Source organism: Cetorhinus maximus, chromosome 1 (assembly GCF_964194155.1).
Source record: "Cetorhinus maximus chromosome 1, sCetMax3.hap1.1, whole genome shotgun sequence".
NCBI classification, from domain to species: Eukaryota; Metazoa; Chordata; class Chondrichthyes; order Lamniformes; family Cetorhinidae; genus Cetorhinus; species Cetorhinus maximus.
In genome coordinates, this window is record NC_135879.1 from 14,637,500 (window position 1) to 14,925,857 (window position 288,358).

At 44.4% G+C, this 288,358-nt stretch overlaps 2 protein-coding genes and 1 long non-coding RNA gene across 5 annotated transcripts; 2 read left to right on the forward strand and 1 right to left on the reverse strand.

The window, feature by feature from the left end:
* Window positions 1-9,203: 9,203 nt before the first annotated feature.
* On the forward strand, window positions 9,204-50,131 carry sh2d4a (SH2 domain containing 4A). Of its 3 annotated transcripts, none has more exons than XM_078534672.1 (9): window positions 9,204-9,712; window positions 13,506-13,796; window positions 23,927-24,086; window positions 26,490-26,646; window positions 29,449-29,596; window positions 37,551-37,752; window positions 45,361-45,491; window positions 46,010-46,230; window positions 49,473-50,131. In XM_078534672.1, the coding sequence occupies exons 2-9, from the start codon at window positions 13,631-13,633 to the stop codon at window positions 49,563-49,565; spliced, it is 1,278 nt and encodes a 425-aa protein (XP_078390798.1). In that variant the 5' UTR covers window positions 9,204-9,712; window positions 13,506-13,630; the 3' UTR covers window positions 49,566-50,131. The 3 variants fall into 3 exon arrangements, with proteins under 3 accessions (XP_078390798.1, XP_078390939.1, XP_078390880.1); XM_078534813.1 differs by having other exon boundaries at window positions 49,422-49,543; XM_078534754.1 differs by having other exon boundaries at window positions 9,272-9,717.
* A 1,157-nt stretch (window positions 50,132-51,288) lies between these two features.
* csgalnact1a (chondroitin sulfate N-acetylgalactosaminyltransferase 1a) lies at window positions 51,289-213,573 on the reverse strand. The gene is made up of 8 exons (XM_078534922.1): window positions 213,485-213,573; window positions 149,041-149,816; window positions 106,451-106,667; window positions 82,902-83,003; window positions 71,558-71,736; window positions 61,934-62,028; window positions 60,506-60,587; window positions 51,289-57,738 (listed from the first exon to the last, which is right to left on the reverse strand). Exons 2-8 carry the CDS (start codon window positions 149,681-149,683, stop codon window positions 57,449-57,451), a joined length of 1,608 nt encoding a protein of 535 aa, XP_078391048.1. The 5' UTR covers window positions 149,684-149,816; window positions 213,485-213,573; the 3' UTR covers window positions 51,289-57,448.
* Window positions 213,574-228,134: 14,561 nt separating this feature from the next.
* LOC144681042 (uncharacterized) lies at window positions 228,135-277,558 on the forward strand. Its single transcript, XR_013576675.1, has 3 exons — window positions 228,135-228,244; window positions 240,858-240,964; window positions 277,437-277,558. It is a non-coding gene; the product is annotated as an uncharacterized LOC144681042 (long non-coding RNA).
* Window positions 277,559-288,358: the final 10,800 nt, after the last annotated feature.

The following is a 288,358-nucleotide window of genomic DNA, read 5'->3' on the forward strand; positions in this document are numbered from 1 at the left end:
TGTGGGAAAAGCCCTCTGTAAGAAATCCCTGATACTCAAAGGGCATTAAAACAAAATCCTTAAGCCATGCTCACATTTGCATTATTCATCTGTTGCACACCACAGACTAAATTCCATCCCCTGCCTAATGACATAGGCAACATCATATCACACAAGATTATTTGCTCATGTCCAATTGTTCATGCTCCTTTAGCCATCAACCTGTACTCTTTGAGATTTCCTCTCCTTGCAGTTAAATGCCATATTTCCTTTAGCTTTCTTTTCTAATCTACTTTTAAAAATAGAGAGATAATTTGATAGAGGTGTTTAAAATTATGATGTCACAATTTGTATTCAGTACATGTAACTGAGTCACAGTTAATGCATTTCCACCATCAGTCACTGTACCTTAATGCACACAGGATGTTAATAATTATTAGCTACGCTGACTTCAATCTGTTGGACCTGCCTTACTCATCTGCTCACACTCCTATTACATCTCAGTTACATTGCCCAAGTTCAGAATCTCAGGTTGTATCTGCCTGCTTTCAGTTTCTCATGAAGCCATTAATGAACCTGACCCCTCTCTATTTGGTCTCTTTGTAACGTTTTAAATATGAGTTCGAACATTAAGGGTTGTCCAGTGAGAGTTGAGCTGCACTATTTTTTTATTTTGCCTGCTACAAGAAGCATAAAGTGCTATTTGTCCATAAACTGAAACGTGCTTTTTAAGGATAAAGGGGGTAGTTCACAGCCTTCAACAAATGATTGTCAACATTCCTTAAAACTATAAAAGCAACATTACCTTTGAATAAAACTATATTATCACAGTTAAGCATTACTGGAAGAACAGTGAATTTTAACTGGAAAATCAGTTTTATTGTGCAAGAATGCTCTGTTCTGTTTTAACAACAGCTGGGCAGTGATCCCAACTGAATCTAAACCCCTGCATTTGGATCCAACCTGAGTAGTTACCAGAGAGGAAGAACTTGTTAAAGTCCAGAGCCATTCTCTATGAGTTTATAGAAGTTAAAAAGAAAATTTTCAACACTGATCAATAAAGAAATAAAAGGCATTGGGCAGTATTTTCCAGCCCTGCCACCAGAGGGCATTGTTGCGTGGGACAGGAAAATTTGGAGAGCTGTTAAAAGTCAACGGCTCTCCAAATTTCCCCGCCCTGCCCGCGATGGTGCCTGCTGGTGGTGGGGCCAGAAAATCCCAGCCACAGTTTCCTTCGGTTTTGAAAAGCTTGGCACGGGGGCATGAGTGGACGTAGGGTGTGGGTGGAAGGGCAGAGCTTGGCATGGGGGCATGAGTGGACATAGGGTGTGGGTGGAAGGGCAGAGCTTGGCATGGGGGCATGAGTGGACATAGGGTGTGGGTGGAAGGGCAGAGCTTGGCATGAGTGGATGTAGGGTATGGGTGGAAGGGCAGAGCTTGGCATAGGGGCATGAGTGACCACTGGGTGTTGGTGGAAGGGCCGAACTTGGCATTGGGGCATGAGTGACCACTGGGTGTTGGTGGAAGGGCAGAGTTTGGCATAGGGGGACATGAGTGGCAACTGGGTATTGGTGGAAGGGTAAAGCTTGGCATGGGGGCATAAAGGGCCATAGGGATTTGGTGGAAGGGCAGAACTTGGCATAGGGCACTGAGGGGACATAGGGAGTGGGTGGAAGGGCAGAGCTTGGCATGGGGCCATGAGACACATAGGCAGTGGGTGGGGGACATGAGGTTGCATGGCTGGTGTACAGGGAGTGTTTGGAGAGTGAAGGGGGTGTAAGGGCTGGAGGGCCGTTGTGTTTAGTTTTCACCCATGGCACCGAGGTGGGCCTTTTAAACAGCCTGCCTCTCCACCCAGCAGCCCCTGTGGCTGCCTCCAACCTCTTTCGGGTTGGCTGGCCCAGTTCTAGCCCACACCTGGCCCCCAGCAATGAAGATCCCGCCTTTGTGGGCACTTTCTCCCAAGGCAGGCGGGCAGAGCCAGGAATTTTCCTGATGCTTGCTACCCAATTTGAGGATGAAAATCCAGGCCCTAAAGTGTGTGTGTGTATGCGCACATGTGTGTGTCATAGCTCAAAACTACCCCTAACTGAGCACTTAACTCTGAACATCTTTGCATGACTGTAGTGTAAAGTAAAAGGGACCAAGGAGTGCTCTTCTGAGGTTGTGCTGATGGGAGATGCCAACTTGCACTAAGCACAAAGATGATGGGGCTGAGAAACAACAGCAGGGGGGATGCATTCTGGTTCACATTTCCCAGTTCTTCCAGTGCTGGTCCCAACAGGTTTGTGGGACCAGAGAGAGACCCCTATATTTTCATGGTTGTTTTTGGTGATCAAGCAACTCAGGCAGGCACTAGCCATCAAAATGGCCCCATGCTACGGTGGAGGAGTGGTCAGCTGGGGAAGGGGTTGGCTCGAACTCTGCCATCAGGGAGGAACCGTTAACTGCTGCCATGTAGTCCCTTTTACAAGCGGGACGTATTTAATTAACAAAGCGAGAAAAGAATATTTTTCGAGGGGTTGCCCGGGTTGCGGTCCCAGCCTATTCGAGGTAGGACCAATGTCTGTCAATCAGCAGCCTGGCATCACTGGGCACTCCATTACCAATGATACGTCAAGTCCCTCTGGTAACTGAGGCATGGGAATCTCTCTCACTGTGAGCGTTGGCCTCAGCCCCGCCTTAACTCCAAGCCCTGCTTCCTGGCCCTTGCACCTCCTGCGTCGAAGACCTTAATTGGGGCAGGTGGAGGCAGCACCCCTACAGGCCCACCCCAGAAGCCTTGGCATTTTGTCAAAACATGACTTACTCAGGTTCCAGGCCAATTTGCCATGCTACCGACGGCGTTAGGGTGGGAGTGTACTGTAAAAGCAGCAGTTCTTCAGCTCCTTGATTCAAAGCAAAATACAAATCTTCCGTTCACGACATCCAACAGGTTTGAACCATTTTCCTCTTTTTTCCAGGAAAATAAAATGACAAATTAACATTTAGCTCATTTACTTTCTCGCCTTTGACTAATTCGGCACTTTACCTTTCAAATCCTCCTCAATTTTAAGTGGGCAATGTTTCATTTTTCTTTGGCATTAGTTCTGCTTCCCAGCTTTCAGAAAGTTATCAAGTGGTAATTTGGACACGTCGACTCATGTATGAAATTGTTTAGAAAGTCTGCCTGGTAGAATAAGGACTCCTTTGACATGTGCACTTCCTTTCAAAAGTATGAAAAGCAGTCTCCTGGGAAATGTTTCTTAGCAACCGTCACATTTGAGGTATTCATGGCTGAATGAGAGAAGCGGCCAATTCCAAAGAACAGAGAACAGGGTAAAATTCCTTATAAATACACTCGATATTTATGGATGAAAGGGTGACTTTCACAGCATGAAGCCTGAATAATGTGAGTGCACTAAAGGAGAGGAGCTCTGACGTTTAAAACTGATATGTGTATTCATCCTTCACAACCCGCTGAGATCAGTCATCATTATGTGCTGCATTCAATAGGCAGTTGTTAATTGCCCTCCACTTGTGCCCATTAACTCTGCAGTTGAGTGATTTAGCAGCATAGTAATAACATAATCAGAAGACCGCACTTTCACCATCTCCAATGCCACATGGTGCCTGCCACATCAACCGCATCAAAATGATCTAATAGATTGAGAAAGTCTCAGCTCTCTGCCACCTGCAAAGGTTTTATGGAAAGCAAGCCTGAACAAGCCCAACCCAGCTTATGGTACCTTGGCCCAAAAAGCTGATCCTGACTGGGGCAGAGCATTGATGGCCTCACTCAGCTAAGCTTCTAGCATGGAGCACAGCAGAAACTAAAATGCACCAAGGAGATTTATTTAGGATCTGATCATTCAGCACTTACCCTGGAAATATTTGACTGGCAAGATTAGCAACAACTACTTACAGTTACATAGCACATTTAATGTAGCAAGATGTCCCAAGGCATTTAACTAAAGCAAAATAGTAGAATCTTTATTATCCAGCATGTGCGGGGAATGGGCAGTGCCCGTTTATCAAAAATACTGGTTAATGGAGAGTTTCATTTACCAATGGAATACAGCACAATACTTGTAGCATGAACTAATATGATATACTCAGGAAGTAAAGAACAGTATTCGTTTTTACTTATAATCTTCAACAGTACATTAAAACATAAAGTATAAACTAATACAGTATACAGGTACAGGTTCTGGCTAACTTTGTAGTTGCTTATGGTTGGTAAAGTGATTATTTATATTAGGGAAAACATCAGAAATCCTGGCTAGTAGACAATTCTGGTTGGTAGAGTGCCAGAAAACACAAAGTTTACTGTATCAGTAAAAACATTTTTGACACCAGGACACAGATAGAGATATCAGGACAGATGACCAAAAGTTGATCAGAGAGGTATGTTTTAAGAAGCATCTTAAAGGAGCAGAAAGAGGTAGAGAGGTGAAGAGGTTTAGAGCAGAAATTGTAGAACTTAGGGCCAAGGCAGCTGAAAGCCTTGCTGCCAATGGTAGAGAAAGTAAAATCAGAGATGTGCAAGAGGCTAGAATTGGAGAAGTGCAGGGATCCTGAATACTTGTAGGGTTGGAGGAGATAGCAAGGGACAAAGCCATGAACTAAGATGAGGATTTTAGAATTGAAACATTGTCAGACTCGGAGCCAGAGAAGGTCAGCAAAACACTTGGGCAATGGGTGAATGAGGTTTGTAGCAAGTTAGGATTATGGGCAGCAGTTTTTTGAATGAGCACAAGTTTTTGTAAGGTGGAAGGTGGGAGGCCAGTCAAAACGGCATTGGATTTGCATCAGCCCTGCTAGATTGCCATCAAGGTGTAAGACCTCAGAACTCCAGCTCCACCTTTGTGGTTGCTGCCTTTGTTGTGCTATCTTGAAAACTAAAAGGGCATTTGGCCAGCAGATTCTACATGGAGCAGACTTAAGGCATATCAATGTTTTCTTGTCTTGTGGCTAATCCTATTTTGCAACTGACGTCTGGCATAAGACTGAAACTGGAACACTCATCCAAAAACATTTGGAATCATTTGCCCATGGTCAATAGCTGTTACTCGCACAAAGAACGATGGCTCTCAAGCAAAACTGTCAAAAAATAACTCATTGCAGGCAACATTACATGTGATACATTCAGTAGTTATGATGGGATAGTTCTAATGTGTGCATGCACTGATGAACTAAGAAAATACTAAAGTGAAATTATGTAAATGTGGCTAATTGGCTGAAACGCCTCATGTCACCCAACTCGCCCTCTCCATCCCTCCTCAGGCACACCTGAAGGTGAGTGCTGGGGAAGCAGCTAGCCATGCTTTGTCCTCATGGAATTGTCGAGCTCCCCAAGGTGTCCATTGACGTTCACAGATTGCAGCAATAAACATATGCATGAGGCCCAAGGCGCAAATTTGAGTGAGACTTGAGAATTGGGGCTTCTGGCTTGTGTTCCCAGCATGGCAACTATTTCAGGTCTGAAATTGATGCAAATTAATTTGTCCTTCTTCTGAGGGGGAAGTCCAGTGAAAGAACGCTCCAGGGGCAGGAATTCAGTGAAAGAATATTCAGGGATGGGGGGTCCAGTGAATGAACATTTCTGAGGAGGTGATCCAGTGAAAGAAAACTCTTGAGGCTGAGAATCTTTTTTTCATTCATGTGAAGGTTGTAGATATCATTGGCAAGACCAGCATTTATTGCCCTAATTGCCCTCGAGAAAGTGATGATGAGCCACCTTCTTGAACTGCTACAGTCCATCTGGTGTAATTACACCTACTGATCTGCTCCTGGGCCTGGCCAAGTTGGTCATTAACAGATCCAGGCAGTGGGCGATCCAGGGGGTCGTCCAACCCGACTGTCTGCCCTTCTTCCGCGGCTATGTTCATGACCGGGTGGTCCCTGGAGGGGGAACACGTGGTGTCCACTGGCACTGTCAAGGCCTTCCATGCCCGGTGGGTGCTGTGGGGACTGGGGTGTTTTATCGACCCCATTAACCACATTTTGATTTGATGTTTGTAAGTTTCCTTTAAATTTTGTCTTTGGTTTTGCAGTTCCCTAATTTAGAGGCTGTGTTTTATTTTATCCCTTGTTTTGTTAAATTAGTTTATTTGGTGGACTCTAAAAGAGTTACAATGTTGTTAGGGAAAGAGCTCCACAATTATGACCTAGTGACAGTGAAGGAACAGTGGTATAGTTCTAAGTGTTACGACTGGGATGGGAGGAGTGCACGAATTATCAAGCCCCACTAGTCCGCAGGCCATGCTATTAATGTAAATGTTTAATTTTCTCACCGAAATGGCCAATTGCGTACCTGTACATCTGGTACCCAGAAGAAGAGAGATTCTGACCAGACTTCTTTCAAAACTCAGGATGATTAACTTATTTTAAAACAAAACTTATTTTAACAAGTCGCAAGTACTGGTATTGTAATCGGGAAGTAAAACTATCTATCTCTTCCTAAAGAATTGCCCCGGCACACACACAGGGACACACACAGACAAACAAAGGACAAACAGATAGAGTCTCTTTGCAGAGATGGACTTTGGAGGATGGGTGTTATAAAATGAAGGATAAAGACCCTCAGGGTCTCGACGCTGTCGACCTGGAGTTCTCTCATGTGAAGACGGGCAGCTGCTCCCAGTGGATGTCTGGAAGTTCTCACCACTGGTCTCAGCTTTGCAGGTCCAAATGCAGACTAGTTACACTCAGATGAGGGTTCTCTGACGACAGGTTGATAGTCAGACATAATTTTAGGCAAAATAAAAGCAAAAAACTGTGGATGCTGGAAATCCAAAACAAAAATAAAAATACCTGGAAAAACTCAGCAGGTCTGGCAGCATCTGCGGAGAGGAACACAGTTAACGTTTCGAGTTATGACTCTTCAATAGAACTAAGTAAAAATAGAAAAGGGGTGAAATATAAGTGGTTTGGGGAGGGGGGTGGGTAGAGCTGGATAGATAATTTTAGGCAAGGTAGAGAGAGGGAGCCAGTCAAGGTTGCCTTCCTTTCTCAGCTTGTTCTCCAACAACTGCCTTCAAAACAAGCAGGTTCACAACTCAAGTTTTTTTTCCTCCCTCCCATGTGATTACCTTTTTGTCTCCCAGCTTGTCTCAAGATAACCCTGTTATCCCAGATTAGTATCCGTGTGTCCAGGACATGCCAAATCCTTCTATTTTTTAAAAGAAAACTTCAGTCTTGTGATATATGATTCTAACACCAAGTACAAATGGTGTGAGATTTCCAGCTTTTTTTGTTTTATTTCAGATTTCCAGCATCCACAGTATTTTGTTTTCGACAGAAAATATTCTTATTTTACTGAGAAAGACGTTGCCAAGCGATGTGCTTTTACTTTGCACATACCTCAGTACCATCAATATGAATTGGCTCAGTTTGATGCTTGTGTTTTTTTTAATCCAAACAGCAGTCACACGGATTTCATTGGCTTTCGAGTTTAAGAAGTGTATCTTCAAGAAGCATTGTTTAACACAGAAGAAATGAACTGCTATTGGATATTTAGGAGGAACCAGCTTGTTAACTGGCTCTGAGCTCCCTCAGGTGGTCACTCAGGGACTGAGCTTTTACTGACTGGCTGCTGTAAACCCACTCACGCACTATCCAAGAGGTCATGGTAGGTATTAAAGAGAAGTTACTGGAAGTTACTCACTTGTTATGCTTCTCACAATGACGAATCAAAGCTGAAAAAAAAAAATCAGTTTCCACAGCTTCACCTTGGTGGGTGTGAGTATTGATTGTCTGAACCTCATAATACCAGGCGAGGTGTCCGAGTCCCAAGAACATCTGGTGCTTTCATCACATTAAACCGGAAAATCCATGGAATTCCACTCTAACTCGGTGAATGGGCCCGACAGCTCTAGAACCTTGGTCAGCGCAGAGTGCAATCCGGGTTTGCGCTCTTCCCCTGTAACTGTGACCCCTCCCATTAACCCGGACTGTGCACTCCCTCATATTAACTTGTACTATGCCCCCTCCCACGAACCTGGATTGTGTACATCCCCATTAACCTGTGCTGCCACTAACCTGGACTGTGTATGTGCATATTAAGGAGAGAGGTGATGGCATAGTGGTATTGTCACTGGACTAGTAATCCAGAGACCCAGGGTAATATCCCGGCGACCCGGGGTTGAATCCCACCATAGCAGATGGTGGAAATTGAACTCAATAAATATCTGGAATTAAAAGTCGAATTATGACCATAAAACTATTATTGATTGTGTCTCAGTCATTGACAGCTTCTCTGTTTCTTTAATGCATTTTCCATTAGCTCACTGATCTCTTATATCATCCACTGCCCTTATCCTCCGGCCACCTGGTTCACTAATGTCCTTTAAGGGAGGAAATCTGTTGTCCTTATCTGGTCTGGCCTACATGTGACTCCAGACCCACTGAAACGTGGTTGACTCTTAAATGCCCTCTGGACAAGGGCAATTAGGGATGGGCAATAAACGCTGGCCTAGCCAGCAACGCCACATCCCACGAACCAATAAAAAAACCTTAACTGTACACCCCCACATTAACCTAGACTATGTCCCCGTCGATCTGGACTGTGCCCTTATTTAACCTGGACTGCATGCCCTCCCCTAACATCAACCTGGACGGAGCCCTCTCCATTAGTCTGTTCTATTTCCTTTCCGAGCTGGTAGACCCCTCCCCCACCTTGTATTTCTGATCTATTTCAAGTTCAAACCTAATCCCTGAGCCTTCCCCCCCCAACCTGTGCCTCAGTCATTGACACCTTCTCTGTTTCTGTAATTCCTTTAATGCATTTTCCATTAGCTCACCGATCTCCTATATCATCCACTGCCCTTATCCTCTCTCTTTGTCTGTGTGTTTTCCCTCCCTCCCTCTCTCTCTCCCTCTTTCTAATCCTTGTCTCTCACTCTCTCTTTAATTCAGAATCTGTTGCCGCTGAGTTTTCCTGCAGTTTCTGTGCGGCGGGACATTATCCCCATTCCCTGGGACTGTGCCTTTAACGGGACCTCCGGCCAACGGAGGTTGGTTACAACATGTCGCAAAGCCCGATTGGCTACAGCGGACTGTCTATCACCTGAACCCCTGGGCCGCTCAGGGGGCCAGGCTGGGAACCCTTCGCCCCGCCCACGCTCCACCCTATTCGCAGGTAAAGGTGTCACAAGAGGGGGCGGAGCGGGGGTGGGGGGGCGGGGACTCCGCTGGGGCGCGAGCGGCGTTGGATTGGTCGGTCGACACGGGGGGGCGCGTCTATGTTAATGAGGCGGTCGGCTGGAATGCGGGCCACCTTTTGCCGAGGTGTTCGGCTGCTGAAGGCTTCATGGAGGCGCAGTGAAGGAGAGACGCCGCCGCCGTCCGGGCTCAAAGCGGCTGGCTCCGCCGCTCTTTGTGGTAGCTCGGAGGCTTGCCCTTGGGGAGCTGGTTTTCCAGCATCAGGGTGGGTCCCGGCCACGTTTGGCATTTAAAGAATCCACACAGGCGTCGCTCTGCTCTGCTCTCTGGCCAAAGACTTGGCGTCTCTGCGGAGAGTTTTATCCAAGCAGCAGAAGGGGGAAAGGGGTGAGGGGTGGTTGTTCCTTGTGCACCCGGGACTGCACCATCCCGCTGTCACAGCCTGTTAACTTCCAAGGACTGGATCAATATTGCGAGCTGGCGTCATGCGACGGTCGAAATAGTTGGATCGAACTTCCTGATCCTTTTTCTTGAACGCGGGAAGTTGGGCAAGTCGTGAGGAAGGGAGCCCCCAACTCCGGTGACCCAGGTGCGGTGAGTTGTTCTCGTTCCTGTCGATGGCTCTCGCATTCGGATTTTGTTTTTTTTTACACACAAGTTTAGATCAACTTGCTCAAAGCCCCCCCCCCCCACCACCGCGAGGGAATTTCTTGCACGTTTCTTCCCTTGGGAGCAAACTCAACCTGGACTTCAGGGGCGGGAGTGGTGGTTCCTCACCTTCCCCAAAACATTCGCACCTCCTGAGAGGTGCGAAGCTGCTACTGTTAAAGTTAACCCCCCTGGCTTTCGCCCCTGCATTCGGCGGCATTGCACGTTAGCTCACGGTTTCAAAGGGGGAGTTTAAAAGTCATTGGGTTTGGTTTGTGTGAAATAAACAACGTGTGACAAACCTTGATTGTATCAGCTAATTAAAGCAGCTTTCAAGTGCGCTGGCTTTAATCTCTCAGGCATTCCATGTCATGGTTAAAGCGAACTCTTGCAAATGCCTTTTAAAATAAACAGAACATGTTGGAAATACTCAAAAGGCCTGGCAGCATTTGGAAAATGCCGACCTGCTGTCAGAGGAATTAAGGTGAGAGGATGGTTTATTTCAGACCTGAGATGAGATTGCTTGGCTGATCTGCCCATCCACTACCCCCACTGTGCAACAGAGAGTTCATTATAGTTGAGCAGGAGGAAGAATTTCAATTCCTAAACTCAATAAAGTGCTAAATAAAAGTTCCAGTTTAAATGGAATTCTTGGCAGAAACTTCAGAAGCCTGATGGTGCTGTGTGTTTCCAATTACAACTATTCGGCTTAGTCACATTTTCATGAAATTTTCTCTTTAAATGGGAATTAAAACAGAATGCAGAATGTGACTTTCTTCACCCTGGCGCCTTGCAGCCATGACTCATACAGCACACTGTTGATGAAGAACACTCTATAGCCAGTGATGATCCCCTGTAGAACGTCATTCCATTATGTGCCTGCACATTAGAGGGGCCCTTGCCAAGAGTCTTTGAATATTTGTAAGGAAGCGCTAGATGGGTTCTTGATTAACAAGGGGGTGAAAGGTTATCGGGGGTAGGCAAGAATGTGGGGTTGAGGTTATATTCAGATCAGCCATGATCTTATTGAATGGCAGGGCAGGCTCGAGGGGCTGAGTGGCCCACTCCTCGTAATTCGTATGTTCAATCAGTGCAAGTCTGTGTTGCAGTTTAGAACACAGCAAAGTATTTTAATTTTGCTCGAAATCTCTCGGTTATTTGACAAGTTATAAGCTTGCCTGTTTGTTTCATGTGCAGTCCATCTTGTGATACTTTTGGAATTATCAAATACCATGTCACTGTAGAGGATATAATGCATTCTATTCTAATGAATCATTGGATGTTTTGTGGTTTTGGAAGAAGTGATCCTTTATCAGTGGAATTGTCTGGCAAGCATATCAGTAGTTTTTCAGGGCATTCATGTAAATGATGCACAGTTAACATAGAAACAGGAGCCAGCCACCCAGCCCCTCCAGTTGTAAGATTTCTCTGTCTCTGAAAGATGGCTTCTCCCACAATGCAGCACTCCCTTGGTACCGCACTGGAATATCAACCTAGATTATGTGCTCTGGCCTCAGGCTTGAAGCCAAGACATTCTGATTCTGACGTGCAAGTACCACCACTGAGCCATGGCTGATCCCAGCAACATGCCCACATTTCTACGGAAGTTCTTTTACACACCTTTTTTAGGAGGTGCGTATGATTGGGTACTGTCCTATTGTTCCTACTCTCCTTGATTGGCACGCAAGTTGCAAGAAATTGAGCTTTTCTCCTTGAATCCCACTCATGCTCTGCAGTTTCTTTTTATATCCGCTCATGGGATGAGGGCGTCGCTGGCTAGGCCAGCATTTATTGCCCACCTCTAATTGCCCTTGAAGGTGGTGATGAGCTGCCTACTTGAACTGCTGCAGTCCATGTGGTGTGAGTACAGCCACAGTGCTGTTAGGGAGGGAGTTCCGGGATTTTGACGCGGCGACAGTGAAGGAACAGTGATTATATTTCCAAGTCAGGATGGTGAGTGGTTTGGAGGGGATCTTCCAGGTGGTGTTCCCAAATATCTGCTACCCTTTTCCTTCTAGATGGTAGTGGCCGTGGGTTTGGAAGGCGCTGTCTAAGGAGCCTTGGTGAGTTCCTGCAGTGCATCTTGTAAATGGTGCACACTGCTGCCACTGAGCGTTGGTGCTGGAGGGAGTGAATAGCAGCCTACCCACAAACAATCAAACGGACTGCTTTGTCCTGGATGGTGTCAAGCTTCTTGTGTTGTGGGAGCTGCACTCATCCAGGCAAGTGGGGAGTATTTCATACACTCCTGACTTATGCCATGTAGATGGTGGACAGGCTTTGGGGAGTCAGGAGGTGAGTTATTCGCCACAGGATTCCTAGCCTCTGACCTGCTGTTGTAGTCACAGTATATATATGGCTAGTCCAGTTCAGTTTCTGGTCAATGGTAACCCCCAACATGTTGATAGTGGGGGATTCAGCAATGGTAATGCCATTGAATGTCAAGGAGCAGTTAGATTCTCTCTTGTTGGAGATGGTCATTGCCTGGCACTTGTGTGGCCTGAATGTTACTTGCCACTTGTCAGCCAAGCTTGAATATTGTCCAGGCTTGCTGCATTTGGACATGCACTGCTTCAGTACCTGAGGAGTCGCAAATGGTGCTGAACATTGTGCACTCATCAGTGAACATCCCCCATTTCTGACCTTATGATGGAAGGAAGGTGATTGAAGCAGCTGAAGATGGTTGGACCTAGGACACTACCCTGAGGAACTGCTGCAGTGATGTCCTGGAACTGAGATGATTGATCTCCAACAAATACAACAATTTTCCTTTGTGCTAGGTATGACTCCAATCAACAGAGGTTTCCCCCTGATTCCCATTGACTCCAGTTTTGTTAGGGGCTCCTTGATGCCAAACTCAATCAAATGCTATCTTGATGTCAAAGGCAGTTGCTGCATTTGATTTTTAATAATAAATTTAGTGATGTTTACACACATGCATTTAGAATACCACTTTGACTCTTTCCCACCTCCTAGCCCCCACCCACACTTCTTTTTACTTAGTTATCCCTGGCATTGTGGCTGACATTACTCCCTCAATCCACATCAGAAAAACAGATTACCTGGTCATTATTGCACTACTGTTTGTGGGAGCTTCTTGTATGCAAATTGGCTGCTCCTTTTCCAACATTTAAAAACAACGACTACATTTTAAAAGTACTTCATAGGTCGCCCCAATGCACATTCCAGCCAGAGGTCTTGAAAGGACCTAAATGCAAGTCCATTTTTTTATCCAATTCTATTTGGGGCAAGAATAACAAAAATGTTAGGTTTAATCTTGCATTTGGTCAGGGTGACTAGGCTGTAGTATAATGGTAATGTTATGAGGCCTGGACTGATAATCCAGGGTCATGGGTTCAAATCCCACCACAGCAGTTGAAGAACTTAGATTCAATTCATTAAATAAATTCTCGAATAAAGAGCAAACATCAGTAATTGTGAGCATGAAAATACTGGACTGAAGTAAAAATCCATCTGGTTCACCAATGACCTTTTTGGGGAAGGGAATCGTCACCGCCCCTACCTGGTATGACGAGTATATGACATCAGACCCACAGCAATGTGATTTACACTTAACTGCCCTCCGAAATGGCCTAGCAAGCCACTCAGATGTATTCTCAAAACCACATACTCTAGGGTAATTGGGGATGGGCAACTAGTATTTGCCTTATCAGCATTGCCTGCATCCATGTGAATGAATAATTTTTTTTAAAAACTCTGCTTTTACTTTTTAGGTGACCAGAGCAGGAAGCACTAATTTGGCTTTGGGTTACTCCTGACCTTTCAGCTGTTTTGACAAGACTGTGACCTTGGGTTTGTTTTGCATTGGATGAACTGTTAAAAGAGCAAAGCTTTGAGAATGCTGCAGCAAATATTGGACACCATGTACATTGAACCAGAGCTTTTGGTTGAACTAAATGAAGAACAAAAGCAGATACTGTTTTTTAAAATGAGACAGGAACAGATTCGAAGGTGGAAGGAAAGGGAAGATAAACTGGAGCCGAAGGAAGGAGAGCCTCCAACAAGTAAGCTCATTTGTCTTTTGACATCTTTTACAATCTCTCCTTTGCCTCCACCTATCACTGGCCTTCTATCCAGCTTCACCTGTCCCACCCCCCTCTTAAACAGTGTGTATTTCACCACAGTGCTATTTCTCTTGAGTTCTGAAGAAGAGTCATACGGACTCAAAACGTTAACTCTGTCTTTCTCTCCCCAGATGCTGTCAGACCTGCTGAGTTTTTCCAGCAGCTTTTGTTTTGGATTTCCAGCATCTGCAGTATTTTGCTTTTATCATTTTTGTCTTGTCACTGAGCCCAAAGGCTTTTTAAACAAAAATCCATATAAAACGCATTGCATTGTTTTAAGGTTGCTCTCCTTTTGAATGGAAAGGGTTAATGGGAGATTTAACAGAGATTTAAAAGTTTTGTTTCAGTAAATTGGGAGAAACTGTTTCCAATGTAGAAGGATAGGTAATCAGAGGAGACAGATTTACTATGAGGAGGAGAGTACTCTTGACACAGCAAGTTGTTTTGACCTGGAATGCACTGCCTGAAAAGATGTTGGAAGTATATTCCATAGTAGCTTTCAAGAGGGAATTCGATCTAACCTTGAAAAGGAAATCTTTGCAGGGCTATGGGCAAAGAGTGGGGAGTGGAACTAATTAGATAGCTCTTTCAAATAGCCATCACAGACATGGTGGGCTGAATGGCCTCTTTCTGTGCTGTAAGATTGTAGAATGACTAGCCTTCCAAATCTCTTGTGCCTGATCACTCACAGCTACCAGCTGTGCTAATGCATGTTTGTCGGTGTGCCAGAAAATGGATAAGGGAATGATTAGAAAACATTTACTATGGCCAATATTCTGCTTGGAGCAGAGATGTTATAGGAGAGCACAACTCAATTTAAACAACCCATGATTTCAGCTGGTATCTTGAAGATAGCTGCATTGTTTATAACATTACAACCTTTCCTCTGTTTCTTGGGCGATGGCATGTTGATATCTTCCTGCTTCATTCTGAAGCTGTCTCCAGTAAGAGAATCTTTCCAGACTCAATATCTGGGGTTTTGGCAGACTGCTTGCAGCCTCTGTGCATATTTCACCCCTTATCCTCTCCATCATAATGACTGCCGACTTCCACCCACCTCTTTCTCCTAGCTCAGCCCATCTGCTGCTGAAATCTTCATCGACCTTCATTACCTCCAGACCTGTGTATCCCAAATGCTTTTGTAGCCACCCTACATAAACTCCAGCCCATCCAAATCTTTGCTGTCTGTTGTCATATTCAAGAAAGCCAATAGTCAAAGGATAGAATTAGAGCCCAATCTTTACCGTCTAACATTTAGTTAGAATGAAACATTACAAGCACACAGCCCCCTCCTAACTTAACTCCGCCCCAGTTTCAGTAAATGTCTGTCTACATCTGCTCAGGTGAAAACCCAGTTCATGCCCTCCACCTGTTTATAATTAACTAACGTTTGTATCCTATCACAAGCCCAGCTCACTCGTCGACCCTGCCCTTAGTGACCTGTATTTGCCCCCAGTCAGCCAACACATGCAATTTAAAATTCTCATCTCACATTTATGGTCTCCTCCCTTCCTATCAAAGTAACCTGCCCACCCCCTCCCCCCCCCCCCCCGCCCCCCAAAGATCTGTGTTTCTCCAGTTATGGCTTCTTCTGCATCACTTTCACTTTTTTTTTGCAAAAATATACTTTATTCATAAAATATCTTCAATCACATTCCAAACCATTCCAAAAACACCATTTCAAGGGTACAATCCGGTTCAACTTTTACAAAATGTATCACCAGGTGCATCAGTACAAACAATATTACAATCATTTACAGCCTTTCATTTTGAGCTGTACAGCCCGAGGGGGTTTAAACAGTTCCCAGCCCCTTGGTGCGCTGTGGTAGAAAGGTCTTAGACAGCGACCCTTCCCCATTGCGCCTTTGCGGCAGCTGCCCCAAGCTTTAGTGCGTCCCTCAGCACGTAGTCCTGGACTTTGGATTGTGCCAGTCTGCAACACTCGGTCGGGGACAACTCTTTGCGCTGGAAGACCAACAAGTTTCGGGCAGACCAAAGCGCGTCTTTCACCAAGTTGATGATCCTCCAGCTGCAGTTGATGTTTGTCTCGGTGTGTGTCCCTGGGAACAGCCCGTAGAGCACAGAGTCCTGTGTCACAGAACTGCTCGGGATGAACCTCGACAGCAACCACTGCATCTCTCTCCAGACCTTCTTTGCAAAGGCACAATCCACCAGGAGGTGAACAACGGTCTCTTCCCCACCACAGCCACCTCGAGGGCAACGTGCAGAGGGGGTGAGACTCCTGGCGTGTAGGAAGGATCTGACGGGGAGGGCCTTTCTCACCACCAGCCAAGCAACGTCTTGGTGCTTGTTGGAAAGTTCTGGCGATGAGGCATTCTGCCAAATGACTTTGACAGTCTGCTCGGGTAACCATCCCACAGGATCCACCCTCTCCTTTTCCCTCAGGGCCTCTAAGACATTATGTGCTGACCACTGCCTGATGGACTTGTGGTCAAAGGTGTTTTTCTGCATAAATTTTTCCACAAGGGACAGGTGGTACGGCACGGTCCAACTACTTGGAGCGTTCCGCGGCAGCGTGGCCAGACCGATCCTTCGCAACACCGGGGACAGGTAGAACCTCAGCACATAGTGACACTTGGTGTTTGCGTACTGAGGGTCTATGCACCGCTTGATGCAGCCACACACAAAGGTGGCCATCAGTATGAGGGCGATGTTGGGCACGTTTTTTCCCCGTTTATCTAGAGGCTTGTACATCGCGTCCCTGCGGACACGATCCATTTTCAACCTCCAGATAAAGCGGAAGATGGCTCGAGTGATCGCCACCACGCAGGAGTGTGGAATGGGCCAGACCTGCACCACGTACAGCAACAGCGAGAGTGCCTCACACCTGATGACCAGGTTCTTACCCGCAATGGAGAGGGAGCGTCGCTCCCACATGCCCAGTTTCCTTTTCACCATGGACACTCGCTCCTTCCAGTTTCTAACGCATGCCCTGGTCCCTCCGAACCATATCCCCAGCACCTTCAGGCCGTCAGCCCTGACAGTGAAGGGGACAAAGGATCGGTCAGACCAGTTCCCAAAGAACATGGCCTCGCTCTTCCCACGATTTACCTTGGCTCCCGAGGCCAGTTCGAACTGGTCGCAGATGTGGATCAGTCTGCGCACCGACAGCGGGTCCGAGCAGAAGACGGCGACATCATCCATGTACAGGGAGGCTTTTACCTGAGTGCCTCCACTGCCTGGGATCGTCACTCCTCTTATGCCCGGATCCTTCCTGATGGACTCGGCAAAGGGTTCTATGCAACACACGAAAAGAACAGGCGAGAGAGGACAGCCCTGCCTGACTCCAGATTTAATCGGAAAGCTATCTGTTTCCCACCCATTGATTGAGACTGTGCTACTGATGTTGGTGTAGAGCAGTTGGATCCAATTTCGAATTCCCTCCCCAAACCCCATTTTGGAGAGCACATCCACCATGTAGGTGTGCGATATTCTGTCAAAGGCCTTCTCCTGGTCCAAGCTGATGAGGCAGGTATCCACACCCCTGTCCTGTACATAGGCAATCGTATCCCCGAGCAGTGTGAGGCTGTCAGAGATCTTCCTGCCCGGCACAGTCCAGGTCTGGTCAGGGTGAATCACCAATTCCAGAGCGGATTTGACCCGATTGGCAATGACCTTGGACAGAATCTATAGTCCACATTCAACAGTGAAATGGGTCGCCAATTTCTAATTTCCTCCCTTCCCCCTTTGTGCTTGTAGATGAGGGTGATGATGCCTTTCCTCATGGATTCTGACATACTACCAGCCAGGAGCATACTCTCGTACACTCCTAGCAGGTCTGGGCCGATCAAGTCCCACAGAGCCGAATACAACTCCGCCGGCAAGCCGTCGCTTCCGGGAGTTTTACTCTTCTCGAAGGACTCAAGGGCCTTAGTCAGTTCATCAGTAGTTAGCGGTTTGTCCAGGCTCTCCCGCGTACTGTTGTCTAAGACCTCCGTGATAGAGGACAGGAAGGACTGGGAGGCCGTGCTGTCCGTGGGCTTCACGTCATACAATCCGGCATAAAAGGATTTGCTGATCCTCAGAATGTCGGACCGTGATGACTTTACTGAGCCGTCTTCTTCCTTCAGGCTGCTGATCACAGAGCTCTCTCTGTGTACCTTTTGGAAGAAGAAACGTGAGCACGTCTCAACCTGCTCCACGGAGCGGACTCTGGAACGGAAGATGATCTTGGAGGCCTCCAAGGCAAAGAGCGAGGCTTGCTGGCTCTTCACCTCTTGGAGTTCCTCCTTGACATCGACCCCCATCGACTGCAGCCGGAGCAGATTCTGCATGTTTTTCTGGAGTCGAGACATTTCCCTCTGTTCCTTTCTAGCTTTCTGGGTGCCTTTGAGGATGAAAAACCTCTTGATGTTTCCCTTGATCGCTTCCCACTAGTGTGTCAGGGACTCAAAGAGGGGTTTCACGGTTCTCCAACCTTTGTAATCCCTCCTGAGCTCCTCAATGTTCTCTGGGGTCAGCAGTTGCACATTTAGCTTCCATGCCCCCCTGCCCACCCTCAGGTCCTTCTCTAAGTGGCAATCCGCTAGTAGGAGGCAGTGGTCAGAGAAAAACACCGGCTCGAAGTCAGTGGATCTGACTGTGAATGCACGGGACACAAACAGGAAGTCTATCCTGGAACGAATGGACCCGTCTGGCCATGACCAGGTGTATCTACGCTGCGCTCCATCTGCAGGGTTGCTGAAGACGTCGTGCAGCTTGGCATCCTTAACTGTTTCCATCAGGGATCTGGACGTAGCGTCCAATCTGCTGTCGGCCCTGCTGGATCGTCCAGCCGCATCGATGATGCAGTTGAAGTCACCGCCCAGAATGACCGGCCTGGAGGTCGCCAGCAGCAGTGGGAGCTGCTGAAAAACCACCAGCCGCTCAGCCCCTTGTAACGGGCCATACACGTTAATTAACCGGAGTGTTCTTGTACATTACGTCTGCTACCAGGAGGCGCCCATCACTTTCACTTCACCCAACCATTGGTGGCTGTGTCTTCAACCATCTAATCCTTACACTCTGGAATTCCTCAACCACTTGACCTCTCCTCCTCCTTTTTAATATGTTCCTGAAAACCTATTTATTAATTACTGCTTTTTATTTATGGGCCCTAGTTCTGGCCCTCCTTACATTCTCTACATCTACTGTATCACACCCTTTCATAATCTTAAACCTTCAGTAGGTCACCTCTCAGCCGCTTTTCTTCTAGAGAGAAGAGCCCTAGCCATATCAGCCGTTCCTGCTAAGCATGACATCTCCATTCTGCATCATCTTTGTAAAAATTTTGTGCCTCCTTCTATTCCTCCATATCCTTTTTGAAGATGGTAATGGACTGAAGTTTGGGGGCAAGGTGCCTTATAAATGCAGAACTGGAAGAGTGGCACCAGATTCTGATCAACTGTTGCACTGCACCATTAAAGATTTCTGAATTAAATTTCACAGACTAGCACCATGCTTCACCTTACTCTAGCTGCTGTGGGTGGACTGGATTCTTTTCCCCTTTTCACCTGTTAAGTAGGAGTGCCTTTGGAGCACAGGGCAAATGCATTTTTTTAAGCTCAGTTTCCCCGATGCTAAGCAGTGAACCTTGCTCTCAATTTTCATTTCACTTGAAGCTCCCAGCTATTGATTTAGAATGCTAATGCAAAGTCAATTACTGCCAATGCTGGAAACCTGAAATAACGGCAGTGTTTGGATGATAGGTCATCTCAATCTGAAACGTTAACTCTGCTTCTCTCCCCAGATGTTGCCTGACCTGCTGAGTACTTCCAGCATTCTTAGTTTTCAAAACTCACAGTAAAAACAGGGCTTAGTCAGACAGAATATAGAAATTGGGAACTGAATTCAAATCAGTGGAGCCTGGATTGCAGTTGGAGAAAGAGTGTGTGTTCCCAACTGCACTGAAGGGCAAACCGAATTTAGAAACTAATGGAAGCTGTTTGAAATGGCAAAACAAAGAGGAAATGTTTTTGTGGGGATCAAATTAATTTTGCTGCATGGGCGCTCTGTAATGTTGACTGCAGCGTTGCACTTTTGAGAAAGGGGTCATGTTATAAGTAGGGTGCCTATACATAGGTATATAGAATCAGAGTGTTATACAGCACAGAAACAGACCCTTCGGCCCATTGTGCTCATGCTGGCCATTAAGCACCTATCTATTCTAATCCTATTTTCCGGCACTTGGCCCATAGCTATGGCATTTCAAGTGCTCATCTGAATATTTCATAAATATTATGAGGATTCCTGCCTCTACCACCCCCTCAGGTAGTGTGCTCCAGAGTCCAACTACCCTCTGGGTGAAAGAATGTTTCCTCAAATCCCCTCTAAACCTCCTGCTCCTTACCTTAAATCCCCTGGTTATTGACACCACCTCTAAGGGGGAAAGTTTCTCCTATCTACACTATACAGCAAGTACAATTATGATAAAACACCGAAATAGACCAATCAGCATTATGTGTCTGCCGTGGCCAACTTGGTAGCACACTCGCCTCTGAGTCACAAGATTCTGGGTTCAAGTTGAATGCTAGGGCTTAAGCACAAAAATCAAGGCCACCGCTGCAGTACAGTACTGAAGAAGTGCTGCACTGTTGGAGATCCCTTCGTTCAGATGAGATGTTATCCTGAGGCTCCACCTGTCTGCTTGGTTGGCTGTAAAAGATCCCTTGGGACTAGTTTGAAGAGCAGGGGGAGTTATCCCCATGTCAATATTTATCCCTCAATCAACATCACGAAAACAGATTATCTGGTCATTAAACGGCAATGTGATGTGGGAGCTTGCTATGTGCAAATTGGCTGCCGTGTTTCCTACATTACAACAGTGACCACATTCAAAGTACTTCTTTGGCAGTAAATACAAGTGCTTGAATATGAATACAAGCTTGCCTGCCTGAAAGTTACCCAATTGGTCCCACTTTGCTCTTTCCCCATAGTGCTACAAATCAGTCGTCTTCAACTACCGTACCATAATTTTTAATTGTTTTGTAATTTTAAAAAATGCTAAGTAATTGTGGCTGTAAACCTCTACATCCGACCTGTACTAGATTTTCTAAGTGCAGTACGAGGGGGGGGGGTAAAAAGTTAGTTCAACGACAAAATTTGATTTTGACTGGTGTTTCAGGCAAAGCTTTCAACATATAGTAATTGCAAAATTACCCCTTTTGGAGTCCAGAAGGGAAGTAAACAGGTTGAAGTTTTAGTGATTGGAAATTTCGTTTGTTTTACATACTTGAGAATTTCCTCAGAAAATTAAACCACAGAAAAAGCACAGACTTGAGGGGTAGAGTTGTTGGTGTGTTGGTACTGGCTTGTCAAAATAACTATCAACGAGCAAACTCCAAGCTCCCTTCCCCCTGATGTGAAGGAATCTGGAAAGGGAGAGTTTGTCTTCCCTGCCAAAGCTATCATTTTTTGTGTATGTTTTACATAGTGCTGCTTAACCCAAGTGTGCATTTTAATTAGGAACTGATGTTAAGTAGTGACTTGTGTTACAGTGCTCTGCAATTTTCCACTTGGACTGAAGTTGCCCAGAAGAGTGTGAAAAGATCAAATGGGGACAAGTGAAGCTTTCATTTGCCATAGATAAATATGCCAGCCCAGCACCTGATGTGTGGGTGAACCACGTTGACACTAGGTTTGAATTATCAATGCTGAGTTAACTGACCTGAGGAGGGCCTCAAATTTTGATGGCAGAGAAGAGAGCAGATGGATAAAAGTAAAGAAAGTACTTGAATTTCTATGGTGCCATTCATGACCTTGGGTCTCAAAGCGCTTTACAGCCAATTAAGCACTTTTGGGGTGTAGCCACTGTTTTAATCCAGTAAACACAGCAACCGATTTGTGCACAGCAAGATCCCACAAATAACAAAGCGGTAATGTCCAGAAAATCAATTTCTAGTGATGTCGGTTGAGGGATTAATGTTGACTCCTAAAAATCAAGAGTCCTCTCTGCCAAAAGGTTAAGGATTCTGTACTAATTGGAGCTTTTAAGACCAAGATTGATAGATTTTTGTTCGATTTAAGGATATCACGAAATATGAAGCTAGAGTGGCAAAATGGATTTGGGAGGTTCCTACCTGTCATGATCTAACTGAGTGGTGAAGCAGGCTTCGGAGGCTGAATGGTCTACGCTTATTCCTCTGTTCCCACATCAGTGGGGTTGGGCTCAATATTGAGCTTCCCCCAAATGATGAGGTCCAGATCTTTGGCCACTCTTCCAGGAACAAGCCATGTTCTTCACCAAGAAATTCAGTGAATGGGTTATTATAGGCCTCCCCACCCAGTGATTGAAAAGTAACACTGAAGGAGAAATGAAGGATGGGAAAGGGAGAGTTGGGATGTGGGTATTGGAGATCATAATCACATGAGGAAGCAAGATGATGGAGGAAAAGAACCCCATTACTTAGGAGCTCCGAGTCTGCCAAGCAAGTCTTTTATCAAGAGAATTGATCATTCTGATTTTATGTTGGAGCTAGGAGTTTAGAATCAGCTGCCAATCTGCAGAGAAAGAACCAGGGTACAATTTTTATCTGGTGCAATCACCAGGCAGATGGCAAGTTTGTGCCCACACCAACTGGAGAAAATGTGGAACTCTCACTGAGACAAATAGCATTGATCCATTTAAGGGAAACATGATAGAGAATGAGGGAGAGAGAGAAAAAGGATATGTTGATAAGGTGAGATGGAGGAAGATGGGGAGATGTGGGGCATAGACCAGTTGGGTCAAAATAGGTTGTAAAATTCTATGTGGATACCAAGCAAACCTCCCCTGCTCTTCGTCAAAACAGTGCTATGACCATTTGAGAGGGTAGGCAGGGCCTCTGTTTAATATCTCATCTGAAAGACGACATCCCTGACAGTGCACCACTCCCTTAGTCCTTCACTGGAATATCGCCTTGATTTTGTACTTGAGTCTTACAGGAGTGGGACTTGAACCCAGAGCCTTCTGACTCCCAAGGCAAGTGAGCCTCCCCACTGAGCCATGGCTAACATGGAATGGAGACTCTTCCTGTTAACCAATCATTAGCCCTCGCAAGAGGGTGACATCTTGAGGACTGAGTCAATCTCTGCTGTGACATCTTTTGCAGTTGGAGGGCTTGTTGGCGCTGGAAGAACAGCCAGTCGAGCTCTCTGTTATAGGTCTGTTGGAAACTCTGGAGCTCATACGCCAGTACAATTTGCAACTCCCACGATAGGCAGGGAAGATAGAACTCTGCAGGAAGAAACCTTTTAGTTGGGTATTTTGAGCCATCAATATAGATGCCTCTTTCACTGAGATCTGTTTATGATGGGAAGATTTTACAAAATCTATATTGTGAATTCATCGAAGATCAGATGATGTCACTGCTGCTCATTGAGGGAATTCTAAGATAGAGAATAAAAGCTTTATTGTGTACTCATGGCAAACAGTACTGTCCTTTTTAATGGAAAGTTTTGAGACAGCCATTAACTGCTCCAAATATACACACACACAAACTCGTGGAAGCGATTCTCAAGCAAGAGCATTGTTTGGTAGTTTTTTTTTAGGATGGTGAGTTACATTGTTAGAGGTGGGCACCATAGACTGCAGATCACATTTTGCACACAATCTCCATCATTAAAGGCAGCTTACTGTCCCCCTCGGGTCCTTTCCTTGTCACACCTCCCCACTGAAAGGAAAAATGAAAGGGGCACTGTGGTAACTAGAGTTGCGGAGAAGCTGAAGGTTACAGGCTGGCGGAGAAAGTGTGTTCTTTCCCATTTCACCTCTTTTCCCCCCCACAACCTTCCCTCAGATTCCTACTCTCGCCCCTTCCTAATCCCCATGTTAACTCTTAACTTTTTAAGCTGACCAGTTAAACCCTGTGTGTTGGTACACTTTGTCACAGACACACCCTACCTATTGGCACATGCTGTGTACTGGAACGTTGGTACGCCCAGCACATCCTGCATTGGTACACTCACCTCTCAGTTGTGGTATTGGAGGAGCAGTACTATGAAAGACTGCAATGCACAATTCTGCAAGGATCTCTGCTTTCCTTTAGCAAATATTTAAAATGGCCTTCAAACTCTTTTTTTTTCATGTGCAGAGAATGGGAAATCAGTGAATTGGTTGCTGGCAGCAGATAACGACGTGTGGGTCTGGGTAATGGGTGAAGGCTCAGGAGACAAACCCTACGACCAAATCTGTGATGAAATAATTGCAGAGAGAGCAAGGCAACAAGCTCAGAAAGAGGCAGGAGAACTGAGGTATGAAATATTCCTTTGTTCCTTCTAGCATTGATCCTATTTATAGCCTCTAGTGACTGGATACGAAAATCAAACCTGCAGTGCCAGAATGACCTTTTTGAACTGTCCTCAAAAGACAAAATACAGTAGAGTGTTGACTGGCCACTGTGTGTCAAAAATCTTCCCATGTCTTTTATTATTTCATGGGGTATGGGCATTGCTGGCAAGGCCATCCCTATTTGCCCTTGCTAGGTCATTTCAGGGGGCAGTTAAGAGTCAGCCACATTGCTTTGGTCTGAAGTCACATGTAGGCCAGACCAGGTAAGGATGGCAGATTTCCTTCCCTAAAGGACATTAGTGAATCAGATGGGTTTTTACAACAATTGATGATACATTTATGGTCACCATTACTGAGACTAGCTTTATATTCCAAATTTATTAACTGTATTCAAATTCCACCAGCTGCCATGGTGGGATTTGAACCCATGTCCCCACAGCATTAGCCTGGCCCTCTGGATTATTAGTCAAGGGACATGACCACTGTGCCTTTTAAAATGGTTATCTATAGATCATCTAGTTTTAAGGGAATATATTTAGTAGTGGCCTAGTCCTCCATATCTGCCAACTGCTGCGTTTGGGGAATGGGGTAGGAAGAAGATAACAACTTTCTTTTCCGTTTGACCTCACCCCCCTCTCCCCAATTTCAGATGCTGAGTAACTTGCTCTGCATTTCCTGTTTTGACTTATTTTTCCTGTGGTTAAATGTTTTTATTAATAGAAATGATCTTGCATTTTGAAAGGATCTTGCATTTTCGTATTCTTCACAAAAATCCCCCTCTCCATTCTGCGCTCGCTCTCTTTTTCTCTCTCTCTCTCTTCCTTCCGGCCTTCCTTCTGACCTAAACAATATTTCAGTGTCATTCAGAACTGGCTACCAGGAAGCTGGTCCAGTGATGCAGTGAAAGGGCTCAATTGAGTTCGTTCTGCATAAATAAGTATATCTTTTCTCTTTTTTTCAAAGATGTGCGGAATATTTGCAATGGGGAGGGAGAATAGATCAGGGACAGTCAGATCTCTGCTGTTCCCCTGGAAGGGGTGGGGTGGGGTGGAGGGGTTTGCCAAGTTACAGTGGGAGAAATCTAAACAGAATTTTGGGTTCAGTGTGTTTGCCATGGCTGGCATTCACTTTGAGAAGATTCAAGTCCTGATGGCTGTCAAGTCACTTTTTTTCTCTCTTTCCTTCCTCTCACCCTATCTATCCTGTAAAACTGGTTGGTTGTCACATGCCTAGTCATCAATGTCCTGTAACAACCCTTGGAACAGCAGAGTGTCAAAAGGAAATAACCCATTAAGAGGCTTACCTGAGGCCATACAACATTATTATAGCCCCCGATTTATCTGCAGCTATTTCAGTAGATGCCCATTATAAAACTAAGAGGTGCTTACAAGAACAGCCACTGACAGTGCTGCGGCACAGTTAACAGCCTTATGCTGATGTTTCTGGGATAGACTTGCTGGTACAGCCCCCACCTGTCCCTACAAGGACACCTTTAAGGGGAGGAGATTCTTTTGGTGGAGGGTTCTTGTTCCTTAACCTTCAGTTGGGCTTCAGTATTTGATTGTCACTGAATGCATAGCAGGGAGTACCTGGCTGAAGTGATGAAGTGTATCCAAGCCAGGTTCTGAGACTGGATCCTTAGAGATGAGGGATCCAGAATTGTTGTTTTTTTTGAGAATGGTGGTGAAGGGGATTAGGGGTGGGCTTGAAGTCTCCCTTTATGTAAGGGGGGCACAGGGACATACAGCTCTTAGGGAGGAAGGAAACCAGGTACCATCCCTGCCTCCACAAGGAGACCAGCTACTGTCAGCTGTTTCTGATGTCTTTGGGTGGGCTTCATATTATCGAAAGCTCACTTCTCCTGGCCATACTCCTTGACCTTGTGAACTTCGATTGGGTCATTGGTGACTGTGACCGGGTGTATCCTGGTACTTGTGCAGAGATTGGCCTCCTGCAAGTTTTCAGGGCCCATCTGAACCGAGTTGTGTTGTAACCTTCAAACATGTGCCCACTCGTGGGGTGGGTGTTGTGTTCTTTGAGTGTTCAGTTATGGGGGGAGGTAATGCAGCTGAGCCTCTTATGTACTTGCTTGATGTTCACGTGCAGTGGTGGCTGGTCAAGCAGCAAGAATTTGGCTGATCTTTTCACTGCCTAAACCATTAGCACTGAGACCAGTATTGGCACCTTCTGGAAAGCTGCCCTGTAATAGACTTGGATTTGAATTGTAGAATATCTCAATCCTAGGTGGCTTAATTACCCGTTAGATGTACTTGCTGAGCTATTGCAGATTAAAGAAGCATTCAAGTGCCTTCACAGCAGGGTTCCAGTGTACATGTTTTTTTTAAAATAAGCTCTTTGATTGACAGGAAGGTGAAAGAAAAGGAACTGATCCGAAGATTCTCCACCTCACTGAAGATGGGGGAGAAGGGCAACAAGAGACAGAAAGATTTTGAGAAGAAAGCTGAAGCAGATCAGGCCTCAAAAGCAGCCGCCGAAGATGAACGAATCCAGATGGAACTTAAGGTAAACTGCAGTCACCTCCCTCCCTCCTTTTCTTCCTGCCCATGTCCAATTTTCTCCTGCCAACTCCCCCACACTCTTCCACGGTGATTATTCTACAAGAGTGCAGGAACACCAGCACTTGCGAGTTCCCGGCCAAGCCATGCACCACCCTGACTGGGAGCAATATCGCTATTCCTTCATTGTTGCTGGGTCTAAATCTGGGAGCTCCCTTCCTAACAGCATTGTGGGTGTACCTACAGCAGATGGACCGCAGCAGTTCAAGAAGGCGGCTCTCTGGAATAACAAGGATATGACCTGCACCATCTAGCTTCCCTATTTCTCCTCCACATGTGCTGATTCATGCAGGGGTAACTTGCCTAAGTGACATTGGAAGCCTAGAAAGTGGGGCTGTTTCGTGCCAGGGAGACACAATAGCCAGCCTAGGAACTGATGTTGTCTCTGATCCACTTCTGCACCTTCAAGCAGGAGTACCCTCAGGGTTAACTTGAGGTCAGGAAGCCTTTAATAGTAGAAGTGCTTCCTGCCTCTTTGTTCTGATCAAGGTTGCCATGTCAGAGGCTCCACAAAGGAATTTCGATGCTCCTATCAGTCCCCCAGTGCTGTGCTAAACTGTTCCTGCTGTTCATCAAATGCTGGGTTCCCGTTCTCTGCTGTGGATATTACGGGAGGGAGGGTGATGGTGACTAGCTGTGGTTTGGTTTTAACCTATGACCTGTTACAGAAGCTGCACAGGGGATGAGGCCTGATTTGAGGGTCTCCATGACAACAATAACTTTTACTAATATGCCAAAACAAATTTCTCAATAGAGCTGTTTTCATTCCTAAATCGGGTTTGTTGTTTGGACAAAACAGGCTTAGGTCCATCTTCAATAACCTGGATATTCAGAAAGGTGTTGAAAAAATATAATTTAATACAGAAAATGGAATGTGTTAATATTTTGAATCACAAAGGGGTTAACATTTTTACATTTTAAGAGGAAAATTTGATTACCAGTTTTTTTCAAGTTTTATTGATGGATTTGTAATTTGTATAACCTCTGTTTGCAGCCTTGATTCTAAAATAATCACCCAGAAATGTTAGACCAGATGTCACTTCCCTCCCTTTTATCTCCAGTTAGAGAGCTATTTTACATCATTGGCTCCATTAAATTACCCCCTCATCAATCTATTAACTCAAGCCTATAAGTAAATAAAGATTGAATTATCTACCTTACACTTATTTCTTCTCATGTGAATTTTGACCTCTTTGTATAAAGTTTGCTGTGAAGCATGTTTGCTGCATATTCCACCATAACAGATTAATAGTATATTGCAATTCAGTGCTAGGTTGGGTTCATTTTTATTTTAGGGACTTGGTCTGATAAGATTGCAAGCTACTTTTACTTACTCTAAATTTGTTCAGAATGCATCTTTGCTTCTCTGCCCACAACCAAATCTCTAATCTTTCACCAGATAAGAGCCAAGAACCATTTTGTTTTGTCAGACCATGGGCCTCGATTGTCACCATACCTAACTCTTTTAAAACCAAGCCACAAGAAAATGACTAAAATCTCAAGGGCTCTTTTGCCCCAGTATCCCATTAACAGCATAGCAGGCATCAAAGCTGAATGAAATGCCACATGTGGCTCTGAAATCAAGATGGTGATCAGAATACCAGCTGTCGCAATAGATACCATACACTCGCTTGTTGAAGTGGGATAAATATTTAATCCTTTTAATCCTCAGTATGCTTGGTACGTGCCAGTGAAGTAACCTCCCTACCAGTTCTATTTATTTCCTCTTAGTTGATTCACCTCCCTCTTAATAAACCAGGAAGCTTGCCCAGAAATGAACAAGGTTTAAATTCCAGTGTGAAATCTGCATTCACGTGTATGGAGGTTTGAGATACATCATAATATGCGTCATTATTCCCAATGTGAAAACTGTAATTATTGACCTCAGTCTGTTTACTTAGGGAACCAAGCAAACAACTGCTTTCATCAAAGATTGTGGGCATGTGCGCATGAGCATGTTGGAGGGTGTAGCAAGGGTGAGGGTGAAGAAATATGAGTTGTATCATTCAGGACTTTGCAAGAGGCCTGTTGTTGTTAATTCAGGGAAGGGTTCTATTTTCAATTTTATTTTACTTTTTCAAATATGGCCCAAGCTAATTTTTTAAGTGACGTGGCTTTGAAATCTTGCCCTCACTCATGCCCTTAATGAAGACGCAAATTCTGAATGGAAATCTGAGTTGAAACCTAGCACCTGAATATTGGCCTCCAAATCAACAGCTCAACACTTGTGGAAGTCCTTCAATCAAATTACATCAGCAAATTCTTTAGACAATATAATCGCCTCGTTTCAATTCTCCTGTACAGCACTTTGCTCTTTCATTTTATATTCTGCATACAGTTTCTTGAGCAGTATAAAGGAATGTTAATGTTCCCTGTCAGTTGCCAGAATTAGTTTTTTTTTAATGTGAGGATAACTGAATCATGAGTCAATGAGAACATCTGGAAACCCTGAGAATATGAAGCAGATACACAGGTCGTCATTGGACCTTGGTGTTAAATGTCATGAGCATCACTCATAAGCTGTTAGTATCCTGTTGCTTGTTCTTGGTTATTTGGTTGATATGATATTAGGATGCCTGTACCGTATTGTTGCTACTTTAGCATGCGCTTTTTCTTAGCACAACTAGCATTTTTTTTCCTGAATCTTAATTTTGACAAACATTTTATTCAAATTGTTTCCTGCTCTTTAAAAAGTTGATTTTTAAATATGAATGTTTATAATAAGTAATGAAATTTACCTGTTATAAAGCAAAAAGAGGAGGAAGAACGCAGGAGACAAGAGGAGGAAATCAAGCGCCTGGAAGAGGAGAGAACCCAGCAGTTGTACATTAACTTGAAGGAAGCTCAGGAAATGGTGCAAAGAAATGAAAAGGAAGATCCAGAATGGCGCGAGAGCTGTGAGTACAAATTACTCCCAACACCAAGTCATTCAGGAGTCATGAACCAACTTGCCATTGTGCAACAACACAGGTCAATGTATTTTTTTTTTTGTTTTCTCCAGTACGTTTAACAAAGACACGACCAAGGTCATAAGGAGGCTCCCAATCTCTGAAATTGTAAAGGCAGGAAGATGTGACAAATGATACATAACAGGGCCCTGTGAGGTACCAGATAATGCATAAAAAGGCTTAGATAAAAGGTCAGGTACGGTAAAGGAGGAAAGAGACTTGTATTTGGATAGTGCCGTCGCAACCTCAGGCTGTCCTAGACAGCTTTACAGCTAATAACCTACTCTGGAAGGTTAGTCACTGTTATAATGTAGGAAGCGCAGCAACAGATTTGTGTACCGCAATGTCCCACAAACAGCAATATGATAATGACCAGATAATCTGTTTTTGTGATGTTGATTGAGGAATAAATATTGGCCTATACTCCAGGGAGAGCTCCCTTGACACACAAGGCACATAAAATCAGCACACGTTTTCTGAAAGCAGCAGGAAAGGACTGCATGTCAGTAATTAAGATTCTTGCTCATGTATGGCTGTCTGGTTGCTGGAGGATTTGCGAGTCTTAATGTAAATGTGTTGATTTGAAAGTAATCAACTTGGAGATTCGTCTTCAGGTTCTAATTGGCTCTGGGTTTGGGTCTTGATTCATGTCGATATCCAGCAGCTAATATTTGCAGCTGCTCCATTGACTGTGAAGGCCTCCTGTCCTGAGATGGAACCCTAAGCCTCCGTCTGTCTGCTCTTTTAATAAGCAGGTCTCCCATTGGTTGAGCCCAGAGCATTGCAAACTAGTGACCCACTGACCTGTCATCCTATTAGGAGACAGCGTCACCAAACAACAATAAAGGAATTTGGAGTGCATGGAACACACCACCTGAAAGTTTCCCACCAAGCCACGCACAATCCTGACTTGAAAATACGTCACCGTTCCTTCACCGTCACCAGGTCAAAATCTTGGAACCCCATCCCAACAGCACTGTGGGTGCACCTACACCACATGGACTGCAGCGGTTCAAGAAGGCAGCTCAAGGGCAATTAGGGACGGGCAACAAATGCTGGCCTAACCAGTGGCAACCACACCCCGTAAATGAATTTTTTAGAAAAATGTGAACCGGGTGGGTTCATAACAATCTGAAGTATAAGTGTTGAAGGAAAATTTACGGCTGAATGCAGCATTCAATTGTGAAGGAGCTGTAAGTTTGCAGTGTAGAGAAAGGAGACCCAGAAGTTTGCTGGCTAGGCTTGGGTTCATTTAGAAAAGGAGTAATCGGAATAACCTTCTGGGTGCAACATTTATTTCTACGTAATCTATTTTTTGCATAGAGGACCAAAGCTCATCTAGCTTCTACCTGACCTGAGGTTAGAAATGGTGGTGATATTTTTCCATTGTGTCATGCAGTTAATTTCATCACTAGTTAATGTGGGTGGTGTTGGCTTCTCATGTAACCATAGTAGGACTTTCTATTCCTCCTCCACATACAATGGATGTGGTGGTCTATTGTCAACTATATACACACACACACACAAGATTTTGCCTCCTTGCAGCAGTCATGAAAATGCTGGGATTTACCCAAGAACTGGTTCTAGAGTTACACTCGCTTGTGCTGCTAAACTTCAACTGAGAAGTTCAAGGTTCAAAACCTGCCCTGCAGGAGGATTTTAAAGAAGGGGCTTTTGAAGAATATATAACCAAAAATATCTGAGGGTTTGTATCAGTGTGGCTCTGTATTGATGCAGCCACTGAAAGTAGACCAGGATTTGCAGTAATGTGGTTCCCTGGTGGTTAAGACCAATGCATGATGCAGAAGCAAATTTTTGATTTCTGGGTCAGAGTTAAGTAGAGTCAAAGGTTTGGTGTTTCCTGATTTCAGCTGTTAGCGCCTTGATCTGTGAAGCTACAATTTACCTGGCAGCTAATGCTTTGCCTAAGTTTATTTTCTGTTGTAATATTGCCATCAGTATGCCATTCTGAGGTTTGTTTTCCTTGTTCATTGACACACACATCGATTTGGTATGGTTCTAATTAAAGTGATACTTTTGCATTCTCACCAGATGAGCTCATGGGCAGTAAATGGACCTAAACCCCACACTCATGTGATGGGTCTTCCTAGCAATGCCCATGATGTGTTTGACACGTGTGATTTAAGTGCGTGAAACATTTAAAAGTCTCCAACACTGGTCATGAATGCTGAAAAGTAATCATGCTGATTGAAGGGAGAATGCTAGATTTGTATCATGCTACTGATTAAAAGAAATCCATTGAATTTGCCCATTGATTTGTAGTGTTGGATAGGAAGCCCCTGTGTCCATAAACAGCTTCTCCCTCTTTCATTTAGCACTGAATATTATCAAAGTAGCCTTGACTCCAAAGACTTATCCCCTTGGAGTGGGGATGGGAGGTTGTCAGGAATTTGTACCTGGTCAACTCCTTCTCGCAAAGGAACTTGAGCATATTAAACGGCAACATGCTGCCTGATAAATTCCTGACAGCTAGCTCGACAAATCACAGGGCAGTGATTGGATCACTTTGACCAGAGGCAAAGCTACTGACACCCAGTAGATTTATTCTCGCTTTCAACTGTAGAAGCATGCAGCTTTTGAACCTAGTCTGAAGAAGAGAGCAATCCCAGTAATTATCATCATTTCTGTGCCAGGCAGCATTCTGATCTATCCTATCAACTACTTTAGAGTTTGTTTTTATATTACTACAACAACAACTTAGGTTAAAGGCAGTAGAAAAGTATAATGAAAAATCCCAAGATGCTTAACAGGAGTATGATGCCAAGCCATAAAAGGCAATATTAGATCAGATGACTAAAATCTTGGTTAAAGAGGTAGGTCTTAAGGAGTTAAAGGAGGAGAACGAGGTAGAGAGGTGTAGAGAGGGAATTCCAGAACTTGGGGCCAAGGCAACTGAAGGCATGGTCACTAGTGGTGGAGCAATATAATTGGAAATGCATAAAAGGCCAGAATGGAGCACGGATATCTGAGGGTTGTGGGGCTGGAATCGATAAGAGATGGGAAGGGTTGAGGCCATGGAGGTGACCTGAGAACAAGGGTGAGAATTTTAAAGTCACGACTTTGCTTACCCAGGAGCCAATGTAGGTCAGTGAGCACAGGAGTGAATAGGAGAACAAGATTTGCTGTGAATTAAGATGCAGGCAGCAGAGTTTTGAATGACTTCAAGTTAACAATGCAGCGTGTAAGGAAAGAAGTGTTTACATCCTGTGTATGCCTTGAAGGGCTCTGCAAAGTGCTTGGTTTTCAGAATATTTCAACTTTGATTATCAATATTGAGTTTTGTGACTTTTAAGGATGTCAAACTTTGTAAAAGTTGATTTTGTTTGTAGTGATATAACTTATCATAGATTTAAAAAATTGTTCCTCATTTAAATGGGAATGAGGTCATAGAGGAAAAACATACCATTACAGTATTGGGAAAGATTAAATAGACTTCCTACAGCTGAAGGAAATGCAACCAGTTTAGTTTAGAATCTGGAAGGTTTGCACAAGAAATAACTTGTATTTATATAGCACCTTACACAATCTTAGAAAGTTCCAAAGCATTTTGAAGCCAGTGAGCTACTATTTTTGAAGTTCAGTCACTGTTGTATTGTAGGAAAACATAACAGTTGGGTACCACAAGCAGCTTTCAAGCTGAAACCTGTCGTTGGCAGCGGCCCCTCTGAGTCGAGGATGGCATCCATCAGGCTTGGTGAGACTTCAGATGACTGAGGAGCCCAACTCTGGATCCACGTGCTCTTCTGCAGTGGGGGCATGTTGTTGCGCAGGGGAGTGGAAATCGCAGCCCCGGGTTGGCTTCCTTCTCCTTCCTCTGTCGTCGCTGTTCTGCCTCGCTGTCCAGTCGCTGAGCCTCGGAGTGGCTTGTGCCTCGATGGACCAGGTGGTGCCATGCCAAGCAATTGGCAGCATTCTTCTCCCAGTCAGTGGTGTTAATGCCTCCGTGCTTTAGGGCAACCTGGAGCGTATCCTTATACCTTTTCCTATGGCTACCCTTTGAGCATTGGCCAACAGAAAGGTGGTTTTCGGGCATCCGGACGCAATGGCCGGCCCATCGGAGTTGGTTCTGCAGGAGCAGGGCTTCAATGCAGCTTCATGGAGGATGCTCGCGTTAGTCGGGTGGTCCTCCCATTTGAGCCCCAGGATTCGACGCAAGCACTGCTGCTGGAAGCTTGGAAGCTCTCAAGGATCTTAATGTGGCATAGGCAGGCAGTCCATCTCTCGCTGCAGTAGAGGGGGGTCAACACAATGGCCTTAAAAACCAGAACCTTTGACTTCCTCAGGCCTCTGTGGCCAAAGACACGTTGGCACAGCTTGGAGAAAACAACGCTGGCACAGTTGACTTGGTGTTGGCCTTCTTCATCGATGGTAGTCCCTTGGGAGAGGTGGCTGCTGAGATAAGGGAACTGCTGCACATACTCTAGAGCCACCTCATCCACGTGGATGGTGCAGGGTTACTCGACTGGCCCGGGGAAGGTTGGTGAAGGATCTTTGTCTTGGCGATGTTTAAGGGCAGGCCAAGCCTCTTATACGAGGTGTTGAAGAGGTCAAGCGTCCTTTGCACATCCTGTACAGAGTGAGCCATCACGCAGCAGTCATCCGCAAACAAGATCGTGAATGTCCATGATGGTAAGTTTTGTTTTTGCCCAGAAGTGACCAATGTTGAAGAGCTTCCTGTCCAGACAATACTGAATGCTGACACCAGGTGGAAGGTCATCTTGGGTGAGGTGGACGATGACGGTCAGGTAAATGGTGAACAAGGTAGGGCCGATCTCACAACCTTGTTTGACCCCGGTCCGGATGTGAAAAGTGTCAGTTTCAGATCCTCCGCTCAGGACGGAGGCGGCCATGTTGTCACACAGGAGTCTCAGGATGGTGACAAACTTCAACTGGCAACCATAACTTTGGAGGACGATCCATACAGCTTCACGATTTAAAGAATCAAACGCCTTGGTCAGGTCGTTGAAGGCGAGGAACAATTCTTGATTTTGCACTGGACGTTTTTCCTGGATCGGTCTAGCCACAAAGACCATGTCCACAGTATCCCGGGATGGTGGGAAGCCACGTTGGGATTCCGGTAGGATCTCCTCAGTGACCGGATGAAGGCAGTTCAGGAGGATGTGGGCCAGGACCTTACCCGCGATGGACAGGAGGGAAATCCCCCTGTAGTTTTCACAATCAGATTTGTCCCCCTTCTGGAGGATGGTAGCGAAGTTCTTGAGGTTCTGTGGGATGTCCTCTTCGTCCCAGATATGCCAACAACAATAACAATAATAAAGTTTGTTCCCCTCTACTCTCACCCTGAAGCTTTTTTAATAATTTAAGATGATGTAATTTTTCTATTTGGTTGGCACATTTTCTTTTACTGTTGCATCTCTGTCATGTCTTCTAGATGTTATTTTTCAGGGTGACCAACTCTTGTAGAATAAACTATGGGACACTTTGACGTGGGAGGCTGGGGGGAGTGGGTTCGGAGGGGAGAAAAGAGCCTATGAGAGTGGCCCGCTGGGGGGAGAGCACAGTGTACAATGCTGGCGAGTACTTGAGTGGTGGGGGTGGGGTGGGGAGGAGAGGGAGTGAGGAAGGGCCACAGCCACGCTTATCAATTCTGATTCTTCCTGCTTGTAACCCCGCCCTACACCCTCCCACAGGACATTCCCGAACTCCAACTACATACGCTTCAGACCCGACACAAGCGCAGAAATAAAGTCTCCAGTGGAAGAAGAAATCCGAGATAAAACACATCCCAGGAAGGCTTGACCCAGGACTCGGGGGCAAAAGGCCAAATTAAAGGCAGTCCTGGAAAATCTGAGATGGTTGCTCACCCTGCTTTTTTTAAATGGACTATAGCAGTCACACGTGTCCAATCGTTAATTGGTGACAATTGTTATTATTTATTTGGAAAGGACTTGCCTTTATGTAGCACCTTTCATGGCCTCAGGATGTCTATTTACAGCCAATGAAGGTTTTTTTTTACATATAGATAATTTATAACGTGGGAAAATACAGCAGCCAGGAAGTGGCTTTTCCTCCTCTGCTATCCAATTTTGGAGCAGGAACAGAAGTTCTCTTGGTTTCAAAGCTTAATTAAAAGGGTTAATTTTACTAAAGCTCGTGAAACCTTGCCCTTTATTCAAAGGCCGTGATTGTTGGTGTGGCCAACCACAAGTTATGCATAAGTGTTTGGAGGCAGGCAACCACTAAACCTGGGATTTGTTGACCCATAAAATTGGAAGATACCCTAGATACCCGTAGCGAACTTTTAAATGCCCCGAAGCAAAGTGGGACATGTCATTTAAAACATTTTCTTGAGGATTCAGCCCAGAATATAAAACGCCCTTAAAATGAAAGCAAAATACTGCGGATGCTGGAAATCTGAAATAGAGACCAAGTACTGGAAAAACTCAGCAGATCTGGCAGCATCTGTGGAGCAAGAAACAGAGTTACCGTTTGGAGCCCAATATGAATCTTCTTTCGCGTCATACAGACTCGGAACGTTAACTCTGATTCTCTCTCCACAGATGCCGCCAAAACTGCTGAATTTTTCCAACACTTGCTGTTTTTTTTTTATTTTATCTAAAATGCCCTTGCTGCATTCTAAATTATGGGAAGCTAATCAAATTAGTAGAAGCAAAACTTTGAAGTTATGTGAAAGTCACTCTGTTACCAACTTTTGATGTTGCCGTGGTTACTAATTAGCAGACCAGCCCTGAATCTAATAGCACAATCGCTCTTTTTGTCAACTATGTTCAATGTGCAATTGCACCATGGCCTTAGAGCTCTGAGAGACACCACACGAGGAAAATGCATGACGCTCATGCACCTCATCTTTTTTTGGCAATATACAATCCCGCTGGAGTGCTCGCTTGGCTTGATTGTTGGTGCTCTTCCCCCTGGGCCAATCGGTCCTGGGTTCAACCCCCATCCCAAAGAATTGAGCGCATTGTCTAGGCTAGCACTTCATTGCAGCACTGATGGAGTGCTGCATTGTCCGAGGCGCTGTGCTTCATGTGAGACATTTAAAACTGAGGTCTTGTGGGGATGGAAAAGGTCTCGTGGCACTATTCAAAGAAGAACAGGGCCTTCTCCTGGCCAATATTTATCCCTCAGCCAACATCACCAAAACAGATTATACTCTGCTCATTATCTCATTTCCGTCCATGGGTCCTCGAGTACAAACTGACTCCTTTTATCAACTTTCATTAGCTTTAAAGCATTTTGGGACACGCCAAGGGCATCAATAGATGCAAGTTTTTCTTTTTATAGAAGCTGCCTTTCAAACATCTATCGTAAGCCAAGACCAGACCATCATGGGGTTGAGTTTAAGACTTCAAACCAACTGTATCTGCAGGGCTGTTCACAGTCAGTGAATGAGCAATTGTGCTTTTCAAAACATCCTTTAGAAATAGCCAAAACTAAAATTGCCCATTCTCGATTTGAATCGAACCTAGATTGTTGAGGAAAGAAGACTTGTGTAAGCTCACTGCAAAGTTCATTTTCCTTGATGGTTCTTTTTTTTGTATTGGAAGGCGAGTGCTGGAATCTTTAATCCAGTTTAAAAGTGACGAGCGGCTGATGAGAGGGTTAAATTACACACCGAGCCTTTTTTTAAAAAAAAACGTGATTGCAGTGTGGGGTTTAACGCCTCTCCCAGTTGCGCGTGGTTTGATTTGGTACACCTTTACTCTTCATATCTGATGAGTTTGCATGTACCAAAGTTTTTTTTTCTCTTTTGACTATTGTGGAAAAGAGTTTTTTTGTTTGTGGTGTTGAAATGAAAATAATGGTGTCTGACTGAGGGAAATCTTGTGGCAACTGACCTTCACAGTACTACACAAACCTTCCTAATAATGTGGTGTTTTTAATGTACTTTCTCTGGCAGTAAGGAAATCCAAGGCAGCTGATGAAAGGCGGAGGTCAATAGCTAAGCAGGCACGGGCTGACTATAAACGCCACTCTCTAAAGGCAATCGAGAGGGGAAAAGTGTCTGCAATGACACAGAGTTTCCAAAGTCCGCAGCCTCCTGTGAAACCTCCCGTTGCCCAACGTAAATATGCAATTAATCGAAAGGACTGCAATGTGAGGTGAGCAGTTTATGAAGCCATAAGGTTCGATTGTAGTGGATATTGATTAACAATGATCCTTTTGAAACACGGTTTTTGTAGCTACACGCATCTCAAGCTGCGTAGTTAGCAACCAAGTTGGCAAGACATTTAATTATTGCGAAACTGGCAATATTTAGTGTTTGAGAAGTGAGTGAGTAGTAGGTTCACTGATTCAAACTTGATTTAGAAAAAATAAAAACAGGAGCTTGTCTGTTGGTCAAATAATTTTTTTTTTTCTCCGAGTGTTTTTAAAACATTCTCGACACTGAGGAGCTTTTTTGTTAATGTCCAACATGAGCATATCAAGGTTTAGTGGTTAGCACTTCCTCTTGGCAGGGTGACTGCAGCATCTGGCAGTGTTAACAGTGAACCGTTCTTAATCATGAGTTCTCTGGAGTCAACAAAAATTTGCATTCGTATTGTGCCTTTTTTTAAAGTAGTAAAATGTCCCAACCCTCTTCGCAGGACTGTCATCAAACAAGGTTTGGCACTGAGCCAAGCAGGAAGACTCTTGCCCAGATCTTCTGAGCAGAGGCTGAGATAGTCGTTGGATTGCCGCTGCATTCCAAGTACCCCGACTCGACGTAGAGTCTTTCTTCCTGGACCTTCCAAACCTAACTTTCACAGAAATTAGCAGCGTAGCGACTCTTGGGGAACTCTGTCAGAGTAGAGTTGGGGAAAGATGGGCCACATCCCTTTTTTACGGCACTAGCTGCAGTGTGATGAGTTTAAAAGCCTAGTCTGAATGTTAGCGAGTGGGGGCTGGGGTGGGTGAGGTGGTACACCGGGTAATCGGGTTGGGGGGGCGAGGTTCGGTTGTGTAGTTACCCAGGTGTTAGACTCGGTTTTAATCTGTCTAACTTTTTTCCTGGGTGTAGTTACCCAGGTAAGTACATCGGGACTGTCCCCAGTCTCCGACTCTAGCTCACAGTCAGAGACATTCGCTGAGGGTCCCAGGGAACAGGGGATTTTCCCATCAGAAACTGGAAGTTCCTGGGCAATTTCCACATAGCTCCGCCTGCCAGGACTTCCACAGCGTCCTTACAGGCATTTTCAGTCGTGCATCTGGCCTCCAACAATCCGGACGCTGGAAAATTTGGCCGACTAGGACAGATGACCAAAAGTTTGGTCTAAGAAATAAGTTTTAAGGAGTGTCATAAAGGAGAAAGAAAGATGCAGGCTTTAGGGAGAAAATTCCAGACCTTGGGGCCCAGGTACCCAAAGGCACGTCTGCCAATGATGGAGCGATTAAAACTTTCTTTTTGCTTTCATTCATGACATGCAGGCTTCACTGGCCAAGCCAGCATTTATTGCCCATCCCTAGTAGCCCTTGAGAAGGTGGTGGTGAGCTGCCACCTTGAACTGCTGCAGTCCATGTGGTGTAAGTACACCCACAGTGCTGTTAGGGAGGGAGTTCCAGGACTTTGACCTAGCGACAGTGAAGGAACGGCGATATATTTCCAAGTCAGGATGGTGTGTGGCTTGGAGGGGAACTTCCAGGTGGTGGTGTTCCCATGCATCTGCCGCCCTTGTCCTTCTAGATGGTTGTGGTCATGGGCTTGGAAGGCACTGTCTAAGGAGCCTTGGTAAATTCCTGCAGTGCATCTTGTAGATGGTACACACTGCTGCTACTGTGGAGGGGGTGAATGTTTGTGGATGTGGTGCCAATCAAGTGGACTGCTTTTTCCTGGATAGTGTTGAGCTTCTTCAATGTTGTTGGAGCTGCACTCATCCAGGCAAGTGGACAGTATCCCATCACACTCCTGACTTGTGCCTTGTAGATGGTGGACAGGCTTTGGGGAGTCAGGAGGTGAGTTACTCTGCATTGAATTCCCAGCCTCTGACCTGCTCTTGTAGCCACAGTATTTATATGTCCAGTCCAGCTCAGTTTCTGGTCAAAGGTAACCCCCAACATGTTGATAATGGGGGGATTCAGCAATGGTAATGCCATTGAATGTCAGGGGGCAATTGTTAGATTCTCTCTTGTTGGATATGGTCATTGCCTGGCACTTGTGTGGCGTGAATGTTACTTGCCACTTGTCGGCCCAAGCCTGGATGTTGCCCAGGTCTTGCTGCATTTGGACATGGACTGCTTCAGTATCTGAGGAGTTGTGGATGGTACTGAACATTGTGCAATCATCTGTGAACATCCCCACTTCTGACCTTATGATGGAAGGAAGGTCATTGAAGAAGCTGAAGATGGTTGGGCTGAGGACGCTACCCTGAGGAACTCTGCAGTGATGTCCTGGAATTGAGATGGTTGACCTCCAACAACCACAACCATCTTCCTTTGTGCTAGGTATGACTCCAACCAGCAGAGGGTTTTCCCTGATTCCCACTGACTCCAGTTTTGCTAGGTCTGCTTGATGCCACACTCGGTCAAACGCGGCCTTGATGTCAAGGGCAGTCACTCTCACCTCACCTCGGGAGTTCAGCTCTTTTGTCCATGTTTGAACCAAGTCTGTAATGAGGTCAGGAGCTGAGTGATCCTGCCAGAACCCAAACTGAGCATCAGTGAGCAGGTTATTGCTGAGTAAGTACCGCTTGATAGCACTGCTGATGATCCCTTCTATCACTTTACTGATTATCGAGCGTATACTGATGGGGTGTTAATTGGCCGGGTTGGATTTGTTCTGCATTTTGTGTACAGGATATACCTGGGCAACTTTCCAACTTGCCGTATAGATCCCTGTGTTGTAGCTGTACAAGAACAGCTTGGCTAGGGGTGCGGCAAGTTCTAGAGTACAAGTCTTCAGTACTATTGCTGGAATTTTGTCGCGGCCCATAGCCTTTGCGGTACCCAGTGCCTTCAGCCATTTATTGATATCACGTGGAGTGAATCGAATTGGCTGAAGACTGGCATCTGTGATGCTGGAGTTCTCCGAAGGAGGCCAAGATGGATCATCCACTCGGCACTTATAGATGAACATTGTTGCAAACACTTCAGCCTTGTCTTTTGCACTGATTTGCTGGGCTCCTCCATCATTGGGGATGGGGATGTTTGTGGAGCCTTCTCCAGTGAATTGTTTAATTGCCCACCACCATTCACAACTGGATGTGGCACGACTGCACAATTTAGATCTGATCCATTGGTTGTGGGATCACCTCAGCTGTCTATCACTTGCTGTTTGGCACGTAAGTAGTCCTGTGTTGTAGCTTCACCAGGTTGATACCTCATTTTTAGGTGTGCCTGGTGCTGCTCCTGGCATGCCCTCCTGCACTCTTCTTTGAACCAGGGTTGATCTCCAGCTTGATTAGTAATGGTGGAGTGGGGAATATGCTGGGCCATGATCTTTGTGGTTGAGTACTGTTCTGCTGCTGATGGCCCACAGCTCCTTGTGGATGCCCAGTTTTGAGTTGCTAGACCTGTTCGAAATCTATCCCATTAGCATGGTGGTAGTGTCACACAACATGATGGAGGGTATCCTCAACGTGAAGATGGGATGTCATCTCCACAAGGACTGTGTGGTGGTCACTCCTTCTGCTACTATTATGGGCAGATACATCTGTGGCAGGCAGGTTGGTGAGGATGAGGTCAATTATGTTTTTTCCATTTTGTTTGTTCCCTCACCAGCTGCTGCAGACCCAGTCTAGCAGCTATGCCCTTTAGGAGTTATGCTACCGAGCCACTCTTGGTGATGGACATTGAAGTCTCCCACCTAGGGTACATTCATTGGGCCCGGAGTCGATGTTGAGGATTCTTAGGGCAACTCCCTCCCGACTATATACCCCTGTGCCGCTGCCTCTGTTGGATCTGTCCTGCCGTTGGGACAGGATGTACCCAGGGATGGTGATGGTGGCGTCTGGGACATTATCTGTAAGGTATGATTCAGTGAGGATGACTGTGTCAGGCCGTTGCGTGACTAGTCTGTGAGATAGCTCTTCCAATTTTGGCACAAGTCTCCAGATGTTAGTGAGGAGGACTTTGCAGAGTCTACAGGGCTGAGTTTGCCATTGTCGTTTCTGGTGCCTAAGTCAATGCTGAGTCGTCCGTCCGGTTTCATTCCTCATGGACTTTGTAGCGGTTTGATACAACTGAGTGGCTTGCTAGGCCATTTCAGAGGGCATTTAAGAATCAACCACATTGCTGTGGGTCTGGAGTCACATGTAGGCCAGACCAGGTAAAGATGGCAGATTTCCTTCCCTAAAAGACATTAATGAACCAGATGTGTTTTTACGACAATCGACAATGGTTTCATGCTCGTCGTTAAATTTAATTCCAGATTTTTTATTGAATTCAAATTCCACCATCTGCTGTGGTGGGATTTGAACCTGGGTCTCCAGAGCATTACCCTGGGTCTCTTGATTAATAATGCAGTGATAATATGCTGGAACATACACTGGATTAAAACTGGGTAGTCCCAAAAGATCAGAATGAGAGGAGCACAGAATGCTGCAAAGCGGTAGGAGATTAGAGTGAGGATGGGGTGAAGCCAAGAAACGATTTGAACTCAAGGATGAGAGTTTAAAGTTATGCCTGAATGCTCTATGTTCTGTCTATACATAACTAGGCCTAATCTAGTCTTAAAATTCCTGCATGAAAGGAGAACTTTGAGGGCTGGGGAGTTGGGGGTGGAGAAGAGGCACACAGACCCTCTATTGACTCCACATTGGGGGCATGAGAAAGTAAATTGGGCTTTGGGTGGGTTCCTACTCAGCAAATTAGATTAACATTTCCCTCCAATGGAGAGACTTCTGCCCCCTAACACTTTTTCCCCTTTGTTTTACCTCAGGGTGGGAGACCTGCTCCCAGATCCGTACTAATGTCCCCCAGGTTGGATAATTAGGAACTGCCGCAAAGTGTCTTTAGGTTGCCTGTGTGTGTGCACATGCAAACATACCCATCCATATTAGTCACATGTTCCTGGTGCTGAAGTGCTTCGGCTCTGTTTACTGTTGCACGTCACCACCGCATTTCCAAACAAAGCTTAATCTGTTGTGAGCAGCCTTGAAGGTCTTGCGCCCACGTAAAGCCTGAGTTCTGTTTTTGCACTTGGGACAGACTGGCAAGTCCACACGCTGGAAGTTTGTACTCCAGCCGTGGGGTTGTTTGCTCACTGGGTAAAGATAACCAGCTGTGCACTCAGTGGGAAGGAATGCAGTGCATTTTTAGATACGTTTGAAAAGCTGATGAATAATCCCCACAGCGCAGATGTGTGTCAGGGACCAGTAAGATAAACAGCAGAACATACAAAGCAAGTAGCTGTACTGAAATGCTTGAATGGCCAAGCAGGTTTGCCATAGTCCTGTTCATTGGGCAGATTCAGAAGAATATTTGTGGGAATTTTTAATTTGGGGATTGTAGGGAAATAAAGACCAGAGTTTAGAAGTGAAGCAAAGTTCCCTATTCATTCATAACCATCAATTGCACATCCAGTATCATAGGTTTGTGCCTTGTGACTAAAGGCCCTGAAGCCAGGGCTCAATGCCATTTGTTGGGGAGGATTTTTTTTTAAATTGGTATTTCCCTCCTAATTGATTATTTTCCAATTCTGCTCTTATTACCCTAACATGTTCCAGCAAAATAAAAGCTCCCAGATGCAGTTGCTATGATTTCCCCTCCTTCCTAAACTTCAAAGGTAAAATTTAAGTCACATGGCAAACTCACTCATGAACTTGGCTACATAAAATTCCTCCCCTCCAGGAACAACACAGTGCATTGAATCGGGCCTCTGAGCATCCGAGACTCTGCGTCTAATCTTTCTCTTACTGCCTTGGTTTCTCTCTTCCTCTGCCCACCAGGTATCAAAGCCCCATATTGTCTGACAGACTTCTCATGTTTGGAGGTCTTCAGTGCATGTTTTACCCCATATTCGTACATATCGCAAACTGTCTCCAATTTTTATTTTTGGAGGAATGGGGCGGGAGGAGTGTTGTTCATCCAAGCTGGTGTATAAGTTCTGTGGGTTTTATAATAGTTGTATGCTTGTATAAAACTTGTATTTTGCTACTGGAATGAAGCTTCAAGCGGAGGGCTGAGCAAACCACAGGGGGAAGTGGACTGGGAGTTGCTGAAATTCCCATCCAAAATTGGCAGGCGGGTTGGAGGGATGGGGGAAATCTGACTGTTTGAGTTCTTCATTGGTTCTTGGGCAGGGATTCCATGACCTCCTGCCTGAGATTGCGTTAAATAATCTGGTCAATGCTAAGGAGGAACACAATTGACAGCTTCATAGTAAACCTGTGTGAACGGTTGTCCTGCACTTCAGTGAAATATGTGACTTGGGACCCTTTCACCCAAATTTGTTCATGACAACTTTTACGTTTTTGTTTCTGTTAAGTGATGGCTTGAGCTTTGATATCGTATGCTTGACATTGAATGTATGGGATACCCCTCCATGATTTCCTCCTATCAATTGCAAAGGAACAATGAGATTTCTACTGGAATGAAACCACAGTTCTGTTTGTTGTGCTCTTCCTTTATCAGAGTGTCATGGAAAATGTCTGAATGTATTGAAGCTTCTTTTTATTTTTAAAATCTGTTCCAAGTTAAAGCAAACTGACAGTTGCATTTAAATATAAATTAAGCCACTTTTTAAGGTGCCAATAATATTTGTGAAATGACTTTTAAAAGGAGTTACATTGTGTGATGACAATTATGGTTGCATTGTTAAATTTCTTGTACCAGCCTGGTATCACCTATCGGAGAACCCACCAGGGACTATATTGCTGTCCCTTCACTGTCACTGGATCAAAATCCTGGAACTCCCTCCCTAACAGCACTGTGGGTGTACTTACACCACATGGACTGCAGCTGTTCGAGAAGGTTGCTCGCCACTGCCTTCTCAAGGGCAATTGGGGATGGGCAATAAATGCTGGCCTAGCCAGCTATACCCACATCTCCTGCAAGATTTAAAAAATTATTCACAGGGGCGGTACCTTTGGATTCTCCCCTCCATTTGCCACATTGGAGCCATGTTTTGCCCAGTTTGTATTTGTTGGGTATCAATTTTATTTCCACGTGCCCCATCGTTTAGGAAGAAAACTTCCCAGAAGTCATTCTTAGTAGCCAATACAGAGTGGCTAGAATTCTTGTCCCAACTTTGCCATTCCTGCTAACTCGACCCGAGCAGCAGCATGTGGAGGTAGAAGGGGGCAAGCTGCAGAAGTGACGAGAAAGAGGATTGCCAGCAGTATATTTCATTTCCATTGTGACGGTTCAGAGTGATGGATTGACCAAGGTTTCTGTAGTAGGATATCATCGACGACTCTGTGCTGCATTTCCAAAACTGCTAACTGAAGCCTTGCTAACTCTGTAAACGATGAATGAAAATGGCCTGTTGTAAATGGAGAGAAAACCAGCATGGACCAGTTGGGCTGAATGGCCTGTTTGTGTTGTACATTGAATACAGTCTTGGAAATCAGAAAAGCACTGAGTCAAAATGTCACTCAAAGACATCAAACATTCAAATCAAACAATGAAAGGAAGAAAGACATGCATTTGTGAAGCACCGTTCAAGGCCTCAAGATGTTCAAAGTGCTTTACAGCCAATGAATTACTTCTGAAGTGTAGCCACAGTGAAAGAGAGGAGGATGTCCTTGCTTGTGATCTAATTAATAGTGTATATTTATCTATTACTGCTCTAGAAAAGATGTACAAACCCAGAAATTGAGCAGCAATGACCATGAGAGAATCATCAAATGGTTCAGAGAGCAGCAGGTCCCACTCCGAGCAGGTTATGAAAAAGACTGTGATGTCATAGCTCCCTGGTTTCATGGTAAGCCAATGAATTCTTGTTACTTTTCTAACTGCAGCCTTCGTTACTTGTTATTTTTTGTCTGTGTGTGTGTGTGTGTGTGTGTGTGTGTGTGTTTCCCTTCCTTCCCTTCCCCGGCCCCTAGTGTCCCTCCTTTTCTCCCCTTTCTCTCTCATCGTCCCTCCATGTGTCACCCCACCCTGCGGTGGAACAGCTGCGGGCATGTCGAGGTTTGGCACTAGATCCCAGGTGCTCTGTGCCCAATTGAGGGACCTGACATTGGGAAGTGGGTGAGCAGTGGGCCCTCTGTGGCAACCCACATCCTGCCCACACTCGCCTCCATCTGTTGGTGATCCTCGTGGTAGGCCCGAGTGTAGTACTGACACTGGCCACTGCTCCCAGTGTCGTTTCCAGAACTACAGAGCCGCCAGCCTCTGGCCCAGCAGCTCACTTCACTGTGTACAGTGTGAATCGCTTAACTGTAAGCTATCTGAGATATTGCTGGTTTATTTTCACTGACAGCTGGGATTTATCTTTAGGTGTTATAACCAGGCAAGAGACAGAGGAGCTTCTGAGCAAGAAAGAGGCGGGGGCATTTCTAATCCGCATCAGTGAGCGGATAATTGGTTATTGCTTGTCTTACCGAAGCAGTGACGGGTTTAAACACTTCTTGATTGACTCCTCGAAGGACTCGTACACCTTCTTCGGTGTAGACCAGTTACAGCATGCGACGCTAGTGGACCTGGTGGCGTATCACAAGGTAAATGACAAGGGGCTCCCCTCTATTCTCTCTCAATTGCTCAAGGGATCCTTGAGTAGCTGGGTCAGTTCCTCCTTTTCTGGCTCAGTGGGTCAATATAACCTGCATCAGGTGAGGGAAGGCTCTGCCTTTTGGTGTCCGGTCTACTCCGAGTGAGGCAGGTCAGCCCAGCTGGCAAAAGGTTGGGAGGAGAGAAGCTCGACATGGGATTGTGCTCCTGATTGCTTTCCAGTGGACCTCGCTGGCAGTGTGTGCATGTGAGTGTTAGTTGAAGGAAGGATGTTTGGATTCCTATAAGATGGCCCCTAAATGGATCAGCAGCCTGCTGTCACTCAACTAGGCTCTTGACATTTTGCTGTTCTGCCCCACCCTAGTTATTGGCAGGAGATTGCATCCATTTTTTTTTGTGGTTGGTCCTTGTTTCAACATGCAAGGCGAGCGGTCAGTACTGAACGACTCATTGTTTGAGCAATCTAGTGACGACTCTGCAGAGCCATGATGGAGGCTTCCGATTTAAAGGGAGAGCTGTACCCCTGAAAAAGGGGAGAGTTTTTTTGGGGGGGGTGGGTGGGGGTGATGGGGGAGGCGAAAACCAAGAGAGTTCAGTTTTAGTTGGATCAGCATCATTGGAAATGCAAGATTCACAACTGTATTGAAGTCCCTGTGCTATTCCTGTGCCTTTTGCTCTATGGAATGCACAAGCTTCCCTCTGTAATTTTTCAGAGAATTACATCCAGGTTGAACCTGGTGTCAGTGACCCCCCCCCCCACCACCCACCCACTCACCCTTCAGTCGCCCTCTGACCAAGCTTTGAAAATCCCTAACGTCAGTGAAACTGTGTAAACTTTCAATCACACATGGCTCAAACAAGACTTTGCCCATGGAATAACTGGGGAACTACCTCATCGCAAAGGATTCGTAGCTGGTCAAATTGTGATTAAAATTATCCTGACTCTAGTTTAGCGTTTGATCCAAGCTGCCTTTCAGAAAATATTCCTATACTTTGCAACCTAGGTCAGTCACAGAATTAAAAGGTTTTTTCTAGAAATGGTCTGTCAGTATTTGGGTTGAAATTTTAATGGCATTTGCAAAGGTCAACCGGCCCCTGTGAAGTAGGGTGAAACCCATCTGCCATAGATTAGCAGACTCGCTAATCTAATAGTCACCATGAAAAGTAAAGCCAAGTGAAATCCCAGCTGGTAACTGAGATACCACTTCAAGCTCTCTCCTGGGGATCGTTTTACAATGTGGTGAGTTAGAGGAGAAAATGTAATATTCGACACTTACCCAGGGAGTGTAATCTTATCACCACCTCTGCTCATTATCCCCTCCCGTGTAGAGCCTGTTGACAGCAGAGGACATTAGAAATGTACTGGTTGGTTGTCGCCTGCAGTTCCTTCCCCACAGCTGGTCCTCCCCAGGTCCTGTTGCAGACGCTCTTCCCTTCACTATCGCCTCCTGTTTTTTAAATGGCCCCACTCGGGTGACATTTTCTTCTGCCACCCACCCCAGGCTTGGGCTCTTTTCAACATCTCCCTGTGTTTAACCCTTGCTTATCCTCTGCCACATGGTTTGCTTTCCCAATCAACTCAAGCCCCAAGTGGTTATCCGTTCCCCTATTTTCCCCCCCTTTTTTTTTTAACATCTCGGGTAAATCAACAACTGCTAGAAGATTTTCTTCTTTCCTTCTTCCTCCCAGTGATGGAAACCATTTTGTTTGGGTGTATGAATAGTGAATGGAAATGGCTGGTGACCTAGGGGCTCAAGTTCACCACCTCCTGCACAGAATCAAGTGGTCTCACAAATACAGTAACACTTGATTTAATTCCTTCATGGGATGTGACTATCACTGGCAGGGCCAGCATTTATTCCCACCCCTAATGCCTTTGAGAAGATGATGGTGAGCCACTGCCTGGCAAACGTATCAGTTTGGTACAACTGAGTGACTTGCTAGGCCATTTCAGAGGGCAGTTAAGTGTCAGTCACGTTGCTGTGGAACTGGAGTCGCATTTAAGTCGGACCAAGGAAGGACAGCAGTTTCCTTTCCTTTATGGCCATTCGTGAACTAGATGGGTTCTTTTTTTCAACACTTCAGTGTTTTCATGCTCACTATTACTGATGAGTGTTTTATTCCAGATTTATTTAACAAACCAAATTTCCATTACTTTTTCTGAGACTGTGTTTTAAAACCCCAAAAGTCAAGTGACAAACTTTTTTTAAGTTTCCAAAACATAAAACCACAGAACTGCTCATCAAGTCCATTCTATGTATTATCCACTCCATCACAGGGCTGAATTATACAGGGTAAAAAGTCAGGGGTGAGCCCGCCGAGAATCAAACCAGCTACCTGCAATCATTTATCAACCAATAAGCTGTTGATAGACCAGAGGTGTGGGACTTCCACCCTTCTGGATCTGGAAGTCCAGCTCCATTGAGCTGCTGACCGGTTTGAGGCCGGTAGCTTTCCAGTACTGGCAGTGCCACCAGGAGCAGTGGTCAATGCCAGTGCTGCACTTGGAGCTTAAGGTGGTAAGCTGTGCTGGATCCAGCCCAGCAGGCGAGTCAAGTGTCTCCCTGGGTATCAGGCTGGCAGGCCCTGGCAAGGTGAGTGGGGGTTGGGATTTGAGGCCATGGCAAGGCAGGGGAGGGGGGAGGGGGGGGTGCCTGCCAATGGGCACAGGGGCCCACTTAAAGACCTCAGTTGACCCACTAGTGGGAAGGCTGCCCAGCGCCACCCCTGCTGTCGGTAAAATTTCAGCGGGGGCAGATGAGTAGGCAGCAGGCAAGGTGCCTGCTAGATTTTACATACCCCCTTGCCTTCAAACCTGCTGGCAGGGGAACGTATAATCCAGCCTTATAGACTCAACCCTACTCATTCAGTCTCCTGCTGTTGCAGCCTCCCAGTGCTAAATCATCATAAACCCAGGGATATCATAAAGGCAGCACGCTGCTTTCGTTACACAAGTACTGAGCTCATGATACTGGTTTGCCACCGGCTTGGGTTGGATGCCTTTGTTGGTGTCTGACTGAGGTTTAGAAGGCTGGGGGAAATGAACCCATGCTATGTAACATCAACACCTGGGTAAAAGGTTAATCCATCTGATAGAAAATATGAAGAAACAATAAGCCTATTCTATATTTTAAAGGTGTGTACTGTATGCTTTGATTTACTAAACATTGCCCTCATGTAGGTAATATATACAACTGCTCTGTTTCCTAAACTTCGGCCTTGCTGTTGACAGGAGGAGCCAATCACATTAGCGGGCGCTGAACTTTTACTTGAACCATGTGGTCAGTGCAGGGATCCTCCAGACTATGCCCATCTCTTCATCTGAGTGTCTCAGAACCAGGAGTTGCTGCCACATCCATTGTAGTCTTCCCTCAAAATGTTCACTTCAGTGGACGGTCGAGAAGGTAACTGAGACCCGATCTTGAAATTAAACTTCTTTTGAGAAGATTCTTCATTATGCAAGAAGAATATTGATCGCATTCAAAGTGGACAGCATTCTTCCACTTGTTCCTGATCTACTTATTTAAGAACAGATGAATTTGCATTCAGGGTTATAGCTGTTACTACTTTTTTGTTTGAAGGGGCAAGGCATTTATTCACAAGGTTTTATGGTACACATTTTTGTACATTGTAGATTAGGAATCCTTTTGGGTAGAGTGTGAACAAAGTATATAAACTGATAAGTCGACTTATTTTACTAATATATACCAGAAATATTGTAAAGCTGATTTTGTTTCTGTTATACCCCGATCTGACAATGTAATATTAGCAATGTACGCCTCTTAATCATGTATAATGGAAGAAATGTATTTTCGTACAACTGCCAATTTGAAGATGATTTGATTTTAAAAAAATAATAAAGTACATCGAAAGAGCCAGGCCTGTATTCTAGATCAGTAGCTCTCAAACTGTTTGGTTGAAGGCCCCCTTTTCAAATGGATTGCTAACAACGCATCCTTCCCACCCCAACCAAGTTATAAAACCTATACTATATCATACTCATAATATGAAAGTGCTGTATGTAAGTGTGTTTTAATAATACTTGAAGAAACCAGATATTTACTTTCAGATGTCAGTGAGACGGGCGTGCTTGTTTCTCACTACAGAGTCTGTCCATCCTTAGCTGGGGCTGGAGAGAATAGATGCCTGAGAACGCACTGGGGAAGCTCAGGGAGAGCGTGGAATTTGACAGAGAGCAGAGCACAGAGAAAGCACTCGGGGAACATGTGGAGATCAGGAGCAGAGGGATAGCAGAGCACACTTACAGCCACCGCTCACTCATCTACCCTTGACCACTGCATCCTTGGGGATCCCTAGGGTCACTCACACAAGGCTGGTCCTGTGTTGCAAACCCTCTGGAAGGTCTCCATAGATTCCATTTTGAGAACCATTGTTCTAGATGGTCAGGTAGGGTAATGTCCCACTGATTATCATTGTACTTTGTCATAATTCCACTTTATTAAATAACATTTGATATTATTGTACAGTCAACACACCAACGCCAGCAGGTAGGGCAACTGCACAACCATATTCTTTCTGACTAGTCTTAACTGAATATGCCACCTTAGGGAATCATCAGTTAGCAGCTCTTTAATTCATAGGATGCACTGAAACTCTGGAAGTGACTTGGTGGTGCCTAATACCTGCTGTAGGACTCCCAGAACCTGCAGTGGTTTAAAAAATCCTCCAGCATCCACAACATTTGCCATGTTGTGACCTTCACTAACTAAGCTTGATCCAGCACTTAGGGTATTTACGCTTATTGGCCCCCTCTTTCCATTAAAACTTTATTCCTGATTTGTCGTTGTCTGGCAAAGCCAGGTTTTAAACTGACCCCCGGTGTTACTGAGGTAGTAACTATTGGAAACGTGGTGCATGCTCATTACTGTTCACTCACCTTTTCAGGTAGGAGTGGGCATTGGAAAATAGATCAGCTGGCAAAACGGGCAGGGGCACCTTGTTAAGGTATATGTCACTGTAACACCTGGCGGGGGGGGGTGAAAGAGGAGGGAAGAGACAATGTTGACGACTGAAAATGCCACTTCTAGTAGTTGGAAAGCACACTCCAACGTGAGTGTTTGTACGTTTATTGTGAAACTTGTTTGTTGTTCAGCATTTATACAAAACAACAGCCCAAAAAGCACAACTTAAGCTTACCTGAATTCCATTACTGTACAGTGTTTTACAGAGACTTTAAATTATCAACATTTTTTAAAAAAAAGTAAATGCATCGAAATCTACAGAACAGCAAAGAAGCCCCAAAACTTTACAACTCCCACAAGCAAAAACCCTTCAATGTGTTTTGTTAGGGCTGGGCAAACTCGCTTTCTGGTCCATGAATTTTGTACCAAGTTTAACAGCACCACTGGTCAAACACAGCACCGTGAGGAAAAGCTTTGGAGTACAATTTCTTTTTCACTTGGAGCTTGTTTTCGCCCCTGTATATAATTCCACAAGTATTGTAGTTTTCTAATCACGAAAGTTAACTTGCGTCAATGCTGACCTTAAAACACGGGATGGGGTTTATGAAAGCGACTTGTGTTCTGTTGCCCATATTTTAATTAAATAATAATTCTGTGTATTTCATCTGACACATCCCATAAATCTTTGGTAAGACCTGTACACGTTGACTGGTAAACAGCATTTTGCACTTCTCTATTTTTGACACCTTCACGGATGGAATTCGTCAATATATATATAAAAATAAGTAACCCGGGATGGGATTTTCCAGCCCTGCCTGCTGCCTGGGCTGCCCAGTCGCGCCAAAAGTCAATGCATTTTTGGCTGAGCTGTCGAGTCTCCCACCAGTGGGTCCAGCCACAGAGGGGCCAGAAAATCCCGCCCCCCCCCTCCCCCCAACCCCAGTCTGAGGCTCAGACAATTGAGGATCTTGGAAGCAAAGTTTACACACGCTACTATTCCTCAGGCCTCACGTTTCAGTCCCAGTGCAATTCAATCCGATGGTGCAATGGCACTTTTGCAGCAGTCGCACATTTCAGAAGACAGCTGCACACTAAATGAGGAATGCAAAAAATTGCATGTGCCAAATAGTTGATTATATAACCTTATACTCTGGCTGGGCCACGTTCCGATGACACAGAAAAACTTCAGTCATGCCCCTATGATCTATGTGTTGTTCTTGACACCCAAGTGCATTATCTTGAACAAATTCAGGTTCAGATTGCTGTGCCATTGCCTTAGGCCAAGCTCTCTCATGTCACTTTACAGGCTGAGTTAGTTTCGGTCTGGTGTGGCTTTTAAAAAAAATTTTGGATGAGTAGCTAGAGGGAAACTTTCTACTGGCAGAAAGCTCAGTAACTAAAAAGGCGTAGGTTAAGATTTAATATAATTGGCAAAAGAGCTAGCTGGAGGTCTTGTGGTACAATGGGTAGCATTTCATCCTCTGAGCCAGAAGCTCCAGGTTTGAGTCACGCGCCAGGTCTTGATGACTGTAGAAGGTGCATTCATAACAGCCAAACAGGTTGATTATCAACCTGCAACTTTTTCCAACATGAGCTAATGTCCAGGTGGTAAGAGCAGGAGAGTCTCCTGGTCATCCATGCTTGATGTGGAGTGGTGCCCCCTCAAACTATAGCCTCTGGCAACAGGCTGGTGACCTGTTCAGGAAAAGCAAGCTATGAAAATGGACATAAGTGTGTGCTTTGTCTGCCTCTGTGAATCTGGATGCGGGAAGCCTTCTAAGTCTAAAAAAACTAAAAGGGAGATGAGATTTTATTTATGCTGTGAATTATGAGCTGGACCACGGCCTGAAAAAGTGGTGGAAGCCAACTCAATAGTAACTTTCTGAAGGGAATCCGATTTATAATTGAAAAGGGAAACTTCGCTGGGTTATAGGGACAGAGCAAGGGAGTGGGCCTAATTAGATAGACCTTTCAAAGAGTCAGCACAAGCAGGATGGACCAAATGGCCTCCTTCCGTTCTGTTGTTTGAATGACTTTTCTAAGTTGAAGTGTACAACTAGAGTGGACTGCATGATCCTTGTACATAGGAATGCACTGGACTGGAAGTGACCACAGTGGTCTATTTGATCAATAGTTTGCAATCTAGGTACATTGTTTATTAAGTTGAGAATGTCCAGCCCTAAGTTTATGCATTTATTAGACCCAGTTAATGTAAACACAACACTTTTAACACTGCAGCTATAAACAATTTCAAAAATATTAACAGCACTCCACAAACTTGATAAATCAACAGATTATGACTGTACAAATACTGCATAGATTTTAATTAACATGTTGTTTGGTCCAATGTACTTTACAAAATTCACTTCACATTAAGAAAAATACCCTGGATGTAGCAAGTTTATCAGATTCCAATTTGCTAAGGGAGGGTAATGTGTTCTCTGTCTTTTTCTCCACCTCTCTCTCTCTCTAATACCATGGAGCAGCTCATTCTGAAGGGGAAAGAAAAGCCACAAGTCTGCTTGGATTTTTGTTATTAATGGGAGTCAGTACATGGGCAACACTGACCACAGGTTAGGAAATGCACTGTGGCTGTGTGTGCCTGTCTACCTGGGGTGGGTGTTGGCATGGTTACAAAGGGAACAAAAGGCCTAAAGGGAACAGACGGTAACCACACCCTTCACTCCGAGGTTCCATGGAAATCACTATTGCTGACTATCGTGTCTTAAGAAATCAGAGATACTCATCCCATCTGGAAGTCTTTGAGGCTCTAATTTTTCACAAACATTGAATTACAATTGTAAAGTGCAAACTAGATTTAATGAGATCTGGCTTCAATCATACAGCCTTTGGTAACTTAAATTGCGTGTCTTCCACCCCAACCCCACCTTCTCCTGAGAATGAGTACAAACACAAGTATTATGGTCCTAGTAAATATTTGTTCCTAAGGAAAGGTTGCTATCCCTAAGGCTTTGTTTTTCCTGAAAATCTCAAACATAATTTCTTTCAGCAATTGGCGCTGTTGATGAATGTGACCTGTATGTTAGTGGGGGTTTGTGGCTTCTGATCGCTTGCTGATACCCAAATAGCCCCTGTGTATATACAGACCATTTGCCTCTCAGCAGCTATAGCAATACAAAGTTCCTGACAAAAAGAGAAAAGAAATACTCCAAACCTGCAGTCGAAGTGCAGCTGAAACTTTTTCTTTCAACTGTCCTTCAATCTGCTATGTCTTTCCAGACGTTTGCTGTTCTAACCTTAAATACCTGACATACCCTAACTTCAACAGTCCGTTCTATTAATTCTTTCTTTCTTTGCTGCTTGGAGCCAACTCATAAATGTATTCACCAAGGCTTCTTTGGCAGCATCTCCTCAACCCATAAACTCCACCCACCTAGAATGACAGGGGGTGGCCTGGCAATGCCATCACCTCCAAGTCGCCCGTCATCCTGGCCTGGGCATATTTCGCTATTCCTTCAGCGTCGTTGGGTTAAAATCCTGGGATTCCCTACGTGACAGTGCCTTCGTCAAATGGAGAAGGTGGCTCTCCACCAGCTTCTCGAGGGCAACTAGGGATCGCCAATGAATGCACGTATCCCGAGAATGAAGGTTTAAAAAGAAACCTGTTCTGTGATACCTGCGATCTTTTTAGTCTGCGTCAGGATTGTTATAACATGGGACAGAAATAGCCAAGAACAGTCCTCTCCCCTTGACCACACTCAGCTGTGACTTGAAACAAACACATCAACAGGAAACGGTTGATTACATCTCGATGCTTTTAACTCTGGGGTGAATTTCATGATTCCTAATGAAATAAAAATGAAATAGCTGATATCTTAGATTCCTTTTTTTTTATCCCTAACCTAATTCCTGCTCTGATGAAGAGTCATACGGACTCGAAACGTTAACTCTCTTTCTCTCTCCAGAGATGCTGCCAGACCTGCTGAGTTTTTCCAACATTTTCTTTTTTACTCCACATTTCCAACATCCGCAGTATCTTGTTTTTATTTTACTGTCTAATTCCTGCTGTACCTGATTGTAGAAAAATAAAAATAAAAGGTGCTTATGAAGTGTAGTTTATGATGTAACCTGTATGCTGAAGATACCACTGTATCGACTGAGAAAGTCATCTAAGGCAGAAATGTACACTCTACTGTATAATTTATACATGGCCTCACTGCACTGTACAAGGGGTTTTGTTAGTAAGGCTTCCACTTTATACATAGCAGGCTGCTAGAAGTCATGAAGCAAACAAACAAAAGTGCAATCGAAGGTTTGAGGAACAGTTTTAGAGCCCGTTAATTCACATGGAATATTTTGGACTGAAACTCGCCCAACGTGTCCTGTGTTACTTAGAAAAGGTTCACAGCTTGGCTCCTGTCAGCGAAGTCTTTGGGAGCACTGAGTGTGTTCAGCCTGGAATCTGCTGGGCATTCTGATCCTTTTTGCTTTTGGTTTAAGCTCAACACTTTGACAGTTTGCTGCACTTTTTTTTTTGCCAGGGAGCAAGTCAAAACAGCCTGTCTGCTTTTGTCTGAGGAGACACTAGGTGACCTACAAAATAGGCTTGATAAAATACACAAATGGCAGCAGATGAAACTTAATATGGAATATTGCACATAGGAAGGAAGAAAATGGGCAATACAAGTACTTCATAAGTGATGCATCAAAATGGCCACGGATGAAATAGAGAGCAATCTCCGGTTTTTAATGGACTGGATATTTAATGGGTCCAATCACTGGAGCAGTAAACAACAATACTGACTAAACCGTAGAGACTGAGTCAGAGGAAGTCATTCATAAACTCTTCAAATTTTCGAAGGAAGATAAAGACATCTTCCAATGTCTAAGCCAACATTCCTCCCTCAGCCACCACCTCCAAAACACATTCATTGTTCATTCATCTCATTGCTGCTTGTAAAAATGTGTCTGGCAGAAAAGTGGCTGCCACATTTCCTCCATAACTGTCTATACTTCAAGGTCAATCATCGTCCATGAAACACTTTGGGCCAATCAGAGAGATATGATAAGGCGCTTTATAATAGCAAGTTATTGTTTTACAGTGCACCTTCACTCATGTATCCGGTTCTGGTCCCTGAGACACAGGGAGACATGCAACTGCTGGAGACATTGCAGACCAGAGCCCTGAGGCTGATACCTCTTGTCAGAAGGCTTTGAGGATCTTTCACTCTTTAGCCTTGAAAGGAGGTCCAGGATAAAGCAGCCCACTTGATTGGAACCCCATCCACCACCTTAAACATTTACTCCCTTCACCACCGACGCACAGGGGCAGCAGTGTGTACCATCTACAAAATGCACTGCAGCAACTCACCAAGTCAGCACCTTCCAAACCACGACCTCTACCATCTAGAAGAACAAGGGCAGCAGACGCATGGAAACACCACCACCTGCAAATTCCCCTCCAAACCACATACCATCCTGACTTGGAACTATATTGCTGTTTCTTCACTGTCGCTGGGTCAAAATCCTGGAATTCACTTCCTAACAGATGGGTTGCAGTGGTTCAAGAAGATGGCACACCACCACCTTCTCAGGGGCAATTAAGGAGGGGCAAGAAATGCTGATCCGGCCAGTGATGCCCACATCCCGTGAACGAGTATAAAAAAGGTCACTGCGGGTGATTTACAGAGACGTATAAGATGGCAAACAGAATAGAAAAAGGTAGATTAAATTATGAAAGGGACTTGGCGTCATGCGTAAAGACCAACTTAGGAATGATCAACAGGTGGAGTGAACTTCTGAGTATGATGGTGGAGATTGGAGCAATTAGGGCAGTTTTGGAAAATAACTAGAATGGACCAGATGGGCTTCCTCCTTCATACCTACCATGTGGATCGTGATTGGCTTAAGTGACCATTTCAGACCGTGGAACTGTTGATTCACTTTTTAAGAGCATGTCCTCGACAAAAATAAGTCATCCTTTTAATGGGAATATATAAATACTATGCACATGCACACATTTGCTGTGCTGCAATTGTCAGTAATCTGAAGGACCACCATCCTGTTTAGTGTCCCACATGAGCAGTGGAATTTATCTGTATTAACCTCTGACCGAACCTGAAGCTGTGAACATTCCAAACCGTAAATCCCACCAACGCCACCGTATGCTTGACTTTCCCTTAGGCTGAAGGAGAACAACATAGATTGTAACATCACAGAGGTGTTTCACGTTGCAAGGAACAGCTTGAAAACAATTTGCTTCTGTGATGGGTTCTCCGCCGGTATCAGGTTCCCGATGCTAAAGCCAATGTGGCCCGGGCTTCTCTTATGTTTTCTTCACGTTGGTCTTGTGTCGCTGTTTGCGCAGATGTGCTTCGATCTCATGCCTGAAGACCAGCATTCCCAGCTGGGCGTGGGAGGCCTCGTTCATGGCTTTGGACTGCATGCACATGCGGTACTGTTCAGCAGTCAGCTCGTCCACACACCGCTTCTCGTGCCACAGGTGGAACAGCCCGCGGACTGGCGTTCGAATCACAATCAGGTCGCTGTGGAGGTATTTGCGGTAAAGGTGAACATCCTCACCTCCCCACCCTTTTATGTCCAAGTCAAAACCACCTGGAAGGACAGACACGTCAGAGGTTCAGATATATAAGCAGAAAGGTTAGCAAAGAATCCCCAATCCAATAAAAAATTATGAGGTAGGATCTGTCAAGGGTAAGTCAAACAATAAAAATGTAAAGGACAGAGAGGTTTAAATATTAACAGAAACTCATAGAACATTACCCTTTTAGGCCATTTGGCCCTTCGAGCCTGTTCCATCATTCAGTTATGCAATTTAAATCCCTTGATAACTTTATTTAACTAAAATCTATCTATCTCTGTATTGATAGTTCCAGTTGAGCCGCGGTGTCTACAGCCTTTTGGGAAGGAGTGTTCCAGGTCGCCACTGCCCTGTGTGTGGAAAAGTGTTTCCTGCTTTCACTCCTATGTGACCTAGCCCTAATTTTTTGATTGTGTCCCTTTGTTGTCGATTCCCCTACCAGAGGAAAAAGTTTCTTTGCAACCAACCAATTAAATACTTTTATTAATTTAACCCCCACCCTGGTTTAAGTACACATCAATCAAAATACTCAAAGGAGTAAAACCCATGTTAGTGCAACCTCACAATTTAACCCTTTACACCTTGGAAGAGTTTCAGAACAGACGCACCAGACTGATACCAAGGTCAACACATCTTTCCTGAGAGAAACACTTAGAACGACTCTTCTTCAGAGACATACGGACTCGAAACGTTAACTCTGTTTCTCTCTCCACAGATGCTGTCAGGCCTGCTGAGTTTTTCCAGCACTTTCTGATTTTGTTTCAGATTTCCAGCATCTGCAGTATTTTTCTTATATATTTTTGCTTACATCTTTTCTGAGGCTTGGTGCCTATGACTGAACACCAGTGACCGTGTCACCTAGTTGCCTCTGCTGGTATTTTACCACCAGTGAGGGAGGTGTCTGGTAACCCACTCACCCTTGGACTAATGGAGGCCCTTAAGTGGCCAATTAAAGAGCCCTCTCCTGTCGCCACTGGTATCTCACCAGGGGGGACTGGGATCATGCACACTCCACATGGTGAGGCTGCCAGGTAAAACCTGGCAGGCTGAGGAGGGGGAAAGGTCCCTCCTGTTTGGGCATCCTGTGCCCAATGGAGGAACCCCACTACCACCATGGTACGTTCTCCCAACCCCCTCCCCACAGCCCACTGCCTCCCTGCTCCCCACCCCCACCAACCATCCGTTACCCGCACCTTGCCCTCCTGAACCCAGCCCTTCCCCCCCCGCCCCGACCACCCTCAATAGGACGTGCCAGGGTGGTCCCCGTGAAACCCCCACTCACCTGATCCTGATTGTGGCTCCCCGATGTGGTAAACTGCCCTGCAGTTCCCACCCCTCCCACTTGATTGGCTGGCAGCTCTCAGAGGCGGGACTTTCTTCCAGATGGGGCAGAAGTCTCACCCCGAGCCATGAACAGGCCATAAAATTGACTTAGGGTGACTCTGCCCCCACCAATTGTTAAGCTGGGGGTTGGGGCCACCTCCTGCATGTAAAATCCAGCCTCTGGTATCCGAATTGATCAGCATTTGTCTGAACTCAACTTGAAGTTCTGCTGCGTACCCTAAAGTCTTGGTATATAGTCACACCTAGGGTACATGGGGTTGATTCTTAAATCTTATGCACGTCATTATATGGACAGTGCCATCCTGGTTCTCACAACAGCCAACCCCACTCCCCATGACCGACTGACATCCTTGTGCAATCCAACACCCTCCCCCCCACCAATCCCCAACACCTAGATTGGTTACTGTACTGGGATTATTTGAAGAAAATGTTATTTTTAAAGGGGGGAAAATCAACGTGCACACTGCCTCTTCTTTAAATCTCACTTTTCATTGATCTATCCCGTATAGTTTAGTCTCATGGACAGGTCAGTGGGTGGGACTACTGCCTCATAGTCAGAAAGCTACGGATTCAATTTCTGCTCTGAAGTCTTGAGCACATAATCCAGGCTGGCACTTCATTGCAGCACTTGAAGGAGTGCTACGCTGTCAGAGGTGCTGTCTTCCAGCTGAGACATTAAGCTGAGACCCTATGTCCCCTCGCAGGTGTACATAAGTGACCCCGTGGTGCTATTTCGAAGAAGAGTGGAGGAATTCGCCTCGCTGTCCTGATCAATATTTAGCCCTCAATCAACTTCACTAAAACTGATTATCTAGCCATTATCAGTGTTGTTTGTGGGATCTTGCTGTGCACAAATTGGTTGCCATGCTTCATAAATTACAGCAATGACTACACTTTGAAAGTACTTCGTTGGCTGTAAAGTGCTTTGGGACTTCTTAAGGATGTGAAAGGTGCTTCATAAATGCAAGTCCTATCTTTTTTGGCGGACAATATAAATAAAGGGAATACTCCCGTGTGGTAGGGGGAATGAAAATGGATCGGGGCAGGGGGTGCCAGGGTCGGGGAGACAGATGAAAATGGGTCGGGGAAAGACAAATGTATTTCCCTATCTATTGGCTCTGTGGGTACCTGTGAACTAAATGTGGCTGATCAAGGGGGTTGGATTTGAAAGCAAATGCCACTGATGTCTTTTCCCAATACTGAATACAATCCACTTTCTTCAATCCTTAGGAATCAAACTTCTCGGTATGTTGTGACTAGCTAATAGCAGAGATCTGTGTAGCCTATTCACAAGATCCCATTATCGTATCACCAGTCATGCCAGATTACATCCTGCATTATGGCAATAGTACAGTAGGTGGCAGTCTTGCTACTAGTTGAAGAAGCCACTAGTCTAGAGCAGCTTCTGAAAGAAAGTCCTATTGTATGTACACTTACCTATATTGATGAAGTCTGATCTATACTGGCAAGTCATTCCAAAGCCAAAATCCCTCCAGAAGCCTGAATCCTTCTTAATCACCTTTCAAAAAAAAAATAAAGAGTCAAAGTTAACTGTTGATGCTCCAGATTTTTCATGGCCTCTTCTTACCGTTCTCCCTTTCACAGTATCATGATTTTTTTTTAACTCATTCACAGGGTCTGGGCGTCGCTGGCTAGGCCAGCATTTATTGCCCAACCCTAATTGCCCTTGAGAAGGTGGTGGTGAGCCACCTTCTTAAGGTAAAGCTTATCATTTTACTTGTACTTCAAAAAAATATTCCAGTTAAAATCATAGAATGATACAGCACAGACCATTCTGCCCATCCTGCATGTGCCTGTGAACATCGCTAGAGGACACAAGCACATGCTGTGAAAAGGGCCATCAGCTTTAATGCCTCATCCTGGTCTGTAATGCGCCAACTACACCATGAAGGTGTGAACCTCAGCCTCTGGTTGATCTCAGGTGAGAATGGAGTAGGGACAGCTGCAGCTGCCCTCAGCACCTACAGGTGAGAGAAGGAAAAAGACCACCAGGATTCTTGCTCCTAATCACACTCAAGCGATCCCTGCTGGAAAGGGAATAAAAACAGAAAACGCCTGGAAAAACTCAGCAGGTCTGGCAGCGGGGAGAAAAACAGTTAACATTTCCAGTCCGTATGACTCCTCTTCAGAGCTAAAGAGAGGTAGAAATGTGATGGGATTTATGCTGTTGAAAAGGCAGGGTGGAGCAGGTGGAACAAAATAGAAGGTCAAGGTTAGGTTGGGGGTCAGGAGAGATTAAATGACAAAAATGTCATGGACACAAGGCAAAGGGAATGGTAATGATAGCATTAAAGACTAAAGCATGTGTTAATAGTGACATAAAGGTCAGCCCTGTATGAAAGCAAAATAGCAGAATGTGTTAGTAGCAAAACAAGGGGTCAGCACCTTCTGAAAGTAAGGACATGTGTAAGCATCAAGGGAGAACAAGATCAGCTCTGATACCTTCCTACCGCATGGCCCTATTGTCTAGACTCACACACGGCCACTTTGAGTGTGCTGAGGACCTGAGAACCATACCATAGAAGAGGGAAGATGAGCCTTTATTTTCAGCTATGACACAGCTGACTTGCCATATTGATGTCTGCACTACTTGGCCATTGATTGTGAATCAATGAGATATGAAGAAGCCACACATTCCCACACCAGAGTGAGGAGGACATAATAAGAACTTGCTTCTAACAGTGTATGGCTGGGCTTATGTGACCAGCAGCCCCGGAACTCAAACTCATAGCCACATATTTGAGAGGCAGACACATTGCAGGCTCTGTTAATGGGCTCTTCAAAAAGGCCACGTCCCTACTAATTTCCATTGCCATGTGCTGTACAGTGAAATATGACACTTACCAACTGTTGTTCAATGGGTGGAATGGAGTCGTGATGACCATAAATAATAGCAGGATTGTATTGGCTGAAGAGGACAGGATAGAAAACCTTCTTTCCTGGAAGATAGAAAAAAAAAGTTAAACTTGTAGCAAAGGTTCAACAGGAGGCTGAAAGGGTGCTACAGTTTCCTCGATCAAAAGAGGGTCACCTTGTTGCACTCTTATAGCTGCACCCAGATTCCCAAAGGGCGGGGTACCTTCCAGGTGCCAAGCTAAAAGATATAATGGATAGGGTGCCAAAGGAGTTGGGAGAGGGAAGTGAATCAGCAGAGATGAGGGTAAATGTGTGGCTGGAGCGATGATGTAGGGGAAGGGTTCAGTTTCCTGGTGCACTGAGAAGAGTCCTGGGACCAGAGTGGGCCTGTACAGGATGGGCAGGCTTCATTTGACCAAGGCTGAGACCAACGTCCTCGCTGAGAGGGTAATTATTTCTGTGGCGAAGGGTTTAAAGTAATATGGTGGGTTAAGGGAACAAAATGAGATGAGGGAACAGTAAGGAGAGCACAGGAGGTAAGAAATGTAAGAAAAAGCAGAAATAGAGGCTCAAGGAGCCTTCTTGGCAGGATAATGCATCAATTCTTGGACTCGCTAAGGTGGTATCATAGTTCCATTTGGCTGACGAGATTGTTGTACCCATGTTTGATTAATCCCTGTCGATTGGAAGAGGATGATAAGTGTCACCATGCCGATGTGGAGAGAGTGCTTTGTTTTTATGTTCATCCAATTTAGGGTGTCCTGATGGTTATTTGCAAGAAGAAGGCCTGAGATAACTTGCCAATGAATCCACTATATAATGAAGTAGAGGTTGCTTTGTATCCTTACTTATTAACTTTTAGCTGCCAAATGCCCCACTGATCTGATTAAAGGCCATTCTAACTGCTCCATGCTGACTCGCTGGGTTTTTCTGTCAGGTTAACCCCAATGGTTTCTGCAAGGTAGCAATGTGGAATATCCCTCATGTGCTTATCCTCTCTCACATGTTTGCCGGATGCTGTTTAAATTTGGCCATCAGTTGTGGAATGTCCCAGTCAGCCACTCCCTCTACCTAATCTCATGCTCTTTTCGAATTACACCCATGAAAGATAAAGAAAGAAAAATTCCTTTACATAGTAGGATCTTTATCATTTTTCATTGCCTCCCTATCAGTCTTTCAGGCATTGTTGGGCTATTAAGGTTTTATTGCTAAAGATCTTTAATTAAATTATTTTAGATCAGAGTTGTCCAAATTACGACCCACAGGCCAGAGTCCAGCAGGCCAAAAGTTTCTTCCTGGCCCACCAGCCTTCGACTGTAGTGAAAAACCTAAGCCAAGTGAGATTCAGAGGTTCCTTCTTCTTTGAACCCAAGTCCTAAGTTTTTCGCTCGATTGACTTCAAAATTCTTAATTTCAAGTATCGATATGTACCTTGAACAGTGCCCCCCCCCACCACGTGACCAACTCTCATGGAGAAAATTAAGGGACATGGGGGTCCATGCAAGAGGGGGAGACCGCCAGAGCTCTGAGGGTTGGTGGGTCAGGGCGGGAGGGAGAGGTTAGGAGTGGTTCTGCCAGAGCTGTGAGTGTGCAAAAAGGAGGCCAGCGGGTACTACGCATGCGTGAAATTTAATGGTCTGGAATATGGGACAAACAGGGCAGTGGACCTAAATATGGGATAATCCAGTAAGATAAGGGATTGTTGGTCATCCTGGCACCCACCTATAATGCTTATCAAAACAAAGATGGTAATGTCGAGTTTTCAAAGATAATTTATTTTGCTGTTGAGCAGAAGAGGGGCTCTCTAATACGTCAAGAGAAGATAGCTGTTTTCAAGGAATACAATATCAAGTGACAGTGTCCTACAAAACACGTTGGCAAGTTTGACAGCCTCATGGGCCAGGTGAGAATCAATCGAGCGGACTCACTGAAACAAAACATTATCGGGCAACTATCTTCCTTTAAAACTGCAAACCAGTGTTCTGAGGCAGCAACCAAGATGAGTTTTTTGATACCTGAAACAATAGCCAAGAGAGGGAAATCGTTGTCTGATGGGGAATTTGTGAAAGACTGCTTGGGCATATTTACATCTCTGGCATGTCCAGATAAAAAGTCGATGGTAGAGAAAACCAGCCTTTCACGTCAGACGGTTGCTAGGAGAGTAGACAACCTAGCATCCAACATTCAAAATTCTCTAATCATACTGGCAATCTTTGTACAAGAATTTCAAAGTTGTTGAGGAACTGCTGGACCTATGTCCAATGAAAGGTACAACAATAGGACAAGACATTTTCAATGAGATAAAACATGTCTTGGTGAAATTCAGCCTTCTAGAGGAAAAACTTGTGGCCTAAAAAATCAATGGAACTCCTCTGCTGACAGGCACGCACAAAGGATTTGTTAGTCTAATGCTCAAATCGGTGTCCCTTGAAGCCATCACACATCAGTGCATCATTCGCCAAGAACAGCTGTGTGCAAAGGCCCTGGAGGTGAAATATACGATGGAAAAGATTGCTTCTTGTCATTAGGTCTAAGGAGCTCAATCACAGACAGTTCCAAGCCTTTCGAGCAGAGGTAGAATCAGACCATGATGATGTCATTTACTTCCGCCATGTTCATTGGCTCAGCAGGGTGGCCATGTTAGCCACATTCTGGTCACTGCTTGAAGAAATAAAAACCTTCATGACATACAAAGAAAAGATGTAAGCTTCATGGACAATGATGAGTGCTTGAATGATTTGGCATTCCTGGTTGACATCACCAAGGGCAGAATTTTTCAGTTGGTGTGCAGGGACAGGCCCGACATGCTGACGCGTAAAATGATGCGCAATGGAGTTGGGCGTGCGTCCCGACATCATGGCGCGGAGTTGCGGTACTTCATTCGGCGGGTGCGCACCGGGGTCGGCTGCATTCCCGCCGACGTGTAAACATGAGTCACATGATATGTTTAAATAAATTTATAAACCTTACATTTCATAATTTCAGAAGCCCTTCAATCTCCCTGAGGAAGCTCCGTGCCTCAGGGAGATTGAAGCGCTCTTTCATGCGCATGCGCAAAAGAGCGCTGGTCCCGACTCTCCCTCCTCCCCCTCCCTCCTGCACAGGTAGCGCTGAGCCGGGCCTTAGTTGGCCCGCCCGCGTAAAATGGCGGCGCGGAGCCGATTGTGGGCAGCGACCAGCTCCGCCCGCTCCCACCGAGCCCGCCCACCAACTGAAAAATTCTGCCCCAAATATCTTGCAGACTTGATTGTGAAACTACAGGGAAAGGATCAGTCTGATTACAAACTGGATGAACATGTTCAATCGTTCGTTCAGAAGTTAGGGTTGATTAGAAAACGGTTGATTATGAAGAAAATTATCCATTTCACAGTGCTAAAAACAAGGCATGCTGAGGCAGTAAACCATGAAAAGTATTCTGCACTGGTCGGCAGCCTGGGAGATGAATTCAAACAAAGGTTTGTGGATTTCAGGGAACGTTGTGATGAGCCGAAACTGTTTGCAGATCCATTTGGAACTGATGTCACCGAGGCTCATGACACGTTCTGCCTTACACTAATTGAGCACCAAAATGACAGTGACATGAAGAGAGCTTTCGCAGAGCATGACCTTCTGACATTTTATAGTCATATGCTCCCCTCAGAGTCTTATCCAAATCTATCAAAACAAGCCCTCCGATTCATTACACAGTTTGGCAGCACGTATTGCTGCAAATTAGCTTTTTACAAGAATGAAAAACATTTTAAAAAAATCAAGATCACTCCCAATAGACGGACATCTATCCAGAATACTCCGCATCGCTACATCAGGTGTGCGTGCGGGCAGACATTAACTATGTGTGTATGCAAAAACAATGCCAGACATCAATATAGTGATGAGAAAGTGAGCTAATAGATTAGTTTCCTCATCTGACACTCATAAAATGCTTTGATTAATAGTGAATTTCTACTGCCTTCCCTTTCTGAAATTTACTCACTGGCCCTTTGAGTGAGAAAAAAGTTGAAATGTGGCCCATCACGTTTATGTAGCTGCTGGTGAGGGAAGGGATGAATATTGGGCAGGGCATTTGATCAGCCAAACTGTTGTGTCCTGGATGGCTTTTAGTAACTTGACTTGTTGCGGCTGTATCCAATCCGATGAGTGGTGAGATCTCCTGACACTCAAATCCCTGGTTTGAGGGCCTAACAGGGGCTTATCAACTCCTTATCAAAGTGTGCCTTGAGTCTACCCTGCTGTGGTAGCTACCATGGGGAATATGATTGAAACTTACAGAATACTGAAAGGCCTGGATAGAGTGAACATGGGGAAGATGTTTCCATTAGTAGGAGTGACTAGGACCCGAGGGCACAGCCTCAGAGTAAAGGGAAGACCTTTTAGAACAGAGATGAGGAGAAACTTCTTTAGCCAGAGAGTGGTGAATCTATGGAATTCATTGCCACAGAAGGCTGTGGAGGCCAGGTCATTGAGTGCATTTAAGACCGAGATAGATAGGTTCTCAATTGGTAAGGGGATCAAAGGTTACGGGGAGAAGGCGGGAGAATGGGGTTGAGAAGCTTATCAGCCATGATTGAATGGTGGAGCAGACTCGATGGGCCGAATGGCCTAATTTCTGCTCCTATGACTTATGGTCTTATGCTGATGTGGCATGTCTAACTCAACTTCTGGTTGTACCAAATTCCAAATAATGCAAGGACTAAGACTCCGATTAACGAGCCACTTGCCACATAATGTAGGAAGCATCTGCGCGGTTACAGCACTTCCTGAGAAATTGCCACTTGGTGGGAGAGCAGCCACAAGTTCCAAGAGCTCAGACTGATCCAACAAAACTCCTGCTTGTTTCACTGCTGAAGAAACTGCAGCAGATCCCTCCTCGCCTCCCTCCCCGTCACTTGCAACAGCTTACAGTCACATGGCTGAACTAGAAGTGAAGGTGAGTCTGTCATGACCAGCACTACATCACAAGCTGCTTGCACAGTGGATTTCAGTGATAGGTGTAGAAGAAGATTACACTGCTGGGCTCTGCTCAGTTTACCCACACGTATAAAAGTCAACCGTAACAGAATGGATAATGCGAATGCCACACACCGAATTTCTTTTTAAACTTCTTAAATGGTAATATATAACCGGCAGGCCACTACTAACATCATTCTGACCCTGCCACTTGAACTCAGCAATAATGTCCCTTTAATTCCAGTCCAGTTTTCTCCATTCTTGTACTTGTGTGTAGCTTGTTTAATTTTGGTAGAGTGAACATCTTATAGTCTAATGGATTCTATCCCAAATCTTTGGACAATTCATTGAGGTTGGATCCACTGACACAACCTGCAACACTCAGATCCTTGCCAGTTAGATGAACAGACAGCAGTGAGATTAAAAACAAAGTGAATAAGATCAAGTGAAAACTTTACTGCTTCAGTCCTTAAGGCTGTATCCCAAATCATCTGTAGAAATGGCAGCCAAGATATTGAAATGTAAACGTTTGATTCCAAAAATGGGACAACATTTGTCTGAAGGTTTTAATTCTGCTCTCATTTCCAAGCTGACTAATCGTGGAATCCAGGCTCTGAGCTTATTGGCAGACCTGGTTTGTGGCTAACTTTAGTCATTTCCTGGTTTCATCTACACACCCAGAAGTCAGGAAATTCCAGAGAAGTAAGGTTACTTACTTTCTACAGCCTTCATTCTTTGAATGATGGAACCCTTCACACACTGGAGGAACTTGTCCAATCTTGATTGATTTTTGTGGAGTTCATTATTTTGTTGTTGTTACTGTTATAGTGGATTTCCACCAAGTAGGGTTGACTCAGGAGCCCTTTAAAAATGGCGGGCGGGTCCTGATTCCAGGACTTCTGCCCCCTTTCCCGGGCACTCTGATTTTCGGGAGTGCTTGTAAAGGGTGCTGGCTGGTTCCTGTCAAAGGCCTGCATCCACCACTCCCGACCTGGCCCGCTCCACTGCGGGGATAGGCATATCCTAGTCCGTAATTTTCATGGAGTCAGGCCAGGTTTTTAAAGGAATTATGGTTCATGGCCCCCCGCCACCAAGAGGAGTTATGAACCTAATCTGCCTAAGGGATCTTTTAAAAGGTAAATTCAAAAGTATCTCCTCATTCCCCCTATACCAAGCTCTGTCCTTTCATCCAACCATATGGCCCCTCAAGCCCTCAATGCCAAGCTCTGCCCTTCCACCCACCCACATAGCCCTTCATGCCCCCTTGCTGATTTCTGCCCTTCCACCGCCCTCTGTGGCTCCTCCTGACCCCTATGCCAAGCTCTGCCCTTCCATCTGCCTTTGGCCCTCATGCCTAAGTATGGCACATCCACGCCCATTGACCAGCTATACACTGCCTAGAGCCAATGGACCCTATAGTGTATAGTGGTCTCTGTAAAAAGAAAAAGCTTTTAAAAAAATAATTAAACCTTAACTTTCTCCAATTTTGAAAAAAAAGGTCATTTCACTGCTAGCTAATAAATGTGTCAATCACCCAGACTCTATCAATAGCAAAAACCACAAACCTTTGTCATGAGGGTTTTTATTTCTTCAAGCAGTGACCAGAATGTGGCGAGCATGGCCACCCTGCTGAGCCAATGAACATGGCGGAAGTAAATGACATCACCATGGACTGATCCTCTGCTAGAAAGTCTGTGATTGAGCTCTTTGGACCTAGTGAAATTGACTGTAGAAACAATCTTTTCCATCACATGTGTCATCTCCAGGGTCTTTGCACACAGCTGTTCTTGGCGAATGATGCAGTGATGTGAGATAGTGATTTGAGTATTGGACTAATAAATTCATTGCGCTTGCCTGCCAGTGCGGGAGCTCCAGCGGTTGTTGGACCACAAAATTTGTCCTCTGGATGAGTAAATTTCACCAAGACACGCTTCAACTGTTTGAAAATGTCCCATTGTTGTGCCTCTCTACCATCGACTTTTTACGAGGACATGCCAGAGATGTAAATATGTCCAAGCAGTCTTTCAGAAATTCCCCATCAGACAACAGTTTCCCGCTCTTTGCTATTGCTTCAGCTATCAAAAAAAAAAACCCTCAGAACTCTGGTTCGGAGCTTTGAAGAAAGATTGTTGTCCGATAATGTTTTGTTTCCATGAGTTCACTCGATTGATTCTCATCTGACCTGTGAGATTGTCAAATTTGCCAGGGTGTTTTGTAGAATAGTGCCACTTGATATTGTATTCCATGAAAACAGCTACCTTCTCTTCACATATCAGACAGAATATACCCCTGTTGTGCTCATAAAGAAATCATCAGTCCAAGCGTCTTTTGAAGACTTGACATTCAGTCTCAATTTTCCTTTCTTTGCCTGTAATCAAGCGAGCTGCCATCTTTCTTTTGATAAGTACTATGGGTGGGTGCTGTTTGAATAGATACCAGGTACATATCAATCAAGGTGACACACTCTCACAGAGAAAATTAAGGGACACACTGGTGTGGGGGTCCGGAAGAGCAGGGAGGGGTGGGGGTGCTGCCAGAGCTGTGAGGGCACACCAACAGGAGAAGAGCGAGTACAGTGCATACGCAAAATTTAAAGGAGCAAATTAAGGGAAAAGGTCTCAGTAGCATTCGACCCGGGACATGGGACAGTGACCTCAAGCAGAGGACAATCCCGTAAAATAAGGGAAGGTTGGTCACCCTGATATCAATATTTGTAAATTAAGGAATTTTCAGTTAATAGAGTGAAAAACTCAGCAGTTGGGCTCAAAGAAGAAGAAAAGTCTAAAACTCACTTGGCCGTTTTTCACCAGTCAGCACAAGTTATGAAAGGTTGGCAGGCTGGATAAAAAACCTTGCTGGGCCAGACATTGGCCTGCGGGCTGTATGTTGGACAACGCTCTTAAAATAATATTTTTAGAATGTACTGCAACATCTTTCCAAGGTTAATTCAACACCACCTCTGTCCCCTGTGACCTCCACTAAGAAGTACAAAAGCATCAATGGCCTGGGAACACTACAATCCCTAAGTTCTCCAAATAGCACTATTCTTACTTGGACATATCATCGTTCATTCATTGTTGCCAGTTCAAAATCCTGAAACTCACGCTCTAACACCAGTCGAATGAGCCAGTCATGGACAAACCTACTGGATAAGTATGGGGGTGTTGGTTGCCTCCTCCCTTTCTGCTCTTCTTCCTTCTCCTCAGTTGCTCGTCATATACCCGGTGGCAAGAGCTGTACCCTCATGTGCTCAAGGCTGCAGCAGACTGCAACAAACCATGACGCATGCTCTGATGGGTACTGTGGTGCTCCTCCAAGGAAACACAGGTCTGCTTGATGACACTCCATGACTCTCCTTATAGGTTACGCTGCCCACATGTGCCTGGGTTGCACACATGAGTCAAGACCCAGGTGGTGAGGTGGATAGTCCTTGTCATCAATTAGGTTCCCTCCAGTTTCTTCTGGTGGCTCAAATACTGAAAATATAGCGGACTGGCACTAAATAAAGGCTGCTATCAGGATACCAGGCATTCACACACCAACTGCATATTCAGGCAGTGGAACTCTTTGTGGTTGGAGTACCTCCCTCCATTTAGATGTGGTGCCCACAAAGTAGCATGTGTGCAGTCAACGGCATTCTGCACTGAAAAAGCCAAATACCCACTCCATCTGTTTCGCTCTGGAAAAAGAAAATGCAATGTATTCCCCTCTCCTAGCAGAGCATCAGTGACCTCCCTTAGACAGCAATGGGCAATGAATTGAGATGTGTTAATGATGTCGCCTGTTACAGCCTGAAAGGATCCCAGCATGTCGAATTTCATGGCCACAGTCACCTTTCCAGCTGCTGACAGGGCAGAACTGATCCTGCCCTGAGGCTGCAGCTCTGCAGGGGTGGCAGTTTCAATGAGCGCATCCTTCATAAAAAGGAGGTTACGGCAAAAGAATTGCTGCATGAAGACCCTAGGTGAATACGGTCTCCTCCCCTACTCCCCCTTCAAGCAGCTTGTCCTGCTCTGTGTTGCCTCTGTTCAATTTCCTTGTCATGCTGTGGGCCAAGGGGGGTGTTTACAATAGCACCAAGAGCAAGTGGTCTTAGCAGAACACTTGAAGTAAGAGAATCAAGACCCTCACCATGTGCAACACCACTCCCTGCCCACTTTGCCAACTTTAAGTAGCAGTAGCAAACTCAAAGTACTTTTACAAACTCAACCACATCCAGTAGAAATCAAACAGCAACTGACCCAAAAGTTGTTGACGATCCCTTTAAATAGCTCTGGTGGGGGTCCTTCCGATAACTGAATGCATGTTCAAACATGCATGTGTAAGAGAGGGCATAGACTAAAGTGTCAAGGTTGAAAACAGCACCTCTGGCATCAAATCAGCGTTACATATTGACTCCCAGCACTTCCAGCTTCTAACTCCAGCACCAATGCCCTCACCAAAATGGCATCTATGCAGCCTGCACTGGGAACAACCACATGTGGCACTGACACCATTTTGTGCGCAAAATGGCACCTGCAGTTCTAAAAAAAATGCAGGTGCTACAGACTGAATTTTGTGGCCATAGAATCTCACAGCCAGAAGGAGACCATCTGGTCCATCAAACCTGTGCTGGCTCTCCGGAGGAGCGAAGTGTTTTGCTTTCTTGTGCAATTAATGAAATACCTGGCTGGGTGTTCAGTCTGCACGTGTTCAGGAACTCCGCTGTGAAGTGAATGTCCACATCGCAGAAGAACAGCAGGACATTGTTCCCCTTCCAAGCCCGGGCACCTACATCCAATCCTTTCCCACGGGAGAAATCCTCTTTCAAGGGAATGAATGTGTAGTTCCTGTAATTTGCTTCTCTATATTAGAAAGACAAAGACACGTGAACATTTTTCTCCAGAACCATTACTTATTTCTGCACAAGTGTGCAGCAGTTATTTTTACCTAAATAACAAGAGGATGTCACTACTACATGTGAATCACAACTTATCTGAATAATGAAACACATCAGCTTCAAGCCATTTGAAGGGAAACTGAAAATGAAGAACAATTTTGCCAAAAATTGAACAAAAAAATTCAACCAAGAACAGCAATGTCACATGATTATCAGCACCAAGCTCCCTTGCGAAGCACACACCACCCTGACTTTGGGATATATCGCCGATCCTTCATTGTCACTGCTCAATGTGCTGAATTTCCTACCTAACACCATTGGGGTGGCACCATCACCACAATGGACTGCAGTGGTTCAGAAAGAAGGTCTGCCTTCGGGGGTAACTAGTAATGGATAATAAATGCCACCCTTGCCAGTTACAGTTACAGTTATAACAAAGTAAGGCACAACTCACTTGGGACAGAACAGTTTCTTCAGGAAGTGCCTTTCCTCATCTCTCCCCATTCTTCTGGTGAGTTTCACTTATTTTAACGTATAATGCCTATTGTCCACGTGGATCAAAGAAGCAGATTCAATTAACTCCCCAGATGTCGGAATTTTCGAAAATTGCCGAATTAAAATTTGCAGCTTTATTTTTAAATTTCGCTTTTAGGTAGAACTAAGCTTAAGGATTAAGGAAAGGCTGCTGTTTGGTTGGAGAAGTTTCCAGCAAACCAGCAGAGGAACTGTGAGTTTTGTTCTGCCGAGAAATAGGCTTAAAAATCTGGTCTTAGGGAAAGGGCTGTATGTACACATGATGGCTGACCTTCCAAGATGGCTGCATCAACAGGTATTATTGGGTGTCAGGGAGAGGTACAGCCATGACCAGGAGTCTTTCAGTACGTATGTGGGGCAGCGTGGGATGGTTTTCACTGCTGATAATATCCTCAAAGATCCTGATAACCCAGCTATTAATCAGGCACGGGAGAAAATGAAAAGGGCCCAGAAATGTTTGAACCGTTCAAGAATTTGCTTGACCCGCTAAGTCAAAAGACATGCCATGGTCGGACATTTTGTGTAAGTTAGAGCAGCACTACAGCGCCAAGCCACTGGAGATTGCGCAAAGCTATCGGATTGGAACAAGGAATCAGTTGTCCAGTGAGCACATTGGAGAGTTTGTACACTACAGAGACAGCTGTCCGTCCATTGTAATTCTGGAGAATCTCAAGAGACAGCATTGCAGGACAGATTTGTGTTCAGTTTAAAAAGTGAAGGCATTCGCAGTAAGTTGCCAACATCGCTAAAGTTCACTTTCGACAGAGCTTCCCAAACAGCATTGTCCATGGGCACGGTGGAACGTGAATCGAGAGAAGTCAGAGTTGACAACTGTCATTCATCTGCTGAAGTTAATAAGCTCTGGCTGAGTAAGCCCAAGGCCCCAGTGAAGGCAGTTAGTAGTAGCAGAGGCACGACAGAGTTCTGCTGCTGCTGCTTGGGCCAACACTGGGGGGCAAAATTGTCCATTTGTGAAAGCAGAGAGCAACAAGGCATGTCGAAAGAATGTAAATGGAGAAAACACTGGCTGGGAGGAAAAGGCAGTCACTGCATATGATTGTCGAACAGCAGCAGGTCAATAAGGGGTTGGTTGAGGCACATACAATCCAAAGCTCAAGGAGGCCCAGTGGAAATTCGCAGGGGATCATAATCCAAGTAGCGTTGGATGGAGCTCCGATAAATATGGGGAGGCGATGGCATAGTGTAATTATCACTGAGCTAGTATTCTAGAGACCCAGGGTAAAGCTCTAGGGACCTGGCTTCAGATCCCAATGTGGCAGATGGTGAAATTTAATTCAATAAAAATCTGGAATTGAAAGGTCTGACGATGACCACAAAATCATTGCCAACTGTAGTAAAAACCCATCTGGTTCACTAATGCCCCTTTAGGGGAAGGAAATCTGCTGTCCTTACCTGGTCTGGCCTACACGTGACTCCAGACCCACAGCAATGTGGTTGACTCTTAAATGAACAAGGGCAATTAGGGATGGGCAATAAATGCTGGCCCAGCCAGCAACGCCCACACCCCACGAACAAATTTTTTAAAAACATTGAGGTCGACACGGGTGCATCTGTCAGCATGATTCCTGAATCGCTATATCATGAAAAGTTGAGTCAGCATCAGCTGGAGAAATCTAGTTTAGAATTACAAAGTTACGGAGCAGAGAAAATTGCCATAATGGGAAGTATGTCGGTTCTGGTTACATACAAGGAGCAATGTGCAAAATTGCCCATCATTGTGTAGTGAAGGATGAAAAACCAGCTTTGTTAAGAAGAAACTGGTTAACAGCACTTAAATTAAACAGGAGCTAGCTTTTCCCCGTGGGAACGAAATTCACAACAACGTGATCGCCAAGTACTCAGCTGTTTAGTGAAACTGGCAACCCGGTTCAAGGATATAAGGCCAATGCATGGGTTCAGAGGAATCAGTTTACTGTCGGCCCTGTCCAGTGCCCAATGCTCTAAGGGAGAAAGTAGAGCAAGAGCTGAAAAGACTTGAGACTGAGAACATTTTCTCTAAAGTAGAACAGAGTAACTGGGTTACACCAATAGCGGTAGCACCAAAATCAGAGGGTGGTGTAAGAATATGAGGGGATTATAAGGTAACCATAATTCAGGTACTGGAATGAAATCCACCTGATACTTTGCCAAACATGGAGGATCTGTACACAATGTTGGCAGGAGGCCAGATTTCTTTAAAGTTCGATCTGACAAATGCCTATCTGCAACTTGAGTTGGATGATGACTATTAATACACACATGGGCCAGAATTTTATGCTCCTCCACTGGTGGGGGGTGGGGAGTATAAAATTGAAGGGGTGGGATTCTGTCAGGGATCCCGCCCGCCCTGACCATGCAGCGATTTTACACTGGGGCGGGCAAGGTCTCGGACGGAAGCCTGCCCTTGCTCCAGTTGAGGCCTTTAAGTGTCCCATTATTGGCCACTTAAGGCGAGGTTCCCACCCAGCCTCAATTTTTAGGCCGGCGGGAGGGTTGAACTTTGCTTGGGGCAAAGCCGAAAATCAACAGAGTTAGATCCCTGGCGAGAGGGGGTGGGGGTGTGCCTTCATCAGAAGCCCCCTTCCGAAGTCGGGTGGACCCCACCCCCTTAAGGTCCAATGGCCTCCAGACCTCTCTCCCCGGACACCCCAACTGCCCCCTTCGTGCCCCGCCCCACGCCCCCAGGTCTTCTCCACATTCCCCGCCCTGAGGCACCTTGAACTTACCTGGGCCTCCAGTACCCAGGCTGTCTCAGGTGTCCTCCTGCATTGGTTCCTCTGTCCAGCGGATCTCTAAGACGGGACTTCCTCCCGAGTGAGGGGCAGAAGTCCCGCCTGCCACCACTTAACGCTCATTCGAGCATGAAATGGCTGCGGGGCAGTCGGAGTCAGTGGGGATGTGTTCATGGGCTGCCATTTGGTGTTCTTCAGGCGCTGGAGTCTTCCAACGGGTGATGAATCAAATTTTGCAAGGAATCCAGGGAGCATTGTGATATTTGGACAATGTTCTTATATCAGTTTCAAACAGGCAGGCCCCATGATGACAGGCTGAAAAGGGTGCTCCAACATTTGGAAAGCCATGGAGTTCGGTTGATGGTACATAAATTAGAAACGTATTAATGTTCTGTACAGTATTTGGGTCACAGATTAGACAAAGATGGGTTGCATCCTACAAAGAGTAAGGTTGAAGCAATAAGAAATATGCCTCACCCTCCGAATATCTCTGAGCTCAGATCTCTTTTTGGGCTTATTGAGTTATGATGTTAAATTCGTACCAAATTTGGCAAGCCTATTGCAACAATTGAATGAGCTCTTGACGAAGGGTGTTCCATGGAATTGGACGAGGGAGTGAGACAAGTTGTGTAAAAGTAAATTGGTAGATGCTACAATGCTTGTACATTACGATGTTTCGAAAAAGACTAAGCCAGTGTGTGATGCCTCTCCATACGGAGCAGGTGCTGTGATCTCTCAAGTGTTGGACAATTGAACCATAGAACTATAGAAAAGTTACAGCACAGAAGGAGGCCATTCGGCCCATCTTGTCCATGCCAGTCCGAGGACACCCAGGTGCCCTTTCTAATCCCACCTTCCTGCACCCGGCCCATAGCCCTGCAGTTTACAGCACTTTAGGTGCAGATCCAGGAACTTTTTAAAAGAGTTTAAAGTTTCTGCCTCCACTACCAACTTGGGCAGCGAATTCCAGACACCCACTACCCTCTGTGTAAAAAAGTTCTTCCTCATGTCCCCCTACACCTTCTGCCACTTATCTCGAATCTATGTCCCCTGGTTCTAGAATTCTCCATCAAGGGAAACAATTTTATCCTGTCCACTCTATCTATTCCTCTCATAATTTTGTACACCTCAATCAAGTCACCTCTCAGCCTTCTTTGTTCTAAGGAAAATAACCCCAACCTATCCAATCTCTCCTCATAGCTACACTTTTCTAACCCTGGCAACATTCTTGTAAACCTCCTCTGCACTCTCTCCAGAGCTATTACGTCCTTCCTGTAATGTGGTGACCAGAACTGCACACAATACTCCAATTGTGGCCTCACCAGTGTTTTATACAATTCCAACATTATATCCTTACTTTTATATTCTATACCTCTGCCAGTGAAGGAGAGCATTCCATATGCCTTCTTTACAAACTTGTCTACTTGAACTGCTGCCTTCGGGGACCTGTGTTCTTGTACGCCAAGATCTCTCACTTCATCTACCCCTTCTTAGTATATTCCGATTTATTTTGTAATCCCTGTAACTGTTTGACCTCCCTAAATGTATGACCTCACGCTTCTCTATGTTAAAATCCATCTGTCACTTTACTGCCCACTCCACCGACCCATCTATATCATTTTGGAGATTATGGCTATCCTCTACACTATCCACTACTCGGCCAATCTTCGTGTCATCTGCAAATTTCCCAATTGTGCCTCCACGTTCACGTCCAAATCGTGACGAGACACCGATTGCATTTGCCTCACGCACCCTCAGTGTCTGTCAGTGGAATTATGCTCGGATAGAACGGAAAGCATTGTCTTTGATTTTTGGAGTAAGAAGATTTCATAAATACTTGAATGGTGGTAGTTCCACGATCAAAAATGATCATGAGCCACTGACGGCTATTTTGAATCCAAAATCTCCAGTACCCACTTCAGCTGCAGCCCGAATCTAGAGATGGGCTATCAGTATGACATTAAGTACAGATGATCGGAAGCTCACTGTAACACTGATGCGATGTCTAGTTACCATCCCCATTGGAGGTAGGGCCCAACAGGAAAGATGCGTTTCCCTTTTCATATACAGATGAGTTGCCAGGTGATATTGCTGGAACAACTCATACAGACCCTACATTGGCAAGGGTAGGACTATATCGCTAATGAGTGGCCAAAGCAGATACTGGATTTAGAAATCAGGCATTTTATTATGTGTAGGAATGAGTTATCCATTGTGTTATGAACAATGTATAATTTTAAGTTGAATTTATGGCCTGAATTTTTTCGAATGGTGGGGAGGGGCGCAAAGGGGGCAATCTGGGTGTTGGGGGAGAGGACGGGGGAGGAGAGAGGCCCAGTGCCACCAGACCTTAAGTTGGGGGGAAGAGTGGGGGCACCTGAAATCAGATGGAAGCTTTCAATGGAGGTGCCCTCCCCCACTCTCCAGATGAGATCTAAGCCTGTTCATTTTCGGACTTCCCCCAGACCATGTAAGTCCTCCGGCCAGCCTGTTCCGCCCAGCCACTTAAGGGTCTCAGTTGGGGTAAGGGCAGGCGTCCCATCCGAGGCCTTGTCCACTCCAGCGTAAAATCACTGCGAGGTTGAGACAGGTGGATATCCACAGAGAATCCCGTTCATTCAATTTCACACTACCCCCACCTAAAAACCCACCATTGCATGAAATCCAGGCCTTATATGTGTGCATGTGTGTGTTAAGAAAGGTTTAAAAGATGGTTTTAGTTTCATTTAGGTTTTGTTTCTGAACCTTGGTGCCTGGGTGTCTGGATAGACTTGTCACTATAAGGTTTCAGGTCTTTTGGGTTTGTTAGTATATGTACATTTTTAATGAGCTATTACAACCCCTGAGTGAAAGAAATGGGTTAAAAGGGGTTGAAAATTCAGATTTTGGAAACAAACCACAATGTAGAAAAGCTTTACTGTTGACTAGCAACAGTGATCCAGTGACACAGAGACAGAAAAAGAAAAAGTGGAGGAAGAGTTCAGTGTGTGTGTCAGAGAGAGAAGACAGGGTTTAAGCTCTCTGGGAAGGAAAACTACAAGGCTATTGGGACAGTAGTTAACTGAATACTCAATTGTAGGACTCAGTAAAGTGATCAGTTTAGCAGAAGTGCTAATGGAAGACTGAGTTTAGGAAACTCATTTGCATGCTCTGCAGTGGAAGAAACAGTGAGTTTAGGGTGTGATTTATGTGTGTCTCAGAGAGAGATATAAGTTGAGTGAGAAACATCAAGTGAATGCTCAGGAATTCACCTGAAGAAGACCGTTTGTAACTGTGCCAGTCCCAAGTAAGAGGCCTCTGTGACAAGTTAGTGGTAACTCTTCACTGGTTTTTGCATCTGTGAATAGTGTGAATTTGAATCGTCTTCTTGTGTTTCTATTGAAATCTTTTCAACCTTTGTGACTGGTGTGATATAGTTCACTTTTCTTGTTTTAATAAATATTTTATTCTTTGTATTAAAGTTCATCAGCAGACTCCTGTGAGTTTGTTCAGTAACTTTCCTCCGCAGTTTAGGATCTATCAAGCCAGGCTTCACTCTGGGATCTCAGCCAGTGTGAAATCGCGGTCGGGGGCCTGATCACGGGTGGCAGTCGGTTTCGCGACTGCTCCCGGGCCCACCTGCCGCGCCCACCCGGCGAGGTAAAAATCCTGAAAAAATATCACATTGCTTTCACTCAGGGACTGGGCCACAGGTCAGTATCCATAGTTTCTCCCATTCAGTTCCCAGCCATTGACAAAGTTTGTTCAATCTGCAGGATTGGAGCTTGGAACAAGCGAGAAAGACGCATGTTTCAGGCAAGCAATCAATGGTACAGAAATAGCCGTCTCCCATGCCGACATTATCAGGGTTCAGCTATTGGCGTCAAACTACCAAACCATAAACACTGAGCCAATCCTGTATAATGTGCAAAGGCACCTAGTACAGTGCCAGCAATCTCTCATACATCTGCATACCATTTGTAGACCTCATAATTCCTAATACTTAAAATCCAATGTTGGTTTCTACTTCATACATTTTTTAGCCAAGCAGTTTATTTTTAATGCACGTCTGATATGGGGCTATCCAGTATACTTGTCATGATTTACCTAATTGTTTACAGTAGATGGAGGGGTTTGTGATTATCTGGTCTATGTCGAGTTTTATTACTGTATTTTGTAGATGGGATACAAATGTCTCAGTGAAGGAAGGTGGCCATTATCAACAGTGCCTCAGACATTGGCAAATGAATTACTCTGTAAATACAAGATGCATGCAGCCTATGCTTTCACCGTTCAGATTATAACCTTAAGTGTAAGTGCCTAAAACAACAATAGCTCACATTCTGCAGTGCCTTCAACATCGCCAAATCTCCTAAGAAGCTTCACAGATTTTGGAGGAAAAACAGGCATGAGCCAAAGGGTGAAGTGAATAAAAGCTTGGGACCAAGGTGGGTTTTGAGCCAGGTCTTATAAGAGGAGAAGAGATGAAGAGGCAGAAGCTTATAGAAAGGAAGTTCCAGAATGTGGGGCCTGGGTGGCTGGAGGCTGGAAGGGAGAGGGGATGTGAAGTGGCCAGAGTCTCAAGAACAAAGAGGTCAGTGAGGATTGTAGGGCTTGGAGGAGTTGCAGTGGTAAAAGGCTACAGAGGGGTTTGCTCACAAGGATGAGAATTTTAAATCTGAGGCATTGGGACACCTGGAACCACTGCAACTCAGTAAGGGCAAGGACAGAGAAGCAAGACTTAGTGAGGGGTAGGATAGAGGCAGTAGAGTGTTTTAGATGCACTGACCTTTATGGGGTGGGGAGGGGAGGTGGAGAGGGAAAGTCCAAACAGGAAAGCATTGGAATAGTCAAGTCTGGTGGTGACAAAGACAGGGGTAAGAACCACAACAACAGAGGGTCTGTGGTAGGGGTGGTGATGGACGATGTTACAGAGGTGGAAGCAGGTGGTCTTTGTGACAGAGAGGATATGGGGTCAGAAATTCAGCTCAAAGGTGAACAAGGCGTTTAGGTTACAGACAGTCTGATGCAGCCTCAGACAGTGACCAAAGAGGGAGATGAGCATGGTGGCAAAGGCTGAAAATGATGGTTTCAGCCTTCCTAATGGTTGGGCATGGGACAAGTAAACTGACAGCAGACAGGGAATGGAGGTATCAAGGGGTATGATGGAGGAGTACAGTTGGGTGTCATCAATATACATGTGGAACTTGACCTCATGGCAATGGAGGTTATTGCTTAGGGGCAGCAGGTAGATGAGGAAGAGGAGAGGGCATAAGGATTGAGCCTGGGAGTTTTGTTATTACATAAGGACATAAGAAATAGGAACAAATCCCTCGAACCTGCTCCCCCATTCACTAGTATCATGGTTCATCGTTGACCTCAACTATACTTTCTTACCCTATCACCATTACTCTTGACTCCCTTAGTGTAAAAAAAAATGTCAATTTCAGTCTTCAACATACTCAATGACTGAACATTCACAACCTGCTGGGGTGGAGAATCCCAAAGAGTTACAACTCTAAGAGTGAAGAAATTTCTCATCTCAGCCTTAAACATGTTACAAATTCTGGACTTCACAAGACAGTTATGTTTTAAAACATCCCCTTTAACTTAAGGTAAAATTGCGAACTCCGGGAGCTCCAAGCTTGGGGACATGCATATTTGGTCTGGCTGCGATGGGGTGAAACTCAATCAGAAACCTAATGAAATTAAGTGACAGTTTTCACACCTTTCCACAACAGTAAAGGGACAGCTGCTTTTATAAAACACAGACCAAGAAAAAAGGCAGATGCTGCTGTGGAGAAGCAAGATGAGAACTTACATTCTGTATGAAAGGAAGGGGTCAGAACCAATTGGATTTTTGGAGACTTGAAAAACTAAGAATCACTGAGGGGGGGTCCCTTGCTGGTGAAGTTAGATCTGGAAGATTCAGGCTGAGTGGAACAACTCTTCAGGGACATTGGATGTTCAGCCTAGTACAGAAGGGAGCAATGAGCTTGCTGAAGAGCCACAAGCAACATTGGGTTTATTCTTGTAATACTACATATCTGCCAGAAGTGTGGTGCACAATGAAAGGGGTTTAAGACACATCTCGATTGAGTTCATTAGTTAATGCAAAAGTACCTCTTCTTGAATTTAGTGTACTAGTTGCTTGTTAATTCATGTTTGATGTATGTTGATTTTCAGTTGTTTGTTACAGTAAAAGTATTAAAATGTGAAATCTTGTCCTTCAGTTATTTCCGTTGGTCATGTGGGAAATTTATCTCTTTTTAAAAGTTATTGGTCTCCGCAGGGATCATAACAAATGGACGACCCCTTTTCTTAAAACCATGACCTCTGGTTCTAGATTCTCCAGCCAGGAAAAACAGCTTGTATGGGATTGGAAAGAGAAGCTATTCTGGAGATGCTTTGGCTCCAACTGGACAAACAGGAGTGGGATCAAGAAAGGGCGGTCCCAGCAAGCTAATCAATAGAGGAAAGATGTTGAAGGGCGATGATGAGATCACTGTCAAACGCTGAAGTTTGGCAGTTCAGCAATGGCCTTTTATTTATAGATAAATAAGAAACTACATGAACAGTTGGTAGGCACTTGTTATAGCCAAATATTTTTGTCGTTAAGAAATTGAAATGTTGTAAGGTTTACCATTGGGTTGAATCCACTGAAGAATCTACATCTCAAGATTTACCCAGTGAAAAGACTGCTTACCTCTCCACTACCTCCTGAAGGATGGTTTTAATCGAAGCATTGACCAGAGAATTGGGAGCACATAAATTCTCCGCATGTGGGGGAAGGAAGAGCTGAAGGAAAATCTACAACCATGAGGCAGGATAAATGGAGAGTGCAATCATGTCCTGGATTGTTACCAATGCGAGATTGTGGTTTTGTGAATGCGAGCATCAAGCACGTACTTGTGGCTGTTTCAGATTGCAGACTCTCGATACCGTGACACATCTTGAATAAGGCATTGGACAGAGAAAGTTGTGAGACGCCAGCACACTGTTCTGTAAACATCAGAAGGAATGAAGGCAGCTTCAAACAACATCAAATCAAACATGGAGTGCAACTCTGAAACTCTGAGGCAGGGGTTTGCCTCAGAGCTGCTCCTCTTGCTCCTAGACATGTAAATGCTGTTCTCACTGCATTCCCAGTGAAGTTACAGTCACAGCGAGGGGGCAGCTTAGAGGAAATCCCCAGCCACGGGTTTTATTCAGTTTCTTTCTTTTGCCAGCTTTGGCTATCACGGACACCATGATCAATGTGTGGCTTTGAGCTGCAGTGAGCCTGGGTTTGATTTCATTGTACATTGAAAGGAGGTAGCATGAGCTCTTGATTCTGTGACACATCTTGAATAGGACATTGGGCAGAGAGAATTGTGAGACACCGGCGCACTGCCCTCTAAAACATCAGCAGGAGTGAAACTCGGGAGATTTATCAACATCAAATCAAACACGGAGCTCCATTCTTGAAACACTAAGGCAGGGATTTGCCACAGAGCTACTGCTCCTAGACGTGGAATTCCCATTGCACTCCCAGTGAAGTTACAGTCATAGAGAGGTTGCAGCTTAGAGGAAAGAGTTCATGAAACCTCCCCACTGCACATAGTATTCGGCAGTGTTAAAATAACCTGTTTTCTTACCTGAGCAAACCCTGTCCCGATGTATTTTCTCATTAATTTACTCCAAACACCTTTGTTTTCCCCTCCTGAAGGTCATTTGACTCCTTGGCGGGTAAAATTGCACAAGTGTCAGCCCTGCCATTGTAATTTGCTCCAGTGGTCAATCTCAACATGTTCAGACTCAAAAGCTAATGTTGGTGGGTTACTCATTAGATGGTGCATCACAGGGATTGTAACTGGTGCTTAACCCTCTAATAGACCACGCTTACCTGGACATATATTCAAGTATGGATTTTACTTCAATCATTTGCTCTGTACCAAAGTAAACCACTGTGAGGTGGACTCTCCCGTCCAGTCGAATACACACCTCCCTGCAACACACATACAGAAAGGAGTCACCTTCAGCTCAACATGCACATGGTTTGTAGTCACCCTACTGCATGCAAAGTATAAAAACGCATTCAAAATACCAGAAGTTACATACAAATTCAAAATACTGCAGATGATGAAATCTGCAGTCTGAATTAAAAACAGAAAATGCAGGAAATACTCAACACGTCAGTCAGCATCTGTGGAGAGAAACACAAATATTATTCTGGGTTGGTGATGGCCCTTCATCAGAACCAATATCTTCACTTAGAGAAAGCATACAACTCAATCTAAATTGAACCTATTAAGTGTCATACGTTGGGAGCGGCTTAGTTGGCATCTCTCCAGCCTCTGATTCATAAGATTTTGAGTCCAATCCCCACTCCAGATTGACACTTTAGCGAAGCAGGATTGGACATGTTGTCTTTTGAATGAGACATTAAATTGCAGCCACATGCCCTCTTAGTTTGAGATGAATATTCCACAGCATTCCTTGAAGAACATTAAGGGAGTTCTCACTGGTGTCCTGGCTAATATTTATCCCTTAATCGCTACGTCAATAAAATAAGTTATCAAGTCATTATTATATTGGCATTGCACTGTAATGTATAAACTGGCTGCTGCATTTCCTACACTAAAACAGTGATATACAAACATACAAATTAGGAGCAGGAGTAGGCCACTCGGCCCCTCGAGCCTGCTGCGCCATTCAATAAGATCATGGCTGATCTGAATGTAACCTCAACCCCACATTCCTGCCTACCCCCGATAACCTTTCACTCCCTTGTTAATCAAGAATCTATCTAGCTCTGCCTTAAAAATATTCAAAGGCTCTGCTTCCATCGCCTTTTGAGGAAGAGAGTTCCAAAGACTCACAATTCTCTGAGAGAAAAAATTTCTCCTCATCTCTGCCTTGAACACTTTATCAAATGCCTTCTGGGAATCTAAGTACAGTACATACCCCGGCTCCCCAGTGACAATATTTCATTGGTTGTAAAGTGATTTGGGAAATTCTGAGGTTGGAAAGGTGCTATATAAATGCAAATCCGTCCCTCTAACAGAAGCCCATAGCTGAAAAAAATGGCGTTTTTAAAAAAAATATGTTGAACAAGTTTCCGAATACCAACCATAATTCTATCTAATCAAATCGCGTCTTATTTTGAGACATGTTCTGTTTGAGTTGCAGGTTCCAGATCCAGGAATGTGTGACCTCAATTACAGGAAGGAGGCTGATTCCAAACCAGTCTGTAGGTTTCTCGGTCATCTTCGCTACAGAGTAAATACCACTGTATATACAAAAATGCATGCACGACAGGGTTGACAGCATTTTGCGTTTGGCCACATCAAATGTATTTCTGAAGGAAAGACAGGTGGCATTACCCAGGCACCAGGCACAGATATTCAATTACTGAGGGGGTAGCGAGAAAGGTATTCAGTTATTGGAGGGGGTACAAAGCAGCACCACATGACTGATCCTAGGATTTAAGAGAATGATGTATGGGGGGAAGATTGACTATCCTGGGAATATGATAGGTACGTTTAAAATGATGAAAGGTTTGGATAAATTGGACCCATAAAGTTTGTCTGCCACATATAGAACTTAAGCACAAGGGGGCATATTTACAAATTAAGGAAACAAATGAAAATGTGAAGTGAAGGAGGAAGTCCTTTACTAAAAGGGTGCCGAGTATGTGGAACCGATTACTGACACTGGCGGTAGACAAATAAGGAATGGACTTCAAGGAGGAATTAGACAGGTTCTTGTCAACAAACGGGATTAAACATGTCGCCAAGGGAACACTGTGGATAGGTGAGCTAGACCAGGCCAAAGGTTTTCTCCTACCTGAAACTGTGACGGGGGCGGTATCTTGTTGAGGAGTTGGGGGTCTCGCCTGCTGGGAGAGCCTGCCGAACCACACGCCAATCAGCAGTGGCGAGATGAGCGGTGGGCCTTCCCCTGGAATAAAGACCCTGGGGGCAGAAGCCTCACCTATTGAGAGCTGCTAGCCAATCAGAGGCCGGCAGCTCTTGTACTCAGCAGCGCCACATGGGAGGCCGTGGCTGCTGCCGGAAGGACAGGCCCTGGAATCTCAGGATCACAGAGTGACCCTGGCCATAGGGAAATAATGTGGCGGAGTGGGGGGGCGGGGTTGGTTTGTGGGGTAGGGTTGGTGGGGAGAGGGGTGTAGAGATGTCAAAGCGAGGGCAGTGGGGAGGTGGCTCTCAGCAAGCCCCTCCTTCCCAATATCCAGTCCCTCGATCAGGCACTGAGTGCCTTTGAATGAGGGACCACCCCCTGGAGGTGACATGCAGGCCATACGGTTTTACCTGTCATGCACGCCATATGGGTTAATACCAGCGGTGGCGGGATGAGGCCCTTAAGTGTTCATTAATTGGCCACTGAAGGGCCTCAGTTGGAGGTGGGGCAGGAAGGTTGACCATGGACCTTCCGCCCAGGACTTAATTCAAATAGAGGTGTGAAGGTAGTGGGGTTTTGGTATACCACCATCCCACCTAAGTAAATGCCCTTCTTGCCTCCAAGCTCGCCAACAGTGAGAGCACAAATTCCCGCCTGCGTGACTAAATCCAAGATAAAAACAGAAAATGGTGGGCACGCACATCATGTCTGTCAGTAGCTGAAAGGAAAGGGGAAAGTGAATGGTTTTTTGTCCGGACCTTCATCTGAACCAGAATCTGTAAGATAAGTGAACTCCTTTAATAGATGTTAGCCCATCTTTTGGCATCTACCACAACAGGTTATGCGTTCCCGTCATTGTATGTTTTGATTATTGGAAAACCATTTTATTTATAATGAAAAACCATTTAATTTTAAAGTGACTCAGCCACCACCACATTGCTGTAAAATCTTTAATACTTAATTCAAGTAGCCAAGAAATCAAATGATATAATTTGAAACCAAGGAAGAAATTGTCATCGGATCCACTAGAAATATCACCCAAAGGCTGTTTCCACTTAAGTGACCTTTGTAGCCAGACTATGGTAAACAAGGCTGATAAACTGCAGACATGAGCTACCACATGGGATTATGATATAGTGTCACCAGTAGCAGAAAAGGACGGGGAAATAATTACTGGGAAACAGATTACATCGAATGTACAGCGCAAAAACAAGCTATTCCTGCCAACTAGTCTATGCTGGAATTTATGTTTCACATGAGCTGATCCCAACCTACTTCATGCAACCTCATCAACATATCTTTTTGTTTCTTTCTCCCCAAATGTTAATCCAGCTTCCCCTTAAACACACCTAGGCTATTCTCCTCAACTACTCCGTGGGGTAGCGAGTTCCACATTCTAACCACTCTCCGTGCCGCACCACTGAATAGAAAAGCGAACACAATCTCTCCAGGCTCCGTCAGACCCCATGTGAAAGCAGCTTGAAGGGAGGAAGGCTGACCCGAGATATGCACTGTGATCATTATTCGTTTCCCTTTGATGTAGTTAGTGGAACCAGTCTAAAACGGAGCCCCAATCTGGCTCCAGATCAGATGTTGCCTTCTAAATATTTTTCAGTGAAGGCTGATTTCGGAAGGAATGGATTGAAATGGTGGAGCTTTAACAGAGCCTCACATGCTGACTGTGTAGATGAGCCACAATTAGACATGTTGACAGGTATGTGATCCATTTCGTTTCACCAAGAACCAATTTATTTCCTCTCCGATAACCTGTGATGTAGGGATGTGTTGCTAAACACGTTCTTCAATTATGGCACAAGCAGTGATGGGTATCAAACTAACCCGTGAGCAGGCTGTTTTTATGATGATACCATAAATATCCCTTGGTTAGCACTCTCCCTTATTTTCTAAATAGGTGCCATGACGCAATTAGCAAAGAGCTAATTTAACAGATTCAAAGGAAATCTCCACTTTGTCTGCAAGGAACTGGGAGAGCGAGACATGGATGAGAAGTGAGTGAGGATGCAAGGAAGCGAGGGAGACAAGATGAGAGAATAGAGAGAGAGGGAGAGGGAATGAAAGAGAGAGAGAGGGACGGACAGAAAAAGAGCTGGCAAGAGAGCATGGGGAATGGAATACCTTTCTCTACCAGTGATTGACAGCTTCCTACCCAAAGAGTTAACTGCAACTCAAAAATATCACATGTTCCTTCATACAGGAAAGAGAAGAAAAGACTGGTCTCGCAAATTCAGCAGCGCCTTTCTGTCTAAAGCCAAGTATTCAATTAACAATCAACAAAAACACCAAAAAAAAACCATGTGATAAATTTTACCGAAGGTTTAACATTTCAGTCCACGTTTCTCCCAAAGGTGCTGACTCTTTGCTGGAGTCCGATTCATTTGTATTGCCAGCATAAAGGGGTAAATTATGAGGACAGGTTGCATAAACTTGGCTTGTATTCCTGAGTTTAGAAGACTGAAGGGAGATCTAACTGAGCTGTTGAAAATATTGAAGGAATTTGATCCTCTCATGGGAAAGACCAAAACGAGGGGGTTACAATTCTAAAATGAGATAGAGCCCAGGGACATAAGACTGAAATCGGGAAGCATTCTTTCACACAATGGATAGTACAAATCTGGAATTGCCTCCCTCAAAAGATTGTGGATGCTGGAGTCAAGTGAATATTTTAAGGCTGAGATCAATAGATTTCTGTTAGGTCAGGGTATCAAAGGATGTGGTGCAAGGCGGGTAAATTGAATTATCAAGGGTGTCGGCGGGTTATCAATGGTGTTGGCGGGTTAGTGAGAGTGCTCACAGGTTAACAAGGACACTGGAGAGTTACCAGCGGCACTGGCGGGTTATTGGCACTGATGAAGTATTAAGCGTTGGCGGGTATTCAGGAACTACAGTGGGTTATTAGAGTGAGGGTGGGTTAATTGAGAGTGATGGAGCGTTATTGTATGAGGGTGGGTTAGCAAGAGCGATGGAGCTTTATTGTGTGAGGGCGGTTGGCGAGATCGGTGGAGCATTATTGTGTGAGTGACGGCGGGTTATCGAGAGCAATGGAGTGTTATTGTGAGTGATGGCGGGTTGGCGAGATCGATGGAGCACTATTGTGAGTAATGGCGGGTTAGTGAAAGCAATGGAGCATTATTGTGAGTGATGGCGGGTTAGCGAAAGCGATGGAGCGTTATTGTGAGTGATGGCGGGTTAGCAAGAGCAATGGAGCATTATTGTGAGTGAGGGCGGGTTAGCGAAAGCAATGGAGTGTTACTGTGTGAGTGATGGCAGGTTATCGAGAGCAATGGAGTGTTATTGTGAGTGATGGCGGGTTGGCGAGATCGATGGAGCATTATTGTGAGTAATGGCGGGTTAGCGAGAGCGATGGAGCGTTATTGTGAGTGATGGCGGGTTAGTGAAAGCGATGGAGCGTTATTGTGAGTGAGGGCGGGTTAGTGAAAGCAATGGAGTGTTATTGTGAGTGAATGTGGGTTAGCGAGAGCGATGGAGTGTTATTGTGAGTGAGGGCGGGTTAATGAGAGCGATGGAGCATTATTGTGAGTAATGGCGGGTTAACAAGAGTAGGATGTAACACAGCTGGGCCTGATTCCTGTCCTCTCTGGATATGAACTTTCCTACAGGGTCACTGGGTAACAATCAGTAGCATTTCCCTCCAAAGCGCCAGGATACCGAGACCAAACATAGTAACCAATACCGTCACCCGAGTGACCTTCTCATCACTACAGCAATTACTCCTGAATCCTCCAGGGATTGCTTACTAACTCCTAAAACATGATGAAAAGCTGATTGATTTGTACTGCTAGATGCAATATCAACACAAAATAAAGTATCTTGTTGCATTCTGTTTGGTTTGTAGACACAATGGAACAGTTAACCGTGATGCAGATTGGCCACATCCTACATTCATGAACAGAATGAACTCATTAGTGTGCAATTCCTTCAGGAAAAGAAATAATAGATTGCATTTATATTTCATACCTTTTGTGACCTCAGGACATCCCAAAGCATTTTACAGCCAATGAAATACTTATAATGCATACTCATTGTTGCAATGTAGGAAACACAAAAACCAACTTATGCACAGCAAGATCCCACTGTTTTAATATGCCTTTTAGGGATAGCAGCATGCCATCACTAGAAGGGAAGTTTGTCATATGATCCTGTCTCAGTTTCACTTTGGCCTATGAGCAGAACACAGCACACATGGCTCTGCTGCTGATGTCTTCAAGCTTTCTACCTGTGTATAAATGTTCCCACGTGCCTAGTCTCAATAAATGTACTCACAGTGTGTTTACACACTTCCTTCTGACAGATTGGTGCCTTTATATCATTATAAAAACAGGTATGTCATTGTGAACAGCCTTAGATATTGCTGCATCGCATGAGTCGACCCTCGACGTTTTGGTCAGATGGCGATAATTTTGCAGCACACAGAGTATTGAAATCCTCAGCACAGAAAAGCTTGGAAGGCACAATGAGATCATGCTCAAATAAAGAGCTGGTGAACAGATGGATCCCTCGTGGTGCAATTGCAGCACACAGCCTGTCAGTTCAGTGCGTGGGACAATGCGCTGAGAGGACCAGCAGCGGGTTAGCTCAGTTGGGAAGGGCGATGATCAGGGTGTGGGCCAGATCAATAAGGGGCGAGGGAGAGTCAAATAAAAAAAATAAACAAAACCGCCACAAAAATTGGGCCAGGGAAGATTGCGATTAGAACAGGTAGCTGCAAGAGGGGCTGAATAATAAATTGAATAAAACAAGGAGGAAGGTCAAAGAGATATTGTCAGGATGTCCACAAAGTTCCCCAGTTTGAATTGGGATGCACCTGACCTACTGTCCGAATTCAATTTTTTTCAAACAGAGTACAGAGCTATGGTTTCTTGATTCAGATGTGTCTAAACCAGACAAACAAGCCATAAAAACCCACATAGCAATTGGGAAATAAGGTCTACACAGGCTAAACACATGAGGATTAACAATAGAAGAGCTAAAGGACCCCCAAAAGGTAGGGACTACATTGGAAGACCGGTTCAGAATCAGGTTAAACTTCCATATTCATCGACTAGTGTTCATATCATTTCAACAACAGCCTTCAGAATCCATAGGCCACTTTGTCAGCAGATGCAGAGCAAAGGGTACGTCCTGTGATTTTCCAAATGCAGAGCTAGCAGGCAGAATCGCCTCCACTCCCATGGGAAGAATTCCAGAAAGATCTGCTGGACAGGACCAAAACATATAGCATTGAAGGACTACTCAAGAATAGATGTAAGTATGAAGCAATCCCAGCAGTTCAACAAAGCTTACAGGTCCTAAGTACAACCCCAAACATTGGCGCACTTACTAGAAAACCCAAACCTGGCAAGCCATGTGTAAGGTATTTCTGCATACACCAAAAAAATGGCCTGCTTTCCATCAATCCGGCAAAGCATGTGACAGAAAATGCCATTGGCAGCAGCAATGCACTAGAGCAAAGGATGATGCAGCTACAAAGAGCCATGCACTAATCCAAACAGACCAGACATTATGGCTACCTTCGAGCAATAAGCATGACCATCCAGTATCCCATAAGAAAAACATGCCTGAGGTATTTGACAAGCCAGAAAATGACAATAATGTGCAAGATGAGACGAAGAGTGGTGAACACAGGTATGATCACACCATCTGAAGTGTTTGCCAAGATTCAAATGATCTGTCCTAAGAAGATTGGCAACAACTCGTATTGGCCAAGACTGACACAAGGGCAAGTACCAATATACTACTCCTGCGAATTCTAAAAGACATATATCCAGGGACATGGAAGGCCATAGCGAAAACTACTACTCCACAACTTTCAGCATAGCTGAAATAGCTCACTTATTCCATGTGCAGGTCCATAGTCCTGGAGTGCAAGAACAATCAATCCTCCTGGGTGCCACAGATGTTCTACATTGTGGAGACTGAAGCTCCGGTGATCACAGGTCTATCGGCATGCCGTGACCTCGCACTAGTGACAATACATGGAATCAGTCAGACCTCACATGGCAGATCAAACTCAGAAACTACTCCTAAAACCTCAGTTCAAGACCTAACATCAAAATAAAAAGGATGTTTCAACAATTTTAGCAGTTTCAAAGGAGCTACAACATTATACTTGCTGGAGAATGCAAGTCCGTCAATTGATCTGGTACATTTTACACAATGTAAATGCCAGCGGCTCCAAGAAGAAATGGTAAGAGATTCCACAGTACAGAAACTTTGGAAAACTATCATCCTGATTCGATTCAGCATGTCCATGAAATGAGGCCATTTTGGCTTTACCGAGATGAACTAGACATCTCCTGAGGCGTCATTTTTAAAGGCAGGTAGGTCATCGTACCAGAATCTTTGCAACTTGATATTCTTCAACAGCTTCATCACTCACACATGGGCATAAATCAGTCAAGAAGACTTGCAAGAGAGACAGTCTATTGGCCGGGAATGAGCAATGACATTGAAGTCGTTGTCAAGAAAAGCGAGGCATGTCAAGAGCATATGCCAAGTCAGCACAAAGACACATGAAGTTCCTATCCATCCTTGGTCAAAATCGCATCTGACCTCTTTTGTGTCCATGGCACTGACTTCATTGTCATTGTTGACTACTTTATCAAGTACCCCATTATTCAACAATTGCATAGTACGTAAAGCACAACTGTAGCCCACATTCTGAGTGTATCTTCAGTTTATTTAGTGTGCGCAGAGAGATCATTATGGATAACAGTCCGCAATTTATTGGGTATGTTAGAGAAGTAGAATATCGATCACAGTACTTCTCCTCATTTCCCTAGATCTAACAGCCAAGCTGAATGAATGAGTCACATGGTGAAATCCCTAATTCTCAAATGCAGACAGACCAAGCAAGATCTGCACATTGCAATGTTGCAGCTGAAAGTGACACCTTTAAGTGCAACTATTCCATCACCAGCAGAACTCATGTTAGGCAGACCAGGGCATACCAATATACCTACTCTTACCCATTTCACTCTGTCAGGAAGTAGAGAACAACTTTTAAAACTGCAAGAGAAGACAACCAACATGCACGATAAAAATACAGGTACAGAATTGCCAAGTTTACAGTTGGGACAACAAGTTTGTATCCAGGATCCCACAGAAGGTATGTGACAACCAGCTGAAGTGACAAGCAATTGCTCAGAACCAAAGCCCTATGAACTCATTATACACAGAGGCATAACAGTGAGGCGTAACCGAGGACAACTCAGATCCATTCCAGCTCCTCAACTGCCTTACAGTCCTATTGCATCTAGGACCAGATCCCAAATGCAACCAGGAACAACATCCAAGAATGACAAATCCACAGATCACTGTAAGCAATTAAAGAAACCTCCAGGTAAGGTTACCATGACAAGATCTGGGCATACCAGCAAAGTACCCCTGCACTTTAGAGACTCATGCATTCATCAGTTTTATACACTTAAGTAATGGTAACTAAACATGAATATGTATTGTAAATAGTCATACTTCTTTGGAAGGGATGAAAGTATCTTTAAAAAGAAAGGAGGATTTTGTAATATGCCTTTAAGGGATAACAGCATGCCATCACTAGAAGGGAAGTGTGTCATGTGATCCAATCTCAGTTCCACTTTGGCCTGTGAACAGAACACAGCACACACAGTTCTATTGTTAATGTCTTCAAGCTTTCTACCTTTGTGTAAATGTTCCCAAGTGCCTAGTATTAATAAATGAACCCACAATGTGTTTACACAATCCCTTATGAGTGATTGGTGCCTCTATATCATTATAAAAACACAACACCCACCAACAGCAATGTGATAATGACTACATGAAGTGCTCAAGTGGCTGGAGTGAGCCCACAACCTTTTCACACAGAGGCAAGTGTGCTATAGCTGAACCATGGAAGTTCTGAACGAGCTAAAACGGAAAGTATTTTGCAGGTGATAAGGTGCTTTTGCAAGCTTAATGCCACAAGCTGAAAGTAGATCACACAGCAGCTAAGTGACAAAGCGAGACTGAATGAGCTTTTATTCCTCCTTACACATCCCACAACACATTTTGCCACAGTGACAGCTGACCTTTATATCTCTGGTGATGAATGATGGGTTAGAAGGCAAGCTCAGTGACTTGTAAAACATGGCCCTGGCGGCAACTTGTACAGTGACAGATGAAGCCTCGTCATACTTGACAGAAGTAAATTTGTCTCAGCTTATAACTCCTTCCTCCATCAGTCAGCATCAGCGACCTTAAACTACAGGCACAGGAGGCTCAAGTCTCCAATTTTACCTTCGACCCTCTTTGAACAGAAAGAGGAATGCCTACGAGTATTCAAGGCCTTCCACAGGATGTCTGCAAGTAATTAAATAAATAAGTAGCACATGCCTTCTCTTAACCCTCTGAATGCTAACGGAGCATCTGTGCCAAGATACAAAACTGCAGGCAAATCTGCTTCAGTTTAACTTCCCAAATGAAATCCTCAGAAACAACAAGGCTCTAAATTAAGGCTCTGCTTCTCAGCTGAAGCAGACCAAAGGCTGAGTTGTGGTGGTGGATTGGCACTTTACCGTTTTTAAAAAAAAAATAAAGCCCCTTTACTATTCTGCAGTGACAATAATTCAATGTCAATGACATTGAGCCGTTTTGACGCTATTGCACAAGCCATTAAAGCTCATTTTGCTGTAAAGTAAAAGGTCAGCGAAGCATCACACTTGTAAAAAGAACCAAATTTTGATACAAGAATGATAGTTTGGGGCTTATAAATCATCAGCAGCTCAAAAGAAACTGGATGGGCTGAGTGTAGGCTTGGGAAGAAACCACAGATGTGTGATGCTCAGTTCCTGACAGCTGCCTAAATAAGATATCCACATTACGTCAGAGTCAGAGTGGATACAGCTGTTGGAATCATGACATGTTATTATAATTAGTGCAAATCCTGCACTGGCTCTTCCACATTGAACTGTACACCAACTTGCAGATGCTTTGCTGGATGAGGTCATTGTATGGCGGCGCTCTCCAGCTGTTTGCAGTGAGCTCTAAAATTTATAATATAACAATCATCAAGATAATGCTGCCCATTACACTGTAATTGTGGGACAAAAATTCAGCTCCACATTTGGAGTTCATCTTGTGACTATGAACTGGTTACTTGCCTGAAGCAACACAATTCTCAGCCTTGCTTTCAAATTCTTTCATGGCCTCACCTCTTCCCTATCTCTCTGCACCTCCAATTCTGGCCTCCAGCAAATCCCTCATTTTCATCACTCCACCACTGATGGCCGCACCTCCAGCTGTCTAGACCCAATTCTCTGGAATTTTCTCCCTATGCCTCCTTGTCTCTCCTCCCTTTTCAGACCCTCCTTAAAACCTGCCTCTTTTGACCAAACTTTTGGTCACCTGTTCTAATAGCCCCTTTCGCGGCTCAGTTAAATTTTATCTGACAACCCTCCTGTGATGCACTTTGGGACATTTTACTCCATTTAAGGAGCTATATAAATGCAAGTTGTTGTTGCTGATCTCAGAGGGCTGTTGGAGAATTAGAATTGGCCTCAATGACCCGGGATAGAAAAGGAAAATAGACCAGGATTCTTGCTCCTAAGAGCAGTCCTGTGATCCCCAACTGAACTGTGTATATAGATTTGGTTGGGGAGCAGGTCTGTGCATTAATATATGTAGCTTGCAGTTCATGTAAATGCGCCACTATGAACTGACTGACTAACAATCTTAAATTGGTTGTCAGTGTAATTATTAGCACACTGAGAATTATTTAGCAAATGTTGTCCAAATCGCGGAATCACATCTCATGTTGAACACTGTGTTCTGAGTTTTGCAAACACAGGTAGGTTGGGTAAGTCCATACCTTGCCTGTTGTAAACAGCGGAAGGGACATCAAGCAGCATGATCCGCCAGTCTTTGGGACGTACGGCTTCCATACCTAGCATCACACTGGCACTGAAATTCATACATTACATTACTTATTTGTGTGATAAGCAGAAGGTCCTGGCTTGCCGGCAGCATCCTGTTAGTGGCGAATACCACTCATGTTGCTACTACATGGTAGCAGCGTGAAACAGCTAGCTTCACCTGTTGCTCAAATTTTTGAGATACCTTGCCCTTCCAGGGTAATCTGAGGTAGACTGGGCACTTAAGGACCAAAAGTGACTGCCTTAGGACCGTTCATGAGTTTGAGTGATACACAGCGCAAAATGTTCTGATCAGGGTAGTCATTATCCTGCAGGATGCTTTAGATGCACCCTATTTCAGCATCAAGCTTGCCTGGTGAGCAAATGGCTCAGGCCCTATTTACGAGGTTGTCGATAAGGCCAATCTAATTGCATATGGACTGTAAGAGTAAAACTGTAAAATGTTTGAGCAGCAGGTGAAGCTAGCAGATTACAGTGCTCACAGTATACAGAGACTAGATATTGGCAATCTCTGGGACATTATAACAACATGGTTACCTGTGCGGCTGTCCCCTTAGGGGAAAAAAATTGGACAGAGCCCAAGAACAGGCATTGGGGTCACGATGTGAGTTTGCCTCGTAACGGTGCTTATGGTGCAGGCAGCAATCAAACCTTTTGCTGCCTGCTCATTTATATAATTGCTGACAGTGCTCAGCTGTTGAGTGGGTGCACATCTGCGCAAGGGTGCAAAATCCTGGGAGGCTGACACAAGTTAAAGCTAGTCTTAGAGGGGAGCTACATTCTGGATGGAGCAGTGGGGCTGAAGCCAGGGATGACAGTATAGTCACACTTAATTCTTCTTCTCTGATGCCACTTCTTCCTCATCCTACAATCACTTCTCGTTTCCCCAATCCCCTCACCCCACTTACCCCCACCAACAGCCACCCCTCACCATAACCTGTGCCTTTATCCTTTCAGATACCTAAGAACTGGCACCTGGCCAGGCAGTGGTGGAAGAGAGGGAGGAACAGTGGTGAAGAACAAACACCATCACTCGATTTCGCATTCGCAGCCAGCAAGCAGCTCAGATGCTGACACCACATGTCATTTTGAGGACAGCAGGAAACACTGAGCACGAGTGGCCTACAGCCAGGGTAGGGGGCAAGGGCGGTGTAAATGCCAGCTCGCTGGAGTGTAATCAGTTGAGTTTGATGGGGCAGGCTACAGAAGGCAGCTGACGGATAGGCACAATGAAATGCCAGAAAGCCTACGTGCAGGGCTTTACACAGAGCTCGGAACACATCCTTTCCAGCAGGGAAGTGGTGGCCAACTCTACTAGTGCATGCACACCCAATCACAATGCAGCGTGTGTTGACCGATGCCTCAGCTTCCATTGCAGCACAAACAGAAGTTCAGGCTCCTCTCAAGCAAGCTCGTCTTACTGCCACGTAAATTCAGACTGCTGTCTTCACGGCTGTGGATATCAGTGTGAAAGGAGCTCGCAGGGTGCCGTAGCTGTCCAGCAATCTGTGCTCCATCAGCTAACTAGGATTGTGAAGGCACAGCCATTTCTTTCTGACCCAGGAAAAAATGGCACTGCCTTCACAATGTACTTGAATTGAGATCCAAGGCTCATGAAGAGAGAGAGAGAGAGAGTGGGAGAGAGAGAGTTATGGCAGCTTTACAATGAGGTTGGGTGTGTATATATACATCTAGTCAGGAGCTGTTCTTGCACTTTCAGGAAATATAACATGTCAAGGCTGCACAAACATATGGAATTCATTTGGCTCAAGTGCACATTTACTCTTCTATTATTTTTCCCTTGAACAGCTAAATGGCCAAAGAACTGTCATCTCTTCCATTAAAGGAGCCACAGTCATCAAGACATTGTTTATATATTCCTGCCTGTCTAACGCAAGCAGAAAGGCACAAAACAACAATGTTCAGTCAGCTTTTTATGGGTAGGCCTCGTTACCTTTAACCGTTGATACTTGGCTGTAACTTTGGACAATCAGATAACTTTACAGTCACAGTCTTCTAGAGACCTTGCTTTTATAAGGCCAACATCATTTTAACATTTTGTTTCTTAACCTTTCTTGTTTGATCTTATGGGATATACAGTAAACAAGGGTCCGGCATGTTTACGACCGAAATGGGGTGGGGAATTGCCTTGGCTGGCGACCGAAAGTTTACAGATTGATTGCTTCAAGATATTAAAAAAAAACTGAAAGAAAAATTCATTTCAATTCAAGTACATTGTGAAGGCAGAGCCATTTTCTCCTGACTTCTATCAGAAAAAAATGGCTGTGCCTTCACAATCCTAGTTGGCTGATGGAGCACAGATTGCTGGACAGCTACGGCACCCTGCGAGCTCCTTTCACACTGATATCCACAGCCATGAAGACAGCAGTCTGAATTTAGGTGGCAGTAAGACGAGCTTGCTTGCGAGCAGTCTGAACTTCTGCTTGTGCTGCAATGGAAGCTGAGGCATCGGTCAACACACACTGCATTGTGATTGGGCCTGCATGCAGTAATAGAGTTGGCCACCACTTCCCTGCTGGAAAGGATGTGTTCCAAGCTCTGTGCAAAGCCCTGCACGTAGGCTTTCTGGCATTTCATTGTGCATATCCATCAGCTGCCTTCTGTAGCCTGCCCCATCAAAGTGCTACTTCCACTAAATAAATGTATATTTTAGATTTTGCTGAGTGATTAGAAATTACATTTTAAAATTCCCCCAAAAAGGGGACGCCATCACAATGGGGCAGTGACACTGTCACACAGCAGCACACAGCAGGGCATGGGTACAGTGAGCAGCACAGTTTAGTTCCTGACCTGAGTCAGGTCAAACGAGAGACATCGATCAAAAGTTAGCAATAATTACTGCATGAGGCAGAGGCACTCCAGGGAACTCTCTGGTGTCTCCTGTTGGTCAGTGAGAGGGTGCAGACAGAGTGCTTCACCCCTCAATGCATCAGCACTCTGTCAGGCTAGATGAATGAAAGAATGTGGGAAAAAGGGAGGGAAAAGATATGCCAAGACAGTATGGGGGGAGAAAAGTGTTGAAGTCATTCCAATCATTGACAGGGCTCCATGGCAAACAACACTCTACAGTCCTGCCCTGACTCTCTTAGCAACAGAGAGAGAGAGAGAGAGAGAGAGAGAAAGCAAGGAAAGGCTAATGAGGCATAATGTAACTCCAACTTTTGCCACAGTCCGAATCTAGTTTGCTCCCTACAGTGGTAAGGGATTGCTTTAGGACATGCAGCAGGCTGCAGGAGATCAGCAACTTCACCCCATCTCCATCAACTCCTCTCTATCAGAGCCATGTTAGGGGGACAAAACGGGACAAGGGGGCCTGAAGGAATAAGGGGGTATCAGAGGCTTTGGGTGAGATACCAGCTGATGTGCAAAAAATCCCTGAGTGGTAGGTCATGATGAATTGGATGCCTACTGTTGGTGAGACTACATGAATCAATTCTCCTTCTAGTTTTATATCAAGACTGGCAGGGAAATGTGTGGGATCCAGGCTAGCCCAACTTCTGAGGTGAGAGAGAAGGCACCATATTGAATGGAATGTCAGAGACAGTTAGTGTTGAGAAAAAGGGTAAGAACACAAACTCAGAACTGGCAAGGTTTTTAACCTCGTATTATATTTTCAGAGGCAAAAGGGTCATACCTTAATGACACCGTCTCTATTCACAGTAAGCCCATTCTGCTGCTTAACTCAGCCAGCTGCTAAATTAGCTACGCCACATATTGATCGAGTATTGACAAGCACTTGAGGTTTGAGAAGAAAGATCAGCTTCTTTAGTATCTTGTTAAACCGACCAGAATTAACCATGCAATGGCTGTTTGTTAATGGTGCCAGGCACTGAGCCAGACTAACATGCCCAGAGCTTTAACTTAATGATATACAGAGGTTTGACCTGTGGAGTCTTTTTTTAAAAAAATTCTTTCATGGAATATGGGCATCACTGGCAAGGTCAGCATTTGTTGCCATCCCTAATTGTCCCTTGAAATTGGTTGTTTGCTCCACCATTTCAGAGGGAAGTTAAGAGTCAACCACATTGCTGTGGGTCTGGGGTCACATGTAGGCCAGAGACTTGAACACAAAATCTATGCTGACGTTCCAGTGATCTAATAGAGGGAGTTCTCCCCAACCTCTGTGTCAATATTTATTCCTCAGCCAACATCACGAATATAAATCATCTGGTCATTATCACATTGCTGTTTGTGGGGTACCCAGTTGCATGCAAATTACCATATACACAATATTATAAGCTTTGCTCCTCTACGTAAATAGCTTGCAAATAACAAGAGAAATGTGAGCTGGACTGAGGTAAGGGCTCTAAGCAAATTCTTCATGTATAAACAGGGAGCACAGACAAACAGAGCAACTTCCCACTGTGTAAGGCCTCACTAGAAAAAGAGTCAAAGTGGGACTGAAGCAAACTGAAGATTCAGAACTCACTATCGCTCATCTGTCAGTTGGTAACGGGATGAGCAGATAGAAACAGGTTAAGTGAAAATTGAGGATTCATGGCAGCAAATAGTTCGGGAGCAGTGAGGGCATAATTTCTGAAATCTGGACACAATTTCCCCCTTTTCTTAAATGTTTTCCACTAACAAGTACCAAAGCAGTAGTGCATGGCGCATTCAACACTGACTTCACATCCAAACTCAAACTTTTCACCTTTACATAATAAGTATCTCAACTAGTTCAGACCAGAGACACCACAACCTCTCCACTAGCACAAGGTGAATCGGTCATTATTTTGTTCCAAATGCCCCAAGAACGTGTGTGGAAACTCAAAAGGTACACTTGCATCATACCAACAGTTTGCAGCTTCGTCCTCCCAGCTTTGCTGCACGAACCCTCTCCTCCTGGGAGGAGCCTGGAAGAATTTTGCACATAATCGAAAATTTATGGGCACATCAAGACTATACCCAACATGATGCAACTTCTCAATCGCAGTGCCACAGGGCATATCTCCCATTTTACAGGCCATTACAGCAGCTATTGGCCCTCTTTGGAGAGTCTCTCTGCCTTCAAAAGAAGAGCACTGTTAAAATATGCCTTTAAGGGATAGCAGCATGCCATCACTAGAAGGGAAGTGTGTCATGTGATCCAGCATCGGTTTCACTTTGGCCTGTGGGCCGAACACAGCACACACAGCTCTGCTGCTGATGTCTTCAAGCTGCCTGCCTTTGTATAACTGTTCCCATGTGCCTGGTCTAAATAAATGAATGCACAACACGTTTATTCAATCCCTTATGAGTGATTGGTGCCTCTGTATCATTATAAAAACACGACGTGCACATTATTAAAAGGGGTAGACAAAACAGTCTAGAGCTCCTAATTGCAGCTGCGGTTTTGTTAGTCTCACTCTTATCTCAGAGGCAGGAGGTTTTGGTCCATTCCACAGACTTGAGCACAAAATCTAGGCTGACACCCCCATGCAGTACTGAGTGCTAAACTGTCAGAGGATTCTGTAATGAAATGCTAAACCAAGGCCCTCCATCAGGAGGACATCAAGGATCCCAAGGAAGTATTTTGAGAAACAGCAAGGGAGTCCTCCATTTATCCCTCACCCAACATCACTAAAACAGATTTCCTTGTCGTTATCTCATTGCTGTTTGCGTGACCTTGCCATTCGCAAATTGGTTGCCAAGTTTTCCACAATTACAACACTTCAAAAGAACTTTATTGACTAAATATGTATTATAACATCATGAAAGATGATATATAAATGCAAGTTTTTACTTTTTTTCTTTAATTCTATTAAACATAAGAGAGAAAATGATAAATAATCTACATGTTCTGGAAACGTTCCAAATGAATATCCACAGATCACAAATTGTAGCAGATTGGTACAGTCCTACAAAACACCCATGTGTGGATTACCAGCCCCCTGGCAGGGAAGTTGCTCTCCCTTGTGTGGAGGTGACATGCTGGGCTTTCTCTCATTTCCCTTCCAGCCATTATCCAGAAGACTGCTTGCTTACAGTAAAGCTAGAAACCCACTTGGGAACCATCTGTCGTCTCCTCAGCCTGCAGTCCCCTTTGGAACGAGACCCTTCACATTACACATGGCACATCCTGGCATAACTGGCATAGCCCATCCAGTAAGCGACTGAGCGAGGGGGGGGTAGGGAGTTATCCTATCATCACGCAGAGCACAAAATTCTCAGCACAACCGGCTGATCACAGCTTATCTGCAGAAGCTAATGTTACTCAGCTCAGAGGAAAGCTAAACCACCCTCTAGCACAATCCATCCTGAAGGAATTATATATTTTCTTATAAAGTATTTACAGACTTTATTTACTGCTTGGCTCCGTTTACAAACTTCATTTTTCACTTAGTGGAGGAAACATAAAATAAATTATAATTCCAGTGTTTGCAAACCGGGAAAAGCTTCATTGTATACTAAAGATAAACTTAAAATTTTATTCTACGTATCAGTGAGATTTTGGATATGTTGTATAAAATGATGTTAACTGCTTCTAAACTCACAGCAGAAAGAAAATAACTAAAATGAGTAAATCTTAGCCTTTATCAATGGATGTGAGATGATTTATTGAGTGCTTATTGCTAGTAAATATTGTGAAGTGCAATAAAATGTTCAGGCAACACCATGAGGGCAAAAATACTGCTCCAAAATGATAGGACCAAAAATCTCAGAACGCTGACCATGGAAAGTACTGGAAGCTGTCCCAGTCTTTGCAGCCACAGCTAAACAAGCTAACACACGACAGGGTCAAGGGAACAAGTAGAGCAACCAGGAAGCAGTCCATTTACATTGCAGAACTGCAGCTACTTGAAGTAGTTCTACAATGTTGTCTCTTCATGCTCTGAAATCTGTCCCATTGTGGGCAGAATTCGAAGCACTTAAAGGCAACCAAGAAGCAACTGGCTGTGGGCAAGATTGGCTCAGTTGGACACAAGGTACAGGAGGAGGCCATCCAGCCCCTCCAGCCTGCTCAGCTATTCAATTAGATCAATGCCATTTAGCCGCCTTTGATCCATACCCCTGGATATTCTCACCAACAAAAATCTATGGGCCTCTGTCTTAAATACTTCAATTGATCCCCAACATCCACAGCCTTTTAATTGAGAGTTCCAGATTCCGCTTCTCTTAGGCCGGGTTTATCAGGCCCCTTTGTGGCGGGACCCGCTGTGAGGTACGCAGTGGGCCAGCCAAAAGTCCATTGACTCCCGGCAGGACCGGATGATCCCAGCTGGAAAATCCCACCTTTTGTGCAGAAAAAGTGCTTTCTGATTTCATTCCTTACTGGTCTTTAGATTGCGACCCCCATTCTTCTGGACACAACCACCAAGGGAAATAGTTTCCCTTTATCTATCCTACCCAAATCCTATACAATTAGATCTCCCCTCTAGTTTCCAGACCCTAGGGATTGCAAATCACATCCATGCAACTTGTGCTCATAATGTAAATTGGTTGCGTTTCCTGCCAACGTCGTGCATGCTCCATGATCGCACAGTCTGAGCATGTTGCTCCATGACATCATTTGGAGTGACCAAATAGGCAATGGCCAGGACCAAAGATGGTGGCTCTCAAATCATCATGGCTGGACAGCAGCATCCTTTTAACATGCACTCGGAGCAGAATTATGAAACTGTATGAATCTGTATTCACCCAAAACCAATTTGTAAAAATCAAATTCAGGCTACGATGGACATTTTGTGCAGCGCACTCCTCCCACTTGAAGACAATCACAGAGCAGACTGGGTGGATCTCCGCCTCAGACATCCTCCACCCACTTTAGCACTTCCTCTACGGGGAAAAAGCACTGGAACTGCAAATGGAATTGTGTCCATCGCCAGGTGGATCAGAAGCCTCTCCTCCCCTCCTGCTCCATCCCGATCACCCCGAAACTGCAGGGAGGAAGTGCCTGGACAGACTGCCCTCCATGGGGCACAGAAACTGGGTGAACAGCTTCAAGGTCCAAATAAGATCCAACCATGCACAGACAAGTATTGGTGGTCATCTTGCATTGGCAAGAGACCACAGTGTTTAACATTTTAAGGTCCCTTTAAGATGTTTCAAATCACAATCCTGACATTGCGTTCCTGGTTGAAGAGCGCCCTCAATGTTGGGCTCTGGATACTTTACAGGCTGTGCTGCTGTCTCTCATCATTTATGTTCCCCAAATACAAAACACCTCCAGAAGTGCCTTGTTTTGTGCAGTGTGACCAATGTCTCTTCATTTATATATAAGAGTCCATGGTGAACATGCATCACACTTACCCCAAAACAAGACAGAACTTGTGCAGAACATTTAAGTTGGTGAGCATTGCAGGTGGGTAAAACAATCAAAAGGGACAAGAGACTTGTAACCATGTTTGATCTGTGCTTCAATGCCAGTAAGGTTGATCCCACTTTAGAAGAAAAAGTTTAATACCTACTGTGGAATTCTGCTTTAAGTCAGGTCTAACTCATTGAATAAAGTCTTCAGCTTTGATGTAATAGCCTCAGGCATGGTATCGTAGCGTTTATGCTACTTGACTAGTAATCTAGATACCTAGGTTAATAATCCAGGAGGACAGGAGCTCAAATCCTAGTTTGAGAAGTATCAGCTAACCATGTAGCTGCTGGCTTGTTGCAAAACCATAACTGGTTCACCAATGTCCTGTAGGGATGGAAAGCTGCTGTACGTGCATTACCAGGTCTGGCCTAAAGTGACTCCAGTCCCACAGCAACATGGTTGACTCTTAATTGCCCTCTCAAGTGAACCAGCGAGCCACTTAATTTACCAAACCACTGCAAAGAATCATGGATTGCAGCTCACTGCCACCTTCTCAGGGCAACTAAGGAAGAGCAATCATTTCTGTCCTTGCCTGTGACACTCACATCTAGAGGATAAAAAAAATAACGCATCAACAGTCTGGACTGATTTTGCTCCCTTTTCTATCTGCCAAGTTATTTTTGCTGAACTGAAGTGAATCCAGAAGGAAACAGAAGGTTCGAAAGTGTTTTGTAAACAGACTATGGCACTGGCAAAGGTGTCAGGAAGCAGATGGATTCCAGCAAGACCCCTTTGGCTCATGACACCATGGATGCATCTGTTCTGTTGTTCAGCTACTGAAACAGTGTGTGTCTGGACAGAGCGTGGGTTTTCATAACAATCCATTTCCTTTCATTACCATCCATTATCCATCCACCAATCACCAGATTCTGAAAGCTCAACCCCACAACTTGCTGTGATGGGATTTAAACTCACAGCCTGCAGGTCACTAGTCCAGTGCTGCAACCATTAGGCAACCATAATCTCCAATGACAGTCGATTATTCTTTCCTTTGAAGTTGTGGTTGAAAATGCTTCCTTTACTTGAGATATCAGCCAGATTTTGCGGTTTTAATGATGGCAAAACTGTCAGGTTCACCGTCGTTTCAACTGTGAAACTGACAGCAACTTCTGGCATCTACAGGTGGAAATTCAAAAGTTGCTGTCCGTGATTTTCCATAGGGAGATCTTAAACATCGCTTGATTTGGTATGTGCTTCCACTTTTACACTGTTAGCTTCTGTAGAAAGCCCTGAAAAAGCTCCACTTTGTTGAATATGGTGTTAACTGGGTTTTTAATGGTGTATTAAGTCATAATTACTGAACAACCTCTCTGGCCCTGAAAACAAATTTCATATTTGTGGAATGTCAACATTCTCCCATTATATTTTAAAAAGCCACAGGTTTTTAAAATATATTTTTTCAAAGTTTGCGACGTTTCAGTTTCTGCCTTAATCCAATGTGTATGCCTCAACCTTTAAGAATATGTCAATATGATTAGCTGCATGTGCCTGATGACACCTCTGTCGCTGGCCATCGAATTGAAATTATTGTCGGGAAAGGTGAAATCCACATCACCGAGTTCACCTAGATCTTTGTGGGCAGCTTTCTTTGAGGTTAGCAGCAAGTGCCATCACTTTGCGACTGACTGCAAAATCTGGGCCATTGTCTTGAGATCAGTGTTCCCACTCTCTCCTGTAGGGAGGTCCCATATCGTGGATTTCACCATTACCAGTATCTAGTCAGATGATAGTGTGAACCAGTGCAAGTCCCCAGTACACAAAGTAGATACTAGAATTTTGTACACACTGCTCCAGTCTTTCCAAAAGTGCACTGATTCCTGCTTGAGTGAGACGGACCAAGTGTAAATCACCAAAATGCTATACTTATAATTGTTAAGTGAATAAGCAGAGAAACCATAAATCTCATTGCACTTGGACTTCAATCAGTGTTATTCTTCAGAAAAAAAGGCAATAATTAAAAATGTGACACTGTATCCAGTGGAATGCCAACAGAAAGGTCCGCATTTATATACCACCTTTCCCAACTACAGGCCACACCAAAGAGCTGCACAGTCAACTAGCAGGTTAGGTATCATTTTTCTGTTCAAGAATTCCACTTATCCTGACTGATTCAATCTTAAGGAGGCCATGCTCACTCTGTGCCTTTCCCTCTCAAACGTAACTTCTCAAAACTGCCTTTGGCTAATTGCTCCTTTTGTCCTTTGGCATCCCAGCTGAACAGGAAGCCCACAGTTTGAATTCTGACCAGCTCTCAATTCTCCCTACCAATGGGTTAGTATAGTAGTTAATTGAATCCCCTGGCTGCGGTTGACTGGGAAGTATCTCCTGTTGTCCTTAACTGAATCAGACCATGCTGACACAACAGGAGGTTCCAAGTGAAGCCTCAGTCGGCGATACTTCTGTGTACCTCTTCATGTTCATTCACCCCTGCCTGGACCCATTTTCCTCCCTTCAGGAGAGAGCCAGACAATGGAAAATGCAGAATAAGAGCGGAATACTGTCAGAACAAGAGGATAGCCTTTATTATAATATCTTTCAGGATTGAACGGAGTCCCAAAGTGATGTAAGTAATTTTAAACGTGTAGTCACTATTGTAGTCAGCAGCCAATTTGTGCACAGCAAGGTGCCATAAGGAACAAATTTTGGTTGAGGGATAAATATTGGCCAGAAACCAGGGTGAACCTCCTTGCTCATCACAAAGTAGTGCTGTGGGATCGTTTACATCCACCAATGGGAATGTGACTGTAGCGCAGAACCAGTAGTGCCAGTGAGGGACCTTAAAATAGCACAACAGCCCGAAGCTTAAAAAGAAGGCTTGCGATTAAATGCTTTGGAAAGTAAGTCTCTGAGGCTCACTGATGGGGAGGAGGCTGCTACAAGGCTCTCTTTCCTCTATTTGGGTAACTCTGGACAGGGTTGTAGTGTTTGGCTATTAGAGCAGCTGGTAGAGTGACTTTAAGGGTTTGCCCTTCAATCTGCAGCTAGTTTCTGCATCAAAATGAAATCAGGAGCAGAGACGAACATCTGCACACATTAGAATTTTACCCCCTCTGCAAATTATTTCTGGTGAAGCAGTTAATGTCCTGGCCGTTGACACTTTCACAGAGTCCTTAAGTTGGTGGGCGACCGTGTTGACATGGTGCAGGCATGAATGATTAGCCAATGAGCTTACAATAGTATTAACCTTTCCTCATTAGTCATGCATTGTAGAGTTGAGGGGGTGAGCAAACCACTTATTTGAATAAATTTCTACCTGAAACAGCTTTCAAATGAATGAAAATAAACCTAATAATTTACCTGAAATTGTGCATAAACTGTCGAAATTTATCGGCTCTTTTTGCCAGAGGCACTATGATGTTAATCAGCATGTTGGATGTGTCCACCTTTGCTTTCTTCACCTTTATGATGGGGCCAAAAGGACGAAATAAAACTAGGCGTTTGAACTCATGGGCCTGGTCCCCTTTGAACGTCAGCTCGTACAAAGTGCCTTTATCCTTCTCTGTGCGATAAATACCTGTAGAAGTGACAACAAATTGAAAGCAGCGTGATAGCAATGAGACTTGACATAGAAAAATGCACAGCAGCACTGTATAAACAATCCATTGGACTTTCAACTATGATCATCACAAGCAGTGTGATGAGTGCCAGTCTCTACCACAATTTCCATTGGTCCAGCAAAAGCGGGTATAACCGTAAAGTTGAAGCTAGGCTGTTCACTGTTAATGTCACATAGCAATTCTTCACGCTCATGGAAATCCAGAACATTCCTCTCCCCCCAAAAACTGGTGAGCCTACAGGTCAATTGAAAATTTTAATACTGAGATTGATAGATTTTTGTTAGACAAGGCTATTAAGTATTATGAAACCGAGGCGGGCAGATTGCATTGTGTTTGAACTAAAGATGAACTTCCAACCATTTATCCGTTTCACCACCAAGACTGCCTACTTCGACCTCTGCAGCCTTGCAGGCATCACCCTGCCTCAATTCATCTGCTGCTGAAACCCTCATCTATGCCTTTGTTACTTCTGCACTTGATTATTCCAATGCTCTGCTGATTGATCTCTCATCTTCCACTCTACATAAATCTGTGCTCATCCAAAGATCTGACACCCATATCTTAACTTGCACCATTCATCACTAAGGTTGCTGACCTACACTGGCTCCAAGTCCTGCGAAGCCTTGCTCTTTCCTATCTCTGCAAACTCCCCCAAACCCACAAGACTTCAATCTCTGAGCTTCTCCAGCTCTGGCATTCTGTGTAATCCCGATTTTAATTGTCCCATCATTGGTGGCCGTGCTTTCAGCTGCCTTGGCCCTAACTGCTGGAACTCCCTCCATAAACATCTTTGCCATTAACTCCTCCTTAAAGACGCTTCTTAAATCCCATCTGTTTGACCAAATTTTTGGGCATCTGTTCTGATATCTCCTTCAGTCACACAGTATCAAAAATGATTTTTATTGATACTAAAAGTGATGTGAGGGAAATTTTTTTTCACCTGGAGGGTGGTTGGAGTCTGGAACAAACTTCCTGAAAGGGTGGTGGGAGCAGGTTCAACCAAAGTATTCAAAGTATTCAAAGATTGCTATCTTGAAAAGAAAGAATGTGCAAGATTATGGGGATAAGGCAGGGGAGTGGGACTAGGTAGAATGCTCTTTCAGAGAGTCAGTGCAGACTCGATGGACCGAATGGCCTCCTTCTGCACTGTAAAGATTCTGTGATTCTGTGATAACACTCTTGGTAAATACTTTGGGACATTTTTCTTTGTTAAAGTTGCTATATCAGTGCAAGATGTTGTTGTTAATTGTTGTTGTAGATGGAGTTAAGATACAGATCAGCCATGATCTAATTGAATGACAGGACAGATGCGAGGGGCTGAATGGCCAACACCTGCTCTTACATTACACAGCACGGCACTACTCAACATACAGAGTCACAAACACGCTCCCCCACGCCCCCTCATACATTACTTTAAAGCAAGAAAAAGCAGTAAATTAGAATTGATTAAAAAAATCACCGTTCTACTCGATATCGTTCTGCACGACAGACGCATTAGCCCCTCTGAACCTACATGGCAAGTTTGCCGCAAACTTGATAAATGTTTGACAAGGCATCTGGATGGAAAGACTAATTTTCGTAGCTGTTTCCCTTTGGTCACAGGTAATGGACGTGACAGGTCCTAATCATGAATTGAACCACAACAGAACTCAATCAAATTCAAGGGCAAACGGTGAAACCAGAAGGAGAAATTTCCCAACAGAATTTTTTTTATATTGTAGAAGTCAGGAGTCTGCAACAGTTCGGAAAGGAATCTGCAATTTCCAAAGGCCAGTCAGACGTGTTTGAAAACAGGAATATCTGCTTCTATCTAAATATTGGAAAGCATCAAGAAAGCGCAGCCGATTAGTCATGGGCAAAGCAAAGTTACAGTATGAAGCAACATAAATCGACAACTGAGGGTAAACTCACTGATCCCATGGTCTAAGCAGTGAGCTGTGTTTGAGGGGAGCACAGATTATTGGACGTGAGTGTTGTGGCTTTACGACTCAATATTTGCTTTCTGCAGCAAGGGACTGGAGAACCTACACGCATTTTGACCCTTCAGGAATTGCATCCCCTCCCATGTCTATTTGTTGTTGTCATCCATTCATAGACAACAGCCTCTTACAAACCAGAATGATGGATATAAAATGACAGTGCATACATACACACCAGGCGAGTACACAACATCTGTACCATACACATTTATCCGAACTGGGTCATGTTCGTTTTCATTTGTCAAAAGTTCATTCTCATGATGTGGGCATCATTGTCAAGGCAGGACATGGACTGTCCCCAGGTTCTCTGATGGGGTGGTGATGGCCCTTTTTTGTGAACTGCTGCAGACAGCAGTTTAATACAACTGAGTGACTTGCTTGTGAGGGCAGTTTAAGAGTCTACATTGTTGTGGGACTAGAGTCACACATAAACCCTGGCTGCATGGTATGGGCGGCAGGTTTCCTCCTCTAAAGGACATAGTTTGAAAATTGCAAGTTTGCAGTTGGCTTTGGATGTGCTATCAATTAACTCCAAATGGCCATTCAGTTTATTATTCATCTCTAACCTGGAGCATTTCAACTAACCACTGAAATGTAAAGAGGCATGAAATGTGCAAACCATGGTAGTTTAAAATAATGGGAGGAAGTCTTCCCACTTCTGGTCAGGGGCAATGGAATACCGTTGGGAACTTGACTTTCTGTGTGGCACTGATGGTATAATCAGGTTAGCACCAAACAAGGAGTATAATGTGGGCAAATGTGAAATGATTCATTTTGACAAGAAGAATAAAAAAAAGCTTATTATCTAAATGGTGAGAGATTCAGAGGGATCTGGGTGTCCAAGTGCATGAATCACAGAAGGTTAGTATGCAGGTACAGCAAGTAATTAGGAAAGCTAATAGAATGTTATTATTTATTGTGAGGAGAATTAATTACAAAAGTAGGGAGGTTATGCTTCAGTTGTACAGGGCACTTGTGAGACCACCTCTGGAGTAGTGTGCACAGTACTGGTCTCCTTATTTAAGGAAAGATGTAAATATGTTAGAAGCAATTCAGAGAAGGTTTACTAGACTTATACCAAGAATGGGCAGGTTGTCTTATGAGGAAAGACTGGACAGGTTAGGCTTGTATCCACTGGAATTTAGAAGAGTAAGAGGCAACTTGATTGAAATCTTTATGATCCTGAGGGGTCTTGACAAGGTGGATGTGGAGAGGGTGTTTCCTCTTGTGGGAGAATCTAGGACCAGGGGGTCACCATTTAAAAATAAGGGGTCATCCATTTAAGACAAAGGTGAGGAGAATTTTTTTCTCTCAGAGGGTAGTGAGTCTTTGGGACTCTTCCTCAAAAGGTGGTGGAAGCAGAGTCTTTGAATATTTTTAAGGCAGAGCTAGATAGATTCTTGATTAACAAGGGGGTGAAAGGTTATCGGGGGTAGGCAGGAATGTGGGGTTGAGGTTACAATCAGATCAGCCATGATCTTATTGCTCCTAATTACTATGGTCGTATGTTCGTATAAGCATGGGTACCAGCTGTATGAGTCTGTTACTTGAGCTCAGGCAAGTGTCAGACTGGTATGGGTGGCATGGTTTGCCAACTCATTAATGCCCTCCAGTTGGAAATGAAATGGCTGGCCAGGAACCCAATGGCTCTGAATCTGAGATCACCATACAATCTGATCATTTGATTAGGCTACAAACCCTGCTGATTTTATCCACTCTTTTAAATTAAATCCTTAACTGAAAAGCAAGGGAGGAAAAGTTGGACTGTATGCACATGTGGGCATTAAAGAGGATCTAACACGCTATACAGAGGAACACAAGCCCTGAACGAACCTCATTCGATTTTTTTTCATAATTTAAACCGGAAAATGGGAATTCAGACCGAGCTCCATCGTGGGTGGTGATTCTCCCGATTTGATTTTCCTCCGGGCACTGCAGTAGTTAATCCTTTATACCCAAGCGTTAGTTGTGGCTCAGCTGCTAACACTCATGCCTCTTGAGTAGATCGTTGTTGGTTTAAGTCCCACCCTAGAGACCTAGAGTTATGAATCTCAGTGTGAAAAATGAGGTGCCTTCATTTGAATGAGACATTAAACTGAGGCTCAGTATTTCCACTCATGCAGAGAGAGCAGGGTTTTCCCAATGCCCTGGCCAAAGTTTATCCCTCAACCACCTTCACCAAAGCAGATTTTCTGGGCGTCACTGTTTGTGGGACCATGCTGTGCACAGTCTGGTGCTGCTAGTACAAGTGGCTGCACTTCATTGGCTGTAAAGAATTTGGGAACACTCTGGGGGCTTGCAGGGCTTTCTTTCCTTTGTGCAGTTAGGGGATAATCTGCCTCCTTATCTCTTAAGGTTGCTGATCACCTACTTCATCTGAATGGAAGCCAAGAACTGCAGCCTCCATGTATAATATCTACGGCTCTTACACTACATCCCTGTCTCAACTGTTGCTATTGTGAACTAGCTTTAATTTAGCAGCCGAGCCAGGTCCTATAACATCATTAGGATTCCAGACACCATTTTGGTGCAGTTAAGCAGAGCTCTTGCTGAGTGCTGGAGATGTTCACTACATAAAGGAGGAAACAATGAGAATATGTGTTCATTAAATGCATTACTAGTGGTTTTTGTTCATTAAGATTGGCATAATTGCTCTTTCTGTGTCTCGCTGCTAATTGCCATCCATTCATAAATGCTCCCCCTTAGGCACCATCGGCCCAGCTCTTCCCTTTATACCTTTGCCGTAAAGGTCTCATTTCATGGATAGCTCAAGGGATTTTCCAGCCTCACTGCCCCTTCCATTTCCCCCATTACTAGTTCTTCAAATTGGCAAAGAGGAACTCAGCACTTGGAATGCAATAGCAGCTTGCCAGTACAACACAAATAAGATGCAACTGGCAAAATGATTTGGGCCTCTCACTAGTGTTATGATCCCAGCTGATGTTACTACTGGATAAGCCAGATCCCAGGGTGGAACCCGACTTGATAGATCCTAACTTTTATTCATTGTTTAGAAACGAGGAGGGCCGCTCCTGAACAGAGTCACAGGAGTAGCTGATGAACTTTTAACAAAAGAATAAAACATTTATTAAACAAGAAAAGAAGAACTATATTGCAATACTCCTTCGTACAGACCTATGCCTTTACAGATGTATTCAGATTCGTAAGGATAACGCAAGTTACAAAAGCTATCTTATACCCTAATGTTCACAGAAAGTACACAGTCCTTGTAAATCAATAGGGGACCTGTGGTCAGACGCACCACACTCTGAAACAAAGTGACAGATGATACCCTGAACACATGCTATTGATCTCTCATTGACTCCCCCCAGACGCTTGTCATCCCTTGAGCCAACCGGTTTCACCAAACTCTGTCCCTCATGTGAGGGTTTCCGATCTCCACTCTCGAAGGACCGACTTTGGAATCTTCTCCCAACCTATGCTTTCACTCAGACGTCTTCCACAAAGGTCCACCTCCAGGGTTTCAGACTCTCCCGCTGATGTTCCTCTTCTCTGGATCACCACGTGCATTCAAACTTTGCCTTCCACGCACTTTCTCTCAGACACTCAGCCATGCCAACAGAACACTACTGCTTCACATACCCATTGTAAGGAGTCACCAACCTTTGGCTGGTTCCTTGGACATTCTGGCTTCTTGCAAGCCTATTTTACTTTAGGTCTGCATCCTGCAGCTTTCTCCCTTTAAGCTTGGAGCCTTCCCCTGCTCCTCAATCTTAACTTCACTTAACAGGCCCTTTTCCAGGTTCCTGTTCGTTTCCATTGACTAGAAGGTCTTCTTGGGACTTTCTTTTTTCCCCACTCCCGGGTTTCTGGGACCTTCACCTGTTCTTATGAGAAATCTGCTTTCTGCAGTTCCCTTTCCTGTAGAGCTCCTCCTGGCTCCTGGTTTCAACTGAACTGAAATTACTTTTCTGTTTTTCTCTGTCTCTGTAGGTCCCTCTCTCTGGAACCCTGTTGCTAGACAATGGCACAGTTTTATATCTCGTGCTTGTTTTAATTTCTCTTCAAGAGTCATAAAACCTCATTAGCATGCAGGCATCTTTTAAAGTGAAACCAAAACTCTAGTTCCCTGCTTTCGTAACACACAAATACAGAAATACAAATTAAACTTAAACTTAAATCTAAAGGTCATTCCTAACACACACAAATACAAATATAACTGACTTAAACTATCTTTAGTTCCTAATACTAATGACATCAAGCAGATGATATGATCCCTTCTCCAGCCCAATGTTTACCAAAGATAAAAAGAGACTCCCAATTGCAATCTTCAAGTGACGTGGGGTTAGATCTTGAGAAATCATCGGACAATTTGGGAAACAAAGAGGTAGAGTTTGTTGGATCATAGGAGTGTAGGATGAAGAGCTGAGATATACTTAACTGAGAAGAGAGGAATAAAGGGAGGCTTCAGGGCAAGGGACAAGTGCAAAGGGGAAATGATAGGGGCAATAGGTGGAGCAAGGAATGAGAGCAAGTAGATGGGGAATTGCCACATCAATGCTGCATCAGCCACCATAAGGTGCAACTTGTATCCCATGGCAGCAGCCTTTCCCCATCACAACCACAATACCCCCCAAGTGAAAGGAAAGAGAGAAAGGAAAAGCAGAAGAAAAAGGAGAGAAATGTGGAGATGTGGGAAAAAGGAGACAGTGCAAAAGCAGCAGCAGGAGAAATGCTTATAGAGAAATAGCAACATGAATACACAGACATGAAAAAACTGTAAATAAATAAATAACCACTATGAAGTACAGAACTTGAGTATTGCTAAAAAAAGAGACATAATGTCAAAACTTTCCATCTTGCACTCATCAGGACAGATTCGCAAAACTACCAATTGTAAAGGAAACGACAGTTTATACTGCATGAGAAGAGAGTGCTGATTGGTTGCCAAGCATTTATGCAGTATAAATTAGTGTTCCCTTTACAATTGGTATTCTTGCGAATCTGTCCTGATGAGTGCAAGACAAAAAGCTTTGACAGCATGTCTCTTTTTCAGCAATACTCAAATAAACAAAGTGCCATGTCCTTAAGACATGAAAGTGATCATAAGCTGTTTAAATCAAACATTACTTATTTGCTTATTTGAAAAGTGGACTTTGCTGAACCAAAAGATGACTGCTACAGGTCACATGATTTACAAGTTGGCTACAATTCCTAGAAATTTCCAATAGCAGTTACGGAACAAAACCTCATCATTGTGGAATCTCACACCTCTCATTGTGAGGACACTCTACAACCAACGAAACCAGGGACCAGCAGACAATCTGTCTCCCTAGCCTGGTCCAATAACAAAGGGAGAGCCATTGAAACTTATTATAACTGCAGAGGTGCTAATCGCCAGAATCTAACTCCTAAGGTGAAAAATGGATTTTGACCAGAAGCATAGAAACTGCTTGTGAGCCTGCAACTGACTCATTAGTGGACAACATCACATGACCTAAGCTTCTGGCCTTTGGAAAATTTTAATAATACATTTCTAGACTCGCAACTCAGTCTGCTGCTCAAACTCCAACCTGCAATCATCAAAGCAGGTCTCCAGGCTGACCAACAGCCTGCATCAAGTCAAAGCCCCCTCAAAGCCTGTTTCTCTGGAAGATTCCTGCCATATCCTGCGGAGCAGACCAAGTCTCTGTAAACCAACCTCATCTCGCTGTGTCACCAACAATTTTAAAGGAATTCTGCAACTCCTGCTTCAGCTAGCTGAACATGTCTGAACTCTAACTCCTCCATGAAGGAACCCTCCCTGGACCCTGAGTCTCTGGGCTCTGGTAATCATGTGAACTGACATTCATATCTGTAGCTCTTTTACTTTTAAGTTATCCACAGTTGTAAAAACTCCTCTTTCCTATCTTTTTATTGTGTGCTTGTGCGTGTGTATGAAATTGCAACCATTCCCCGGGTTTGAATGTGTGAATAAACTGTACTTCTGATTTAACCCTAAAGAGAGTTTGCTGCAAATCACTTTAAAAATTCACCTCACAAACAGAGGGTTTGGGGAAACATGATACAGCCTATTTCAAAAATTAAAACACCTCTGCTTATGGACAGATGGCGAGAAAGATAAAGGAGTTCATGTTTGCCTCCCTTCCCCGCCCATAACAAAAGTCTGCTATCTAATGTGTCCATATATACACTCATTTTAAAAATAGCAAATCCTGAAATTAAAAGACAAATTTGTGGAGATACACCTCGGGTCAGGCAGTATCTGTGGAGGAAGAAGCAGAATTAACGGGCAGGATTTTCAACCTGAGGTAGCAGCAGGGTTTCAGACAGATGCTGGACAATTTCTCACTGCCGGCTGTCATGCCAGTCTGCTGGCATGTGCCCGTCTCTGGCCTATTTTCAGAGAGGCAGCTTCTGGGAGGTGGAGGTTACCCACCTGCCAATGGCAGTTGAGACCAATTAAATGTCCAATTGAGGGCACTCTTTATCGCTGGCAAACCCCCGGTGTAGCTGGAGTCCATAGATGAAATGCTGGCGGCCTTGCTGCGGCACGCCAGGGTGGAGAGGGGTCAGGTGGGCAAGGGCCAGAGGTGTATCCTGCAAAGCAGACCAGCATGGATGCGCTGAGTTGTGAGGGTTCCCCCTCCACTATGATGGCTGTGGCCACAGCGTAATTTGTATCACTTACAAGTCTTCAGAGGGTGCCTCCATCTTGAGGTCTCGTGATCTCCCACCTACAGCGGCAGCACCTATCTCTGCTGGTGAGCTGCTGGCCACGCAGAGTCGGGTGCTCCCATTGGTCCTCCCGGCTGCAGACACCACTCCCTCCTGCCCTTAACTGAACAGAGCTCCTGGAGGTGGCCAGAATTCAGCCCGTTGTTGGGGTCAGGACCCTGGAACTAAAATTCAGCCGAACGTTTCAGGTCCCTGACCTTTTCTCAGAAAATAAATCCTTGGCCCTTGAACTGGAGCCTGAAATTTGCAGTCAGATATAATTGTCCTCTGATTAAGCTAAACAATTTACGAGAGACTCCAATTGCCTGGATTTGGCTAGCCAGAGCTGTGGCCTTAAAGACACATGCCACAATAGCAGGTAAACATGACAACAATTCTCCAGATCAGAGACAATGTTTGAGCAACGCGGGGAAAGATTTACAGTGAAATTTTTTAAATCATGTGGGTTGCTGCCCATCAAAAATCTCCCTCTAAGCTACACAAATCCGTGTTGGCCCATTTTCAACCTGCAGTTTCAATTTATTTTGCCAGTTCTCAAAAGAGTAACTAACCCCTTCGTAGGACTTTTGTTGACGCTGGGAACTAGAGGATGGGAGTCGGAGATGACGAGAGGAACATCGTCATTTGAACTGGCAAATGGAGTGGACCCAGGGAAAGCAATTGGACACTCACAGTTTCTGGAAATCAAGGAAATCGTCGCATGAAAAAAACTGGAGAATTTCAGGACCTGAGCATATCCGGCGATGCTTCAGAGACATGAGGAAACAGGATTTCCCAGACGAAAAAGGGTGTAGCTAATTTGCAAAAGGTCAAGATCACAGTCTGCTGAATGTTTGTGTGTGTGTGTTTTATCATGAGGCTGATAGTAATAACACAGCAATGCAGGCCTTGTAATCCTTGAATGTTGAATAAGATGACTTCACAGCAAGTTACAGTAACTTTACAGTGCAGTGGTTCCTATGTCACAGTGGTGACTACACTTCGACAAGTACTTCATTAGCTGTGAAGTGGTTTGGGATGTCCTGAGGTCATGAAAGGCACTCCACAAGCACAAGTGTTTCTTTTAGTATTTGGTATGAGTTAAGAAATCACAAAGAATGTTAGGTATGCGATGAGTAGGAGGCCCACACACCTCACTCTTCATTGGTAGTTGGATATAGGCAGAACATAGTTTGGATTTGAATACCTGGGCAAGAAAGAAGGAGGAAGAATCAACAAGGGCTGGTACACCCAGGATGGGATGCCAGTCATCACAGGGCACACACTCACACACACTGGGGGACAATTTACCATAGCCAATCCATGTTACCAGCATGCCTTTGGACAGTGGGAGGTAAACATGAGCACCTGGCAGAAACCCACATAGTCACAGGGAGAATGTGCAAACTCCACACAGACACCTAAGGTCAGGATCGAACCCGGGTCCCTGAAGCTGTGAGGCAGTAGCGCTAATCACTATGCCACTGTCCCCCATAATCCATTAAAATTTTTATAATTAAAAGGATACTTCCCTCACCTATTCATAGTGCCAAACAGAATTCACATTTTTCTGCATTGAACTGTATTTGCCAACTTTCTGCCCATCCTGTTAAATAGACCTAGATCCTTCTACAATGGTCACAATTTGTCATGTTCTCAATCTAGTGTCATCGGCAAATTTCAATTACATCCCCACAATTCTTAAACCCAGATCATTTTTGCATATGCTACATTAAGAGTAGCTCTGATGCAGACCTCTGCGTCATCTTTTCGGTCTGAGATCCTTGCATTTTCCTGCTGCTTCCTGCTTTACAAACATCGATCAGGCAATACGAATCCTATCACTGGTTATTTCCCTTTGAGGCTTTGTTTCTAACCCTGGAACTCTCGTCCTGATACGGACTCCCGTCTTCCAGCTACTTCCCCTTCCACTTCATTCACTGGATGAGGCTGAGGCAAGCCAAGGCATTCAAACGAAGGAACATTCCACACACCATCTCTTCTGGAACACACCACAGCAAACAATACTCGAAGGGTCAAGAGGCAAGCTGTTGGTTTCGTGCTCGCTTTTCCAAACGGTTAACCACTGAGTAACAGAGTGGGTTTAAGGGAAGGTGGGTGGGCTGGGTATTTTCAATCGCTGCGCTTCAATTTAATTTCCACTGAAATAAGCTTATTCCACAACAAAATTATAGATCAAACTGAAGCATTGCTGGCTGTGTGACAACTCCCAGAGACACAAGTCACTGTGGGGAAAATATAATCAAAGAAAAGGCAGTACGAATGAGACAGGAATCAAAGATAAGCCACCTTCAACTCAAGTGATGTACGTGAAAGCAAATCAGTTGTCTAGAGCAGCTCAGGGTGCCTGGTGTAGGTCACAAGCCTGACAGTCCCATTATAAATCCCAGGCACATGCACTGCTTCAACTATGGGGCAAGGACAAGACTCTACGTTTCCATTTGGAGTTGACATTATGTTGGTGCAAAGTAGGCACAGCTTTGTTTTTGAAAATCTTGGTCTAAAGTTTGGCACCTCGCAGGCTCTGGATTAAAGTTCGAATGGAAAGTAAATAATTCAAGAAAGTCTGCAGCATAATTTTTCAGCCAAGGTCATGGTTTCCTTGATGCCAAAACAGGTTATTACAATGCTTTCACCGCACTCATACTTTAAAAAAATACACCCTGCGGGCAGTATTAGAACAAATCGCTACAAAGACATTGAAGGTATTGTTGGATAGCCACTGCCAAAGATGCCAAAAAATCACAAGGATGAAAGTCCTGAACGTCTGGGACAATAAAACCACTGTTCACTTTGGTCGTGAAAATCTCAAGGCAAGCTGTTAATGCTTGACAAAGCAATTAAAACCAGTTTTTAATAAATGTATAACTTGATTTTCCACATCACTAGCATTATTGACCTGTGATACAGCTTTACGTTTTATTTGGATGTTCTTATTTTCAAAGCTAACGGCCCCTAACGATTTAATTTGATGTCCAGTTTACAGTGACAAACCATGCAACCTATCTGGGCTGATGTAATCAGACTTCAGTACCACACTGACATGAAAAATAACAAAGGCATGGAGCGCATGTACTGTATATTACTGTGATACTGAACAAAGACACACCTCAACACCATCACCCACACACTGTACAAAGACAAACCTCAACACCATCACCCTCACACTGTACAAATACACACCTCAACAACATCACTCTCACACTGTACAAAGACACACCTCAACACCATCACCCTCACACTGTAAAAAGACAAACCTCAACACCATCACCCTCACACTGTACAAATACACACCTCAACAACATCACTCTCACACTGTACAAAGACACACCTCAACACCATCACCCTCACACTGTACAAAGGCACACCTCAACACCATCACCCTCACACTGTACAAATACACACCTCAACACCATCACCCTCACACTGTACAAATACACATCTCATCACCATCACCCTCACACTGTACAAATACACACCTCAACACCATCACCCTCACACTGCACAAATACACACCTCAACACCATCACCCTCACACTGTACAAATACACACCTCAACACCATCACCCTCACACTGCACAAATACACACATCAACACCATCACCCTCACACTGTACAAAGACACACCTCAACACCATCACCCTCACACTGCACAAATACACACCTCAACACCATCACCCTCACACTGTACAAATACACACCTCAACACCATCACCCTCACACTGCACAAATACACACCTCAACACCATCACCCTCACACTGTACAAAGACACACCTCAACACCATCACCCTCACATTGTACAAATACACACCTCAACACCATCACCCTCACACTGTACAAATACACACCTCAACACCATCACCCTCACACTGTACAAATACACACCTCAACACCATCACCCTCACATTGTACAAATACACACCTCAACACCATCACCCTCACACTATACAAAGATACACCTCAACACCATTACACTCACACTGTACAAATACACACCTCAACACCATCACCCTCATACTGTACAAAGACACACCTCAACACCATCACCCTCACACTGTACAAATACACACCTCAACACCATCACCCTCACATTGTACAAATACACACCTCAACACCATCACCCTCACACTGTACAAATACACACCTCAACACCATCACCCTCACACTGTACAAAGACACACCTCAACACCATCACCCTCACATTGTACAAATACACACCTCAACACCATCACCCTCACATTGTACAAATACACACCTCAACACCATCACCCTCACACTGTACAAATACACACCTCAACACCATCACCCTCACACTATACAAAGATACACCTCAACACCATTACCCTCACACTGTACATATACACACCTCAACACCATCACCCTCATACTGTACAAAGACACACCTCAACACCATCACCCTCACACTGTGCAAAGATACACCTCAACACCATCACTCTCACATTGTACAAATACACACCTCAACACCATCACCCTCACACTGTACAAATACACACCTCAACACCATCACCCTCACATTGTACAAATACACACCTCAACACCATCACCCTCACACTGTACAAATACACACCTCAACACCATCACCCTCACACTGTACAAATACACACCTCAATACCATCACCCTCACACTGTACAAAGGCACACCTCAACACCATCACCCTCACACTGTACAAATACACACCTCAACACCATCACCCTCACACTGTACAAATACACACCTCAACACCATCACCCTCACACTGTACAAATACACACCTCAACACCATCACCCTCACACTGCACAAATACACACCTCAACACCATCACCCTCACACTGTACAAATACACACCTCAACACCATCACCCTCACACTGTACAAATACACACCTCAACACCATCACCCTCACACTGTACAAATACACACCTCAACACCATCACCCTCACAATGCACAAATGCATACCTCAACACCATCACTCTCACACTGTACAAATACACACCTCAACACCATCACCCTCACACTGTACAAATACATACCTCAACACCATCACCCTCACACTATACAAATACACACCTCAACACCATCACCCTCACACTGTACAAAGACACACCTCAACACCATCACCCTCACACTGTACACAGACACACCTCAACACCATCACCCTCACACTGTACAAAGACAAACCTCAACACCATCACCCTCACACTGTACAAATACATACCTCAACACCATCACCCTCACACTATACAAATACACACCTCAACACCATCACCCTCACACTGTACAAAGATACACCTCAACATCATCACCCTCACACTGTACAAAGATACAGCTCAACACCATCACCCTCACACTGTACAAAGATACACCTCAACACCATCACCCTCGTACAAAGACACACCTCAACACCATCACCCTCACACTGTACAAAGATACACCTCAACACCATCACCCTCACACTGTACAAATACACACCTCAACACCATCACCCTCACACTGTACCAAGATACTCCTCAACACCATTACCCTCACAATGCACAAATGCATACCTCAACACCATCACTCTCACACTGTACAAATACACACCTCAACACCATCACCCTCACACTGTACAAATACACACCTCAACACCATCACCCTCACACTGTACAAATACACACCTCAACACCATCACTCTGACACTGTACAAAGACACACCTCAACACCATCACCCTCACACTGTACAAAGGCACACCTCAACACCATCACCCTCACACTGTACAAATACATACCTCAACACGATCACCCTCACACTGTACAAATACACACCTCAACACCATCACCCTCACACTGTACAAATACACACCTCAACACCATCACCCTCACACTGCACAAATACACACCTCAACACCATCACCCTCACACTGTACAAATACACACCTCAACACCATCACCCTCACACTGCACAAATACACACCTCAACACCATCACCCTCACACTGTACAAATACACACCTCAACACCATCACCCTCACACTGTACAAATACACACCTCAACACCATCACCCTCACATTGTACAAATACACACCTCAACACCAGCACCCTCACACTGTACAAATACACACCTCAACAACATCACCCTCACACTGTACAAAGACACACCTCAACACCATCACCCTCACACTGTACAAATACACACCTCAACACCATCACCCTCACACTGTACAAAGATACACCTCAACAGCATTACACTCACAATGCACAAATACATACCTCAACACCATCACTCTCACACTGTACAAATACACACCTCAACACCATCACCCTCACACTGTACAAATACACACCTCAACACCATCACCCTCACACTGTACAATGACACACCTCAACACCATCACCCTCACACTGTACAAATACACACCTCAACACCATCACCCTCACACTGTACAAAGACAAACCTCAACACCATCACCCTCACACTGTACAAAGATACACCTCAACAGCATTACCCTCACAATGCACAAATACATACCTCAACACCATCACTCTCACACTGTACAAATATACACCTCAACACCATCACCCTCACACTGTACAAATACACACCTCAACACCATCACTCTCACACTGTACAAATACACACCTCAACACCATCACCCTCACACTGTACAAAGGCACACCTCAACACCATCACCCTCACACTGTACAAATACACACCTCAACACCATCACCCTCACACTGTACAAATACACACCTCAACACCATCACCCTCACACTGTACAAATACACACCTCAACACCATCACCCTCACACTGCACAAATACACACCTCAACACCATCACCCTCACACTGTACAAATACACACCTCAACACCATCACCCTCACACTGTACAAATACACACCTCAACACCATCACCCTCACACTGTACAAATACACACCTCAACACCATCACCCTCACAATGCACAAATGCATACCTCAACACCATCACTCTCACACTGTACAAATACACACCTCAACACCATCACCCTCACACTGTACAAATACATACCTCAACACCATCACCCTCACACTATACAAATACACACCTCAACACCATCACCCTCACACTGTACAAAGACACACCTCAACACCATCACCCTCACACTGTACACAGACACACCTCAACACCATCACCCTCACACTGTACAAAGACAAACCTCAACACCATCACCCTCACACTGTACAAATACATACCTCAACACCATCACCCTCACACTATACAAATACACACCTCAACACCATCACCCTCACACTGTACAAAGATACACCTCAACATCATCACCCTCACACTGTACAAAGATACAGCTCAACACCATCACCCTCACACTGTACAAAGATACACCTCAACACCATCACCCTCGTACAAAGACACACCTCAACACCATCACCCTCACACTGTACAAAGATACACCTCAACACCATCACCCTCACACTGTACAAATACACACCTCAACACCATCACCCTCACACTGTACCAAGATACTCCTCAACACCATTACCCTCACAATGCACAAATGCATACCTCAACACCATCACTCTCACACTGTACAAATACACACCTCAACACCATCACCCTCACACTGTACAAATACACACCTCAACACCATCACTCTGACACTGTACAAAGACACACCTCAACACCATCACTCTGACACTGTACAAAGACACACCTCAACACCATCACCCTCACACTGTACAAAGGCACACCTCAACACCATCACCCTCACACTGTACAAATACATACCTCAACACCATCACCCTCACACTGTACAAATACACACCTCAACACCATCACCCTCACACTGTACAAATAAACACCTCAACACCATCACCCTCACACTGCACAAATACACACCTCAACACCATCACCCTCACACTGTACAAATACACACCTCAACACCATCACCCTCACACTGCACAAATACACACCTCAACACCATCACCCTCACACTGTACAAAGACCACCTCAACACCATCACCCTCACACTGCACAAATACACACCTCAACACCATCACCCTCACACTGTACAAATACACACCTCAACACCATCACCCTCACATTGCACAAATACACACCTCAACACCATCACCCTCACACTGTACAAAGACACACCTCAACACCATCACCCTCACATTGTACAAATACACACCTCAACACCATCACCCTCACACTGTACAAAGACACACCTCAACACCATCACCCTCACATTGTACAAATACACACCTCAACACCATCACCCTCACACTCTACAAATACACACCTCAACACCATCACCCTCACACTGTACAAATACACACCTCAACACCATCACCCTCACATTGTACAAATACACACCTCAACACCATCACCCTCACACTGTACAAATACACACCTCAACACCATCACCCTCACATCGTACAAATACACACCTCAACACCATCACCCTCACACTATACAAAGATACACCTCAACGCCATTACCCTCACACTGTACAAATACACACCTCAACACCATCACCCTCATACTGTACAAATACACACCTCAACACCATCACCCTCACACTGTACAAAGATACACCTCAACACCATCACCCTCACACTGTACAAATACACACCTCAACACCATCACCCTCACACTGTACAAATACACACCTCAACACCATCACCCTCACACTGTACAAAGACACACCTCAACACCAGCACCCTCACACTGTACAAATACACACCTCAACAACATCACCCTCACACTGTACAAAGACACACCTCAACACCATCACCCTCACACTGTACAAATACACACCTCAACACCATCACCCTCACACTGTACAAAGATACACCTCAACAGCATTACACTCACAATGCACAAATACATACCTCAACACCATCACTCTCACACTGTACAAATACACACCTCAACACCATCACCCTCACACTGTACAAATACACACCTCAACACCATCACCCTCACACTGTACAATGACACACCTCAACACCATCACCCTCACACTGTACAAATACACACCTCAACACCATCACCCTCACACTGTACAAAGACAAACCTCAACACCATCACCCTCACACTGTACAAAGATACACCTCAACAGCATTACCCTCACAATGCACAAATACATACCTCAACACCATCACTCTCACACTGTACAAATATACACCTCAACACCATCACCCTCACACTGTACAAATACACACCTCAACACCATCACCCTCACACTGTACAAAGACACACCTCAACACCATCACCCTCACACTGTACAAAGACACACCTCAACACCATCACCCTCACACTGCACAAAGACAAACCTCAACACCATCACCCTCACACTGTACAAAGATACACCTCAACACCATCACCCTCACACTGTACAAATACACACCTCAACACCATCACCCTCACACTGTACAAAGACACACCTCAACACCATCACCCTCACACTGTACAAAGATACACCTCAACACCATCACCCTCACACTGTACAATGATACATCTCAACACCATCACCCTCACACTGTACAAATACACACCTCAACACCATCACCCTCACACTGTACAAAGACACACCTCAACACCATCACCCTCACACTGTACAAAGATACACCTCAACACCATCACCCTCACACTGTACAAATACACACCTCAACACCATCACCCTCACACTCTACAAAGATACACCTCAACACCATCACCCTCACACTGTACAAAGATACACCTCAACACCATCACCCTCACACTGTACAAAGATACACCTCAACACCATCACCCTCACACTGTACAAAGATACACCTCAACACCATCACCCTCACACTGTACAAATACACACCTCAACACCATCACCCTCACACTGTACAAAGATACACCTCAACACCATCACCCTCACACTGTACAAATACACACCTCAACACCATCACCCTCACACTGTACAAAGATACACCTCAACACCATCACCCTCACACTGTACAAAGATACAGCTCAACACCATCACCCTCACACTGTACAAAGATACACCTCAACACCATCACCCTCGTACAAAGACACACCTCAACACCATCACCCTCACACTGTACAAAGATACACCTCAACTCCATCACCCTCACACTGTACAAATACACACCTCAACACCATCACCCTCACACTGTACAAAGATTCACCTCAACACCATTACCCTCACAATGCACAAATGCATACCTCAACACCATCACTCTCACACTGTACAAATACACACCTCAACACCATCACCCTCACACTGTACAAATACACACCTCAACACCATCACTCTGACACTGTACAAAGACACACCTCAACACCATCACTCTGACACTGTACAAAGACACACCTCAACACCATCACCCTCACACTGTACAATGGCACACCTCAACACCATCACCCTCACACTGTACAAATACATACCTCAACACCATCACCCTCACACTGTACAAATACACACCTCAACACCATCACCCTCACACTGTACAAATACACACCTCAACACCATCACCCTCACACTGCACAAATACACACCTCAACACCATCACCCTCACACTGTACAAATACACACCTCAACACCATCACCCTCACACTGCACAAATACACACCTCAACACCATCACCCTCACACTGTACAAAGACACACCTCAACACCATCACCCTCACACTGCACAAATACACACCTCAACACCATCACCCTCACACTGTACAAATACACACCTCAACACCATCACCCTCACACTGCACAAATACACACCTCAACACCATCACCCTCACACTGTACAAAGAAACACCTCAACACCATCACCCTCACATTGTACAAATATACACCTCAACACCATCACCCTCACACTGTACAAATACACACCTCAACACCATCACCCTCACATTGTACAAATACACACCTCAACACCATCACCCTCACACTGTACAAATACACACCTCAACACCATCACCCTCACATTGTACAAATACACACCTCAACACCATCACCCTCACACTGTACAAATACACACCTGAACACCATCACCCTCACACTGTACAAATACACACCTCAACACCATCACCCTCACATTGTACAAATACACACCTCAACACCATCACCCTCACACTGTACAAATACACACCTCAACACCATCACCCTCACACTGTACAAATACACACCTCAACACCATCACCCTCACACTATACAAAGATACACCTCAGCACCATTACCCTCACACTGTACAAATACACACCTCAACACCATCACCCTCATACTGTACAAAGACACACCTCAACACCATCACCCTCACACTGTACAAAGATACAACTCAACACCATCACCCTCACACTGTACAAATACACACCTCAACACCATCACCCTCACACTGTACAAATACACACCTCAACACCATCACCCTCACACTGCACAAATACACACCTCAACACCATCACCCTCACACTGTACAAAGACACACCTCAACACCATCACCCTCACACTGCACAAATACACACCTCAACACCATCACCCTCACACTGTACAAATACACACCTCAACACCATCACCCTCACACTGCACAAATACACACCTCAACACCATCACCCTCACACTGTACAAAGACACACCTCAACACCATCACCCTCACATTGTACAAATATACACCTCAACACCATCACCCTCACACTGTACAAATACACACCTCAACACCATCACCCTCACATTGTACAAATACACACCTCAACACCATCACCCTCACACTGTACAAATACACACCTCAACACCATCACCCTCACATTGTACAAATACACACCTCGACACCATCACCCTCACACTGTACAAATACACACCTGAACACCATCACCCTCACACTGTACAAATACACACCTCAACACCATCACCCTCACATTGTACAAATACACACCTCAACACCATCACCCTCACACTGTACAAATACACACCTCAACACCATCACCCTCACACTGTACAAATACACACCTCAACACCATCACCCTCACACTATACAAAGATACACCTCAGCACCATTACCCTCACACTGTACAAATACACACCTCAACACCATCACCCTCATACTGTACAAAGACACACCTCAACACCATCACCCTCAAACTGTACAAAGATACACCTCAACACCATCACCCTCACACTGTACAAATACACACCTCAACACCATCACCCTCACACTGTACAAATACACACCTCAACACCATCACCCTCACACTGTACAAAGACACACCTCAACACCATCACCCTCACACTGTACAAATACACACCTCAACACCATCACCCTCACACTGTACAAAGATACACCTCAACACCATTACCCTCACAATGCACAAATACATACCTCAACACCATCACTCTCACTCTGTACAAATACACACCTCAACACCATCACCCTCACACTGTACAAATACACACCTCAACACCATCACCCTCACACTGTACAAATACACACCTCAACACCATCACCCTCACACTGTACAAATACACACCTCAACACCATCACCCTCACACTGTACAAAGATACACCTCAACAGCATTACCCTCACAATGCACAAATACATACCTCAACACCATCACTCTCACACTGTACAAATACACACCTCAACACCATCACCCTCACACTGTACAAATACACACCTCAACACCATCACCCTCACACTGTACAATGACACACCTCAACACCATCACCCTCACACTGTACAAATACACACCTCAACACCATCACCCTCACACTGTACAAAGACAAACCTCAACACCATCACCCTCACACTGTACAAAGATACACCTCAACAGCATTACCCTCACAATGCACAAATACATACCTCAACACCATCACTCTCACACTGTACAAATATACACCTCAACACCATCACCCTCACACTGTACAAATACACACCTCAACACCATCACCCTCACACTGTACAAAGACACACCTCAACACCATCACCCTCACACTGTACAAAGACACACCTCAACACCATCACCCTCACACTGTACAAAGACAAACCTCAACACCATCACCCTCACACTGTACAAAGATACACCTCAACACCATCACCCTCACACTGTACAAATACACAACTCAACACCATCACCCTCACACTGTACAAAGACACACCTCAACACCATCACCCTCACACTGTACAAAGATACACCTCAACACCATCACCCTCACACTGTACAAAGATACATCTCAACACCATCACCCTCACACTGTACAAATACACACCTCAACACCATCACCCTCACACTGTACAAAGACACACCTCAACACCATCACCCTCACATTGTACAAAGATACACCTCAACACCATCACCCTCACACTGTACAAATACACACCTCAACACCATCACCCTCACACTGTACAAAGATACACCTCAACACCAGCACCCTCACACTGTACAAATAAACACCTCAACACCATCACCCTCACACTGTACAAAGATACACCTCAACACCATCACCCTCACACTGTACAAATACACACCTCAACACCATCACCCTCACACTGTACAAAGATACACCTCAACAGCATCACCCTCACACTGTACAAAGACACACCTCAACACCATCACCCTCACACTGTACAAAGATACACCTCAACACCATCACCCTCACACTGTACAAAGACACACCTCAACACCCTCACCCTCACACTGTACAAAGATACACCTCAACACCATCACCCTCACACTGTACAAATACACACCTCAACACCATCACCCTCACACTGTACAAAGATACACCTCAACACCATCACCCTCACACTGTACAAAGATACACCTCAACACCATCACCCTCACACTGTACAAAGATACACCTCAACACCATCACCCTCACACTGTACAAATACACACCTCAACACCATCACCATCACCCCCTCACAGCACCCACACTCACAGCACCCACACTCACAGCACCCACACACACAGCACCCACGCTCACAGCACCCACGCTCACAGCACCCACGCTCACAGCACCCACACACACAGCACCCACACTCACAGCACCCACGCTCACAGCACCCACGCTCACAGCACCCACGCCCACAGCACCCACACTCACAGCACCCACACACACAGCACCCACGCTCACAGCACCCACGCTCACAGCACCCACGCCCACAGCACCCACACTCACACTCGGCTCAATGACAAAGGACTGAACGATTGAACAGTCTGGTGTATTTACAATATATATTAACTATAATAACTATTTAGCAAAATAGCATAATAGTGTCTTTCTTTTTTTTAAATCTATATTTAGTATTTGACAATACTCTGGATGGAAGTAAATGTAAAACCGTTTAAAACAACACAGGAAAATACTGGAGAATTTTGGAAAACACTGATCCTCAGCTGGAAGCAAGATTTCCCAATGCGCTGTGCTTATTGATTTATCCTCTTGTACACAAGGTTTCCCAATGTGCTGTGCGTATATATTCCTTCCCCTTGTACTCAAGGTTTCCCAACGTTCTATGCCTATATACATTTTCGCCTTGTTTACCCCATCCCCAGTGTTCTGGGCCATGAACAGTAATAGCTGGTTTGTACGCTTAACACAAACAGCAGATTAAAGTCTATTTGATTGATAGCGTCTTCGTAGTGCACTTCAAGAAGCAGTTCTCCAACATATGCCTCATGGCGTGGACGTTCGGGAATCTGCCCCATGAACATGGAGGTGGATCCCACAGCGGTTGGCAAGGTAACTGGACAGCAGTTGTGAAGTTGCCATCTGTTTTCTGATCAGTCCACGTATTCAGTCCACAATGTGTGAGCAGGGGCCAGGTTCCAGCAGCGAAGCCGCACAGTGAGGGAGCACTGAGCTGCCAGTCTCCTGCTGAACCAGACCAGTCGTGACAAACTAGCCACCGCACACACATGCAGCAAAACTATGGAATGACGAACAGATATCACAAAAGCAACTATTGTCACATGGCAGATGACGATGTGCAAGATACCTAGTGCAATGCAGAGTGTACAATCACAGTGTCCATTATGAAAGTGGTGGCACATGATTCCATCAGCTGGAGGAATTCTAGAGATCACATTGCAGCCATTCTGTGTGGCCAGAGATAGACTGGCAGCGGAAACTGAGACCCATTAAAAAGTGAGTGTTTGTGGACACCAGCTCAACAAACTATGGCAGTTTGCCTTTCACCCAGGTTCTTTCTTTTGTCCATTTTTATGGGATGTGGTTATCGCTGGCAGGGCCAGCATTTATTGGCCATCCCTAGTTGCCCTTGAGAAGGTGGTGGTGAGCTGTCTTCTTGAGCCGCTGCAGCCCATGTGGTGTAGGTACACCTACAGTGCTGTTAGGAAGGGAGTTCCAGGATTTTGACCCAGCGACAGTGAAGGAACGGCGATATATTTCCAAGTCAGGATGGTGCACTCGTGGGTTTGGAAGGTGCTGCCTAAGGAATCTTGGTGAGTTTCTGCAGTGCATCTTGTAGATAGTACACACTGCTGCCACTGTGCGTCGGTGGTGGAGGGAATGAATGTGTGTGGATGGGGTGCCAATCAAGCGGGCTGCTCTGTCCTGCCTATCGGATATCTGGGCCCTAGGTACCAGTGATTGAAGATCAGTGTAAAGCACTTTAATTTCATTATTGCACCTTCTACCAATATAAGCCTAGCAGATGTTGACCATAATGACAGACTGAGAATTTTTTCTATCCTCTAAAACCTACAATCAAAATGCTACAATACACTGGGGCTCTTCCAGCGAATTCCAGTGAGATTGCTTCCTTTAGGAATGATCCAGTGAGTCCCAGTTTACTGAACCATGCAGACCAGGAGTGTTGTGTATTTAGTTTCGGGACTATTGTGGGTTTACTGATCAACAGGGGTAGAGTGAAGGCACCACAGTTAGTGGCTGCAGCCCAGGAATAGCACTCACAGCTCTGAGTCAAAAGGTTGTGGGTTAAAGTTCCACACCAAGCACACAACCTAGGCTGACACTCCAGTGCAGCACTGAGGGAATTCTGCACTGTTGGAGGTACCACCCTTCAGATGAGGTGTTAAATGGGGATTTAAGAGAGCTCATGCCACAATTTGAGTAAGAGCAGGCCAGTATTTACCCTGGAACTCAACATCACTAAAAACAAATTGGTCATTATCTCACCTATTGCTGTTTGTGGGCTCGGGCTGTTTGCAAACTGGCTGCCGCTTAATTTTCCTACATTAAAACAGTAACTACACTTCAAAAACATTGCATTGGCCGTAAAGCTCCACATCCCAAAGACGTGAAAGGTGCGACGAAAATGCAAGAATTTTCTTTTTTCAACTGGAGTATGACTGGGAAAGGAAGAGCGGAAGTAATAAACTGGAGGAGAGAGAGAATCAGCATCAGCCATCCCGGTTACCCATCAGTTAGCACTGTCAAAGCGAAAGCGAACATTTGCTGTGATGTAACATTAACCAACCTAGCCGTCTCCTGAACAAATGCTAATGATCTCTTTTGTTGCAGATAAGCCACATAAATTGTTCCAACTATATCATTTTCTTAATCAAACTGCTGATTGAGTATATCTCAAATAGAAATTATTGCCTGCGGAACAATCTTTCATACACTGTTTTAGAAGACTAACTATTTCAATTTGTATGAAAGACATGGAGATCCATTGATAAGCATACACTAGTGTTTTGTCCCATTATGAGACCCTTAAGAGCATACATCACAGAGCGGGGGCAGGGCTGGGAGGATAATATAGTGTTCATGTTACTAGGGCTGGTAATCCAGAGGAGAGGTAATCCAGAGGTTCTCCACCACCACCACCACCACCACCACAACAACAACAACAACGTCTGACCAGTGGTGTCCACTAGCAATCTGTACTGGGCCTAAGCTTCTCATCATATTTATTAATAATGTGAATAAAGGAAGACATAGCCAAATATCCAATTTTGCCAATGACATGAAGTTAGGTGGTACACCTTGGTTGTACACCAATGATTGTAGATGAGAGCAAAAAGTTGCAAAGGGAGCATTGATAGATTAAGGGAGTGGGCAAAATTCTGGCAGCAGAGTTCAGTGAGGGGACTTGCAAGGTCATCCATTTTGGGCTGAAGAGAGATAGATGAGAGTATTTCCTAAATGGCAAAAATCTAGGAATAGTGGAGAAGGGAGTGCAATATAGTGGTCCAAGTACAAAAATCACTAAAAACAAGTGGACAGGTACAAACAAAAATTAAGAAGGCTAATGAAATGTCAGCCTTTATCACAAGGGGGCTTGAGTACAAAGAGGTAGTTGGAAGTTATGCTTCAATTATATAAAGCTCTGATTACACCCCATCTGGAGTGTCACATTCAGCACCTCAGGAATGCGATATCGGCCTTGGAAGGAGGGCAATGCAGAATCAGAGTCACAGTGCAGAAGAGGCCCTTCGGCCCATCGAGTCTGCACTGACATGTGAGAAACACCTGACCTACTCACCTAATCCCATTTACCAGCACTTGGCCCATAGCCTTGAATGTTATGACGTGTCAAGTGCTCATCCGGGTACTTTTTAAAGGATGTGAGGCAACCCACTTCCACCACCTTCCCAGGCAGTGCATTCTAGACCGTCACCACCCTCTGGGTAAAAAGATTTTTCCTCACATCCCCCCTAAACCTCCTGCCCCTCACCTTGAACTTATGTCCCCTCGTGACTGACCCTTCAACTAAGGGGAACAGCTGCTCCCTATCCACCCTGTCCATGCCCCTCATAATCTTGTACACCTCGATCAGGTCGCCCCTCAGTCCTCTCTGCTCCAACGAAAACAGCCCAAGTCTATCCAACCTCTTTCCATAACTTAAATGTTTCATCCCAGGCAACATCCTGGTGAATCTCCCCTCCAGTGCAATCACATCCTTCCTATAATGTGGCGACCAGAACTGCACACAGTACTCCAGCTGTGGCCGCACCAAGGTTCTATACAACTTCACTAAGGTTCTATACAACTCATCAGACTGATACTGGGGCTTAGAGGGTTAAATTATTAGGACAGATTTCATAGACTAGGCGTGTACTTTCTTGAGTATAGAAGGCTAAGGAATGTTGTGATTGAGTTGTTTAAGACAAGCTGTCTGGCAGGAGGCAGAGAGTGGGGATAAGGGGGTCCTTCTCAGGATGGCGGCCGGTGACTAGTGGAGTTCCGCAGGGGTCAGTGTTGGGACCACAACTTTTCACTTTATACATTAATGATCTAGATGAAGGAACTGAGGGCATCCTGGCTAAGTTTGCAGATGATACAAAGATAGGTGGAGGGACAGGTAGTATTGAGGAGGCGGGGAGGCTGCAGAAGGATTTGGACAGGTTAGGAGAATGGGCAAAGAAGTGGCAGATGGAATACAACGTGGGCAAGTGTGAGGTCATGCACTTTGGTAGGAAGAATAGAGGCATAGGCTATTTTCTAAATGGGGAGAGAATTCAGAAATCTGGAGTGCAAAGGGACTTGGAAGTCCTAGTCCAGGATTCTCTTAAGGTTAACTTGCAGGTTGACGTGGTAGTTAGGAAGGCAAATGCAATGTTGGCATTTATTTTGAGAGGACTAGAATATAAATGCAGGGATGTGCTGCTGAGGCTTTATAAGGCTCTGGTCAGACCACATTTAGAATATTGTGAGCAATTTTGGGCCCCGTATCTCAAGGATGTGCTGGCCCTGGAGAGGGTCCAGAGGAGGTTCACGAGAATGATCCCAGGAATGAAAGACTTAACATACGAGGAACGTTTGAGGACTCTGGGTCTATACTTGATGGAGTTTAGAAGGATGAGGGGGGATCTGACTGAAACTTACAGAATACTGAAAGGCCTGGATAGAGTGGACGTGGGGAAGATGTTTCCATTAGTAGGAGAGACTAGGACCCGAGGGCACAGCCTCAGAGTAAAGGGAAGACCTTTTAGAACAGAGATGAGGAGAAACTTCTTTAGCCAGAGAATGGTGAATCTATGGAATTCATTGCCACAGAAGGCTGTGGAGGCCAGGTCATTGAGTGTATTTAAGACCGAGATAGTTAGGTTCTTGACTGGTAAGGGGATCAAAGGTTACGGGGAGAAGGCGGGAGAATGGGGTTGAGAAACTTATCAGCCATGATTGAATGGTGGAGCAGACTCAATGGGCCGAATGGCCTAATTTCTGCTCCTATGTCTTATGGTCTATGGTCTATTTCCGCAGGTGGGGGAGTCCAAAACAGAGGGAGAGTAATGTGAAAATCAGCGCTAGGACAATTCCATTAGCCTTTTTAATTTTTTTTTTGTGGCCAGGCACATAGAGGCTAGTGGAAATCTGGAACTCTCTCATAGGCAATTACAGAAATCATAGAAAATTTACAGCGAAGGGGGATTCAGATTCAGTCCATTATGTACGTTATCACAGCTTTTCAAGCAGACATCCAAGTACATTTTAAGTGTGGTGAAAGTTTCTACCTCCGCCACCCTTTCAGGCAGTGAGTTCCAGCTCCCTTCCACCCTCTGGGTGAAAAATGTTTCCTCAATCTCCCCTCTCCATTAAAAAGCTGTTGAGGCGATGTCTATAGAAAATTTCAAAATTGTAAGTGATAGATTTTAGCTATGGAAAGATACTAAGGCATAAAGAAGGAAGGTAAATGGAATTAAGAAAGATCAGTGAACAGGGGAGAGGCGCTGAATGTTCCTGTTACTACAACCCAGCAAATGCATTATAAAATCCTACCCAGGCAGTTTCAGATATTGAATTTATTTTTAAAAGATGGGAAATAAAAATTTGGCATCAGTAAAAGTAACCTTGAAGATGTTGGACAGTCATTAAAACCCAACTTGTTCACTAATATGCAGGAGGGAAATCTGCTGTCCTTACCTGTCTGGTGTATATGTGACTCCAGTCCCAAGCCAGCAATGGTTGTGTCTTAGTGGCCCTCTGAAGTCACTCAGTTGTAGCAAACTGCTTCAAGGAGAAGGCCCACCCCTACCTTCTCAATATAACTTTTTTTTATTCTTTTATGGGATGTGAGCATCATAGACAAGGGCAGCATTTGTTGCCCATCCCTAATTGCCCTTGAAAAAGTGATGGTGACTCGTCTTCCTGAGCCATTGCAGTCCATGTGGTTTAAGTACATCCACAGCGCTGCTAGAAAGAGAGTTCCAGGTTTTTGGCCCAATGACAGCGAAGAAACTTCAATATAGTTCCAATTCAGGATGGTGTGTGGCTTGGTGGGGAATTTGCAGGTGGTGATGACCCCATGCATCTGCTGCCCTTGTCCTTCTAGAGGTCTGGAAGGTGCTGTCAAAGGAATCTTGGCGGGTTACTGCAGTGCATTTTGTAGATATAACACACTGCTGCCACTGTGTATTGGTGGTGGAGGGAGTGAATGTTTAAGGTGGTGGATGGAATGCCAATCAAGCAGTCTACTTTATCCTGGATAGTGTCGAGCTTTCTGTGTGTTTTTGGAGCTGCATTTATCCAGGCAAATGGAGAGTATTGAGGAGTATACTCCTGACTTGGTGGTGGAGAGGCTTTCGGGAGGTAGGAGGTGAGTTTCTCTGCACAGAATTCACAGACTCTGACCTGCTCCTGTAGCCACAGTATTTGTATGGCTAGTCCAGGTCAGCTTCTGGTCAATGGTAACCCCCGGGATGGTGATGGTGGGGGATTCAGTGATGGTAATGCTGTTGAATGTCAAGGGGAGACAGATTCTCTCTTGTTGGAAACTGAGGTGGGGGGGGCCAATAAATGCCAATCTTACAATCCTGAGAATAATTTTGTTTTTAAATTGTAGTACAACAACAACAACTTGTATGTTATAGAGTGCTTTTTTATGTAGAAATACACCCCACAGGGATCAATAGAGGAATATGGCAAAATGTACGGCAAGCCAAAGGAACAGGTGGGACAACCAGAAACTTGATTAAAGAGGTGGATTTTTAGGAAATCCTTGGAGGAGAAGCAGTTGGGGTTTAGGAAAGGGATGCTAAAGTATGGGGCTTGGGCAACTGAAGGCATGGTCACTACCTGTGGAGTGAAGGAAGTGCAGGAATACACAAGAGGCTGGAGTCAGAGGAACAGAGCTTGGGCGCGGGGGGGAGGGGAGAGAATTGGGTGGTGGTGGCAATGGTGGGAAGAGGTTGGTAGCGCTATAGGAGTTTACGGAGATTGGGAAGGGTCAGACCATGAGATTTAAACACATGAATGAGCTTTTTAAATTTGGATCATTGGGTGGTCAGGAACCAAGGTGTTTCAGTATAAAAAAGGGGTGATTGTTGAGTGAAAGAACAGGATACGGATACAGGATGGGATCTGAGTGATCGGATGAAAGTAAGTCTGGGCTCCTGTTCAGATTTCTACGCAGCAGCCCAACTAGAAAACACACGTGTGTGAGGTTTTCTGTGATGTTCCAGAGTTGGACGGCCTCTCACATACATTGGGCAAGCTCACAAATGGAGAAAGGTTGCTTGAGTCAGATACATCAGGGCAATGACTGTCCATAGAACTGTACACCAGCAACAGTCAATCAGCAGAATTCTCCATGTTTTGGCAGTGGAGTGGGACTGTGACACCAGTGTAAACAGTGGGGTGAGGAGGCCTCTCCTCCCCACTGTGCTCACACAGCTATTCCAGGGACTACTGCCATTCTTCGCCTGCCAGTCCCTGGGTCTGGCAGAAATGGAGGTGGTAGGTGGAGAAATGGGATGGTTGCTGAACAGTCCTTTCCCACTGTTAGTTACACACAGGGAAAGAGCATCCGCCTTGGTGGAGGTAGAGGGACATGAGCACAGGGTAGGAGTGTGTTGGCCGGCCTCATGCCTGATTTTGTCTCATTTTGAATTTCTGGAAGAGAAGCAGAGGAAAATCTGGCCCAAATTAGTCCAGAAAAGAGGAAGTGCAGAAAATGGCAACTGGTAAGGAACTGAAATATATTCACCTCTTTTTCAAAAGAAAAGAAATGAATTGACACAAATTGCTTTTCCTATCTAAATGGAAAGGATGCTGTACTAGAGAGCTGAGACAGGCTCCCTGATCAATTGCTGAGATTGTTCATTTGGTAGCACTCTTGTCTCTGAAGCAGAGGGTTGTGGGTTCAAATCCCACTCCAGAGACCTGAGCTTGGTATTGAGGGAGTGCTCCACTGTCAGAAATGCAGTCTTAACTGAGGATCTGTCTGCCCTCTCAGGAGGGTGTTAAAGAACACTGGTATCCTGCTCAGACAACACCACTAAAGTAAAACTAAACGATCTGATCATTATCTTACTGCTGTTTCTGGGACCTTGCAGTCGGCAAATTGGCAGCCACATCTCTTACATTACAAGAGACTACACCTCAAAAGTATTTCATTGGTTGTTAAGCGCTTTGGGACATCCCAGGGTTGTGAAAGGCGCTACATCAATGCAAGGTTTATCTTTAGTTTAATTTTCAAGTCCTCACTGGTACAATTCCTGCAGTTTCTAAAAAGCAATTTGAAGTTGGTTTGAAAATGCTGTCATACATTTCACCCCAGCACATGCAATAGCAGCTTGACAGTTTGTGGCTAAATTCTGTGCCTCTCCTTCCCCACAATCCCCCACCCACTCCCCCACCCCACCCAGCTCCAATTGTGCGTCGAGTTAGGATTAATATACAGAGAAGAGAATGTTTCCAACATGCAATAGGGCATCCCAGTTTCCAGTCAGGTTTGCAGAACAGACATGATTAAAAAGCTGATCTAGGATGGGCAGAATCTCATTAACTGAGACTGCCAGTAAATTGTTGGCGTGATGAAGTTTGGAAGGAGCAATCAATAGACCATCATTAATGAGGCAATTGCTTGAGGTGTCTCGCGCGTCAATCTTCCATCGGTCTCACTGTGTGCCATATAACTGGAGCTGTTGGCAGATTTTATTATCCATTAGCACCATTGCAGTTAGAGATAAATTTTATTAGAAGTGGACAATGGATAATGCAATTAGACCCTAGAAATTACCGCATAAAGGTAGTGAATTGCAGAGAACCACAAGGCATGATTTTTGTAAACTCTCCTGTGTATGTGAAAATACCTGTCTGAATTAGGCAGTATCCATTATGACAGGTATTTCTGAAGGTACATCATAGCTCTCAGGATACTTTGCAATCCAAATTATCAAGGCAGTACTAATCCTCTAACAGATTACTCAGGTTATTGTCCATACTGACACTCACACAGATAATCAGGCACCCAAAGTCAGTCCATGTTGCAATGGATTAGGTCTAAGACCTGCAATGCCTCAACCCCACCATGCCCCGAAAAGGGCAATCTGCTGCGGGAGTTGTGAGGAGTGGGAATACTGCCAATCTGGATCCTTGCCCAAGTTGTGCACCTAGAAAATGGGCTTGCGCTACTAACCAGCTCCCGCCTCTTCTATCTGACCTCCACCCCAACAGAAAGGAAATCTTTGATGGTGAAAACAGCAAACGCACAATGTAGGAATTTTGGATTTTTAACACTCTTGAGGATATGGGAAGCAATACTTTAATTCCACCATACACACAAACACATAACCGCACAACACACACATACAAATACTCACGCATATATGCACACACTCTCTCCAACTGCATGCACATCCCCACACCATACACTACTCAAATACGCACAGACATGAATTTTCTCAGGGATGGAAGGGGTCTCTGACTTAGCCAAAATGACACCACAGCCGGATCCCAAAAGCCCCTCTCCAAAACAGAAACACCATTTTCGCTGGGGATGGGAAAGAGGGGGCGGGTTGTAGTTTGCACATTTGTGGTTCATGGAGGCAGCTGCACATGAGCGTCATCCTTCAAACAGGTCCAATTTTCAACAGTGGGATGTGCAAAACATGACTTGTGGGCTTTAGGCAATTGAGCAAAAGGTCTCTAAAGCTGTTGCAATCATTGGAGAGGTAGGGTATGTCATAGAGAGGTAAGGCACCCTTTTGGATAGGTCCAGGGACCTCTTTGGGAGAGGTCAGGCACCCTTTGGGAGAAGTCAAGTGCCCTTTAGAATTGTTAAAATTAGACATGGATGTGTGTAAAAAGTGAATAAACTCATTGGAACTGACAAGGCATTTAAATCCCCAAGCTTTTAGATTCTTTTTTAAAAACCGCCTGCCCTGACTGCTTGCAATTTCACTGAGGGATAACATTATAGGATTAGTGCTGCATGACTGATTTCACAACCTATCATTATCGCCATGGGGGCGGGGGGGGGCGTAGTCTTTGATGTGGGACTATGAATACAAATATGTGTTTTCATAAAGGATTAACTACTTGAGGGGATTTAACTGTATTGAATGGACTGTTATCAATGAGAGTGTTTTTTTTAATAGTGCAGTTACCAATAAACGCAGAACTTTATTTTATTTCAGAATGGCTCCTGGTATCTGTCCATAGTGGATACTGGGTGAGTTTGCATGGCAGGTGTAAGGACAAAGGACAGTGGGTGAGAGAGAATGTGTTGGTATGAGTAGCCACTAAGTTGACATAGGAGCTATAAAGGGCATGGGGTGGGTAGAGGGCTTAGGTTGGCATGGAAGATATGAGGGGTTAAGGGGGTGGGTGGGGAGGCATAAGTTGACATGGAGGGCATGAGGGACCATGGGGATGGGTGGGGGCTAGGGGTAGCATGATTTGGCATGAATAGGGCGTGTGTGTGTGTGTGTGTTGGGGGGGCGGGGGGGGGGGGGTGGTGGGGGTGAGGGTCGAATGCTTTGGTTTTATTGTGTTTTTTTACAGCCGGGATGAATTCCCAGAGCACTGAGGTGGGCCTCCTAACCAGCCAGTCTCTGCACACGGCAGCCATTGCGGGTACGTCCGCACTTCTTCCATCAATTCTAACTACACGAGGAACACACGGGACTTGGCTGCTGTTTTCTTTCAACAGCCTTTGAGTTCTAGATCAAAAATTTCAAACCTGAACCTGTCAAAAATTAATGAAAACTATAACTTTCCCTTTGCATCATATTGAGACTGCAGGTTATAACTTGCTATTTTCAAAATTCTCCCTTGCGTCATTTATAATATAAGAGCATGCCACTGTCGTGGTTATGTTGCTGGACTGGTAACCCAGAGAATGTGAGCTTAAATCATGGCTGTTTGAGAATTTGAATTTCGTTTTTTTTTTAAACATTGGAAGTGAAAATCTACAATCAGTAAATATGATGATGAAGCTGCATTATTATTTATTGCAAAAACCTAATGTCTTTTCGGAAAGGAAACCTGATGTCCTTACCTGGCCTGATCTACATATGACTCCAGTCCCACGCATACATCATTGGCTCTTAATATTGCCGCTCGAGGTGGCCTAACAAATGCATCAGCATCTTCTCAGGCAAACTTGGGCTGGTCAATAAGTGGCAGCCTTGGCAGTAATACCCACATCCCAAGAGTGATATTTTTCTTTAAAAAAGCTATATTGCCTCCAAGTGCTATTTTTCAACTCTTCATCTCTTTCCTCTTTAAATCCCTCTGTCCCACCCTCCAGCAGGGAGGCAGGCCATGCATGTGTTGAATTTTCCATCTCCGCTTGCTGTGGCCCACAGTAAGGCAAACACCGCATGAGGAATCAAAGCGCAAATATCCTGCTGTTCCATAGACGTGGGATAGAGAGCTGATAAGAGCCAATAAGGGCTTCAGACAAAATTGGAGATGGTTGGGCATTAATGTGCAAGTGTCAGTTAAATTAACTTGAGCTGAGCCCTTGCTGCTGATAGGTCAGAGAAACTGTGTCAGTGCTTGACATCAATCCTGTTAAATGAATTGCTTTGTACAGAAGGGAAGGTGGGAGAGAGATTCCCATTGAATTGATTCCCAATCACGATGCATTTGATATACAAATTCAGGAAGGTTTGTAAAGGGGCCCAAGTGTGCTGCAGAAAATCCATTATGTGCACTGATTCTTTTTGCATATTTTTTTGAGTCAAAAAGTTCAGAATATTCTTAGCAAACTTATTCAGAGAAATTCCAACAGCAGCCTTGAAATCAATTTCTGTCCTTAGCTGGAGCACTTTTAAACATGAGATATTGCAGTGTCATTTTCAAGGTCTTTTGGAGGAGTATCATTTGAAAAATGTGGGCATTGCTTCAGCATTAATACAAACTTCAAAGTACAATACCAAGTAGAATGGCAGAACAGCTTCTCATTGTTTGATGCCACCATTAATTTAAAGCTAATTAACTAATGCTAATGGGTTTAAGCCCCACTACAGAACCTGAAGCCATAAATTCAGACAGGCAATTCAGTCCAGCATTAATTTGAATGTAACAAAATTGGAAGTACTGTTTTTTGGACTGGACATTAACCCAGCTTGATGGATTAATTATTTAATTATACTGCCAGATTTGCTGTTTTTATATTACATTCAAAGAGCAAAGTGATCTCTTTGTGTCCTCTCCAACATTATCGTCTTTACCACGCCACCAAAATTCGATTAACTTGTCAATAATTTCTCAGTGCTGTTTGAGAAGACTTGCTGAGTGCAAAAAGGCTGCCATAGTTGCCTTCTTACTGTGATTGTATTTCAAAGTAATTTATTACATGCTACCAAATCACAAGATAATCAGAGATGAGGAAGGCCATTTAGATTCATGCATCCAGCCTGACACTAACATTCCTCCATTGTATACTTGATTCTTAATGTCACGATTCCAAGACTTTTGCCTCCGTTACTCTGTTGGCAAGTTTATTAAAAAACTTGATATTTCTTAGTGTGAAAGAACTTCCTGATAGTTGCCCTGAAAAGTCCTTCTCTCTAATTTGAGCCTAATATCAACTTGTTCCAGTCCTGTGATTTAATTTAAAGTAGCATCCTGGGTTAATTTTATTCTTGTCCTTAACAATTTTATATGCCTCAAGAAGAACTGGTCTACAACTGACACTAGTCCTACCAGTTGTTACAATCTGAAGCCAACTCCTTGCCCTGCTGGACAGGTGTAAATTTAAAAGCAAACTGCTGGAAATTGTCTTTAGGGGACCTGCTCTTAAATCAAAGGAGAGTCCCGGAGCTAAGTGCTATAGAGATGTTGCCTATTCCTTAGTTTAGTTTTGGATTGACCAGCTTCCCCTTAAATGCCTCAACCGCTCCCTGTGGTATGTAGCAAGTTCCATATATTCTTACCGTTACCTGGTTAAAAGAAGTTGCTTCTCAATTCCCTATTGGGTGTCCCTATTGGTGACTATCTTATAGTGCTGGCCTCTACTTTTGCTCCTTGCCACAAGTGGAAACTCTCTGGGTGGGATTTTCCGGCCCCACCCACCGCCAGGATTGTCCCGTCCGGTCCCGCCGAAAGTCAATGGACTTTTGGCTGGGCCGCTGAACCTCCCACGGCGGGTCCCACAACAAGGGGGCCGGAAAATCCCGACCTCTGTGTTTACATTTCATAACTTAAAAGACCTCCGTTAGGCCGCCCCTCAATCTTCTCTTTTCAAGAGGAAAGACCAAACCTCTTCATCCTTTACTAATACGTATAAGCTCAAAGTTCTGGTAACATCCTTGTGAATCTTATCTGCACCCTCTCCTGTGCCTCTGTATCTTTGTTATAATGGAGCAACCGGAACTCCCTAGTACTCCAAATGTGTTGTAGCCAAGGTTCCATACAAGTTTAGCATAACTTCTCATTTCCATCCCTCCAGAAATAATGCTTGGTCTACTTTTGTTACAGCTTTATTAATCTTCATTTCAATTTTTAGTGATTTCCACATTTGTATTTTAAGATCCCTTTGTTTCTCTAAGCCGTAGTTTTCAAGTAATACGTCGCCTCCACTTTTCTTACTAAAAATGTAATATCTCATAATTATGTTAAAATTTATTTGCTATTCAAATGCCCATTCATCAAGTTTATTAACGTTGTTTTGTAATGTATTGCAGTGAGTTGCTCTGAATTTGTCGTCACACGCAAATCTAGAAATTGTATTTTTTGATTCCAAAGTCTGAGTTGTTAATATGAATTGTGACCGACAGTGGTCCTAGCACTGGTCCTAGAGGGACCCCCACCTCCGACCCCCCGTGTTGTGGGACCCGCCGCTGGAGGTTTAGCGGCCCAGTCAAAAGTCCATTGGAAGACTTTACCCTTACTCTCTGCTTCCTGCCCTTCAGCCAGCCTGCTATCCATTCTGTTAATTGACCCCTTTCTCTATATGCTCTGACTTCATTCGTCAGCCTATTATCTGGAACCTTACTGAAAGCCTTTTGGAGATATAGATTATGTTCACATTTAAAAGGCTGTTTTAAAAAGCAATTGTTGTAATAAGATAGGATTTTAAAAGCTGCACAATACTGTCAACAATTTCCTTTCTTGTTGTTTCCAGCCACAAGCCATCACAATAAAGGTATGATTTCATAACTGGCTTAGTGAAAGTTCTATGCACACAGAGAGTGAGTCTAATTTCCAGTGACTGAGGAAAGCGGCAAGGGGAGACTATTGAAACTGTTGACATGTGCACTTGGTAGAAGGTGGCCAAGTGGAAACTTAAAGAATCAGACAAGATATTAGGTTGTATAAAGTAAACCTGCAGCATTACTCCAAAGTAAATCTGGATTCTAGAAAGTAAAAACTGTGAAGCTTCAATTGGTGACTTGAACACAAGGGGATTTTTTCAAGTCAAGAGTGTAGCTGGCTTCCAGGACATCCAGCAATATGAAAAGAGAGAGAGACTGCGTGGACCTGAGTACAAAACCTAGGCTGACATTTTTATACAGTTGAACTGGTGAGAAGAGAGACTGGGCCATTTTCGCTAAATGTGTGAACTGACCACAGCTGGGGGAGCAGGAGGAGCACTTTGACCAGCCTTAATGCCTGTGGTTTTAGGAGTGCCTTCCTGCTAAACCCTGTTGCAAGTGTTTCTCTGTGAATATTAGGCAAGGAGATGGCCAAGGTATGGCTTGTGATTTCCCACCCTTTCTCATGTCGCCCTCTGTAGTTGATTAGCCTACACAAGATCACTGCTTAGATTCACAAATAGCACACATTGAGTAGTTTTCTGCCATTTCATCCTTCTCAGGCAGGTTCAATTTTTTTTCAAACCAACTGGCAAATATCTGATGCCTGAGTTCAGCTGCAAATTTGGCACAAATCCATTTCTCCCATTCTGCTCCTGAGTAGCACCACACCCAAACTTCCTTGATGGCAGTTCTGATGTCAGTACAGTTATGTAAATGGTTGCACTCTCTTCGGGGACAGACACATTACAATAATATTACCAATACATTAATTGTGGATCTATGCTCATCCTGTCATCATATTGCCAACATATCTCTAGATAATGTGAAGTTTATCTTTCTCAACACAGCTAAAAGGGAACAATTTATTTGCCTTGATTAACAGACCTGGCTCAACAGAGGTAATTAGATTTTTTTAAATGCACTTCTCAAGGAAATCTTCTCATTAATGTCCCCTCTTTTACAGAACCATTTCAGGATCAATAGCAATTTTCAAAAGGAAAAATTGCTGGGAATTGGGGAGAGAACAGGGAAATGGATAGCTCATTAAAGAGCCAACACATGCATGATGGGCCAAATGGCCACCACCTGTGCAAGATTCTAAGATTATTGGAATGTTTGTTGAATCTAAGTCAGAGCGCAGAGCCTAACACCTCTGGCCAGCACTAGAAAAACAGTTAGTTTACTGAACGATGTATAGGGTTTCCGTAGATTTAATCTTTGCTGATCAGTATCAACTGAAGAGACTAATGGCACGGGCTCCAAAATGAGTTACCGGTATTCAAGCAAAAGCATTTGGTCTGTGTCGTGCATGCAGCCATGATTATGAAGGCTTTGGTTTTTAACTGAAGTGTCTGTGTTAAGTCGAACGGAAAAAGCACTCAATTTAGACTGCTTCGTTCTGATGGTGTGATACCACTGTGCCATGCACTGAATCACAGAATCACTGTGCAGAAGAGGGTCTTCGGCCCATCGAGTCTGCACCTGTAAGAAACACCTGACCTACCTACCTAATCCCATTTACCAGCACTTGGCCCAAAGCCTTGAGTGTTATGATGTGCCAAGTGCTCATCCAGGTACTTTTTAAAGGATGTGAAGCAACCTGCCTCCACCACCCTCCCAGGCAGTGCATTCCAGACCGTCACCACCCTCTGGGTAAAAAAGGTTTTCCTCACATCCCCCCTAAACCTCCTGCCCCTCACCCTGAACTTATGCCCCCTTGTGACTGACCCTTCAACTAAGGGGAACAACTGTTCCCTATCCACCCTGTCCATGCCCCTCATAATCTTGTACACCTCGATCAGGTCGCCCCTCAGTCTTCTCTGCTCCAACGAAAACAACCCAAGTCTATCCAACCTCTCTTCATAACTTAAATGTTTCATCCCAGGCAACATCCTGGTGAATCTCCTCTGCACTCCTTCCAGTGCAATCACATCCTTCCTATAATGTGGCGACCAGAACTGCACACAGTGCTCCAGCTGTGGCCTCACCAAGGTTCTATACAACTCCAACATGACCTCCCTGCTTTTGTAATCTATACCTCGATTGATAAAGGTAAGTGTCCCACATGCCTTTTTCACCACCCCACTAACATGCCCCTCTGCCTTCAGAGATCTACGGACACACACGCCAAGGTCCCTTTGTTCCTCAGAAGTTCCTAGTGCCATGCCGTTCATTGAATACTTCCTTGTCAAATTACTCCTTCCAAAGTGTATCACCATACACTGGTAAGAGTTGGCTTCATACCTCAAATTTTCCCATATGGCTGGTTCTTGGACTTAGCCCATTAAATAATGCCTTGATTTAAAAATTCTCATTCTTTTTTTTTAAATCCTTCCATGGCCTCCCCAATCTGTAATCTCCACCAGCCCTACAATCCCTCGAGATCGCTGAGCTCACCCAATTCGAGTCTCCTGAACATCCCCGATTTTAACTGTTCCGCCATTGGTGGCCAGGCCTTCAGCTGGAATTTCTGCTGTAAACCTCCCCACCTCATTACCTCTTGTTCCTTCTTTAAAACGCTCCTTAAAACTTACCTCTTTGACTAAGTTTTTAACCATCTGCCCCATTATTAACTTATGTGGTATGGCATCAAATTTTGCATTTTAGTGTTCCTGTGACACACCTTGGGATGTTTTACTATATTAAAGGCACTACTTTACAAGAAGTGTTGTTCGTATTACCATCAGAGGGCAATAGTGAGCAGGGTTCATCCACTTAGCTGATTCAAGAGCAGCACTGGAAGAGAGATGAAGGCAGGCCACTGATCCCCATATATGGCCAGAACATGGTGATTCATCCAGTGTCAATATTCTTAATTATAAGAATCCATCATTTTAAGGAGTTTCAACATTTATAGCTGACTTGGAGCTGCTACATTCTTTTAGATTATTTTAATTTCTTTAAACTCTGCCGCAGGCCCAGGGTGTAGAATTGGATGGAGAAGAGTTAGGAGTCATTGACATGGGGAAAATGACCCAATCAGGTATAATACAACAAACTTGCCTAGATTAGAAAAAAACTTGGGCTGATTATTAAAGAATGACAGAAGGGTACAAGATGTGAAATAGTAGTCTTACACAAAGGAAGTGTTACATTCACAAAATGTGTGTGCTGTATGAAATGCAATATACAGTTAGCTAGAGATAGATTATACAGAATTCTAAAGGGTGCTGTAGGGCAGGAAAACCTCGAGCTTTGGTATGGTGTTGCTGCGCCACTTCAGTTTCACTCATGTATTATGGCACTCTCTTATCTGCCTAGAACCCTCTATATGCTCACTCCAGAAAATCTGTCATTGCCTACTTTAATCCTTTTCCTATCGTTCTTCCACAACTTGTTTGCCATCATTTTACAGGGCCTGAAATATTGAACATAAACCCATTTTGCTCATCATTCTAAACTGAAAACATTTATGATTAGCAAAGGTAAAGGGAAGGGTTTTGTGTCCAATCTCCATCTATCTTCTGGCCAATCTTCGGGCTATTTCCAATATTGAAAATGCACTCAAGCATGGCAAAAATGCACTAAAATTTGGAGTGTGACTCATCAGCAAATATATTAAGCCAGTAAGAGTCACTTTGTAAAAGATTTGCTACACTGATCTTTGAGTTAGCAACTATAATGTCCAATGCAACTGAGCATATCTTACTGGGAATAACCTTTAAGTGCTGTTAACATGAACATTTTTCACTAGTGTGTCACCCTCTCATTCCAAAATGCACTAATTGACAGATAAAACTTGAGGCTTACTTATCCCCTAAAATAAAGGAGTAAATTACCAAGTACCAGCGGGAACAACGAATTTATATTACTTCAAAAGGGAAATATCACTGCCCAGGAAGATTCTCAAAGAGGCCGAACTCCTAAAACAAATTAAAGAATCCACCTTATATCTGTGTCACATTATCGTAGCTGCTGTATTTTCCTATTTTTCATTAAGGTTGAAAATTTATAATCTTTTATTTATTTTAAAAGCTTATTTCTAGGGCAAGGGCACCAAGGCTTCTGAGAAAATAAGATGGCAGTTGAACAGATTTTCAAAAAATATGTTTTGAGTGAGTTTATTAGTTTCTGATTCCTTCCATGCTGTTGAATTATGAGTAGTGTTTGCTTACTCCTGATTGTAATGGGTAGTGTTCATATGTCCTTAGCAGCACTTGTTTGGCAATTTTAATTCACATTTTGCACCATTTTTGATTCATAAATTCCCTACTCGTTTAATTGGGATTTGTTGTTGTTTAATAAATGTGACAATGGGCTGACAGAATTTAAGTGCAATGACTGTAAGAGGCAAAATGTACATAAAATGCAAGTCAGGACACACATATATGAGCACATTTTCCCCGAGATGTTGCACATAGAAAAGATAAAGTGTAATTTTCAGTAGAAGCAGATTTTGTTAGCGAGGAGTAATTTGACCAGGGTACGCAGATACTATTCAGTCACCTTTCTACAATCAGACATGCTGTCGTGACTTTTCTTTATTTTGCATTGTAAATTACTATGTCCACATTTATAATAAGAATTCCCTATGTAAGTTTGTCACGCTGTTATTACACCCTCTCATCAGTGGTGATGCTGTTGTGCAGCATATGTAATACACCAAAGTGGCAGCCTCAGTACAATGAGTGAAGTGTGATTGGAGCAACCATAGCACTTATACACAGTATAATTCTGTAAAAGACTCGAGGAATAAAATTGCATTTTAAATGTGCTAAGGCAGCAAGTTATGTTGTGACAACACGAGCACAAAAGCAATATACTGCAGAAGCTGGAAATCTGAAGTAAAACAGAAAATGTTGGGAATACCCAACACGCCATTATATAAGTTACATTACAATATGGGATATGTCCATGCTTCAGCATCAGGCATGCTCAAGTCAAACACATAGTAAAGCTCCTTCTACTCCATCCCAAAATGTCTCAGCTTTAGAAGATTATTCATTACTGCGTAGAAGTGACATCTCCATTTTCCAGATCATTGAACTCTTTTGTGATCGAGTTTATTAATGAATTATGAATCATTTTATCCTGTGGGATGACTAAGCACAATGAGCCAGATCAGTACTATCCAAACTTAATGCCGCAAAGAATGCTTAAAACCAACAGAAAGAGATTTTGATCCTACCCGGCTGGGTGGGGTACAACCAAGCCCATGAGTTGGAAGGACAATGTGGTATTCCATTGTACCTCAGAGTCCCCTGGGCACCGCAGCCTTAAAGAGAAAGTCAACTGTTTGGTAGAATTTCAAAAATTACAAACCAACCTTCAACAAAGTCAGCAGCTGCGAGCATGCGCTGGTTTGTTGCTCCTTCATCTTCAGCAGTGTTCAAAAATTCTAGTGCAACTTCAATAGCTTCCCCTAGCTCATCTCTTTTGTCCTTTCGGACTGGTTTCTCCTCAGGATGCCGCGTCAGGCCCATTTCCAGCTGGTACACCTTCTGTAGGGTGAAGCTCTCGAATGGTATCACTGAATATTCCGTTGGCAATTTGATGGCAGAATGGACCTCTGCTTTGTCGATCTGAGAGTGCAGAAATTCGAGCAGACCTGCCTGAGTTTTCTCTGGACTGCTCCGGTCAATATTAGCTCCTAGTGAGTCACCATAACGATCCTGCACAGCTTTCAGTTGTTCGCTCCTCTCCTGCAGTTCCTCCTTCAGTTGTGCAATTTGTCTCTTTAAACTGGTGATGTAATTACGGTGTTGTTCCTCACGCTCCTCCAGCAACACTTGAAAGTTATCCTTTCCAGTTGGGCCACTGACCCTAGGCAGTATGGGCTGGCCATCTTCCACCTTTGGAGTGCATGCCAACATGTACAACAAGGAAACTATGCAGCACAGGAGAACCAATACCATAGCAAGCCGCCAAATCCAGGTTGGCATTCCTCTCCGCATCATTCTTAGCCACATCTGGTCTTTGTGGAGTGCCAATCCAGCTAATCAGTCCAGAATGATTTGACAGCAACACCATCAGTCTCTGAACCAAGTGACTCAGTCCTTGTAATTCTTCTCATTTCAGACGAGGGATGTCTTCTGACGGACACTGGAAGGACAAACACAAAAGCTAATCAGCACCTACTGCACAACTCAAACATTTCCTTCATTAAAGTGCAATGCATTTTGTTCCTTTTTTTTAAAAAAAGTGTCGTACATCCTTTTTATATCGTATATCCATCTGAATTTAATTCCAGAAGTTTGATGAGTGCTAACAGGGCTCATAATGGCCCGGCAAAATTGATTTCAAGATCCTCCAATACCTAATTATAAATTCACCCACCCTGCCTCCAGAGCTCAGTTCTGGATTTCCCCAGCAGAGGAAATGGTTTCTCTGTAACTAACTCTATTGATTCTCTTCCTTTTAAACACCTCAACCTGACAAGCTCTCAAAATTCGAAGTACAAGGGAATACAAACTAGGTTTACGCAATGTTTCTCATGATTTAACCCTATAAGCCCCAATGTCCTTTTTATGAACCTGCGCTGTATGTCACAGGGAGCTCAAACCTTGATAATGTTCAGTAGCTACTCGCATAAAAAGAGCGGTAACCAAAATAAAGCTTCCCAGGTGTACACCAGGCCTGAAGAGACAAGGCTGAAGCTGTGTATAAATATTGTTGAGGGTTTTTATAATGCCTTCATTCCAGGGGCAACATTTTACAGCTCTGGCGTGGCGAGCCATTCAAAAGCCCATTGACTTTGGCGGGAATGTAAAACCCCACCGGCGTACAATTCTGCCCCAGGTCCTTCCTTCATTTGGACTTCCTAATGTGTTTCTCTGGGTAATGGATGTAGCTACATCCATGGAGGAAGTAGGCGCAACTGAAATAGCTTCAGTGTTACATTGTCCTCAGATTCTGATTGTGTAGCCTTCAAACAAGTTGAGATTTGTTGCCTGCAATACTTAGAAGCTATCAAAAGAAAATTAGTGTAATTTCTTCTGCAAACTTTTAAGCTATTTTCTCTTTAGACAGTCAGCCCGCTCATTCGACACCTTAATAGCGCCAGGAGGATGTGTCCTGGTACTGCTTCCTGCTTCACACTAGCTGCAGTATACTTGCAATGCAAAATTTTAAAAGTTCCAAGGAGACTATCCCAGTGACTGTGTCAACATCAAATGACCCAACATTTTGCCAGAGTGAAGACATTTGCAACTGAGTTCTCATTGCACCTGGTACAAATGAAACAGTGGTTGATGTGACACGGGACTTCCATTTCAGCAAGCTTCGCCAGAAGCCTCTGTCAACTTGAACAACTCAAGAATAGCAGAAGAAAATGTTAAGCTCAAGCAAAGGTAAAAAGTAAACATTAAATCTTCAGCAATAAGCAAATAATCAAAACACAATGACCACTGTATACCAAAACAAATGGACCAACATATATTAAAAAGATGACAGTCCCACAACTGAAAATTTTAATTACACAAAACAATTAACAACAGCAATAGCGATTTTCTCAGTCACTTACACAAATGTACACCATGAGTGTAAGTGGACATTCATACATGGTGATGTTCTGTAATTGTTTCATGTCATTATCTTCCTTCTTCAGGAGCTATTTGTAATGTCATAGAGTCGTAGAAGTCTACAGCACAGAAAAAGACCCTTCGGCCCATCGAGTCTGCGCCAGTCAGTGAAGTACCTAACTATTCTAATCCCATTTTCCAGCACTAGGCCATGGCATCGCAAGTGCACATCCAAATACTTCTTAAATATAGATATAAATATAAATAATGTAACTATGGTAACTTTATGTATTGTCCCTCCCTCCTGTCAATCACAGGTCATGTGATGTACTGCAGAGGCTTTGACCAGTGAGTTCTTAACACAGGCAATCTGGGGGGGAGTCTTTTGGAACAAGGGTTTGGCTCGAGGTGCAAGCATTCCTGGCTGCCTCCGTAATAAAGTTTTGTTGTTTCTTTATGAAATCGGTCTGCTCCATTGAGTCACCACAGTAACATAAGTAAACAAGCAATTATTCGTTATATGTACAAGGCATGATATTTGTCACAAAATACCAGTGGCTCTCTTGTGAAGTTTCTCATGGTGTGTCAGAGGACAGGCTATATTGGAATGTGTCACCTGAAGTGTGACATTACAGAAAATATGCCATTTCTGGGAAGTGCAACATTTACAGGAAGTCTGACACTTGCAGATTAAACAGAAGTCTTTTGCTGCAATTGACTCAATTGTTATTTGTTTTTTGCACTAAGAATATTGAATTCTCCATTAAGTTCAAATAAACAGCAGAAGTAACACTGCAAAGTGTAAATCCAGTGCTTTAAAATTAAATTTATCAATAATTTGAAATAAATAAAATAAAACCTGAACTAAGAGTAGACTTTATGTTATAAATAGGCTACCTGTTGATGTATCATTAGTGATTAATCTTTGAGTTGTACTACTTGTCAAGAGCAGCTGTTGTGCAAACAGTACACCGCATGCTCTCTTCTTGAAATAGCTATTTTCACACTTCAGCCTCAACTTCTCAACCTCACTGATTTTCACCATCATCTTAACTATTCTTGCTCTCTATCCTCTAAGTTCACTGCCTTACTTTACTGGCTAAAACTATCCTTTCATATAAACTCTCTTACCCATATTTATGGCTAACCCCTTGATCATGCCATCTTGCATGCTCTCACTATTTCCATTGTCGCTACCTCAGATAAGATCAGCTCTGATCAACTCCTTATATTACTCTCCATCCACATCAACCTTTCCCACAATCCAACCCTTCCCCCATCCAAAGCCCCACTTTCTTCAGTGTCCGCTCCCGCAAACAAAAAAACTCTCTCCCAATTCACTTACCACTGCACTTTCACAATCCAGTCATCTAGCCTTTGGCCCTCTATTCATTGTGACATTTCTGCAGCTACCAATCTTCCCCATCACATACTCACCTCCACCTTTGATGGCCTACTTCTCAATAAAATCATTACTCCCTACCCTAGTCATTCCCCCGGTGTGCACCTCACCCCTGCTTCCTTCAGTCCAAAGGAGGCAGATTTAAATGTCCATGGCAGAAAATTTAAGTTTCACCACCATCGCCTAGATCTGGTTGAGCCACTTAGAGCACTTTCTGGTCCTGCTCTCTTTGGCTAAAACTGTTCACAATGCAAAGATTATCCTGAATACAATTTGGTATTGCAAAAGGAGAGGCAGTGGCGTAGTGGTATTGTCATTGGACTAGTCGTCCAGAGACCCCGCACAATGCTCTGGGGCCCTAGGTTCGATTCCTACCACAGCAGAAATTTGAATTCAATAAAATCTGGAATTGAAAGTCTAATGATGACCATGAAACTATTGCTGGTTGATGTAAACGCCCATCTGGTTCACTAATGTCCTTTAGGGAAGGAAGGCTGTCCTTACCTGGTCTGGCCTACATGTGACTCCAGACCCACATCCCATGAATGAATAAAAAAACAAACTTGAGTGCTGTGGAAAAAAGAGACATGCTGTCAAAGCTTTTCATCTTGCACTCATCAGGACAGAATGCCAAATTTCAAAGGGAGCAACAATTTATATTGCATGAGAAAAGGTTGCTGATTGGTTGGCAAGTCGGTTCTGATAGGTTGAGGCAATGTGGCTCACTTACACCCGTGAGAAACTACATATATTCGTACGCATCTGCAGGCAAAAGGAACATGTCCAGGCATTGTACCTTTCTTTGAATTAAACAAAAGCAAGAAGGACAATAGCTCACTGGTGCATTCTCCGTGGTAATGCCTCAACCAATCCAAGCTGACTTGACCCCCAATCTTTTCTCATGCAGCATAAATTGTTGCTTTTCTTGAAATTTGGCATTCTTGCATCTGTCCTGAAGAGTGCAAGATGAGAAGCTTCAACAGCATGTCTCTTTTCTCAGCAATACAAAGATAATCCCTTTGGCTTCTCTTCACCATATGCCATCTTCTTAAACCATTCTCCCATGTTGTCTCCACTCTCACCTCCAATAACATGTGCGAGAAGCTGGTAGACTTCTTTGCTGCAAAGATCGAGACTATCTGTTTAGCTGCATCTGTCACTTCCCTCCCTTCCTTAGCCCACCAGGTCAAACTTATTTAGCCCTGAGTTCACATCTTTCTCTAGATTCTATCTCATTTGTTACCATGCCTTTTCTGAGCTCCTCTTGTACCCGAGACACACCACCTGCCCCCTAGATTCTAAACCCACCAAACTGCTGATCAGCCAACTTTCCTTCCTGGCTCCCATACTAGCTGAGGTTGCTAATGGTTCCCCTTTCCTCAGTTACTGCACTCTCACTTTCAAATCTGCCATCATCGCGCCTCACCTGAAAGAATGCAACCTTAACCTCTCTGCCCTTGCAAACTGCACACCATCTCCAACTTCACTTTCCTCTCCAAAGTCCTTGTTTTTGCTTCCCATATCTAGGCCCATCTTTCCTGCAATTCCATGTTTGATTCCTTCCAATCAGGTTTCTGACCTGCCACTGTATTGAAATGGTTCTTAGAAAAGCCACAGATGACATCCTGTGTGATGTGACTGTGGTAAACCATCCCTCCTCATTCTTCTCAACCTATCTGCATTCTTTTACCATACCATCCTCCTCCAATACTCCTTCACCATCAACCGACTGGGTGACGCTTCCCTTGACCAGTTCCATTCTTATCTATCCAATTGTAGTCAGAGAATGACCTGCAATGCCTTCTCTTCCCACTGCCGCACTCTTATTTGTGGGATCCTCCAACGATCCTTCCTTGGTTGTCTGCTATTTCTCATTGTCACGACTCACTGGGGATACTGCGCTGTAATATCAAGCCCCACTCCTCTCCGAGTTGTGACAAATGTGAAAATGTTTGATCAAACCACCAGACTGCCCCAATTCTACCTAACTGTTTAATTTAGGTTAACAGAATACGAGAACCAGGTTTCTAAACGTAAGTAAATAACTGTTTATTGAACAAACTGTCACGAACCAGAGGCAAAAGAAAGAAACATGAACTGCTAACTTCTAACTCTATAACCTAAACTGTAGCCTTTCTTAAACCCTATACACACATACTCAAAAAATACATAAGACACACAAACATGGATTTTAGGGGGGTAGTAAAACAGTTCAATAGCTCCAACCCAGAGTATAGGATTTGATGGGTTGATTTTGATCGATTCCTTCCAAATTCCTTTCAGTTCTTGTTGATGACACGAGGTGGTCTTCCAGCACTTTCAGTATTTAGTTCACTTGTTGAGCACTTGCCTTTCAATGTCTCTAACAGTGATTTTCCCCTTTGCCTCTTGACAGGTTATAGAGATATGAGGAGAAAAAGCCAGCTAGCTATTCTTGTGGAATTACTGGAATCTTCCAAATACAGAGGAGAGAGGTTTTAGGTCTTTTTCCTTTCAGGCTAGGAGCTATTCTGCTGCACTGCTTCTCACACAAAACCTGGTCACCTGGTCAGGAGCCAATTAAAATGCTGTTGTCAGGCAGTTCCCTTGATCCAGGACTCCTTTCCAGCACCATCCTGTCTTTCATGGCACACTCTGCTCCAGGACTGCAACATTGTATATATCTCTCATCCTGTTCCAGTGGACATCTTTCAAACGGTAGCCATTGTAATTGTAATTTTAATCCACAATCCAACAGAAAATAAAAAGATATGTTCTTTACAACAGTTCAACAGAAATAAAAAGATATGTTCCTTACGTCATCTATATGCTGCCCCTCTGCAACATCATCCGAAAACGCAATGTCGGGTTCCACGTGAATGCTGCTAAAACTCAGCCCTATCCCACCAGCACATCCCTGGACCTCTCCCCTCTCTCTGACTTGTCCAACATTCAGAGCTGGATAAGCAGAAATTTCCTCCGACTAAATACTGGGAAGATGAAAGCCAATGTATTTGGTCCTGGTCCACTGTTTCCATCTCTTTCCCTGGCAACTGTCTTCAGCCAAGCCAGACCATTTACAACCTGGATGTTGTATCTGACCCCGAGCTGAACTTCCAACCACATAACCATTTCATCACCAAGACTGCCTACTTCCACCTCTGTAACACTACTCGACTCCAACCACGCATCAGCTTCTCTGCTGCTGGAAACCCTGATCCCTGCCTTTGCCATCTCTAGACTTGACTGTCCCAATATTCTTCCAGTCAGCTTCCCATTCTCTACCCCACATAAACTTTTGTTCATCCAAAACACGATCCACAAGCCTTTGAGATATCGGTGACCCTCCAAATCCTCCAAAAGGTGAGGAGATGGTGGTGTAGTGGAAACGTCACTGAGCTAGTAATCCAGAGGCCATGGGGAATGACCTGGGGATATGAGTTCAAATCGCACAATGACAGCTGCTGGAATCTGAATTCTTTTTTTAAAAATCTGAAATATAAAGCTAGCCTCAGTAACAGTGATTATGAAACCATTGTCGATTGTCAGAAAAACCCACGAGGTTTACCAAAACCTTTAGGGAAGGAAATCTGCCGTCCTTACCCAGTCTGGCCTATGTGTGACTCCAGACCCACAGCAATGTGACTGTCTCTTAACTGCCCTCCAAAATGGCCTAAGGGCATTGAGGGATGGGCAACAAATGCTGGCCTTGCCAGTGATGCCCACATCCCATGAAAAAAATAAATGGAAAAAAAATTCTGGCATCTTGAGCATTTCCAATTGCAAGTGCTTCATGATTGGCTGCAGTGATTTCAATTGCCCAAGCTCCAGAATTCCATCCCTAAACCTCTCCGCCTCTCTACCCTCCTTTAAGATGTTCATTAACACCTACTTCCCTGACAAAGATTTTGGTCATCGGCCGTGTTAACTACTCAGTAACTTAGTATCAGATTTTTATCGATAACGCTCTTGTTAAGTGCTTTGCGATGCTTTTCTACTTTAAAAGCACTATATAAGTGCAAGTCGTTATTGTTGGTGGTATTCTGTACTTGAATTTAGTAACAAATGGATCCCAGTGTTTCACATAAAACCTTTCTTCTTTCGAACATATATCTCATGCCCCATTATAACTCTAAGAACAACATCACTCCTCCGCAATATTTCTGTCACTGGCTCATTCCAGACTAAACAGGAGAAACAGAATGAGAACATCAGAGAATTAGTGAAGCAACTAGCAATTATCTCCATAAAAACATGTGTTACAAAAATAGTTTTAAAAAATACTTAACATGAAACATCTGTGTCAGATGTGGCTCAGTGGTTGCACTCTCAACTGAGCCGGAGGGTCGTAGGTTCACGCTTCATTCTGGAGAACTGGAGTAAGTGGGAGTGCCACACTATCTGACATGCTGTCTTTCAGAAGCGACTTTAAACCAAGCTCAGGTGGACACATAAGATCTCACTGCCACTATTTGGAGGATAGAAGACTTCGGCTCAGTAGCCTGGCTAATAACTGTCCTGCAACCAATATCACTAAAATACATTATCTGTCATTTATCTCATTGCTGTTTGTGGGAGTTGCAGTTAATATAAAAGCCTTTGAGCTTCTACTGAGGATTAAAACCAACATCAGCTCGGTCAGTGTTGCTAGGATTTACGCCTCAAGATGAAACTCTGACATTAAAACATCAGCCATGACCAAGGTTGTTCCCATGAAACCTGACTACCAGATGGAAAGCAAAAAAAAAGCACCAATTAATTATTTAATATAACATCATCACCCCAGGCCTTCCTAGATAGCCAACAGTCACTCAGCAACTTTTTGACATCAGGTCCCATTTGAGCAATATGTTTCTCAAGACTTCACACAGTATTCTATCTGGTCAAACAGTAAAGATTAGAACCAAGGGCAACAATTATTTCTAAAAGTGTAAGGCCCTCATATCTCAAATACTGTGAAAAATTAAAATAAAAATTGTCCAACTCAAGCACTGTTCAAAGTAATAACATTACACTTCCTGATTCCCCAAAGCTTGTCCACCATCTACAAGGCTCAAGTCAGACGTCACAACTCAGTAGCCTGGATGAGTGCAGCTCCAACAACACTCAAAAAGCTGGACACCATCCAGGACAAAGCAGTCTGCTTGATTGGTACCCTTTCAACATTCACTCCCTCCACCACTGACGCACAGTGGCAGCAGTGTGTACCATCTACAAGATGCACTATAGCAGCTCAGTAGGGCTCCTTCAACAGCATCTCACAAACCCATAACCTCTACCACCTAGAAGGACAAGGGCAGCAGACACACCACACACCAAGCTGACTTAAAACTACATCGTTCCTTCACTGTCACGGGATCAAAATCCTGGAACTCCCCCGCCCCAACAGCACTGTGGGTGCACTGCAGCGGTTCATGAAGGCAGCTCACCACCACCTTCTCAAAGGCAATTAGGGATGGGCAATAAATGCTGGCCTAGCCAGCGAAGACCACGTCCTGTGAAAGAATAAAACAAAAGCACCTACCTCCACAGCCACTAGATGACTGAACTAGGTCATCCTAGTTCTTAGGTTGCCAGTACTTGAGATATCTACACAAAGGTAGAGAAATCGTAGATGGAAATGGAGAGGTTTTTATTTTAAAAAAAGTGTGAAATGAAGAAGAGTGATAGGGTGACATAGCACACTGGAGCTCCATTGTGCAGAGCTACAGGTTGGTAGAAATCGGGGCCACACTCATGATTCTAATTGTCAAACTCAATATCTCATGCATGTCATATGACAGCAATTGATGGAAGCTATATGCTTCCCCATGGAGAGAAAAGGAAAATTGGGATTCGTCCAAGCTGGTACAGAACGCCTGCTACTGCCCAGTTACGGAATAAGACTGGCTTGAGTTCTGGGTGTGTGTACTTTCTTGACTGGAAATGGTATGTGGTGCAAGGAGGTGACCGGACCCTGGAACACCACGTGCGGCACTGGGTGGGTGGAGCACATGGTGAACCATGTGGATCTTCTCTGCGCAGCAGCTTCCAGGAGGTGGATGTTCTGGGAGCAGCGACTTCTCCCAGGGTTCGGATCATCAAGCAGCAGGTGGAAGGCTGCAGGAAGTACCGCTGGGTGGCAAGGGTCTGTGCCGTTGGTGGGGGGAAGGATGGGGAGGAGATGAACGAAGAGGTGTGTGCAGGCCTAGAGGGGGCGGTGCAGACCTGTGCATGGGTGGGGAGGGTGGCAGGCTCCATAGAGAACCTGGGCCAGCAGATTCTGCCAGAGCTGCATGTAGACCTGCACTTCATCGCAGCCACCATGGATGCAGTGACTACACGAGAGGGGGACGGGGCACTCAACCTCCCTCCAGGTGCCTCTTCACCTCAAGAAGTCAGACAGGGGCCTTCAGGCACCCAATCGGAGGAGGAACGGCAATTGGACACTGCTGGGGCTTCCACTCAGGACTCTCTGGTGTTATCTGGCCCTCCGAATCCATTCTGCCTGTGATCCCCTTCAGCCTTGTCCTCTGTGACTGTGGAGGGAGGAGCTGCCCTACATCAGGGCAGCCAAAGTAAGTAATTGGGGGAGGCAGTGGCATAGTGGTATTGTCACTGGACTAGCGATCCAGAGACCGAAGGCAATGCTCTGGGGGTCTGTGTTTGAATCCCACCATGGCAGATGGTGAAATTTGAATTCAATAAAAATCTGGAATCGAAAGGTCTGATGATGAGCACGAAACCATTGCCGGTTGTTGTAAAAACCCATCTGGTTCACTAATGTCCTTTAGCTGGCCTACATGTGGCTCCGGACCCACAGCAATGTGGTTGACTCTTAACAATTAGGGATGGGCAATAAATGCTGGCCTAGCTGGTGATGCTCACATCCCATGAACGAATTTCAAAAAAAAGCCAGGGCCCTCCAGGCCTGGGGTCTCCAGAGGGCGGCTGCCAAGGCCATCCAAGACAACCAGGCCAACTGGTCAACAGGCTGCCTCCACCCCTGATGTGGATGTTGGGGGAGCACTTAGAAGAAGTGTTAGTGAAAGAGAAGTTCTGAATTCACAGTGCAGCTCCACTATGATTGTTACACTTATCAAACTTATGTAAATATAGTTCGCTTATGCTTTAATCATCTTTGATGTGGTTTAATCATGTTCTGATGCCTTTGCGGGCCCCACCCCACCACCCACCCCATCCCCATAATTTTCCGAGGGACACCCTATGTCCCCCCCCCCCCGCCGAATCAGGCATCTGCAGAGAGGCAAGGCCCTTCACCGAGGCCCTTGCGAGCCATGTGCAAGGTTCCCGTGCACACTGAACCTTTGCCCTTCACACTCTCATCTGTCCCAGGGCCCTAGCATTGCAAAATTACAAACTGGGGTTCCCCTTCAGTTGTCAAGCTGAGATGACCTGTATCTCCACCCATCCTGATGACCCAACTCTCGTGCAGCATCTCGAGGTCTCCACCACGAGACTCTGCATACTTGTGACCAGCCATGGTGGTCGTAACATTTGAGGTACAGTTTAACACCTTTTTCCCTACCTCCGTCACCCACGCACACTGCCCCCCATGTAACCACTGACCCCCTAGGAATCACTTTCAAACTCCCCACAGTCAGCCTTCAGCCCTCCCCCATCACCTTCCATCCCATCCAGGTAAATGCAGAAGTCCCTTTCCTTCCTGAAAATCCCACCTCCATAACGATAGACCTGGCCTCCCCTCTGAATCCAAGTAATTTTCCACATCCTCTCCAACAACCCTCCGCACTCCTTCACATGAGATCATGGCACTCTCAGCCCCCCACCCTGCCGGTTCCCACTGCCCCCTTTAACCGTCACCATCCCCTCCTATCACTGGTACCCTCAGTTTGCCCTCCAGAAATCCTCCATTGACCCTTCCCTCTGAACCCTTTTCCCCTCCGTAACCCCCCCCACTGCCCGTCCACACTTTTGCACAAGCCCCCATGCCCCTTCACAACTTCACAAGCCCCCCCCCAACGCACCCCCCGCCCACAACCCGGCCTGACCTTTCCCACCCTCCCGCTCCATACCAGCTCGCCCATTGCAAGACCCCCACTGAATGTCTCTCTTTCCCCTACCACTGCCAACCTCCCACGCCCCCTTCTAGGCCTGCACACACCTCTCCATTCATCTCCTCTCCGTCCTTCCCCCTCAACCGACGGCACAGACCCTTGCCACCCAGCGATACTTCCTGCAGCCTTCTACCTGTAGCTTGATGATCTGAACCCTGGGAGAAGTCACTGCTCCCAGAACAACCACCTCCTGGAAGATGCCGCGTGGAGAAGATCCACGTGGTTCACCATATGCTCCACCCGCCCAGTGCCGCACGTGGTGTACCAGGGTCCGGTCACTGGAGCTCTCCATTTTGTCATCACCTTCATGAGCTGCCCCTGGCCTTCCTTAAGGTAAGTGCCAACGTTTACACGCCACATTGGTCCGGGCGTGTCCTGGGCCGGCATGATTTCCCGCTGGTGTCGCGGGCAAATCGGGTGTTCCGGGTCGGGCTTTCAGCCGCATCCCATTAAAGGGATGCAAATCGGATGCATCTCACGCCAGCCTCTGGCGGGAATTGCGAGCTGCCATGGCGACAGGGAGCAGAAGAACCGGCCGCCATTTTATGCCAGCGGGAAACCGATTTTTGAGCTCCCGCTGCGTTGCCCCGGCCCCCCGCCCCCGCCTACCCTCCACAGGAGCGGGGGACTGGAAAATTCCATCCGTTCGACACTTCCCGGGGAACAATGAATCTCGAATTACCTGCACTGTTGCCAAAGAAAACTGAAGATGGAGGAAATGCCATCTATAACACAAGACTTCTCCCTGAGTCATCTGATGTAAGCATTTTAAACCATTACCTGGCCAAAGTCTAAAATAATTGTGAAACTGATTCCCATTGATAGCTTCCAGAGCCTCCCGACAAATAGGAAAAAAGGCTTTCTTTTCTAAACCCTACGCCACACAATACCAAACTTCGCAATTTATTTAATGACACTTTTTTTGAAGAAATCATGCAATTAAAAATATATTGTTTTATTTTAAGATTTTCAACAGAGGTGAACCAAATAACCTAATAAAGATTTATACCCTCCCTCTAACTTAATGTGAGCTCCAACTCACATCCTCCTGCATCATAAGGGGAAGGGGAAGTAGTGAGTCATCTCCGAGGCCTCATGTAGGGTCAGTGGGCACTTAGCCATCAGGGTGGGCACAGAGCCAGCCAAAAGTGACATAGTCACAACATATGAACTTGTTCGACCATGCCTCAGTACAATAAACCCAGATGTCATTATTAATGTCTCCAGCTTGATGGATTGAAGGCACTGCCAGCTCCTCATTAAAAAAAAACACAAGCTTAAAGCAAATTAGCTGGTTTAATGAAAAAGGTTCGCCATCATTTTGGTCAGTGTCATGGGTTAATGTTTGACTTGGTGCTTTAAAATGCTACACTGGCTTTCACGGTTTCCTCAACTCACAAGTGTGCCTTAGCTCCAGACATTTTATCTGCAGCAGCAAGACGTGCCAGAAAAATTCACTGAGAGGAGACTGGAGTCGAAATCCTGACAGAAATGCAAACGAGGCCACGTGGCTTTGAGTGGGTTCCAAAACTAAAGGGAAAAAAAAAGTGTGACTGCAAAATGAGATGCACACTTTCTCGCAAGCTCATTTCTTCCACTTCCTCTCTACCCTAGAAGAAGGAGCGAGGCCTCCAGATTTAGCTGACTGCCAAGTGAATCTTTTTACCAAATTTTGTTCTGGATCAGACAAACTCTTCGATAGCTATCACTTTAAGTTGCATTTTTGATGCTGATTTTGTCTCTGCTCCATTCTTTAAATAAATCTTCTGCCAACTTTTGGGTCAGAATCTTCCATTCACAGTCAGAGAGCACATGCAGGTTTGAGGGTGAGAAACTGTCTCCTGCTGTCAGGAGACATAAGGGTGCAATGAGGTGTTGTACAATCATCCAACATGACATCAAAATATATGCCATGTAAAACTTTTCTGCCATAAAGGATGAAAGATGTGCCATGTAGAATGACTAGCCATATAAATACTGTGGCTACAAGAGTAGGTCAGAGGCTAGGAATCCTGCAGCAAGTAACTCACCTCCTGACTCCGCAAAGCCTGTCCACCATCTACAAGGCACAAGTCAGGGTTGTGGTGGAATGCTCTCCACTTGCCTGAATGAGTGCAGCTCCAACGACACTCAAGAAGCTTGACACCACCCAGGACAAAGCAGCCTGCTTGTCTGAAGCCTCATCCACAAGCATTCACTCCCTCCACCACTGACGCACAGTAGCAGCAGTGTGTGCCATCTACAAGATGCACTGCAGGAACTCACCAAGCCTCCTTAGACAGTATCTTCCAAACCCATGACAACTACCATCAAGAAGGACAAGGGCAGCAGAGAGATGGAAACACCACCACCTGCAAGTTCCCCTCCAAGCCATACACCATCCTGACTTGGAAATATATCACCGTTCCTTCACTGTGGCTGAGGCAAAATCCTGGAACTCCCTCCTTAACAGCACTGTGGGTGTACCTACTCAAGAAGGCAGCTCCACCACCACCTTCTCAAGGGCAATTAAGGATGGGCAATAAATGCTGACCTAGCCAGCGACACACCACATCTCATGAAGGAAAACAACTCAGAAGAGGAAACATTAACTGCTGTTATAAAAACAGCTGTTAGAAAAGTCTAGGAACATCAGCAGGTCTGGCAGCATCTTGGAGAGAGAAATAGACTTAATGTTTCAGGTCTGTAACCTTTTGTCAGTTAGAAATGTAATAGGTTTTGAACATGTGAAAAGGGGGTGGGCAGGAAAAAGGACAAAAAGGAAGGTCAGTGATAGGATGGAGGACAGGAGAGATTAAATGCAAAAGATTTCATGGTGCAAGACCAAAGGGAGTGACAATGGGACAAGTAAAGAAACAAAAGAAGATGTGCCTAGAGGAGGTGTGAATGGCAAGAAAACTGCTATCTGAATGCAAAGACGAGGAAGCAAGAAAGAAACAAGAGTCAAAACCAAACCAGCAAGACAAAATGAAACAAAATGGGGGCCGAGATTATGATCTAAAATTGTTGAACTGAATGTTGAGTCCTGAAGTCTGTAAATTGCCTGGTCAATTGCCTGGTCAAAAGGTGAGGTACTGTTCTCCCAAATTAGTACTGAGCTCTGTGGAACACTGTAGCAAGCAAAGGACAAAAACGTCTGAATGGGACTAAGGTGGAAAATTGAAACGACAGACAACAGGATGCTCAGGTAAAAGCAAAAAACTGCGGATGCTGGAAATCCAAAACAAAAACAAAAATACCTGGAAAAACTCAGCAGGTCTGGCAGCATCTACGGAGAGGGACACAGTCAACATTTCGAGTCCGAATGACCCTTCAACAGAACTGAAGAGTCATTCAGACTCGAAACGTTGACTGTGTCCCTCTCCGCAGATGCTGCCCGACCTGCTGAGTTTTTCCGGGATGCTCTCAGGGCCATGTTTGTGGACTGAACGGAGGTAAACTGCAAAGTTATCACCCAGTCTAGGTTTGGTTTCCCCAGTGTAGAGGAGACCACATTGCAAGTAGCCAGTGCAGTATATTAACTGGAAAGAAGTGCAAGTAAACCTCTGTTTCAGTTGGAAGGATTGTTTGGGCCTTGGATGGTAAAAAGGGAGGATGTAAAAAAAAAGCAGGTGCTGTATCTCCTATGCTTGCATGAAATGTTAACGCTGTTTCTCTCCAGCGTCCACAGTATTTTGCATTTATACTAGCTACTGTTGGTATAGTTTATACTAGCTACTGTTAGTCAGGCAAACATGACTCATTTGACCCCAAGACAACCCATTTGGAGATTCCCTGTCCATCATACCCACCCTGCGCAGTTGCTGACTATCACAGATGTGGAATTTCTGCACAAAAAGCTGTGTTTAAAATACTGAAATCTGGCTGAAGACCCAGGTACACAGAGGAGGAGAAGCAAATAAAAAATCCGTGAATGCTGCAATTCTACAATTATAAAATACTGGATATGCACAGCAGCTCTTTTCGATCAAGGGTTTGACCCAAAATGTTAACATACATTTTTCTCTTTCAGCGCTTACAGACCTACTACTTTATTTTATACAGAGAAATAACTGTTGGCTGAGGAGGTCACAGCCAAGGTGAACCATTTGTGAACAATGACAACCCTCAAATCCCATCTGCAGAAGCAATTCATTGCAGGCGCTTGTAGATCAAATACAGCTTGCACAATCAAACAAGTCTGGTTGGAGTGTATGCAGAAGTTTCCCTGGTTGAAAGGCATTAAGAAGATTACAAAATTAAAGCGGGCTTTATTAAGTGAAAGTGCAGTTGATGTACGAGATGGATGAGTGGACTTCTACAGCTTTTCCTTTCATTTATTCTGTATGGTTTGGGTGAGTTGGGGGTGCTTCCTGAGACAGCTGCCAAGATTTTATCATCTTTAGTTTCTTCCGTTCTGTTTCTGCGAGTTCATAACTTTTGCAATGAACGTAAAATAATTGGAAGATACAGTTTAATCTGTTGTTTACTGGGTTTAAGTGTACATGTCTGTTAGGATGGTGCAGCTGGACAAATTGCCATCTCAGCCGTATCTTTTCTCTACAGTCTACACAGATATAGCTGCCGTATCCACTAAAAGAAATAACTTGTACAGCACCTCATTGTATCCTCAAGAAGTCTAATGAACTAATTTTTGAAATGCAGTCATTCTCAGGTGGACGCACAAGAACCCAGCGCAGCATTTTGAAGAAAGGCAGAGGAGTTATCCCTGCTGTCCCGGCCAATATTTATCCTCCAAGTGATGTCACAAAAGTAGATTATCAAGTCATTATCAAGTTGCTGTTTGTGAGAGCTTTCTGTGGTGCAAATCAACTGCCACATTGCCTACATTCCAACACTGACTATACTTCATTGGCTGTAGCATGCTGCGAGGTATCTGGAAGTCACGAAAGACGTTATATAATGCAAGTCATTCTTTTCTTTTTGATATATGGCAACGTGACAGTCAAATTGTGCACAGCAAACTGCTATAAGCAGTAAACGTGATATACAAAGTGTTAGATAGCATTTGGTGTATCGGAGATCTGCCCAAGGGCAGGTTCTTATATTTCTCCACACCTCCAGGTCCCGCACTTTCCTCTTCAGGCTCGTAAGAACCTGCCGTTTACAACTTCAATGAACAATGTGACTAGGGAAAAGAGTACATGAGGCAGTTCCCCACTGCCTTCGTCCTGTGTGCTCAAAGGAAGCGCGAGTTCTCTTCACAAAGGATTCTCCGCTTGTGAGCAGCCGTTGCCCCTCGAGGCTCTAGCTCTTCCACAAACATCATGAAAATTTTGCTGCTTCTGCTGTTGGCCATGGCTCATAACCTAGAGCATGGGACATTTACCTAGGCTGGGGGCAACTGGAAAATGGCAGGGACGGCCACCCCAGTGGTCTCAAAATGATCAGGTGAAGGACAAATATACACAGGAGGAATTGCTTGCTCTTCAAATAGTTCCAAGAGATATTTTAAGTCCACTTGGACAGGCAGATAGAGCTGCCACAAAGATGTGAACATAATCCACATTCTTCTTTCACTTTGATGGACTTCAGTCATCCAAAAAGTCAGCACCACCGACAAGGGAGCATCCCTGAGAACTGTGCAAGGATGCTGGCCTTGGTAATGTGCTCAAATCTCTGGAATGGGACTTGAGTCCACACCCTTCTGACTTTTTACTAACTGAGCCAAGCTTCTGCTGATCAGAATTGGACAACCTCAACAGCACCAAATTCTTCTGCATTGAGGTATCAGATTGCAAAGGGCAGCACATCAACAACTGCACCTAGCTCAAAAACCAGTGATTCTCTATCTCCTGTAGACAAGACACAGAGGAATTATTACTACCAGTTGAGGATTGCATAAAGGGAAAAATCCCTCGTCAGAACACGCAAAGCGTGTGAAAATGTGCATTGGGTATTTCAAAAAAATACCAGTGCACCAATGAGAACCATCAGCCAGTCAAACAAATCATAGGGCAATCGGCAAGAAATGAAAGGATTTCTTCTGATCACAATGGCATTTTCACACTGAAAAAATGTGCAGAATCACAACAGGCAAGTCAACAGTCTCCCTGATGCTCATTCTGTTGACTCTATACCTTCTCACGCCCTGCTCTACAAATGGGGCAAGCTGGCTTGCTCCTGGCTTGCACACTATTCCACCTGAAAATGCAGATAAACTCATGTGTCTCCATGTCCACCTATTACCTAATCCATAGACGGGGCTGTACACCATCCTTCTCCTCAGTAAAAACAATGATAGCAGCTACTTGAAATAACGACATCTTCAGCAATGAGAAGAGCCAAGGGCATCACAGTGTGTAGAACAACATTACATTATTTTTCAAATTCCACATGTGCAGAAATATTGAATTGGACTGATTCTAAAAGTGGGTTTGGTTCCATTCATGATTAGCTTCATTTGCAGTTGAGACACTGCACTGTTTTCCCCTCCAGTTTAATACAGGGTAGATGATATAAAATTGCAGTCATTCACCAGGTTTGGCACGGAACCAGAATCCAGGTTGGTGCACGAGCCAGAATCTGGTCTGGGCACTGATAATATCTAGATCGAACAAAGAACCAGGATGCAGCCTCCTGACCAACATTGAAATTTGCACCCAATCAGAACGAGGGGTCAAACTGACCAATAAATGGTCAGGATCTGCTTCCCCTCTACTTCAGGCACTTGTGAGTCAAGTTCTACTCAAGAGACAGAAAACTACTGAAGATGACAAAATTCCACACACCAGACAGCTCGTGAAATTGCAGATGCTTTATATCATTCGTGGCTTGGACTAGACATAACTCACTCATGACTTTATCATTTCTGACAAAGGGTCTCAGTCCGAAACATTAACTGTCTTTAACCTTCCCAGATGTTGTACATTTCTAGCATATTTTAATCATGACTTTAACCCTTCAGTGTTATGCAATCAGTTCCACCAAGAGTTGAAAAACATCACATGTTAAACTTGTATTGCGTCACTTGATCATAAATGCAGTGAGGTTTGAAAATTCAAATGCAATGCCAATTAAATGGTGTCAGACATTAACATCACAAAATCAGTATTTTCTCTCCTACCAGCACAATGCACTGCCTCAGAACAAAATGCTTTGCAAATGAGTTTTCCTACTCTCCCCATCAAGCAATTCCAATATTCAAAACTTCAATTCCATTCCATCAACAATAGCAGCATGATCTAAGTCAGGACAAAAATCAGGAAAGCAATCACTGCTTTAAATCACTTTGTACTACAATATCCTGGTGCAAACACTGCTTCATAATCTTAGGGATGAACGAGGACCTAAATATATTTTGTTCCGCAGGTGCCAAGGTCTCTTGTGTGACAGCTAAGGTTGAGTTATTACTACGCATCAGAGGTCCTCCAATAGATGCTAGCACCTTGGGTTGATATGGCCATAAAAAAACCTGATGGAATTCTCACAAGATGTATAGAATACAAAAGCCAAGGAGTAATGATGAATTTCTATTAAATATTAATAAGGTCTCAGAGTGCTCTGTACAGCATCCGGCTCTGGGGAAGATACTGAGCATTTTGTGATGCTACAATGCAGATTCATTAGGATGCTGATTCATATGAGAAAATACAAGTAAAAAAAAAAGTTATATTAAAACAACACAGGGTGATATTATAGAAGTGTTCAAATACTATGAAGGGATGAGACAGGATAAGTAGAAGTAGACTGTTTCCACTAGTTGAGGGATCTCGAATTAAAGCCCTTGGATATCATATTAAGTGGAAGAGGTTTGGAACAAAGTGCAGGAGAAGCTTTGCACTGAGAAATGTTCATGGTTAGTGATTGAGGCACAAACTACATCAACATTAAAGATTTGACTGGATAAGTGGATGATAGAAAGGGAACTGAAGGGAAGTGGAAACAGGATGGGTAAATATATTTAGGATCAGTTGCTTGCGTGAAGGGTAAATGACAGCACAGACTAGTCAGACTAAATGGCCTGTTTTTGTTTTGGAACATCTATGCATTTCTAGAAGATGTTCGCTGATGATTGCACAGTGTGTAGTACCATTCGCAACTCCTCGGAACCAGTGATTCCCATAGGTAGTGAGACCGGGGCAAAGTTCAGATTTGGGCTCATGAGTGGGAAATAACATTTGCGCCACACAAGTGTCCAACAATGGCAATTTCCAACAAGAGAATCCAACCATCTCACCTTGACATTCCGCGGCATTACCATCGCTGAATCCCCCACTATCAACATCCTGGGGGTTACCATTGACCAGAAACTGAACTGGATCAGCCACACAAATACTGTGGATACAAGAGTAGGTCAGAGGCTGGGAATTCTGCTGCAAGTATCTCACCTCCTGACCCCTCAAAGCCGGTCCACCATCTACAAGGCACAAGTCAGGAGCATGATGGAATACTCTCCACTCTCCTGGATGAATGCAGCTCCACAACACTCAAGACGTTCAACACTATCCAGGACAAAACAGGCTGCTTGTTTGGCACCCTATCCTTCACCTTAAACATTCACTCCCACCACCATTGGTGCAGGGCGGCAGCACGTGTACTTCCTACAAGATGCACTGTAGCAACTCATCAAAGCTCCTCCGACAGCACTTTCTAAACGTACAACCTCTACCATCTAGAAGGACAAGGGCAGCAGATGCATGGGAGCACCACCACCTGCAATTTCCCCTCCAACACACACACCATCCTGACTTAAAACTACATCACCGTTCCTTCACTGTCACTGGATCAAAATCCTGGAACTCCCTAACAGCACTGTGGGAGTACCTACACCACATGGACTGCTGCAGTTTAAGGCGGCGGCTAACCAGCGCCTTCTCAAGGGCAATTAGGGATGGGCAACAAATGCTGGCCTAGTCAATGATGCTCACATTCCAAGAACAAACGAAACAAAAGACCTGCAGCCACTACATGTAGTATACACATTGTGAGTCACCTCTGGAAAATCGCTGGACTTTTTTTCCCAAGACAACATGATGGCCGGGATTTTCTGGCCCCGTCATGGGCGGATGCAGAAAATCCCGCCCGATATTTTAGGGAAGAAGAGAATGATCCCTCTTATCTCCTTTTCACAAGTCAGAAGCCTGTGTAAAAGATCTAGATGTCCCACCCCTGACCGCTCTCTCCAAAGTGCAGTAGAGTTGGCTGAGGGTTATGGTATTACACAAGCAACCCTGAGGTCAAGATTTCACATCCCACCATAACAATTTCTGAAACCGAGCTCTAATGATTATGGTAATTTGGCAGCTAATTTATTTTATTCATTCATGTGATGTGAGTGTCGCTGGCTCAGCCAACAATCATTGCCCATCCCTAATTGCCCTTGAGAGGATGATGTTGAGCCGCTTTCTTGAACCACTGCAGTCCATATGGTGTAGGCACACCCACCGTGTTGTTGGGGAAGGAGTTCCAGGATTTTGACGCAGTGACAGTGAAGGAATGAGATATATTTCCAAGTCAGGATGGTGCGTGACTTGGAAGGGAACTTGCAGGTGGTGGTGTTCCAATCCATCTGCTGCCCTTTCACTAAGTGGCAGAAGCCGTGGGTTTGGAATATCCTGTCAAAGGAGCCTTACTGAGTTTCTGCAATGCATCGTGTAGATGGTACACACTGCTGCCGCTGTGCGTCAGTGGTGGAGGGAGTGAATGCTTAAGGTGGTGCATGGGGTGCCAATTAAACTAGCTGCTTTATTCTGGTTGGTGTCAAGCTTTTGAGTGTTGTTGGAGCTGCACGCATCCAAGCAAGTGAAGGGTATTCCTCCTCTCTTGTGCCTAATAGATGGTGGACAGGCTTTGGGGAGTCAGGAGGTGAGTCACTTGCTGCAGAATTCCCAGCCTCTGATCTGCTCTTGTAGCCACAGTGTGTGTGTGGCTGGTCTAGTCTAGTTTCTAGTCAATGGTAACCGCCAGGATGTTGATAGCGGGGGATTCAGGAATGGTAATGCCATTGAATGTCAAGGGGAGATGGTTAGATACGCTCTTGTTGGAGATGGTCATTACCTGACACTTGTGTGGCATAAATACAAGGAAAAATAAGGCATTTGAAAGATTCATAGACACAGCTCGTTCAATAATGTACCTTAGATAAAGGAACTGCCACCCTTTTAGCTTCTAGTTTATGTGTAACTTCAGTTGGTAATTGGGTGGAATTTAAATGGTCGCAATTGTGCATCCGTCCAACTGCAGGAGAGTCGGTGGCAACTCCACTGTGGCTATTTCCAGGAGCACCAATGGGATTAAGGTTCCCTGATCCTGCAGGGGGAATTTTCCACCTCCGAGAGTTGCCATGGCAATCAGAGCCTGGCAACTCTCCCGTGCCGACAGCGCCACCAGGTGCGGTGGCCACTGCCATTACTGCAGTAGGCTCAGAAGGAGGACTGGCGTTGCAGCCCCAGAGCACAAGTTAAGGGGGGGATGGGGGGGGGTGCGGGGGTACTTGCCAAGGCCAGTGAGGCAGGCCTCGACGAGGGCTGGGAGGGAGTCAGCGTAAAGGATTGGGGGTGCTGGTGGTGGTATCTCTCTGTGGGGGCAGTGCTTGCTGTCAGCAGGTCCCTATGCCCTGGGTCCTGATAATGCAGGAATGAAAGTAAAAGCAGAAATTGAATAAAGTAATTTTGAGCTCAAGTTCCAGCTTCAGAGCCTTGCAGATTGAGAGAAACTTGATTATTTCCCAGTCACAACATGCAAAAACACTCTCAGTGTTACTATCTTTGCCACAAAACAGAACAATATTATGGCTCCTTTTCTAAGATTATCTTACTCTACCGGGCATATCTGAACTCTACACTTGGATCTCAACTTGTGACAGAATGCATTGTTAACAATGAAGCATGCAGAAAAGTAACTATTACAGAATGGGTTGGTGAAGGAGCATCAATCAAGAGGAGATAGGGAAGGCGGCATTGGACGCTGCTTAGATATGTTAAACTCCATCATAGCTGGGTTGACAAGAAAAATCTTGTAATTTTTCACTTTGGTCTTCCTATTCCAGTGGCACCATGCTCCACACCCAGGTTTGATACTCCTGTTCTTCCCCTCTACTGCTTGACACCACACCACTGTCCTCTTTTACCAGCTGCCTCTAAGGGCAGACTGGAGGGAGGACCAGATCTCTGACATTCAATTTGTTTCTTCTGGTAAACATACAATGATTGAAATAGGCTGCATAAATGTGTACAGGAAAAAAAAATCCAGCTTTTCACTCAGGCTCGAATTCTGTAGATGCCTTTAATTGTGTTGGTGCCTTTAAGTCCGGGATGTCGTAGTGTATTGAAAATTGCATGGACCATTTTGTCCACTATCAGCAGACAGAGTCTCCTTGGAAGAGTCACTAAAGGATCCATGTTTAACAGCTCATGCAGTTCTAATTCTAAATGTCTGTGGCTGAATATATAACTGTTTCTGTCCCAAGAACTTCAGAGACATGTCCTCACTTCTACTTCTTCCCATGGCTCTGGCCAACATTGCGACTCCCAAGGGTGCCCGGGTGACACTTTGTTTATTTAAATGAGGTCAGGAAGAATGGTTGGATGTGTGGTTACTGGTCCTGGTGGAGCACAGTCCTGTTGCACTGTGTACTCACTACTCCTGGAGGAGTCAGCACTTTTATAACCAAATTACACATTGCATCAAAAGTACAGCACAAGAACAGGCCTTTAAACTCAACAGTCCATGTCTGTATTCACCTCGTTAATCCCATGTGAGCGTCTTTTTCGTTCTTTCTCTTCATCCACCTATTCAATTTATTTTTAACTGGCCTGTGTGTCCTTCAAATTACAACCTTAAACCACGTAAGCTGCACATTTGTCAAACGAGAAGCTCCCAGTTGCAATCCCCAGCTTTACAATTGGTCACTTTTTTAATTTGAAGCATCTTTAGCCCTACCACTTGGAGACACCAGGGCAGATCTCTATCTTTACCATGTTAAGCATGGAGTAGGCCCAATGGACTAAATGGCCCACTCCTGCTCCTAATTCATATGCTCCTAATTTGTACGGCCTGGGTGGAGTGCAGAAAGGAAACTCTGTCAAGGGCAATTCACAGGTCAGCCATAGAACTGGACAGATTTTCTTACTAATACTTTGAATGGAACCCTGCTGCCCAATTTCTCAACCTGCATTGCACCCAGGCAATAAAACTAAAACTCGCCTTTCTTTTTATGCTTTCATGTGATATGGGTATCGCTAGCAAGACCAGCATTTATTGCCCATCCCTAATTGCCCCTGAACTGAGTGGCTTGCTCGGCCATTTTAGAGGGGAGTTAAGAATCAACCACATTGCTATGTGTCTGAAGTCACAAATAGGCCAGACCAGGTAAGGACAGCAGGTTTCCTTCCCTAAAGGGCATTGGTGAACCAGCTGGATTTTGATGATAGTTAGCATGCTCGCCATCACTGAGAGTAACTTTACATTACAGAATTATTAATTGAATCTGGCCATATCCCCAGAACATTAGCCTGGGTTTCTGGTTCTGCTCCAGTGACATTACCATTACGCCACCATCTTCCCACAGCCCTCTGTTGCAATATTGATCAGGGGAAACAATGTGAAAAGAACCTGTGGGAAAGTGTCCTGAACGCTTGCTATCTCTACAACAACAACTTGCATTCATATAGTGTCTTTAGTTCACAGAGTATTATCTGACAAAATTTGACACTGAGGTACCAAAGCAAGTCTGGTCAGAGGGGTAGGTTTAAGAAGCGTCTTAAGAGAGGAAAGAGGGAAAGAGAGATGCAGAGGTTTACAGAGGGAATTCTGGAGCTCAGGGCTTAGACAGCCGAAGGCATGGCTGCCAATGATAGAGCGATTAAAACCAGGGCTGTGCAAGAGGTCAGATTTGGAGTAGTGTAGAAATCTCAGGGAGTTGTAAGGATGATGGAGATAAAAGGGACAGAGAGGCGTGAGGCCATGGAGGGATTTGGGGACACGGGTGAAAATTTTAAAAGCGCGCCACTGCCAGACTGGGAGTCAACGTAGGTCAGGGATGATGTGGGTGAACAGAATTGGTGCGAGTTTTAGGACCATATGCAGAAGTATTAACTCTAGTTTATGGAAGTGCCAAAGCAGAGCTTTGGAACCCTCAAGTCTAGGGGTAACAAGGCAAGGATGAGGATTTCAACAGCATATCAACTCAGGCAGTGGCGGAGACGCGTAATAGAGGAGAAAGTAGGCAGTCATGATGATGCAGTTGGAAGTTCAGCTCAGGGTCAAATAGGACTCCAAGGCTGTGAACAGGGAGAAGGATGGCATTGGTGGCTAGTGGAATGTGACCACGTTTTATTTTTGTGGTTTATTTCAGTGAAAGATACGTTTCCCCCGCCATTCACCATTAGCAGATGATTTGGACTGTATACACCCCAGAAGCTGCCCTATACTCAGGTGTGTGATCTTACAGAGTCAGCACGACTGGATAACACACCGATTATCCACTTCCATACACTCCTAATTAATTGCCCCACTGTCCTAATAGTAAAATTACATTGTTGGAAAATTAGTTGCTAACAGAGGACTTACACCTTTGAAACAGGAACAGTGGGAAATGGAGATCATCAGATCAGCCCCACTCAGTGATATGGAGTGCTGATGCTAAGGGTTGTGGCTGATCTGATAAGGTAGGTGTTCATCGCTCCTGCATCAAGGGCTAACCTCATTTCAAATAAATGAGGTCCTTGCTCTCCATTTAAAGCATGAGTGAACAGTTCAGATTGGAAAAAGTTATTTCCATTGGAAACTTGCATTGCACCAGGTGTGAGGACATTCACAGAACTAACAGACCTGACAAAGGAAGGTAACCTTTGATAGGATGTAAACTGGGTCATTTTATTTTAAATCAAAAAAAAATTTTCAGGGTTTTTTTTAAAAATAGGTATCCAATTCAAATAAGCTCTAGCATCCCTCACAAGCTTCTCGTATGTAGAAGCAGCAACTTCTTGCGATACTATCAGCAAAACAAAAAATTCATTTGCAACTACCAAGGCAGTTAACAATATCAAGTAATAGGCCAGGGGACTTCCACTTTGGCCACCAGCTTTTTCAGCCCAACAGTAAACCTCTCTGATTTATTGGACAGTATAAACAACAGATTCCAATGGCTTTTTAGCTCTCATAATCCATCCTTGGATGGTCAACCATGGGGCTCAGATCCCATCATTCACAGGTGTTTCATCAGTTGGATGGGAATGGGGAGGGGAGGGGTCCAGTGAACCAAACTCAGGAAACAGGGGAATTCAAGAGAGCTTTTGGGGTCAGATCAATTTCAGCTCTCAGATCAAAAGATATATTGGAAATTTAAGAAAATTTTTGAAGTTAAGAACTTGCATTTGTATAGCACCTTTCATGACATTTCCAATGTTGTATAACCAATGAAATACATTTGAAGTGTAGTCATTGTAAAATTGCGGAAACACGGCAGCCTAATTGTGCACAGCAGGCTCCCATAAACAGCAATGAAATAATGACCATATCATCTGTTTTTGCCAAGTTCGTTGGCAAGATCACTGGGAAAATTCCCCTACCCTTCTTCAAAGACTGTGTCCACTCTACAGTGGGAAATTGGTGGTGTTCCTGTGGATTTTCAGACATGCAGACCCCCATTTGGACATGTGGAAGAAACCTTGGTTATGTGTTTAAACGCAATGCAAGCTCCCCTGTTAGCCTATTAGATAAAGACACTACCTTGTGTAATATTAGGCCAGAAGGCCCTACGTTCAATTCCCAGCCTTTGCAGAGTTAGTTGCACTCATTTGAGGTGAAACAATTAGCTTCAAGATCTCAGGCCTGTCCCTGACCTGTGACAAGTTAGCTAATCTCAGCTTGGCAGCAGCACTGGTATTGTAGTTAGCCTCAGCACCACAGGGCTGGGGGTAAGGAGGGTGGGGGATAGGCGGGGGTCTTTCTAGAATGATTCAGATCCAGTGGCCCCATTGGAAAGCTAAAGATTTCTGTTTTCTTTCAATTGTGTAACGTCACAAGAGAGCACCGACGTATAACAACTTGCATTAATATAGCACCTTTAAATCTCGAGCAAAGCATCCCAGGACACTTCGCAAGAGCGATAACCAAACCAAGTTGGACACCAAGCCACAAATGGATGAATAAGGACAGGCGGAAAAAATTTTGGGCAAAGAGATAGGTTTTAATGAGTACCTCAAAAGGAGGAGAGAGAGATAAAGAAAGGTTTAGGTAGGGAATTCCAGCGATTAGGGAGCTGAAGACATGGCTGACACTGACAAAGGAAAGAAACTTGCAATGTGCAAGAGGCCAAAACTGCAGGAGTGTAGAGATCTAGGAGGGCTGTAGGGCTGGAGGAGGTTGCACAGATAGAGGAGGGGCAAGCGGGCATGAATGAATTTGTAAATAAGGATGGAGGATTTTAAACGGAGATGCGAGCAGACCAGGAGCCACATAGCAAACATTGGTATAATGTGTGAATGGGACTTGGTGAGAGTTAGGGTACAAACAGCAGAGTTTCGGATTAGCTCAGATTTATGGGGAGTTTAATTGGTCCAGCAGCATTTTGTTAATTAATTGGGAAAAGGGAAATGAACACAAGCCATCAGTAAAAAGAAAAAGGTACTTTTATAATACATGTGTTGCACAGTATAACCCTCTGGTGATTATGAAATAATATATCTTCAAACTTACTGTGAGCAGCAACAGCCAATTTATAAGTGACAGTGTTACATTAATGTTGCATTTTGTTACAAAGGGATTGGAGTATAAGAGTAAAGAAGTCTTACTACAGTTATACAAGACATTGGTGAGGCCGCACCTGGAGTATTGTGCACAGCTTTGATCTCTTTACCTAAGGAAGGACACACTTGCCCTAGGGGGAGTGCAACATAAGTTCATTGTACTGGTTCCTGGGACGAGGGATTGTCCTATGAGGACAGAGTGAGTAGACTAGCCCTATATTCCACGGAGTTCAGAAGAATGAGAGGTGATCTAATTGAAATAAATAACATTCTTAAGGGACTTGACAAGGTAGATACTTAAAAAATGTTTTCCCTAGTTGGGGAATCTAGAACACGGGGGTCACGGTCTCAGAACAAGGTGTTAGTTACTTAGGACTGAGGTGAGAAGGAGTTTCTTCACTCAAAGCGTTGTGAATCTTTGAAATTTTTTACCCTGGGGAGCTGTGAGTTTTTTACCCCAGGGAGCTCAAACATTGATATTCAAGAGAGAGGTTGATAAGTTTTTGGACACTAAGGAAATTAAGGGATATTGGGATAGGGCAGGAAGATGGAGTTGAGTAGAAGATCAGCCATGATCTTGTTGAATGGTGGAGCATGCTCAAAGGGCCAAATGGTCTACTCTAGCTCCCATTTCTTCTGTTCTTAATGAGCGGAAACCATTTGAACTGGCACAGTGCAACGTTAGTAGCTAATGCTACTTTCACCTTCACTTGTCTGTTATGTTAAGTGTTTTATTTTGAGTAGGTTACCAGCTGTGTTAAAATAGCAGAGCAATTTTGTGCAAATGTGTTACCAACATGCACACGCCCAAGCCCACTGTTTCCTTAGAAAGCAAGGAAGTGTTTGATAAGTTCGTTATTTTTATTTTCTGCTCATGGTACAAGTCACACCCACCAATTTCTGTTTACTCATTTACTTCAACGGAATGAATGGAGTCGGTCTACCCTAAATTACCTTGGAAAGGCAAAGTATCTGAAAAATTTGAACAACAGGTTAAGCAAGTCATTTCACGCTGCTACCATCCGAAGGCTACATGAGAGATATTTTCAACTAATAGCCATCTGTCCAAAAAGACATTTTGTCTGCCACACTTGAGCAATGGAACAACATTGTGTATGAATTTCAGTGCCGGTGCGATGCCAGGCACATAGGCCATACTTTTGGCTGATCGGATTGCACAGCATGTTCCTTCAGTTGTCTGTAATAGGCAGAATACAGACCATGACCAGCCCACGTTTGCAAAACCCAAAACAAAACGTCCACTGTTAGATGTGATTTTGTGATTGGGCAGCACTTGCTGAATAATCCCGAGTGCACTAATAGCTACACTAACAATAATTTAAGGTAATCAGTCGAGCTTGTAAAGTGGCTCAGATACGCTTGTTAGGAGCAACATACATTGATACACAGAGACCCATTCGTTGCAAACAAAAGGAATATGTTCCAGCCTTGCAACTTTTTGAATTACCCGAAAGCTTGGGGGCTTGTAGTTCCCTGTTGCCTTCTCCATGACAACAGTTTGGCCAATCAGCATTGACTTGCCAACCAACCATCACTCTTTTCTCCTATAGTATAAATTGTTGTGATTGTTTGAAATTTGGCATTCGCGCATTTGTCCTAATGTGTACAAGATGAAAAGCTTCAGCAAAATGTGTCTCTTTTCAGCAACATTCAAGTTTTATTTGTGTTTATTTGATTGCACTTTGCTCTTTTTGAGTATGGACAGTGTTCCACAGAGCTCTAGTGCTACAGGTATAGTGCAAATTCTAATTTTCCAGAAGCCTTCCCTTTTGAAGGTTGCATTAAGCAAAAAGTCATGAGATTCATTGTGTTTGTAGGATGGTCCAATCCTATTTGTAATCGATTGTTCTGCCTTACTCCTCGTGTCACCTGCTACCCCCACTAAAACTTAGGGATGAGCTGCACCTAAATGGCAGCTGTTCTCAAGCAGCTTTCTGTTAATTAATTGGGCAAAAGAAAATGAACACAAGCCAAAAGTAATATGAGAACTACATTTATTATTCGTATCTATTTCAAGCTAGCTTCAGAGGTCCACTCAATTGCTGTTTCATTCTTGTCATTACCAGATGCCGATTTCCACATTCAGTGGCTCTCACTGAACAGGAACCACTGTCCACGAGTCTGTGCTCCCTCACTTGGAATTTCTCGCAGTCTCCTTCGCCAGTGTGGGTAATCCCAGCACAGCAATCCAATTTTCACCGGGATGAGTTCTGAATTCCATGACTGATTCAATTTTCTCAATCCTAATAGGAGTCACACGAGAGGCAGTAGTTTTGACCCGTCCTTGGAAGCGCACAAAGATATTTCATTAATGAGAGCGTTCGTGATTCCTTTCTCAGCACTGATAACAAAAACGTGTTCAAACATGTCTTCTGTCCCACCCCCCTAAAATATTATCAGAAATTGAGGCAGATGCATTTGATTATTTTTACACTGCTGTTTGCTGAGCACATCAAGGCACACAACAGAAACTCAACCTTTCAGAGACTCCAGACCGTTCATCCTATAATAGATTTGCATCCAGCCCAAAAACACAACTTAATAAATCCCTCAGCAATGCCTCTCTCATATTTCATGTTCTGCCTAAGAGGCAATGGTATTTCTGCAGGCCTTGGATAAGTCCCAACAGGGCAGACAGCTACAGAAAGACCAAATGGATAAACCACTAAAAAGAGAAAAACCACAGATGAAATGTACTTGAAGGAAGCACACTGAAACATTAAAAGAGTCTGCATCACACGTCCACATGAACTAGCTGGAGATGGTTTAAAACGTACGGCTGTGAAAAGGGCCTTCACGGACTTGCAGCTGAAAGAAGTGCTGTAACAGGGAATTTTCTTGATGCACACATACAAAACCCCTTTCTAGTCCAGCATTCAAAGCAGACACTCAACTCGCTGCCTTGAAACTCCCCTGTCACCAGCCTGAAGCACAACAGAGCAATCTGCTAAAAATCGGCGGTGTGAACTTGCTGGACATCTCATCCAGATGATCCGCGGGAGCTACACTGCCATCACAGATGGGGTGGGAATACAAGAGAGTCTGTCCAGGAACACTCTGCAGGAAATCAAAGGATCTCTAAACGGAGAAGTGATTCTAACCCGGCCTGATTTTCATCAGGCAGCGCATCTGTGATATTTATTAGGACTGATTTATAAACCACTTTCTTCTTGGAAAGCAATAACTCTAAGAAATCTAATTAGACGAGGGGTGTCAAAACTGCGGCTACAAGTGACCTCTGCAATTTGGTCCTCAAACCTCAGGCTCTATTGCTAATCACTGGGGAGATTTCCTTGGGTCTATGCCTGATCATGCTGCATCGTGTGGGTGAACATCAGAAAAGCAGGCAGTTCGGAACCCGCCTGAGGTGAATGAGTGCAAGCGGGCACAGGCACATGCAAAGTGCCTGTAATGTTCCTTTATTGATCATTTGGTATTTGAATTTTGCTGAATTAAGCAGTGCTTCATATCATTGGCGTACACACATCAATGTCCAGATGTCCTCCAGAGTAGCTGTAGGAGCTGGTTTTTCTTTCGATTATAGCTTAAGTTGCTTTAGTGCAAGCAAGAAGGAACAATAGCTTAAAAACACATCCCCAGCAGCTCAGTGTGTTTTGGCAGTGTGTAATTGAGCGACAAAAGCAGTAAGGCCTCATGATCAATGTGGAGTGTGCGATGAGTTAAGTGATCTCCGTCAAGAAAGTGATAGAGCAGTACAATTGGCCCAAGAATTCCTGGGCTGGTCTAAAGAAATCAGCCAGGGGCCCCTGGTCCTGATCATTGTCCGGTGACCCTTCTTGTAGGCTGGCAACAGGATCAGGACTGAATTCCCCCAGCCCCTTTGGTCAAGCCACCCGCTTGACATTCACTGTCTTTGGTTCACACACAAGGAATGGTCACCGAGCGAGGTAGATAGTTCCAACAGGCAGTCAATAGCTTCAGCAGAACAGTAGGAACATTGGTCAGGGATTGTGGGGAATGGCAAGCCACAAACTGATTTTACCACCATCTGGGTATTAAATCTGGCTATAGTTGTGGCTTCTGCCCCTATCTGGGCGGCGAAGCGAGAAGTGGGGGAGCTGGAGGGCCTCCAAGATCTGCAGGCCAATCAGATGGACAACAGCTCTCCAATCCCAGCAGTGTCACCAGGAGCAGTGGCCACAGCTGGGACTATAGCAGTGCACCATCAAGAGGCCAGGTTCAAAGGTGAGTCGGGGGAGTTTTCCCAGAGCCAGTCAGCCAGGCCCTAGTGAAGGGAAGTAGAGGGCTGCAATTTGAAGCCCAAGAGGATTGGGAAACATGGGGGTGTTGATCACCATGGTGGGGGCTTCCATTGGGCACAGGTGGTCCAGATAGTATAAAGGGTTAACAGGTGGGATATGCTAATGTATGACGTAGATGGTGACATACAACTGACATCAGTCAGTCATGTGTTAGATGAGAGAGAGATGTTGGAATCATACCTAGGAGCAACATGCCCACTCTGTAACCTGTTTAGATGTAGTACTAATAAACACATTTAAGCAGATACCAGAGTATGTTTACAGCCTCTCTAAAAACCAAGACCCACTTCTACAGTACAAGGTAGGAGGACACATCTGAAAACATGGTGGCAGCCGTGGAGACATCGATGTAGAAGAGAGATCAGTGTTATCAAAGAAACCTCTGAAAACAGCTCAAAAAATTTCAGTGCACACAGGAGAGAGGTAGCAGTGAAACCGGTGAGCAGTCCCTGCCCTTGCCACGCCCGTTTGGCTGCCTCGAGGACCCACAAAGAGGCCAGCAGAGGGGGTTATGGAAATGCCATTTTCTCCGGTACCGAGGAGCGTCAGGTCTTCACAAGTAAGAGACAAAGCTTCAAGTTAGTTCCTTTCTTTATGCAATAGGTCCAGTGGCAGATGACATTCTCCTAAGGCAGGGCATGCAGGAGTCCACCGCAGACTTTGACTCCATTATTAAAGCATTTGACAGCTATTTTAGCCTGAAGTAAAATTTAATAATTGAACAAGCACGTTTTAACCAGCGACCTATGGAATCGATTGAATTATCCCTAACTGACCTCTCTCACCGAGCTAGTCCTTGCGGATAGGGAGATCTAAAGGAAGAGCTAATCCGCGATTGCAAAGTTGTGGGTACCGAGGATGAAAAACTCTCTGGCTTTCTGCAGGCCAAAGATGATCGTACTTTGGATCAAGCGGTCCAGCATGCAAGACAGACCGAGATTGGAGTATTTAATCGGGCTGTAATTCGGCATGACTTCATACGACTCCATAGATTGGGGAGGCTCACGGGCAGTGGACCCACCCACAAGATCGCCCACTAAACCAAGCAAAAGGGCAGCAACCATGAGGCGCTGTGGGCCATCATCAATAACAGAAACTCAACCACGATCTGTAACTTCATGGCCTGGCATATGGCCCACTCTACCATTACCACCAAGCAAAGGGATCAACCTTGGTTCAATGAAGAGTGCAGGAGGGCAGGCCGGGAGCAGCACCAGTCACACCTAAAAATGAGGTGTCAACCTGGTGAAGCGATAACACAGAATTACTTGTGTGCCAAACAGCATAAGCGGCAAGCAATAGACAGAGCTAAGCCATCCCACAACCAATGGATCAGATCCAAACTCTGCAGTCCTGCCCCATCCAGTCATGAATGGTGGTGGACAATTAAACGACTCACTGGAGGATGAGGCTCCATAAATATCCCCATCCTCAATAATGGAGGTACCCAGCACATCAGTGCAAAAGATAAAGCTGAAACATTTGCTACAATCTTCAGCCAGAAGTGCCATGTGGATGATCCATTTTGGCCTCCTCCCAAGGTCCCCAGCATCACAGATGCCAGTCTTCACCCAATGTAATTCACTCCACATGATATCAAGAAACGGCTGAAGGCACTGGACAGTGCAAAGTCTATGGGCTCTGACAATATTCTGGCAATAGTACTGAAGACCTGTGCTCCAGAACTTGTCACACCCCTAGCCAAGCTGTTCCAGTACAGCTACAACACTAGCATCTATGCAGCAATATGGAAAATTACCCAGGTGTGTCCTGTACACAAAAAGCAGGGCAAATCCAACCGGACCAATTACCAGCTCATCGGTCTACTTACGATCATCAGTAAAGGCGATGGAAGGCGTCATCAGCAGTGCTACCATACTGCACCTGCTTAGCAATAACCTGCTCACTGACGCTCAGTTTGGGTTCACCAGGGCCATTCAGCTCTTGACCTCATTACAGCCTTGGTAAAAACATAGAAAAAAGAGCTGAACTCGAGATGTGAGGCGAGAATGACTGCCCTTAACATCAAAGCAGCATTTGATCGAGTATGACATCAAGGAGCCCTAGCAAAACTGGAGTCAATGGGAATCAGGGGGAAAACTCTCCACTGGTTGGAGTCATACCTAGCATAAAGGAAGGTGGCTGTGGTTGTTGGAGATCAGTCATCTCAGCTCCAGGACATCACTGCAGGAGTTCCTCAGGGTAGTGTCCTCGGCCCAACATCTTCAGCTGCTTCATCAATGACCTTCCTTCCATCATAAGTTTAGAAGTGGGAATGTTTGCTGATGATTCCACAATGTTTTAGCACCATTCGCGACTCCACAGATACTGAAGCAGTCCATGTCCAAATGCAGCAAGACCTGGACAATATCCAGGCTTGGGCTGACAAGTGGCAAGTAACATTCATGCCGCACAAGTGTCAGGCAATGACCATCTCCAACAAGAGAGAATCTAACTATCTCCCCTTGACATTCAATGGCATTACCATCACTGAATCCCCCCACTATCAACATCCGGGGGGGTTACCATTGACCAGAAACTGAATTGGACTAGCCACATAAATACTGTGGCTACAATAGCAGGTCAGAGGCTAGGAATCCTGCGGAAAGTAACTCACCTCCTGACTCCCCAAAGCCTGTCCACCATCTACAAGGCACAAGTCAGGAGTGTGATGGAATACTCTCCACTTGCCTGGATGAGTGCAGCTCCAACAACACTCAAGCAGCTTGACACCGTCCAGGACAAAGCAGCCTGCTTGATTGCCACCCCATCCATAAACATTCATTCCCTCCACCACTGACGCACAGTAACAGCACACAGCAGTGTGTACCATCTACGAGATGCACTGCAGCAACTCACCAAGCCTCCTTAGGTAGCACCTTCCAAAATCATACCCACTACCATATAGAAGGACATGTGGCAGCAGGCACATGGGAACACCACCACCTGCAAGTGCCCCTCCAAGCCACTCACCATCTTGACTTGGAAATGTATCGCCATTCCTTCACTGTCACTGGTTCAAAATCCTGGAACTCCCTCCCTAACAGCACTGTGGGTGTACCTACACCACGTGGACTGCAGTGGGTTCAAGAAGAAAGCTCATCACTACCTTCTCAAGGGCAGTTAGGAATAGGCAATAAATGCTAGCCTGGCCAGCAACGCCCAAGTCCCATGAATGAATTTAAAAATTCTACTCCGACTGTAATTTTGAGATGTTTGCATTGTGGCGTGAAAATCCAGCCTTGACATCAAGACTGCCCGGCAGGGAGCGCAGAATGCTTCCTGTGCAGCAAAGGTGGACATTTCAAGTGTTTCTGCAAATCCAGTAATTTTAATTGAAGAAGTCGAAGAGCAGAAAGCATTTATGAAAACACATTTCCTCCAAGAAATGGAAAGTCAAGAAAAAGACAAATTTGCAGAGCTCCTAGGGGAAGTAGATAGTCTTAATCTGGGCTACTGGTCAGTTACAAGTTCAAGGCTTCGATACTACCTTTAAAATTGAAACTGGAGCTGCTGCTAACAGATGAGCAGATGACCTTGACTGGCTTCAGCCAATGACCTTCAACTTACAAGGTCCAGGGGGCATGGGCCTTTCAATCAATGGCAGGGTTATTGCTCCTCTTAGCTACAAGGGGTGACAGGTCATTGATTCTCTCCATGTTCTTCACAATCAACATACATCATTGTTGAGTGGCGATGTTGGCATACTTCTAGGAATCCTAAAAAAAACCTGATGACGCTCATTATTTGAATGACTCACTGTTTTTGTCGCAAAAATCTTCAACCTTTTATTTAGTAGCAGTAGAAATTCAGCCTTTAGAAGCTGGGAAGTTTATACACTCAGCAGGAAGTTCCTTTCTTTCACAGAAACACCATCTGCTCAACCCAGGGCAGACATGAAAGTTACGAGTCTCTCGCTTCTTTACAAAAGCCAGAGGTGGTGGATACAGAAGGTACTGCAGCAGGCGATGACCACCCCCATGAAGACCTGTTGGAGCTGAATTGGATCTTCCTAGAGGGTGATGAGGAAGAATCCCTTGCAGTACTCAATGATCTTTTGGAGGTTGCGGTTTTAGTGGGTGATTCTTCCATCCCATTGATGGATGCACTTTATAATGTCTCTGTTGTCTTTTTGGAAGAACCAGCTGTGCTTTTAGTGGCTGAGCAGCATTCAGCTCTTAGCTCCACTGAATCTACCGTTGTATTGCCTACTTTATCTCCTGTTGTTCATGAAGAGTCTTCCATAGAGGATGCCTTGCCTGAGTCCAGGTCAGAGTCCATAGAGGATCACATTATTAAAGAGCTGGCACCTTCCAAGGGTGAAAGTCAATTGACGCTCATAATTCAACCCCAGATGAAAGTCTTCTTCCCTCCAGAGCTGGAGGTCAGCACAGAAGCTGCGGCCAGATCTTTAGCATTTCTGAAGCAGCAGAGTCCTGTACAGCAATCTTGTCCCAGAATGGACTGTCTGCAGGAACTTCACCTCATTATAGAAGATGAGGCTGTCTTGTCTCCATATTCTCAGCAATTCTCCCCATTGCCAGAGTGGAGCAACCTCATACAGAGAGAAGTGTGGCTCTCTTACCACTGCCTACAGAAAGTAGACAGTCCTCCTGAAATATTATTGGGAAATCATCTCTTCTTCTTTTCCTGGTAGTTTTGCTGGAAGTTGGTCATTTTTCCTTTGTCATCTAAGTTCATTGAAATCGTGGGTCTTCAATACCCTTTCCATCATTGATACAGCAGCTGATGATACAGCGGTGATAGTCTTCCCAGGAGTTGAAGATCATTCCTCTTCTGAAGCTTCTCCCCGGAATCCTTCGAGGAAGCAACAAGTTCCTCAGAGTGTCCTGAGTTTTTCTCTTCTCGTCACAGAAGGTCCAAAGGCTGACTCTCTTCAGTCCTCTCTTCTGGATCAGTCTTTTGTTGAATAGTCTTTGTTGTCCTTGCAGTCCAGTCATCCTGAAACCTGCATTCTACTTCCCAGCAATGCTGACAGCTATGATGATGAAGTGTTATCCTGTTCTGCAAATGATGATGTTCTACCAGATCCAGCAAAAAGCTCTCATGTGTCCAAGACGTCTTCCCTAAGAGCCGAGAATATTGAGGGAGATTGAATCCCTAGGACTGTGACAGGGGAGGGGAAGAGTAGAAGCTGGCTAGTATCTGTAGGTGTAAAAAGGGAGTTACAGAAATGAATTGTAAATAGTTAAAGACATAGTTTCATGTTGTTGTTAAAAAGTGGGATCGTATACTTGGGGGGGGAGGGGGGGAGTTGCAGTATAAAGAGTTAATAGATGGGATATGTTAATGTATTACGTAGATGATGATGTACTACTGACATCAGTCAGTCATGTGTTATACTCTCGGGAGAGGAGGGTCGGAATCATGCCTAGGAGCAGTGTACCTACTCTGTAACCTGTTTAGATGTAGTACTAATAAACAAGTGTGAAGCAGATACCAAGGTATGTCTACAGTCTGTCTAAGAATCAAATCTCACACCTAGAGTCCAAGGTGGAAGGAGTCCAAGATAGAAGGACACATCTCAGACCAACCCCTAGCCTGCAGCCAGGCTGCCAGGATTTACTTGGTGACCTCACCTAGTAAAATACCAGTGGTGATGGGAGGATGCCCTTAAGTAGCCATCAATTAGCCACTTATGGGCCTCAATAGGCCCAAGTGCAGGTAGGCAGCCTGACGTCTCCCCCGCCGCTGGTAAAATTTTAGTGGAGGTGGGTAGGCAACAGACATGCATACCCACCATGCCACCTGATTTTACTCTACACCACCTGGCAACCACCCCCCAACCCCCCACATCCCTCCAACCCGCCACCAACACCACCACCCCCACACCCACCACCTGCCAGCCCAATCCTGGGGGCACTGGGGATGTAAAATTACAACCATAGGAACAGGAGCGGGCCATTTAGCCACTCAAGACTGTAAACAGCAAAAGAGCAAATCACTGGCTGAGAAAAAATGATATAATAAATTGTCTTTTCACTACTGGGCCATGGATTTAAATTCAGCCCAGATTGACAGGATGAAAGTTCCTTCTTCCCCTCTTGGTTTTAAAGGATTATGTATGAAACTGTTTTTAACAGAGGGCTGGTTATTTTCAAAATGCTTTAAATATAAAGGCCAACGAACACGAGACCAGAATTTCACACACAGTCGAAGCCACTTAACTGCATATAATTGTCTAAAAGCCACACTCGCTTCTGCCCACCTGCATGCAGCCCTCTGACATTGGAGTAATAATTATTTGCTGTCACATGCACACATTCATAGCCCACACACTTGTTTCACAACATTAATAAAATATCAGTTTGCCCATTGCACATTCGGGGTTAATTAATAAAGGTCAAGGGGCTCAAGCACAGCAACACAGAGCGATGTGCAGCAGTGGCAAGGAAGTATAGAATGGGGAAGGAACAGAACGCAGGACAAACCCGTAACAGCCGACAAGAGGTCATCCCGAACAGCGAGATTTAGGCCAGGATCTTCCCAATTCCGTAATTCTGAAAGAGAAACATCCAGGCTGGCTTCCTGGCATGTTCCCACCTCCTGCTTTTCCTGGAGGCGGCTTCCAATGGCAACAACCGCCAAGCAACAACGGGAAACCAATTAAGGTGCTTAAATAAACAATTAGCCCCAATCTTATCCGTTAAGTTGAATCTTCCAGACGTTGAACGGGTCCCACATAACATTTGGAGCTTGTCTACTCAGAGGAAGCAAAATCATAGCGTGGAGTGATTGTTACCTGAAAATAACAGGCATTCAGGCCCGCATAGGAGCGAAACAGCAACGCTCAGGGTAGGGTGACATGAATTAACAAATTAATCAGAACCAAATATGACAGAAGGTTAACATATATAAATCGTACAGGGTGAAAGGTGAAGGAGTTCACTAGGATGAATACAGGACATACTAGACCAGGATGAAAGGATGAGCAAAGACTATAATTGGAGATGTAAAACAACAGTAAGTTAGTATTGCAGCAGTACAACAATAAGAAGGTACGTGAAGAGATGTAGAATCTGAGGAGGAGTCCGGGATAGTATAATAAATTATTCCTTTCCTAGTGAATTCTAGAGTAAATAACTACCTACATGCTCCCTCCCAGTAGCAATACTCCAAGATGGACTAACTTCAACATAAATCAACTGGAAGCCCAAGACAGGCTAAAAGGGCTAAATAAATCTCCATGAATAGTTTACATTTCCGAGGATAGTGAGAGAGCCAAGCGCATAGATGTGTGAAGCAATGATGGGCATTGTTAAGAGTCGATCATTAACACCGCAAAGGCTGCCAACATCCTTTTAGATTTATCGCTATCAATCGTGCTGCCGATTCGGCCTCCTGCCCGCTGTCCCTAATTGGACAGCGAATGCAGAGGCAGCCTGCTGATTGACTGCCTCCTATGAAATCAGGCTGGAGAGCACACCACTGGAGCGAGAGGCATTGAGACTCGGAAATGATTCCAACACTTGAGAATTTTATGTCTGAACGATTCCGGCCATAATGCATGAAACAATGAATTGGCAGCTATGACATAGAACGCACAGGAGGCAACAGATTCTCTGTGTTCTACCCTATCATCTCCTCCATGTCTGCCCTATCAAATTCTTAAAAGCCTCTTTTAGGTCGCCTCTCCACCTTCTGTCCTGTTCCTAAGACATGAAAGAGAGCATAAACTGTTTAAATCAAACCTTACCTTTTAGCTTATTTAAAAAGTGGACTTTGCTGAACCAAAAGATGGCTGCTACAGGTCACATAATTCACAAGTTGGCTACAGTTTCTGGAAATTTCCAACAGCAGTTACAGGTCAAAAGCTCAGCCCTCATCCTTGTGGAATCTCACACCTCTCATTTTGAGGACACGCTAAAATCAACAAGGCCAGGGACCGGCAGGCAATCTTGTCTCCCCAGCTTGGTCCTGCAACAAAGGGAGAGCCATTGAAAACTCGTTATACCTACAGAGGTGCTAAAAGCCACCATCTATCTCCTAAGGTGAACAATGGATTTTGACTAGAGGCATAGAAACTGCTTGATAGCCTGCATTAATGGGCAACATCACATGACCCAAGCTTCTGGCCTTTGGAAAGTTTAAATATTACATTTCTAGACTCGCAACTCAGTCTGCTGCTCAAACTCCAGGCTGCAAACATCAAAGCTGGACTCCAGGCTGACCAACAGCCCATATCTGGTCCAAGACTTCTTGGAGCCCTCTTAGAGTGTGGCATTCTATAGTCCCACAAATAGAGCCATTTTTTTCTTACAATAGCAGGATGTGATGTTCTTACCAACCCACATTAAGCATTGGTTAGATAATTGAGGGCTGAATGAATAATTTTATGATATGAAAATTCTGATTTTAGGTTTATGGGGGCTAAAGAATGTGATGAAATGAAATGCTTAATGAGTATTAAGCATAGTATGTTATGATATAGTGGAATATAGATTAATGTGGATTAAGCATAGTATATGTGGTACCAGTAGGTGATAGATAGTCCATTAATGTTGACTCTCTGGAAGATTCCTGCCATTGCCTGCCAAGCAGGCAAAGTCTCTATAAACCAACCTCATCTCGCTGTGTCCCCAATAACTTTAAAGGAATTCTGCAAATGCTGCTCCAGTGAGCTGAATCCGCCTGAACTGTAGCTCCTCTGTGAAGGAACCCTCACTAGACTCTGACTTTCTGGACTCTGGCAATCACGTGAACTGATATGCACATCGGTGGTGCTTTTTCTTTTATGTTACTCATGGTTGCAAACACTCCTCGTTCCTAAATTCTTATTGTGTGCGTGTATGAAGTCGCCACCATTCCCCAGGTCTCAATGTATGAATAAACTATACTCCTGTTTTAACCCTAAAGACAGTTTGCTGCGACTCACCTCAAAAACTGATCTCACCAGCGGAAACATGTTTGGGGAAACATGCCACAGTCTGTTTCAAAAATTAAAATATCTCTGCTTACGGACAGATGGTGAGAAAATGAAGGAGTTCGGTTTTACCTCCCTTCCCTGTCCGTAACACTTCACTTTTCTTAAGAAAAGAGCCCCGATCCGTCTTCTCTGGTAGGTATAACCTCTTAGTTCTGGTATCATCTCTGTAAATCTTTAATATTGAGAGGCAGCGATGAGGACTGTAACTGTACACTGAAGAGAATTATCCTCATTATTGAATGTTAACGGATTTATTTACAAATGAGATCACGGTGCTTTTAAACAAATCCAGGCAGTTGAGTGGTACTGATGTTGTGACATTGTGCCTATTCCCTCTAATCCACACATCAGCAGCTGCCTCAAGTATGATTAACTTAAGCATTAATAGGCCAACCTAAGCATCAATCAAACAAGCCCATTGAAAGAAAGACCTTGCATTGATACAGCACCTCTCATGACCTCAAGTTGCCCTTTATTGATATGCAAATACACTCTGCACTTATAGCCAATGAAGCACTTTGGAAGTATGGTCACTGTTGTGATGTAGGAACTGCAGCAGCCAATTTGCACACAGAAAGATCCCACAAACCGTTAATAGTGCTGTGAGATCTTCTGTGTCCACTGAGTGGGTAGATGGGGCCTCATTCAACATCTCATCCATCATGCTACCTCCGACAGTGCAGCATTCCCTCACTAATGCATTAAATATCAGTCTGGATTATGTGCTGATATTTCTGGGATAAGATTTGAATCCACAGCCTTCTGAGAGGTGAGAGTTCTGTTACTGAGCTGTGGCTGACGATTCAGGTGACCTGTAAAAAATTTTAAAGGATGCACCAAATTTTAAAAATTGGACAAAGCTATGGTTTTGATTGAGGCCAGATATAGGCAAAGGGTAAAATTAGGAATATCAGCAAGAACAAAGCAGGTAGCAGTCATGATGAGAGCATGAATGTAGTGCAGAAAGCAGTATCCAATTGTCTCAAACTCTACAGGATTGTGATGGGGCAAAATCTGTTTCCGTCATGAAATGCAGATCAAATCCATTTTTGATACTTGGAATAATTAAGTTGTACTTTCCTGATGTGCATATACACTCCACATTTGCCAGGTCTTCAGCGTTAGTTTCCAAAAAAGCAGCTGATGGTGTGTTATCATCGTGTATGTAACTCATTTAACTGGGTGCGACTCCAGTTTTAAGGTCACTGGAGTTCTAAACTTGCTCTAATTCCATTGCAGGGAAGATTCAGAGAGCTAACAGCAATGCCTGATTTGACAGAAATGAAAATTGTTCAAAGCGCAGCAGTTCAATCACTTTATGTTTCTGAGCACACGCCTTTCCCAATGTGTATTTTTAACGTTGTTGGATTCTACTTTTGTTACACACCTACAATAAAAATGCGATGCAGCGTCAGGCATTGCTGAGGGCATCAGGTATTTTTAACTGCAGGTTATCCTTTGTCTCTGCAAGTCCCCATGTCTTTTGTGGGTCATCAAGGGGTCTCTGGAGGCAAGTAGCAAACATAAAACAATTACTGGGTTCTCTATTTTTGCTGCCTCGCAAAGCCAACTGTTCAAGAACAAAAAAAAAGAGGCACAAGCACTGCCCCATTTATATTGCGGCTCTGCTGTCCTAAGCCAGGACTGTAATACAAAGAGTGTAACACGCACCAGTATCTCAAACCAACAAAAGGAATGGAAACCACTTGAAACAGCGTGAAAAATTAACAGCACCCACCGGGTTATGACAACTCATAGCTCAGCTCAGTTTTTTATTGCTGCACTTGGAAGATTACACTGCATAATTTAAAAGGAAGCCTGCTCTGCATGAGATCACTCGCAGGGTTTAGTTGTCATGTTGTTCCCTTCAGCGCTCACCCCTGTTAATCGAGTGACTTGGATCGTTTCCTGGCCCGCTTCATTTGACAAGCCGCAGGAATTTTTTTTTTTTTATACAGCAAATCCTCTTAACTGCCTCCCACAACCACACCTACACTCTGATACTGACTTGTCGTTTCTTCTTCTGTCAAAAGGCAGTCCAATTCCTTTCCTTTAAATATATAAAACTACCCACTGAGAGTCGCTTTCAATAAAGACATTCTGCATCAAATGACAATTTGACTTCAAATTTTCAGAAACATTATACAAAGGGTTATGGTAGTCTCATGGTTACGATATTGGAGTAAACCCAGTTGGTGGGCATTTAATCCATTGGGGGGTGAGGAACTAGATGAGGTTAGAAGAACAAAGAGATCGGCGTACATGAATCACTAAAAGTAACTGCACAAATTGTTACCGCACGAAAGAGTGCAAACAAAGCACCAGGGTTTGTTTCTGGAGGAAAATAATACAATAGCAAGCAACAATTTCAAATTCATATAGAACCTTAATTAGAACACACTTGGAGTGTTATTGCGCAGCTCTGGTCTCCATACTACAAAAAGAATATTGAAACACTGGAGGAAATGCAGGAAAGATTTACAAGAATGTTACCAGACTCGAGGGGATGTAACTATCAGGAAAGATTGAGTAGACAGAGGGTCTTTATGCGGATAGGAGATAGAGAGATCTTTAAAATTATGAAGGGGTTTGACAGAGTTGACTTGGAGAAATTGCTTCCACTTGTCCAGGACAAGGGGGCATAAATAAAGATAGACAGTCAAATCAAATAAAGAATTCAAGAAAAATGTATTTGCACAGAGTGCTGAGAATGTGGAACTCCCTGCCACATGGAGTGGTTGAAGCAGATTGCATTGATGCATTTAGGAGGATGCGCACACGAGGGAGTACGGGATAGAGCACAAGAGGGCAGAGAGAGAGAGAGAGAGAGGTCATTAGAACAGGAGGAAGTTTGCATAGAGTATCAACTCCGCACAGTCCAGTTGGGCTGATGACCTGTTTAAGTTGCAGTTTGTGTGTGTCCATGAGCTGGATTTGTGGCTGCAAATCAGGTGGGCTAACCCCGCCACCACAAGCTCTCCGCCTCACACCCCCACAACCCCTGCCCCCTACCCCCATCCCCCACAATGCCCCGTCCCTCACCCCCACAACACCTCCACCCCACCCCCACAACCCCCTGACCCCAACACCCACAAACCCCCCAAGCACACCACAACCCCCATCCCCCACAACCCCATCCCCCACAAGCCCCCACCCACACCACAGCCCCCAACCCACCTCTCCACTCCAACCCCCACCCCCACAATTCGCCGTTCCTCACCCCCACAACACCTCGACCCCCACCCCCACAACCCCCTGACCCCACCCCCACAACCCCCTGACCCCACCACCCATAAACCCCCTGACCCCACCACCCATAAACCCCCAAGCACACCACAACCCCCATCCCCCACCCCACAACCCCCCGTCCCCTGCCCCACAACACCCCCACCCCCACAACCCCGTCCCCCACCCCCACAAGCCCCCACCCACACCACAGCCCCCAACCCACCTCTCCACTCCAAACCCCCACCCCCACAATATCTCCACCCACACCCCCACAACCCCCTGACCCCACCCCCACAACCCCGTCCCCCACAACTTCCCCACCCCTGCTACCCCTGTCCCCCACCCCACAACACCCCTTGTCCCCGCCCCACAACCCCACTCCCCACATCCACAACCCCCTGCACCCCACCCACCCCTCCAGCCCCCCAGGTAGCAGCTGGTGAAAGTGGCAGCGTTTGTGTACTTTTGACTTCATTTATTCATTGTTTTGATCCTACCATAAGAAATAGTGAGAGATTCAGAGGGGCCTTTAAATCTGTAGCTGTGACCAACTGCCTGGTCATGGCATAGCCCCACTACTGCAATGATATCTCAGCCTAGACTCCCGACTGGATGTAGAGGCCCCCTCCGCACTGTGCTGATCCAAGGTTTGATTCGCCGCGCTGAGATAGCTGGGGCGAGAGTGAGCGAACCACTCACTTTCCGTTCTGCCTCCATCACCCCCCGCCCCCCCACCAAAAACCATAAAGTGCAGCCCCACGTAACCCAGCAATCGCGAGTTCATAATCCCATCGAACTAAGTTTCGTAAAGGCGGTGAAAATGAAAGCTTCCAAATCGCCGTCTCTACTGCGCCCAAAGTGGAAACTCTCCCCAACTGGGCTATGCTCCATATTTGACGCCGGCAAGTTGTAAAAGATTGGGGCTTCACCAAAAGAGCTGAGCCCATGCGAGCAGCAAATAGATTTATAACAAAGGTTCACACGGGGTAGAAAATAACTGTTTCCTGTTACTGGCAGATTTGCACTCGGGTGAACTTCACCTCGTATCCATGCTGCAATTTAAAGTCAAAAGACCACAGCAGCATGATAGCTCCACTCTCATTGGGATTAAAGCTCTGACAGAAACTGCCAAAGCACCCAGCGCACAAGGCATTATAATTCAATCAACAAACCATGAATAATTAACGTCAGTCAATAGTTGGGGAAAAAAGGTCAGTTATTCACAAAGGCAAACAGCCACCAACACACACACAGTCCAAGGTACAGAAAACGAAGAAGCCTGCATTTATATAGCGCCTTGCTACATCTTTCAACCGTCCCAGTGCACTTTACATTCTGAAGCCACTGCTCGTTATGTAGGAAAGATAGCAGGCAACGTTGACCTAGCACAAGTTTCCACAAACTACATTCCCCCAACACCATACCAGTACCAGTAAAGATTGTGCACTCAAGTGCCAGCGGAGAGCCTAATCCCATGACCTTCTGGCTTGAGAGGTGATAGCAACATCAACAGAGCTGAACGGACATAGCTCATGGGCTTCATGCTGCTCTATTTTACTGGAAACCATTAGAAGGCAGCTGAGTGATCACTGGTTAGTGGCTTTTGCGCTTACAGTTGTCATTTAGCACATTAACTTATAGGAAAAAAACGGATAATTAACTTCCTCCCAATCAGAGCTCTTAAGCATTTGAAGCTGTTTTAATGGGCTGAGTCCGATCGCTGCTTAATGGACCTGGCTGTGCACAAAACAGCTGCCACGTTTGCCGGCAAAATAACAGTGTTCACTCTTCCAATTTAATCCCTTGGCTGCAAAGTGCTTTGTGTATATCCTGGAAAATACCATGTATATGCAAACATTTTTTTTCCTGCTTTACTTCCTGCTGTTCCCAGGCACCATTTTCTTTTCTCAAAACCAGTGTACGCAACAACAACCTGCAATGTATATCACACCTTTAACATGGAAAAATGTGCCAAGGCCTTGGGAATGCTATCAACTCCGATTCACATGCTATCCCAGCTTGGGCAAATACCATTCCTTCATCATTGCCAGCTTAGAGTCATGAAATTCCTTAGCTAATGCCATTGTAGGAGCACCATCGCCTTAAGGGCTGCAGCTCAAATAGAAGGCAAACCAGCGCCTTCTCTGGGCAGTCAGGAATGGCCAATTAACGTGGGATGGAATTTTCCATGCCCGCTGGCTTCGGGCATGTTTGACGGCGTGAGCAGACAATATGGCAAGAAGGCCAAGAATCACTGAGAGGTGTGTGTACGGCTGCACTTTAAATATGGCACCTGGCACGATGAAACTGCGAGGTGACAGCGTGGCTGATGAATAGGAGCCCGCCCGCCATTGAAATGGTTTGTTTCCCAGGAATGCATGCTTAATGAGGCAGGATTGGGACAACACGGCGTGAAAAGCCACCATTGCGGCCGATGGGTAAAAAGTCCTTTTTCCCGCCTGCTACCGCACTTAGTGTGAATCTGGGATGATTCCACCTGTGGTCTATTACACAACCAAACAACAACCAGCTAAAACAGCTCAGCCTCTCAGCAGGATGTTCATAATTTCCCTGCTGATTATCCAGCTTTATCCACTCTTCCTATTAAAATAATGTTTTGAAGGGATGCACTCCCACTCCTAGCAACAGGTTCCATCATTCACCTAGACTAGCTGGCCTGTCATTGCAGTTCTATGGGCATCTATATAGTCTGCCACAGGGGATTGACTCAACAACGATAGCAACTTGCATTTATATAGTGCCTTTAACCGAGGAAAATATCTCAGGGTACAGCAAATATCCTATTGCCAAGAAAATCAACTGAGGCAACTTGATCCCTAAGAGATCCAGCTCATATCTCTCTCCTGTTTTGCCCCCCTGAGACAGTCACTATCTGGTTGAAATACCTATGCAAGGAGCGAGGTAACTGAGTGAAGACCGGGAGTTGGATCTGAACTTGACGAGGTGGAGAGCGTAACATCACAAGTTTGGACAAGTTTGCTGTTTACTGTCATGATAATGGCCACTTACGGTTGTGGACTCCAGCATAAGATACTATACGGTACTCGATATAGGGTCACCTGACCTGGGGGTTGAAGGTCAGACAGCACATGTTGGAACCTGTCTTTAGAATTCAGTTAGTGCTGATATGTGTTCGTGTTAGGAAAATGTGTTATCAATAAAGTTAGCTCAGCTACAATGTCGACGGCCTGTGTGCATCATTGAAACAAAAAAAACCAAAAAAAAAACTGCAGCTACATCTTGTAAAGACTGTCAGATTTGATTGACAAGCTTGCCATTAATTAGATGCAATAGCGCTTGTGGCTGGGCGTGATTTTTCTTTGAGAATCTGATTCTAAAGCAGCTTGAATTGGATGTTTGTTTTTTTCTGTACTGTCAATGGTGTTTGGAGAGGCCTTAAGTAGATTGTCTCCACTTGTACAATCAAATTTGAGAGACCAGCAGCAAAGTGTAGCAGGCATGGAAACACTTTCAATTATTTCAGTTGGGCTCATTTAAGTCCAGTTATTACAGCGGAGCAGGAAACCTGTTGTGAGGAGTCTAATTGACATGGAGTTCCAGGAGCTATGAGTGTCCAATTATTGAGTTTGAGAGGAGAATCGGAGGCACTGCACTTACAATGGGAACAAGAAAGGTCCTTGGAATTCACCTTCAAGGTAGTTACTCCACTGCTAAAGAGGAATAGTGTGACCGAGAAATCAAAGTGAAGACAATAGGGGAAGAAGACTCAGGTGGAGTCACAAGAGTGGGGAAGCAAGCAAATTATGGTGAGATCAAAAGAGACCTGACCCTAATTAAGCAAAAGCAAAAACTGACAAAAAGAACCATAGATCAGCAATGGGAAAATATTTCAACTGGAGGTAGATAGAGTGATAATCAGATACATTCGAGAAAGAGTAAGTACTGAAGACTGGAGTTCCTTGGGTAAACGAAGGAATTGGATCAAATTTCATTGTTAAAAATACATAAAATATAATTTAAACACTTACAGGACAGGTAGTAAAAGAATAAAGGGAGGAGAAATATAAAGAAGACACCAAAATTATAATAAGGCTGAAGTAGTACTGGAAATTAGCAAAAGGCAAGAGAGAGTTAAAAAGGTTTTTTTAGGGGTATTATAGCAGTCAAAGGTGGGGTAGGACTACTAAGTGATAAAGGATGTAAACTTGTGTCAAAAGCGAGGAAATGGCTAACGTATTAAACAGGGTTCCGGGAGCACAAGAGAGAAAGGAAGTGAGAGAGAGTGAAAAATAATTTGTATTTTTACAGTATCTTTCACAGTCATAGCACATTCCAAGGTGCATTACAGCCACTGAATTACTTTTGAAATGTACTCTCTGTCTTTTTTTAGACAAATATACCGCACTAACAGAAAATGAGATTAATGGCCAGATAATCTGTGTTGGTGGTTGTTAGTTGAGAGAGGTGTTGGTCAGGACACCAGAACAAACCTCCCATAGTGCTTTGGGACCTTTTGTGTTCATCTGAACAGGCAAATGGGGTCTTGGTTTAATGCCTCACCCAAAAGACAGCACCGCTGACAATATAGCATTCCTTAAAGAATGCACTGGTCAACCAAGATTACGTGCTCAAATCTTGGATTAGGATTTAAACCCAACACCTTCCGATTCAGAGGCAAGACTGAGTTCAGAGGACGAGGATACTGGGTTTACAGAGCCAGCAGCTGTTAGTCCAGGGGGCTGTTTGTAAAACAGGGTTACTATAAGTAGGGAAGTTGGATTATAATATGTGGGATAGTAAAGGGCATGGAAAATGAGCAGCAGATTGGGATTAAATCAGATGGCTCAAGAAGAAAACTATGGGCGGTATTTAATCGAGGAAATAGGGGTTTTGCCCAATATAGGGGCTGGAGCCTCACGTCACCTCCTTTGGGGAAAGCCCACCATATTCGGTGCTGAACAGGGGCTTAAGCAGGTAGGGACAGGCCTTCCTCAAGACTGAAGGCCCTGGAGGAGGAAATCCTGCACACCCCACCACCCCCCCCCCCCCCACACACACACACACACACACCCTCCCCCGGCAGAGCTGCCCACCAACCAGAGGCTGTCCACCAACCAGAGGCTGGTAGCTCTCCACTGCAGGCAATGCTAGCGGGCAGGGCGGAGGGGCAGCGTTGGCAGCAGTTGGCCATGCTCCCACCAGGGGCCCAGGCCACAGGTGAGTGAGGGCGGGATGGGGGTTACGGGGTGAGGCTCGCAGGAGAGGAGTTGGCCGGCAGCAAGGGCAGGGTGATGGATTTCAGCAGCGCCCCCCACCTTCCTGATGTCAGGTCCCTCAATCAGGCACTCAGTGCCTGACAATGTGGCACCCCACCCATCCCAGGACCTGCGAGCAAACAAGACAGAGAGTGGGGGCGGGGGGGTTGCTTTTCAGGCTCCCAGTGTGGCAACTTCCCCACCTGCCACTGGTTGAATTCCATACCTTGTGATGGGCATTAATTGCAGTGGAGTGGATCAGGAAGACCTTTCCCGCCCCAGACAGAATCGGGGCAGATGTGGGGGAAGGCAGCGGGGTTACCATCCAGCTCCCGCCCGCCCGATCAAATGCACCCGCCCCCAAACTCACCTCAGGGGAAGGCATTAAATTCCACCCTATCAGTGCCTGACAGCTTAAATGGCCCGTTTCAGCGCTGCAACGTTTCATGATTCTATTCAGATAAGGAACCACTTCCTCTCCAAGCTTACCTCCCCCCTGTTTTCTGCTAATGTTTTACTTGTTTGAAATTAAACATAGACACAATTAGCCTGGAAGCCTTCACTGTTAAGCCTGTGCTAAAGTTGGCACAATACTGGAAAGTACTTCCACTCGGAACGCTGCCCTCTTCTATTAACACGCGTATGCAATTAGGGGCATGCTGTGTTGCAGGAATCCAAGGAGGAATCAGGGGGCAGTTGCAAATGTGTACTTTTATTGGCCTCCATATGTCAGCTCCACAAAATCCTCCATCCTTCCCCAGCTCAATGACACCCAATATTTCCATTCATTTTTCACCTCATTGTCGGATAATCAAATACTGTGGAAAAATAAGAGGGACAAGGACTTCCCCGGGGGGTTATGCCAATACAAGCAGAGCGGTCAGTTCCTGCCAAAATTAGGACCAATAATCATTTCCTTCAAACCCCCCTGTCTTGGGTTTCACTGCACAAAGCTGTAAATTCAAGGTTCCGCTGCTACGTCAAACAGGATTAGAGTTGGTAACAACCTCAGTTCATTCGATCAACGGTAAGACGATACGATACCTAAAATGCGGCACAAATGCAGCATTAGCTCAGCACACAATATAATATAACCAATTCTTAGTGACCTTGTTTCATGGGCTGCATCTATTGTATGGTAGGAGTTGAGGTACGATGCAGGCAGCTCCACAGAAACTGGGAGGAGGGTGGGGGGAGCTCTGAGGACGTGCAAGAAATAAAGTTACAGCAAAGTTGTGCTTGTGTGGAGTTTCCATGTTTAACCCCACCTGATCCAAGTTGCTACCGCTCAGCATCAAGGGTCCCTAACTTTCGTCAGTGGTGCCTGTGACTGATGGGTACAACGAAGATTGTGAACATGTCCACCGTCGCTATAGTTTCCAAGATAGCTTAGCAGAGAGTAACACTTCTGAGCAGCATTGAATTTAACCCCTCAGCTGAAAGCAGACAGAAACCTGCCCTTGTAAGAGAGTGGAGTTCAAATCAGTCAGGACTGGGGATTTTATTGAGGCTACTCTAATGTGTAGTTCTCTCTCAGCACTGAGAGGGTTAAGGAGCCTGCCTTTGCCCCTGCACCATTAATTGCCCTTCCTGATTGAGAAAGAGATGAAATATTGCGGTTTTAGGCAATGGGTTCAATCCCACTCTAGGGGCGGAGTTTTACGCTAGTAGGATTTTACTTTCCCACCGAAGTCAATGGAGGTTAGAATGGCTCGCCGCATTTTACGGCCCCTGTCCCCACTGTGACATTCCAGCCTGGGACTTGAGAACAAACATCAAGATTGATACTCCATTGCAGTACTGAGGGAGTGCTGTACTGTGAAGGTTCTGTCTTTCAGATGAAAAGTTAAACCGAGGATGTGTCTGGCCTCTCAGATAGACGTAAAAAAAAAATCGCTTGGCATTACTTCGAAGAAGAGCAGGAGAGTTATCCCCAGTGTCCTGGTCAATCAGCATCACAAAAACAGATTATCTGATCATTATCACATTGCTGCCTGTGCGAGTTTCTGTATGCAAACTGACAGCTGCATTTCTTAGATTACAACAGTGACTACACTTCAAAAGTACTTCACTGGCTGTAAAGTGCTTTGGAACATCCTGTGGTCATGAAAGGCGCTATTTAAATGCAAGTCTTTCAAGTTTTTCTTTTTTAAGGAAAAACAGCGTTATTCCAACGTATATTTAGGAATAATATATCTATAGGTAAAAATCTGCTTTGAACACATTAGAAGCACATCCACATGAATGACCCAATACTGTGGAATTTGAATTCAATAAAAATCTCCAATTAAAAGTCTAATGGTGACTATGAAATTATTGTCGATTGTTGTAAACACCCACCTGGTTCACTAATGCCCTTTTGAGAAGGAAATTTGCTGTCCTTACCTGGTCTGGCCGATGTATGACTCCAGACCCACAGCAATGTGGTTGACTCTTAAATGCAATGAATGAATTTTAAAAAAGTTTGATGCCTAAGAGGGTATTAAAAATTGTACTAATTTCAACGCATTCCCTGAAAGTATCCGGAAAGCTGCACCAGCACTGTGTGGCCTTGCCATTTCAGTGACAGATTCACATGAAACTCATTTCATGAACAGGAGAGTCAATTCACAAGACACAGATACAGCAAACATATACATTCTACTGCCACTTTGGTTGTTTGCTTCTTGGATGCATTTTGCAAGTTGTCCAAATGTAAAATGGTTGTAGTTTGTTCTAAAAGGATCATGATATGAGCCTGATTCAATTGGATTTAATTGTGCAGAATCTGCTCTGTGTTGGGTCATTCATGTGGATGTGCTACTAATGTGCTCATAGCAGATTTTTACCTTGAGATATATTATTCCTAAATAACTTTAGAACAACACTGTAGATTTGAACCAGGGTCCCCAGAGCATTACAAGACCAATGACGATACCACAACTCCACCACCTCCCCTTTGCTACAAGTCGTTATGAAATCCAGGCCCACTGTTTACAGTGAAGAGAATGTGTGTTTGCCAGCTCAAACTCTAGCTGAGCACCAAGACGGGAGGCGGTTTGGGGGAGGGGGAGAGGGAGGGGGAAGCGAGCGAGGAGGGTCAGGGAGTGAGCTGCCCTGAGATTTGCTGCTGACCAGCTAAAGGGTCTGGGGGCATGTGGCCAATTCATTTACGTGGCTTGGTTAATGGCACCTGTTGCCAGGGGATCCCAACTGCAGAGTCAAAGAACATAAATAACCCAACTTCAAAATGTAAGACTTGGATTGGGAAAATAATACAAAAAAACAGTAACAAGCATCCCATTGCTCATGCATGAGGCGAGTGGGGATTCTCTTTATCGGCTGTCTCAAAGAGTAGCACTCTCTCTTCTGAATCAGCAGGTTAGGTTCAAGTGACAAACCAGGAAACTTGACTGCAAAATCTATGCAGACATTTCAGGGCAGTACTGAGGAAACGTTGCACTGTCTTTCAGATGAGGCTTTAATCTGAGGCCTGAGTGGGCATAAAAAAAAGGTCTCCCGGCACTATTCGAAGAGGTGCAGGGGAGTTCTCCCCAGTGTCCAGGTCAACATTGAGCTCTTAACCAACATCATGATTTGGTCACTATCTCATTGTTGTCTGTGGGAACTTGCTGTGCACAAATTGGTTGTGTGTTCCTTACATTACAGCAGCAACGACATTTTAAAAAGTATTTTAAAAGCAAAACACTGTGGATACTGGAAATCTGAAACAAAAACAAAGATTGCTGGAAAAACTCAGCAGGTCTGACAGCATCTGTGGAGAGGAAGACAGAGTTAACATTACGACTCTGTATGACTCTTCTTCAGAACAGTGAATTCTGATGAAGAGTCATACGGACTCGTACCATTAACTCTGTCATCCTCTCCACAGATGCTGTCAGACCTGCTGAGTTTCTCCAGCAATCTTTGTTTTTGTTAAAAAGTATTGTGTTGGCTGTAGAACGATTTGGGGATATCATATGATGGCGAAAGGTGCTATATAAATGTAAGCATTTTTTTTATAGCAGGAATCGAAACTCTGAACAGATATGCAAAAAAAACAAAGCAGGTGGGATCAATTTGGTGGGAAAATGTCTGATGATAGAAATATAACCATAAACATGCAGATGAGATTTATGCAGGATACGGGGGGAGTAAGGTAGGTCCTTCTGTAATCCGAGCACAGGAAGTTAATTTTAAACATCACTTCAGAGAAACGCTTATTCCCAGCAGGCCATTCAGATTGCTGCTCCTAATGTGTAAACACAGGATTTGTGGGAACTACTTATCTCAGGTAGACTAGTCAACTGTCAAATAAATGTGACAAGAATGAAATGGTGCATAATGTACTTTAATTCTCCAGTACAAAATGGTTTCTTTTCGAGGACAAGCACGGTTTTAAATGTCAAAAGACAACAATAATCTAAAGCAGGTTTAATTCTTTGCAAGGAACAAGAAGCCTTTTGTTCTGAAGCGACCTGCAGAAAAAAAGGAAGCACTCTATTTAAAACTGCGATCAGCGAAATGAGGCCAAAGCATCATCAAAGGACTTTGCATCGGTAGGGCAAGGAAGATGGAGCAGGTGAGCCATTGGGGAACTTAATGGAAAGCAAGTGGAATGGAGCACAACACTCCAGTACAACAATCAGTGACAAGGAGAGTGGTTACATTACAAAGGTTAATGTTATAATCCAGCCAAGGAGGCAGAGTTGCCTCCCAAAAGGCAGAGAACAATAGTTTACAAAATGCCAAAATACGCACTAGCAAACTAGGTCCAGAGTGAAATTAGGAAGCATTTCTTCACACATCACGTTATGGCAATCTTGCAATTCTCTGCTCCCTGGGTCAACTGAAACTTTCAATACCGCGATCGATGGATTTTTTTTTTAACCAGGGAAGGGTTATTAAGGAATTCAAAGTTAGGTAAAAGGAGATGCTGATCGACCATGATCTCATTGACTGGTGGAGTGTGCTTATTGGTCGTGCAGCTGTCTCCTGTTTGTATGTCCCTAAGCCAGCAGTCCAAACCTGAAAGAATTTGATGTGCAATTCACGTTGCTTGGCTTTGGGCCAACATCAAGGAAAGTGTATGATCAGAACTGCAAAATCACACAGCCAGCTTCCGAGCGACAGCTTGTCCACGAGATCACAGACTCCCAGTTAAATCAGCATTCCAGTTGGTGCATTCAGGTTGTCCCACTGTGCAGTCAGCTGACTTTGGAATACAAGCTGCCTCACTCTTATCAAGCAAGCAGTTCACCAAAGTGAGCAGTCCACAAAGACCCCACCTCACTGTCCGTGTCACTTAGATTTAGATGCACTGGATGGTTCATTTCCAACAGCACGTCAATGCGACTGGATGCTGAACACAGTGGAGATTAAATTTAACCCGTTTTATGGGCCTAAAATGGGAACATTGATAAACAATTTAGCAGGGTACAGGCCCGTGCCCTATCTGCAAGGGCGCTTGGACCACCCGCTAAATTGATCAGTATCATTTTTCCATGGGGCCAAAGCGAGAGACTAATTTTAACAGTGATGGGGCTCCAGCAGTCATTTCCAGCCCAGATTGCAAAACATAGGCATCACCTGGTACTTCTGACTAGTGAGTGGCCTGAGGTCCACTTGCCCTCCACATTTTACTCTGTCTCTTCAGCCTCCACTGGATGCTCCTGTGACAGATGAACTCAAGTAAATGGAGTAATCGAGCATGCACTCTGACACTCCTCAATACCATGTTCCGGGCCTCCAACAAACTGCATAAATGCCTCAGGATTTCCTCAATCCCTTCTACGCTGGGATTTAACAAGGACAGCTATGCTGGCTTCTACACCAATCTTCTGACGGGAACTTACATCCAAATTTTCTGCGGAGGCTCCTTTGCTGCAGTGAAAGATAAAAATCAGCAGAAAATACACACAATTGCAGCACCATCAACAGAGGTATCCATGAGCGGGCTGCCGAGTTGTACCAGTGTGACTCAGTCTCAGAGCCTCTCACTCCTCTGTTCCTCTTCCATTATTAAATGGAACAGTGCATGTCCCCATTGGGAAGGCTATTCCAGGTGAGGAGCACGAATCTGGGTGTCTTGAGATTGGTAGCACTTTGATCAATTACAGCATGGGTCTCATTTTAAAAATTAAAATTTTTTTTTTAAATTATTTAAGAACTCCAGGAAGTTATCAATCCCCATCTTTAACAATTGTCCCAGCATCCAGAGCTTTTGTTCATCTGACCTACATCTCCTTACTTGGCTCACAGAATCACAGAATCTTAATGGCACAGAAGGAGGCCATTCGGCCCATCGTGTCTGCACCGGCTCTCCGAATGAGCATTATGATCTAGTGCCATTGCCCTGCCTTGTCTCCATGCCCCTGCACCTTGTTTCTATTCAAATAATCATCTAATGCCCTCTTGAATGCCTCCATTGAACCTGCCTCCACCACACTTCCAGGCAGTGGATTCCAGACCCGAACCATTCATTGTGTGAAAACATTTCTTTCTCACGTCGCATTTGAGGTTGACAGCGTCACATTTTGTTTTATAACACTCCTCTGAAGCGCCTCGGGACGTTTCATTACTTTAATGGTGCTGTATAAAAATAAATTGCTTTCGTTGTTCTTGGTGCGAGAATTCCCAATTTCCACTGCCCTTTTTTAAAGAATGTGCTTCCTGATTTCATTTCCCTTTTCTGGATTCCCAGCCAGAGGAAATAGTTTCTCTCAAAATGTTGGAGGGGTTCGATAAACACCATGAATAGATCACATTTTAACCTCCTAAACTCAATGAATGCAGGCCAAGTAAATGCAAGCTGCCTCTGACTTAACCATTTAAGCCCTGATGGATCTGCAATGTGCCCCTCTGTGCAAGTGATGCAGCAGAAAAACTCACTCCAAAGTTGCAAAGATTTTGTCATTAAAATTTCAGAAGTATTGTTCACTTATTAATTGCTCTTCAAAAGAGCTAGCACAGTCTTGGTCGTCTGAATGGCAGGCATCTCTGCTGCTCTATTCTGTGTTGCTATAAACAAAATGGTTCCATTAACGTAACAGGCAGGAGAGCTACAGCACTATTTTTGGAAACGCTGGCCTTTTTAAAAATTCATTGATGGGATGTGGGCTTCGCTGGCTGGGCCAGCATTTATTGTCCATCCCTAGTTGCCCTTGAGAAGGTGGTGGTGAGCTGCCTTCTTGAACCGCTGCAGTCCATGTGGTGTAGGGACACCCATAGTGCTGTTAGGGAGGGAGTTCCAGGATTTTGACCCAGCGACAGTGAAGGAACGGAGATATATTTCCAAGCCAGGATGGTGAGTGACTTGGAGAGGAACTTCCAGGTGGTGGTGTTCCCATCTATCTGCTGTCCTTGTCCTTCTGGGTGCTAGTGGTCGTGGGTTTAGAAGGTGCTGTCTAAGGAGCCTTAGTGAATTCCTGCAGTGCATCTTGTAGTCTGGTACACACAGCTGCTACCCTGCATCGGTGGTGGAGGGAGTGAATGTTTGTGGATGTGGTGCCAATCAAGCGGGCTGCTTTGTCCTGGATGGTGTCAAACTTCTTGAGTGTTGTGGGAGCTGTATTTATCCAGGCAAGTGGGGAGTATTCCATCACACTCCTGACTTGTGCATTGCAGATGGTGGACAGGCTTTGGGGAGTCAGGAGGTGAGTTAATCATCGCAGGATTCCTAGCCTCTGACCTGTTCTTGTAACCACAGTATTTATATGGTTAGTTCAGTTCAGTTTCTTGTCAATGGTAACCCCCAGGATGTTGATAGTGGGGGATTCAGTGATGGTAATGCCATTGAACATCAAGGGGCGATGGTTAGATTCGCTCTTGTTGGAGATGTTCACTGCCTGGCACTTTTGTGGCACGAATGTTACTTGCCACTTGTCAGCCTAAGACTGGATATTGTCCAGGTCTTGCTGCATTTGGACACAAACTGTTTCAGTATGTGAGGAATAGCGAATGGTGCTGAACATTGTGCAAACATCAGCGATCACCACAGAATCTCACCCCACTTCTGACCTTATGATAGAAGGAAGGTCATTGATGAAGCAGCTGAAGATGGCTGAGCCAAGGACACTATCCTGAGGAGCTCCTGCAATGATGTCCTGGAGCTGAGATGACTGACTTCCAACAACCACAACCATCTTCCTTTGTACTAGCCGTGACTCCAACCAGTGGAGAGTTTTACCCCCGATTCCCACTGACACCAGTTTTGCTAGGACTCCTTGATACCACACTCGGTCAAGTGCAGCCTTGATATTAAAGGTAGTCACTCTCACCTCACCTCGAGAGTTCAGCTCTTTTGTCCATGTTTGAACCAAAGCTGTAATGAGGTCAGGAGCTGAGTGGCCTTGGCAAAACCCAAACTGGGCACCAGTGAGCATGTTATTGATAAGCAAGTGCTGTTCGATAGCACAGTTGATGACCCCTTCCATTACTTTACTGATGATGGAGAGTAGACCAATGGGGCAGTAATTGGCTGGGTTGGATTTGTCCTGGGCAATTTTCCACATAGCCAGGTAGATGCCAGTGTTGTAGCTGCACTAGAACAGTTTGGCTAAGGGCGCAGCAAGTTCTGGAGCACAAATCTTCAGTACAATTGCCAGAATATTGTCAGGCCCCATAGCCTTTGCACTATCCAGTGCCTTCAGCTGTTTCTTGATATCATTTGGAGCGAATCTAATTGGCTGAAGACTGGCATCTGTGATGCTGGGGACCTCCAGAGGAGGCCGAGATGGATCATCCACTAGGCACTTTTGGCTGAAGATTGTAGCAAATGCTTCAGCCTTATCTTTTGCACTGATGCGCTGGACTCCCCCATCAATGCGGATGGGGATATTTGTGGGGCCTCCTCCTCCAGTGAGTTGTTTAATTGTCCACCACCATTCATGACTGGATGTGGCAGGACTGCAGAGCTTAGATCTAATCCGTTGGTTGTGGGATCACTTAGATCTGTCTATCACTTGCTGCTTATGCTGTTTGGCACACAAGTAGTCCTGTGCTATAGCTTCACCAAGTTGACACCTCATTTTTAGGTAGGCCTGGTGCTGCTCCTGGCATGTCCTCCTGCACTCTTCATTGAACCAGGGTTGATCCCCTGGCTTGACGGTAATGGTAGAGTGGGGGATATGCCAGGCCATGATGTTACAGATTGTGTTCCGAGTACAATTCTGCTGCTGCTGATGTCCCACAGCACCTCATGAATGCCTAGTCTTGAGTTGCTAGAGCTATTCGAAATTTATCCCATTTAGCATGGTGGCAGTACCACACAACACGATGGAGGGTATCCTCAATGTGGAAGTGGGGCTTCGTCTCCACAAAGACTGTGCGGTGGTCATTTCTACCGATATTGTCATGGACAGATGCATCTGCAGCAGGTAGGTTGGTGAGGATGAGGTCAAGTATGTTTTTCCCTCTTGTTGTTTCCCTCACCACCTGCCGCAGACCCAGTCTAGCAGCTATGTTTTTTAGGACTCAGCCAGCAGTGGTGCTACTGAGCCACTCTTGGTGATCATTGAAGTCCCGCACCCAGAGTAAGTTCTGCGCCCTTGCAACCCTCAGTGCTTCCTCCAAGTGGTGTTCAACATGGAGGAGCAATGATTCATCAGCTGAGGGAGGGCGGTATGTGGTAATCAGCAGGAGGTTTCCTTGCCCATGTTTGACCTGGTGCCATAAGACTTCATGGGGTCCAGAGTCAATGTTGTGGACTCCCATAGCTACTCACTCGCCACGGTATACCGCTGTGCCGCCATCTCTGCTGGTCCTGTCGGTGGGACAGGCCATACCCAGGGATGGTGATGGTGGTGTCTGGGACATTATCTGTAAGGTACGATTCCGTGAGGCTGTTCCTTGCCAAGTCTGTGAGACAGCTCTCCCAATTTTGGCACTATCCCTCAGGGGGACTTTGCAGGGTCGACAGGGCTGAGTTTGCCGTTGTCATTTCCGGTGCCTAGGTCGGTGTTGGGTGGTCCATCCGGTTTCGTTCCATTTTTAAGACTTTGTAGTGGTTTGATACAACTGAGTGGCTTGCTAGGCCATTTCAGAAGGCATTTAAGAGCCAACCACATTTCAGTTGGTCTGGAGTCACATGTAAGCCAGACCAGGTAAGAACACCCAATTTCCTGCCCTAAATGGGATTAGTGAACCAGATGGGTTTTTACAATGACAATAATTTCATGGTCATCATTAGACTTTTAATTCCAGATTTTTATTGAATTCAAACCCGAAACCGGGTCCCCAGAGCATTGCCTCGGGTCTCTGGATTACTGGTCCAGCGACAATACCACTACGCCATCACCTCCCCTGTGATGATTTAAACAATAAATACTGCTTTTTATATTAAAAAAATTCAATTTTTTCTTTGGCTAATTTACTGTTCACTGCAGCAGCTCAGCACATACAGTATGGAAAAAAACATTTCAGTCACACAAAATCAGTGAACTAAAAAAAAACTCCCCCTGTTTTACTTTTTAAGACAATTCACAGAAATGCCATGTTGATATAAAGCCTGGAGTTGTGTTCGAGAATTTTCCACAACAATTCGAGAAACCTAGAGATCAAGATAACCTGGGAGGAGACAGCTGTTCTCCCATCAACTTCACCCACAACCAGTGCCCAGTAAGCCCCATGACCAACTTACCCTCCCTGGCCCTAGAATTCCCAGCACAGCCAACCTTAAATGCATTGTGGTATCAAACCGTACAATTCTATTTAAGGTCCTCAATCTATGTATCATGGAACAGAACAGGCCATGTAACTTAATCTTAGAAATTGTACTTGCTTTTGCTGAATTCAGCAAAATTTTTAAATGAAAACTGTTCAAGTTGAACATGAATTATAAAGGTTTTTATAAAGGATTTCAGGTTTTATTTTAATTTGTGAAATATTTCTGACTTTAAGAGTTTCTCTCTGCTTGCTTCCATCTCACTCAATGTACAACACTCTGCACTGATAAAGTGCCCAGCTCACTCCATACCTTGAGCACTTAGGCATCTATTAGGATGGTGGGAAGAGAATTTTTTGGACATTTTTGTGTTTTTTTTTCCGTCAGCAATTCTTATATTCCCTTTTGATCATCAAAGGCAAAAAATAAACTTGTTTTTATATAGCACCTTTCACATCCTCACAATGTCCCAACTTGCTTTGCAACTAATGAAATACTTCTGTGGTTTTGAAGGCAAGCATGGTTTTCAATTTACTCATTTCCATCAAAGAGTAATGAGATCAATGGCCACTTAATTTGTTTTTGTCTTGAAGAGCAGGATAATTCTACTGCTCATCTTCAAACAGTGTCATGTAATCTGAACAGGCAGATGGAATCTCATCTTAATGTCTCATTGCAAGAATTATACCTCTGACAGTGCAGCATTAGGGGGAGATGGTGGCATAGTGGTAATGTCGCTAGAACTCGAAACCTAGAGGCCCAGGCTAATTCCTGAGGGATATGGCTTCAAATCCCACCAAGACCAGTTGGTGGAATTTAAATTCAATTTGTGAAATTGAAAGCTAGTTTCAGTAATGGTGAAAGCTATTATTGTAAATAATTGATCAGTTAAATTTCCTTTCTTTAGGGAAGGAAATCTGCTGTCCTTACCTGGTCTGGCCTACGTATGATTCCAGACCCACAGCAATGTGGTTGACTCTTAACTGCTCTCTGAATTGCTTAGCAAGCCACTCAGTCTCAGTTCAAGGGCAATTAGGGATGGGCAACAAATGCTGGCCTTGCCAGTGATGCCCACATCCAATGAATAAATTATTCCCTCAGCAAAGTACTGTACTGAAGTGTTAGCCTACAGTTGGTGTTACTGGAGTGGGGCTTGAGCCCAGAAACTTGTGACTCAGGGCCGAAGGCACTACTGACCAAGCCCAGCTGACATTACAGCCTAAATAGATCTTCCAATTCTTCGCTGTGGCACAGAGAAGCTTGATCCACAATAAGAAATTATCTTGTCTCCCTGGATAATGAGGATGTCTTGTGGTGCAGTGGGTAGCACCTGTACCTCTAAGCCAGAAGCTGCGTGTTTGATTCCCACCCCAGGACCCAAAGGCCAATGAAGGTGTGCATGTAATGCAACCAAACAGGTTAGAGTATCAACCTGCAAATCCTTCCAACACACGCCATTGGCAAGTTGTAAAAGTGGGAGAGATTCCTGGTCAGCCATGTGGAGGAAACAATGTTGGAGCCTCTCAGAGCTCCAGAATGAGCACATTGCAACAACCACCACCACTCTGGATAATGCTGCAGAAGGACTTATATCCCAGTAGAAACTGCCCATGCGAGTGATGAGCCAATGTGTTTAACTGCAATGTATTACTTATTTCACATGCTAACAGGACAGAGCTTTTCTGCTAACCTCTCATCTGGAAAGAAAGCAGGGAGAGAATCTTCCCCTGGAATATTAAAGTGACTGTCAGAGAACAAGACAAGTGGAATGAGGGGAAGTACCAAGTGGTTGGGAAAATTGCAAAAAGTAATGTAAACATTTAGAAACCATGAATGATGAAATAAGTTTAATTTATGGAAAGTAAATACTCAGTTTGTTTCGCAAGTAGTGAAAATTGTGCCCCTTAGTGGTTTTCTGAGTAAATGCAGCAAATGTTCTAGACCTCCAATCCTCATTATTCTTTGATCTATGTTGAGTTGCTAAGTACCTCCAGGGCATCAGTAGCATTGATACAATGGACCTCAGTGTTCTAAGATTAGGGATGGAGAGGGAGGAAATCAGCAAGGGTTAGTGCTCCTGATTGCTACCCAGTGAACCCTGCTGAAAAGTAAGCTTTGCTGTTAAGTAAGGGGCAGGTTGAGGCATTGCTCTGATTTCCCCAGCCGAATAGCTTACTGAAATCAGTACATAAGCTTACAAGGTACCACAGAACTCCCGGTATGAATCAATTAAGGACTGGTATATTGGATTTGCCACAAATCATCTGCCCTGACTTGGATATTTTATAGTCCTTAAGCAAATCTGTGCAATGGGAGCAGAGTCTTGGAAAATATACTCAATATAGATTTTGAGTAAAATGTAATGCAGTAACATATTTGTACATACTTCAAGCAGTCACAATGTCCTTCTGTGCTATCACCTAGACACAGAGCAGCGGACAAAAAACACTAGTTCTAGAACTAATGACAGACAGGGTTAAAACCTGAGTTACAATTTAGTTGATGATATAAGACATGTCTGATATGTAAAGCACCATCCCTGTTTCTGGACGGAGTCGCGATAACACAGCCCGACTCACACCAGCATCCATTGCATTTTTTTATTCTTTCTCAGGATGTGGCCATACAAGGCCAGCATTTGTTGCCCATCCCTAATTCCCTTGGACTGAATGGTTTGGTAGGCCATTTCAGAGGGCAGCTAAGAGTCAAGAGTCAACAACACTGAAGAAGCCCGACACCATCCAGGACAAAGCAGTCCACTTGATTGGCACCCCATCCACAAACATTCACTCCCTCCATCACCGACGCACAGTGGCAGAAGTGTGTACTACAAGATGCACTGCAGGAATTCACCAAGGTTCCTTAGATGACATTACCATCACTGAATCCCCCACCATCAACATCCTGGGGGTTACCATTGACCAGAAACTGAACTGGACTTGCCACATAAATACTGTGGCTACAAGTGCAGGTCAGAGGCTTGGAACCCTGCGGTAAATAACTCACTGCTGACTCCCCAAAGCCTATCAAGGCATGAGTCAGGAGTGTGATGAAATTCTCTCCACTTGCCTGGCTGAGTGCAGCTCCCACAACACTCAAGAAACTTGACACTGTCCAACACAAAGCAGCCCACTTGATTAGCATCACATCCACAAACATTCACTCCCTCCACCACCGACGAACAGTGACACCATCTACAAGATGCACTGCAGGAACTCACCAAGCCTTCTTAGACAGCACCTTCCAAACCTGTGACTGCTACCATCTGAAGGACATGGGCAGCAGACAGATGGAAACACCGCCACCTGTAAGTTCCCCCCCCCCAAGTCACTCACCATCCTGACTTGGAAATATATCGCCGTTCCTTCACTGTCGCTGGGTTAAAACCCTGGAACCCCCTCCCTAACAACATTCCGGGTGTACCTACGCCACATGCACTGCAGTGGTTTAAGAAGGCAGCTCACCACCACCTTCTCAAGGACAATTAGGGATGGGCAATAAATGCTGGCCCAGCTAGTGATGCTCACACCCCATGAATGAATAAAAAAGTCAACCACGTTGCTGTGGTCCCGGGTCACCCAGCTAGGCAAGGAGGGCTGGTTTCCTTCCCAAAAGGGCATTAGTGGAGCAGATGGGTTTTTAACCAACAGTTAGTTTCATAGTCACCATTACTGAGATCAGCTTTCAATTCCAAATTTATTATTGGAATTTAAATTCCAACAGCTTCAGTGGTCGCATTCAAACCCGTATCCCCAGTGAATTAACCTGGGCCTCTGGATTAACAGTACCAATTACCATTACCAATACGCCAGCGGTCTCACCAACATTTAGACTGCTGCAGAGCTCTGAACTTTAGAAAGAGAATCATGCGATGCAATGATGGCAGGGCAATCAGATGTTCAACACACGTCCTCTCACCCTCCTGCTGGCTGTGGGGAGAGGGGGTAGCAAGTCCAGAGCACTATGAGAGCCATCACCAAAGGACAAGGTTCACCCTATCGCCAGTAATAAAATGTGAACGAGGATGCAAGATAGTTATATTGTGCTGTTCGCAATGTGGTCTTGCACGCCAACACCAATCTGCATCTCCGAAATGAAGCAGGTCATGTCTAAGTTCCATCCACCATGTGCAAACGTTCGGTCAGCTTTCCCCGATTTCGGTGCGATTGTGAACCGCTATTTAACTTTCTAATTTCTTTTTTGCTGCTGCTGCTGCTGCTCGGTGAATGGACAGGCACCAAAATCGGGCTGGAACCGCTGTTAGCCTTCTAAAATAAAAACCTCTATTCAAACCCAGAAACTTGCGAGGTCTTTAACACTATGGTCAGGAACCCGATATCTAACCACTGAAATTAGGCTGCTCTTTCCCGGAGTTGTACGAACAACATTCAGCCCGCAATGTACAGCAAATTCCGGCGTCATTAATGTGTCTCATTACTGACAACACATGCACAGGATAAGGCATTGTCTTGTTAATCACTTTCCCAACATGCAGCGACATAAATCAGCAACAATAATAATTCTGTGGCTAACCAAATCTAAATATTACTTGAAAAGAAACAAAGGTTATATATATATATATATATATATACAGGCTATATTTTAAACCATCAACATTCTCACTTAACAGCAGGCTGATTATGTTTGTTTTGTGAAAATTCCACTTCAGTCCTGAAATCATTAGCGTTGGATAGCTTGTAATATTTTATGTAAGGAAACATTGTCATAACACTGCGCTTACCTCACAGAAGAGTTATTCAAAAATAAAACCCCTTGCGCGTCTTGTAAACACTGAACAAAACCCCGGTGCAATGTGCAAGTGAATCCAGAGGGTATCAATCGCCTGCTGGAATATTAAAGGCAGCCTCTGTGTAGTCGCTGGCGTTGGGGTGTTTCCTATTACAAGAGGCAGCGTAATGAGAGCTCGCTGCTGGTTTCGTCAGCATATTGCCACACCCACAAGGAGAGACTTCAGTCTTTTCCAGCAGCTTAGCTGACCGCCTGGAGACTATATTGTGCATGAATCTTATTATTTAAACTTAGCTTTGAACTACACCCATCTAAAAAGATCCTCCCCCCCAAATAAAAGCGAAAGAAATTAGCAGCAGCTTCACTGGAAGTGTCACCCCTTCCACAGTTTAAAACATCCCCCATCGTCAAAAGGGCATCTTTTAAGTGTCAACTGGCGTGGACGGGGACGGATGTTAAGTGAGAGATAAACACGAACAATGGCAACTGGACAAGTCACTAAATTAATTGGCTGTAACTTGCCACATTCTGTAGCCCTCAGCACTGAAAATAGGGGACGAATGCAGGATTAGTGCTGCTCCGCACTGGATGATACCTCCACCCTTCCGAGGCTAAACATCAAAAATGTCAGCATCTGCGCTTCATTGGACAATTTAGAGATTATAGTTCGGCTCTTCTGACCGAATAGCTGAACAGCTGATGAACCTTCTCCCCTCAGTAACCGAGTGCTGTCGACAGGAGCTGACCTGCCTGAAACTCCCAGGCAACAATTAAAAATTCCCTCTTCGTGGTTTGTAGAACTTTACGTAATGTGCTGAATCATTTTCCCAAGAACAAAGGTTAAGGGGGAGTGGGGAGGAAAGAGAGGTAGGAGGAAGAAAACACAGGCAGAAGCTGGGCACTGGCAGATGCAAAAAGCGAAAGGAAGAGAAAGGGAGTTTTGATGGAGGTGAATTCAGAGCAATCCAGGAGTGGAATAATTGAGGCACAAAACATTCTGGGTAGGAAAAATACAGCCTGGGGTGGGATGGGAAATATATTCGGTGAAGGTAGCCTCTACTATAAGGGGGCAATTGAAGTAGAATTGGTGTCATCTGTGAGGTATAAATTTTGGAGGGCTGGGAGAAGTAAAACATTGGCTGCCAGCAGATGGTTTGGAACAGGATGTGCAGCAAGTAAAGAGGGGTGAACAAGATTTAGATATCTTGACACTTCTTAAAAGACTTGCATTTTTATGGCACCTTTCATGACCACCAGACATCTCAACATGCTTTACAGCTAATGAAGTACTTTTGGAGGGTAGTCATTGTTATAATTTGGAGAACAGGCTGAGGACAAAAATCTTGTTCATTCAGGGATGTGGGGTCAAGATATTGCTCAGTGGTGGTTGGGGTAAGTGGCTAAACTAAGCCTAAAACTTCCTCTATCATGTGGGTTGGGGGGGCCACAAACATGCTCAGTTGGGGGTGGGAGATTGAGATCTGAAAAAGTTCCTCATCCTGGAATGAGGGCCATAATACGATCAAGGAAAGTCGGTGGGGGGCGGGGAGGAGGATTGTTATCTATGGGGAGCTGCGTTGAAGGCAGATAGCAAGCTTGTTGAGGAAGGGAAGTGAGGTGGGGGAGATTGTGGGCCAAAGTTTTGCTCATGATGGGATGGGGGAGGAAGAAGATGAAGGCCACAGTGTTTTTAATGTAGAAGAGAGCATTTTCATTGGTGACTGAAGACTGTAATTCCTGCATGTTTGCTTGGCATCTGTCTTGATTCTATTTCAATTGGTCATCAGACATTTCACATGTGGCCAGCACCTACAGGTGTAATATCAATTAGCATCGCGAGACCATTCAGCAGTTTGAACATATTACACTATTGTGTGCTTACTGTAAACCTATGGATTGCTGTTCATTCATCTGTTGTGTGTTAAATACTCTATTGACTTGTAGCCTGAATCTTGGTCCAGTTATGTTTAATCGCACACTGGTGGTAGCCAGTACATTCGAATGTGCCAGTGCACATTGAGGAAGGTTCTCCATCTGATTTCTGAATCTGGATATCACTTAACCAGATATTGGTAGATAAATGCAGTGGGGACACAAGGTTCACAGACAGGAGTAGTCAGTGGCACTAATCCTGAGTAACATAACATACTTACGGCTGACATAGAATTCAACCCCCCCACCCCTCTCCCCAGTATATCAACCTGGCTGCTATTGTGCATTCATATTGAAAGGAAAGTACAAGATGTTCAATAAAAGTAAGTGGCTCTATGGAGAATCAGCTGGGGATGTTTCATAATGTATACAACTATATAAATGCACCTTGTTATCAAGAAGGAGGCATTATGTGTTAGAACCATCGATGGCATTACATAAGAGCACATTGTTGCTGAAAGGGGGCATTATATGGGCTAGAACCAGCCACACCTACTAGCATTCACATCCTGTGCATGAGGCGATGTGAATGAACAAGCATGATATATGATTTTGCACAGTTGAGCATTGCTGGCATCTGTTCCCCTGAGATTCAGAAGTGCGACTCCTGGCCACCCATGTAAATAAAACAGTTATATCTGTTCATTTCCCTTTTCTTCTTAAAGCTGAAAATATTTATTCTAGCCTAACTACCCGAGCCATAGACGAGGAAAGGTTCTGAGAGCAAAACCTGCCCTCCTGGGAAGCTTACCTACATTTTATTGGTAGCAAGACTATCCCAGGAGTAAGTTCATTCAAAATGGAGGGCCCCACCTCCTTGAAGATACGAGCATGTTTAAGTGCATGTCATATACACCTGTGTGGTGTGCCTGTGACAATTACCTAAATTTCCAGCAGTGACAGGTACATTGTCGTTTGGTTCAAGCACCCACCCCCCCACCATCTCCAACCTCCTCTCCCCTCCCCCCAACTCTAGGGACTTCAGCAAATGCAGTGTCAGCCATGGCTCAGTTGGAAGAACTCTTGCCTCTGAGTCACAAGGTTCTAAGTTCAAGTCCCACTCCAGGGCCTTGTACACAAGAATCATGGGTGACACTCCAGTGTAGTCCTGAGGGTGTGCTGCACTGTCAGAGATGCTGTCTCTTGAGTGAGATGCTGTTCAGGGAGATGTAAAGATCCCATACTATTATCCCTGGTGTCTTGGCCAATATTTATCCTTCAATCAACATCACAAAAACAGGTTATTTGGTCATTATCACATTGTGGGAGTTTGCTGTACACAAATCGCTGCGTTTCTTACATTACAACAGTGACTATACTTTGAAAATACTTCATTAGCTGTAAAGCAGTTTGAGAGGTCCAGCCATTGTGAAAAGTGCTACATAAATGCAGGACTTTCTTTTTAACTCTAGGTTGACACATTGGTGCAACAAAGGAGGAATGCTGCAGTGTTGGAGGCGCTGTTTGATAACTGAGGCCTTGTCTGACTGCTCAGTTGGATGTATGAGATCCAATGGTACACTGTTAAGGAGAACAAAGGATTTCTCCCAGTATACTGGCCAAAATTCCTCCTTCAACCATCACCACCAAAAACAGATTAATTGATCTTTTCTTTCATTTGCTGCCTGTGGGATCTTGCTGTGTACATACTGGCTGCTCCATTTCCCTACTTAACAACAGTGATGACAGCTCAAAAATAATGAATTGGCTGCATGCACTTTGGGGCATTCTGAGACTGTCAAAAGCACTATATAAATGCAAGTTCTTTCCTTCTTATTGTTACATTAAGAGTGACATGTAAGAGTATAAGGTTCTCAATTGACCTGAGTGTTGGTATCACAGGTTTGGCTATTGACTATTTACTCCGTCAGAGTAAAACTGCTGACTATATAGGTATTCATATCACCTGAGATGGGCGTGGACAACTGGAGGTTGCTCAACTTTTATTATTATTAAAAGCAAATCACATTCATTTTAGATGTAAATGTTGGAGAAGCAAAAACATTTTTAGAACACTGAATATGAAAAATATCTTAAAGCTAACCCAAAAAATTAAACCCTAAAACAGTCCACGGCTCATGGATACTGAAAGAGAGTGACTGCTTTAACTTCTTATATTCTCACTTGGTCGCTGGTTGCCTTTTCCCTTTGTTACTGTAAGAGATATGCCTTTATTTCTTTATTGCAATTACTCAGATCTCTGAACATTGACTAATTGTGACTAAGAGAGCAGGCAGGTGACCTGGTTTGAGTTCCCTAGCTGCCAATATTTCTCTTGTGCTGGCCAGCAGGATTTGCAAGGGTGCAACACAAGCAAGTATTCAACCTCTAATTTTAATTTGCTCTATAAGCAAACATGAAGCCTCTGCTCAATGCTACTTTACTCGATGTGATGGAGGTCAGCAACTCAATGGAGTGGCAGGCTCCAGAAATGAACCTGTATCTTACCGTTCTACAGCAGTTTATGTTACACTACCTTAGAGTTATTTAAACTGAGTGCCTTCAGTACACAAACACTGGTGATATTTTAATGGTGCCCTCATAAATTTCTATGTCCCGCTGCTCCTCTATAAATTACTATAACAATTCATCATTACACTTGCAGTGAGGGGAAGGGAGGCAGGGATAAGAATTGTCCAGTTGCTCCAGAAGTAATATCATTAGCGCACATTATGCTGGCTGTTGCCTGACTTCACATTGCACTGGATGATCCAAAACTGGCTTTTTGTTTCATAAATTTGGTCCTAGAAGGGATATTCTCTGGAAGCAGAGAAAGAAAAATTGTACTTAGGGTACAGAAGGTTTCTCATTGCCCAGGAGAGTTTCTGAAACTGTGCAAAATATTGAGGTACATCTATAGAGATTGACTGTTCCTGGCAAATATTGATGGCTGGATTAAACACCAACAATTCTATCAGACTGATCCAGTAATAATCTTGTATGGGAGGCACTGCCCAGCATAACTCTCTGGTGCTCCACAGAGTTTCCAGCCTGGCATAAAACAGCCTACTTTAGCTCTTTGCTCTGCAAAGCTTTCAACTGTACAGCTTCTTCAGCCAACAGGATGATGGCCATTAGATTCAAGATTCACACCTTCCTACTAGCTAGTATTTTTACCAGTCGTTTTGCCTTGACATGTATTAGATATGAAGATCAGGAAGTCAGATTACCCAGCAAACTGCTCAACACCTTCAAACCAGCGTCGACTAAAAATCTATATGAACATGAGCAGCTTGTTTATCATCAGTAAGTCAATTATCTGTGATAACATCAATGTGCATCATTTCCCTTGTTAGCTTCATCCAAACATCATGTATTATTCCTCCATGGAATTCAAAAGTGTACCCTGCATGCAATTGCTAGTGACACAAATACAACTTTGGGCAGATACTGGGGTTTGTCTACCAGAACCAGCTCAGTTTTGCATTCAAACAGGCATTTCAGAGCCCCTAGGGAACAGCTGAACACAAGTTACTGATCATTCAAACATAATAAAGATGCTGTGGATGCAGGAATTTCGTGATGGCTATTAGGGGCAGGATGAAAGGTCATCAACCTGAAACATTAGTTCTGTTTTTCTCTCTACACCTGTCCTGATAAGTGTGTCTAGCATTTTCAGTTTGGGTATTAATGGTCATTCAGACTTACAATGTGCACCAGGGTGACAATTGCATTGACATTCCAAACAAAAGGCGATCTGCTTTGTGGTCTCTGATCACAGCTGTCCAGCTGTGCCACAACAGTCAACCTTCTGACTGAGGCTGGAATACCAGACTTGGAGCAAATAAGTTAACACTGTGAGACATCCCAGGAAAAAATCCACAAAAATCTATACTTTCCACATGTACTGTGATTCACCCCCCTGAAAATGCGATTTTCCACAAACAGTCCTATAAGCAGTGAGAAGACTACTTTCTGAACAGACATGTGATGTCAAATCAATTGACCTAAAGTAATGCCAGGAACATCAAAGACTTGCTCTGGTTTCATGCTGAAGAATCATTCATTCAGGGAACCACTATTTTTGGATCATGAGATTGGATGCATCACAAATGATGCCTTGAAGCAACTTGTTGACCAGGCAGTAATTGAAATGTTAAAACAGTTTCTATTCACTTGGTATTCACGAGTTTTGGCACCATTTGCAGCAACAGTTTTAGTCTGTAGCTTCAGGGCTGGACCTGGATTCTAGCTTGTGGATAGCTGTATTGCTGCCTATTATGCAGAGGGGCAATACTGGTCAACTATTTTTAAAATCATGGAATGCGAGCGTCGCTGACTAGGCCAGTATTTGTTGCCCATCCCTAACTGCCCTTGAGGTGGTGGTGAGCCACCTTTTTGAACCACTGCAGTCTTGCTAGGCCATTTCAGAGGCAGTTAAGAGTCAACATGTAGGCCAGACAAGATAAGAACAACAGATTTCCTTCCCTAAAGGATATGAGTGAATTGCAAATAATTCCGTGATCACCATTGCTGAGATTAGCTTTCAATTCCAGACCTAGTAGTTAATTAAATTTAAATTCTACCAGCTGCCTTGGGTGAGATTTGAACCCATGTCCCCAGAGAATTAGTCTGGGCCTTTGGGTTACCCCTATGCCACCCTCTCCCCATAAATCGGACAACTGGAAGTAGTGCAGCAACTCATTCCTCCAATAGGGGTGTTAAAAGCATTTTGTTTCTCCACTCCACTACTTCAGCCCATCATCTAGCATTCTAGCCTGACACTCCAGTGTAGTACCGAGGGAATGTTGCACTATTGGGGATGTTGCCCTTAAACCAAGGTGCTGCCTTGCCTGTCAGGTGGATATAAAAGATCATATAGCACTATTCAAAGAAGTGCAAGAAAGTTCTCATGTTTTCTTTGAAACAATTATCCCTCAACGAAGATCTGCTCATTGGGCAAAACGAGTGCAGCTGAGGAACTGAGTGCATACCTGAGAGTTTGGTGAGTGGGGAAGTTCAGTGAAAAGTGGAAGGAGGTGTTTGTTTCCTTTTGCTATTTCTACCTTTCTCACCTTGTAGGAATTGGTTCTTACTTTATACAGGGAAAAGACCTAGCTTTTTGGTGAGTATCTTGTAAGTGGTTAAGATCTGTTCCAGCCTTAATGTTTAAAATAGTATACAAACTGGTGGTAAAGTTAATAAAATATATAAAAAAACAACATAAGTGAGTGAATAATATAATTAATTAAAACAGACTAAGGATGGCAGGACAAGTGATGTGTCAAGGCTGCAGCATGTGGGAGCTCCTGAATGCAGGTGTGATCCAGAGCAACCACATCTGCAGTAAGTGTTTGTGCCTCAAGGAGCTTCGACTCAAAGTCATTGAGAAGGAGGCTGAGCTGCAGACACTGCAACACATCAGGGAGGAGGAAAGTTACTTGGATTCTTTCGACCAGGAGGCAGTCACACCACTTAGGATAGGGTCTTCTGATTTGGTCAGTGGTCAGGGACAGGAGGGTGTGACTGCAAGTGAGGCAGGTAAGGGGATCCAGAGGACAGGAGTGTCAGTCCCTGCAATTGTCCAATAGGTTTGAGGTTTTCTCAGCTTGCTTGGATGAGAACGGGGGCTGCAAGTTGGATGAGCAAACTGACCATGGCACCGTGGTACAGGAAGCCATTCAAGTTGGGGGAGGAAAAAGGAATATAGTGGTAGTAGGGGACAGTATACTGAGGGGGATTGACACTGTTCTCTGCAGCAAAGAGCAAGAGTCCAGACATCTGTGTTGCCTGCCTGGTGCCAGGGTTAGGGACATCTGCTCAGGGCTGGAGAGGAACTTGCCATGGGAGGAGGAGGATCCAGTTGTCATGGTCCATGTAGGTACCAATGACATTGGTAGAACTAGGAAAGAAGTTCTGCTTGGAGAGTATGAGGGACTAGGCAATAAATTAAAAAACAGAACCTCAAGGTTTTAATCTCTGGATTATTACCTGAACCACGTGCAAATTGGCATAAGGAAAATAAGATTAGAGAGATGAATACATCGCTTAAAAACTGGTGTGGGAGAAGTGGGTTCCGGTTTGTGGGGCACTGGCACCAGTACTGGGGAAGGGGGGTGCTGTACCATTGGGACAGTCTACACCTGAGCCATTCTGAGACCAGTGTTCGTGTGAACCGCATAACTATGGAAGTAGAGAGGGTTTAAACTAAATTTTGGGGGCAAGGGATCAATTGTGTGCAGATGTGGTATATAAAGAGTGGAGACACTGGAAGAGAGGAAGGTATTAATATAGGAAATGATAAACAGATCGTGACAGGGAGGAACAGAGAGTACAGATCTAAGAGTAAAGCAACAGATAAGGCTAGAGGTCGCAAAAATAATAAAAGAACAAAACTTAAGGCTTTGTATCTGAATGCATTAAGCGTTCCAAACAAAACAGATGAACTTAATAATGCAAATAGAGATTAATGAGTACGATCTAATAGCCATTACAGAGACATTGCTGCAGGATGGCATAGATTGGGACCTGAATATTGAAGGGTATGTGACTTTTAGGAAGAATAGAAAGTTAGGAAAAAGTATAGGGGTGGTTCTGTTAATTAAAGACGGTGTTAGCATAATAGAGGAGGATGACCTAAGTTCAGGAAACCAGGATCTAGAAGTAGTTTAGGTAGAGATGAGGAATGATAAAGGCAAGAAGTCATTTGTGGGACTGGTGTATAGGCCCCCTAACAGTAGGGTGGGATATCAAAGAAGAAATAGTGGGAGCTTGTCAGAAAGGTACGGTGATTATCATGGGAGATTTTAATCTATATATTGACTGGAATAATCAGATGGGCAGAGGAAGCATAGATGACAAACTCATAGAATGTTTTCGGGATAATTTCTTAGATCAGCATGTTCTGGAGCCAACCAGGGAGAAGGCCATACCAGACCTGGTTTTGTGCAATGAGATAGGATTAATTAATGATCCCATAGTGAAGGCATTCCTGGGTAGCAGTGATCATAATATGATTGAATTTTACATTCAGTTTGAGGGAGAGAAAGATGGATCCAAGACTAGTATTTTAAACTTAAATAAGGGCAATTATGAGGGCATGAAATCCGAGCTAGTGAAAGTGAACTGGCAATTTAGATTAAGGGATAGGTTGATAGAGATACAGTGGCAGACATTTAAGGAGGTATTTCAAAATATACAGAATAGATACATTCCAATGAGAAAGAAAAATTCCAAGGGGAAGACCCACCAGCTGTGGTTAACTAAACAAGTTAAAGATAGTATCAAACTTAAAGAAAAGGCATATCATTGCACAAAGATAGGTGGTTCTGCTAATTAAAGAGGTGAAGATTGGACAGAATATAAAAAACAACAAAGAATGACTAAGAGATTAATAAGAAGGGAAATATTAGTATGAGAGGAAGCTAGCTAGAAATATAAAGACGGAAAGTAAGAGTTTCTGTAGATATTTTAAAAAGAAGAGTTAACAAAGAGAGCGTTGGTCCTATGGAAAGTAAGTCTGGGGAGTTAATAATGGAAAATAAAGGGTTGACAGATGAATTCAGTGACTATTTTGCATTGGTCTTCACTATAAAGGATACAAATAACATCCCAAAAATGGCTGTAAATCAGGAATTGGAAGAGAGGGAGGAACTCAAGAAAATTACAATCACCAGGGAAGTGATACTTAGCAAATTGTTGGAACTACGGGTTGACAAGTCCCCAGGTCCTGATGGGTTTCACCTTAGCATCTTGAAAGAAGTGACTAGTGAGATAGTTGATGCGTTGCTTTTACTTTTTCAAAATTCACTAGATTCAGGGAAGGATCCATTAGATTTGAAAATAGCTAATGTAACTCCTTTATTCAAAAAGGGAGGGAGACAGAAAGCAGGAAACGATGGGCCTTAAAATCTGTCATAGAGAAAATGTTAGAAGCTATTATTAAAGACGTTATGAAAGAGTACTTAGATAAATTCAAGTTAATCAGCAGAGTCAACATGGTTTTGTGAAAGGGAAATCATGTTTAACCAATTTAGTGGAGTTCTTTGAAGAAGTAACAGGTGCTGTGGATAAAGGGGAACCGTTAGATGTACTGTACTTAGATTTTCACAAGGTGTTTGATAAGGAGCTTCATCAAAGGTTATTGTGGAAAATAAAAGCTCATGGTGTGGGAGGTAACATATTGGCATGGATAGAAAATTGGCTTGCTAACAGGAAACAGAGAGTAGGCATAAATGGGTCATTTTCTGGTTGGCAGAATGTGACGAGTGGTGTGCAACAGGGATCAGTGCTGGGGCCTCACTCTTTACAATTTATATAGATAATTTGGATGAAGGGACCGATGATATGGTTGCTAAATGTGCTGAAATAGCAAAGATAGGCAGGAAAGTAAGTTGTGAAGAGGACATAAAGAGGCTACAAAAGGATATAGATAGATTAGGTGAGTGGGCAAATATCTGGCAAATGGAGTATAATGTGGGAAAATGTGAGGTTGTCCATTTTGGCAAGACGAATAAAAAAGAAGCATATTATTTAAATGGTGAGAGATCGCAGGGCTCTGAGATGCAGAGGGATCTGGGTGTCCTAGTGCATGATTCACAAAAGGTTAGTATGCCTGTGCAGCAAGTAATTAGGAAAGCTAATAGAATGTTATTGTTTATTGCAAAGGCAATTGAACACAAAAGTAGGGAGGTTACGTTTCAGTTATACGGGGCATTGGTGAGACCACATCTGGAGTATTGTGTACAGTATTGGCCTCTTTATTTAAGGAAAGATGTAAATTCACTGGAAGCAGTACAGAGAAGGTTTACCAGATTAATACCTGGGATAGGTAGGCTGTCTGAGGAGGAAAGGCTGGACAGGCTAGGCTTGTATCTGCTCGAGTTTAGAAGAGTAAGAGGCCACTTGACTGAAATGTATAAGATTCTGAGGGGACTTGACAGGGTGGTTGTGGAGAGGATGTTTCCTCTTGTGGGAGAATCTAGAACTAGGGAGTCACTGTTTAAAAATAAGGGGTCGCCCATTTAAGACAGAGATAAGGAAAAATTCTGTCTCTCAGAGGGCTGTGGGACTTTGGAATTCTCTTCCTCAAAAATTCTGCCTTTGAATATTTTAAGGCAGAAGCAGATAGATTCCTGATAAGCAAGGGGGTGAAAGGTTATTGGGGGTAGGCAGAGAGGTGGTGAAGTTGCGGTTAAAATTAGATCAGCCATGATCTTATTGAACGGCAGAGCAGGCTCGAGGGGCCGAGTGGCCTATTCCTGCTCCTAATTTGTATGTTTGTATGTTCATTGCTGTTTTTGGGACTTTGCTATGTGCAAATTGCCTGCCCCACTTCCATACATTAAACAGTGACTGCACATCAGAAGCACTTCGTTGGCTGTGAAGTGCTTTGGGACATTTTAAGGGCTTAAAACATGCTATACAAATGCAGGTTATTTCTTTCTAATTGCACAACCTTGTTTCTATCAGGAAAGATTAATAGGTCATTGCTTCAGTTAACTTTATCAGCCTAGAAACAAATTGATGAAATGATTTCCTTCAGTGGCCAGATGCCGTTATGTTGAAATTAACCAGAGTTGCTTCTTACATCATGCTCAACACTGACCTTTATTCACAGGTCAGAACCTAGCTGCTCACACTGAACCCATTCCTTAAAGCTGGCCTGAATCCATGTCATCATTGAAATGGTAGATTAATATTTCTGCAATTTCCCAATTAAAAACAATGCATTTCTCTTCTCCCCCGACCCACGCACCCACCCCCACCCCCATCACCTTTTGCCCAATTATCACCCTAAAACAGTGGTTCTCAAACTGAGGTCCAAAGGCCCATGGATTTCCATCGTGACTTCCCAGGAGCCTGAAAAATAATGTGAAATGTGGCATGGGAGGTGGAGCGGAATGCAGTTGGCTGTTTCACCTGGGAGGGGAGTGTGCAAAACACAGGCAGACTGCAGTGAGAAGTGGGCAAACTCATTTCACTGATTTCGTAAGTAAATACCATTTTTCCTAAGAGCATTATTAAAACACTAACATGCAGGACTTCCATATTATGAGTATTATATGGTATTATAATTTAGATGGGGGAGTGATTATTAATCCATTTGTAAAGGGGTCCTTTAACCAAACAACCCGAAGAACCACTGCCCTAAAGACAACTCAATCCAAGCCCTTTTCTGCTTTCATTTTAATTGTATAACCAGCCTCTGCACAGCATGTCTCTTGATAGCAAGTTTGATATCATAAATTCATAGAATGGGAAATCACAAGTGAGAACTAATGCACTTCTCTACTGTACATCTACAAAATTAATTGCAGCAATTCACAAAGTTACTTCAACAGAACCTCTCTTTCCTGCAACCTCCACTAACAAGTAGGAGTAGAAGCAACATCATGAGAATGCCATACCTCCTAGGCACACACTGTCCAGAGTTTAACATACATGCCATTCTGCCATTGTCACAATCTGAGGCCCTACCTAACAGCATTGCAGGATTTTCATCATCACAAGGACTGCAGTGGTTCATGGAGAACAGCCACCACCAGTTTCTCTGGACAAGTAGGAATGGGTAATAAGTGCCGACCTTGCCAGTGACACATACATCACAACATCAAATACTTTTTTTAAAAACAGGAGCACCATTCACACAGCACTGCCTCATCCCCAAATAGCATCTGTACAGCCAACTTCACAATTAGTTCACATCGTAATAAGGCAAATCTGGGTAGGACAACACAATGTGCTAAATTCCAAAATCAAACCTGGAGATGTGTTGTGAATTTTACAATTGTGCTACAGGGAGTAGCTTAGACAACACAACTTGAGAGGCACAGCTTGCACTGGCTTTATTCTGTTAGATGATTTTGTTGTAAAGTGCAATCAAGAAAATGTACTTGTAGGTTAAAAAATTATATATTCGCCCTTCCCTCCATCCTCATTTCCAATGCTGTAAAGTTGGATGGATTTTTTTTGTCTTTAAGTTGAAAACTGCCCTTAGAAATACATAGGAGTCACACACAGAAACAGGCCAGTTGGCCCACCCAGTTTGTATTAACATTTATCCTCCACACAATAGTTCTAATCACATTTATCCAATCCATTTCCATATCTGTGCATCCCCTTTTCCTTCATCCACCTATCCAATCTAATCTTGAATGTTGTTATAACTTCTGTCTCAACCATTAACCCTAGAAGTAGATTCCATAACCTCATGATTCGCTGCGTGAAGTGGTTTCTTCTGCCCATGGCAGTGCAATTAACTTTGTTCCCAGAATCTGAGACGTCTAGAACAAGGGTCTATTGATACAATCTATTTATTACTAACATGTTCCATATTTTCCTAACTTTAGACATTTCTAACACAGTATCCTTTAATCCGCATTGTTCTATTTTAATTCTTTCGCCATCTTTGTCTTTCCTCATAGCAAGCAGCATCCTACTCTCTCTAAATCCTCAATATCCTCCCCATTGCATGATGTCCAGAACTGCAGTTAGTACTCTCACTTATTAAGAGTTTTACCTTGTGGTTTTATTGTTCTATACTTCTTATGATAAAAGCTAGACTTCCACTTTTTATTTATTGACACTGATATAGACTGTAAACGGAAATAACTCAAAAGCTGAACCCTTTGGCACAATACTACCCAGTTCCAACCATTCTGAAAAAGGTAGTGCTATTACTCTATCTCCCTTCTTCCAGCCAATGTTTAAGCTCCTTTGCTGCCCTCTGTCTAATTCCACGCCCCAGAGTCTCCTCTAATAATCTCCCTTGTGATATTGTGTCAAAAGCTTTCCTAAAATCCGTACACATTACATCCACTGCATTTTCCCATCTACCACATCTGTTACCTCCTCAAGGAATTCTACGGGGTTTGTCAAGCATAATCATTCCATTGAAATCCATGCCAGGTACCTCTATTTTCCCTTTATCTAAATATGTAGTAATTTTATCCTTAAGGACTGAGCTAAATGGCCCTTCCCTTTCCTTTTCCAACACTCCAGCACTCCCCTATCTATTCTTGATCACATATCATCTCACTTTCTTCCCATCTCCCCAGCCACATCAATCTCATTTCCTGCACAACACTCATTTCCTTAAGCTCCAGCTCATCCTCACATCAGTCTTTTATTGCCCCACAGCTTTCTGTTATCAATGATTCCTGTTCCTCATGCATTGTTCCCCCACTCTTCATAATGCACCCTCAAAAAGCTCATTTCACTCCTCTCTTTCAACTACCGCCTTATTGTTCATCCCCTTTTCCCCTTCAAAGTCCTCAAATATTGTTGCTATTCATTTCTGTACTCATCACTTCCACTATTCCCTGTTTGAATTCTTCCACCCAGACTCCACCCTGCCAATTGCACTGAGACCAGCTAGGTCAAATTCCATTGTGACTAAGATCATAGCAAATTAAATTCTCCGTGTCTTTCTGAACTCTTCATAGAATCTGGCAATCATCCCATCTTCATCCGCCATCTCATTTTACAGTTGCTGACAACATCCAATTCTATCCTAGCCACCACAGCAATGTGGTCTGCCACTTGGCTGACATTGAGTTCTGGACAGGCCACAATTTTCTCCAACTTAACATTGATCATACTGAGCCCAGCCAATTTACTAGCCCCAAAACCACCCATTCAGCAACTACATTGTTAAGGTCTTTAAAATGACAAAGGTAATTGATTCAGTTTAGTTAGATATGTTATTTGATCTAGGTAGGAAGGGGAGGACTAGGAGACATCATCACAATACACAAAATGTTTTTGTTTTTTAGAGAGTCTTCAACCAGGATAATGAAGAAAGGATGAAAGAAGGAAAGACATTTATATAGCACCTTTCACTACTTCAGGATATCCCAAAATGATTACAGCCAGTGAGGTGCTTCTGAAGTGCAGTCACTGTTGCAATGTAAGAAACATGGCAACCAAATCCCACAAAGCCCGCCTGTCTCAAGTATCGTAGTCCCATAGGAGCAGGGTGAAAACTAACATGCCCACAGTGTATCTCTCCACTTGCAAACACAGAATTTTCCAAAAGAAATTGGAAGTTCCAGAATCCCAAATCCATGAATTAGTGGAATTCAAGTCACAAGGTAATGGGGGAGAGAATGGGAAACCATATTTGAATAGGAAAAAAATTCTACTGGGATTTTAAATGCTAATGATTCAGTTTAAGGGCAAATTAAATGATTCTAAATGATTCCCTCTATCCCCACCCCCAAAATATTGTAAATTTGGTGCTTTTAGTTTTGTTTTTAGCTGTGTGCATTGACCTGTGTAAGGAAGGAAAATGACAATCAGAAGTAGCTTGTATAAAAAGCAACTTTGTTGGTTTGGTGCTGGATGCTAGTTAATGATTATTGGCTTTTTGTAAATGTAAGCAATTTGATTGCTTGGATTTGTGTGGGTGTCTGGTTTGTTAATGGTACTGATAGCTTTTCCTATCTCATAGGTATTTAGGGAAATTAGCTGAAATAATAACAGTTTCAGAACTCAATACTGAGTGTGGATTTTGAGATATGATGTGCGTATAACTTGAGGTATGTGACATTTTTGATCATTAAGAAGTTGCCAAACAATTCTAACACCTGCTCATCCCTGTTTCTTGTTCCAGCCCCCATTTATAACAAAACATTAACTTTGAGGGAACAGAATACATGATTCGATGCAAAACACACTCCCATAACTAGAATCCTCATACTGCTGTCGACCTCTATCAAAGCTGCCTGAATGGAGGTGGTGGGGGAGGGGGTGGTGGTAAGACTTATATTTAGACACAATACTATAAATTAGAGCCAGGTTGTTCAGGAGTGATTTCAGGAAGCATTTCTTCACACAGATGATAGTGGAAATCTGGAACTCGTCCTCTCCCTCAAAGCTATTCAATGTAGGTCAATCGAAAATTTCAAAACTGAGCTTGATAGATTTTTATTAAATAAGGTCTTAAGGGTTACGGAACCAAAGCGAGTAAGCAGGATACAGATCAGCCATGGACTAATTGAGTGACAGAACAGGCTTGAAGGGTTGAATGGCCTACTCATGTTCCGAAATGCCAGAAGTGAGATAATCCTCCAACTTCAGTTACTAAAATATTCTCCACTCTGTTTTTTGACAAAGGGGAGTGGGACTAGTTGAGTTACTCTTGCAGAGAGTGGAACAGACATGATGGGCTGAATGGCCTCCTTCTCTGCTGTAACCATTCTACGATTCTGTAAGTAAGAAAATGCACACCAGCAACCGACTGATGACCGGTGACAATTATTAAAATTGAAATACCCCTTCAAAGTACACAAAATACTTGGTATAGGTTATAAATTCAAGGAATATCGCGCGTGTGTGTGTGTGTTTTCTGAAAACGATGCATAAAGGTTCTCTCAACCCAGACTCTATATATAGCTACCATTTATAGTATAGATCTTGGTGAATCAGACTATTATATGATTTTAAATGACAGTGACTGAGTACGTGTATTAAGCAAATTGATATAAAAGAGCACTCTCCTAGAGCACTTGGCAGCACCCTGAGAAATAACCTGTCATTTTCACAGTGTCTTGTTACATTAGGAATGGCACAAAGGTACGATATGGGCTAGTACATTTAAAGTGAACATTACAAAAAAGGGCAACCTTTAAGCGTGCTTCAGAAGACCCTAAACCTGCCATTAGTTTTTCAGATATATATTTCCACAGAATGGCTGTCTGCAGATATACACGTTAAGATCCAGCCCAGTAAAAATATAAAGCACTGAGGCAGCCTGTCTTTTCAATCCTGCTGTTGTCCTGCACTGTAGGTCTTGGCATTTCTCTCAGATTTTGCAAGTTAAAAAGCCCTCACTCTGTACAGATAAGGATCAAGTCTAAGTCTTAACGCTTCTAGTTCCAAGGGATTACTCTGAACCCTGGGGCTCATTTCCAGTTGTAGACTTGTGTTGTCCCACCTGTTGAGGAATTGGCATGGCAGAAAGTGAGGCAATTGAAAGATTCCACACATGTTGTTTGCAAACACATGCTTCAAAGCACAGCCCATTTGCCTTTATCTGTCCCTTTATCGTATTCTTCTGAAAGTCTCTCTTTTTAACCAGTCACATCTTTCTTTCTCTCTCTCTCTCTCTTTCATTTTCAATGCTCTCCACCTGAAGAAACAGATTTGTCCCAGGTACAATTTTGTGACTTTCCAGCACGGATCTGGGACCTCAGCTAAGCGGACTGGAGCATTCAGGTGTGGATGATGACAGCAAGTGTCAGCAGGCTATCTGACCACGGGGGCAACACCGGTAGATACTTAGAATGAAACACTGAAGGTCAAAAACTGGAAAGATCTTGGTAGGATTCATTAGGCCAGGGCTTGGCAACCTTAATAACAAGAAGAGCCATTTAAAAAAAATTTAGTCAAGAAAGTTATAAAGAGCGTGGAGAGCGAGGAGACTTCAGCGAGACTTCATAAAGAATGTGAGAGGGAGAGAGCAGTGAGAGCAGCGAGAGCATAAGAGGGAGAGGAGGAGACGATTGGTGAGTGACAGGTGAGTAAACACTTTATATGAAGCTTAAGGTATGTCAGTGCAGTGTGGTCATGTGGAATGTACATCCTGCAGGCTGTGGGAATTTGTGCAGGCACAAAGTACCCTCAATGACTACCTCTGCAGGAAGTGTCACCAGCTGCAGAAACTTGAGGTCTGGGTTGCGGAACTTGAGAGGTGGCTGGAGTCACTGTGGTGCATCCGCAAGGCTGAGGATTGCGTGGATAGCACGTATAGAGAGGTGGTCACACCACAGCTAAGAAGTACACTTACAGAGAAGGAATGGGTGACCACCAGAATATCTAAGAGAAACAAGCAGGTAGTGCAGGAATCCCCTGAGGCTCTCTCACTCTCTAACCGCTTTTCCATTTTGGATACTGGTGAACGAGATGGTTCCTCAGAGGACTGTAGCAAGAGCCAAGGTCATTGAACCACAGGTGGCTCAGCTGCACAGGAGGGGAGGCGGAAGAGTGCAAGTGCTATATTGGTAGGAGGATTCCATAGTTAGAGGAACAGACAGGCGTTTCTGCAGCCGTAGACGGGACTCTGGGATGATATGTTGCCTCCCTGGTGCCAGGGTCAAGGATGTCACAGAGTGGCTGCAGGACATTCTTCTGTGGGAGGTCGAGCAGCCAGAGGTCATCGTCCACATTGGGACCAATGACATAGACAGGAAAAGGAACAAGTCCTGAAAGCAGATTTTAGAGAGTTAGGAAGGAAATTGAAAAGCAGGACCTTGAGCAGGAATCTCAGGATTACTCCCAGTGCCACGTGCTAGTGAAAATAAGAATAGGAAGATTGAGCAGTTCAATATGTGACTGGAGAAATGGAGTAGGAGGGAGGGCTTTAGATTTCTGAGGCATTGGGACCAGTTCTGGGGCAAGCGGGACTTGTACAAGAAGGACGGTTTACACTTTAACAGGACTGGGACTAATGTCCTCAAGGGGAGGTTTGCTAGTGCTGTTGGGGAGGATTTGAACTAGATTGGCAGGGGGATGGGAACGTGAGGGGAAATTAAGAGAGGAGAGGAGAAAAAATTGGCAATTGGAAGTAGAGAAGTATTAACTGATAAGGAGGATATATCAGAGAGTATCAAGGTAAATAGAATACTTGGAGAGCTTGATAGAACTAGAGTAGGGTATAGTAAGTCATTAGATGGGATAAGAGCAAGGGAGAAAGTTAAAAAGCCTAAATCAAGATTAATGTGCATGTATGTGAATGTATGGAGTGTGGTTAATAAGACTGGTGAACTACAGGCACAGGTTGACAAATGAAACTATGATATTATTGCTATAACAGAGACCTGGCTCAAAGAAAGGCAGGACTAGGCATTAAATATTCCTGGGTACAATGTATTTAGGAGAGACAGGAAAGGAAGAAAAAGGGGCGGGGGGACAAGGAATGGCAGTATTGCTTAAAGATGGTATTACAGTACTGGAGAGAGAGGATGTTCCAGAGGGGTCAAGGATGGAATCTCTCTGATCTCTCTGGCTAGAGGTAAGGAATGAACAAGGTGCAATAACATTGATCAGTGTAATGTATAGACCGCCAACTAGCAGGAGGGATGTAGGGAAACAAATTTGCAAAGAAATTATAGAGAGGTGCAAGAATTATAGAGTAATTATAATGGGGGACTTCAATGATCCAAATATAGACTGGGATAGGAATGGTGCAAAGCAACAAGAAGGGCGAGAGTTCCTGGAGTGTGTTCAAGATCATTTTCTGCAGCAGTATGTTTCTGGTCCAACGAGAGGGCAGGCACTGTTGGACCTGGTTCTGGGGAATAAGTTGGCCCAAGTGGATCAAATAATAGTGGAAGAGCATTTAGGGGACAGTGACTATTGTATCATAAGGTTTAAGTTGGCTGTGAAGAAGGACAAGGAGCAATGTCGTTTAGCGAAGGAAATCTGCCATCCTTACTCCTATAGGTTTGGCCTATATGTGACTCCAGACCCAAAGCAATGTGGTTGACATTTAAATGCCCTCTGAACAAGGGCAATTAGGGATGGGTAATAAATGCTGGCCTAGCCAACAATGCCCACAACTGATGAATGAATAAAAAAAATCCAGAGCAGGGATAATTAACTGGGGGAAAGCCAACTTTGATGGGATGAGAATGCATCTGTGTCAAGTGAGTTGGAATCAAATGTTGGCGGAAAAGACAGTGGATGAACAATGGGCTATCTTCAAAGAGATAGCATTGCAAGCAATGTCAAGGTATATTCCCTTGAAGGGGAAAGGTAGGACAACTAAATCTAGAACACCCTGGATGACGAGAGAGCTAGAGGTGAAGATGAAAAGGAAGAAGTACGCGTATAACAGATGTCAGGTAGAAAATACAATGGAGAATTAGGCTGAATATAGAAGGACCAGAGGGAAAGTGGAAAAACTAATCATAAAAGCAAGGAGGGAGCATGAAAAGAGACTAGCAGCTCACAAAAAAGGGTATCCAAAGGCCTTCTATAAGCGTGTAAATAATAAAGGGGTGGTAAGAGAAAGGGTAGGGCCGATTAGTGATTAAAAAAGGAGACTTGCATATGGAGGCAGGAGAAGTAGCAGAGGTATTAAACAAATACTTTGCATCTGTCTTTACAAAGGAAGAAGATGCTACCCAGACCAAGGTGAGAGAGGAGGTAACTGGTACATTTGAGGAATTTACAATTGAGAAGGAGAGGGTATTAGAAAGGCTATCTTTACTTAAAATTGGTAAGGTACCAGGAACAGATGAGATGCATCCAAGGATACTGAGGGAGGTGAGAGTGGAAATTTCAGAGGCACTGGTGATAATCTTCCAGTCTTCCTTAGTCACAGGTGTGGCGCTGGAGGACTGGAGAATTGCGAATGTTACACTCTTGTTCAAAAAGGGGTGCAAGGATAATGCCGGCAACTACAGACCAGTCAGTTTGACCCCAGTGGTAGGGAAACTTCTGGAAATTATAGTTCGGGACAAAATCATTAGTCATTCAGACAGGTGCGGGAGAATTAAGGAAAGCCAGCATGGATTCATTAAGGGAAAATCATGATTAGCTAACTTGCTGGAGCTTTTTGAGGAGGTAACAGAGAAGGTTGATAAGGGCAATGCTGCTGGTGTGGTGCTTATGGATTTTCAAAAGGTATTTGATACAGTGCCACACAATAGACTTGAGAGAAAAATTCTAACTCATGAAATAAAAAGGGAAAGTAGGCACTTGGATAAGAAATTGGCTGAGTGACAGAAAACAGAGAGTAGTGATAAATGGTTGTTTTTCAGATTGGAAGAAGGTTTGTGGTGGAGTTCCCCAAGGGTCAGTGTTGTGACCCTTGCTCTTCCTAATATATATATTAATGACCTAGACTGTGGTGTGCAGGGCATGATTTCAAAATTTGCAAATGATACGAAGATTGGAAGCGTTGTCAACTGTGGTGAGGATAGTCTTGAACTTCAAAATGGGTGGATTGGGCAGGCAAATGGCAGATGAAGTTCAATGCAGAGGAGTATGAGGTGATTCATTTTGGCAGAAAGAATGTGGAGATATAGTATAAAATAAATGGAGAAACTCTAAAGGAGGTGCAGGACCAAAGGGAACTCAGTGTATATGTACATAAGTCATTGAAGGCAGCAGGGCATGTTGAGAGAGCAGTTAATAAAGCAAATGGTATCCTAGGTTTTATTAATAGGGGCATTGAATACAAGAGTAAGGAGGTCATGTTAAACATGTATAAGGCAGTAGTTAGGCCTCATCTGGAGTACTGTGTCCAGTCCTGGGCACCATGCTTGAGGAAGGATGTGAAGGCATTGGAGAGAGTACAGAGGAGATTCAAAATAATGATTCCAGGGATAAACAACTGTAACTAAGAGGGTAGATTGGAAAGGTTGCGACTTTTCCTTGGAGAAAAGAAGGCTGAGAGGAGAGTTGATAGAGATATTCAAGACCTTGAGGGGTATAGACAGGGTAAATAATGAGAAACTGATCCCATTCAAGAAAGCATCAAGAACTAGAGGGCACAGATTCAAAATAATGGGCAAAAGGAGTAGAAGTGATGTGAGGAAAATTTTTTTCACCCAGAGGGTGGTTGGAGTCTGGAATGAACTTCCTGAAAGGGTGGTGGAGGCAGGTTCGATCAAAGTATCCAAAAGGGAATTGGATTGCTACCTGAAAAGAGAGAATGTGTAAGGTTACTGAGATAAGGCAGGGGAGTGGGATTAAGTAGAATGCTCTTTCAGGAAGCCAGTGCAGACTCGGTGGGCCGGATGACCTCCTTCTGTACTGTAAAGATTCTGTGAAAGATTCTGTAACACAATATCTTGAAGAGCTGCAACACTGTTACTCAAATGCCAATAATAATGAGAAACAAGACAGGAGGTGGGCATATTTATATTTACATAAATAGGAAGATGGGAAAAAATAGGAAATGAAAATAATAACTTTTACTTTAATGCAATGTCTGCTGTTGGGTTTCTTTTGAAAGTGGTTCAATATCTGAACAGGTTGAAAAACGCATTTGATCAATTAAGGTCGGGAGCCACATGAGATCTTAATGAGCTGCATGCGGTTCTGGAGCCATAGGTTGCTGACCCCTGTGCTAGGCAAATCCATTTGCTATTTAGTAGGTTTGTTGTTTGAAGATCTGAATGATTTATAAGTCCTTTCAACCAGGGTATACCAACAAGGACAAGATGTGCGGAATAATCTGAATCTCATCACGCAGTAAAAGAATCTTGGACCCCGTGATCTACTGTATCACGAGTTTACCCGTAATACTGTGAAGTTGCATTTTGCACTCAGGTCCAGAGTTTCAGCCTTAAGGAATGATTGAAACAATTACTTTGGTTGGTGTTTCAATTATTTTCAGCCTTAGCAGTCAGTGTGGTGCAGATTAAAAAGATTATAAAACATAATAAGTTATTTAAAAATCAATTATGAGACAATCATATCATCTTGCAAGTGTCATGAGCTGAAACATAATGTAAGTGTCTTATAATTCACTGCTATCCATCTATGTGTATGACACAGCATTGGCTGGAGTGGAAACAGAAAATTAATTTTCCACATTTCATTTTTGGATTTAAAAGAAACTTGTTGGTTAGTCCAACATTCCTGACCTCAGCACTTTAATACTTTGATTGTACTAGAGGGAAGGCAGAAGGGAACGGGGCTGGTGGTGAGAGATGTAGCAAAATCAGAAACATATTTAATGACATTCATGATTTTACTGCACAGAGAACACAGACCAAATCTTCTTCCAATCTATCAAATAAAAATGTACAGTCTGTTTTAACCTTTCTCAATTAATTACAAAGCAAGTAATCCCTTCGGCCAGTTCACCATGACTGCCATTTAGTAACAAAGTACAGTGAGAAAACTGTCCCCTCTTCCCATCCTTTTTTATACCTGTACTGTTGAAGTCTCCAAGGGTTGCTTTCTACTCCAACTCCTTAATTCCCAGGTCTGCCATAAGTGCAAACCTCTTTTCTCCCTCAGCCTTTGTTTCCCATTACAATCTGCATGTTTTCAAAAGCCAAGCAGGTTATCTCCAAAGCCATTGCTGCTTCAGTCACTCCTGTTTTTTTCCAACCACGACAACATCCTGCACTGAGCCTGGGCTTGGGCTCCTCAGTTTAAAACCCCGTGATCCGATACCATCTGACCTGCTGCAGGAAGATGGAAGAGACTGAGTCCAATAACTGGTTCTCTAACTACTTCAGTTCCAAGGGAAAAAAAAGAGCAAGTTTCAAAAAGCAAACTGCAACCATCTGGAACGGAGTCAAACTAAATCATTTTAAAGAAAATCTATTGCGGAGGGATTGTTTAAACACAAGGGTGGAGACACATAAAAACGTTTTGCATCAACGCACATGGGTAACTCTTAGAGTTGCTATTTATTTTCTCTGATTCAATGGGACTTGTAGGATTTTGTAGCAGAAAAGAGCAGTGCCAGTGCAGGATTAAGGCAAATCACAATGTAGAGCTACAAGTCTCTGGTACAGCTGCTACAATGGTCATGGGACAAACTAAGAGACAAAGAAAAGATGTCCCAAAGTGCTTTATTACCAATGATGTACTTTGAAGTGTAGTCACTGTTGTAATGTAGGAAACATAGCAGTCAATTTGCACACAGCCAGGTCCTACAAAGAATAATGAGATAAAAGAAATCAAGAATTTATATTTATAAAGCATCTTCAACATAGTGAAACATTCCAAGGCACTTCACAGAAGTGTTATAAAACAAAATTTGACACTGAGCCTTATAAGGAGATGTTAGGACAGGTGACCAAAAGGTTGATCAAAGTGGTAGATTTTAACAAGCATCTTAAAAGGCCAAAGATAGGAAGAGAGATGGAGAGGTTTTGAGAAGGGACAGTCACAGCCATCAATAGTGGAGTGATTAAAATCAGGGATGCTCAAGAGGTTAGAATTAAATGAGCTCAGATATCTCAGAGGGTTGTGGGACTGGAAATTACAAAGAAAGGGAAGTGCGAGGCCATGGAGGGATTTTAAGGAGTGATCGGTGAGTAGGACATGGTGCAAGTTAGGACATGGACAGTAAATTGTGGATGACTTCAGGTTTATGCTGGATAGAACGTGGATGTTGGCCAGAGTGTGTTGGAATAGTCAAGTCTGGAAGTCACAAAGGCACAAATGAGAAATGAGGAAAATGACCAGATTATCTGTTTTAGCAATGTTAGTTGAGGGAAAAATATTGGTCAGGATATATAAGAACTGCCCTACTTTTCTTCAAAATAGTGCCGTGAGATCTTATACATCCACGAAAAGGCAGGTTGGACCTTACTTTAAAGTGTCAACTGCAAAATGGCACCTCTGACAGCGCAGCACTTCCTCTGCACTGCAGCGGCAGCCTTGAGCTCAAGTCTTGGACATCAACCCAAGACCTCTGACTCAGAGATGAGAGTGCTACCACTGAGCCAAGAGAGACTGAAGCACAGGACTGGTTGTGAGGCTACAGATCTTGAGTACTATTAGGATCAGTTACTTGCCAGAATATCAAACTTTCCCTCTAAAATGACAACGTGCTGGCAGACAAAAGCGGTCATTTTTCAAATAATTAACCTCACTTGTGCACTCACTTTCCGTCAACTTTTTCATTATGTCAGCATTTAGAATGGGAATGCATCTATGTAAATGCATCTTGTCACACTGCAATATAATCTTCCTGCTAGTGGAGGCACTGCAGCACCACCACTGACAGTTTACACAAGCAGTTTCCATTATAAACATAGGCCATTTACACCTACAAAGCCTGTCCCTTTATTCAATAAGATCATGGCTGATCTGCGACCTAACACTACATTCACTTCGCCCCAGGTCCTTTAACACCGATATAAATGCGGACAAAGGAATTCATAATGAAGATATGTAAAAAAAAATTAAAAATAGAGAATGTGTGACTCTGAAATGGGGGATGCATTACATCTGCAGGCCCTGGTCCAATTATCCCTCTGAACCTGCTTCACCTCAAGTCTACATGGTCTTGTTTACCCAAGTGCAATACCACAGGAGATCAGCTCGTGAAATGAAATAGCGGATTAAGATAAACAGTCGGCTGGTCTGAAAGTATGAAGATTTAACCGCAATAGACTGCCAACATACTGGCATCCAACCAATGACATTTCTGGGGCTACCAGACTGCATGTGCTCAGTAGCACGATCCAAGGAGAACTATACGGGTATTCATAAGAAAAAAATAGGTGAAAGTTTTATTTTAAATTAACCATCACAAACCTAAACTGGAGCCTTAATGCAATGTGCTGCCTAGTTCATTTTGCAGGACTGGGCACACCTGGTCATTACTTTATTAATCTTTGATGACAAATACCATAGTCCATGTGTCCTTTTGAACTGGCAGCATCACCTTATCATGTATTTGATGTTTTCAGTTTAACATTTGGTCCTGTTATGATGCAGATATCTCTAATAATTATCAGCAAACACAATAGTTTCACAGCAGTAAAATTATTCATTGACTCAAAGAGACCACCATCTAAACAGGTAATATAAGCAGTATTACCCTCCAGCACAACATCCTGGCTCCCTCCAGCACAGAATGGCCCAAAGTTAGGAGGGACCAGCCACATTTCAGCAAAGTGTCCCACTTCCTGACGAAAGTTTCCCTTTGCTCAATGTATATGGGGCCATCACTTTATACGCTATCTTTGGCGGTTTTTAAGACCACAAAAGTGTTATTGTACTAAACACAAAGCTTCACTGCTTGGGATTCAGTAAGTAAACCTCATCTTTGTGGCCATTATAGTTTTGATGTGTTGTTTGAAGCTGAACGTATCATGTGCAAATTCAGACAGTCAATGACATCCCCAAACAGCATTCTCATAATAACATCTGGATATTAACTCGATCATCAAAACTATCTAAATTCTAACAAGTGAGTTTTAAAAAAAATCCAAGTCCTTCAGGTCTGTTAGAGGCATTAAGATGTTTTGTACAGTAGTGCATTTGATTACTGTGTGAGGCTGTACATCTGAGAGCAATATGCTGCATACGCAACATGCCAGTCACTTTCAGGGTATTGCCCATGTTTTGGTACGGAGATGATGTGACACTGACTCAACCTCAGCAAAGCATTGCTGGTGAACGTAGACTTTTCCACAGAATTACATGCCAGGGGCAGTATCATGGTTTTAGGGGGTTGCAATAAGGAAGCATTTAAACTTTCCGATTGCAAGCCAATTAATTCCCATTACGTAGTAGCTAGTCTTGCTGTCATGGATTTATTAATTAACAGCTTTTTTTGGACTTCTGTAAAGCTAGTTAGGCTGGTTTTTTTTTAAATCTCCTAAATTAGCTCATTTTACATTGTATTTTTTCCTTACAGATCAAAAGGCTGATACTGTAGTCTTGATTATTGCATTTAAAAAGTGTTCAATGTATTTACTCCTAGTGCAGCAGGCAAAGTACTAGTGTATTACTCATATTGTGATATTGAGGAGCCACAAGTGATCTGCACCTGGCAAAAAACATACGAACATAGGAATTAGGAGCAGGAGTAGGGCAGTTGGACCCTCGAGCCTGCTTCACCATTCAATAAGATCATGGCTGATCTGAATGTAACCTCAACCCCACATTCCTGCCTCCCCGATAACCTTTCACCCCTTTGTTTATCAAGAAATTATCTAGCTCTGCCTTAAAAGTATTCAAAGATTCTTTCCACCATCTTTTGAAGAAGAAAGAACCCTGCACTTTACAGGCAAGGTAGGAAATTGGATCCTTCTGTGTTTTTTTTTTGTATCTTCAAATTACTCTTGATTTTTCTGGTGTTTGTCTCTGGTATCAGGGTAAACACAATAATTATGCTCTTGTAGGAAAGTTTTTAATGGGAAACTATAGGCAGCACATCGAGGGGTCTCATTACTGCATGTCAAAGGGCAGGTACGATGTGGACTCTTATAATTCACCATGTGGTGAATTCCCAATCAGGCAGGTCTCCATGAGGGAGGGGGGTCCATCTGCAGATCTGAAATCCCAATCTACGTATGCAGTCAGCAGCTGGTCTATAGAGTGAAATCCAAAGACACAGCTCCTCCTATAGATGTGAACCCATTTGTGGCACCTGGCAGCAAACTAGAGGGAGTGAAAGGGCATTTGTTTTAAAAAGGATCAACGTTTCAAAATAAATAGATTTAATTTACTCTTACATAAGTTCTATTACTGACCTTGAAGTAAAAGGTCAGAGAGCATGGATAGCATTCTCTTGAATGAGAGCACAGAGAGACATATCAGAAGAAAAATATCACTGCATGTCTGGTTCAAAGAATTCTGGCACTTGTTGACTTAAGTTAATGTTACCAACGATAGTTCAGGTACAAATGGTGGCTGGCCCAGCTATAATGGAAATGATAAAGTTCTATAAAACGTTGAGTGTCAAGACAGTTAAGTTGGCGTAAATCACTTACCCTCTCTCCAGGAAAATTGCCACCAGGATTAATTTGCGTGTTTCTTCTCCCTTCCCAAAAAAAAAACAGCTTGGCAAGGATACATGAGGAGCATTAACATACAAGCATTGGAGCGAAAAGTCAAATCTACACAAGCCCGGGTCTCTGCTGGTGCTCTCAAAGGTATCCAGATATAGGTAGGTAACAAGCCTTTTTTAAAAAATATACTTTCTTGAAACGGCAAAATTCACCTTAAGAGTTAAAGCAATCTTCAGCGTGTTAACAACAGTTGAGATCGGATAGTGACGCTGGTCCCAGCCACTGTGTTAGTTTTAACTTCGAGGGTACTTGTTAAAGTAGCATCACTGAAGTAAATGCTTCAGTCAGAGGTGCAAATGCTGACACAGAATGAAAGACTCGCCTTCAGCTGAACGGTTGCTGAAAGCAAACAACTCAAAAGGGATCTCATTGCACCTCGGTATGGCAGAAATCTTCACACCAATATCCCGGTGGGACACAGCGAAGAAAGAAATGCAGCCTGGGCCAACCTGGCTGCTGTGGAAACAGAAAGCAAGTCCTCTTTTCCTTTTAACATTGTGTCAAAGGCTCCACTGTGCAGCAGTAACAGTCAATACAGTTCTCGCCCTGGCTTTGGCCAGCTTCACAGGCATACTGTGTAGCTGTGTCTCATGAAGCTGGTCGCAGACAGGCCTGGCCTCTGCGGAGACCAGCTGTGCAGTTTCATTGTGCACTGATGGAAGGTTACAGCATCTTGATGCCATTCAGTCTGCACGTGTAACACACAAGCATGGATAATCCTCCTGGCGTCTTGAGCGAAATGACTCTCTCTGCCCTGAGCTTGAAAAGAGATTGGTGCTTTCGGGTTTGGCACAAGTTTCCGTGGCTCCAATGACTCCTGTAAACAGAAGCCTCCTTTACCATTAAATAGAGTTTACGACCAGTTTTCACTCTGTAACATCACGAGAAAAGAAAGCACATGAAGGCGATCTGTAATCTACCACAGTATGAAGCTTTTTAATGCACCTTAAAATATAGATTTTAAGTGCCAAGTTAACAGCATCACAAGAATGAAGTTAAATTTGTGGTGAGCAAACTATTCTTCTATCACCAGTCAAAAGAAAACTACTGAAGCTACCCACACAGACACCTTTTACCTTGTGCATGAGTTTGCACAAAACAAATTAAGCTTTCAAAATCATTCTGGGGAGAAACTGGAACCTTAAAGAGATAATGGCTGCTGTTCCAAATGCAAACTGCTGTACACACTGAGTGAAGCCTCGCTTTCCCCATTCAGACTGAAGGTCGAAAGGGAATGCTGCAGACCGATTGTCCTTCAACAGTCTCATCTATCCTTCGAAGAATTCAGTAGCCCCAGAAAAGGAGCAAGAATCCTCACTTTTCAAATGTAAACGTTTTATATTTGTTCTTCGGGAAATAAATAATTCTAGGCCAGACCTTCTTCAAGGGAAAGTTCAAGTGCGATTGCTTCACACACTAACAGTGCCTTCCAGCACACTGCTTGTAAAATAAGTGCCTGCATTAAAGAAAAGGATCACACAGGAATGTAGCACGAGCACATTAACTGTTCATATGTGAGGCGCATTGATCAGTTTTACCCTTGTATTTAGTTTGAGCTCAGGTTACATGGTAAGTGGTAAAGCAAATCCACAGAGTGAAGAGTGAATTTGATTGTTACAGATTCTCCCAGCACAACCTGATAAAGCACACAGGACAAAGAGCATTTTACATTTGGTGCCTCTGACATTTCCCAGGTGGCACCCAGGATCAGAATAGATGCTGCGTGCAGATATTTGAGATCTGAATCAATGCACACGCCATTGTCTGAAGTCATTAAACACAGCAAACTTGTACACCATCTGAAATATTGCATATGACAGGCAGAAATGACCTCGTGCTTTCTACGAGATTTAAAAGGACCCTTCTCAACACCATTTCTCTCTCCATTATTGCTTATTACACTATTGCAAATAGACTGGTACGAGAACCTGAATTAGCAGCAGTGGCAGTGGAGAATTCAGAGGAGAAGGTAAGTGTAACGAGAAGTGTTTCCAGTTCAAATTCTTCTCAGCCCCCATCTCGGCACATCAAAATGATCGTTTAGAAAGTGCCCAACCTTGCAAAACAGGTTCAACTCCTTCCCAGGGATGCAAAATATTGGGCCTCAGATTCATCAAGGAGCAGTTTATCCATTATCAATCGCAGGACATCACAGAGAGTGGCTCTATTAGGGATTGACCAGCAACCTCTCTGGTCCATGATGTCTAAGCTGGGAACCTATATCATTGGTGAAGTATGGATGTCTACTCCTGCATGGCAGGTTTCCATGGCGACGGTCAATAAATTCATCAGGTCTTATCATAGAATAATTTACAATACAGAAGGAAGCCATTGTGTCCAAACTAAGCTAGACTTTAAATTTCAAGACATTTTCTATGAAATTGCTACCCTTTACCCAGAACCTTTACCTTCTCGAATGGCCTCCTTTATCTTCTCCTTGGATCACTGGTGCAGGCCGCATAGCAACTGTGAGTGTCTTGACAGAGTGGATGTTATTCAAAATTTGGCATCTGTTAAAAGAAAGAACTTGCATTTATATAGCATCTTCCACAATGCCAAGGAAGTATGCTGGAAGTGCAGCCACTGTTGTAGTGTAGGGAAACACAGCAGCCAATTTGCACACAGCAAGCACCCACAACAGAATTGAGATACGTGACCAAATAATTTGCTTCAGTGATGTTGGTTGAGGGATAAATATCAGTCAGTACATCAGGGAGAAGTCCCTTATTCTTCTTCAGATAGTGTCATATTAAATTTTCGCTTCCTCCTATGCAAGCGATCAGGTCTTCGTCTCATGTCTCATCTGAAAAAGTCCGCCTTGCTTCCTTGCAGTGTTAGCCCTTCATTTTTCAAAGGAATTTTTTGAAAAATGTTTCAAAAAACTGGTGGTGAATTTTCTGAGTGAGTTCCCCAATTCTCTGCCGTAAATGTCACTGCTGTTCCACTGAAGTTGTTGGGGGTGGGGTGGTGGGGGGCAAGCTGGAGAACCAATATGAAAACTCACCTCCTAGAGCTCCAAGCTAGGGTTGCCAACTCTGGTTGGATGTATTCCTGGAGATCTCGTTGCGTGACCTCCATCTCTCATTGCCCCACCTCCACCACTGGTCCAACAACACTTCCATCCTTTCAGCGCAATTGCTTTCGCGCCGCCAACTGAGAAGCCAACAGACTGGATGACTCTCAGTTGGGCAAACAGCCCTTTTCCCAACTCCAATGTCTTTTCATAACTAAATGTTCAAATACAGTGATGTTTTTTGCTAAATTTAATGTCCTGACTTTTTTTTTCTCCACAACTGCTCGCAGAAATGCCCTGGAGATCAATCTTCAACTCCCGGACACACGAGGGAAATCCTGGAGGCTTGCCAAGCCTTTCCACAAACTCCCACAGATATGCTGTCTGGAGTCAACCTTAATCCATGTCCAACCTCCCTATCCTGAGAAACTACTCCTCAATATTCCACATTTAGATGTCAAATCAATCCAAATGATGATCTAGGACTGTCAGGGAAAAGTGCGCCTACACCCCTCACCTTATTTACACTTCACCTGTTCCGGTTAGTGCTGGGTTTGCTACTTAACGCTGTCATGGTTAATAATGTGATGCTCATTCACACCCCGGGAAACATGACTGAGTTTACAAATGTTCTGACCCATTACTAAGCATTTCAGTCAGTAGGCTAATTCAATTTAAATGAGGCTGCCGAATGGATTTAATTAAGTTTTATCCCAGACCTATGATGGATAGAGATAGATTAGAGATGTGAAGGCCTGTAATTAGACTGTCGTGCTATTATTATCTGGACAATGCTTCCCAGATAAATGAGTGGGGGATTTTGTTCTTGTAGAGGACGAGATTTGTAGTTACTGCTTTGTTGAGTTTTTTCTTAAACATTCTGAACCACTGTAAGTATTTTGTGTTTCCAGCAATGATGTGGACTTCTTGTGTGAGTGCATTTAACAGCCGTGAGGTTTTTCTTTCCTGACTGTTAAAATGACAGAGCACAACTTTAACATTAATACAACAGCTTGCATTTAAATAGCACCTTTAACAATCATTAAAATGATTGTTTAGAAAGTGCCCAATCTTGCAAAACAGATTCAACTCCTTCCCAGGGATGCAAAATATTGGGCCTCAGATTCATCAAGGAGCAGTTTATCCATTATCAATTGCAGAGAGTGGCTCTATGAGGGATTGACCAGCAACCTCTCTGGTCCATGATGTCTAAGCTGGGAACCTATATCATTGGTGAAGTATGGCTGTCTACTCCTGCATGGCAGGTTTCCATGGCGAGGGTCAATAAATTCATCAGGTCCTATCATAGAATAATTTACAATACAGAAGGAAGCCATTGTGTCCAAGCTAAGCTAGACTTTAAATTTCAAGACAATTCCTATGAAATTACTACCCTGAACCTTTACCTTCTCAAATAGCCTCCTTTATCATCTCCTTGGATCACTGGTGCAGTGAAGTATCCCAATGTGCTTCACGGGGTATGTTAACATGCAAAATTCGACAGTGAGCCATATAAGTAGCTATTAGGGCAGGATGCCAACAGCTACAATTTTAGGGGCATCTTAAAGGGAGAGAGAATCAGAGTGGCAGAGAGATTTGGAGAGGGAATTCCAGGGTTTGAGACATTGGCAGTTGAAAACACAGCTGGCAATGTTGGGGGCAATGAAAATTGGGGATGTGCGAAGAGACCAGAACTGGAAGAGCTGAGAGATCTGAGGATCATAGGACTGGAGGAGATTACAGAGGTAGAGAGGACTGAGGGACAGGAGTGATTTGAAAACAAGGATGAAAATTTTTAAATCGATGCGTTGCCGGACTGAGAGCCACTGCAGGTCAACCAGCATAGGGGTGATGGGTGAATGAGACTTAGCGTGAATTGGGATGTGGACACAATGGACTGAATTTTAGTTCTAGGGTACCAATCCCGATGCCTAGCAGAATTCCACATCAGGAACCCAGAACTAGCTGTGGTGGAGCCCTGGAGAGATTTTTTTGCAGAGGTGGCCAATCAAAAGGCCGCTTCTGGGAGCACCATCCAATTCAGGATGGTGGGGGGGTTCCGCAGATAGTAGAGCCAATGGGAGCACCCAAGGCTCTGGGCAGCCAATAGCCCCACCAGGAGGGGTGGGCATTGCCACTGTAGGTGGGAGATCGCAAGTGGAGGTGCCCTCTGAAGATTGTGAATGCTGCCAGGCCATCATAGTGGAGGGGGAACCCTGTGGCCACAGCTGTAGCTCATGTAGCCCAGTGATTCCATGCTGGGCTGCTTTGCAGGATACAACTCTGGTCCCTGTCGGCCTACCACCAGGAGGCTGTCATCGTTCCATCTACAGGCTCCATCCACATTGGGAAGCCATCTGTAAAATTCAAGCGTGGGTGATGGGCGCCCCTCAATTGGCAAATGGCCTAACTGGCTATCTGCCACTGGCGGGCACTCGGCTGCCATTCCCCCCAGAAGTTACCCCCCCCCAGAAAATGGGCTGGACGTGGGCAGACCGACACGCTGACCGATAATAAAAAATTGCCAGCATGCCTGCCTCCAAACCCGCTTCCACGTTGGGATGAATATCCAGCCCACTATCTCATTAAAAGTACAGTTAAAAAATAACAACTCATTTTATGCTCCCCAAAACGTCCACATTGCATATACAAAAGGATGACCACATTCAGGGTGAATGGGGTGAGGTGTGGTTTAGTGAGAAGGAATCAGTCAAGATTTCTGCTTTGGTGGCCATGCCTGGAAAATGCATGAGTAGGGACAGGAGCAGGCTTGGCGTGTTGTCCCTCTTGGTTAAATAGTCTGCTAACACTCATTCTCAAGTTTCACACAGAAAGAATGATTGTTTATTAGATGCAGAAGGGTTGGTGGCCTGGGACCATGCAATGACGTGAGTTAGCGCCTGAGGGAGAGGAGAGATGAAAACTGGAACAAAAATTTAATTGTCCTTGCGAATTTGAGAAGAAAGCGCAGCAGTGATTTTACTAAGCCAACCGGGGCACTTTCAAATTAGTGATGCGACAAATACTAGACCATGGCACAGGCTTAGGAATTAATTCCTCTTTTAATGAAAGACAGCACATTAGCATCTTCCTCCATAATTAAGGCCCTGTTAATGAAATTGTGCAAACACAGACCTTTGAAACATACAATTTCTGAGCATGCCAATTCAGTAGGGGTTATTAATTAAGTTGCAATCTCCTGTCCTTTGTTAAAGGGGACATTCCACCACTTAAGATGTTCCAGCTTTTGGTGCACTGTGTGCCTTTGTCTACGGCTCTTTGTTCAGAGACTATACTGTCAATATGAAGTAGAATTGAGTATACACAATACCACAAGCAGCACTGCAACACTAGCTAAAAGCGTTGATCACATATAAAATAATATATCATGCATCGATACAAATCATCTATTGTACCTATGTACAACTTACATCACAAAGAAAGTACTTAATTGGCTATAAAGCACTTTGGGACATGAATGTCACTCTATAAATCCAAGGCTTTCCCTTCCTTTGCACATTTGTTCAAATCATCTATTGCACATCATTATCAACCATGTGCATCACCTTTGCACATCATCATTGCATCACACATCTGGACATATCCGCACATCTTTATAATTTTTTTATATTTATGGGATGTGGGCGTCACTGGCGGCCTGCATTTATTGCCCATCCCTGACTGCCCTTGTTCAGAGGGCATTTAAGAGTCACATGTAGGCCAGACCAGGTAAGGATGGCAGATTTCCTTCCCTAAAGGACATCAGTGAACCAGATGGGTTTTTACAACAATTGACAATGGTTTCATGGTCATCATTTGACGTTTAATTCCAGATTTTTATTGAATTCAAATTTCACCGTCTGCCATGGCAGGATTCAAACCCAGGTCCCCAGATCATTACACTGGGTCTCTGGAATACTAGGCTAGTGACAATACCACTACGCCATTGCCTCCCCCTGAATTCATATCAATAATCTTTATAAATCTGCAATACGTATCATTATTTAGCTGTATCGTGCAACTTGTCCCTGCTCATTCATTATAACTCACAAGATGTGAATGGACTTGCTACTTAAAAGTCAAATACAATACTGTGTCCATTCAAAACTAGAAGGTTATGGCTTCAATCCCCAGTCTATGCCGAGCTTGCTGATCTCCCACTAATAAATGTATCCATTGTGGATAGGAGGAGCTAAAATTAGCTCCTAACATAAAAAGCCCAAGTTCCTTCACTGTCGTTGGGTCAAAATCCTGGAACTCCCTCCTTAACAGCAACTGTGGGTGTGCCTACACCACATGGACTGCAGCAGTTCAAGAAGGCAGTTCACCACCTTCTCCCGGGCAATTAGGGATGGGCAATAAATGCTGGCCTAGCCAACGATGCCCACATCCCATGAATTAATAAAAATAAACTTGACATGCTTATTGTTTAGTCACTGTGAAAAAAACTGAATAAATAAAATCAATCTTCAAAATCAATACTGCAGCTGTAATGACATATATAATCATTGGAATTCTTGGCTGCTATTATTTGTCTCTGTCAATCCAAAAAACGCTAAGTAAGAGTTTCAGGGACTATCTATAATTGTCATTGTAAGGATACAAAGGGTTCTCTGGGTGACTGGGGACAGGAAGGCAATTCTCTATGTAAATGCTTTCCAATGTTCATCCAGCTAAGAGAATAAAGCACATTTCCCCAGTGGCTCCATCAAACACTTCTAGGTCAGGCATAGCATAGGTAAACATGGAGTTAAAGGTCCATAGGTTCACCATTGCTAGAATGATCTCAATGTTATTGAGACCTCACCATCCTGTTTGCTTCTTTCCATCTGTTTCAGTTATCACCACTCTTCCAGTACAATCTGAACATTTCTGTTTAGCTGTTCCATGTGGTTTTTGTCAACTGGGAGCCACTCCAACATTCTCTGCTAGAACTAGTCTTCAGCCATGCAGACACATGCTCCATCCATCCATGTGAAGGCTCAGCCATTGAGTATGTTCCAAGCAGAGGTTGAGAGATTTCTAGATACCAATGACATCAAGGAATATGGGGATAGTGAGGGAAGATGGAGTTGAGGTAGAAGATCAGCCATGATCTAATTGAATGGCAGAGCAGGCTTGAGGGGCCAAATGGCCTACTCCTGCTCCTATGCTCCTCTGTACCTATTACAATCTTCTTGCTATGTTAGACTGTTAATAGCCCAAGTACATGGACCACTACCTACCCTCACCTGTTCACCATCACCACCTCCTTTCTTCAGTCTTCATCCGTTCTTTTGTTTTCTTCCCTCTTACTGTGGGCATCTTTCCAGGATTGGGGAAACTGCTTTTGAGCCCCATTACTTTCCACATCAGTCAGCTCCTTTGTCATCATGATGCTGGCAACCAAATATCTAATAATCTAACACTGGGAGTGAAATTGGTCTTCAAATGGAAACAAAAATCAGACATGGTATAAAACTGGCTGTTGATTTAACTCCTGATTCAATACTGCATGTAATATACTTTTGTCAAAGACTAATTTTACCCCCATTATCTAAATATACCAGGATCTTCATATACCAGGTCTCTGTGTATACCTGGTTCATCAGCACACCTCTAGGTTTTACATATAACATTACATATAACGTGCAGCACAGAAACAGGTCACGGGGCCAATCTGAAACAAAAACAGAATTACCTGGAAAAACTCAGCAGGTCTGGCAGCATCGGCGGAGAAGAAAAGAGTTGACGTTTCGAGTCCTCATGACCCTTCAGCAGAACCAATCTGGTCTGTCAGCGTTTGCGCTCCAGTGAACATCCTCCAGGGTGGGAGGATGAGCTTGATACCTAACTCGATATCAAGCTCATCAACCTCAGTGCCTTGGTTTCCCAATGGCCCTTGCTGAAGATATCACCCATGGCTGTTGTGACTGATTTCACTGTCTTGCTTCACATCATAAAATATTTTACTTTTTCTGAATTAAGCCAAGGGACAGAGTTTAAAATGGAATTATAATTGGTTCTTGCATCATTGTGGAGAGTACACGAGCAATTGCCTGGCTCTGAATCTAACAAAGGCAAATTTGGTTTGGCCAGCTCTGTTGTTTGTTGAAGTTACATGATATGATTTGAAGTGAAGCAATTTTGATGAATTGTGAAGGACTATTTTTTAATCCCAAACTGTGTCAGCTTGGACAGCAACTAAAATAATTGACAAATGAGCTTGGGGAGAGAGAAATGAAGAGAAAATAGTTCTTTGTTAAACCTGGCAACTTTTTATGATTTGAAATTCACTACCTGAAAGGGTGATGGAAACAAATTCAATAGTAACAAGGCAGGATCTTAAGTGAAAGAATAAGGGGATGGAACTAATTCTCTCTAGCTCTCTCTAAGAGCCGACATTGGCATAATGGGCCAAATGACCTCCTTCCCTTGTGTAAAATTCTATCATTCACCTTCACATCAAAGCTGTTGTGCACACAAATCCAGTTTAAGCAGTTCTGCTAAATTACTGATTTCAAATAGCAAGTAGCTTAAACTGCTAGAAATTATATTTGTGATGTGACGATGTAATGGAATGTCTAATATGTGGTGCTCACGATTACTATGGAAACTGCACAAAAATATCGGACAAAAAGTTATCTAAAGAGCATTTCAAAACAGCTGCCTTATTGAGGAGAGAAAAGACATTAATTCCTTGAGTAGGCATGTCTTGATACCGAAAAGGGTTTTATTTTCATTGGATGTACTTACATCTGTATTCATGATGAATCTGTTTTGGGGGGAATTCAGCAATGTGTTTTCTTTAGTTCAGCACAGAATAAACATTCCTTGTTAAATAAGTTTGAAAATAATCACTTACTCATCCCCCTCACTCAATTTTTCTCCTGAAAGTATTGGCTTATTCTGGGCCTGGTTCCATGAGCATCAGCCAGACTCCCAATGCCTAACACTAGTGAAACACTAAGACAATCTTAGGAGCTCCTGCTAATGTTCTTGCTCCCTCTAACCATCTAATTAGTAGGAAACTGGAATAAGAACAGAAAGTATTGCAAACACACCGCAGGTCAGGCAATGACTCAGATAGCCGACCTTCAGTCGCAACTGCTTCAGACGTTAACCCCACCTACATCTCAAAAACAATTTACATTTATATAGCACCTTTATATAGCTCCCAAGGTGCTTCACAGGAGCAACATCAGATAAAAATTTGACACAAAGCCACGTCAGCAGATATGAGATGAGGTGACAAAAAGCTCAGTCAAAGTGACTCCACAGATACCGCTGAAGGATTCTCGCACTTTCTGTTTTTATTTCAGGTTTTCAGCATCTGTGGCATTTTGTCCAATAGCAGCAAACTGGCCCTGGTTTTAAAATAAAAAGTTTTTTAAAAATCGAACCGTGCAGTTCATCAGGATGTTTCGGTGCTCAATTTCTGAACTTGCTCACCTTTGGAGGAACCATAGCCCAAGCACCAGCCGGGTACAGGGAGAGACAAAAAGGCTGGGGACGCACCTGAGGGTTGCAGCCGGCAAAGTATTTTAACCATTGCTTTTCTCCCAGCCTCAAGTAAACCGGCTTTACGCGGGCAAAAGCTTCAAAGATACGGAGCTCAGCACTGCAAATGAGATAAGCAAGAGGCAGTAACTAGTGTTGCAAGATCCATACCCAACCCCATATCTGCTGAAGAAGGCTGAGCAGCCACTTCATACAATGTAACAAGTTGCTTTGTCATTGCAAAACACTTCATCAGACTGAACCGCAGGGAAATCATTACTCATAATGCTAGACTCTTGGACTGGTTATGCAGAATTGTATCAACAATAAAACAAGCATCACTGGGAAGTACAGGGGGTTTATATGGAAAGAATTTTAAACAGAGAATTTTTATTGAAATAGGAGGATAAGCGATGTCAAGGGAAAGTCAACTGAATTACACTGCAAGTTAAGCTCTTGTTTCATATCAATAGTGATGAATGTCATGTGACACAAAATCCCAGCTTTCTGCTCAGGAGCCTTGAAGCTAAATTCAATGTGGTAAAACCTACAACTCTACTTGCCGTAGGGCTAGCCCATAGAAAATTTGTTACCAACCTCCTCCCCTGCCGCGCCCCCAACACCCAACCCCTCCCCGCACCTGACACAAACCATGTGTTGCTCTGTACTTTTACACTCCTTGTGTCAGAGAAGTAAAGGCAGTCTGCTTCCAGGTATCTGCCTATGGGGCCGGTGTGTGAGAGAGAACACTCAAAGGTGACTCATTCATCTATTGGGAGCTTTGGGGAAAACTGAACCAGAATGAACAACCAATTAGTACAGAACCGCAGAACCCTTCTACCTTAATCCATGGATCAAGGAATTACTTGTCCTAGTCTCAGAGTTCATCCCCATTTGATTCTTTTGTTAGTGTTTATATGGGTCATTAAATCCAATACATCATATTTTGCTGCTGTTGGCAGGTTTAGGCAATCAACCTGAACACTTTCCCAATTCTCCCATTGGCATTTCCTTTTGTATTTTGAGCCTTTACCTCGGTCCTTCTAAAGCCACCTTATAACCCAACAAACTAGCTTGGAATATCAACCAATGCTGTTCACCTTTCAGAACTTTAGTCGTTTTTTAAAAGCTGTTAGCATGGTGCACATCTTCAACAGGAACTCCAAAACCAGCAAAAGCCACATGCAGCAAGCACAAATCGCCATCGTTTCAAGCAGAGCTGCCCTTATGTTGTTTTATGGGCTCAGTTTATTTAAACAAAAAGGTGGGAGCACCCGATGAGGATCTCACCTTGCACATGGAGCTTGTCCAATCCTGAGGACCGTTGGACCCGATCTTGCGGGCAGCGGTAAAGTGAAAGTGTATGCCGCTGACTGCGCTAAAAATGACATGCCTACTTTTATCACTGGCGGCAGCGGGAACTTGCTCTCCTGGCTGCAGCATGGACCAATCAGGGGGGTGAGTGGGGAGGCCAAGCAGCAAGGTGCAATTCCAGCAATGCCATGCCCCCCGGAATGTCATAAGCTGAAGGCACACCCCTTGAGCTCAGCCTTCAGCTCATTGGCTGGTAATGTTTGCAATGATTTCAAATGCTTTATTTAATTTACTTTTAATTGCAGCAGCACCCAACCAATGCCACCACCCCCACCCCAGCCCTCCCGGCTCTGCTACCTCATCCTTCAGCACCCACATCTCTGCTCCCCAGACATTGGCACCTCCGGCTCCACTCTCCACCCACACTTCTGACTCCTCTCCAACATTGACAGGGCTGAGGAGCTAGGTGGGGGTTGGGGGGGGGGTGGGGGGGGGTGGGGGGCGCGGAGGGGGGGAGGCGGTGAGTAAGTAGAATGTGGAGAGGAACCAGGTGTCGTGTTCAGTAGTTCTGTGTTTGACTATGTGAGTCTGGTAACTGATCTATGCACACTGGGCTTGATTGTTTAAGCCTGGGTGTGGACTCAGAGCAGAGAAAACTGGCACCACCGTGGTTAATAGAGGCTGAGCTTTATGAGTGCGTACATTTTGTTAATGCAGAGATATTTTAAAACTGTTTTCAATAGGCCTGTTGCACAATTAGAAACTAGTGTCATCTCTGGATTGCTCTATACTATATAAAATATACAACAGCAGGGGAGCAGGTGGTGGCGCAGCTGGGGGCTGGGGGCGGAGTGGAACAGAAGTAGGGATCCAGGAGGAGATCTGAGGCAGCTGGGTATCTCCTAACTGCAATGCAATTCAAAAAAAAAACCACACAAACCACATTTAATTTTCCCCAGATAACAGTGACGGCACTGAAATAGTTCAGTAATTTAATCCAGTGATCTGGGACATTCCAGGGACCTAATACAAGGTACAATAATTTGGAAGTAGTTTTGACGTAGAGCAGAACTCCTGTTGATTTAAAGGGCTGTGCACCCAAACAAGCTCTATGCCCGCTAGCAACAGTCCTAAATAAATCATTGCAAATACAGTTGTAACTGCAGGATCAATCGACCCTAGTTTTCACACTGACATTGTTAGGAAATGAAGATAGTTTAAGTAAGTTATATTGGTATTTGTAAGTGTTAGGAGTGAGTTTAGCTTTAAAGTTTAAGTTTGATTAGTATTTCTGTATTTGTGTGTTAAGAAAGGTCAAATTGAGTTTTAAGAACAAAGAACAAAGAACAAAGAAAAGTACAGCACAGGAACAGGCCCTTCGACCCTCCAAGCCTGCGCCGATCATACTGCCCGTCAACTAAAACATTTTGCACTTCCGGGGTCCATATACCTCTATTCCCATCCTATTCATGTATTTGTCAAGATGCCTCTTAAACACCACTAACGTACCTGCTTCCACCACCTCCTCTGGCAGCGAATTCCAGACACTCACTACCCTTGCGTAAAAAACTTGCCCCGCACATATCCTCTAAAGTTTTCTCCTCTCCCCTTAAATCCCCTAGTAATTGACTCTTCCACCCTGGGAAAAAGCTTCTGACTATCTACTCTGTCCATGCCACTCATACTTTTGTAAACTTCTATCAAGTCGACCCTCAATCTCCGTCACTCAATCCGAGTTTCTCCAACCTCTCCTCATAGCTAATAACCTCCAGACCAGGCAGCATCCTGGTAAACCTCCTCTGCACCCTCTCCAACGCTTCCATATCCTTCTGGTAATGTGGCGACCAGAATTGCACGCATAGTCTTTATCCGAAACCCTCGAGGCCGATTGCATTTTGGATTTCAGATCATTTTGGTTTTTGAATACTACATATAAACTTACATTCCAATAGCCTAAGCCTAGGCTAGCTGTAGCCTAAGGTAAATAAGATGGCAAGGAAAGTAAGATATCACTGAATTATAAAAACCTGAAAAAGTTTATTTTTGACATGTTCAAAAATCACAAGGTAAAAGTACAGACAAACAACTAGACTTCCCTTGCTAAAGGCTGATGAAGTTCAGAAAAAGTACGGTTTACAGATAAAAGATACTTGACCTACATAAGATTGTCACCATGAAATCCAACAGAAATTTCTTCACCCAGGAGGTAGTGAGAATCTGAAACTCAGTATTTTCTCTTTCTTTCATGGGATGTGGGTGTCGCTGGCAGGGCCAGTATTTGTTGTCCATCACCAATTGCTCTTGAACTGAGTGACTCACTAGGCCATTTCAGAGAGAGCAGTTATAAGTCAACCACGACGCTGTGGGTCTGGAGTCAAATGTTGGCCAGACCAGAAAAGGATGGCAAAAAATGGCTAAAGGGACATCAGTGAACAAGATGGGTTTTTACCAACAGTCGATGATAGTTTCATGGTCACCATTACTGAGATTAGTTTACGATTCCAGATTTATGAATTACATTTCAATTCTACCAGCTGCCATGATGGGAATTGGAACGTTGTCCTCAGAGCGTTAGCCTGGGCCTCTGGATTACTGGTTCAGTGACATTACGATGACGCCACCATCTCCTCCATTCACAGGGACTACTTAAGGTGAAAGGTATAGATGTATTTAAGGTGAAGCTAGATAAGCACATGTGGGGAAAAAGGAAGTAAGTGCTCTGCTGATAGTGTTATGATCTCATGGGAGACCATTGACTTGTCAAGTGAAATTTGAAGTCCCAGTTATTAACTGAAAGAATTACCCAACAAGATTTCACGGTTTTAAACAAAAACTTTCACTGTACAAAAATTAAACAAAGCAAACACTACTAATTTAATACTATATATCTTTCGTAAACACTTAGATTTTAAACCTTTTAAGTCTCAAACAGACCACTCTCTGTTTTGTTTTGATTTGATTTCCGCCCAAGAATTCCCCTACACATTGCAGGATCTTGAGGGTTCCTTCACTTCTCCCGAGGTTGAAAGAGGTAACTGCACAGAAATGCAGGGTATTCCTGGTGTGATTCTTTTCTTGCATAAATGCTAGTTTTGTACGTGTCGTTAAGAAACAACCCCAGACTTAAACTTTAACAACAAAATAGCCTTTTAAATTGTGGGTCTTCCTGTTATACTTTAGTATATACATCCCGGACTCAAATTACCTCTCCAGTGAGAAGTTAGACGCATGTGGGCAAGCACATTATAAAGATACATAAATCAAGCAACCATCATTAACGTGTTAATTCAAAGCTAGGGGGTCATAAATATAAGATAGTCACTAATAAATCAAATAAGGAATTCAGGAAAAACCTCCTTACCCAGAGAGTGTTAAGAATGTGGAACTTGCTACCACAAGGAGCGTTTGATGCAGATAGCATAGGTGCATTTGAGGGGAAGCTATAAAAAACACAAGGTAGAAAGGAACTGAAGAATATGATGATAGATGGTGATAGAAAAGGCAGGGAGCATAAAAACCAACATGGACCAATTGGGCCAAATGGGCAGTTTTGAAGTTAAGCCACTGAAAACCTCTGGTACAACCGGCACTGCCATTCATGATTGGCTTGTCTGGGTCTTCTTCATAGGAATAGGTGTAGGCCATTCAGCCCCTGGAACTTGTTACCACAAAGAGAGTTTGATCCAGACTCACTCCTATATGCTACTACTCCCATGTCTCACTATATCGTAATGTAGGCAGTACTGTTTCCCCAGTCTCATATTAACCCTTACAGCCCTGAATACCCTAATACTACACCTTTCCCCAAGTCTTTACCCCAATGTATTTGCAATAATATTTACATGCTACCTCTTCTCCCCCCAAGTCTCTGATTTTACATATTCAGATGGTCAGGGGGCTTCACGAATCATCTGGATCTCGTTCTTTTCAAATTGCCATTTGGTAGTACAGAACTTGAGTATTGCTGAAAAAAGAGACATGACTAAGCTTTCCACCTGGCATTCATCAGGATGCTCACAAGAATGCCAATATAAGGGGGAAAACAACAACCAGCACTCTCTTCACATACAGTTTCAATTGTTGTTTTCCCCCTTATATTGGTGTTCTTGTGAGCGTCCTGATGAATGCCAGGTGAAAAGCTTAGTCATGTCTCTTTTTTCAGCAATACTCTTTTCAAGTTTGGAGGAGTGGTCGTCTCAATGCTTTGGGCTGACTTTGTTGGTTTGGAGTTGAAGTTGTAGAACTTGGTGTTTCAAATACTTGGATGTCAAAATCTGGTTTGTATCTTGTGCTGCTTAGTGCAGTATTTTTCTTTGTTGACAATCTGTTTTCCTTGTTCAGATACCATGGGCTTATCCCTCTCCTCCCAGAGGGAATGTTCACCACGTTCATTCATAGAGTGGACTTGGGTTTTCTTTCTCAGTGGGGTCCGCACTGTTCTTCCTGGAAGTTGAAGGTTTATATGTTTATATGTTGCTCATCCTTGAGCTCAACCTGCAGTTTGCCTTCTAATGCCGGGCCCTGTTTCTTCATGTGCACTTGTGCCTCCCTGAGTTTTGTCTTGGTGAGTTGGTGGTCGCTTCCTCCTGCTGCAGGATTGACCTCACGTTCCGTGTGTGAGCTTGAAGCTCCGGCTTCGTTTGCTGTAGTTTTTCCGGACTCTGTGACAGCAACTGTTTGACCCTGAAGTTCGGGCTCAACCTTCTGCTGCTGCTCCTTCTCCTCCGTGTCTTCTGTTTTCAGTATGATGGTGCTCACTTGGAGGTTTGGCTGGTCTGACTAAAGAGAATGTTTCCTGTCGTCCGCAGGGGAGCTGGAATAACTACCTCTGCAAAGAGTGGGGATAATTCCCAACTGAAGTCCCAGTCGAGGTCATCAGCAGTGGTGGCCCTCTCGGGACTCTCCAATTCAGTGTAGTTGACTACAGTGATTGTTTTGATACCTTCTGCCATTTTGAGGAGATTGAGGGCAACGCAGGCAACTCTGTTCTGGAAAGAAAAGGGTTGATTGTGGATGACATACAGAATTTTGATTCTTTGCTTGTTGTGTTATGGACAGGAGACTATCTGCTTGTTTGTTTTGGAACTCTCCTTATCCGTATATAAATCTGGAAAGAAGATCAAGCCACATTTCAAACAAATCTTCAACCTTTATCTTTCATGTTTTAACAATTTCCCTTCCCTCAGGCCCTTCAACCAAGTGGGGCATCTCCCTCGCTGTCTTTTTTTTCTGCTTTGGGACTTCCCTGGTCCGTGTTTCATTCTGAGAAAGACGTATATGCCAACCCATATTTCTGGGTAATTCTCTTTGTCTGTTTTAAATTCCCCTGGTCCTTCCCTGACCTCCTTTTTAACCCTTTCAGGTCCCTCATGAACCTATTTTATTTCTGCTGGCCTGGCTTTTGTTGTTTTAACTTCCTCAGTTGCTATCTTGGCTCTTTGTACTTCTGCCTCAGAGCAGGCAGTCTGTGCTATGCACCTTGCTTCAGGGTCTGTCTGCTGTGCTGAGCACCTCTCCCCCTTCAGACAGGTTTTTGAAGAGGGTCTCCGATAACCTGACCCATTGCATTCTCCCTTGTCTGCTTGGCTGGTCTAAAATTAGAGGGGATACTACCCCCATCTTACTGCCAGCCAGTAGGAAGTCGATCCCTACCATCAGCAGCTCGGGGACAATTCCTACCGTCACTGGATCTGAGACCAGGTCGCACTGTAGGTAAACCCAACAGAGGCGGATAGACATGTATCCTCCTCCCACTCCACTGGTCAGTGTCTGGGCTTTCAGGGGGGACTCAGAGGGAGGCATATGTTTCCCTCCAACGTTAAGGATTGAGTGGCCCCTGTGTCCTGGGGCAGTACAATACACTAGCATTTGAACACTAGGTAGGTCTGTGTGGGTTTCTTACGAGCTGGCGATATGCCTCCAGGACTAACTCATAGGCACTAAAGATGGTAGCCTTGGAATGTTCATAATTAGCGGACACATCAGGAGTCAGCATGGAATGGACCTCTTGGGCCTTCCTTGTCTACTGCCCCTGTATCATAAAGGTCCACATATCTAGTGGCCATTTTAGCTGTCCTGCTGATTTCTCAAAAGTGGCGAAAAAGGATTCCACATCACTCTCTTCAACTTTGGGAACGAACCTAGCATATTTAAGGGCTTCAGAGCTTGGTTCCAGGGTAGAGAGACTTGCCTAGTTACCAGGTAGAGAGAGGTTTTCCTTAGCAGCGTCCATCTGTCTGATCTCTCTCTCTTCCTTTTGAGCGTCTAACTCCATCTCCAATTCTCGGAGCTGGAATTCTCTCTCCTTTTCACTCTCCCTTTCTCTCTATCTCTCCCTTTCTCTCTCCTGAGCTCTGTCCTGAAACTACAGCCGGATGCTGAGCGTTTCCGATTTGAATTTTGCTGGGGAATTGGTTCAGTGTCAGGGTTTAAATCCTCGCCCACCTGTTCTGGTTGATAAGTGGGGTCCAAATGCTCGGCCAGCATCTGGTATAGCTCACTTCTTTTTACCTTTCTAGTTAATATAACTTGTACCTTCCTAGCTACAGCTTTCTGTTGTTCTGTGCTTAGCGATGCTATGTCTCACCATTTAAGTCTCCCTGTTTTACCAAGATCTGTGCATAAAAATTTGCCATTTTTCTAGTGTTAGGGGAAGAGGATTTGCTGCGCTAGTCTATTTGTGTTTTAAAGATCATTTCAGCAACTGAACCTTCGCTCTTGGTTTCCAAATGCTTCCTTTTGTATCAGATTCAGCTCGTTCCTTAAATTGGGACTTCGGTCAAATTTTTGGCCAGATTTCGACTCACTCGTAATGGATCCGATCCCGGAGCTGAGACCCCGATTTCTGTTACGGACAAGACAGAGGGGCAAAACTGAACTCTTTTATTCTCTCGCCGTCAGTCCGTAAGCAGAGTTGATTATTGTTGTCAAGGTAGGCTGTGACGCTTATTCCAAAAACCCCTTTTTTTATGTAATCAATTTTTAAAGTGACTCACAGCAAACTCTCAGGGTTAATTCGGAAGTTTAGTTTATTCACACATTCAAACCTGAGGGGGTGGGGTGATCACAGCTTCACATGCGCAAGCAAGCATACAGTAAAGGGATAGGAAAGAGGGGTTTTACAACTATGAATAACTTAACAGTAAAAAGAGCTACAGAAATAGATATATACAATAGATACAGAAATATTACTCAGTTCTGTTGAAGGGTCATGAGGACTCAAAACGTGAACTCTTTTCTTCTCCGCCGATGCTGCCAGACCTGCTGAGTTTTTCCATGTAATTCTGTTCTTGTTACAGAAATAGGTATCAGTTCGCTTGATTGCCAGAGTCCAGAAAGTCCAGATTCGGAGGGGGTAACTGAAGTTCCAGTTCAGGGGGATTCCTGGCTGAAGGTAGAAGTACAAAATTCCTTTAAAGATGATGGCGATGCAATGAGATGAGGTTGATATTCAGAGACTTTGTCTGCTAGGCAGACGCCGACCAAAAACATCCAGAGAAACAGGCTTCAAAGAGGCTTAGACGTGTAGCAGGCTGCATAGTCAGCCTGGAGTCCTTTTCTAAATTTATTCATGGGATGCAGGCATCGCTAGCTAGGCCAGCATTTATTACCTACCCAGAATTGCCCTTGAGAAGGTGGTGGTGAGCTGCCTTCTTGCATTGCTGCAGTTCATATGGTGTAGGTATACCCACAGTGCTGTTAGGGAGGGAGTTCCAGGCTTTTGACCCAGCAACAGTGAAGAAACGGCGATATAGTTCCAAGCCAGGATGGTGAGTGGCTTGGAGGGTAACTTCCAGGTGGTGGTGTTCCCATGTGTCTGCTGCCCTTGTCCTACTGGATGGTGGCAGTCATGGGTTTGGAAGGTGCTGTCGAAGGAGTCTTGGTGAGTCCCCGCAGTGCATCGTGTAGATGGTACACACTGCTGCAACTGTGCATCAGTGTGGAGGAAATGAATGTTTGTGGATGACATGTCAATCAAGTGGGCTGCTTTGTCCTGGGTGGTGTCAAGCTTCTTGAGTGCAGGAGTTGTACTCATCCAGGCAAGTGGAGAGTATTTCATCACACTCCTGACCTGTGTCTTTTAGATGGTGGACAGGCTTTGGGGAGTCAGGAGGTGAGTTACTCGTTGCAGAATGCCTAGCCTCTGACCTGTTCTTGTAGCTACAATATTTATATGGTTAGTCCAGTTCAGTTTCTGGTAAATAGTAACCCCTAGGATGTTGATATTGGGGGATTCAGCGATGGTAATGCCATTGCATGTCAGGGGAAGATGGTTAGATGCTCTCTTGTTGGAGATGGTCATTGCCTGGCACTTCTGTGGTGCAAATGTTACTTGCCACTTTTGTCAGCATAAGTCTGGATATTGTCCAGGTTTTGCTGCATTTGGACGTGGACTGCTTCAGTATCAGAGGAGTCGTGAATGGTGCTGAACATTGTGCAACTATCCCCATTTCTGACCTTATAATGGAAGGAAGGTCATTAACGAAGAAGTTGAAGATGGTTAGGCCTAGGACACTACCCTGAGGAACTCCTGCAGTGATGTCCTGCAACTGAGATGACTGACCTCCAACAACCACAACCATCTTCCTTTGTGCTAGGCATGACTCCAACCAACGGAGAGTTTTCCCTCTGGTTCCCATCGACTGCAGTTTTGCTAGGGCTCCTTGATGCCACACTCGGTCAACTGCTGCCTTGATGTCAAGGGCAGACACTCTCACCTCACCTCTGGGGTTCAGATCTTTTGTTCATGTTGAACCAAGGCTGTACTGAGATCAGGAGCTGAGTGGCCCTGGCAAACCCAAACTGAGTGTCAGTGAGCAGGTTATTGGTAAGCAAGTGCCATTCGATAGCACTGTTGATGACCCCTTCCATCACTTTACTGATGATCGAGAGTAGACTGATGGGACGGTACCAGCATTAGCTGGGAGGTAGGGAAATAATGCCAGCTTGTACTGAGGATGATGGTGGAATGGGAGAAAATGCCAGTTTGAATGGGGTGCACACCAGCTTCAATTAGGTTGAAGGGAGGAGTGTCTGTATGAACTGGGAGAAATGGAAGAGGAGCATGTCAATGTGAAAGGGTAATGAGTTGAACAAGTTATGGTAAACTGGGTCTGGGGTCTTTGTAAACAGGGTCTGGAGGGTCAAAATGCTTTTGGTAAAGTGATGGTCTCGTTGAGTTGCCTCAGTAAAGATTGGCTACTTATGCCTCGGGAAGGTCAACATCTGTAGGAGAGGGGAGAAAAAGAGGGAGGGGAACTTAATGCAGGCAAAATCATCCTGAGCACTATTTTTAATAACTGTTACTATCACTATTTTAGTAACTCACCTTTGTAAGCTTTTTGTGCACCTATGTTACACAGTTCATTGACCTGCTGTTTCAGGTGTAAACATCTTTCTCCAGCTGAAACAGGTCAGACCAAGGCCCTTCTCAAAAATTTACCTCTTTGGTTTCTACGGCATGTGTCTCACTCTCTAACCTCCAACTAAACAAATAGGAGTCACAATTTCTGATATTCAATATATCTAATCAATAATCATGTCATATTGATTACCATTTCATGCAGCATACCTCCTTCCCAATTTCTCCCTCATACACAGATTATAAATCGATCAAAATATCAGCATTAGCTCCTTTGCTTGTGGAAACAAGACACGTATTAAAAGTGTAGGCACTCAATATCCCTCACATTGCACCTTTCATGTTCTTTGCTATTGTATCAACAGTGCCAGCACGTTAAGGTATTCGAATTTCAAGTGCATCATTGGGAATGATGAGAATTCAAATGCATTCAACAGAGTCAGAATGAAAAGGATCAAGCAGAAAATGTATTCAAGACTTGAAAATCCTGTGGGGGTTTTTTCTCTCACAAGCTTCTCTAATTTTCTAATCCACCACAGTTCAGTTACAGTGCAGGCCCCTTCACAAAATATGCACGTCACACCTTCTGCCAAGTTTTCACGAACTATGATCTTGGAGGTAAAACTCCAGCATCAGTCTCGATTGAATATTCTGCCACAGGACTGGTGTAAAACTTTACAGGTATGCTATTGCCACACTGATCCACCTACTGTAGCTATTATTAATAAAAATAAGCTATTAAGTTTTTTTTATTAATTATCCTTTGGACATAGACAACAGACAGGGAAATATTTATTGTCTTTTGCCAGTTGCCTGAGGGCATTGACTTAACCACATAGTGTGGGACTGGAGTCACAGATTCCCCTCACACTACAGGGGATGAGGTGGTAATGTCACCAGACCAGTAACCCAGAGGCCCAGGCTAATGCTCTGGAGACATGGGTTTTAATCTCACCATTTAAGTTACTTAGAATTTAAGTTCAGTTAACAAATTTGGAATTAAAAAGCTAGTCTCAGTAATAGTGACCATGGAACCATTGTTGATTGTCATCTGGTTCACTATTATCCTTTGGGGAAGGAAACCTGCCGTCCTTATCTGGTCTGGCTTCCAGACCCATAGCAGGTTGACTCTTAACTGCCCTCTGAAATGGCCTAGCAAACCATTCAGTACAAAAAGGAATGAAACCAGGTGGGTCACCTGGCATCAACCTAGGCACCAGGAATGACAATGACAAACTCAGCCCTGTCAACCCAGCAAAGTCCTCCTGAACAACATCTGGGGGCTGGTGCCAAAATTGGGAGAGCTGTCTCACAGACTAGTAAAGCAACAGCCTGATGTAATCATACTCACGGCATCATACCTTAGACACCACCATCATAATCCCTGGGTCTGTCTTGCTAGTGGGTGGCCAAGCTGAACCACCAGAGGTGGTGGCACATGGTATAAAGTCGGGTGTGAGTTGCCGTGGGAGTTCTCAACATGAGCCCTGTACCCCATGAAGTCTCATGCCATCAGGTCAAACATGGGCAAAGAAATTTCCTGCTGGTTACCACCTACCGCCCCTGACCAGCACCCCCACCCCCCAACCCCCATCTCAAGCTGATGAATCAGTGCTCCTCCATGTTGAACACCAGTTGGAAGAAGCACTGAGGGTGGAAAGGGCACAGAATGAACTCTGGGTGGGGGACTTCAATGTCCATCTCCAAGGGTGGCTTGGTAGCACCATTACTGACTGAGCTGGCTGAATCCTAAAGAACATAGCTACTAGACTGGGTCTGTGGCAGGTGGCGAGGGAACCAGCAAAAGGAGAAAGCCTACTTGACCTCATCCTCACCAACCTGCCTGGTGTAGATGCATCTGTCCATGACAGTATTGGTAGGAGTGACCACCTCACTGTCCTTGTGGAGATGAGATTCCGCCTTCACATTGAGGAAACCCTCCATTGTGTCACCTGGCACTATTACTGTGCTAAATGGGATGGATTTTGAACAGGTCTAGCAACTCAAAACTGGGCATCCATGAGGCGCTGTAGGCCATCAGCAGCAGCAGAATTGTACTCAAACACTAAGATAAAAGCAAAATACTGCGGATGCTGGAAATCTGAAACAAAAACAGAAAATGCTGGAAAAACTCAGCAGGTCTAACAGCATCTGTGAAGAGAAAAAAAACAGTAAATGTTTCGAGTCCGTATGACTCTTTAGTGCGATGAAGAAGAGACATACGGACTCGAAACGTTAACTGTTTTTTTCTCTCCACAGATGCTGTTGGACCTGCTGAGTTTTTCCAGCATTTTCTGTTTTTGTACTCGAACACAATCTGTAACCTTATGGTCTGGCATGTTCCCCACTCAACCATTACCATCAAACCAGGTAATCAACCCGGTTCAATGGAGAGTGCAGGAGGGCATTCCAGGACCAGTACCAGGCATACCTAAAAATGAGGTGTCAACCTGATGAAGCTATAACACAGGACTACTTGCATGCCAAACAGCTAAAGCAGCCTGTGGTAGACAGAGCTAAGCGATCCCACAACCAATGGATAAGATTTAAGCTCTGCAGTCCTGCCACATCCATTCGTGAATGGTGGTGGGCAATTAAACAATTCACTGGAGAAGGAGGCTCCACAAATATCCCCATCCTCAAAGATGGGGGAGCCCAGCACATCAGTGCAAAAGACAAGGCCGATGCATTTGCAGCAATCTTCAGCCAGGAGCACTGAGTGAATGATCTATCTCAGCCTCCTCCTGAGGTCCCCATCCTCTCAGAAGCCAGTCTTCAGCCAATTTGATTTACTCTGTGAGATACCAAGAAATGGCTGAAGGCACTGGATACTGCAAAGGCTATGGGCCCCGACAATATTCCAGCAATAGTACTGAAGACTTGTGGTCCAGAACGAGCTATGCGCTTAGCCAAGCTGTTCCAATACAGTTACAACACTGGCATTTACCCAACAATGTGGAAAACTGCCCAGGTATGTCCTGTACACAAAAAGCAGGACAAATCCAACCGGACCAACTAGTGCACTATCAGTCCACTCTTAATCATCAACAAAGTAATGGAAGGTGTTGTGGACAGTTCTATCAAGCAGCACTTAATCAGGAACAACCTGCTTACTGTTGCTCAGTTTAGGTTCCGCCAGGGCCACTCAGCTCCTGACATCATTACAGCCCTAGTCCAAACAATATGAACTCAAGAGGTGAGGTGAGAGCGACTGCCATTGACATCCAAGCTGCATTTGACCATGTGTGGCATCAAGGAGCCCTAGCAAAACTGGAGCCAATGGAAGCCAGGGGGAAAGCTCCCCACTGGTTGGAGTCATACTTAGCATAAAGGAAGATGGTTGTGGATGTTGGGGGTCAATCATTTCAGTCCCAGGACATCACTGCAGGAGTTCCTAAGGGTGGTACACTAGACCCAACTATCTTCAGCTACTTCAATGACCTTCCCTCCATCATAAGATCAGAAGTGGAGATGTTTGTTGATGATGTTCAGCACCATTCGTGACTCCTCTGATGCTGAAGCAGTCTGTGTCCATATGCAGCAAGGCCTGGACAACTTACAGGCTTGGGCTGATAAGTGGCAAGTAAGATTTGCACCACACAAGTGGCAGGCAATGACTATCCCCAGAAGAGAGAATGTAATCATCTCTCCTTGACATTCAATGGCACAACCATCACTAAATCCCTCACTATCAACATCCTGAGGGATTAGCATTTCCCAGAAACTGAACAAGATCAGCCACAAATATACTGTGGCTACAAGAGCAGGTCAGAGGCTGAGAATTCTGCAGAGAGTAACTAAGCTCCTGATTCCCCAAAGCCTGTCCACCATCTACAAGGCACAAGTCAGGAGTGTGATGGAATACTCTCCACTGCCTGGATGACTGCGGTTCCAACAACACTCAAGAAGCTTGACACCATCCAGAACAAAGTAGCCTGCTTAATTGACACCCCATCCAGTACCTCCAACATTCACTCCCTCCACCACTGATGCACAGTAACAGCAGTGAGTACCATCTACAAGATGCACTGCAGCAACTCACCAAGGCTCCTCTGACAGCACCTTCCAAACCCATGACCTCTAGCACCTAGAAGGACAAGGGCAGTAGATGCACAGGGTGGGACAATGTTAGTCCAATACATTAACTACTGGTCTACTGCACCCCTCCGCAGATGTGAATTTTCCACATAATTTTTAATTAGACGATGAATTTGAAAGGCTACGAAATAAGCAGCTAAAAGGGTTTAATTTTCTCTAACATTGAATTGGTTAATACTTTTGTAGTTAAAGAAAACAAGTTGATGATGTCCTGGCACGAGTGTGAAAGGGAACTTTATTAATTGGCGCTCAACAAGAGATAATTCAACTCCGTAAGCCTCTCCAGAAAAATAACTTTTGTTTCTAAATCCAATGAAACTATTGTGAATTAAAAGCACTGAACAATACCAAAATCGAATAAAAGTAAATTTTAATTAAACATAATGACCCAAATGACCATGACTGTCAGGCACAAGTGATTCAAGTAGCACTGGAGTTCAATAGATATAAGATATAGGAATGTAAAGGTAGCCTTTATGCTTAAAAATACATATTTTCAGGCTCACTGATAAATAAATATCTTATTATTTACATAGCACTGTGAAAGACATGTGTTTTGTGCAAACTCAATTCTGTACAGACTGGCTCCATGTATATTATACACAGAGAGAGACATTATATATTTAAACCAAACTCAGGATATAATGGCAGAGGAAAATGCCTGAAGGCTGAATTGTTTTGCATTGATTATTAATAATGCAGATGCATACCCAAGTTGTCAGTTATTCTACTGCCAGGCACTCTAGTGCAACTACTGTGATCGGCATACACAATCTTGGTCAAAGCATTCATAAATAAGATGACAGATTCATGATTCAATAGGGAAGAAAGGGAATGGAGTTGGTACTAATGTGAAAGAGAAATAAAATTGTTTTGAGCTCAGCGTCAATGAGAGGCTGCTAGATTGGAAATCCATCACCCATTCCTGCCTTATGAAACTCACAATTATTTGGATGTTTTTTTCTCTTTCATACTCTGGTGAGAGTAATGCAGCTCTCCCTTTCCAGCACTACACTTAACCCCATTGTCACCCCATTCTGGCAGATTTCCTGTCCAATATCTAGTCTTCATCGAACTGAGCAATGGAAAGACTTGAGTCCACTTTTTTTTTTCTGTGCCTGCCATAAGTTTTTCTCCCTTGCCATTCTGCAGCTTGGCCACCAGCTCAAGTTGAAATGCGTGCAACCCATCCTGTTCAACTCTGAGCTGAGTTTCAGTGATATGCCAATACAGTTAGATGAAGCAGAATTGGGAGGAAACTCACATGGAGCATAAATGGCAGCACAGATCCGAGCAGCTGAATGGTGTGCTTCTGTGCTGTAAATTCTGTACAATTCCATGCAAAAGCTCACATCCTTTCCATCAGCAAGACTACACTTCTAAATCTGTCACAAAATTCCTCACCAACACTTCCATCAATGCCTAACTTGATTATGCCCAATAATCTCTATTTGTTCTGCTATTTTCCATCCTCTGCACATTACATTTTTACCAAAACAGTGTTGCCTGTATCCTATCTCCCCCCACTAATGGTTGCCTATCCTTGTCTTTGTCCTCATCTTTAAATCTCTCCATAATCTTATTCCTCCCCAGCTCTGCAACCTCCTCCATGACTTACATGCCTTCCCATAACTTTTGGTCGTCCAACTCTGACCTAGTGTGCTTGCCATTTCTCTTCAGTCCACCAGTCATAATAGAGCCATCAGTCAGCTCAACCCTACTCTCTAGAACTCCTTTCCTAAAACCCCCCAGCTCTCTCAAGTTCTGTCCTCCTTTAAAAGAATCTTGTCAAAATCCAGATTTTTGGCTTGCCTTCAGCTAACACTCCAAACCCTCGCCAATGGCTCTTTCCCGTGGTTATTTATCTGCCTTTGGACATTTTGTACATCGCATGGCAGGAGCTGTTGAATTAAGCATTTTAGCTGCTTAAGAGGCGTCAAGCAAGTGTGAGTTATTTTCATCAGTCAACTGAAATAAATGCAGTCTTTGCCTCTAGTTTAGCAGTTGTTGAACCCAAACCAAGGTTTGCTTATTTGCTTTGTACAGTGAAGGAAGGAAGGAGCAGCATGTAAAAACAGGAAAACAAACCTGGGTGTCTGCAGTGTAGACTGAATGGCCAGTTTCTGTGCTAAAATACCTGCTGATTCTATTTCAATATAGGAACATCAAGTTAGGTTCTTCTGAAGGCTGAACTGTTAAATGTGATATCCGTCATGGAAAAGAAAGAAGGAAAAATGTATTTATGCCTTTCATGAACTCATGATGTCCCAAAGTGCTTCAGTCAATGAAGTACTTTTGAAGTGTAGTTACTGTTTTAGCTAGTGTAAGAACTGAAGCAGCCAATTTGGCACAGGGAGCTCCCACAAGCAACATTGTAATCATAGCTAGATTATCTGTCTTACTGAAGTTGGTTCAGGGATAAATGTTGGCCAGAAAGCTGGTGAGATCTCCCCCACTCATTTTCAATAGTGTCATGGGATCTCTTACATCCACCTGAGAGGTCAGATGGGGCCTTGTTTAACATCTCATCCGAAAGGCAGAATCGTTGACAGTGCAGCACTCCCTCTGCATTGATGTGTCAACCTCTGTACAAATAATGTCCTCCCACTTCTTATAATGCACTAAAAAATAGGCAATGAGGGAATGGCAGAGAGAAAAAGAGAGGTGGACAGGAGGAGAGAGAAAGGAGGAGAGAAAAGGGAAAGTGGGGGCAAGAGAGAGATGGAAAATTCAAACCAGTCCCTGGCCCTAACTCCATACACAAAAGAAAATGTAAATCACATTAAAAACATATCCATTTATAAACCTTTCCCCTTAAGATACTTAATTTCTTTCCTTCCAAAACAAACATAAAATGTGGTGCCACATTGCCCATCTGGGAGCTGCTTAAAGATGATGTCATGTCTGAGCAATGCCTGTAGAAGTAAGCATAACTCCCTTTCCCCATTGTCTTGAATCCAAACTCTACCCAGTTATGATCAGTTCCACGCACACCCCTCCTTCCCCACCCCCCCATCCCTTCTCTAATGAAGGCCGAGTCTGGGGAATGCAGCATTTAAAAAGATTGATTGTAGCTAAGAGTACCTAACACTAATGGCTGTGGCTTAAAGACCCCAGGTGGCTCTGCAAGTTGAGTCCAGAGGCTGTAATGTCCAACTCATTTATAGAAACAGTTACAGGTTTGGGCATTTCTTGGTCGAGTTGCTGGATGAAGAGTCTAACACCAATAAAAGCTTTGTGAAGGGTAAAGAGGCACAGGGACTGATCCGACTGATGGTAATTCTCCCCTCTGTACCCAGTTGCCCTGCTTCTCAAGAAATTGCTCCCCCTAGCCTTACCTTTCGTCTATTATTGTATCATCTAAGTGGTAAGGTATCAACAAAAATTTGCATTTACATAGAACCTTTAAGGTTAAACGATAGCCCAAAAATTATACAGGTACTGTTGATCTTTCTCAGTAGTCAAATTTGTGAATGCTTACACATTATAGTTGCTCATCACAATACTGTCATCTCATACTAAAGACATTGCTTAGGGATCCTAGTGAACAATCCGGGTGAAGTTCACATCAGTCTACTTTGTGAACCTTAGCCGAGTATCTAATCGAACATGCACTTGAATGTACAAAAGTTATCAGAAATATTTGTTGCTGTCATAGTATCACACTCAGATTGTCACACCCATTCCCAAAGGGCTACAGGGCGGAATCATCCTTGCCCACTGGCGTTGGGCGTGTTTAGTGGCGTGAGCAGACAATAGGGCAAGAAGGCCAAAAATCAGTTTCATGACATTGTGAAGCCAGTTTGCGAATGTCCATTCAGCCCGTTGATGGCGGGCGAGTTTCCTGCCATCAGATATCAGGAACCTCATTGAAATACATCTGCATATCATTATAAGGCCAGCCCACCGGAATCATCCCTCCCCCCGGCTGGATTGTCCGCCCACATCGGTGTGATTTCTCTTGGACATGTTTCACAACAGCATATAAGAGGCGTGCACTTGGCGGGCTGCAATTTGAGGGGAACTTTGAGATGGGTACACAGTAACGTTGTGGAGTGGTTGCGAGGGACGCCTGTTGGACTTCAGGGTTGAGGTACGTTGCTGGGGGAGGGACAAAGGCTGCCCTGCGGCTGAGGCGGCTTTGGGGTGGGGTGGCTGGAATGGGCGAGGGCTGCCCTGTGGTTGAAGGTAGCCCACGAGCCTGTACGGGGTCGGGGGGGTGGTGGGCGAGGGAAGCGGCCACACATTAGGAACACCTTGTAGAAAGTGATCATTCCTCTGCGGCTGAGACAGTTCAGGTGCAGCCACATTGATACAATTGGAATTGGGCCCCTAGCTTCTTTGTCCACTCAAGCAATGCAGAGGCATCAAAGTGCACCAAGTGCACCAAATCTTTTCGCCCCTCAGGCACAGATTGCAAACTAATAAGCACTTTAGTGGACTGCAGAACAGTTGGACGACTGGGCACATTGTACAATCTCCTTGCTAAAGCTTGCCCTGGAGCAGTCACTAGTGGAAGCGCTCACAGCCTCTGGCAATGTCATCATCCAGGTTTGGACTAATGCCGTCCATGGTTCAAGCTAACAGTGCAGCCTTGCATTGCAGGTTGGGAGAATGCCTGTGCCTGAGCTGAGAGCACAGCATGCAGTCCAGTGGGCAAAGCTGCCGTCAATTGGTCAGGTGGAGTGGGGCGGAGGAAGGTGGGGTTTTGGATGGATGGCCCCGGGGGTACACCTGCTGATCGTCCTGCCTATGGGTACCCAAGGGCCCCTGGTGGACTCCTTGAGTAGAAGGGGTAGCTGGAGTGATATCGGGCTGCCCTGCACCTCTCTAGTTTACATACTGTTGGAGGCCAACTATGGCGGCAGTGATGGAGTTCAGCTAGCGCAGCAGTGTAGAAGTGATGTCCTGGACCAAGGTCTCCATGGCAACCGCCTTCCTACCAGTGTTGCCATGCCGGCGCTATCACCTCAGTCTGAAGGGGGACGGAATCCTCCATCGTGCCTTGAAATCTGAGGAGTGCAATGGACATCCTTTCCTGATGTTCTCGAGCTTGCCTTTGCAGCTCCAGCAACTGTGACACGACTGAGTCTGGAGGCTCATCGTCTGACTCGGACTCAGCAGATTTCTGGCCTCTAGCAGTCCTCTGGGAAGTCACTGCCGCCGCCTTCTGTGGATCAGAAAAGCAATATGCTCACCAGGTTGTGATCCCAAGGCTACTCTAAAGCTAGGTCCCACCCAGGTGTCTCTGCGCTGGTGGAGGGTGTGGGTGACGCTGTGATGGGTTTTCAGGGAGGGTTTCAGCGGATTCCTCTTCTGAACTTCCTTTGGGGCTTGATTGAAGGCCCTGGGTCGTGGACTCTCTTGGCAGTTTCCCACATGTGCCTGCAAAAGCAAGGAGAGATGATTAGTGCATGGCAGTGGCCTGTGAAACAGGACACATCACTCACAGCATGGTTGTCTGTTGGATGTTGCACTGCTGGATCCTCACTTGGTAGAGCAGCGTTGACCTCACTGTCAGCACAGGAATGGTCCAGATCCTCGCCGGCCAGCTGGATGGCTCTGTTTTCAATGTCTGTGAGGACCTTGGTTTCAGGCATTCCTCCACCAGTCTGCGAACTCTCCCTCTTGTTGTGTGCCAGCTTGTCCTGCATGAATAGAGATGGAGAGAGTGTAAGGAGGATGCCTGCCGGGCCAGACAATAAATATGCCTGGCATGTGTGGGTGTTGAGTGGTCCCATGGACAGGATGAGGACAATGAAGGCGTGTCTGAGAGAGTGAATGGTTATGTCCCTTGAACTGGCAGTGAGTGAGGGCCCTGTGGATGTGTGATGGGTTTGTGAGTATGCGAGTTGAGAGTGATGAGAAGGGTGACTTATCCTGGCGGAACAGAGGAGATCATTCATCCTCTTGCGGCACAGGGTAGCTGTCCTCTTTTGAAGGGCGTTGGCTCTGACCACCACTGCCACCGCCTCCCAAGCTGGATTGGTGAGGTTGCTGCCCATCCTGGAGCCAATGGGGGTAGAGGACATCATGGCGAGCCTCCACTGTGTCCAGAAGGCGCTTGAGGGATGCGTCATTGAACCTGGGGGCTGCAGTCTTTTTGCCTTTCAGGGCCATGTCTTCTTGCAGCAGTCATGGGCTGGAAACACTGAGAGGTGTGTGCGCGGCTGCACTTTAACTATGGTGCCCAGCTTGATGAAGTGGCAATATGATGGCATGGCAGGCTATGAGAGCCCTCCTGCCATGGAAAACGGCGTGTTTCCCGGGAATGCACAACTAATGCGCCGGGTTTGGGACGATACGATGTGAAAAGCCGCCACTGCGGCCGTGCTGCCACACTTAGCGCAAACCTGGGACGATTCCACCCAAGGTGTCTGTACTGGTGTGAGAGAGCTGGGTGTCAATACAGCCGTTTCCAACTCCAGCACTGACCGGAAACAAAATCTTACTATTACAGTACTTCCTACATTGCAAGCAACAGTGTGGTTCACTTCATTATGAGAATCACAAGAGGATCACCAACTTGGAGGGAATTGTATATTCACAAAACAATATTTTCTCAGTTAAATCGGAAGCGGGGTGGACCTGCCCTGCGGTACTCCCTTTCATTCAGCGTGCTCGTTTGAGCACTGGTAGAATCCACAAATTTGCAGGAAAATTGTGATGTTCGCAATTGCCAGCTGATCCACAAAGGAGGCAACCAGTGACCCTGGCTGAAAAGTGTATGCATCAGGTGTGGACAGGACTAGGCTGGGCTTGGATGACCCAATGGCCAACTCATTATGTGGGTCCACTCGTGAAGGATAGCCAGATGCGTGAGGTACCAGAGAGGGGGAACCAGAGCCTATGGAGCTGCAGGTTAGCACACGGTGGCTACCTGAGCCATACAGATCAGAAACGTCCTGGGTTCACTCACAGGCCTGTGGCTGAGTTACCATTCTCAGCCAGGGCAGCAAAACTGGGTGCAAGGATTGGCCTGATTCACCTGGCATTCCTGCCCCTGATAACTGGCTAGCAGTACTGCTGATAGTGTGTCTCTGTACATACTCATGTGCTTGTATACATGCCAACATGCATGTATGGGCAGGCCAAAGTGGGCATCTGAACAAATGCTTGTGCATACATCCTCCGGCTGTCACTTTGCAAGATGCATTTCTTTCTGGAGTAAGATATAAGCTATGCACAGAATGATTCTTGGCAAGTAATAGATTTTGATTTTTACAAAAAGATGCCGGTATATTAATGAGGAGAAAAGGCAGTAAAACATAATTCATGGTCTCTCTCGCACACTAAGTCTATAAATGCCGAGGAAATTGCCTTTCTATGTCGCAGCTAATGTTGGGCAGCTCACACTGTTACAATCTATCACAGGTCAGGGAGAACTGCAATTCACATTACCAGTACCAGAACTGCCACTATTGTTTACAAGAGGATTCATGAACGGAGGCATTTCAATACAAACTGCATTGCCTACGGAAAAAATGTGGGCCAGAATTTTATGTGCTGCGATCGGACGTGCGGCTGACCCGAGCTAGTGTGAAATTGCGCGAGGAAACGGGGCGGACATCCTGACGTCGCCCCACACCCGTGATGGTCGGCAGGCCTGTGTGGGGGTCGGAAGTGCGAAAATCAAAGTTCCAGTTAAGCCAATTAAAGCCCCAATCGACCGGGATTTTTAGTGGCCCGTGCGCTTTTACACTTGGCGCACAGGCCAATTGGCCAGGCGGCCTTCATGTTTTTGCATCATTCTCAATCCAGGGCAGGATAAAATGCCCAGAACGTGTTTGAAGGTAAGAGGAGTTAGGAGGACTGCTGTCAGTTTTTTGTCATTTCATTAGAGGCAGTTTGTGGCAATTTTTTTTGTGTGCAAGTATCCTTTGAACAATACTGCAGCTCCCTGAGGCAGCTCCACAGCAGTTGTCAGCCTTCGGGGAGCTCGTTGTAAAAAGCCCGCCCGCACCCTCACTTGTCTCACCACCCATCCTTCTCCCGCCCCTCCCCGGCAGCGCTGAGCCTCTCTCAGCGCACGTTTCACGCTAGCTGCCAGTTAATGGCCAGCGTGAAATCGCGTGTCAGTTGCAATTGTGGCAAGAAACGCATGTCAGGTCCGCTTCCGGGCCCGCTGATCACTTGCGCACGACGAGCGCAAAATTCAGGCCGTGTTCTTAGATTGGTAAAAGATGGCAGTGAATGGAAAAGTCGGTATCTTATAACATCAAAAGCCATTAAAGATCATAAACCATTGGATCATTACAGCAATGACATAATTAATGACATAAGCCCAGATATAATTATATTCATTTATTCAATGGCATATGCTTCTACAGTTCCAGAAGCTGGTTAATCAACCACCCAACTTATACTAAATGACTGCATTTTAACATAAGCAACAGCAACTTTTAAACCTCCTAAAAGAGTAGGGTTATTTTTAACTGCATCAGTCTCAACTCATGGGCACCAGGCTTCATGGAATAAACATCGCCAACCGCACATCCCTCTCAGTCATTGTTATATTGCAGAGTTTATTCACTGATCACCACAAAAGGGGAAGAGGATGGCTCTCCAAATAACCTTATCTACTTTTTTAAAAAGGAAATAGTTTGCACAATTTAAAAAAAAAAGTAGGTGAAGCCAACAGCAGTGGATAAGCCATCTTTTTTTATTGTGTTTGCACATTGGTGGTAGTGAATATTGGGGTAGCACCGAGCTACACAGTTGAGTGCTGTTCCCGCCACCTACCCATCATCCCTGCCCCCATCGCAATTTTACCAGTGGTGGGGCAGGCAAAGCCTACCCGTGGACCAATCGAGGCCTTGAAGTGCCAATTAATGCCCAATTAAGAGTCTCTCTGCCACCAATGTCTGGAAAGGCCCATCTCAAGGCCAGGATTTTCCAGCCCCGTCACTATGGGACCCGCTGTGGGCGATGCGGCAGCCCGGCCAAAAGCCCATTGACTTGCGGCAGGGCCAGACGATCCCAGCGTCAGGCAAGGCTGGGAAATCCCGCCCCCAAGGCCGGGATCCTCCGCTCCCATTGCAGGTGGGACCCACCGCGGGCGAGGCAGCGCCCCAGCCAGAAGTCCACTGACCCGCGACAGGGCCAGAAGATCATGGCGACAGGCATGTGAGGAAAATCCCGCCACAAGTGTCCAGCCTGACCAGCTTTCTCGCCTGGGCACATCAGAGAGCCGCCAACAGGTTTTTCTCACTCCTGGTTCTCCTGCCCTCCCTGGTCTGACTACCAGGGTTCCCCCCCACCCCTCTTGCCAGGGCCTTCTACCCTGGCTCGGGCAATATCCCCCGCAACTCACTTAACTTTCATTGCTGCTCTGGGTCCTCGGTGTTGGGGACTGCTGCAGTCACAATAGTGGCCACTGCTCCTGGTGGCGCTGCTGGGACTGGCCATTTGATTGGCTGGCAGCTCTCAGAGGAGGGACCTTCCTGCCCAGGTGGGGGCAGAAGTCTCACCTCAAGATAATTCATGCTCTTCCGAGCAGAGTGAGTCACTGGAGTAGGGGTGGGCTCACCACCTACTCTCTCACCAGGGGCCTGCAGCACCCCATTAAACCCAGCCCCAGAAGCTCCAAGTCACCTTTTCCTCCAAAGCATGCTAAACTTACTTCATTTCATGTCTCAAATTACTTATAGAAACATAGAAAATAGGAGCAGGAGTAGGCCATTCGGCCCTTCGAGCCTGCTCCGCCATTCATCATGATCATGGTTGATCATCCAACTCAATAGCCTGCTCCCGCTTTCTCCCCATACCCTTTGATCCCTTTCGCCCCAAGTATACTGTATCTCACAATATTGTTTTCTGAACCAAATATATCTTATTTACATTCGAATAAATCAATATTATCAGCTTGCAACTCCTGAGACAGTCTGTACCCAAAAATTGAGCACTCACTCACTGAAATCATGTTCACACAGATCAGTTTTGAACTTAGCTCTCTGTGTCCTCTGCTTTTTCTGTTCTGGGAAAGGCAAAACCACTCGGCATGCTTTGCATTGGCTCGTCCCTTTAGAATCCTAAAAACAGTGATCAACATCTCTCAGTCATCTCTTTTCCAAAGAGGACATGCCCAATTTACACGCCATAAAACGAGGCATATAAACCGACCTGGCGTATAAGCCGACCCCATTTCTTCGGCCCCCAAAATCATGTTTTTGCATATACCCGGTGTATATGTCAACCCTCTTTTCAGCCATGACAGACTATACTTGCATTTTTCTCCCCACAGATGCATCTTTAACTTACTGGTACCTTACAACTGGGCATATAGGATCAAGCAGGCAATATGGGCTGTTTTTCAAAGGTGCGCAGGGGTTTAAGACATATCCACACTTTGCATTGGATGATGATGACATTTCAATACGTCAACCACCCACACCAACGCCAGCATTTCACTTTTATGCTCAACGTTATCAGCCCCTGTCTTTGGATGGATTTCTTGAGGCTTCAAAGGTTGACTTACACGCCGACATCTATGGTAATCGCTCCTCATAATTCAATATCTTCATCTCCTCAAACAATCTGGTTGCTCTGTTGTGTATCCTTTATAAGGAGACCAGAGTCTACCAAAAAATGGTATCCGGCACATGGGAGGAAGGGAAAAAGAGGAATTGGAAAGCATTCTTTAAAATAATAGTTTGTGTAAGGTTGTCAAGAGGCAAAACCAGAACTTCCCCACAGCCCAAGGGAAACTGCAGCAACCCTTTAGATGAAAACTAACTCTGTATTTGAACATCCACAGTCAAGGAACAGAATTGCAGGTCTGAAAGACTATTCCATGAGTGGGAAAAGCTGATGTTGATTACAAACCTTGGTCGGAATGCAGAGGGGCAAATAAAACAGCTCTTGTATCTGTGTCATGAGTGGGGCATCTTGCAGAACTTTCAACACAGTTTGGATCAAGGCCTTAATTGCAGAGGACCAACAAGGCAGGAAGGTCTGAGAGGATAATCAGTGGGGAGGTCCAACTTTTCCAGCACTGTCTTAACTGAATCCAGGAATAATATAATGGGTTTCCTCTTCAGCAAACATTCATATGATGATACTAACAAGTAACAGATTGTGTATCTGGGCAGCTTTGAAACTATTGCTGTATCATTCAATTAGCAAGAAGATTGGTTCATTAAAATTATGACTGATGATGTTGTGGTCAACATACTTGCTCAAGATCAATGAGTTGATTTCATTTTATGGTGTTACCTAGCAACAGTGGCAATTAATATTTCATGCATCACTCATTTCTGTCCAATCAAACACACCAATAACCTGCTCCTTGCATATCATTTTAAAGCGCCCTCTGAGGATACAGACTGGGAACTGGGGAACGCCATGGAAAGTATAGCAGAGAACCAGAAACATTGCAACCCTGAGTGTTATGGAAGAAAGTGAAACGCTGTCAGGAGCCGGAGGGTTATGTTTGCGGCATTTTGAGGACAGCTCCTGCATTGACACAACTACAACTTTCATGATATGGTGCCCTTAATACAGTTGAAAAGTCCAAAGGCACTTCCTGTAAGCAAGGACTGCCAAAACCACACGCGGCATATGAAAGAAAATCTCCACTCATTTGTGCAGGCATCTCATTAAACAGATATTGCACGATTTTACTTTAAAACTGTAATTGCTTCCTTAGCTCCAAAATACAGGAACATAGGGACAGGAATAAACCATTCTGTATCTCAGCTTTCCATTCAATGAGGTTATGACTGATCTGCATCTTGATTCCATCAACCTGCCCTAACTCAATAAACCTTAATACCATTGCTTAGCAAAAATCTACCGACCTCAGGTTTAAAATTATGAATTGAGCCAGTGTCCACTGCTTTTCATCAAAGTTCCACATTTCTGCCACCCTTTGCATGAAGAAGTATTTCCTAACTTTACTCCTGGCTGACCTGGGTCTGATTTTAAGGATATATGGTTCTTTGTCTTAGAGTTAGACTCCCTTATCAGCTAAAATGATGGCACCCCATCAATTATTTTCAACAACCTTAAAACCTCAATCAAATCACCCCTTAACCTTTTACAGCCCAAGGGATACTAACTTAATTTCTGTAAACTCTTTGCATATGGAGCACTGGAAACATTCTGATGATTCTACATTGCACTCCTTCCAAGGCCAATATAAATTTTCTAAGGCGCGTTGCTCAGAACTGTACACAGTACTCGAGAGGTGGTCTAACCAGAGCTTTGGATAGCTGTAGAAAATGTACCCAACTTTAGATTCAAGATCTCTATTTATAAAGACTAACATTCCATTAGCCTTTTTGATTTTTATTGTTCCTGACTACTACATTTTAGTGATCTGTGCACATTGACCCCTAAGTCTCTCCCACTGTTGCTAGCTTGTCACCATTTAAATAATACTTGGATCTATCCTTTTTTTTGGTCCAAAATGGATGAACTCACATTTACCTGTATTGAAATCTACCTGCCACAGTTTCACCCACACATTTAATTTATCAATGCATCTTTGTAATTTTTTGTTCTTGTCCGCTTACTATACCACCAATCTTTGTGTCAACAGAAATTGTGGATATATGGCTCGGTATTGTGTTATCCAACTCATTGATGAATATGGTGAATAGTTGAGGCTGCAGTAGTGAAAGGAAGAATCCACAAGGCAGTTGTGAGACCAGCCTTGTTATATATAGTGCGGAAACTTAGTCAACATCAACAAGGGAGGATCAACAGCTGGACATTATTGAGATGTGGATGCTGAGATGGACATGTGGAGCAACAAGAAAGGAGAAAATCAGGAACCAGCACATCAAGGGATCAGTGAAGATTGTGGGAGTGTCAAAGAAAGTCCCCGAGAAGAGATTGAAATTGTATGGTAATCTGTTGAGGAGAGAGAGGAAATGTGGTGAGGTGAATAATGGAGATGGGGCTTCCAGGAGAAGGAAGAAGGAGAAAAGGAAGCCCTAAGACCAGATGGAAAGGTGAGGTGGTAAACGCAGTGGGATTGGAAGAGGAATGGGTAACTGACAGGAGGACATGGAAAAAGGTGAAGTTATGAAACCCAAACTTACCTTAATGTTGAGCGTGGAGGTTGGGAACTCTGAGTCCCAACAAACCTTGGACTTCCCACGTGTGCGCAGACCGGGAGTGGGCTGCACATGCACAATTCAGCAGATCTGCACCATTACGTCCTTCGGGCCCAGGACAGGCATAATAAGAGAAAATAAAAAGAATAAAGTAAAAGAAAGAAAGGCATGAAAACCCAGGTCAGGTGACCAGGACCAGGAGCAGAGCGCCATGGAAGACTAGTGTCCCAGGCAGGGGACAGGGAGAAGGGACAGTAGGAGGTCCCAAAAAGGGGAAAGGGGACAGGCAGGGGTCCCAGAAAGGAAGTCCCAGGTATGTGACAGAGATTGGGACAGAAACAGGTCCCAGTTAAGGAAAAAGAGAGGAGCAAAGAAACTAGCTCCAAACAGGAAAAGGGCTGTGAGGAGCAGGCGTTAAGGCAGCTGAAGATTGGTGACTCTGTGCTGTGGGCCATTGGGGGCAGAGGTACACCTTTGGAGCAGTAGCATGCTGCTCGGCACAGACAAAGATCTGGAATTGCGCCTGTGAGTTGGTGCTTGAGTCTATACTCGGGAATCCAGGGGAACAGAATCTTGGGAGACAAGATTGAAACCCTGCGAAGCGGGCTGTTGTTGAAGCTATCCAAGTTGGAGTGACATTTGGAGAGAATTCCAAGGTGAGGTCTTTGAAGGTGAAGACTGGAATCCCTTGTGAGAGGGGCGGAAATTCAATGAGATTAGTTGACTCATAGTGTTACTGACGTGTGCATGGGTTGTTGAGAAAACAGAGAAATCTGAGAAATGTTGAGAAATCTGTTTGGTCACATCTGTCACTTATTATGCAGTGCGTTGTGTCTGACCACGGTTTGCCTGTTGATTCATATGTACCTCATATTAACCCTGAAAATTCAAGTATAAAGATAGATATTGTAAATTGTTTTATCTTTCTGACATTGTATAGTAAAGTTTATTTTTGTTTGTTCAAAACCCGTGGAATCTTGGGGCTTAATTCACTGAACAAGTGTCTTGAATCTCAAACTTTGTCTACTTTAAACAAAATATTATTGGCTCCCGGCTGAATCTTACTAAAGACTTGGGGATCTGGTCGAGGATCATAACAGTGATCAACCAGCATTGTGACGACCCCAAGTAAAATAGGAGGAGGAGGAGGAAGAGGAAGAGGAAGAAAAGGAAGCAGAGGAAGAAGAAGAAGAAGAGGAAGTAGTTGAGGTCTAGTACAGATCCTTGTGGGACACCAGTAGTGACTTCCTTCCAATTCAAGTACAAGCCCATTAGCCTAGTCCTTGTCTTTACTGCCTCCTTATCATGTCAGCAATTTGTTTTCAGTTATGTGAGCTGACTAATTGGTACAAAAAGTCAGGAAACACAAGACAATGTCCACTTTACAATACTCCAAGCTTTTGTAACTTCCGTCTGCTTTCTCCCCTCACTAGCACGCTAGCACTGCGCCTACTCAGGCAGTGAAACCCATCTGGGTCACTAATGTCCCTTAGGGAAGGAAATCTGCTATTCTTACCCGGTCTGGCCTACATGTGACTCTGGACCCACAGTAATGTGGTTGACTTTTAGCTCCCCTCTGAAATGGTCCAAGAGCCACTCAGTTCAAGGGCAATTAGGGATGAGCAACATCCCATGAAAGAATAAAGTTCTCAGAGACTGTGTTCAAATTAGTCAGCAAGAAAAGTAAATCCCCATCCAAACAAAAAGCAAAAGCATCGTTAACATTATCTTGTCATTTAAAGAACACAGAAAACCTATCAGAGTCTGTCTGAAGCGCTTTCCTTGTTGTCTTCCAAATCTGATACTATCCTAATTCCTAATGTCTATGGCAAAATGCAGAGGAGGGAAGGAAATGAAAGCTCTAAACCTCTTAATCATAAGAGGCCACTGGTGAATGTGGCCAAGAAGAAAGGTGTAGCCTGCTAATCTTATTTGAAAACAGATGTATTTGATAAATACTGCTAAACATCCTGTACTGGAACTATGTTCTCTACTGAAATCAGATTTTTCATTTCCACAGGAAATGTTGAAGATACAACTCTTCTTTGCACACAATGATTCTTATACCGCCAAAACAGTGAATAACTGTGTACAAGAGATTTCAGTAAGGCTTCTGGATGCGAATTTGGACACAATTTAATCCAACCCGTCACAGGGGAAACACGGCAGCCGGACCACTAAATTACGGGAGAGGCCTCCCGTGATTCAGTCGGAGGCTGGAAGGGGCCAATGCGTGCAACTCAGCCGCTGGCGCAGCATGTCCATTAGGTTAATTGATAAGCCACATGACACCAATTATCCCTGATCCCACTGGAATTTAGCGGTGGCTCAGGGGTTAAATGGGATTTGTGTGGCTTTCCAATGCCTCCCGAAGGCCACCCAGCAAAACCCTATCAAGTTTGCCTGTGGCTTCATGGGATGGACCCTTCCAGCACTCAGTGAATGATCGAGGAACCCGGCGTCAGGAAGTGTGGTGGGATGGGGGTGGTGCTGAAAGCCACATCCCTGCCTTTGCCTCTGACCTTGCTCCCCACCTTCACCAGCAACCCACCCACCCCCCCCAATCCCCATCTCATCTCACCTGTGTCCTTGGATCCAGCAACGAACCTTGGTGAAGCCCTTAGAGCATTAGTGGTAGCAGCCACCACTCCCAGTGGTGCTGCCACCAATAGAAAGCTGCCAGTCTCTGACTGTGTGGCAGCCCTGGGGGGGTGGGGGGGTGGTATTGCAGGGGTCCGAATTCACAGAGAAGGCCCATAGCTGGCCTGTTGGACACTTAATTTTGTTGGGCCACCCCCACGGAAGCGATGTGGTGTTCCCAACAGCTCCCCAATCAGTGGGTGAGACCCCTGTAGCCCACATTAAGTCTTGTCCATTATGTTGAGGTCCCATCTGTCTGTTCAGGAAGATCCAAAAAACCCCATCGCAAAACTTGAGAAAAGTGGGGGGCGTTCCCGCAGTAACCCGGTCAACATTTAACCCTTAAAAATACACCAAAAGACAGATTAATTCGTCATTTATCTCAATTGTTCTTTTTGGGATCTTCCCATGCACAAATTGGGTGACCCAGTTGCTTACAGGACAACTGTACATTTCAGAAGTGCTTAATTAGTTGTGAAGCATGCTGGGACAGGCTAGGAATCATGTGATGAGTAACCCACCTCCCGACTCTCCAAAGCCTGTCCACCATCTACAAGGCACAAGTCAGCAGTGTGATGGAATACTCCCCACTTGCCTGGATGAGTGCAGCTCCCACAACACTCAAGAAGTTTGACACCATCCAGGACAAAGCAGGCCGCTTGATTGTCACCACATCCACAAACATTCACTCCCTCGACCACCAACGCACAGTGGCAGCAGTGTGTACCATCTACAAGATGCACTGTGGGAATTCACCAAGGCTCCTTAGTCAGCACCTTCCAAAAGCACGACCACTACCATCTACAAGGACAAAGGCAGCAGATAGATGGGAACACCAACACCTGGAAGTTCCCCTCCAAGTCACTCACCATCCTGACTTGGAAATATATCACTGTTCCTTCACTGTCACTGGGTCAAAATCCTGGAACTCCTTTCCTAACAGCACTCTGGGTGTACCTACACCACATTGACTGCAACGGTTCAAGAAGGCAGCTCACCACCACCTTCTCAAGGGCAACTAGGGATGGGCAATAAAATGCTGGCCCAGCCAGCGAAGCCCACATCCCATGAATGAATTTAAAAAAACATGAGATTTATTAGATTGGCATCGAAGATGAGAAATTTCAGTTATGTGGCGAGGCCAGAGAAGCTGGAATAGTTCTCCTTAGAGCAAAGAAGGTTAAAGGGAGATTTAATGGAAGTGTTCAACATCCTGAAGTATTTTGATAGAGTAAATAAGGAGAAATGGTTTCCACTGGAAGGAGTACAAACAGGGAAACAGAAAATACTGGAAATATTCAGCAGGTCTGGCAACATCTGTGAGAGAGAAACAGAGTTAATGTTGCAGGTCAGTGACCTTTAATCAGAACTAGGCCACTGGTTACACAGTCAAGACACAAATGAGATCCTTCCATGAGGCAAGTTTGCGGAGGGTGGGAGAGGGTGCATATAATTGGGCTGGAGGGTGGGTACTTTGCTGCCTTCCGGCCTCGATTATATCCAGGGTGGGAAGGCTGGTGGATGGCCTTCTTGCCCCAACACCAATTGAGACCCTTAAGTTAATTCCCACTTACGGGCCTCATCCCACCTCCGCTGGTATTCAACCAGCTGCGGGTTCCTAGGAGATTGTCCCTTGTTGTCTGGTACTCAGTGTCTGATCAAGGGAGCCAGCATCGAGAAGGTGGGGGCCCACTGGGAGCCACTCCCTGTTCTTTCTTCCAACCCAATGCCCCCCTCACCCCAAAGCCAGCAAGCCCCTCCCCTCAACCCCTAACCCACCCTCACTCGCCTTCAGCCTGGGTCCCGCCCTGATCCTGGGCCTCTGGTGGGTAAATCACTGGCAGATGCCACCGCTCCCTCTGTGGCACTGACAGCAATGAGCAGCTGCCAGCTTCTGATTTGTTGGCAGCTCTCTGTTGGGGGAGGGTAGGGGAGCAGCAAGAACTTCTGTCCTAGATCCTTGGGAAGGCCCTCTGTTAGCCACTTAAGTGCCTGATTTGCAATTAATACAGCCGGCCTTCCCCAAAGGAGGTAACGCAGGGCTCTCTCCAACTCTCCAGCTGGCAGGCATGACCCCCATCACCTGGGTTAAATTCGGCCCTATGTGACCTCTACAAAGAGAAACTCTCTGCTCATCCTTCTCAACCTGTCTGTAGCCTTTGACACAGTTGGCTACACCATTTTGCTCAAACACATCTCCGCCATCATTGAGCTGGGTGAGACTGCTCTCTCCTGGTTCCATTCTTATCTATCTAATCGTAGGCAGAGAATCACTTGCAATGGCCTATCTTCCCATTCCCACACTGTTACCTCTGGTAACCCCTACCCCTACCCCCGGGAACTATCCTTGGCCGTTTATTTTTCATCTACATGCTGCCCCTTGGCACCATCACCCAAAAAACACAGCATTAGTTTTCATATGAACTCTGACAACAACCCGCCCTACCTCAACAACACTCTTCCACTGTTATCAGAATATTTATCCAACACCCAGTATTGGGCGAGCTGAAATTCCCTCCAGTTAAATATTGAAAAGAGTGAGGCCATTGTTTTCAGATCCCCGCTCTAAATTACCAACTCTATCCCTCTCCCTGGCAAATGCCTGAGACGTTTTTGGGACTCTCTCTTTAATTTAGGGTAAAATGGGGGAAGAAAGGGAGTCTGAATCCTGCCTGACAACAAGCTTGGGTGGCTTGGTAATCAAAGGTTAAAGGGTGGGGGGAGAGTGGTGGGGGGTGGGGGGGGTTGCTCCTGGTTGTCTTACTGGGAAGAAGGTGCAAGATATTCACACCTATAGACCATAGCAAAAGCACCTGTGCCGCCTCTGAGTTGTCCTTTAGTTTCCAAGTCTCGCAGGGAGGTGTTAGGAATTTCAGTTTTTTTAAACAGTTATACTTTCAACTGCTCATTTAATTTCAAGATGGAGTGGAGTTGGGCATCTAAAGGGCAGCTAATTAGTATTTTTACCTGGATGCAAGGTCCATGTGATTCACATTGCCATGGAGATGGGCTTTTGGAAGGATGAAGCCTATCAGAAGGCACTGTAGGATTGGGTTGCAGGTTTTCCTAAGTGATCCCTGAACCTCACAGCCTCGGTCAGTCTGCAAGAACCTGGGAGAGAGGTGGGTGGGGAGGGAGGGGGGGGTGGGGGGGGGGGGGTGGTGGTGGGGGGAGAGAGAAGGAAGGGGGGGGAGAGAGCGGGAGAGCAGAGATCGAGGCAGCCAGCCTCTCTTGTACACCACGCAGAATCTGGGTGGGAGTTCACCCTTGGATTGAAGAGAGAAACTTCATGAGGATTTAAAAGGGGGGGTGGAAGATTCGCCTAGCTTTGGCTAGAGGATGGAATCTCCAGGTTAACCCACACCATGGAAGTCGGTTTGGGGATTAGAAGTTATCCGGCTGGAATAAATAGAAGGAAGCAAGCTGTCAGGAGCTGAGAAATGCTTTGGGCTGCTTCCCGGGGAATGAAGTGTCCACTTAAGGGGCAGAGAAGTATAACCGTGGATGGGGATTTTCAGTCATTTTAAAAGTTAAATGGGGAAGCTTTTCTGTAGTTTAGAGAATAAGTTGCCAACTGAAATCCTATTTGGTCAATGTTACTTTTAGTTTGTTTGTTTGTTATGGTAAAAGTCTCAAAACTTGAAATCTTGTCATGTGACCCTTCCAGTCAGTCACTGGAAATTCAAATATCTTTTTAAAAGTTAATGGCCTCTCTGGACTCAAATTGGTGATCTCACATTTCTCCACACTGTCCAAAAGTTCAGGCTGATCCACGAATGAATTAAGGGATGCTCCTTAATGCTTCATTTCAATGACCTTACCTCATTATGTTCATCTGAGGTAAGTGAAGCAACAATAACTTGCATTGATATAGCGCTTTTACATAATAAAACATCCCAAAATGCTTCACAGCAACGTTATCAAACAAAATTTGAAACAAGGCTACGCTAGGAAATGGGACAGGTGATCACCAGCTTGGTCAAGAAGTTAGGCTTTAAGGAGAGTCTTACAGGAGGAGAGAGGACTTGGGAGGCAAGGAGGTTGAGTGAGGGAATTCCAGAACTTAGGGTCTAGGCAAAGAAAATAATAAAATAGCAGCGCGATAACTGTGTACAACAGCGTTCTAGTGGTCACTGTTGAGTGGAGCTGCCCTAAATAATTAGGGCACTGAGTTAATTAGGCCACTGTGCTGCATGGCGATGGAACAAAATTTAAATTCAACCATTATCTGCACACTGATAGGTGAACTCAAGTTGTGTCGCTGTGGGTGAGGTTCTGAGCTGAAGGCTGTCGGAACCTGTAACAAAAAAAGGCCCTTCAATTGAGGGATCAAACAGACTGAGTAAAGTAATTATAAAATATAAAAAGAAGGAAATCATGTCACAAAAATAAGTAAATGACTAATTTAATATTTGGAAGTTGCAGTTTTGACTCGTGCTGGCAATATAATTGCTGATTCTGAGTAAAACTGTAGTGCTTGAAGGTAGAAAAATTAAAGGATAAAGATAAATAATGAACAGCAATCATCACCAAACCGTAGTGAGCGTGGTGAGAATGCATAACTGACAGCCATAGGGTGAGCCACAACAACCTAGAGCACAGTGTGAGACACGACAAGCAGAGGGCAGCAATGTGGCCCTATAACAAAAGAGAGCTTGGCATGGGACACAACAAAGCGAGGACACAGTGCGAGACACAACTAGCAGACAGCACAGTATGATCCAGACATACTCATCGGCCAGAATTCTCCGGCCCTGTTGGCATCAGGCATCATGGCGGGCTGGGGTGCGCAATTTGGCGAGAAGGTCAAAAATCAGTTTCACGCCGTGGTGAAACCAGTTTGCGAATGTCTGCTCCACACGTCAATGGTGGGTCCCATTTCCCCACTGCCGCACATCAGGAGCCTAATTTCAATACTTTAGCATCTCATTATAAGCTCTGCTCGCTAGAATCATCCTTCCACGCTGCAGCATCTGGGCACATCAGCGTGATTGCTCCTGGCGAGCTGCACTTCATTCGGTTCTTTGAGATTTGTTTGCCTGCCTTGCTTCAGGCAGCACTCACAGCCATCAGCAGCAGGCTTCACAAGCAGCAACACATCACTTTTAGGGGGGTTTACGGGCAGGTCTCTACCTACCAGACCAGCCATAAGGCAAGGGTGGCTTTTCAACAGCTGCAGGGCCAGGGCTTGCTTGGGGAAGGGGGAGTAGTGGCCTCAGGCAAGGGAAGAGGCTGCTTAGTGGGGGCTGTACTGGGGAAGGGGAATATCCCAGAGTGTGTATGGGGGCACATGTTGATCTGTACAAGTGGCCTCAAGATGGTGAGGGCTGAGGAGGAAGTCTCCAGAGGAAATGAGGCCAGATGGAGAGCTGAGGGTGTATGTGAGAGAGTGATTGGTGATGTCCCTTGAGCTGGCAGTGAGTGAGATGCCAGTGAATGTGTGATGGGCTTGTGAGCGTGTGAGTTTAGAGTGATCAGATGGTTCCCTTACCCTGGCAGCACTAATGAGATCATTCATCCTCTTCCTGCACTGGATGGCCAACCTCTTGTGTGCAGCATTGGCACTGACCACCTCTGCCCCCACCTCCCAAGGCGGAGCAATGAGACTGATGGGCCTCCTGCAGCCAGAGCAGGGGTAGAGGACATCACAACAGGCCTCCCTGGTATCCAGAAGGCATCCCAAGGATGTGTCACCGAATTGGGGGGCTTTTGGGGCCATGTCTTCACGGGTGCCCTCCTGGGCTGCAAACATTGAGAAGTGTGCATGCGGCTGCAGTTTAAATATGGCGCACGTGTGAGGAAGTGGCAAGGTAACGGCATGGCGTGCAAGTTGGAGGCCATCCACCAGCGAGACCTCATGTTTCCTGTGGCTGAATAATTAATGAGGCGGGGATGAGACGATACAGCGCAAAAACCTGCCATGCGGCCAGCGGGTAAGATGACTTTTTCCCGCCCACTATCGCACTTTGTACAAATCTAGGACCATTCCACCCATCATGTACAGCTTGAGCCATGTCACACTTGCAATGGACAGCATAAGCCTAGGACCAAATTCATTTCTTGTTGTCACCTTTGGTGGGATTTTTGTTATTATTGTTATTGTATCTGCCTTTCTTTCCTCTTCCCTTTTGCTTTTTTTTTGTTCTTCCCCACTTTCTTTACTCATTATTCATAAAACATGACCTATTCTCCTCAATGATTCATCCTACACCAAGTCCTCACCAGTTCTGAATAGGTTTCAAAGCCTCTTGCAAGTACAATGCCTTTCTGTGATTGGTTTTGACATCGGGAAATCGCCTTGTGACTCCTGTCACTGTTGATCACAGAGGGCTTGATATTATCATCGCCTGCATTGATTCCACTCACTGTGTCTGGGACCAAATTTCCCTCAGACGTAAAGATCAAAACAAAGTTAGTATGAGTGGGTCAGGGAGCACAATGATTGCCTTGATACACATCATGTGATGTGCAAAAGAGAAGAAATTATCTCTTCAAGAAAGAAGCTACAAATATAAAACTCTGTTTT

Coding starts and splice junctions, on each gene's coding strand:
- sh2d4a (XM_078534672.1), top strand. CDS start 13,631: ATGCTGCAGCAAATATTGGACACCATGTACATTGAACCAGAGCTTTTG. Junction 24,087..26,489: donor AAAGAGGCAGGAGAACTGAG/GTATGAAATATT, acceptor TTTGATTGACAG/GAAGGTGAAAGAAAAGGAAC. Junction 46,231..49,472: donor ACCTGGTGGCGTATCACAAG/GTAAATGACAAG, acceptor TGCTGTTGACAG/GAGGAGCCAATCACATTAGC.
- csgalnact1a (XM_078534922.1), bottom strand. CDS start 149,683: ATGTGGCTAAGAATGATGCGGAGAGGAATGCCAACCTGGATTTGGCGG. Junction 106,668..149,040: donor AGCTGCTGACTTTGTTGAAG/GTTGGTTTGTAA, acceptor TCACTTCTACAG/GTATTTATCGCACAGAGAAG. Junction 60,588..61,933: donor CACCCATTGAACAACAGTTG/GTAAGTGTCATA, acceptor TTTTTTTGAAAG/GTGATTAAGAAGGATTCAGG.